The sequence below is a fragment of the Liolophura sinensis genome, chromosome 6 (genome assembly GCF_032854445.1).
Source record: "Liolophura sinensis isolate JHLJ2023 chromosome 6, CUHK_Ljap_v2, whole genome shotgun sequence".
Classification (NCBI taxonomy): domain Eukaryota; kingdom Metazoa; phylum Mollusca; class Polyplacophora; order Chitonida; family Chitonidae; genus Liolophura; species Liolophura sinensis.
Genome location: NC_088300.1, coordinates 4,700,721 through 4,965,461, shown reverse-complemented (window position 1 = coordinate 4,965,461; position 264,741 = coordinate 4,700,721). Strand labels below are relative to the sequence as shown.

The following is a 264,741-nucleotide window of genomic DNA, read 5'->3' as shown; positions in this document are numbered from 1 at the left end:
CTCTGTCTGTCTCTCTCTCTCTCTCTCTCTCTCTCTCTCTCTCCCTCTCTCTCTCTCTCTCTCTCTCTCTCTCTCTCGTCAAATTGACGTACGTACAAAATTATAATAAATACTTCACATATAGCCTGACGGAGATCTGTCCAAATTAAAGCGCACTAAAAGACAGTATATTATAAATACTTCATTTGATCACTCTCCTTGCCGACGCCGACGTACATGTATCATAGGACGATGTATAAAAATCAGATGTATACTTCTGTCTCTCTGCGATGTAGTTTCTGAAGACTAATTTTCACAGAATTTCGTAGAACTCTGCTAAATTATGTATAAACCTGTATGTTTATTGTCAAAGCCAACTACATATAGTACAATCCGAAAATCGTGTGCATCTAGACAAAGTAGGAGTATTTCAGTTGTCACTGGCTTCTGTGATAATGATGTATTGTTAAGGCAAAGTCTTTCACCAACGTATAAATATAAAGACAAGATGTCTCTATGGATCCTGCAAAATGATTGTCCCAATATATCAGGGAGGCACCAAACGTTTGATACAAAATCGGAAAATAATTATGACACTACTCTATATAATCAATAGGGTCTTCCTCCTCCACAGTAAGTGCATTCGGACTATGGCAAGATTCCATTGCATAGGATGGAACCGGAGCACCAGGTCGACTCGGCATGTCATCTCTCACCAATGGGGGTAACTTCCGATTTTTGGGATCAAGCTTAGTGCGAACCAGATGGTTTGAAGAATGTGACGTATAGGTTTGATCTGAGCAGATCCTCATCCTTGATTTCCCGCTTTTTTTCAACTTCTTTTTGATAACTGTCCCTGAATGAATTTGAGCGTTAGACATGCCCCGATATGTACAAATGTCTTCGATGGGAGCAAAACTGTCTGTGCAGGACGCAACTTCCGAATCGAAGTCGTCGTCCACATCCGGATAGCTATCTCCCAGACCATCGTCAGCATCGGATTCTTCGAAACTATTTAACGATGTGCTCACAATATTCGTTATTCTTGGCACTTCAATGGGAGCATGTGACTGGCCAATGCTTGGCAAGGGGGCAAGTTTTTGTAGCCTAATTGTGGTAGGCTGCCTATCTCTTTGATGCTCTCTAACAAATCGGATGAGTTCTTCTGTATTAGGGTCAGGTTTCCTGTGTCGCGAATACTTGTCGTATTTTGGAGAATCGCTCCGAAATGTTTGTCGGATGCGGTTGGTGTTGTGCTGTCTGCCATCTGAACTTCTTGACATAGTGTTCCCGAGTGGACAATCCGGTCAGTGCTACCTTCAGAGAGACACTTCAGCTACCATGATGAGTTACCGGAACCAGTAACTGGAAAGATATCACAGGAGATGAATATGTTAATGGCCTGTGATGCTAAACAAAAATGCCAGATGTGGCAAACACAATGATTCAGACAAAATAAAACACAAATATGCTTATGCAAAGTACGTTCGTAACGAGGAGCGCATGCCCTACCTTGAACTGAAAAGATGTTTTAGCCGTTGACACAAGGCAGGTAGTTCCCATTTTCCAAAAGAATTCATACTTTGTGCTGACGTGGCAATCACATACAATCACTTTAATTTTAATCGTGTATTATCAACTTTATCTCTATAAGCTGCCGTAACTCATCGGCCTCAAATGCCGTTTACGCGAAACTCGTCGTCAGGGAGCCAACAGAGAACCCACAACAAAACAGTTTCCTTGTCAAGACAAACTCGTGATTAAATTACTAAGTACAGTCTGTCAAAAGTGTAGTTATTAGACTGCTCGATGGGTCTATTTATACCTACTGGCACGTCATGACAGCACGTCACAGACATACATATTGATGATCCTGTACCTTCATCAATCTTGTTAGCAACAGTATTTCTCTACCTTAGTTGTTCTCTTTATCCATCTAATAACAACATACTTGGTATGAGTCGTGGGAGGGTGAGAGTTGTGGGACTGATAGTAGAGATATGCCCCCATTATATCCCCATGGCCTCACTCTCACATCCACCTACTCTCGCTCTCATTCACCCTAACTCTCATCCCACCCGACCTCTACGGTTGGCATGGATCGATGTCCATGTCTTTTTGAACAGAATTTATCATTTGTTAAAATGTTCCCTATCCTCAAGAATGTTTCCATCCATATAAATAGGGCGATGAGTCCAAATGTGAAATACCAGACTAAAGCAGCGGCCTTTGGCAAGAACGTTTCCTCGTGTTGAAGTACAAGCTCACTGGAGAAAGACAAGTGGTCCTCATAATAAACATCGTCCAAAACAGCCCTGCGAGCATAGGGACGCTTGTTGCAGCAAGGCACAAATAACAATGAGACATTTTTTTGTCCAGTTAAGGCCGGGATTGAGCCCGCACTCCGTATGCCGGTGTTACCATAGTGCAATACGGAGTTCGCCCGTAGTCTGCCATAGTCAAAACGGCAACATTATAATCTTAGCATGACTTAGTAAAACAGAAATAACATCAGTGCAAGTGGTGGAAATAAACACAAATCTTACCTTTTGGTCCCCAGAGTATGTCATTAATTAGCGGAATAAATTGACCTATATCACATACACATCTATATTCATTTTATGATGTTCGCAAAACTTCGGGCCATGTCAGTTTTTTTTATCTTGAAGAAAGCCTGTATTTACTCAGCTCGGAGATGTATGAAATAAACACGCTGAATTATTAATAGCGCTAGCTGGTGCATAGGCGTACTGTTCAAACACTAGCAATTGTTATATTTCTATGGGCCTCTTGACGTTAATATCGACTTGAAGTCAGAGCTAGCTTGTCTTTGATGGTCAAACAGAGCAACGCGAAAATTTAAACAACGTGAACGTCAGAGGAAGTTTATTGACGGTTGTAGACCAATCTAGGTCACTGAATCAATGGAGGGCAGTAAATGGTGTTTTTGTTTCCCCCACCCCATGAAACATATGCGACTGCTCCTATATATTCATATGTATGCCCTGTAAGATTTGAACGATCTGTAATTAACAAGCCTAGCTAATTCACAATAACAGTATAACTGTGCACGAACTAGAGCGAAAGAAACGCACGGTGTAACATCAAAAAGTTTCAATCTATATACATTTCACTTGTAAAATTCACAAATCACTTATATGAGACAATATAGATATAATATATACATGTATATACTAAAAAGCAGAAACGCGCACCAGAGTTAGTTAACCCTGCTGGCAGTTCTTCTCGCTCAAACATTCTGTACCTATATATATATATATATATATATATATATATATATATATATATATATATATATATTGTGCGCAGGAGAAGTCGATGCCAAGCGCCACCCGCGTTGCCAAGAGGTTTCGATTGTCCATGCACATGGCATTAGGCAAATAATGTTTACTACATGTAAACATGCATATGTACATGAACAGCATAAATCAAAACTCAGTTGTCAAGACGATACATGTAACAACATTAACAACTATTTTAGCCTATGCACTTGTATGCAAATATTTTGCTAAGATTTGTACAAATATCAGAGTGAGTGAGTGCTTGGGGTTCAACGTCGTACTTAACAATTTTTCAGTCATATGACCCCGAACAAATCCTTAGAGGGAATGTAGTATGCCTCCTTGTTGCAGGACGGATTTCCACCGCTCATTTATGTAGTGCTGCTTCACTGAGACGACTTACCGAAGGCAAGTAAGCCGCCCCGCCCAAGCCATTACACTGATACGGGTCAACCAGTCGTTGCACCATCCCCTTCATGTTGAACGCCAGGCGAGGAAGTTACGACTTCCTCTTTTAAGGTCTTAGGTGTGACCCGATCCAGGATTGACCGTGGATCTACCGCTCTCGAAGCAGACGCTCTACCAACTGTGCTATCGGGGCCGGTCCAAATATCAGAAACCGAGGTGCTAATTTTTATGCCGCAATAACATACCTCTTTCACGCAATTTCAGAATATAATGATGTACACTAACCCAAAAGTAATCCTTCATATATGTGTCCTGGCATCAGAAAAATCCACGAGTGCGAAATTCTACACCAATCAAATTAATAAATATAGTCCAGTTAGAGTCAGAAGAAGAAATGCGATGACGACGCATGGCTGCGTGGTTAAGGATTTTGGCAGATCCAGGTCATTTTGGTGGATGGCAGATGATGTTTATGTTTCCATCGTTTATTCTAATTAAATTTAACACAACAATTAATTGGCCATTTCCAGTATAAAGATAATCTTAAACAGCACACTTGTATAAATATAACAATGAACGCGAGCGTTCCAAACCTAGAAATTTGAACAGAAACGTAAAAAAGAATGACTCCTATAGCGAATAAAGGCCATCTAGGATGTGACTGCAGAGACATTTTCCACTCGCTACAGTTTATAGGGTCCACATCTCAAATTGAGGTCAACGGGTCGTGGCCAAGTGTTTGACTGGTGTCTTTCCATCACTACGACACACATGTGGTACAAGTTCGATCCCAGCCTTGGGAGGGGATTTTGTGTATTCCCCCATTCTGTCCGTGGAGTTTTGGTGACAATAAGCGGTCGGTGGCACTCGCACGACCGTAGAAGACCGCGAGACTTCGTCAAACGTCGGTGGTTTACCACAGGACACTCCGGTTTCCTCCACTCATAAAACTAATCGTCAGGGTTGAAGTGAACAATTCACGACAATAGCGTTAACAGCAATCAGCAAATACATGCGCGTCAAGTATATCTAGACTCGGTCAAAAAAAGTAACTGTGCATTGAAATTTTCTCAAATTAAAAAAATATTCGAACAATTATAGATGTATGTAAATGTAACCCAACATACGTTTATATCCATGCCCATTTTCTATGTTCAGTTAGTATATTACTTTTACTGGTTTATTATAGGCGCTTTCTTTTCTGGAACAACATTTACTAAACTGGTGTATCATAGTATCATTCCGAAATCAAGATTTGCCAAATCAGCGTATATGAAGTACCTGTCACCAAAACCATATTAGCGAGTATGTATTTTTCCCATAATAAAAATTCTCTTCGATCAGCTTGTTCATCGTCATATGACTGAAAAATTGTTAAGACGTTGAACCCCAAGCACTCACACATTCGATCAGCCTAAGATTTGCTAACCACTTGAATTCTCTTTTGTTCTATTCGAATTTGTTGGTCTCGTCAAGGCCGTCATACAAACAAATAGAGCCTGTGCCTGACTTTCTATCGTATGTCATAGACAGTGCCTGACATTCTACCCTATGTCGTAGGTAGTGAACTGTAATTAGATGGCATTCACATTTTAATATGAATGTCATGGCACTTAGCAGGCTTTCAATTACATTCCGAGCCGTTGATTACGTCTGGGTAATGTAGACTATGCACGGCAGTTCTGGCTATGGATTATTGAATGCTTGTCGTGCATTAGGCTCCCTGGATGCTTATGATATTGATCAACACCCATATCTGGACAACTATTTACCAATTCACTCACCTGTGTTTCTATATGTGGAGTATACGTTCACCACCTGACCTGCACTGCAGCACATATTCATTGCTGACGGTTATATATTCCGCTACGTTCATACCTGAAGCCTGGGTTTACCCTCACTATGCATATTATATCATTTCTAGCTAAATGGCCTTACCACATGAAGTTCGACAAAGTGGTAGAGAAAACACCTGCGCACTTCAGACCCTTAACTTTGCCTTTCTGTTCATCAAGGGACCCTCACTACTTTACCTAAACGTCTGTATTTCTTTGAGCCGGCATTCCCACGTCTGTGTTGGGCGGGGTGTCTCCGCACGACTGATCCGCAATCGCCGCTACAGGTGCCTATGTCACACCACAGGCGAAGGGCGCCCTGCAGGACTCCACACGTACTATCCCACTCATCACATGGACTAATTGCAAATACCGTCTAATTCGCCAGCGAGCCATTCGTCTGATACCGTGCATCGACTTCGGTCAGACGATATACAACTTAGTCTTCATTGTGGCAACGTTCAAATCAAAAACAAGCTTCTGAACATGTGCAGTTTAATGAAAGGCTCATTGTAAGTTGGATGTTATTGAACAATATATGGTTCTGAGAAGAAGGGTATCTGTTCATGTTAATCGTGTTTCCGCGAGGCCCTTCGGTAATGCAATCCACCCGTTATGGGTTGTCACAAAAGACGTATGAAACCGTCTTGATACTCACTGAGTATGCTTAACCATATACTAGAGCGAGACGCAACGAGGTGCGCCAATGCCTTACATTAACCGTGATTTAACTTATATTTAAAAACAACAACAAACAAGAGAATGTAAATAAACGTTCCGCAAACGTGACATGGAGATGGAGGTGCTTACACATATCTGGTATTTCCAGTCTACACGACAATATTATCACCTTCCAACATCAATTAACTGCTTTTTGTGGTCTCGAGAACAAAATACGGACAAAATTAACGCTGTTTGGTGTTTTTGTTTCCTGGGTATACAGAATTGGCACACGTTTGCCACAGACGAGAGCGTTGGAAAACGTAGTCTCCACATGCTTTTTCAGTTTACACAGTGCAAATGGTGTGTACTTGGAGGTGCCTATGTTTACTCATGACCAAATGAGATGTTATATAGCGCTGTGTTGTATCGCCCTGCGCACAACTCTTTCTTTAACATGATTTATTCAGTGAAATATAGCACGCGCCCTACAGCCAGTTAAACCATTGTGTATGAATTTTCCAGCTGACCTATATAGATCGATTCCCTCAACATATTGATGTGTAGTTAAGGCGTGCATGTATAGCCTACGCGAAGTTATACACACCTGGTTAAGTTATTGTCAGCTGTTTCGATCTTTTGTACAAGGTTGGACAAACCCATACCTATCTGAGGAAACTAGCCTACTTGTGATTATTGTGAATGGCCATTCTATCTGTCACATTAACGAAAATGCATTCTTGATATCGAGCAATTTATTTTCGACCGCGTTCATCGAGGAAACTCGTGGTTACTATGGACACGCTTCAAGCCGAAATTCATATAACATACATGTACATGAAACTGACACGTTTTCTGTGTGCAGATGTCATTTGAGGGACCCTCAATCCGTTTATATGATATGTCTGTCATTCTAAAGTTATGGCACAAAAAATGACGTGGATTACAAACGGCTTTAAGAAATTTACATTTGTCACACACAATTGTCCTGGCGACATGTGTAGATTCACATTACATGTACTTTCAGTAAAGCGATATGAATACTTATTCTACGGAAATTAATACATTTATTTCCGTAATTTGCTCTTGGTTTAACGTTGTTCTTATCATTTATATCACAATGGTATATTTGCTACGCAACGGTTACAGTGTTGTCATGTTGATTATACAACGTAACAATGTGTGATGTTGAAGGAATTAGGTATGGAAGCCCGCCAAACTGTCGACCATTCCATGCCCTTTTCCTAACACGTGAAGCCACAAGTCAACTATTTAAAACTTCTTGGTATAATCGTACTTGAAACTGAATCCAGCATAAAAGGCACTCGCTTTTAACACTAGTCCATATCATGAAGGTATACCATTTACTATGTAAATATGCTAAAACTGTGGACGTATAGATACATTTATACCTCTACAAGTATACACTTCAGTTGAGTAATATAAATAACCGGGGTGACAGTTATACATGCATAATCTTATTTCACATCTTCCTCAGAACCACAGTCACAAAATTTACTATGATAACTGAGAAAGTTTCGATACATGTAAATCATTCAGAAAGATTAATTATTGATAAATTTATATATTTATTGGATTGGTGGTTTACGCCGTACTCAATACTGATAAATGAAACTCTCCCTTTTATTATCTCCCAATAACACCAAACACATGCCACACCGCTCTAAGGGAGACAACCGACACCGAGGCAGTATAAATTAATGAAGGTTTAGTAATTTTGTCTGTATATAAGAGCTTGTGACAATCCATTGGAAGTACTGGATTTAAGCCACAAGAAACAGAATACTACACCCAAAAGCTAGATCCAAAATATTTCCTCCATTTCCTGTTCAATAAAAAATAAAAGTTTCATTTCATTTTAGTTATGGTGCGAAAATCCAAGTGTAAATCTATGCTCAGTAGAATACCATCCTAGTTTTGTACACGATGGGTTCGTGTTAAATGCTATGCCCATTCCTCAACTTAGCAACTGCCCTTCAGTCTTGAATATCAGGTTCGTTGTCACATGTTACAACTATTTTCACTTCGCAACTTTTATCTTCAAACGTAACAAGAGAGGGCTTTGACCAGCCTGATGTTGGATGGGTTTTTATCTCAGACTGGCGCCCTTCGTTTGTTCCTGGTTTCTTTGTCCGCTGGTTGTGTACTGAAGACTTCGGCCGAGTTGTCTCCATGATGTGGTTGTTGTCTGGTTTTCGCTTAGACACGGTTGATGGCCTTGGTGGAGAATCGGTCCTCGCGTCTAGGACTGGGGATCCAAGCCGTGGAGTTTCACTGCGTCTAGGGTGAACAGGAGCAGACGTACATCTATGATAATATCTGCACTGATAAACGGCTGGAAGAATATTGAGAAACTCCTCTTTTTCTGTACCATTTCCAGTAAGTGCTTTCTGTCGCATTTCTCCCTTGTCGAAAAACAGTTGATGGCAAGACCCATCATGTGCAAAGATATGTGCGGGAACAATTGGCCCTGGTCGTCTGCCTCTTTTAGAGATCCTTTCCCGCGCTTGTTCTCTCCATATCAGAGATTTCTGCCTGGATAACCACTCCTGTGGCTCAGGGGATTTCTTCTCCACAGAGGTTTTCCAAGCTTTAATCAAGCATTGGCGATCTCTTCGCCCCATTCTCTGGTCTCTATCCTGAAGTTTCTTCATGTGTATGTTTTCAGCTTCCAAATGTCTTTCGATGACAGCATTTCTGGCTCGTACTTTTTGTGCTTTGTCAAACGATCGAGATAAGAAACGTTTTCGGGAAACCTTCAGATTGAAAAAATTAAAAGCCATGCTTTTAGTACAACACGCTACAGACAAGTCAACTGATCTATCTATAAGTTCAATAGACCTTAAAGCAAACCCGAGACGTGGCGCGGTTCATGAAAAATAAACGAAATAATTTAGAACCGTGTTGAATTCGGTATTACTATACTCATTTCTTACAATGGATACCCATGGTGTAGGCTATTAAAGAGTTGGAATGTTTTCAGCGATGTATTCAGATGACCTGCATGACTGTGGGCCGTACAGCTAGACACTTGTGACCCAGAGATCTACTGAATCTGCTTTCCAATTGTTCAGCTGACAGCTGTAAGACTGATGCGGATTTAATTGGTAAATAAGGTCGGATAAACATTCAAAAGGGCAGTTATTAGTTAAACTTGCGAAATATCTGTGGGATGATTGAATCTAATCCCCAGTTCCAACATTTAAATAACCGATTAGCTCACAATCGCAAGCCTGTATATCCAGGGGCTATAACGGTTGTTACAAGACCGATTATTATGAAGGTACGGCTTTACTGTTGTTGGATAAAATACAGATTCGGTGCTAGTGTACTGTGACTCGGTAGGACGCTATGTCTGAGCGTCTTTGACGAGACGTTCCAATGATTCACCACTATTAGAGGGCGATCTTCAACATTTCCCTCCGTAAACTATGTCGCACATGATATAGTATGCTAATGTTTTGAATGCTCTTGAACAATGAAATATTAATATTTACAAAATAAAAATATACGACACGAGGTTATTTGGCATCGATAAATGCTCTGGGTTTTCATCGGCATCTTTATAGCAACTAAAACACATAATCAGGTTTAGTAATAAATAAACGAAGCCAATGTCAGACTATGTCACGTATCCGTCATACGACAAACAGGCGCCCTGAAAAATGTTCTTCCTTAAGTACTCTTCCGGAGGCAGATCCAACACTGCTGATATCTCGGCATGTCCAGTGACCAAACGCTACTGTCCAACTATCATGACTGCATCACCAGTTATATTTGACCAAAGGCAATTATCAAACTACCATGACTGCATCACCAGTTATATTTGACCAGAGACAATTATCCAACTATCATGACTGTATCACCAGTTATATTTGACCAGAGACAATTATCCCACTATCATGACTGCATCACCAGTTATATTTGACCAGAGACAATTATCCCACTATCATGACTGCATCACCAGTTATATTTGACCAGAGACAATTATCCCACTATCATGACTGCATCACCAGTTATATTTGACCAGAGGCAATTATCCCACTATCATGACAGCTTCACCAGAAATGTGTGACCAGAAACAGTTATATCACTATCGCGGCCGCTTCACTAGCTTTGCATGGCCAGAAGCAATTATCCCATTTTCATGACTGCTTCACCAGTTATGTATGACCAGAAGCAATTATCCCACTATCGTGACTGCTTCACCACTTATGTGTGACCAGAAGCAATTATCCCACTATCGTGACTGCTTCACCACTTGTGTGAGACCAGAAGCAATTATCCCACTATCGTGACTGCTTCACCACTTGTGAGTGACCAGAAGCAATTATCCCACTATCGTGACTGCTTCACCACTTGTGTGTGACCAGATCCAATTGCTGTACAGCCGTAGCTGCTTTACCGATTATCTGTTGATGCCAGTGGTCCTCTTGTTGCCGCTGCTTCACCCGTTATGTGTGGCTAGAAGCAATTATCCCACTATCGTGATTGCTTCACCAGTTATTTATGGCCAGATGCCAATCATCCAACTATCGAGGCTGCTGTGTTTTAGTTCATATGGTTTATCCAGTATTTGCTTAGTTCTGTCGAATTGCATGGTCAAACTCCCACTGGTTTGAGCACGGCTTTACGGTTAAGTGGTTTCTTTATATGTATACCTTGCGAGGATGGGAGGTTTGCGATGAGATCTGCCGAGTTTCATCATTCATATCCCTAATCACTGTCATGAAAATGACAAAAAATCGCGCACTGCGTCGAATTCTTGAGCAGAGAGTTTACAAAATCCTCCAGTTTGCATTGTTCTTAGGGCCTTGGTGGCAAGACGAGGTCAGTTGTCTCCCTTGTGTGGTATTATGTGAAATTTGCTGTAGATCACCTGTACTCCACAAACAGGACGCACATGTATTGTTCACCCGTGGGAAGGAATGTCAGTACAGGACAGTGGTTTACTGATTTGCTGTACATGGATTTGCACAAGGATTTTCTTGTTACACAAGAAGATAAAGCGAATGTCTGAATCTGAGCCGAGGACCACGTGTGTGGTGATATATTGAGAAATGGCCACGCTTCACGGCGTTATCTGTGACATTCCTCAATCGCCATAGCCACTGTTGTCACAGTGGGAGCATCAAGTCTTGGGTACGATCAGAGATTTAATTATAGATGAGATAACGTCATGGTATCTGTCTCCACTAGATCCTGCCAGTCCATGCTACATAGATAATATGTCCCACATAAATATAACAGGATCAACGAAGAAGAATACGTGGTGTAAATTTTATGTTGTGTGGTTCTGCAGAACCCAGTCTTTATTGGAGTGTTTTACAGCTCTGAGTCAACAACGTCGGGCACATAATTAAATTATGATTGTTTGCACTGAGCCAGGGAGAGGTGATAAAACGGAGGTAGACCTGCAATAAAATCACAAGGGATAAAGTTCGATCGGTAGGTAAGGTTATAAGATTAGCGGATAGTTTGGGGCTTAAGCTGGTGCACCGAAGCACCATACTTCTTATTCGTATGCATGGGAATATGCAAAATAGCTACAGATCATAAACGCTTTCCCAATCATCGGGGTCTAGACTTTTGAGGTAAACCATCATATAGTCTTGAAATGAATGTGTGCTTGAAATGCACAAGGATTTACTGACAACAGCATGGACTCCTCACATTTACCTAAACCACCAGAAAGACCAATGCCGGAGGGAAACCCGCAAGTAAGGATGCGTAAAACTGGGATACTTTTGAAGTTGTCGCCATTTGTACATGACGATACCATATCCGCGATTTGCCCTCCTGTTCCGGGCACTACAGGGGAGGACTCAAACGTGACACTTATCCGACCGAAGACGGTCAGAATCGTGGACGAGAAAATCCCGCAGTACAGGACAACTGCGAAGAAGAGTCTCACAATGGCAGCGAAAGAATTTAAACCTGGAAAAATCTCTTCGGAAGGCGAAATTTACCAGGGACAGGCTAGACGCCCATCTGTATCGAATCGAAACGGGTTGTTTGATGCAAAATCTGAGAAATCTCATAGTTACCTAAAAGCCGGTGGTAAAGCGATGAAAAGCTCCGTGTTGTATCAAGAGAGTGCAAATCAGTGTAACGATGTGGTAGAAGCCAGAAGGAAACTTCGTCAGCTTCAGATAAACTACTCTAAGACTAACGCGAACCTGAACGACAGGGTTATCATGTGTGATATACTGAAGGTAACTTTCCACCAAGTCATCCCCAGGATAAAGCTAATGAGCGCGCTGGAAAGACGACTGTTCAACCTACGTCTGAGGAGTCGACGGAGAATTCTTGCCATGGGCGAAGACACCAAAAACATGACCAAGACTATCTGTGAACTAAAGAAGGAAAGAGAGGAGCGGATTAAAAATAAACAGCGGCCACCAAGAAAAGTGGACACTTTAAAGACAGTTTCAGCTGAAGATATTGAAAAATTGAGAACTTGTAGGTACTTGCGAGTCAGTAATATCTGACGGTCTGTTTGCTTTTGAATGCTTATGCCAGCCAAACCCTATTACTGTTAGTTATGTTTATATGAAGTTTTTCAGTATACTTTTGTATTTGTCGAATGTCCAGTTTGAACTGTCATCACGATAAAAGACGGATCTTAGTTTCAGAATGGCTAAGTATACAGGCACCTCGTTAAATAAATATAACGAAAGCATTTAACAATGGGACGGTAGGTGTTTAATTTTGGAAAAGTTCAAGTCTGTAATTAATAAAACATGTAAGTAAAATAACAATGAGGTCGACATATAATGTCGGGGAAATTTTAACAATAAGGAACAACGCTGTTGTTTACCGTCTTTGTCTCTGATAACCCTTTCTATATACTATTCTAATGCATTGAATTTTTCCTGAAATAAATTTTACCTGAGCGTTCCATCAATGCTAATTCTATTTTAATGTTATAATTTTTACGTGTACCATATTTAAAACGTCTGACAGTGCAAGCTATCTAATGACTTGCAGGAAGTCCATACAAACGCTATATAGAAAGCTTTGTGCCTTTGCCAAGGATATTTGTGTCTTTATTTGATTGGTTTCTTTAAGGATGTTTCATACATATGAATAGGTTTAGAATTGGCGGAAATCAGATAGTGTCACGGGTAAACCACAACGCCTTGCTAAACACCAGATAAATCCAGCTCTCGACGAAAATCCAATGAAAATTCAATAATAGCTGAATTTGCAACATCATTGATAAGGAGCCTTCATTGGGACAGTGTCATCTTCAGCGAGAGGACGACTTAATACTGGTGTATGACTGACATGTCCTCCCGACTAAGGATGAGTACATTGGTCAAATATATAAAGGATTTCACATTATATAAATGTATTTATTTATTTGTATTTTACGCCGTACTCAAGAATATTTCACTTATGCGACGGAAGCCAGTATTATGGTGGGAGGAAGCCAGGCAAAGTGTTAGGGAAACCCAGGACCATCCGCATGTTGCTGACAGACCTTCCAACGTACGGCCGGAGAGGAAACCAGGATGAGTTGGACTTGAACTAGCCGCTTTGGCTTACGGTCAAGATGGGGTATTTTTATTTTTTTTTTTTGTTACTTATAAATGATATACACAATAGGTGTCAAAAACTGATTGTGTGCTAATTGAAATACAGGTATATATGTAATGAGGGCACTACGGCATTAATGCGTAAATGTACCACATAGGTTCTACTGCAAGGGTTTATTTTAATAAAATTATCAACAAACATCTGCAGGTCAGCAGGGATAAGACGACTTGTTTGTGCATGATGCAAAATATAATGTTACGAAGGAATGCATCTGAACATTCGTATGGTTCCCACATGCTTTATCTCGATAAGAAATCACATACCTGTCAATATGACGTCAAAATTTGCCGAGGTTTCCTTCATCTTTGAAAATATGCATGGGACAGCGGATTCATGCTCAGACACATTCACCTGATCTTGGCCAGTAACTCGACTCGGTTGTCTGAAAGGTTTCTGGTGGACAGTAACACCATTACGGTGTCATTGGACGCCCCCGCCCCCCCATGTCATCCACACCCTCAGTGACAAATTCCTCAGTGTCACGATGAACACCGGTCATCTCTACTCTCACCTCTCACATTTCCTTCGTTCACCAATTCCTGGCAGTTGTATCGACATGGCAGAAGTACTTTCGTCTCTCTCTTATCAACAGATGCTAACACACATAAGGACGAATAGCTTTATTCAACTGCCTAAATACACAGACAACGGAACATTCAACAAATTTAACCTGCATATACAAATTGTAACAATATTTACAAAAACAGGCAACATGGAGGAAAAGTATGACAAAAATGAAAAATAATCAACTGGGCTTGAACCCCACACTATCAGATATATCCTATATAATGTGTCTAGTGCTAAAAACCACCATAGTGTCTTGATCGAGTTAGGCGGGGGGAGGGGAGATTAGTTTGTAATGGCTTTTCCCCATCCAAGTCGAATGATGCACACCAATAACGAAACGTTGAATAAATTGTTTTCCCAAGTAAACTGCCAATTGAGGCTGCTTTACATAAATGTACAGTACTCAAGAGAACTAAGCCTTTACACAGCTAGCGTAAAGAACACAGATGGTATAAGGATACACGCATGGACAGTAAAAAGGGGGAATGTTACCACATTGAGTCCACAGAAAATGCAAGGCTTTGACCCTTGACAATTATGCATGTTCAAGCAACGATAGATAACAATTCAAGAAATGCTTGGGTACACCGTTAAGTACACATTTTAACTGTTAGGATCTGTAACAGCGAGTGACAAAATTGGCAACAGCCTGAAAAAACTTTATTGTGATTTCTTACCGGTTTTAAAACCGTGTCTTCTAACAGGTTCATAACACCAACACGAGTTAATTCTGCGTAAAATACGCGCCTGGCGTCAATATGACGTTTAGAACGAAAAAGAACACGCGTAGCAGTATCTTCTACAAAACATTCCTCACAAAGACCCGTGTCATGGAGATTGAATTTATGCAAATAGCTGTTTGTTTTAATGTGACCTGACAAGAGTTTAAATAGCCTTGGCCGATCACCACACCTGGTTAAGTATGTACATAAGTTGCTCGACACACGGTGTGCAATCACCCCACTCTAGTGTCCCATATAGTTTGCCTGGGCTCAGTTTAATTTTGAGAATAGCCGCGGACAGAGTAGATGTAGGTGACAGGAAATGTTAGGAGACTATAAAGATATGAGTGAGTGAGTGAGTGAGTGAGTGTTTGGGGTTTAACGTCATACTCAATAATTTTTCAGGCATATGACGACGAAGGAATCCTTAGGGTGTTTGTAAAGTGCGTCCTTGTCGCAGGATGGATTTCCACCGCTCTTTTATCTAGTGCTGCTGCACTGAGACGATGTAAGCCGCCCCGCCCGAGCCATTATACTGATACGGGTCAACCAGTCGTTGCACTACCCCCCACTATGCTGAACGCCAAGCAAGGAAGACTTCCGAAGTTTTAGGTGTGACTCGACCCAGGATTAATCCTGGGTCAAGTCACACTGTGCTATCCAAAGCGGTGTAAAGATGTGAAATTTTGGTCTAAATATTACGGTCATTTTTACGACATTTTCCTTTTTTTCTTAACTTTTGTAACTTTTTCTTAGGTTTTCACCTGGGTGGAAGCGGTTTTCACGCAGGTGGAAACTCACCTGATGCCAGAAGCCTTGATCTCATTTCCGTGGGCAGAATGATGATGAACTACAACATGTGAGAACTTCAGCACGACGGAGAAAGGCTTGGATGAGACAAGTCACATAGAATTCCACACGATCTCACTATAGAGTGTCCCCAAAATTTTATCTGTGGTCAAAATGATTTCATCTTCCATTAATAATCCGTCCTAAAGTTCGGCTGCCCACGGAAACGAGAACGAGGCTTCTCAAAGCCCGTTTCTTCCTAACGGTCATCCTAACGGGTTCCTTTGTTCTCGAGAAGAAGATTTTCAGTCAATCACACCGACTCTTAGATGTCTTGTCATGACATAGTGGACATATTATTGCAGGTAGAAAAAGCATCGGGTGACTAGAATTATTCCATATTTAGCTGTCTAGTCTCTTTGTGTGTCACTCTCTTACAATTTTCGGAATAGAATAACCCCACGACTCCATCAAGGGATAATGGATTCACACCCTGGACCAAACCCAGCGGAAGAAACAGATAGATCGAAAGATAGGATTTTCAAAAAGCATATATTTTTTTATCACATAGAATGGAACTTTTAAACTGTGTCTATGAATACTTCTACAAAATGGTTGAAAGTGAGTAGTCGCATGCAGTGTTGGTTACTGGTTAAATTACCAGTATATGGATGTTACAGAGACCGAGTATGACACGCTGAATACCTTTGTCAAGTCGGTGGGCTGGTGGGAGATGGTGTTTTAACTTGAACCTTTGTCACAGAAAAGGTCAGGACTGGGACTCGACGAACGCTGAGGCCTTGATGAGGTACACTGCAAGTAAGGGCTACAAAGTCAACCTTGAGCTGGGCAACGGTAAGTTAATGAATGTATGGTGTGGTCACCGTAGGTTATTTTCACGAAATCGGGCGAAAGGGGAACAGATAAATGCATCACACAATTCTGATGCCACAATGAAGGTTTCCACTGACATTCTTTAGATGTGTAAATAAACATAAAGCTAAGTTTGTCTCGAATAAAACATTCGGCATTGTATGGTGGAGCCTTAGAATGAGGCTACGGCAGTTGATTCTAGTCAGGGTATAATTATATTGCCAGCAGTTCACCTTCATACTTACGATTTACCGTCAAGCTTTACTATCCCGAACTATATGTGTCCGGATTCGTGGTATAATAAGACATCCTCACAGTGTTGTGCTTAAATGCGTACGTTATGAATATATCGTCATTTCATTATCTTGTTTTTTTTCTTTTAGAACCAAATTTGTATCGAGGTGTGGACTTGTTCAGATTGGTAAAGATTACAGAAAACTTAAACACATTAATTGAACGGGTGGATACTGTCCATTAAGGACAGCACCCACCCGTTCACTCAGAGGTAGGCAGGGTCGGCATTGACGGACGGGTTCCATGACTCGACGTCGACTGGCGAAAAGTAAGTCTCAACTGGGGCATCAATGTTTACTTAAATGTGAGGGTGAGGAAGCGGGGTCGAAATATGCTGAGCGGGAGTTTCAAACTTTGCTGAGTGAATGTTTAACTAGTGGAATGCCAACTCTGCATTACATGCTAAAACCCATGCTTGAATAAACCACGGTATTTCACTGTGCTCCTTCCAGTATTTGTGAAGTTATGGACTTTTATCTAAAGACGGGTGTAATGACTTTTATGCAGTGTGTATTAATCATACATATAGATGGCCGGACAAGTTAGGACTGGCGGCTTCAAACGGGACACCTGTGGTCATGACAACCCCTTGCCTGTGAGTGCCTTTGATCTAATAAATCTCTCGATGTAGACAGTACCATGCAGTGTTGCTAAATGAGGTTGTAACTTACACAATCTCAGTTATAGAACAGTAGGCCGATAGATAGATCGATACACCGGTATTAGGCTATTTGAACACAAACCCATGGAAACAATACCTAGTTTCATTTGAAATCACTAACTTAGGATAACATATTAGAAGAACCGAGCTATTTAAGGTTGTCTCTGAACATATGATATCCAACCAAAAGCGGAGTAAAGGGAAACTTATCCGCTTAAGTTCCAGGAAGCAATATCAGTGTGCCCGTAATCATCACATAATTTTGATATAAACAAATTTCTGAAGAGTATATATCTGTTTCAACCAAGACAACGGATTCCTTAGACTGTACATCTTATTAGGCCTCCAAGATAAAGGCTGGGAGCCTATTGTGTTAGCTCGGATGATTCTTTCCTGTCCTTACTGTCGTTATTTTAAAAATCTTTAAATCGTCCTGATTGTAACTGGGACCAAATAAATCGAATTATATTGTAATGTGTCGACATTCTTTTCTTATTTCAGCCTGAACACAATGTCAAAGCCGTCAGTGCTATCGATTCATAAAACGTTAAGTACTGCATGCAGCCGTTTAGCGATATCCGTGGTCGTAATCAGTTTCTTGCCACATATCATTCAGTTTACTCTCACTTCCTTGAGTTTAAGACCACTTTTATTGGTGACTTGTAGCTCCCAGGAGAAACAGCATAAAAACTAAGGAAGGTTTATGGATTTATAGTTTCATTGGCATATCTAAGGGGCGGAGTAACTTTACATACTTCTACACCTTCGCTAATGAATTATCAAATTGGTCAATGCCATAGAATGATGAAAATTATAATATTGAGCATTCAAATGGCCAAATTTTCTCTGCGACCTCATCTGTTTAACTCTATTTAGTTTCCCTGTTATTGTTTCATTTCGTAGTTCTCTTCTCTTGATTGTTACCAAGATGTGCGTTCCATTCGTCGGTTTGCTGAGTCAAGTTGCATGAGTTACGACGTTACAATACACGAAGTCAGACTCAATGGCTCCAGTTGCCACTGGAACGACACGTCAGCGTCCACTACCTCCTTCAGTGGCCACCAGAGAGTGAACGGAAGGGACGTCAGGAAAGATGGCTCTGACCGGAACTTGTTGTTAATTGCTTCTGACTGGTTTACCTCCCCTGATTCTTTGTACAGCGCATCAGGATACTCGCCTCTACTTGCGAAAAAGCATTTATCAATGAATAGAAGACATGATTTTTACAACATACTGTTTTCTGAAATATAAGTTCATTACTCACTTCATTAACATATTTAATTTCCTCTTTTCTCATGCCTCCTTGCCGAAGTCAGAATTCCCCATTTACAACTACTCTTAATATCCTCAAACAATTCGTACTGACCGATCACTGGTCACTTTCCTTTTCCCCTGTCGTGATAAACACACCATCACTGTCCATAAAAATGATGAGCTATTGGGGACAACCAGCCCATATTATGGTGCTCATACATCTATAAATGAGTGCTTCGTGAAGCCCCTTGCTCGTATCGAACATAGAACATTCAATCCCTTGGTATTTTAATTTCATCATGGTGAATAAACTTAGGATATAAACAGAAGCTCACATATATATTCGACATGTTTTCTACTGGAAGCTTCCAGTAGAAAAGTATGGAAGCCGATAGAGGACATCTCGCTACCTCGACATTTCCAATACAGGGCGAGGTAGCGAAGGCAGGCAAAGAAGTAGCGAGATAGCACTTGATGCGAGGCAGCGAGGAAGCGATTCGAGACGAGGTAGCGAGATTAACATAATCGAGGTAGCGAGATGCCCTCTATCGGCTTTTATAAGGAGGGGGGTTGAAAGAGTTATCTTGAAGTCATGATGTTACATGCTTTTAAGCTGGTGGTTTAGCTTTCCATTAAAAGAAAGTATTCCTTTCAAGGATGATAACTCACGGTTTCTCTTTCTCAGTGTTATTCCTTTGAAGAGTATTCTCCCCTTGTTCACATTCAAGGAAACGTAACTCTCAGTATCACTTGTTCTTACTTAATGGTCAATGGGTTACCTCCCATGACTACAATTGTGGGATATACGTATCGCAGGCCTACTTAATTTACTTTCAGTTTAATTTAAACTTTTTTCATATAGAATTAATTAAATGGATAGGATGGCAAGTTCTACAACTGAAATAATTCTCTTTATGCAAAATTTTATGTAAGAGTTGACAAAAGACACATTTTAATTGTAATGATATAGCAGAAATAAATAATTCGGGAAAAGGGGGTTACCAGACAAGCTGAGGCGATTGGGAAAAGTAAGGAAAATAAAAGGTGGATTGTCTGACGTAATTTTGGAGCGGAAAGGCAGTTAAATACTTGACTTGACAGCAGCTCCGTCGATTATGTGACCCCATCCCCTGATGGCTTGCGATCTCACTATACGTGGTTTTATTTTCCTTATTTTTTTTTTCAAAGTTCCTAACCGTCAGTAAGTTCAGTAACCTTGCATATAACCTAGATAAAACAATATAGCTATCTGTCAGTGAATGCCTAATTTGCAAGCTTATCATCCCTTATCAACACTTAACACTCAGCAGTTCCCTTTTGTCTCATGTGACCTTTACTGGCTTATCTTGGCTAAGGCGGTCCCAAATCTCCAGTCCTAGATAAAGGCTTGGTGAACCTATTGAACCTTGAACTCGATCTCAGCTCCCTGAATATAATACTGTTCAAGTTATCATCCAAAAGAGATACATCCAAAACCGGTGTAACTTGGTCGCCAGTAGCATGATGTAAACGATACAGCCAAAAACAGTGTAACTTGGTAGTCAGTGGTATGATGTAAACGATACAGCCAAAACCAGTGTAACTTGGTGGTCAGTGGCATGATGTAAACGGTACAGCCAAAACCAGTGTAACTTGGTCATCAGTGGCATGATGTAAACGATACAGCCAAAACCGGTGTAACTTGGTGGTCAGTGGTATGATGTAAACGATACAGCCAAAACCGGTGTAACTTGGTGGTCAGTGGTATGATGTAAACGATACAGCCAAAACCGGTGTAGCTTGGTGGTCAGTGGTATGATGTAAACGATACAGCCAAAACCGGTGTAGCTTGGTGGTCAGTGGTATGATGTAAACGATACAGCCAAAACCGGTGTAGCTTGGTGGTCAGTGGCATGATGTATAAGCGATACAGCCAAAACCAGTGTAACTTGGTCGTCAGTGGCATGATGTAAACGATACAGCCAAAACCGGTGTAGCTTGGTGGTCAGTGGCATGATGTATAAGCGATACAGCCAACACCGGTGTAACTTGGTCGTCAGTGGCATGATGTAAACGATACAGCCAACACCGGTGTAACTTGGTGGTCAGTGGCATGATGTATAAGCGATACAGCCAAAACCAGTGTAACTTGGTCGTCAGTGGCATGATGTAAACGATACAGCCAACACCGGTGTAACTTGGTGGTCAGTGGCATGATGTATAAGCGATACAGCCAAAACCGGTGTAGCTTGGTGGTCAGTGGTATGATGTAAACGATACAGCCAAAACCAGTGTAACTTGGTGGTCAGTGGTATGATGTAAACGATACAGCCAAAACCGGTGTAACTTGGTGGTCAGTGGCATGATGTATAAGCGATACAGCCAACACCGGTGTAACTTGGTGGTCAGTGGTATGATGTAAACGATAGAGCCAAAACCGGTGTAGCTTGGTGGTCAGTGGCATGATGTATAAGCGATACAGCCAAAACCAGTGTAACTTGGTCGTCAGTGGCATGATGTATAAGCGATACAGCCAACACCGGTGTAGCTTGGTGGTCAGTGGCATGATGTAAACGATACAGCCAAAACCGGTGTAGCTTGGTGGTCAGTGGCATGATGTAAACGATACAGCCAAAACCGGTGTAGCTTGGTGGTCAGTGGCATGATGTATAAGCGATACAGCCAACACCGGTGTAACTTGGTGGTCAGTGGCATGATGTATAAGCGATACAGCCAACACCGGTGTAACTTGGTGGCCAGTGGCATGATGTATAAGCGATACAGCCAACACCGGTGTAGCTTGGTGGTCAGTGGCATAATGTATAAGCGATACAGCCAAAACCGGTGTAACTTGGTGGTCAGTGGCATGATGTAAACCATACAGCCAACACCGGTGTAGCTTGGTGGTCAGTGGCATGATGTAAACCATACAGCCAACACCGGTGTAGCTTGGTGGTCAGTGGCATGATGTAAACGATTGTTAAAGATTGATATGCATCTTTGCATCAGTTTATTATCAGTTATTGCATTCTCAGGAACTGTAGTTTCAATACAGTTTTAAATAAACAGTGCAGAAATAAACAGGGTATCATTGACAAGTTTTAAGATTTTATCAAACTGTTCTATAAACACATGTTTTCTATTTACTGGAAATATGTAATCCCGCTTCATAAAATTGCTTTCTACGTATAAGCTGTACCAGTTTGCGACGGACGACAACAAGCAGTCATCTGTAAGGAGAAGTACAAAAAAAAAAAAAAAACAAACAAAAAAACGCCCATCTGTACACAATGGTTGCAGTTCCTGGAACATTTACTATTCTAAATTGAGCTGTCCATATAATACACGGCTGACGGATGTTTTTACACAGCAATTCTCTCCCACATAGCGAACTCAGTGTTCATGCCTCAGTAGCTGAAGACATGTCATCTCCAACAAACTTTATGTAAGACTAAACAACAATGCGAAAGGAATAATTATATTCAGATTTTATTTCGATATGACAAATGGAACAAAACGGAGTGCTCAACGACAAGCCATGACGTAAGCATCAGGTAAAACAAGAAAACCATAGGTGAATTTTGGGATGACAACCGGCCATGTTTGTGAAGTCACAGGTGAAAGTTCAGGTAGATTGTCTCCATCCATAGTAACTGGGTGACCATTGAGATTAACAATGCTGGAAGTATATGCGAATATAGGTTAGAATTGTGGATATTCTCTGGATAAACACTCTGAAAACTAGACTGAATAACCATTAAAAAAAAAACACGAATAAACATCTACGACCAGAAAGCTGAGAAAAAATATAACCCTAACTACTTCGGGGCCTCCGTGGCTCAGTTGGTTAGCGCGCTAGCGCAGCGTAATGACCCAGGAGTCTCTCACCAATGCGGTCGCTGTGAGTTCAACTCCAGCTCATGCTGACTTTCTCTCCGGCCGTATGTGGGAAGGTCTGTCAGCTACCTGCGGATGGTCGTGGGTTTCCCCCGGGTTCTGCCCGGTTTCCGCCCACCATAATGCTGGCTGCCGTGGTATAAGTGAAATATTCTTGAGTACGGCGAAAAACACCAATCAAAAAAAAAAAAAAAAAACCCTAACTACTTCTTAAAGGACAACATATACATTTATAAAAAAAGAATTTCTCACAAATAACTATGATCAGTGGTTAACGCACGGCTGGAGTGGTTGTCATTTTACCAGATCAGCTTACCTGGTAGACATGGTGCCATTGCCACCGGCGGATAGACTGAAGAGCTCGTAACTGTGACTGGTAAATGATGGTATTGTTAACTCTACGTCAGAGCTGTAGATATTTAGGAAGTAGAAGGCCACGCCTCCAGGGTGATTTAGGCTGAAAGACAAAAAACACTCCTTTTTAAGCCTGATAATGGCAGCTAGTTAAATTAAGAATAAATGAAAGAGAATTCTTTCAATATTGCTTTGGACATTAATATCCTGAACCGGTTTGACCGGGCAGAAAAGTAGTTATGTCAAAGTCCACAATATAGCAATTTTGTCGACAATGGTTGAAACGGCCACAAAGCCGTCTTTGCGCAATCTTGTAAACAAAATGCAGAAAACTGTCCAAAACGTGCAAACAATTGCCCTGATTTTATCCAAATTAGACGAAGCGGACCGAAATTTGAATTTATTCATCAGTATCTCGTCATGGAGAAAACATCTGTTAAATTTCAGATGAACATCTGTCAAAAAATACGATGAACCGTTTGGAAAAAGAACTCCGTTACGGCCAGACAGGCGCAATCCTACAGTCACCCTGGTTCTGGTATGGGGAACAGTGTATGGTCACTACGACCCTGGCGATTGGTCCATTCATCAACCGACAAGATGCATCTGCAGCGGAAAACAATACGTCTTTTCACCAGAGCATTATAAAGATGAGCAGTGCTCCTCAATGTCCAAAAATTTTCTTCAGCAGACGTTATTCCATACATAGACTGTATACATAACTCACGAGCAATGGGCGTACATCCTGAAGAAGTGATTGCCCTCCGTGGATGTCACCTCCAGCACGCGCCTTCCCATCAGTCGTTTGAACAACAGTGTTAGCCAGTACTCCTGCATAAGGACAATTAAGACTGAAAACATAACTAAGTCTGGGCAGAGTATAATATGGCAAGTTTGAGTCTAAATGAAATCCTTTGAAACGCGCGTTTTAATCAATGATGAAGACTGATACAATACAAAGGACAATGAGTGCCAGTATACCAAATTCTTATTAATAGTCTAATGTCTTTTGAATACCCACATTCCGCGAACATTCTTTGTGAAATATGCAAAACATGTACTTACGGGTGTCGGAGTCTCATTTTCGTCGTAGAAACTTGGAAAACTTTGTCGGGCCAGCAAAGACACTCCGTGTGTGGCAGCCATGCCTATTTTGTCCAACCACCTGCATGAGTACATATTATTGTGCGATTTTATTTATATAACTCATATTTCATAACGTTGACGTGACATTGGTCGGTTAAAAAACTAAAATATACACATTATTATATATACTCTTAAATAACTTTGAACATGAATTCTTTTTAACACTATTCCATTTGTTTCAGTTTGTTTAAAGTGAACGTTCAAAAAAACGGCCAATATTTTCTGATGCTATATCATCGAGGTACTGACATTCTTACATAAAACCTGCTATGTATCCAGTGGTGTTAGGAGCAGATCTACTGTAGGCCAATCCTGTTTCTCCCAGCCACACAGTGTGAGTTCCCCTGGAGTATTTAGACACTGCATCTCTGGCTTTATTCAGAGTATCTGTGATACTGTCCAGAACAGTTGGGTTGATCATATCTTGGGGAGTGAGCGCGGGGCCAGACGAGTAATAGCTGCATAAAAATATCACACGTTCAAGGTGTGTAAGTGGCAGTAACACAGTAAAACAAATGGCAACAGCCATCAATGAAGACGATTCCTCGACTCACCGGATATCCTGTACAAACTAAAGTGTGTCCAAAAATTGTAGTTCGCTGAATGCTGGACAGCAACATAGGGATGAAAATAGTCCAAACTTAGTAGATGGCAATGTGCTTTATGAACATAGCTTTATTTACTTTATTTAAAAAAAAACTGAATTACGAAAAAAAATTCCCATATGTGCAAATGCTGAATACTGAATACTTGCTGTAATTTTTCAGTCATATGGCGACGAGGATTCATTAGGTGTGTGTACATATATTGTGTCTTCTTGTGGCAGGGAGAGCCACTGAAGTATCATGCTAAAGACACCCGACATGACACCCCACCCAGTCACATTATAATGATACCGCGCCAACGAGTCCTGTTTCCTTGTTCTAACGTCTCATTGCTGAGCGCCAAGCGAGGCAGCTAGAAGTAACATTTTAAAAATCTTTGGTATGGCCCGTTCCGGGTATGACACCGGGTCTACTTCGAGGCGGGAATACTTACTGGTGAATAGAAAACACGTCTACGGAAGTGGAGCCAGTGGAGAGAAACCTGAGTGATAAAAACACGTGTATACAATACAGCACAGAAGAAAAGGGTTACATCAACTGGAATGCTGACTGACTGCATTGAGTTGCCAAGAGGGGCAAATATACATTTGTTTGTTGTTCAAATAACCTTTCATGACCATTAGCACTCTCCTGACGACTTTATCACCACAAATTTAAGACTTGTTTGTTTGTTTGATTGGGATTTAATGCATGTCGCAATATCACGACAGCGTCTTTATAGACAGCACGAAGTTAAAGTGCTGCCTCACGACGCCCCACCCAGCCACATTATACAGGGTTGCTGATTACCAGTGTTAAGGTATTCGGTATGATTCGATTCGGAATTGAACACAAACTTATGACAAGCAAGCAAAAGACTAAAACTGTAGATGGAAACGATACAGAGACGAAAACGCGAGACTCATTACTCATGTGTATAACTTATTCCTTCAAGATTCACGTAATGGAACCAACTTGGCTGCGTAGTCCGCGGTGAAGGCGTGCGTGACAGATGGACCAATCAGTCTTCTCGTATTAAACGGTGGCATGGTGTTCATCAGTGCTCTGAGATGAACGTAATCTCTACCTATCTGTGCCGGGTCGACGTGCTTTGTGAACTGGTACAGGTTGGGCTCTAAAAAGTATTGAGTGTTCCATACTGTTAACAAAAACGCACCCATTCTACAATCTTCTCTGGAATCGTAGAATAATAAGCAATTGAAACTAATGTAAGCAACGACGAAGTGGAGGTAATCTATGTGGAAAAGCGCCCTGATGAGGATGAGTGAGGATTGGGCCTTTTCGAGTCATGGCTTTATCCTGATTGGTTAAATTAAGTTTTAAACCAGAAGTCTATATACCATTTTTATTGAAAAAAAGTTCAGTTTTACAACATGAAATCTGGGACAAAGGATAAATCAAATAAAAAGATAAACTTTAAGATTCTAAGAGCACATCTGCTGCAAACAAACTAAAATAGCACTCAAGCGTTCTGCAGGAAAAGTAAAGTGCGTAGTTTGTTACCATTGCCTAGTTCCAGATCAATGACCTGGCCCGTGGACGCCGCGTATTCTAACAGCATAACGGCATTGCTAGAATTCCACTGGCTGTTGTTTCTGTACAGTAAGTTGAGATCATAACTCATCTCCCACCCAGCGCTCTTAGCGAAACTGTATATGGCATCAAAATCTTGTTCTGCAAGAAAGAAAGAAACAGGTTATTATACTTCATAACTCCCAAGGAACCTAAGGAAGATTGATTTAGCTATTTGTACTCCCCTAAAACCTACTTTCTGTTTTCCGTATTTACTATTTTAAATGTTGTCTTCTCAACTTGAGGCCTAGCTAGAAACTTCCCAAGATATCAATAAACATCGCTGAATATTGTTTCTACCTAATTCTGCTTAGTGGTGCTAGGTGGCGTGTAATTTGCTACTATTTACATGAACAGTTAGAACGAAACCCTGACTGACAAGAGGCAGTATCTCACCGGTTACGGGTGACCATTTTCCAGCTATCACATTATCGCCGCTGCTCTGGTCTGACTCTCTATGCTGTACGTCTCAATTATATACTATCAAGACACCGGGACACGTGACAAATCGTACATACTTTCCATTGTACTTTCCTTAAGGGCGTATATGCTGTTGTTTTTAATAAAACAATGACTCTGAAAAAGAACTGGGCATGATCTTAGTAGACTACATAGAAAATTAACAATAATATGAATGGCGTTCTTTTAGCTGTGATAATGGAGCTTGCACAGACGCTACCTGTCATGACGTTGAACCCTCGTGACGGAGATCTGAAGACGATGGTGTCGGCTGATGTCCCGCCAACCCGAAAGACAGCTGGAGCCAATCCACGTGCAACATTCCGGAGCTTGGGAGAGCTGAAAATGTACGGGGACAAATGGTGCCAGAACAATACGATCAGATCAAAATGTGAAGATGCATGCATGCAGAAAAATAATGTACAGAAATAAAATACGCATTAATATCTATCGGTTCGTGTTAACAATGCCAAAGAAAGGAATAAAATGCATAAATATATGACAAAAACTGACCTGGCATTAAATCCTCGAAGGTGAACCGTGATAAAATACGTGTCCAATGTAAAGCTTAAGAACTTCTGATCGACAAGGAAGATGGAGGAGTCCGTATTAATGGAAACAGATACAGTGCCTTGGAGTTGAGGGTCACGTGATAACGCTAACCCACGAAACATTCGGCCGGCAAGAGTAAGAACAACAATCAAACAAATCCTGAAGTACATGGCTCTGGCACGCTCGAAAATAGACAGCGCTAACAAACTATTATCTACCACACTGTATATGATGTACCTATTAATAGCAACGCGTAGAATATACTTTTACCTTGGCCCAAGATATGTGTTATCTTTCTCTATCAAAGTCAGATCTGAATGTTACCTTTTGAATGCAAGCTGATTAGAAAAATGGATATAAAATCTCTTCCACGGATAATTTCACAGGAGTAACTATGTTCACTCCGGCAACTGGATACTGGATTTCATAGCCGTTGTTTTCTGCTGGCAATGATGCGGCTTGCAGCCCAGATGGAATGGGCATAATTAGGGATCCCGTTCTTCTCGAACGGGATCCCTATTGTAATCGTTCTGTTTTTTCTTATTAGCAAGGAAACTTTTACACCGTTTAACATAAAAGTCCCAAATTTTGCTCATATATTCTGGCGGTGAATATCTCGGGACAAATTCTCCATTTTTTTGCTATGTCACGTGGTTCGGCCGCCATATTGAATTTTGTGTAAAACCTTTAAAAATCGTCTTCTCAAGAACCACTCAACCGATCGTTTTCAAATTTGACATGCAGCTAGAAGGTCACGAGTTCTTACAAGTTTGCAAAAATGGTTCACTTCCGGTCAAAACTCTGGAAGCTCGCCATTGGTCGAAATTGTGACGTCACAAAATGTTCTGAAATGTCAATTGTTCTCAACGTATTCTGATGTATCTTGAGCTGCTGATTCCGAATCTGCTTGTATTTTTTTGCATATATGTGTAACTTTTGAGATATAAGCAAAAAACTTTAAAAAATTACGTAATTTCAATGACCTGTAACTTGAGAACTATGGGAGTTAGAAATGTGCAACCTACACAATTTTGGAGCCCAAGACATGCTCTCTCGAGCATTCGTCAACAGATTTGAGCTCCGATCAATAGTTTTCTCGCTAGAAGCGTTTAAATGACAACACCGTTTTTTGTTTAGAAAAAGATGGCATTCAGCTATACAGTACTCTACTAGATGGCGCAGAGATCTAACTACAACAGCAAACGACGTGCACATGTAAAAGTTAGCTTTGTTTTGCGCAGACCTTGTCCTCTTTAGTATACGTTAAACAGGCCAGGGTGATTGACAGATATGGACATGTGCCGTGGTCCAAATGTTGACTTTCTAACAATGGCCGAGCTATCAGTAGAGCAGTGAGTCTGTGCATGGCAGGTCGTGGATTGAGACGTGAAAGTACGAACTTGCTGTTACACTGGTCGTGTTTATGCGTTATTTCTTACAAAAAACGGGCTAAGTCTGCCAAGGAATGACCGTTTTTCACTGGGCATAGCGTAGCATCATAAAGCTCGCCGATCTATTCGCGGGAATGCAAATGACCGGCCGACTGCCTCAGTGACAAACGGTGTAAGGTCGCATGGACACTTTGAAAGCCGTGTATGTGGTTATGTGTTGATTTTCGACCAATAACTTATGCTCTCATTTGAAAGATAAAGAAAATGTGTATATAGTCTTGAAGTGAGAATTGCGACTGCCTTGGGGACTACGTGAGAGATACAAAAGTGTGGATGGTAGAGGAGATGCTTGCGAAATTTTCTCCCGCTTGACCTAATTACACAAGGACGATGGTGTCGGCTGATGTCCCGCTAACCGTCTCCCTGCTGTGTGGAGTGACGTAGATGTGTCTGGGGCAGTCGAATGGCCAAGATCATTGACGTCGGGAAATGGACATCAGGCAGATCGCGCCGGGTTTGGTTTTTCTTTGTTCTTCTTTCTTTCTGTTCTCTTACCGCTGACGTCTGTCAGTCATGTCAGAGTTCGATCCCTGCTTAGCCAATTTGGCAGGCGATGAAAATGTTGTCAATTTCAAGATTTTAAGTAGGCTGGCTGCTAGGCGTAGTTCGATGTTCTGATGACGAATTTGGTGGTTTTTCCTTTCTCCGACGCACGGTTTTGTCGCCAGTTGTCATGAAGATGCTAACAAGTGCAATTTTCGCCCATGTTTGGAGGTCACGTAACACAAAACTGCAGCAGCTGTGGAGCTGAAAATGACTGAGTGCAAAGGGCCATATGTGTACTGTAGGCGTGCGTATATATATATATATATATATATATATATATATATATATATATATATATATAAAACACGTATTACGTTGTCATGTATAACATTATTACGCAAGCACAATACATATCAACATGTGGTCCCAAATACCCACCAAACAAACATTATTTTTAAGTGTCTGTTTCTCTGTAAAGACAAATTTATCATATTTGCAACTAACTTTTCCAAATCTTTCATCTGATGCAAAGTTTATGTTTTCTCCTATCTTTTAGGTGTATTCAAAACTTTGAAAAGAATGCTATCGTCAAAGTATTTTGATAAAGCATGTCCTATTTACCCAATGTCTTTGATGTGGTTTTATGGTTTCAAACTGATTACTAGAATGGATCTGCGAACAGCAGATCCTAGGCCAGGATCCCGGATTGGTTCGATGACGTTTTCATGTCCTGTGGATGTTGACACAGATCAAAGATTTTCAGCACACACAGTGTACGTATTTAACGCTTTGCACTCGGTGATTATCAGCTTTACGGCTGTTACGGTTTTCTCGCAACAGACCTCCAAATATGGTGAAAAACTGCGCTTTTTCACGTTTTCATCGCCATTTGCGACAAAACTATACGTCGCCAGTAAGAAATAAGTCCAGATCATGATCAGGACGTCAAACTGCGTCGGGTAGCATGCTTACAATGTTCGTGCCTTCATCCTAGTCGCAAATGCATTTAAAATGCATCATATAACATGGGGACGTCAAAGTGCCAAATACGGCAAATCGGCCTTTGGACAATATTTGAAGCCCTGCAACTCCCACATTTATTGACAAACTTCAATGATTTTACGCACGCCTACAGTACACATATGGCCCTTCGCACTATATATATATATATTGCTCTAGAATTTGGTCTTTTCGGCTAACAAATGTGTCCAACCTGGATTTTGGTCACGTTTATATTTTTAATATATTCATAAATATTATCATAATTCAGATTAAATATTTATGTTTGGATATAAACAACAACTGTACATTCAAATAAACCTATTACTCATGCATCAGATTTTAGTTTAGAACATTATGATGCGAAGACGATAGTTACGAAGAGGAGATCCCAAATATCCACCATACAAAAATAATTTCGAAAAAAATATTAAAAATCATATTTGCAAAGAAGTTTTCACACCCTTTCATCTGATTTTTGCATCATTTTTATGTTCTCTTCTCCTTTAATTGTTGGAGAGCATGAAATGCAATGACAATGTGAAGGTCTTATCGTTTTCTCCGCCCCTGAACGTGATGGAACCACTTTGTCGATACACTGTACACGGCAGCTGTGTTAAGCTTAATCTGATCAAATGCCACTCACATGTATTGATGTTGTAATGTATGGCAACAAAAGGTACTCTCTAATTGTTCGTGTAAACAAGATATAATTGTACCGAAAGTATTTGCCATTGATCAGCTGTCGTTGGTAAATATATTTTGACGTATTGCAGTTATGTATACGCCAATTCACCGATAGCATTACTTACACAGGTAATGCAATTCATTAGCTTGGATATGTGAAGTGTATATCCAATCCAAATTCCACCTGCTACAAATTTCCAGAATCCAGTTGCCTTGGAGACAATAAGTAGTCATCGGTTTTTGTATGTCAGTTGATATGTGGTCTTATTCATAAGTTTTTGTATGTCAGTTGATATGTGGTCTTATTCATACAGTTTTTGTGTGTTAGTTGATATGTGGTCTTATTCATAAAGTTTTTGTGTGTTAGTTGATATGTGGTCTTATTCATACAGTTTTTGTGTGTTAGTTGATATGTGGTCTTATTCATAAGTTTTTGTATGTCAGTTGATATGTGGTCTTATTCATACAGTTTTTGTGTGTTAGTTGATATGTGGTCTTATTCATAAGTTTTTGTATGTCAGTTGATATGTGGTCTTATTCATACAGTTTTTGTGTGTTAGTTGATATGTGGTCTTATTCATAAGTTTTTGTATGTCAGTTGATATGTGGTCTTATTCATAAGTTTTTGTGTGTCAGTTGATATGATATTCATACAGTTTTTGTATGTCAGTCTTATTCATGCATACAGTCTTATTCATACAGTTTTGTTGTGTCAGTTGATATGTGGTCTTATTCATACAGTTTTTGTGTGTTAGTTGATATGTGGTCTTATTCATAAGTTTTTGTGTGTCAGTTGATATGATATTCATACAGTTTTTGTATGTCAGTCTTATTCATGCATACAGTCTTATTCATACAGTTTTGTTGTGTCAGTTGATATGTGGTCTTATTCATAAAGTTTTTGTATGTCAGTTGATATGTGGTCTTATTCATAAAGTTTTTGTATGTCAGTTGATATGTGGTCTTATTCATACAGTTTTTGTGTGTTAGTTGATATGTGGTCTTATTCATACAGTTTTTGTATGTCAGTTGATATGTGGTCTTATTCATACAGTTTTTGTATGTTAGTTGATATGTGGTCTTATTCATACAGTTTTTGTGTGTCAGTTGATATGATATTCATACAGTTTTTGTATGTCAGTCTTATTCATGCATACAGTCTTATTCATACAGTTTTGTTGTGTCAGTTGATATGTGGTCTTATTCATAAAGTTTTTGTGTGTTAGTTGATATGTGGTCTTATTCACAAAGTTCATTGGAGGTTACTTACCTTTAACCATTATGACTTTGTCAAGAAAGTTGTCGTAAGTACAGCGGTAAGCCCCAAATAAATAAATCAATAAATAAATAAGTAAATAAATATTGTTTGAAAGTAAATAAGATAATCCAATTTATACCTAAGAGTGCTTTGGCCATTTCTCTAATTGTAGGTCAGTGACTTCGAATAAAATCAATACTTTTTTCTCCATTCTTTTCTTGAGGTGATCTGCAAAGTTAAATGCACTACACTATTTTATTGAGGAAATTTTTATTCTGTATAAATTTATGATATTATTATGAGTTTTAAAAGCACTGGTTAATAACAGAATTTATTCAGTATTTATTAGACGGTGTTTTCCTTACAGTCAGTATGTATTAACGAGGGTATGACTTCGTGCGTTCCGGTACACTGGCAAAATCCTAAAAGCATCGGGGTTTTAATGACATAAAGCCATCTGGAAAAACAACCTGAGTTTATAGGATGACAGGATTACTGTTATTTGGATGTCACATGAACATTTTAAGTGATTTCGTGTCACAAGTTGCGGGCGAGTGGGGGTGCGGGGAGCGACAATGATGAATAAGTGTAGTTAGTGTTGTCCTGGATCAGAACTGTTCTGCATGACAAAACTTCTGCTCGGTGTGAATATGTTAGAGAATATCCACCATGTCGTGATCACCCTATGTTGTCTAACACTCGCACAGACCGATCACCACACACGGGACGTAATTAACGTTTTCTTTGACACTTCTTCGCGCGGTCATTTGGTAGACAAGGATTTCCTCAGTTTCTCCCAAGATGGTTCCATATTTGTGAGCCACTGGCATGATTTTAACACAAGGTCTGGTATTCACATATGTATTTACTTTATCCGTGATTAATCTATCAAAGATGAGTCGCAGGTTTTGTGGTTTACTGGCTTTTTTTTTCAATGCTTATCATTTTAAAAACAGTTGGTATAATGGGTCTCCTTTCGGACAGTTCAAAATTTCTCCTCCAACTGTTATGGTAGCTACTGTATTTGTTGCGTCATTAAGTCATTAAGTCAGATTTAGTAGGAGCTCTCCACACTGGCTTGTCGCCAACTAAATCTGAAGTAACATGTCTCCATCCGATGAACCTTATGTGTCCGAGTGGTTAGCGTGCTAGTCTAGTCCATTGATTCAGGAGTCTCCCACGAATCCGGTCGCTGTGAGTTCAAGCCCCGCTCATGCTGCCAGTCTACCAGCAACTTGCGGATGGTCTTGGGATTACCCTGGGTTCTACCCGGTTTCCTACCACCACAATGTTGACCGCCGTGGTATAAGTGAAATGTCCTTTCGTTATTCGGCGTAAAAGACCAATCGAATAAATAGATAAAGACTTTTGTCTTTGCTACTTTCCTCTTCCTCACAGCTCGATCAGGTTCCAGACCCTTGCACGAGGTTTGTCACCGGTTGTGTTGAGGGTAGGAGGACGGGAAACAGACAGAATTCTCTTCGTCAATCGAGAACGATGTTTCAGTGAGATAACAGGTGAGCCAGAACCGAGCGAATGCCAACAAAATTTGTAGACGCAGGCGTGTTCAAAGTGTTACTTTAATTGTTCAATGGGTAGCGAAACAGTTGTTTTGTTCTACTGAGAGTGAGTTCAGACAGTGTCTTAATATATAAATCCATGCCTGACGACAAACTTTAACTTTCAGTGCGTATGTTCATTTTGTCAGTTCCTTGAAATGTTTATCTATCTGGCAATGAAATTGAACGAATCGAGCATCGTGAAGGGGATGAAGAATTTCTCAGGTGTATAAGGTACAAAGAAAGTGCTAATTATAACCATTTATTCCTTTTTGTGTCGCACATTCCTTTTACAGCTGATGATTTCGACCGTCTGTATGAGTTCTGCAGAGCAGTGGGATGGAAATTAAGCATGAACTTAAATCTACAGTATCGTAATGGCGGTCAGTGGAATTCATCCAATGCTAAGATGTTAATGGACTACGCTGTGGACAGAGGTTACACGCTGGAGTTCGGGCTGGGATACGGCAAGTAAATTTTCTTTATCTTTCATATAAGACTACCTGCCCTGATAGCAAGGTTGGTATAGCGTTCGCTTAGGGAGCGGTAGATCCAGGGTCAATCATGGGTCGGGTCACATCTAAGACTTTAAAAGAGGAAGTTGTAGCTTCGTCGCTTCCAGCATTTAAGGGGATAGTTCAGTGACCGGTTGTCCCGTATCCGTATAATGTATAATTTGCCATGGGTAAGTCGTCTCAGTGAAGCAGCACTACATAAATGAGTGGTGGAAATCCGTCCTGCATCAAGGAGGCAGGTTACATGTACATACACTCTACGGACTCCTTCGTCGTCATGACTGAAAAATTGTTAAGTACGACGTTAAAGCCCAGGCACTTCCTCACCCACTCATATAAGAGTTGTTGCTATCCAAGCATCTTTTCTTGTAACTCCTAGCTGTACATTCAGGTTTATTAAGGCTACTGGCAATTAAGTTCAAGCATCTATCCACTTATCAACCTCATCAGTGGTCATTCTCGAGTTAGCCTCTGTGGACTTCAGAGCACACTTTCATACATCCTCTGTTTTGTGAACTTCACAGGTTTTATCTGAGCTACAATATGTTATTGTATCCCAGGTTTTACATACAACAGACAACAGCATTGTTGTATGAAGTGGATTCTCTTGTTTACCTTTCAGAGTAGCGATGGCAGTGGGAAAGTTTGCAAATAGTCACATGTAACCTGTAAAATCCAGCCTCTTGTTATTTTATTATAAGATTATATTCTAGCCGTTCATGTAAATGCTTAAAAGCTATAGTTACTAATAAATACGCTCATTAGCTGTGTGAGTTAGGCAGAATTAAGTAAACAAAAAAAAATTTTTTTGGCCGTTCGGGATTATCACCTTGGAACATCATCTCCAAACTTGAAACTAGCCGGAAGGCAAATTTTCACATTTGGATGTGTTGTTCCATGGCTGGTATTAACAAATCTCATCTCTGGCGTCTTCATGACTTTCAGAACCAGACAAATACCCTTCTCCCCAAGAGTCGACTCCGGAACAAATCGGCCGTGACTTCGGACATCTCCGGACGATCATGAACACTTATCCGGCATTTAGGAACAGGCGCCTTATTGGACCGTCTGTGTCACAAACCTTTCCGCGAAAATACATGATCGAGTAAGTGCTCGTTATTCAATATTCCCTTTCCGGTATTTGTAATTTGGCTCAATTATATACTAGATATTCTTGATTTCGGCGGTAAGCACCAGTCATTCACTCTCAAGTCTGTTGATATCGAAAAGGGGCTGGAAACTCATCAAGTTGGATTGTCCGAACATTCTCTATTTGTTTGCTTTTCATGAGAGATTTACCGAGGCGCTACAACATGTCATCTTTGTGACTTTTACACTGTATCGAGTTTCATCCTGATATTTAACGATATATGCTGACTTGATTTCACAATTTTCTTATATGACACTTTAGATACTCTTAGATACCATTACCCATCTTCAATTTCATATTTTTTTTATCGCAGATTTCACAAACGACAACGAACAAGTGTGTACTAAACAGTAAAACGTTCCTCCGTCACGCTTTGGTTTCCGTGAAATAAGTCTTCCAACTATTCTCTTATTTTGATAAAATTTTGTGTGCAGTTCATTTTGTGGAACCTCAGATCGAGTTTGATACAAAAGACATTCGCATGGACAGTAAAAGAATAGCGGAGACCACAGTGTGATGGTTGTCAAATGCTCACACGTAACCAATAAAATATGGCCTCAGTTGAAGTTTTATTCTGAACAGTAACATATTAGCCCCCCACCCTCCTAATTTTTAAACAGAATCAAAAAGGGAGTGGGGGGGGGGGGGGGGCAGTGATGTTACTTGGAATTTACTGGACTTCACTGGTTTAGAATTACTTAAAATAATAATTAATAAACATTTACACCAAAACAATGCAAAAGCACAGAGCCAATTGCATCAGCACAAAGCCAACTGCATCAACACAAAGTCAAGTCTATCAGCACAGTCAATTCCATCAGCACAAAGCCAATTCCATCAGCACAAAGCCAATTCCATAAGCACAATGCCAATTCCATCAGCACAAAGCCAATTCCATCAGCGCATAGCCAATTCCACCAGCACAAAGCCAATTCCATCAGCACAAAGCCAATTCCATCAGCACAGTCAATTCCATCATCACAAAGCCAATTCCCATCAGCACATAGCCAATTCCATAAGCACAAAGCCAATTCCATCAGCGCAAAGCCAGTTCCCATCAACACAAAGCAAATTCCATCAGCACAAAGCCAATTCCCATCAGCACAAAGCCAATTCCATCAGCACAAAGCCAATTCCCATCAGCACATAGCCAATTCCATCAACAGAAAGCCAATTCCATAAGTACAAAGCCAATTCCATCAGCATACAGCCAGTTCCCATCAACACAAAGCCAATTCCATAAGCACAAAGCCAATTCCCATCAGCACAAAGCCAATTCCATCAGCACAAAGCCAATTCCCATCGGCACAAAGCCAATTCCTCAGCACAAAGCCAATTCCATCAGCACAAAGCCACTTCCCATCAGCACAAAGCCAATTCCCATCAGCGCAGAGCCAATTCCATCAGCACAAAGCCAATTCCATCAGCGAAAAACCAATTCCATCAACACAAAGCCAATTCCATCAGCACAAAGCCAATTCCCATCAGCACAAAATCAATTCCATCAGCACAAAGCCAATTCCATAAGCACAAAGCCAATTCCATCAGTACAAAGCCAGTTCCCATCGGCACGAAGCCAGTTCCCATCGGCACAAAGCCAATTCCTCAGCACAAAGCCAATTCCATCAGCACAAAGCCAATTCCTCAGCACAAAGCCAATTCCATCAGCACAAAGCCACTTCCCATCAGCGCATAGCCAATTCCATCAGCACAAAGCCAATTCCATCAGCGAAAAACCAATTCCATCAGCACAAAACCAATTCCATCAGGACAAAGCCAATTCCCATCAGCACAAAACCAATTCCATCAGCGTAAAGCCAATTCCCATCAGCACAAAGCCGATTCCCATTAGCGCAAAGCCAGTTCCATCAGCGCAAAACCAATTCCATCAGCAGAAAATCAATTCCATCAGCACAAAGCCAATTCCCCTCAGCACAAATCCAATTCCATCAGCACAAAGCCACTTCCCATCAGCACAAAGCCAATTCCCATCAGCGCATAGCCAATTCCATCAGCACAAAGCCAATTCCATCAGCACAAAACCAATTCCCATCAGCACAAAGCCAATTCCATCAGCGCATCAGTTTTTTTTATATTTAATGAATTGAGTGATTCTCACCGGTCATTGATTTTCGTGCAGTAAGTGCAACAATCATTGCCCGATTTTTATAAAAATTTTGAATAATTTCACGTTTTCCTTTGTTCTGACCGACCGTTGATTTCTCTGTTACTACCTCTGAAATATTTTTGTGTGCAGGTTCAAAACCAACACCATGCATGCATGAGTTTTTCATATTTACCATAGTGCATGACATATAAATCGAATTATTTTGTTTGTTTTCTTCTGACTTTAGTTTTCTGATGGTCGGAGCGCCTGTTATTGATGCTGTGTCAATCATTCAGTAAGTTACGCTGAACATATGTAATGGTGCATATCCCCAGTACTTGAACTTATCACATTTCTCTCACTTTCTTTGTCTCAAAGTTAAGCTGTTTGGCATGAGCGACGAAAAGTATACATACCTGTTTACTTAAAACCAGATTTTCTTTCGATCATTGTTCACAGGATACAGTAGTATTACTTGAAAAATATAGAGAGTTCACTGTGGAAGAGCATTATACAATCAGTGTCAAATCAACTCACAGCGCATTTGTGCATTGACGATTTTGTATTTAGTAACCACGGATCCGCCACCGAGTTAACTCCAGGGCGAATGGTTGATCCATATGTGTTAGGCAGTATTGTGGACACGATAGATAAAACCCGGAGGCTCATGCATGAGAATGGAGGACAAGGACTGGACTTGTGGCTGGAAGACAGTAACCTCACCCGCTCACCCAACACTTCAGGATACATCGGCGGGTTTATGTAAGCAGTCGGGTTAAACTCTGAGGTAGAAAAGTACGATGTTGGTACATGGTGAAAATATACAGAATAAAACAGGAACAACAGCTCCATATGCATTCATGAATTGAAATCGCCATTCTCAGTAAGCCTTCAACACGTCTTCCCTTCCCCCTTCATAACTTGCACTGGAAGTCTGACATTTCGCTAAGATTAAATCTGGTAAACGTCCGTTTGATACACGAATTCTCGCCTCTAACTCATTCATACAAATACATTTTCTGACATGATACGGTGTTTTCGCTGTTTTCAGGTGGCTTGATACGCTAGGAAAAGCGGCATCCACCGGTGTATCCGTTGTAACTAAACGCTCCTTCAGCGACATGTTTGATGAGAAAGAAATCCCTACACCGGTAAATATCTGAAACCAAAATTTCAACTCAGCCAGATATAAACAGAGAACTGCAAAATGACATGTAACGAAGTGGTTTTCTGTGTGTCTTAGCTGGGTTTATTTTTATTGCAGCCATCTTGTTTATATCACAGACTGTGAAACTGAATCAGTAGGCTTACTTTTACGCAGCGCTTGCCCTGTGAAGTCGAAGATTCAAATATAGGGCTGGCTTGTTCGGCTGCACCTTTAAGTCATGAAGTTTGTTGACGGGCGGTGGGTTACTCCGGTGCCAATCAAAGAGATAAATAAATCCGCTTCTCATCTTAATACGCAGTTTATGTACAGCAATTAGCCATATATATTGAAAAATAACATATATAAATATGTGCTTTGCATGATAAACTTTGACCACTGGTAAAATGTTCAAACATTCATGTTTTCCTTGTATCTATAAAACACAAAATATATCCAGTCTTGCCGAAGATTTCTCTTGATCGCCAGTGCCGTAAACCGCAGCCGACGGCCCACAATCTTCACCACATGAGACTATTTTCTTAATTTCTGTTCAGGAATACTGGATTTCGCTTTTATTCAAGAGGCTTGTGGGAAGACAAGTATTGAACGTATTCACTGATGGGAATGTTGAGTTTCGGATATACGGACATTGCAGGTAAGTTCTTTTAGGACTTTACGCCACCAATCCAAATGATAGAGAACTTCCCCCATCTCAAGTTACTCAGGCTTGAGCTGTCAAGTCTATTGCTCACTCATACCTATGAGGTTGAGCAGTGAGGTTGTGGGCCAACTGGTAACATAGAACTTGTCTTACAAGAGAACGACATTCAAGAAACAGTTTATTTTATACACAAATAAGCACCCCATGGCTTTGTGTAAAATCGCTTTGAAAGATATAGGTCAAAAATGCCGTTTCAAGGAGGAAACTGTTTAGAATGCTTTTTTTTTTTTGCCAAACACGAGCATTCCAGCCAAACCCGGGAACTTGATGGAAATGCTTCATCCAGACTTTTTGATACCCTTCATGTTAATGGCAGTAGATAATAGCTCTTCTTGATAATACTGGTTACAGTTTCATTTTGGAACACTGGATAAACGTTTGGTTTTCAGCTTTAATACTCCCAGCGGACTTGTAGTGTATTACATAAACCTACATGAGCGTGATATCGGCTGGCAACTGGCTCGCGTCAGGGGAGAGAACTACGAACTCTACAGTCTGACACCAGGAGAAGATGGCAAGTTGTCCTCCAGGTTAGTTTAACTGCGTCGATCCTTTCGTGCAATTACTGAGATAAGTCCTTTCAAAATATATGTATGAGGTAGTAAAGGGCCTAAATATTATCTCTTGAGGTAATATTGTGGGAGCGGATGGAAAGATATCACGAAGACAAATGTGGTTTTGTCATAACTCACAGAACGCTGACACACATTGTGATAGCCACCCTAACATCATGATCAGGCTATCCACTTACACGTACTTCACTGCTTGTAAAATGAAATATGTCCATAACCACTAAAACAAATTCAATTTGTATCGGTTGCCATCGAGCTATATTCAAACAAAATCATCGTTTTCCCTTCCAGATCTGTTAAATTGAATGGGCAGAAACTGCGCATGACTGGAGACAACCTTCCAAGTCTACATCCGGTGAGGTCGCGAACATGGCCAATTATTGTGCCATCTTTGTCATACGGGTTTTTGGTTTTACCCAACGTCAGTGTCCTAGCATGTCAATAATCCATCACCGAAAAATATAAACAAAAAAATTTTCAAATGATGTGTCCACTTATTGGAAGATTCCAGCATTATGTTAACTTATTCGGTCCTATCACGACCTTGATGCCGTGTAACAGAAATATATAATTTATAATTATATAAGTGACGCAATATAATTTATACTTTATAAAATTAATAAAAATCTACTTTGTGTGTCAGTATAAATGGGATCGTGAAAGGTGTTGGTGAACTAAATACGCACATTGTAATAAGCCGATGTCTTAGGAGTAAGGTTGAAATGCTGTGATCAAGTTTCTACTTTAAGGTGAATATCTGGAGTCAGTGGTATAACCTTCTGGGCTAGAGTTGTGCTATCTTGTCAATAGTATTTTTTAGCAGTGCTCGTCCTTCCAGAGTCAAAAAACGACCTGCAGTAAGAAACAAGTACAAACCTAGTTTGCTGATATCCATTATATGAAGGTCAGTTTCAGAAGACATATAAACAAATAACTGAAAATACATAATTCACAAAAACGGGAAAACATGGCAGTAAGCAGGTTTTTTTTCTATTGTCGTATGATTTACCTCTATTTTTGTTTCAGTGAAGAAGTGACTTCAATTTTCAGTAATCCAGGCCTGAAGTTATTTTAACAAGTTTGGTACAACACCTAATATCCACTTTGCTGTGGTTTTACAAAGCTAGGATTCCTGTTGTGAAAACAGAAGGTCTGGTTAAAGTATACGCGCACAAATATACATGGCGAAAATCACTGGCGACAAAGTATGTATCTTACCGGAGCAGCTCTCTTCTTCTTGTCCCAATTAACAGAATCTGCATTCTGTAACAATGGAAAACATTTTGACTGTGTGGATATTGCATCTATAATTTTAAGCCAAGTATATTTGCTTAAATAGCCTTTATGCCACATAAACTGCAAACCATAACACACCATTTCAAAGATTCATCTAGCCTCAAAATGACATTTTATTATATCATTTTAACAACAAATTATGGAATATGTTAACATTTAGAAGTCGGAGAATAAAATAAGTTGAAATGAAATCTGTTGGTAATTTTTTAACACATGGGGATTAGGCAATAATTGGAAAATATGAGACTGACTAAACTTAATAGAGAGGAAGACATCATGACTTGGTGCAAGCTATGAAGTTAAAAACCAATATACATGTAGCTCTACTGGTTTAATTAGCATGTGTATGTGATACAGGGTTCAGGACATGAGGGGAAATACTCACTCCGGAACTCTAGTATAACTTTTTTTTTTATCAGTAACTGAAGGACTAACCTGAAACGAACATACAAACGGAAGTCTCATCGACTACCAGTACACACGACACAACATTAATAGAATGTCTCTTCCGGAAACTGCAAACACACCTGGATATATGTAGTAAATAGATGTCTCACCCGTTAATTACCAGTGCACCCAACTGACTACAGAAATGGATGAATCCCCCCAGTAACCACCACCCCACAAAATACATAAATGGATGTCACACCCAGTAACTACTAGTGCACCCGGTTGAACATGTAAACGAATGTAACACCCAGTAACTACCAGTGAGCGCAGCTAAACATATAAAGATGTCACACCTAGTAACTACCGGTTCACCCAACTGAACATATCAATGTATGACTCACCCGGTAACGACCAGCGCACTCGACAAAACATATAAATGGATGTCACATCCAGTAACTTCCAGTTCACCCAAATGAACATATAAATGGATGTCTCACCCGGTAACTACCAGTTTACCCAAATGAACATATATATGGATGTCTCACCCAGTAACTACCAGTTTACCCAACTGAACATATAAATGGATGTCTCACCCGGTAACGACCAGTTCATTGATGATATAAATGAATATTTCACCCAGTGCATCAGATGGAACTTATATAAATGGATGTTTCACCCGGTAACTACCAGTTCACCCAAGTGAACATATAAATTGATGTTTCACCCGGTAAGTACCAGTTCACCCAACTGAACATATATATGGATGTCTCACCCGGTAACGACCAGTTTACCCAACTGAACATATAAATGGATGTCTCACCCGGTAACGACTAGTTCATTGATGATATAAATGAATATTTCACCCAGTGCATCAGATGGAACTTATATAAATGAATGTTTCACCCGGTAACTACCAGTTCACCCAAGTGAACATATAAATGTATGTTTCACCCGGTAAGTACCAGTTCACCCAACTGAACATATATATGGATGTCTCACCCGGTAACGACCAGTTTACCCAACTGAACATATAAATGGATGTCTCACCCGGTAACGACCAGTTCATTGATGATATAAATGAATATTTCACCCAGTGCATCAGATGGAACTTATGTAAATGGATGTTTCACCCGGTAAGTACCAGTTCACCCAAGTGAACATATAAATGGATGTCCCATCCGGTAACCACCGGTGCAACCCACAAAACGTGTAAATGGATGTCTCGCCCGGTAGCTACCACTCCACAAAATATATAAATGGATGTCTCACCCGGTAACTACCTGTTCACTAATCATATAAATAGATGTCTCACCCGGTAACAACCAGTGCACCCCACAAAACGTGTAAATGGATGTCTCGCCCGGTCATTACCAGTTCACCTAACTGATCATATAAATGGATGTCTCACCCGGTAACCACCAGTGCGCCCACCAAAACATAAATCGATGTCTCACCCGGTAACTACCAGAGCGCCGAATGAACATATAAATATACATTGTTCACTAGTGACAACGTATATGTCTTACCGGAGCAGCTCTCTTCTTCTTGTCCCAGTTAACAGAATCTTCATTCTGTAACAATGGAAAATATTTTGGATGTGTAGAAATTGCATCTTTAGATATAACGATTGCCATGAACTTTAACCGAGGTATATTTGTCATGCTTAAACAGGCTGTGTTGCCAGATATTAGCTTAATCTAAGTCATCAAAATTTTTCCACAGATTATGTGATGTTTGTATGCTTTGTTTTAAGGTGGTCGTCGTTAGATTAATTATAACAATGACACATTGATCGTATGTATCACTCGATAACTACCAGTGCACAACACTGAATATACACTGGTAAATGGTGTCTCACCCGGTAACTGCCAGTGCACCCGAATGGACATATAAGTGAATGTCTTAGCCGGCAATTACCAGTGCGACTGATTAAACCTATCAATGGATGTCTTACCCTCTAACTACCAGTGCACTGGATTGAACATATAAATGGATGCTTCACCCAGTAATTACCAGTGCACCCGACTGATCATAAAAATGGATATTTCGCCCAAAAACTAATACTAACCACAAATAATTGACTTAGATAAACTGTTAGTTAGTACTTTTCGATTCGGTTTGCAAAAATGTGCAATGTAATTGTCTTCAAAAGATGTTGCGCACATTTTTGCACATGTTGTTGTTGCTAGCTCCTGAATCGTTATGATGTAGAACTCTTTTGAAAATGAAGGCAAGAAAAGTTTTTGATGGGTACATTGTCCATTTACACACGCCACCTTGATGTATGAGTCAAATTTCGTCAAACTTCAAAAAATTACAATCGCCTTACAGTTCCTTGGCGCAAGTGGCGTAAACTATTTTTACCATCTACTGTAAACTTAACTGTAGGGTCTACAATCGACTGTAGCTATAATCGCTTTGTGCAAGTGAACCCAGTGCACCGGACTGAACATATAAATGAATGCTTCACACGGTAACTACCAGTTCACCCGACTGAACATAAAAATATACATGGAGACAATCACAGCGGACAACGCGTGTGTCTTACCGCAGCAGCTCTCTTCTTCTTCTTATCCCAGTTAACAGAATCTGCATTCTGTAACAATGAAAAACATTTTAACTTTGTATAAATTGCATCCATAGACATAAAGATTGCCATGAAGTTTAACGAAAGTATATTTGGCCTTCTTAAACAGGCTATTTTACTAGATATTAGCTTAATCAAAATTATAAAAATTTCTCCAAGGATCATGTGCTACTTGTATACTTTGTTTTAAAGTGGTTGTCATTAGATGAATTATAATCATAATTATGACAGAACATGATCCGTGTATGTATCACTCGATCACTACCTGTGCACCTTATTGAATAAATTGATCTATCACTCGATCACTACCTGTGCACCTCACTGGATAAATGGATGTATCACTCGATCACTACTTGTGCACCTCACTGGGTAAATGGATGTAGGCCTATCACTCGATCACTACCTGTGCACCTAACTGAATAACTGGATGTGTCACTCGATCACTACCAGTGCACCTCACGGAATAAATGGATGTATCACTGGATCATTACCAGTGCCACTCACTGAATAAATGGATGTATCACTGGATCACTACCAGTGCACCTCACTGAATGCACCTCACGGAATAAATGGATGTATCACTGGATCACTACCAGTGCCACTCACTGAATAAATGGATGTATCACGCGATCACTACCAGTGCACCTAAATGGATGTATCACTGGATCATTACCAGCGCACCTCACTGAATAAATGGATGTATCACTCGATAACTACCAGTGCACCTCACTGAATATATGGATGTATCACTCGATAATTACCAGTGTACCATCAAAATTTCTTCAAAGATCACGTGCTGTTTATGTACTTTGGTTTAACGTGGTTGTTATTAGAGAAAAAATAACTATACTGATGACGCTTACCTCAAATGGAATTTTCTGTTCTTTCCCGTCAACATGGCCGATGACACCGACTCTAAACTAAACGTGAATATAATATAGCCATTAAGCTCCCGGCTGACTCTCTTTCGTAACAATTATACATGTAGTTCCGAAATAATAGATTGTATTGCTTATTTTATCAATGAAACAAGTCTTTGTGAATTTGACGTTGGGTATTGTTTACCGGTTGATGGAGTGAACTGTGATCTGGACACATCGCGTACTATTAAATGTACTCTGAGAGAGAACAAAAACTATGTCATATGATTGGCTTTGAGCAGGAACTATTGTGAATGGCCTGTGGCGTTAACATAGGTTTTATGATTTCCAGGATTAATCATGGTGTAACCAATTATTCAGTTGGCCCTCTGTTTTGAACATGTAAATCACAAAATTAAACGTCGATATATGGTACCTACCGGTTTACCCTGTTTAAGCGGCAGTTGACGGGCATGAGCCATGGCGGCTAATACCAATATGAGCGCTGTTCCGATGAGTACGACCTTCATTCTGCCAGCTCTCAGAAACAGAACCATCAAAAACATAGGTTAACTCTGATTGAGAATATAGAATATTCCCAGTATTAGAACAATTAATTATAGTGCTTCACAATACTAATATCCACGCGTGGCAACTGTCATGCTTTCTCATTTAAGAAAAGTCATGAACTGGTCTGTCCATATGGTGGAATGAAAGCAATTTGAACCATTTTACAGTCTTAGGTATGCATGTCACCACCCGTATCTTTGATAGATATGCCCCACTTCATAGCACACGGTAGCGATGAGCATTTATTTGATTGCTGTTTTACGCCCTGCTCAAGAATATTTCATTTATACAATGGCAGCCAGCATTATGGTGGGAGAAAACCGGACTTACGTGCATTATGTGTGGAACTTATCCTCAAATAAGGCAGGAAGTTGATGCTTACATGCGTGACATTCTTGAGATGAGTTCACGCTTTAATGACAGTACATTCTATGACTATCACAAATTGCTTTTGTGAATTTCCACGGAAAGCAGGCCTATGTTTGCAAGTACGCCAATGAATGTTAAAGATTTAATTTCAGAATTGGAAGGTTGTCCTCATTCTGAGTTATGTGAACGTCTACTGTAAACAAAGTGAGTCGATAAAATGGCAGAAGAGAACCACAACAACGACAACATCATGAAGTTTTCCTTCTAGCTAGAAGAATGGACCAAATGGATCTGGTGATTTGAAAGAAAAGCAACCGGGTTGAACGGGAGATCAGGCGAGACACAGGTAAAAAATTTGATTTGTTTTATGGGAGAAGAAGCGGATGTCCTGAGTTCGTTAAATTTGACAGATGACGGAATGTCTGATTATGTGACAGTAATACAGAAATTTGAGGGTCATTTCGTGATGAAGACGAATGTGATCTTTGGAAGAACTAAATTTAAGCTGAGACATCAGAAATCAGAAGAACCTGTAGATTCTTAGATCACAGAGGTATTCAGTTTGGCAGAATACTGTGAATATGGAGCCCTAAAAGAACAGTTTATTCGGGACCAAACTGTGAGTGGTATCAAGGATAAATCCTTGTCTGAGAAATTACAGCTGGATGCAGAACTGACACTAGAGAAAGCAAAGAGAAACTGTCAAGAAACAGCAAGGCATTTTCCAACCTAGTTCTTTAATAGACTAGAGTATATAGGGAACAAAATAAAGGAAAACATCAGTATCAAAAAAATATAAATAGAAATCAAGTAAAAATAAATCACACACACAGCCTCAAGCAGCAAACCTACATAGTACCGAAATTGTAGCCGGTGTCTAGGTTAAGCGAATTGCCCAGCTCGTGATGCAGCTTTCAACATTTGTATGAAACGAGGTCACTACGGCAAGGCATGTTTCAATCGTAATAAAGTGCACTTCATGAAGTGAATACAGCGAGCAACTGTAGTGATGATGAAGATTTCTTTCTTGGTGATATTTCGGCGATTGACAGCATTGGGAATACCAGTAACAACAACCCATGGATGGCCGACGATGGTCAAAGTGATCGAATATGTGACTGCATTTAAATTTGAAACGGATGCAGATGTTAATGTCATTCAGATATGAAATGAAGTGTAAAGGAACATTTACAGCGCCATTATCTGTGAGAAACAAAGTATTGACCATCTCTTGGTGTCAAAGTCAGCGGGTTACAAATCGATAGTAATGAAAAATCACCCCAAACTGTTCAAAGGATTAAGACAAATGGACTCTGCATACAAAATAACATTAAAAGAGGATGCCAAACCATGCGCAGTTTCCTCACCTAGACGAGTTCCAAGGCCATTATACGAATCCACAAAGAAAGAGTTAGACCGGATGTGAGAGATGCCAGTGATATCCAAAGTAGACAACCCAACAGAGTGGGAGAAACAATAAAAGCCAGTGGAAAATCAGGATATGCGTGGATCTCTCCATGCTTAACAACTATGTAAAGCGGGAAAACCATCCACTCCCAGCAGTTAACACAACTGGTGCTAAAGTATTCTCAAAAATCGACGCTAAATCGGGATTCTGTCAGATCAAATTGGCGGAGGAATCCAGACCCACTGACAACCTTCATTACCCCATGGGGTAGATACCAATTTAATGTACTGCCAATGAATCATTTCTGGATCAGAAAAGTTTCAGAAGTGTATGAGTCAGGTGTTGGAAGGCCTTGAACGAGTCGAGGACAGCATCATTGATGTCTTGGCTCACGGAAACTCGCAGGCACAAGATGACCAGAGACTTGAAGTAGTCCTGACTCGTCTTGAGAAGGCTCGTATAACCCTCAACAAGAACAAGTGTACTGCTTAGCGTCACAGAAGGAGAGTACCTAGGGCACAAGACCAGCGGGAACGAAATAGAGCCTTTAAAGATCAGAAGCATTCAAGAGATGCCTCCCCCAAAGAATGCTCAAGAAGTTTGAATGTTTCTGGGCATGGTTAACCACCTAAGGAAGTTCATTGATCACCTCGCAGACAAAACCAAACCGATCAGAGAGTTACTTCATTCCAACATAGACTGAAATGACAAAAGCCCCAGTGTTAGTTTGGTATGACTCAAATCGAGAAACAGATCTCAGCAGATGCTACATCTTACATCTTGGTGGTGTACTGTCACAAAGACAGGACGACGACACATGGCATCCAGCGTGTTTCATATTACGCTCACTAACACAAACAGAAATGAGATACGCACAGATCGACAAGGAGCCTCTAGCGTTGACGTGGGCCTGTGAAAGGACCAGTGACTTGATAATGGGGAAATCAATCACAGCTGAAACGGACGACACACTGTAGATGAACTTCCTCCAAGGACACAACGTTGCCGAATGAGGTTGATGAAGTGTGATTTCAAGGCAATCAACCACGTACCCGGAAAGGACATGTACGTATCAGACGTGCTCTTGCGTCTCCATAGCTTCCAAACTTCGGCAATCAGCAGCAAGGAAATGGAAGCCTACGTAGAGAACATAATTGAGGCTATACCGATATCGGACACAAAACTTCAGATGATCCGGGAAGCTGAGTTAGAAGATGAAGTGTGTAAATAAATTAGACTCTCTGAAGCCATACTGGGCGATTAGAGGTGAAATATCACTCGCTAAAGGAACCAGATTACTTATACCATCTAGTATGAGGTTGGACATACTCGACAAGCTCCACAAAGGACACCATGGAATCGTAAAATGCAGACACACAGCACAAAGATTCGTCTGGTGGCCCGGACTCAGTCTGGAAATTAATGATCTTGTAGACAAGAGCAAAACATGTGCAGTACACAGAAACCCCGGGCAGAACCATTGATGCCTACTACAACCTCTAAGCGACCCTGGCAAATGGTCGCCACAGATTTGTTTCACTTACGCAACAAAGACTACTTGACTGTAGTGCACTATTTCTCTCGCGACCTTGAGGTAGCAACAACGACAAACACCACAGAAACTACAGAAGTTATCAACGCTCTGAAAAGTATCTTTTCACGCCATGGTATACCAGAAGAACTTCGTTCGGACAGCGGTCTTCCCCCAAGATTCAAGAAGATAAGCGTGTGGTTCAGACCATCAAAAACATCCTGAAGAAGAAAACGGTTCAGGTGAGGGATTTGGACATAGCAGGAACAGTATTTCAAAAGGATCAGGCACTGTGGTGCGCAACCACCGATCCAGGCTAAACCACCCCTGCTCAAACCTGCAGTTCAGACGTCACGTCCACAGCAAACAATTAAACCGTCAATTAAAGTTGGAGAAAACTTAGGTTTGGTTTTCAGCAGAGACAGTTGAAGACTTTAATTGTGCTTTATTTAGTTCAACAATTGGATTGTGGTACTCAGATGAGCAACACAGACGTGAAGGATGCGTTCAAGCAAATTCCTATCCGCCCAGACCAGTGGCATTTGTTCGGAGTGGCTTGGGAATTCAACTATTATTTCTACTGTCGCCTTGTCTTTGGTTGTCGCTCAAGCCCAGTTTTGTTTGGTACATTAGCTTGTGCCATTTCTTGGGTAGCAAGACATAACTATGATGTTAAATATTTCCTCAGTTGATTCCCATAGTCTGGATGAACCTGGGGATAATGCAAAGGAAACTGTGAACAAAATTTTACATATTTTTCAGTTGTTAAATATCCCATTGTCTCCCAGCAAACCTATTGGGCCGTATACAGCGATCAAATACTTAAGGATTATTTTGTACTCTGAGAAATTTGAAGCCAGACTGCGGAAGGAAAAAAACGATAGGATTTCCTACCTTATTGGCTCTCTCATTAATAAGCGTAAATGTACAAATCGAGAACTCTTGGTACTGTTTGGCCATTTACATTATGACATGCCTGTTATTTGCCCAGGAAGAAGTTTTATATTATATCTCCTTGCTCTTGCTGTTAAGGAGTTACATAAGACAGTGTCACTGACGGCGTTTTGTAGGAAGGACTTGGACGTGGATGACTTTCCTTTCCCAGTGGAATGGATTTTCCCTTTTCATAGACTAAAGGTCACCTGTGTTATTGTCCACTGATGCCTCAGTAAAAATGGGATATGGATGTTTTGGAAGCCACTGGTTTCAGGGAAGGAGGCCAGAGGAATTGATCGATCATGATCACAAAATGAGGAAACTCTCCATGGCACATATGGAACTGTTTCCTATGGTAGTGGCTGCAGTGTTTTGGGCTAATTTGTAGTGTGGTAAGACAGTGATATTTCTGTGTGACATTATTAATAAGGGCAGATCTAAAGCTTTGCCCCTAGCAAAATTAACATGGTGTTCGGCGAATGGCCACTATAATGTTATGGCTAATTATATTACTACCAAACAGAACAATATAGCTGACTCGCTCTCTGGTTTTCAGATGAGGAAGTTCAGAGAGTTTGTCCCTATGGCAAACAGGTTACCGACTCCATGGCCTTCATACCAGGAAGTTGGTTGTGGGTTACCCCGGGCGTCTGCCCGGTTTCTTCCTATCATAATACTGGCTGCTGTCGTATAAGTGAAATATTCTTGAGTAGGGCGTAAAACACCGATCAAATACATAAATAAATAAATCATACCATGAAGTGATCCTGCTTTAGACCTTCAAAGTGGTGTTGACAAGTAATGGGACTATGCTATTGGCCATAACACAAGGAGTTTGTACACACAAGTTTTGGAGATATTTGTCACATTCAGAGTGCCCTGTAGTATGAGTAACCTTAGACCTGTTACTGAAGATTTACTTAGTGAGTTTGTGGCACACTGCTCTTCTAAACTGGCAGGTGTCAGATTTTTCTACATGCAATCGGGAGGGGCAAATCCGTTATGAGATTGCTGTTATAAATGACCAAGGTTGGAATCCATATGTAGAGGAGTTAAGACATCACAGGCTGTTTCAAATCACCACCGACATCCTATTACATGCCCTATTTTAAAACAAATATGCTCAGTTCTACATGGTGAATGCTTCTCCTCTTACATTGACTTATTAATGCAAGCAGCATGCTCCCTAGCTTTATTTGGATTCCAGCGTGGTGGGAAATTTACCAGTGAAACAGAATCCTTTGACCCAAACTCATTCCTGTATCTTTATGACATCTTTTTTTTGTGAATATTCAAGCATTTATGTTTTTAAAACTCAGAGCTTCAAATGCTGATCCATTCCGAATGGGGATAACTGTTAATGTCTTTTGTTCAAAACAACCTCAATGCCCACTTCATTTAAGGAAGAAATACATAATGATATCCAAATTCTTTTCACAGTTAACAGGAGAATTCCATTGTCGAGGGTTTTTGTCATTTGCAAATTGAAATCTGTTCTCACCAAAGCAGGCTACCAGCAGACTACGGCGGTCACTCCTTTAAGATAAGAGCTGCTACTGAAGCTAGTTATGCAAGACTTGAGGATCACGTTATTAAAACTTTAGGTAGATGGTCATCTAACTGTTACACAGCGTATATCAAAACACCCTCATCTGTTCTATGCCAAGCACAAAAATCCCTATGTGGACATTAGTCTGAGGTATTTAGTGCGTATATTGTGTGGGGGAACTCTGCTGACTTGTCACCTTTCACACTTTGAATACATTTACCTTCTTCATATAGATTAATTTTTACTGGTTTTAATCGGCCCTGGATAGGCTAAGAGCTCTGAACCAGAGCTTTTGCTAGGTCAGCCCTCACTGGGCTTAGAGCTGAGAGCTGAGAGCTGGAGCTTTTGCTAGGTCAGCCGTCGCTGGGCTGAGACCTCTGAGCTAGATCTTATGATAGGTGAGCCATCCCTGGGCTAAGACCCCTCAGCTAGAGTTTATGATAGGTCAGCCCTTGCTGGGTTACAGCTCACCCTTGACATGCATATTTATAGTCTAGGAAATTACTTAGGTCAAAATTTTGGTGCAAGTGGCTGAGTTTCCCCGTATGCCCAAAGATATTAGTAAAGGAAATATATTAGTAAATGAAATATATTAGTAAATGATGTAAAAATGTTGCAGTTGTTGTGATGTTGTTTTTCTGTTCACTAATACATTTACTGGTATTTCATCTCTGTGCCCAATATAATGTTATGAACATTTCTGAGCTCTACTTAATCGCCACTGTCAGTTTAGTAACCTTACAGTTGAAATCTGCATTGTGTATACAACCAGATGATGCGCTAAACAACATATGTTCTTGTATGTGGTATTCATTGATGATATCTGAATACACATATTAGTGATTTGTATTTGGTGGACTTATGTGAGCACAAAATCAATAAATTTGTCAAATAAATCAATAAATAATGTTAGATTACAACATTTTTAACATCTATAATGCGAAACACAACGTCTAAAAAGTTAATTTGACATAAGATTGTGTTACATTTCAATTAACATGCATAACAAATGCATAATCTCTAATCTGGGCATCAAAATAGACATTTGTACCCTATCTCCCAAAGTTAGCTTTACATCATTGTGACCATTAAAATCCACTTTGACCTATATCTGACAAATTTGACCATGTGTACGATTGAGGTCCATCAAGAAATATATAACTGATTTATGTAAAGCTTATGTATTAAATAAAAACTTAAAAAGATTTTATTAAAAAATTTACGAAAGCGCCTAACACCAAGTCTTCCGTTATCACGTGAGATTGGCATTGTTAAATATTTGTCTGCATGACATTTACAGTGGTGTAAAGGGGAGCATGTACATGTAGTTGAACAGTATGGTGCCGTCCTTAATCTCTATCTTCAGTTAGAGTCCCACTTACAGCTGAAACACATATAATACAAAACGGCGATGGATATATTATCTTACGCTCACTGTAGCATGTGCGTTGTGCTGCGATGGGGTCTGCCGTTGGACCTTATCCGATGTGATAGTCTGCGGTATCGAGGTAGAGGAATTCACACTGCTGCGATGGGGTGTGCTGTTGGACCTTATCCGATGTGATATTCTGCGGTATCGAGGTAGAGGAATTCACACTGCTGCGATGGGGTGTGCTGTTGGACCTTATCCGATGTGATATTCCGCGGTCTGCTGTTGTACCTTATCAGATGTGATAGTCTACGGTCTGCTGTTGTACCTTATCCGATGTGATAGTCTGCGGTATCGAGCTAGAGGATTCCACACAGCACAGCTCAAGATCATATCAAATAAAATATACCTGTATACGTACGTATAGCTGTATTAGCCCCTAGGCACTGATTCATGTTATCTGACTATCATCCCTGATTTTATATACCATGAAAGTAATTTAGTCAGGATTTTTTCTGATTAAAAGCCTGTAACTTGTATGTCCTATAAGGACGACTTAAAAACAAAAACTACTAAAATACATCTATTAATTTCACGCATATAAATAAAGATGTTTGATTTTAACGCGTGAATGTGTTCAGTAATGTTGGTGGACATCATAAACAGAGTTTGAGCTGCCGGACACTTCGTGTCTATAGATTTAACACGGCTATGCTGAATCCAGCTCCCCTTAGTGTCGTTCATGTATGCTAGGCCTATTTCAGTTTGAGGAGTTACCTGAGTTTCAAGTGTTGCATTAGTCTCAAGAGCCGTTTTGCACGGAGTATTAAGTGCAGATACACGTGCGTCTTCCTGCGTCTTAGCTGTTTAAAGAACTGTAACTGAAGAACGAAGGAGAAATAAATGTATATCTGTACATTTGCTTTTTCTGTTGCCCTGGGCAATATTTTTGGACTCCTCACTTGAATTGTTAGAAGGTTTTATTCCTGGAATTATGAGAAATGTCTTCTGACGTCACTGAATGTGATTAAGGCTTTTCTTTGGCATTTTGCAGTTGGGGGTGTTATACAAATGGAAATGATATGTGAATTCATGATTATTTAGGTCAAACTTTGTCAAAATTTGTAGTTGGGCCTCCGTGGTCCGGGTGGTTAGCGTGCCAGCGCGGAGCAATGTCACGGGACCTCTCACCAGTGCGGTCCAGTTCAACCTGCGAATGGTCGTGGGTATCTGCCTGCATGGTTTTCTCTCACCATAGTGCTGGCCACCGTTGTACAAGTGAAATATTTTAAGTATGGGATAAAACAACTATCAAATAAATAAATAGATAAACTTCTAGAGGTCTTCATCAAACTTCATGGTAGACCATTTGGATTGACCAACGTGTTTCGAGATCTGCCCACCGCTTGTTGTCCCGAGAACCCAGGAGACAACGAACTGAACCATCATCTCGTGTGTTGGAAATCTTCGAGATTTTCTGGCGTCCACTCTTCTCTGGAGGCAACAAGCGGTCCATAGCGCTTGTAGGGCTGCTTAATTGGTCTTTCATGAAGTTTGTGAGAAATAATTTGCCTTCCATGCATCAAGATGACAAAACCAAATTCGACTTTTCAGCCCTTGGGTTAAATCTGAGATCGGTTTCATTCTTTTCAGCTTAGCTTTCAGAAATAATGTAGAAGCTGAACTGGAAACATTGCCAACCGATGAAGAGATAATATATTCACATTATTAATTATTAATTCATTGTGTTCAAACAATAACCTGCGAAAATAAGATGTTTACAGAGCTGACTTGTTCAACCATCTTGCCCATACCTATGTAGTGTTTCAATTAAGTTTTTCGAGAAACACTTCATGATGAACATTTGCATAAATCTATATCGACTTCAGAAATGGACAGAATTTAGTAACATTCGTGAACCCGGGCCCTGATGTCATAAGTTGTTTAGTCACTCATGGTACAGTAAGCACAAATTAATGCCTGGAGGCAGCTGATGGGCTGAAGTCAGACCTAACACAGAAACTGGCGACTCACCCCCACATACATCAGATAAATACACATCCGTGAACACAATCATACAATGGCAGAAAAAATAACTGTTAAAAATGACCCACTGAAGAGGCATCTTTCAATATGACATGTAAATGATAAAAAAAAGAAATTTTAAAAAAGCAACGAGGTTAATATTAAATCGAAAATGCTTAAGGCAAAGCATGTTTAAAAGACACATGAAAAGGAACACTACATGAAAGATTATGGCTTTAAGGGAAATGATTGTTATGCCAAAAATTAAAAACTAAAATTTCATTTCGGAGGTATATTTTATATCTTTTAATTACCCCTCTATTATATGCATAGTCGGTGGGAAATTTTACGGGCGATAAGTTTGTGTGTGTGGTTTAAATACCATCAGAGTAGAAAGTGAAAGACAGTAACATGGAGTGTAAAGCAAAAGCAGCGACGACAGTGTGATAGCTGGCAAATGGTCATACGTAACCAATGACATCTGGCCTCGTCTCAGTTTATCTCATTAGGGTTTTATTCTGTCTGCGCGTTAAAAATAGCGGCTTACACCTCCTAGCACCATGGCTTAAGAAGGATTAGGTAAACAAATGTGCATTGATGTTATTTGTAGTTTATTGACCACCCAGTGAATACATGAACAAAATACATACAAGTCCCTTTCACTGTCATTGAGTCATTGTTTATAGTAGCCTAACAGTACATAGGAACTGACCGTTATAGATTGCTTGGTTAGGGAATTTGCAGATTCTCATTTTAATTCATCATCGTTTTATGTTGCTTTGATTAAAACTTTTTGCGTCTGATTTAATGAAAACTAAGATAAGTCTAAGAAAACCTTCATCTGTGAAATATCTGACAAACGATCAGCAATGAGCGGCCAACCACGCTCGCGAGGCCTTTTGCTAGACTACCCTATCATGATATGCAGTGTATTACCTTGGACATTTGAACTTCTTTAGAAATCCTCATCATTAATGGACAGAACTACATTTTGCCACGGAGATTGCAAAATTAAACTACTTCTAGTTTAACTACTGAAAATCCACATAAATGAATGAATAACAGGTAACACATATATTTATGTGCCTTATTGCATGGAGTTGGGGGCGGCTTGTGCTTCCGTGGTTAAGGTGCTTGTATTCCTATCGCTAGGAACCTGAGTCGAGTGTTCAATACCTTTCTCGGACAGAGCATTTCAAGATTCCTCTGCCTCTCTCTAGCATGATCTTCTCTTGTTCAGCTTCACTAAGACCACTTGCCTTTGACCAATATAACGTATGTTAGGCGTGGGAAAGTTCACCAGCCAAGGGTCAGAGGTTTACTTCAGGCACTCCTTTTTCGCCCATCTATAAAGCCGGCGGCCATCATATACGTAAAACAACAGTAACGTTCCAGTATTGTATCCCCTCGTGCTGTAAAGCTTTAGTGTCGACTGGATTTAACTGTGCAACCTAGTGAATTGCAGCGAGAGCACTGAAGAGTGTTGAACAAAAGGGAAAAAAGGTAACTGTGCTGAAGTGACGTTTCATTTCAAAGACTTTCATCAACTTGAGCAATTTGAGAACTGTTCACCTGTAAAAACATGGTACGATTACATAATCCAGAACAAATTAAGGGAATTCCAAAGGAAAGACTCAGGATGTAGGTCGATGTCTGCATCAGCGAGTGTATTTTCTCTCCACGACTCTCAGCATAAGAAGAGTGACACCAGTGGCCCCAGAGGTCAGTGTTCATACAGTCGTCATTGGTTTTCCCACCAAACGACTGATATTGATAGAAATGTTTGCGAATAACAAAATGGAGAAAAATGGCCTGAAGATCCTTTGTGTTTAGCGGGGTCATTCATGCTCCAAAATTTATTTTGTACGTAAATCATAATGAAGTCAAGCAAAATGACGTCATGGTGAAATCATAGGTGATAGGTGTCGTGAAAAAACTTCTAACCGTGTTAAACACAGAGATTGCTTCCCTCAGACAAAAATAACCAGCTACACTGAATGTCAGCGCGGCTATACGGGTTCACTACTTTACTATGGCAGGTTACCATAGCGGACTACTACCGCACTGACTTTGCATCGCTATTAAAGAACAATATCATTGCACTTTGACTCTAGGAATTACAAATACTCTGTTGATGAAAAGTTCAAGTTTGCCTTGGATAGTGGGGCATTTTTAAGTCATCTGAGGAACTTCAACGACAGGTAACTCTGCTAACAGTATGTGACATTTGCTAATTGCTGTAAAACGTGGAGTATGATATTGTATAGTGAAGTTAATTATACCATAGCCGTTGACCAGAAATAATTTTTACGTGAAATTCCGAAAATTCTACTTTAAAGCCAAGGTGTAGTCAGATCTGTGGGTAAATTAAAGAGATGTAAGATGGAATTAAGATTTTAGTCTTGCATTGCTTTCATTGCCCCATATTTTTGGTTGGCAGTGATGTTAAGTATCAGAATGTTGCCCGTGGGTTATCGCCAGGAGTGTTGAGGGTGGTGGTGGTGGGAATCCAGGACATAAGACTCGCGGACAAAAAGCCCCGGCGGACAAAAGCCCCGTCGTCTTAATTAACCTACAAAATATATCCGACAGTCTTACAAACATGGTGTTAAGTATTTGTTGACTGGATTTCATACAGTGTGACCTTGTTTTCTGTCTAAAAACTTTTCATGAAAACGTATCCCAGTCTGTCACTTGTGTTCAACAGCTTTCCTCTCATAAGTTTTCAAAGCAATCTCTCCAAAACTGGCTTGTCCCTGATGTTTGATTTGAAATGTATTGAAATATGAAACGTCACTTCAGGGAGAATGTTCACGTTCTCTCAAACGATCAAACAACTTATGTCATTTACCATATACACTTAATACTGATCGAGGGGCTTATATCTGGAGGGGATTTTGTCCGGCGGGGATTTTGTCCGCGGTACTTTTGTCAGCGGGGTTTTTGTCCGTCCCCCGTGGGCAAGAGGAGGAGGTGGGGGTATAGACACTGACAAACTCATCTTTGGAAACCAAGATCGAGGTTTTAACTTCATCACAGGTTAGTATTTCATCTAAGTTTGATCTCCTGCTCAGCTCGCTTTGAAAAGGAAAATAAAGTTAACAAAGGATCGATTAGCAAGGTTCATTTCAGAAATCCAGTCCAGTTTTGCTGAAAATTTTGGCCTTACTTTTAACTAATCAAATGTATTAGGCCTACATATATGCTGAACTCCTGTGTTGTTGTACGTGGCAAGGTCTACCAATGACGTGGGTTGCGGGTTTTTCCCGGACTTTCCTCTCACCGCAATGCTGGCCGCCGCCGTATTAATGAAATATTCTTGATTAAGGCGTAAAACACGAATCAAATAAATAAATATTAAATATTTGTACCATTTTAAGTAACAGTATTATCATTATTAGGGAATTACACTTTCTGAATTCAGCACAGAATCTAGTTCTGAAAATTGGCCGAAACCACTGCGGGTTTCGAACCAGCGACCTCAGAGTCATGCACCAAATCGCCAGCAATGCACGTCAACCGTCTAGACCACTCGACCACCAGACTTCCAACAAAAATAGGAGGAGGGTGATCTGTAGATTTTACGGCGAATAAGCATGATCCGAAATGGCACAGCTCCCTTAGGTGCATGAATATATCACACTGGTAACCAACCGGCCCGGATAGCACAGTTGGTAGAGCGTCCGCTTCGAGACCTGTAGATCCAGGATCAATCCTTGATCGAGTCACACCTAAGACTTTAAAAGAGGAAGTTGTAACTTCCTCGCTTGGCGTTCAGCATGAAGGGGATAGTGCAACGACTGGTTGACCCGTATCAGTATAATGGCTCGGGCGGGGCAGCTTACTTGCCTTCAGTGAAGCAGCACTAAATAAAAGAGCGGTGGAAATCCGTCCTGCTACAAGGAGGCACGTTACACGTACATGCACCCTAAAGATTCCTTCGTCGTCATATGACTGAAAAATTGTTGAGTACGACGTTAAACCCCAAGCACTCACTCACTGGTAACCAGGTTGCTGCTAGGCCTTCCCACAACCATAACATTCGTAATAATGTAAACAGACAACATTATCGTAGCCGGTACATCAGGTATTGGCCATACCCGTAATGGAAGAATCTGATTAAGACCACTTTGCCACAAGTAAAACTACTGCCATGAGATGTTAAACATGAGTATAGACACCTGTGAGCACGCTTGCAACCGTTTTCCAGTTCAGTTACCAGATGGCAATTAATTATGTTTTTCCATGCATGGTCATCCATCACCATTAGAGGTTTTGTTCTGTTTAAGGAAGGTGGGTGACAATATTATTTCTGCGCCTTATTTGGGAGAGTGCGCAAAACGTTAATTCTATTGGACACGACAGCTACTTACGCACGCTGTTGAACAACGTTTCTGACTTTCATCCCTTGGTATCACACAAGGCCCGTGACTGTGTAAACTGTACCTTCTTCTTTTAAATGAAAGGAAACTAAAAATGAAGCGAGTGAACAAAGCCCGGCGTCACATAATGGAACGCAATACGTCAATAAGGTTCATAACGGACTCTTTCAAAGCAGTGGAACAAATATGAAAGAAAGTTTTCCTTGGTCTTTCGGCTAAAGATCACTTTATTTTTTGTTTTCTTTCACTTTAAAGTGGGCCATTGTATACAGACCTGAAGAAAAGGACCATTTCTAAAGTTGTACAAAGAACTCGTGAAGTCTTTCTGTGCTCAAGCCATCAACAATTCCGTAGAAAATGTTAATTTAATGACATACTTCCATAAATGAAGTAAAACAGATTTCAGGATTTTTTAATTATTGTGTAATTATTTAATCACTAATAATGCTTTTTATTAATATTTAAGATATTTTGTCACTCAGCACTTCCTTTCCAATATAAATTAATAAAATCTGGACATTGGCTTATGGTTCTTCAACAACCTCAAGGGAGAATTATTACTGAACTGCACAGCACTACTTTTGGACATGCAGAGACTTGGAGCACAAACTGACAGCAAAAAACTACATTTGATGTCCTTTACTGTAAATAAACTTCTTCCCCATTTTGAAAGAGAAACTGACAACATAATACAGAAACATCACTAATAAAGAAACATCACTTATAAAGAAATAGACTGTAATTGAAATTAAGATCTTTGTAGGTCTATATATTGCAGCATGGTTTTCAGGATTTTGAATAAAGTTCAAATGATTCAAATGTTACAGTGTTCAGAGACTTGTTTAAAAAAAAAAGGATCTCTCGATATGTATTTGTGAATATTTTTTGATGCTATATATGCCTTCAATTTTTGAACTTACACGATAGTTGTCAGGATCGTGATCAGGGTAAACTTGTGTGCCCTGCACCAGGTACCTTGCACACCTTTTTCTCCATATAAGTGCATGTACCGGACCTTAATAAGGGTATTTTTATGATGCACACTGTTTATTCTGTTGGTTATTTACACATCTCTACACTGTGATCATGGTTATGAGAAAATAGATGAAACATTCAAATGAAAATTTCCAGTGCACAATCTTTCACACAAGTTTTGCAGTTCCAGTGTTTATCTCAAGCATTTTTACACACAAATATTCTAACTCCCACACAATGACTCCATTTTCCTGACAACGGCAACCATCATCGTCTCTGACAACACATACATACATGTAAAATATCTATGTATACAGTCTTCATTTAAGGAATGCTTGGTGTCATGTTCACTTTGGTAAAAAAAACGTCTCAACATTCAAAAGGCAAATGAAATGAACACAGGAAAAATACAGGAACCACATGTGTTAGTTTTTGTCCAATGTACCTATTCACGCAAAGGAAAAAGAAAAAGGAAAAAGAAAAGGGAATATCATGCTCAGCTGTCATCTGCTGGAGCAGACTGAGGGTTTCCCATAAACGCTGCCAATGTTCCAAAGGATCACCAATCCAACTTTTGTGGTTAACCAGTAGCTACAAGAAGTGTTTTCTTCATTCACTTCTTTGTGCGTGAACTTTTCCGTGAACCAACTGTGGCCTTGGCCTTTCCCCGTCCACGCCCTCTTGTCGTTTTTTTCCCAGATTCCTTGACATCTGCCGGACTGTCCTCTTCCTGAAATGCACCAATAAGTGCACATAACGTATAAAATGGACTGCAAACTCTTTGTTCATACTGCCTAAAGCCTTGTTCCAGCTGGTGTTATGCAGAATAACACCTCAAATTATTTCCAGTGAACTACTATACAGACTGGCAGGAAAGAAATACTCACAAGTCACCAAAGCATGGCTCTGCAATTTACCATATGCATCAAGTAAAAAGTTTAAATTTACCCCAATAAATGTTGGTTTTATTTAATTGTTTATTAACTACCTACCTATTATTTAAATGCATGAACTAAAGACCATCTAGACGGCAATGAAAAGAGTCACAAGAGTCTTCAGGAGTATACAAAATACATGATCTTCAACAGGTCATGGTACTGGCAGCACCAAACCTCAGTTGTAAGAGTTTTGATAAATGAACAGAATACATGATCTTCAACAGGTCATGGTACTGGCAGCACCAAACCTCAGATGTAAGAGTTTTGATAAATGAACAGAATACATGATCTTCAACAGGTCATGGTACTGGCAGCACCAAACCTCAGATGTAAGAGTTTTGATAAATGAACAGAATACATGATCTTCAACAGGTCATGGTACTGGCAGCACCAAACCTCAGATGTAAGAGTTTTGATAAATGAACAGAATACATGATCTTCAACAGGTCATGGTACTGGCAGCACCAAACCTCAGATGGAAGAGTTTTGATAAATGAACAGAATACATGATCTTCAACAGGTCATGGTACTGGCAGCACCAAACCTCAGGTGGAAGAGTTTTGATAAATGAACAGAATACATGATCTTCAACAGGTCATGGTACTGGCAGCACCAAACCTCAGATGTAAGAGTTTTGATAAATGAACAGAATACATGATCTTCAGAAGTCAAATGGTATTGTCAGCACTAAACCTCAACGAAAGAGATAAACCATAATTCGGATCAAAACTGAATTCACAGCGTGGAGAAATAATCACTATTATTATACATTACCTGAGAGCTAACCTGCCCTTCTTCCTTCTCCTGAGAACCCACATCTTCCACCTCAGACATAACCACAAACTCCATGTCCCCTTCTTCCTCCTCTAAAGTACTGCCTCCTTTCTCCCTATCATCTCCTGATTTTGCAGCCTGCTCCTCTTTGGCTCTAAGTTCAGCTTGCTGTTTTTCTGCAGCTGCAAGTTCTTCCTTTATTCTAGCTTCTACATCAGCCTTTTCCTTTGCTGCTTCATCAGCTTCTGCCTTTTTCTTTGCAGCTGCTTCAGCTGTGGCCTTTTCTTTTGCAGCTGCCTCGGCTTTGGCCTTTTCCTTGGCAGCTGCCTCTGCTTCAGCCTTTTTCTTTGCCACTTTTTCAGCCTCAGCCTTTTTCTGTGCAGCTGCCTCTGCTTCAGCCTTTTTCTTTGCAGCTGATTTGGCTTCAGCTTCAGATTCCAGCTGCTGTGAACCTGAATCTTCAAGTTCTACCTTGACTGTGGACAAATTCACTGGAATTACAGACGGCCTATTCTTACTTTCAGCCTCAATGGATTCACCAACTTCCATTGGTTCAGACATCACTTGGTCAAATTTGACATCTGATGCCAGCTCCCTGGCAGCATTCTGTCGGGCAACTCGCTGCATCTCTGCCCTTTCCTGCCAACCAGATAAATGATGACATAAGTTGATTTCAAACCTCTCAATAGATTGCTGAATCTGATCAATCAATGATCCTGGTTTAAACATGGATGGGGCTATCCCCAGCTTCCTCCCACCACAATGCCGGCCATGTTATATAAGTGAAATATTCTTGAGCACGGTGGAAAACACCAATGAAATAAATAAACAAAAAATGGATATAAACAGAGCCTGGCTGAAATGGGTATTTAAATAGTTACCAGGTATATGCAAACATATTGTACAATCACAGAAACAATCCGAATGTAGCCTACCACACATAAAAACTATTCCTGATCAAGACAATGACAAATATTCACTGAACGAACCTCATCCAGCTTTTTCTGCAATTTCTCCTGCGCCAATCGTCTCTTTTCCTCTTCTTCCCTTTGTAGCTGAAAACAGACAAATGTGAGGATTACAACTGCTTATTGAAAGGCTGAATATAGCATAGGTACATGTACCAGAGTTTTAGCACTAACATGATTTAACACACAAGCATGTCACTTGTTACATGTAAGTGATTTGTGTACATAATTGTAACATAATTTGTTCCCAACAGTATGCATGTAAGATGATTAAAACATTGCACTGTTGTTTGAGGCTATACCAGAAATTTTGGGGAAAAAATCCATATCTGCTAATCACATCAAATTTTATGCCTTTACTAAGAATAGCTCAAATTATTGTCTTTATGTAACTTGTACCTGTACTGGTAACAGTGTTTAAAATGATTCTAAAGTTTGAAAAAGTCACTACGCTGCCTGCGTTATAAATTTTAGGAACTGATTTACTGATTTGGAACAGTACAACTAGCACATGTCAGACTGATATTTAGTGATAGGCAATTATGTGGGCTATCCTAACATAAAAACTGGATTTGTGGGGATTGATTTTTTGCAAAAGATCTCTGCAAAACAGCCTCTTAAATGTTGTAATCAAGAATTTTCACTTATATGAGGTTAATGGTTGGAGGAAATTGAAGTGTTACAACAGATCAATGCAGGCACTGGTTAGACTCTAGTTTTACATCAAGAGCTTTTTCAGAAAGCTGTACCTTGAGGCTAAATGTAGCTATCACTTTTGCTAGGCTCTGTCTGTTTTTCTCCACTCATAAACCTGACCAAGTCAAAACAGTGACATATTTTTGTGTACAGATCAATACATTGTGTCAAATCAATGTATGAAGGAATCTATTAAACTGGTGTTCAGGAATAGGGGTTTCTGGTGTAGCACTCTGTACCACAGTCAGCTTCACAGCTGCACCCACCATACCTTGAGTTGTCTCTCCTTTTCAGCCTTCTCCCTCTGTTCTGTCTCAGCCTTAGCCTTGGCCTCTGTGGCCCGGCGTTCTTCCTCTGGGTCCGTCTCCAGTACAGTCATGATGGTCTTGTGAATGTGAGCTCTCTACAACACAGGCACATTTGACATACATGACAACTATTAGGTACATGGTTGTCACTAGCGATCAGTTCACACTGAAATGTGCTGTTATTTTCTCACTTACTGCACAACCAACATGACACCCTGTGTGATATGCTTGGCTTCTGGGTTTGGTATGCTTGGTTACTCTACACGCTAAGGTCAGTCACTCTGCTGGCTATGCTTGGTTACTCTACGCGCTAAGCTCCGTTACCCTGCTGGATATGCTTAGTTACTCAATATGCTATGCTTGATTACTCTACAAGCTAAGCTCAGCCACCCTGCTGGCTATGCTTGGTTACTCTACATGCTAAGCTCAGTCACTCTGCTGGCTATGCTTAGCTACTCAATATGCTAAGCTCAGTCACTCTGCTGGCAATGCTTGGTTACTTTATACGCTAAGCTCAGTCACTCTGCTGGCTATGCTTGGTTACTCTACATGCTAAGCTCAGTCACTCTGCTGGCTATGCTTGGTTACTCTACACACTAAGCTTAGTCACTCTGCTGGCTATGCTTGGTTACTCTACATGCTAAACTCAGTCACTCTGCTGGCTATGCTTGGTTAAACAATATGTTAAGCTCAGTCACTCTGCTGGCTATGCTTAGTTACTCTACATGATAAGCACTCTCACTTTACTGGCTATGCCTGGTTATTCTACATGCCAAGTTCAGTCACTCTGCTGGCTATGCTTGGTTACGCTACATGCTAAGCTCAGTCACTCTGCTGACTATGCTTGGTTACTCTACAAGCTAAGCTCAGTCACTCTGCTGGCTATACTTGGTTATTCTACATGCTAAGCTCAGTCACTCTGCTGACTATGCTTGGTTACTCTACATGCTAAGCTTAGTCACTCTGCTGGCTATGCTTGGTTACTCTACATGATAAGCTCAGTCATTCTGCTGGCTATGCTTGGTTACTCTACATGATAAGCTCAGTCACTCTGCTGGATATGCTTGGTTAATATTCTGTTGGCTATGCCATGTACAACAGGTTAGACTTCCTTCATCTAACATCTCCATGATGTGCCTGCAGCATTGCTGCAGTGGTGTTAAGCCATAAGCTTCCATTCCTGGTGCCCAGAGATGGATGGGTCATCAATAATTATACATGTAGTAACAACTTGATGGTGTATCATGTGGTTTGAACAGTTGCTTGTGACAAGTTTACAAAATTGTCTTTTGATTAATTCATATCCATGATCATTTAAATTACATTATACAAGCTCTTGACAACCCGTTATTGGTAGAAATACGCATGACTTCCAAGCAACAAGATGTATTGGTGTAAAAGTACCTGCCTGTACAGTGGAAATAAGCCCGGCCTAGCACCTGACAAAGTCGTATTGATGGAAATGTAGAAGCCACTGGCTTGTGTGAGTGGAAATCTGTCCAACTATCCAAGGATTTTTAACCTCTCCAAGAACCTTTCAAACTTGAAATCCATGCCATTACAAGCGCTTGACACAGCATAGCTGGCCAAAGATTACACACCTTTCCTCTAGCATCTAACCTCTGGGTAAAGCCAATTTAGGAGCAAGTCTAGAAAACTTTCTGGTCACCAATCACATGTCCAGACTATATCTTTGCGACATGACACATAATAGTTAAAACGTTATGATATCTTGGCTGCAAACTGAAGTGAACTTACTTGATGTGGTGTAAAGGAGAGTACATGGTTTAATAGTGGTTCCCTCAACTCTGGAGAAACTTCAAACACATTCTTCAGCTGAGGGGGAGGTAACTGTAGCAGGACTTGGAAGGACTGCGGCTTTGTCCTCTGACAACATCGGATAAATCCTTCCCATACTTTCTTCTGTTTCCACACCTGAAGCCAAAGATAGAACAGCAATTACAGGCAAGCCACTATGCCATGAATTGTTGACTGATTGTTCCTTACACTGTATGTCCTACCCCGGAATATCGCCATTATACAATGGCAGCCAGTTTTATGGGTGGAGAAAACCAGAGTGCTATGGTTAAACCCGGCCCCTACGCTGTATGGTAAGTTACTGACAAACTATCCCAGACGTAACACACAATTGTACACCATACTGATGGAAAATGAGTGGTCTCCAATAAACATTAGACTACACAGGGGCCAAATAAGCCCCATGCAGGGTAATCTACAACAGTCACACCCAATGTCAGCACTCAGTTTTTTACATGTATGTTTCCAACGTTTTTGAAACTATGTTCATGTGTCACAAAATTCTGCATGAAAAATGCATGAAATTTCTTGAATTTTTTGTGACTGCTGAGGGTTACAATGATTTAACATGGGGAGATGTGCCTTTGTTTATCGCCTCCACTCCACTGGAAATCCCAACCTGGCCTACTGTTAGTGAATATAGCTAAGGGTGTTTGACACAGTGCTGCTGAGACCACTTGACAGGATGTGCCTGAACTAAAGCCCCGTTACAGAGACAACAGTAACATAACAGTGAGTACCTGTTTAGTGATGAGCCTCAGGAGGATATTCATGACGAAGCCGATGAGACGAGGGTACATGGATAGAGACTGTATGACCGTCCTCATCAGGAGGGTGGGGAGCGGGGTCTGGTCCATCAACTGCTGAAGGACCACTGCCAGGGTCTCCTGTGTGTACACTTTCTTCTCCCCAAAACACATGTTAGTTGCTGGCAAAGTCAAACAACATGGTCACATGTCGCTACATGTGTTTCACATTTGCAGTTGACAATGAATTGTCACAGACCGCTTATAATGGGAAATCACAACAGGAAGCGTAATGTCTTAACATCTCTAAAACTGCCTGCTTGACTACCAAAAATTAAAAATGCTGTTATCCCTGTTAAAACTCCGCAAATATAACTGTCAATAATTGAAGATGTTAAAAGAACTAATCAGCATTCAATAATGCAAGCATCATCTAAAATGCCATCATGTGATGGATTTAAACATGGGGTGCTTATGAGTGAGTTTTTAATATTACATCGCTAGCTGTATTTATGTGGAAATATAACCCAGCAAAAAGAAAAAAATTTTTAAAAGAAAAATATTATATTTATTTGCTTTGATTGGTGTTTTACACTGTACTCTGTGAAAACAAAACATGTGACATTACAGTCAAACTGTTCAATACAGTACAAAAATCGATTGTAGGACTAATGTGTTTGCATTTTATGGCCTCTCAGATGATGCTTACTTCATTTAAAGGACTTGGTTTAATGTCCACTTACCTTTGATAATTGTCTTCATATCACATTTGGCTGGGTCAATGTTATGTAAAGCAATCAGCAGCTCAGCTGGGGACAGGGGTGAAGTATAGGTCCCGCTTTCTCCACCTGATCAAATGATACACAGCTGTTACAAGACATCCTACTGGTAGCAGCATACAGAATGATTGTCCTCAACCAAGAACAATGGACTTGATTTCTAAGCATAACCCACATTTTAACAATACACCAGATTTACGTTTGTGCGCAGCAATGATCATCTTGATAATATATGGATTTTTTCTTGTTGTCTTTGCTCAATAACAATAGTTCTTTGTTGATAGTGTTAAAAATAATATTCACCCATTCTATCAGAGGAAGATTAAAAAAGGCAAAATTATTTCTCAACTGTGCATTTACCATGGCCTCCAAGTAATCGGTTGAACACTTCCTTGACGACCACAGGATTTAGCTTGATCAGCTTAGGCAAGGCATTGGTGACTTCTTTCTGTAAGATGAGAACAGCACAAATATGTATTACCAGTGCATTAACCACCAGGTAAGGAGATTCCACAAAATACTGAAAACAGTATGTACTTTGACTGGACTATTAAATTGAAATCTTCTTGTCATGCCATTGCAAGGATGTCTCACGCCAGTACAATATAACAGGGTGAGATATCATGTATGGTGTCAGTGTGCTATGACTGGGTGGGGTATCAGTGCGCTATGACTGGATGGGGTATCAGTGCCCTATGGCTGGATGGGTTATCATGGCGCTATTGCTGGATGGGTTATCATGGCGCTATTGCTGGATGGGGTATCAGTGTACCATGACTGGGTGGGTATCAGTGGACTATGACTGGATGGGTATCAGTGGACCATGACTGGATGGAGTATCAGTGCCCTATGGCTGGATGGGTTATCATGGCGCTATTGCTGGATGGGTTATCATGGCGCTATTGCTGGATGGGGTATCAGTGTACCATGACTGGGTGGGTATCAATGGACTATGACTGGATGGGTATCAGTGGACTATGACTGAGTGGGTTATCAGTGCCCAATGGCTGGATGGGTTATCATGGTGCTATGGCTGGATGGGGTATCAGTGCACTATGACTAGGTGGGTTATCAGTGCCCTATGGCTGGATGGGGTATCAGTGCACTATGACTGGGTGAGGTATCATGGCTCTATGGCTGGATGGGGTATCAGTGCATTATGACTGCGTGGGGTATCAGTGTGCTATGACTGGATGGGGTATCAGCTCACTATGATTAGGTGGGGTATCAGTGCACTATAGCTGGATGGGGTATCAGTGCACTATGATTGGATGGGGTCTCCGTGCGCTATGGCTGGGTGAGGTATCAGTGCACTAGGACTGGGTGGGTATCAGTGGGCTATGACTGGTAGGGTGTCAGTGCACTATGGGTATGGTGTCAGTGCACTATGGCTGGGTATGGTGTTGGTACACTATGACTGGGTGGGATGTCAATGCACTATGAATGGGTAATGTGTCTGGTCTATTGTCAGTAAACTAGCATAGGGTCAAAATAAAAATATTGTGTGTCTCATATTACAAGCCTTTTAAAAGAAAAATTTGGTTTTTTTTTTCACAGAAGGGAAGAACAATCGTAGAATCCTGTTCAAATGATAATCAGAATGAAGCTTTCTCAACACTGATCAGAACACAGCACTAAATTATATCATCCAATATTTGGCAATCCTCAAAATAAATATTCTTAGATCTTTACAATAATCTAATAAGTAAACATTTATTAAACATTTTTATGACTACTGCAGCTTAATTTAAGTCAACAGTTTGTGCTAGCATTTTCAGGTCCTGTACGGTGGGGGCGAGCATGTGAAAATGTAACCAAAATCCTGTCCAGCTGGTACTTTTGACAGAGTGAAGTTGAACCTGGTGACCTAGTAAAATAAAATCTATACTGAAAAATCTAGCTCCATTTTCCTAAATTTCCTAATTTTAATTAAACTTTGGTAAGATTTAGGGGATTCTTCTTCGTGTGAAGGATCAAACATCTATTCTGTTGTGCATGAAGATTAAAGGATGGAACATATCAGTTTTGCCTTTGTATGTGAACTTTTAGAAATGCACCTGCCCTGTTTAGTGTCACTACCATTGTTTCTACTTCACAACAATGTATCAGTAAACAGATACAGTTTGTATCCACCAAAGTTTCCCAGCATCGGTGGTGATCTCCATGACAGTTCAGGAAAGTATGAAATAAAGGTCAGTGTCAATGGTTGCTTAAATGTCTTAGCTTGCGGACAGACCATGTATTAAGTGGATAAGGGTATTAAGTATTACACATGCATAGAGCAATGTCATAATCTGGTGCACACGTCTTCCGGGCTAAGGATGCCAGCGGTCTCTGCATATCAATAAATATAAGCCATCCTTAAACTGGATCTGCGGATTCAACAAATTGTATATCTCTGAAGTGTCCCCCCTCACCTGTATACATAGAGTGACATTTCAAATGATCAATGAAAAAAATAAATAAATAAATGAAATAAAACAAAATAACTTGGCACCTGTAAAAACATGAAAAAAGTCGAGGCCTTTTTGAAGAGTTGGTCGCGTACATAATATCTTAACTTTGGCCTAGCATCTATTTAACACTACATATAAGTCCACTCCTGTGATCTAAACAAATTTTAGTTTTAAAATTACATTAGCATTGATAAACCTCATTAAGATATTTCACTCACTCATATCTTCCTTGACAAAGCTGTTTCATGATTTGAAGGCTTTAACCCAAAATTAAGCCAAAATTTTTTTTACAAAAAAAGAAAAACGAAACAAAAGAGTTACCTTTTGTAATCCAGTGAGGACTGGTATGAGGAAACGGACATCAGGCACACGTTTGTGATAAAGATCTCTGACTCGCTCCACAAGCTCTGGAGACGGGGCCGCTGTGGACAGAATCACAGTCAACATTGCTCATCACCTGGCTAAGGTTAATTATGGAAAAGTTAGAGTGTTTAAAACACAATTCATGTTGGTCACCACCTTATTTCTTCTAATTTTTGGTACACCTGGTCTGCTCTTTTCAGCCAGTATTCATGTAATTACAGTCGGAATATTCAGTTACTTTTTTCTCACACGGTAAGTCCATCTACTGAACAACATAATTATATCTTGATTTTTCCAAAAAGCTGGGAAAGAAATACAATATTCTGGTTTCATCACTACTAATTCTGGTTTCATCACTACTAATTCTGGTTTCATCATTACTACTGTCTGTCCCAAAAATGAGAAGAATTAGGGTAGGCTCCAACTGTGGATAACTATATTACAGAAATCCTTGTCTTTATCAAGTGAAGAGCAGCACATCTATTTTCATGTCTTGTTGCATGTACCTGTAACATAAGTCCATGCAGAGGGTAGTTTGACATTTAAAATCAGTTCTTGGTAAAAGAATCAGACAATCAGTGAGCGTAACATAAGAGATCCATGTACATGCATACAATTATAAACATTCCCAGTGTGACTTACCCTTATCAGTGAGGATGTGAATCACCCTAGTAACCAGGGTCTCTGCTCCTTTAGGACAGTTCTCCACAAACAGTAACAGCTCAGGTGACTGCATCCCCATCCCTTTCACCTGATAACACAACATTACAAACAGTAACAGTTCAGGTGACTTCGTCCGCATATCTTTCAGCTGATAACACAACATTACAAACAGCAACACCTCAGGTGACTGCATTCCCATCTCTTTAACCTGATAACACAACATTACAAACAGCAACACCTCAGGTGACTGCATTCCCATCTCTTTAACCTGATAACACAACATTACAAACAGCAACAGTTCAGGTGACTGCATTCCCACCCTTTTCACCTGATCACACAACATTACAAACAGTAACACCTCAGGTGACTGCATCCTCGCCCTTTTCACCTGATCACACAACATTACAAACAGTAACAGTTCAGGTGACTGCATTCCCACCCTTTTCACCTGATCACACAACATTACAAACAGTAACACCTCAGGTGACTGCATCCTCGCCCTTTTCACCTGATCACACAACATTACAAACAGCAACAGTTCAGGTGACTGCATTCCCACCCTTTTCACCTGATAACACAACATTACAAACAGCAACACCTCAGGTGACTGCATCCCCATCCCTTTCACCTGATCACACAACATTACAAACAGCAACAGTTCAGGTGACTGCATTCCCACCCTTTTCACCTGATAACACAACATTACAAACATTAACACCTCAGGTGACTGCATCCTCACCCTTTTCACCTGATAACACAACATTACAAACAGTAACACCTCAGGTGACTGCATCCTCACCCTTTTCACCTGATAAAAACAACATTACAAACAGTAACACCTCAGGTGACTGCATCCTCATCTCTTTCACCTGATAACACAACATTACAAACATTAACAGCTCAGGCGACTGCATCCCCATCCCTTTCACCTGATAACACAACATTACAAACATTAACAGCTCAGGCGACTGCATCCCCACCCCTTTCACCTGATAACACAACATTACAAACAGTAACACCTCAGTTGACTGCATCCTCATCTCTTTCACCTGATAACACAACATCAGAAACAGCAAAAACTCTAGTGACTGCATCGCCATTCAATTATAACACAATCTTACAAGCAACACAAGCTCTGGTGACTGCAGTCCAATCCCTTCCACCTGTTCAAACAAACATTACAAGCAAATAACAAGTACTTGGTAAGGCAGCTGTACAGCCATCCCTTTCACTTGATGATACATGGTTAAAATGTGTAACAGCTCATCACAGGACGGAAATACTTCACAGTTGAGAAAGTAGAGTAGAGAACAAACCGGGTTTTCCAACACTCTTAAGATGCACCTCTTGATGTCAGCTGTGGCAGCAGTGTACACAGTGGCTAACCTGAAAACACACAACCAGATTCACTGGTGTACATATACTTCCTTCTGGCCTACAGCATGTTCAACTCCTCTAAAACAATTTGTTCACAAAAGAGTTCAGATGTAACTACAATTGTAGCTTTCAGTGAGACTATGAAGAAACTTGTCAATTTGTATATTTCCAAGAATTGCATCCACTCTGAACAATGGTTACAAAAATTATATGACAAAACACATCTCCATGACAGTTACAGGTGTTAACATAAAACACAAGATCTGTACATGCAAGTATTTCCAATACATGTGCACGGCTCTTAACAGTGTGAAGGACAGATCTGCAAACTGATGAGGGACGTCTTGATACTGACAAAAATAAAATACCAGTCCTTACTCATGCATCAGTTTGTGATTGATAGGTAACAGTCCAAGATACAGGTACAAGCAGAGTTTGATGCTATCCTCGGCCCAGACCTTAGGGGCATCTGTCAAAGACAATACTCGTATTTATATAAGTGTCATTACATGTTACTTTAATACAAAAACAGGATTTACCACATATTTACTGCCAGTAAATATTCACAAAATGGCCCTTCTATGTTCCACAACATGAGATACCTACAAGTAGCTGAGGGCCATAATAAAATGAAGCAGTCACAGCTTACACCTGGGGTAAAATCAACCAAACGTACATGTACAGGTGAGCATGTTTTCATTGTTTGTGCGGCCATGGTGACAAGCGACCTGTTGTTGCTTAAAGATCAGATGTCTTCCATATAAATGGCGTGAATATCTGTGGGTTACATGTGAGAAAGTTCATCAGTAACTTTCCAAAGGTCAGTGACTTGTTCCCGTTTCCTTTCCTCCACCCATTTTAAAGGCAAAATTGTCTTCAGCAATTATCAAGAATAATGTCATCGTAACAGATGTTTTTGCTGGAATGATGTAACTGCTGTAGAAAACAGGCCCCTTAAGCCCCAACAACATGTACAAAAAATGTGACAGTAATCTGTAAACAATTAAAATTTTCAACAGAAATGTTCAGATCCAGAACACTGTACTCTACCTGTAATTTAACCACCAAACAAACCTTTGTTTTTGATGCCAGGGAACAGTATTGGAGGAGGTGATTTGTGTAATAGATACTTCAGCTGTATTAGGGCATATTTCTGAAATTGTGAAAAGACAGTTTTTACAGACAGTCTTGTGTCTGCACTGAAGGGAAAAGCCCTCCACACGCACACATTCATAAACAGATCATTTTTATTGTTCTGCAATGGTAAGGTTTGAATAAAAACATAGATTCAGTGGCAACACTACCAAAGACCTCGTCAGTATGAGGCTCATGAATACAAAACTTCAGCTCAATAGATAAAAGACTTAAATATTTACCTAGCATAGATTCTAATATACAAAAAAAAAGACGTGAAGGCCATGGTTACGACTGAGCTCAATACGTGAGGCACCTTCAGAGAAACCTCCCTTAAATTTACTTTGACAGATTTCAGTAAACAAGAGTATAGTGGTGACTGTACTTCGCACTAGCCAGCTATATAGAAATTAATTTTTAAAAAATCCACATAAAAAAAATCAGAAAAATCCAAAAAGAAGAATTTTACAATAACAGGTTTAACGTTAACAGTTATTCTTTATATTTCTAAATATTATCTCAGGAACAAATCATTCAGGTTGTATTATCTTTGTGATGTTCACCTCCATTGCATCCTTCAGGTCAGGGACATCTTGTAGTTTCTTCACCACCCGTAAAGCATGATTTCTCACCTGGACAATGAATCATGTACTTAGTTTTTATCAAAACATAATTAAGTAGGCTCGCCAGAACCAATAATGTCCATGGACACAGGCTTTGTGAGGTGGTGGGGGTGTAGGCCGCGTTCGCATTAATAAAGTATGTACCGCCTACACCAGCCTACACTTCTCATGTCATGTGAATTATCTGAGATAATGCTGAATGATAAAACAGCACCATGTAAACTTGTGGGTCAATAAAATCAGTGATTTAGACAACTGTAAGAATAATTTATTGCAATTTAGAAGAAATTCATCAAAACAAAATTATCCACATTCAAATCTTACAAAAGTTGATGAAAACAATTCTGTAAATTTTCATACAAAATTTTTTTTTTTATTTTTTGGTCTTTAAACCATAAGAATATTCTTTGAGAAATAAATTATGAAATCATTTTGAAAACTACTACAATCACCCCAGAAAAGCTGAATTGGCATAAAACTTTGTGCATGATTAAAAGTGGAGAAAACATAGAAATGACATCAAGTTCAGATGAAAGAGTGCGAAAAGTGATTCCTAAATGTGCTCTACAATATTTTTTCCACATTTTCCTTACAGAGAAAAAGACACTTGAAAATAACTTTTGTGTGGTGGGTATTTGGGACTACCTCTTGGTATTTATAGTCTTTATTTAATAATGTCATAAATGAGGATGTAACACAGGTTTAATAAATATTTTTGCACTAGAATTTGTTCTTTTCAACTAACAAATGTATTACACCTCAATTTGGATCATATTCATATTTTTAACATGTTCATAAATATTATCATAATTTAGGTTAAATGCATATGTTTCGATATAAACAACAAATTTACATTCAAATTAATTTATTAGAGAAGCATCACACCTTATTAAGAACATCATTATGCAACAACAATAAATACCAAAAGTTGGTCCTGAATACCCACCATACAAAAATATTTTCAGATACCCTTTTCTCTTAAAAAAAAAAAAATATTACAGATCACATTTACAAATAAGTTTTGACACTCTTTCACTTGATTTTGGCATCATTTTTATGTTTTCTTCTCCTTTAAATATAAATTACAAAAGTGAACACTACATGTTAGCCGTGAACTTCTTTTTTTATCACACAGGAACACTGTCATAAGATAAGAAAGCCTTACTTCAGGTTTATCATTGGAGGTGAAGTCTAGTAGCACATGTAAGAAGCGCACTTTCTGACTGGGTCGCTTCTCAATCAATTCCTTAATTATACTCATTCCCTGAGTAATACGAGTCTGAAAGTAAACCATGAAAAATTTGGGAAATTTGACAACAACAGAAACCACAGATTATACTTACCTGTACAGATTCAAGGTTCTCACACAGCTAGACATTTATTCAGCACTATTAAAGATGAGCTCATAAAATTAGAGATGAGACACTCGCATTCCCCTCGTCATCCATTAGTGATAGCCAAATACCTTATATTTATAATATGTCCATCAAATTAAAAGTCCCAAGGAATGGATAATTCATGGAGCTACAATATCATTACCTCATCCATGCAAAATTTTTTCATGATCTGTACAGCATTATCTGTGATTGCTGGTGCCTCCAAAAGCAGCCGGGAAAATAACCTAAAAAAATGCAACAAACATATCATTGCTTTCATCTTTTATTCAGGTGTTTTAATGATTATGGCCTGTCATGAATGATCAAGTCTCGCACAGTCATAAGCAGCTCAGAGGATCATTAGGTTAAATGTCCATGTATATCAAGCTGCTGACGTGTGATTTAGGGTCAATAAAAAGTACTGCATGCGCAAAATAATCATCATTTACCCAAATAATCTCTCTGTCCAGGGCATGAAAAGGTAGACCCAAATATACAATTTTATTACTACATATGGAGCCTTTATACATTCCACAATAAAACTGATGCATCTAGAGAATGAAATATGCTGGACACTGACCCTTCTTTATGATCTGGTCGCTCGAGCAGGCCATTGAGTAGCCTGGTCAGACATTCATCGTAGCTGGCCAGTGTCAGTTTATCACTGGGCACTGTTGTATTGTAACCTCTGCCATTAGCATACTCTTGGTACAGCCAGGCGAAGGCAAGATCAGAGCGGGCACGTAAGTCCTCAAATATGAAGTCTTGTAACACTGTAGAAATAACATAAGAACATCAATGAAAGCCAGTTCAAGCTGTAAACAGGCAACGAGTATGCCTGATTAGACTTTTTAAAACATTTAATTTCTTGGGTATCTGTTTAAATTTTAATTGAAATAAATGTGAAAAAGAATGAAAACTGCATGGGTATGCGCATAAGTGCATAGCTCCTTCAGTTCATAACACATTTACCACACTGTAATACAGATCACGTGTTAGGGACTCACAGTGTTTTAGCTCTCCTCCAATATGTGCCACCAGCGAGGCCAGGATTTTTGTCCTAGGAACCAGAGCATTGCCTTGAATTGCTGCCTCTGTACAAAATCAGGTGACAGCAGCATAAATAAACCTGATTTGCAGCTACATTTCATGGAAAACTAAATTGCAGAAGTAAAAAACTTATATACAGTATATATATGTAGAAGTACATGTTAAATGAAATTATGTTCTTAAAACAGTTTTCCAGTTTTATCAAATATATGTCTACTACATAGCGGCTATAATAATTCGATTAAAGGGAAAAATTTACTGTGAATTTGTGATTTGTTTTTTATATTCCAATATGTCAAAGAAAAATATATATACATCTTTCAATTCAACACAATTATCTAGTGAAAAGTAAGCAGAAACCAGGACTAGGAGGAAGACCGATGTATACTTACTCTCTGCAGCCAGAATCCTCTTCAATGCTGAGATCATCATCTGGTCCACCTGATCGCGATCTAACGTGTTGGTCACATTGGCCAGCTTAAACTGTTTTATACCCTTCCTCGGCTAAACAGCAAAACCACACACAAAAATTAACTTTACATGTTAACTCAAAACCAAAAACATGTCAACCTAATTCTTCAACCTTCCCAAACACCTTTTATGATGGTATGAATAAAGTATTTTTCAACTCTTTAAGGTTTAGGCTAAATCTTAACACAAAACATAAATTAGTATTAAGTCAGATGATGTCTCTGATATCTTGTAAGAATAGATCTACACACACAGAAAACTACGCCCTCTAATAATGGAATTATGGCCCACATAACTGGGTACCTCGTCTTGTCCATTTGTGACTCAAGTCCATACTGAATTTACCATAGTTCTCTTACACTATTCGTCAGGGTTACCCACAGAACACCACTGTATACGTGAAAAGCGGATACCGTTCATGTCTTGGCCTTCAAACACGGTTAGAAACCAAGTCTCACTGGCAAGATGAGTGCACCCAGTCGTCAGTGATTAACCTACCTGAGCAGGTATAGGTAAGCCAGGTTTCTTCATGTCCATCAGATTACCTGCCATCTGACTCACAGATCCACCTGTGTAATATAAGCCAGGAATTCAGTAACGTGAAAACCAAAGAGAAGGATTCAAATACCCAATATTATTCCTAGGCTAAAGCAAAAGGTTGAAATTGTCCTTACCCTGAACAAGATTTATAAGTTTTGCTTCTCTTTTACTGCTGTTGAAGTCTCTTGCTTGAAATCAACAATCACTTATTTGGCTCCAGCTGTAAGGCAAATCGTTTTTCAGGTATGCCTTCTATACCAATGCAGTCATAAATGTCAAAAGCTCCTGAGTATAGTGCTAAACCCCTCCTAAATAAATAAGCAGGTTGAAAATTGTACAAGTGTGGATAATACAGCTATCTGTCTCACTCTGCACAATCACCAAATTGGAAATGTTACAAGTGTGGGTAGCACATCTACATGTCTTACTCTGCACAATCACCAAGTTGGAAATGTTACAAGTGTGGGTAGCACAACTACATGTCTTACTCTGCACAATCATCAAGTTGGAAATGCTACATGTGTGGGTAGCACAACTACATGTCTTACTCTGCACAATCACCAAGTTGAAAATGTTACAAGTGTGGGTAGCACAACTACATGTCTCACTCTGCACAATCACCAAGTTGGAAATGTTACAAGTGTGGGTAGCACAACTACATGTCTCACTCTGCACAATCACCAAGCTGGAACTGTTACAAGTGTGGGTAGCACAACTACAAGTCTCACTCTGCACAATCACCAAGCTGGAAATGTTACAAGTGTGGGTAGCACAACTACATGTCTCACTCTGCACAATCACCAAGCTGGAACTGTTACAAGTGTGGGTAGCACAACTACAAGTCTCACTCTGCACAATCACCAAGCTGGAAATGTTACAAGTGTGGGTAGCACAACTACAAGTCTCACTCTGCACAATCACCAAGCTGGAACTGTTACAAGTGTGGGTAGCACAACTACAAGTCTCACTCTGCACAATCACCAAGCTGGAAATGTTACAAGTGTGGGTAGCACAACTACAAGTCTCACTCTGCACAATCACCAAGTTGGAAACGTTACAAGTGTGGGTAGCACAACTACATGTCTCACTCTGCACAATCACCAAGCTGGAAATGTTACAAGTGTGGGTAGCACAACTACAAGTCTCACTCTGCACAATCACCAAGTTGGAAACGTTACAAGTGTGGGTAGCACAACTACATGTCTCACTCTGCACAATCACCAAGCTGGAACTGTTACAAGTGTGGGTAGCACAACTACATGTCTCACTCTGCACAATCACCAAGCTGGAAATGTTACAAGTGTGGGTAGCACAACTACAAGTCTCACTCTGCACAATCACCAAGTTGGAAACGTTACAAGTGTGGGTAGCACAACTACATGTCTCACTCTGCACAATCACCAAGCTGGAAATGTTACAAGTGTGGGTAGCACAACTGCATGCCTCACTCTGCACAATCACCAAGTTGGAAATGTTACAAGTGTGGGTAGCACAACTGCATGTCTCACTCTGCACAATCACCAAGTTGGAAATGTTACAAGTGTGGGTAGCACAACTACATGTCTCACTCTGCACAATAAGGATCTTATATAAAGGCACCCAACCTACCCACAACAGTTTGGATGAGCTGTTTGGGGGATGTGCCAGAATCCTCCAGGTTAGGGGAAGTCCCTCCATCATCGTCTTCCTTACTCTCTGCAGCCTAAAATGGACAAGTAAAGCTATTACATGGCACCTATCACACTGTTTTTTCCACATTAGCTTTCATATAGTCTAATGGCCTGCAATATATTTCCACACACACACACAGACATGGTAATGGTGCTCACATGTATATGACCTACTATATGTTTCCACACACAGACACCTTAATGGTGCTCACATGTATATGACCTACTATATATTTCCACCCACAGACACCATAATGGTGCTCACATGTATATGACCTACTATATCTTTCCACACACAGACACTGTAATGGTGCTCACATGTATATGACCTACTATATATTTCCACCCACAGACACCGTAATGGTGCTCACATGTATATGACCTACTATATATTTCCACCCACAGACACCATAATGGTGCTCACATGTATATGACCTACTATATCTTTCCACCCACAGACACCATAATGGTGCTCACATGTATATGACCTACTATATATTTCCACACACACACACAGACATGGCAATGGTGCTCGCATGTATATGACCTACTATATCTTTCCACACACAGACACCTTAATGGTGCTCACATGTATATGACCTACTATATATTTCCACCCACAGACACCTTAATGGTGCTCACATGTATATGACCTACTATATATTTCCACCCACAGACACCGTAATGGTGCTCACATGTATATGACCTACTATATATTTCCACACACACACACAGACATGGTAATGGTGCTCACATGTATATGACCTACTACATTTTTTCACACACAGACACCATAATGGTGCTCATATAATATGTATCATATTATTTTAGCTCAGCTAATTCACTGAATTTGTATCCCATTTTAAATATACAAAACTGATATATGAATTAAACTGCTTAAACGCAAATTTTATCAAAATCAGAAAAAAAATCACAACAGCTATTGTAAAAATGACCGCTCAGAATCAAGCAAATTATTAAAGGGGCAAAGCATTTCAAGGTAGTCAAGCCTGACATGATTTCACACAAAAAGAAAAGTGGGTAAAAAGACTAGAGGTGAAGGATTGAAGGATTCAAATCTAGGCTGTACTCACTCTCCTCTGCACCTCTGCTATCCCACTGCCCATTCCTGCCATGGTGAGTTGTGTGGCCAGCAGGCGAGACATGTGTTTGATCTGAGCCTCCGTTCCCGCGGCGGCTATGGGGGTATAGGTGGCCTGGAAGTGGGGAGGCATTGCATCTGGCAACATTACCTGCACGGGGGGAAAAGAAGAGAATCTGTAACAATGAGGGTAATGTGTGGACTACACGTGGATCCTGTATAACAAGGAAACCAACTACCTCTGAGAATCACAGAATTAATTAAATATACAAAACTTATTCATGTACTAGACAGGTTTTCAAACAAGTGAACCTGTGCACAAAATTTGATCAAAATCGGACTATATTTGGAGCAGTTACTGCAAAGAGACCACAGTGTGACAGACAGACAGACAGACAGACAGAGAGACAGAGAGGCTCAAATTCTTATCCCTTTTTTGCAAAAGCATGGGATAAAACTTATCCCCCATATATTTACCTCCAGATAAAAACTGCTACTTTCAAAAAAAGGACATTCTTACAGAAATATCAATGTATTTGAACAACATTAACTTTCACATATAGCCTTACCATACTAATGAGTACAAGGTCTGCTACATTTTCATTGGTGAATTTTGGGCGGATATCCTCGGCGGTGATATCAATGGCAGTGGTTCTCTGGTCAACAGTGGGTGGTTTCTCAGGCCGACTCACCATGGGCGTCATCCCAATATCATCATCATCTGCATCTATCTGTAACAAAAACATAGGTCATGGTATAAGTCACACGAATATGGATGGTTTTAGATTTCACCACAAGTGAAAAGATTTTTAAGTTCATGCAGGATAGGATTGGCAAATCTGGCAAATCATAATGTTGTTCACATGGCAGCTTTGTTCCGTACCAAACACTTCAGCCCTGTAAAAATACTGTTGTGCACAGGACTTTTACAGGAGTGTGCCTAGGAGTAAACCTTAGGATTGAGTATTTCATTGATGTTCCAGATCATTAACATTATTAGATAAGAAATAGATGTTATAAAGCTGCTATAATATGCAGGCAATCAGAAACTCATAAATTATACTGAATACCTCCAACAAAATGCTAGTACTCATTTCATTTCCCAAATTGAGAAAAATTACAACAAGTATAACGTGAGGGCTTTCACATTGTAACCATTTGTTCTCTGCCTTTCTTTGTCTGCTTAACATACACACCTCCTCTCTCTTTATCTTTTTACTGCTCCTTGGCTCATCATCTGCACTCTTCCTTTTCTTGCTTTCATCCAGCTTGGGCATAGCTTTCATCACCTACAAGCAAAAGAATTGAAATAGATAAAAACATGAACAGAAAGAAAATAAAGTGACGGTGAGCAACTGTGACTTATCTCTGAATGAGGGGCTCCTACATCTTCCAGGAGTGAAGTGATAAGAGAGATGTACTGGATGTCACTGTAACTTACCTCTAACTGAGTGGCCCCTACATCTGTCAGAAGTGTAAGTGATCTGGGAGATGTACTCTGATGATCTGGGTGTCACAGTGCCTTACCTCTGACTGAGTGGCCCCTGCGTCTTCCACAAGTCAAGTGATAAGAGAGATGTACTCTGATGATCTGGGTGTCACTGTAACTTACCTCCTCTAATTAAGTAGCCCCTGTGTCTGTCAGGAGTGTAGTTATGTGGGAGATGAATCTGATGATCTGGGTGTCACTGTGACTTACTGTACCTCTGATTGAGTGGCCCCTGCGTCTTCCACGAGTCAAGTGATAAGAGAGATGTACTCTGATGATCTGGGTGTCACTGTGACTTACCTCTCACTGAGTGGCCCCTGCGTCTTCCACGAGTCAAGTGATAAGAGAGATGTACTCTGATGATCTGGGTGTCACAGTGCCTTACCTCTGATTGAGTGGCCCCTGCGTCTTCCACGAGTCAAGTGATAAGAGAGATGTACTCTGATGATCTGGGTGTCACTGTGACTTACCTCTCACTGAGTGGCCCCTGCGTCTTCCACGAGTCAAGTGATAAGAGAGATGTACTCTGATGATCTGGGTGTCACTGTGACTTACCTCTGACTGAGTGGCCCCTGCGTCTTCCACAAGTCAAGTGATAAGATAGATGTACTCTGATGATCTGGGTGTCACAGTGACTTACCTCTGACTGAGTGGCCCCTAAGTCTGTCAGGAGTGTAGTGATCTGGGAGATGTAGTCTGCTGAGCTGGGGTGTCTCAGTAAAGCTAACATCTGCATCTTGAGGTTTTTCCTCACACTGCTGACCTGAGATGTGGCCAGGGTTGGAGGTAGGTTTACTGTGAACAGAAAAGAGTAAATCAACCCATGCCACATTTCTGACAAGTATTAGCGCCCTCAATAGTTCATATATAAAAACTTTCTTTGATTTTCTTTTCTATAAACTCACTTATGAATAAACCTGCCACAAAAACAATCAGGAACTGTTTGTGGTCATTTCTGGATTTTACAAGGATTATAAATCTGTTTACAAACGCAGGTACGGGATTCAGATCGATGTGAAATGTAGCTAAGCATTTCTAAAGCTAACAGAGACAAATTCATGTTATGCGACAGAACTCACCATGTAGAGCCTCAAAGGCCTGTACAACCCTTGAGAAAAACATTGGCCTTTGCTTGGCTATAGCAGTCAGAGCACCCATCACTGTCATAAGATTGATGCTGAAAAAATCACACAATTACATCCTCATATAAAGGTGTGTGTATAGCATAATTATAACTAAGTACTGAATGTCCATTGTAGTTTGGTATATCTATTCATATTGTTGCACATAAAATGGTTTTGTGGGTGAAGGAAACTGGCGGAGCACATGATGAACCCTGAACTGGACTACATCTGACATAGACATATACACAACACACAAGATGAACATTAGTGGTCTTCCAACAAACAGGAAATTATTATTTGTTCCCAGAATATTTATCTACCTGAATGATAAAGGCTACTACACAAATCCTGTAAAAGTCACATTATCTGATATTGTGAAATAAAGCTGGCAGCCCACAGTGAAGGTCCACACAATTCATGTCATTATTATTGTCTTATGATACATTCAAGTAACTTGTGTCTCTCACCTTGATATATGGGCTGAAGCTAGAAACTGTAACAATGTATCAACATGATTTTTTCCCTCTTCCTCAAGCTTTTTCACTTTGAAGAATTTTTGTTCTTCAGGGATCTGGTCCAGTGAGAAGATTACAGGCACATTCTTTGCAGCCTCAGAGTCCTGTGATTAAAAATAATCACATGTAGCTCAATCAGTTGTAATTAGCAATAAATAATATTTTGATACACAACTTCATATCCTCTGACTTTTCTAAACTTCTTACATAATATCACTTTAGCATTAAGAACCTTTCTGACTTCACCATTTCTTCTAATTATTTAACAATATGGAAGAACGTAGAATATTTCTCCCAAGCGTTTAACAATAAATAGTGTTTCTTGTTACTGTAACATCATGAGCCCCTAACAGGCTTTAAACGCCTCCACCTTTTGGAACCTCTCACACTACAACAGTTTGTAACATTTCAATGCTCAAAAGACCATTCAAGTTAGTCTCTACCTTAAAGACTTCAACAGCTCGAATGAAAATCTGAAACCAATGAATTCCTTCCCCTTAAATGTATATCAAATGGAATTAATTGCCAACAAAACTTTCAACCTTTGGAACAAGCAAAGCTTTGGGTATATTATTGACAAAAAATCACACATCAGCTACAGAAGTCACAACTTACTGAAAACACTGAGAACAAGAAATAAAAAGCATGGCTGGTCAAATCAAGCCGTGAAAATTTGGAATGAACTACTGAACGCGGTATGCAAACTCTCAGCCTAGTCAAATCTATACATAATTCACAGGGAGGCTGGCAATGCAAATGTACAATTTGTACATAAATTCTTAAATATTCTCGTCCATGCAATAAATTTCAGGATTCTTTAATTGTATTATGTGACCTCTGTACCATGGTACTAGTTTTGGTGATTTTCTTAATACATGTATTTACACCTGCAATGTGTTCACATACGGGGGGCTAGCAGGCCAGCATGGCGCAATGACACTTGAGCCTTTCACCAAGTTTTCAGTTCAAGCCCAGCTCATGCTGGCTTCCTCTCCAGCTATACGTGGGAAGATCTGGCAGCAGCCTGATGATGGTCCTGGGTCTGCCCCTGGGCTTTGCCCAGTTTCCTCCCACCATAATGCTGGTCACCATTGTATAAGTGAAATATTCCTGAGTACGGCGTAAAACACCAATGAAATAAATAAATATATAAATTTAATGTTTACATACATTTTTATATAACTGTGTAAAAAATATAACTGCTTGTTATTGTTATCAGTAGAAAAGCTTAACAGAGCTTGTACACATATGCTACTGCTTGACTGATCTGACTTTAAATAAAATAAATCCTCGGACACTTATGTTTTATAACCTCTCAGAAAAATCAATTGTTCATGACTTTAATATTCCACCTTTCAGATCCTAGAATTGTTTCTAATGATTTTGACATGATGGAACTCTAAGCCACAAACACTCAGATGGAGGTATTTCACAGCAAAGCAAATTGATCCTTGTCACTTACGGGGGTCTTCTTTGTCAACACAAGGGTAATGCACTCCATGAACTTAATAGCATGAGTCCTTATTCTGAAATCAGTAAAAAAGCTTCTTTAACGTAGACAGACACAGACCTAGGCTGGACAGATTTTTAAATCACACCACAATAAAGAGGTGAGATTTAAATAGATTATTAGGGGGAACTTTCCATTTACTGACATCAGAGTGGCACCATTGCAGATTGTAAAATTATTAGTATTTAATATATACAGGCATCGACATAAGAGGTGATCAAATCATCTGTCGGTCTCCTAAACGTAAATTCAGGGGAACAAATTTTCGATCACCACGTAAAGTCCAGGGGAACGATAATTTCACGTGTTGGCAAGTACAATGTGCTCTCCATAGGTTACAAATAGCTAAATTTATTTTACTTACAGGAAAATCTGCACAAACTTTATGCCCGTTTAAATAGAAAAAGAACTCATCACCGATGTTGGTAAAATGAAAATGGCTGCTTGCGCCGGTGAGCGTAGACTACTTATATTTAATGTGACCTATGATTGGCTCAGCGAAAATTGTGTGACCAATGAAATGTTTCGTTTCATAATCCCAAATAAATGTTCATACCTCTGAGGGGTTTGTGGACGTACATGGTTTGAAAAATGACTTAGAAACAGAATATCGACTGTAATTTAATGATTAATATTTTAATTAAAGCTATTACCACGTTAAAATCAATCAAAGAATATTATTAAAATCAAGACATATATATGACAATTCTCTGTATTAGTTTTCTTTCAAACACCATCAAACCTGTTTTTACATTGGGGCCCATTATCTTTACACGGCAACATGAACATATGTACCATGAAATACAGGCACTGATACAAGACCTTTCCGTAATCAGATGATGAAACTAATATGTGGGTTTAGGGTTCCCATGCCTTTGTACAGGGTAATGTCCGCTGGAATACAGAAAAGTCGGCAAAAAGAATGCACGATACAAGATTAGACAAACTATGTAAGCTTAAGGTGATCAATCGAGGGAATCGCTTAATCCCCTTGACCTCTGTAGGGGTGATCAGAATTTTGATCTCCTGGCTGAAAATCCAAGAGAATCCCCTCCTTCATCCTTATGTCGAGGCCTGTATACAGTAAGAAATAAACAGAGTGAATCAGACATACCCATCATTTTCAGATTCCAAATTTGATATAATTTTTGTCTTCAGTTGGTTAATCATCTCCCAGATTTGGCGCATCATGTCTGTTACCTTCTTGGCCTTAGCTATCCACTGAAACAAGCACATGCTCCAATCATCAACAAGTGTATCCACACAATGCTATAGTGCACAAAAGTGATAACAGTACTAACAGGTAGAGCTCAACACTTCTGACTGGTTAATGAAGACAACCAATGCCATAGTTTTGTGCTCACATATATCTTCGATCTCAAATACAATGTCTGTATTTATTTATTTATTTCACTGCCATATTCAAGAATATTTAACTCATAAGACAGCAACCAGGAATATGGTGTAAACCTGGCAGAGCCCGGGGGAAATCCACAACAATCTGCAGGCTGCTGCCAGACCTTCCCAGGTATGGCAGCAGAGGAAGTCAGCATAAGCTGGACTTGAACTCACAGCGACCGCACTTGAGAGGCTCCTGGGTTATTGCGCCAAGCTGGCATGCTACCACCTCGGCCACAGAGAACCCACAATGTCTTCATCACTAACTCACACATAAATTATTAGTTATCTAATAATTTACAATATTAAACGAAACAAACACATTAATGCAAATTGTCATCTTGTGAATGAATACTTTGGTCAATTCAATTTTGTTTGCAATTTTGTCACTAAGAACTCCATTTAGTAGACCAATCATCCACAAATCAAAATTCCGCAAAAATTTATTTCTCTTGTGAGGTACAACTTCCATGGAGCATGTTCCATAGTCACAGCCTCAATTATTGGTGCTGTCACTGTACAACCAAGGCCTACACGGCCATATGTATATTGTATTGGTACCTTCATTTCTAGACACCCATGATCCAGATTTTATCTGAGGCCTGAATCATCTCTGGTTGTAGGTGGAAAAGTTTTCCAACAACCTGCAGATGGTTGGGGACTACCATCTGCCCAGTTTCCGCATACCATAATGCCGGCCACGGTCATATAAGTCAAATATTTTTGAGTATAGTGTAAAACATCAATCAAAAAAAAAAAAAATAATAATACAGAGTTATTATCTGTGCACTGACCTACAGAATCAGAACTTGTCTGCCGGGTACCAAGGCCCTTACCTGCACAATGACCTACAGAATCAGGACTTGTCTGCCAGGTACCAAGGCCCTTACCTGCACAATGACCTACAGAATCAGAACTTGTCTGCCGGGTACCAAGGCCCTTACCTGCACAATGACCTACAGAATCAGGACTTGTCTGCCAGGTACCAAGGCCCTTACCTGCACAATGACCTACAGAATCAAAACTTGTCTGCCAGGTACCAAGGCCCTTACTTGCACAATGATCTACAGAATCAGGACTTGTCTGCCAGATACCAAGGCCCTTACCTGCACTATGACCTACAGAATCAGGACTTGTCTGCCAGATACCAAGGCCCTTACCTGCACAATGATCTACAGAATCAGGACTTGTCTGCCGGGTACCAAGGCCCTTACCTGCACAATGACCTACAGAATCAGGACTTGTCTGCCAGGTACCAAGGCCCTTACCTGCACAATGACCTACAGAATCAGGACTTGTCTGCCAGGTACCAAGGCCCTTACCTGTACAATGACCTACAGAATCAGGACTTGTCTGCCAGATACCAAGGCCCTTACCTGCACAATGACCTACAGAATCAAAACTTGTCTGCCAGGTACCAAGGCCCTTACCTGCACAATGATCTACAGAATCAGGACTTGTCTGCCAGATACCAAGGCCCTTACCTGCACTATGACCTTGAATAGCTGCCCCAGACATAACATAGTTCTTTTCTGAACATTCACGTTTTCCTCAAACAGCAACATGTTCAAAATGGGCACCACCTTGGGCAGGATCTCATTGTCCTTTTTACTGGAACATTAAACAGATTTTAACTTAACATTATCCTCTTGTTTTCTACAATTGTGTTTAGATCACCACGATGCCTTAAAATAAATGTCAATGACATTGTTTACTGTGGATTTTAGTGTTCATTATCAGGTGGTTTTGCCATATTAACAAATTTTTCATTTGCAAGGGCTGTTACATGAGTGAAGAAGAAACCTAAAACCATTTCAAATGAGCCACTGTGCAAACCTTACCACGTACCTGACACCCCTACTAAGGTAAAGCTACACTGTATGTGTGAAGGTCTTCCAGCAACCTGCAGATGATCTTGGGTTTCACCCAGGTCCTGCCCAGTTTTCTCCCATCATAATGCTGGCTGCCTTTGTATAAGTGAAATATTCTTGAGTATGGTGTAAAACACCCATCAAATAAATAAAATAAAGCCATATTTTAGCCTGCAGCAGGAGCTTGACTAGACTACAACTGTAAGTGATCTTGTAAATTGTCAGCCAATGGTTATCAGTGACGACTGCAATTAACATCACTGCATTTTCTTTTTACTTAATTCTCCTTAAACCATGGAGCTAGGACATGTAATCTGCTACTGTTAAGCATTTACATGAACAGTTAGAACAAAACCATAACTGAGGTAAATTGACAAGAGGTTGTATTTCACCAGTTGCATGTGACCATTTGCCAGCTATCACACTGTTATTGCTGCTCTGTTTTTTCTCTCTATGATGTACGTCTTAATTATATGAACAGACTAATATCAGGCATTCTGACACAACCTAAATAAATTCATATAATCAAGTCAAATTTTCTGTCACATTGGTCACTGGTGTTGACTCCTATCAAGGGCAAAAAATTATAATAATACCACATATTGCTTAAAAAAATATGGTTAAACTTTAAAGATGAATACAAACCAGGCCTCCTCCATAAAGCCAATGACAAATCTCTTCACATCCACCGACTTGTCAGACTGGAACACCAACATCTCCTACAAAGGCATTAAACACGCACAACTTCTGAATAAGAAGAAATTACTGCAGTTTTAGGGAACTTTTTATTCCAGTAAGAATAAAATCACATTTGCAAAGCAATCATGTTTTTTGTATCTGTACAATGTTGCATACAATATGTAAGTCAAAAAGTTACTGATCAGCACATTCCGTCACAGAACTTATCAAGATCTTATCCACACAGCCCTCCCTCCCACAGTGACTACGGCAAAATACTCCCAATCTAACTATTACCAGACATCCTCATACTTACATCTAGAAAGTTATCCAGTAATGTTGGGTCCTCATGAATAATAAGTTGTTGAACCTGAAAAAAAAATTTAACCGTTAGTATTTTTAGGAAATTTCATGACTTTCTGTTGGTAACTGTAGTTGCTCAAAGATACAAGAGGTGATGAAAGGAAGGACCCATCCCATCATCCCAAAGTACTAACATCCCCCACCCCACGAGTCCCCTGATCCTTTTGGACAAGGAAGGGGGTGGGGGACATTTAACTGCAAATCTGTCTACATGTAGGGTGCTAGTTTCCTCTTCGGCCGTAAGTGGGAAGGTCTGCCAGCAACCTATGGATGGTCGTGGGTTTCAGGCCGGGCTCTGCCTGGTTTCTCCCCACCATAATGCTGGCTGCCTTTGTATAAGTGAAATATTCTTGAGTATGGTGTAAAACACCAATCAAATAAATAAATAACTGAATAAATAAATCTACATGTAGGGAAACATTTACACTATCAGGATCAGAGAATGCACACTCACTTTTTACACTACACTTGGAAAGTTAAAACTTAACAGCTAATCACTCAATATTTTAGGAAAGGATTTATGGTCTTCTAGTTTGATTTTACCTGTTTGAGTTTGTTAATTTTCTGAGTGTCTCTCATCTGAAGCAATGATGCCTCATTCAGCAGCTCAACCACCTGGAAAATGTAGCACATGAAATTTATCTAAGACTATACAGAACAAACTATCTTTTCACAAATCAATCCGAGAAATTAAATTCACCAACAGTCCACATACGTTCACACTGTCAAATAATGGCTGAGGACCTGCTTTCACAGCAGCTTCACTGGAAAAACTGAGGTGGGAAATTAAACTCCTGAGCACTCTGTCTTAAACTTCTTGCACTGACACTTTATTGATTTTTTAACCACAAAAGCTGTATATACCTAATTTATACATATAAAACATGGCACACATTTTTACAAGTAACTTATTACAAAGGAGATCGTTTTCATATTGACAGTTTAAACCTTTTTCGAGTAAATGTCACATCTGGACAAGATAATACACACCATAACATGTGAGGCATTGTGTCCACGTCACACATTAGTTACAATATTTCCGTGTAGTTGATTATTCTAAGCTGCCGGTGGCCATTTAAGTGATAAGCTGGAAAACATGTACAAATTACTGAATTTGCTCATTGAGCTGAGGCTCAAAGCGTTATCAGTGAGGTTTGAATGATAAGCATAATGTACAATGTGAAAGATTATGGCTGCTCAAACTAGACAATTTCATCAGTTTGAAACAGCTGCTCTTCAGAAAAACTGGCTGACGGGGACCAATGCTTAACACAATTGGTATTACTCCAGTACCAAATTTCTAGATAAGTATACATGTAGGTGGGTAGGTTTTCCACATGTGTGTCAAAAATGTGAACCACATGAATTCAATATATAAAATGCTATGACTGTATCATAACACTTTTCGTGACTAACAGGTACTGTTTCAACTGTCATGGATGTGTTTAAGAAAAGATGACCCTTGCATTTAGGTACACATAAGGATTACTAGGCAATTCAGACATGTAGGACTTGTAAAAAGTTCCATGGTTCTATAGAAAAGATGAAGTAACAAGACGTAAAAGAATTTTTTTTTCTTTTGATTTTGTTTGACTGAAAGGTGTGCACGTGTCTGGAAAATCGCTCTGTTTTTAAATAGATGATACTGTACCGTAAAAAATGCCAACATGGCATTAGGAAGTGTTGATGGTGCACTGTGTGTAACAAGAGCAACATGTCGTATTTGTGAATACATGTATTGTGTATGATTCAGTAATACTTCCACTAAAACCTTCAAGGGAGGATACAAGTGTCTAAGCTATCAGTCAATGAAATGTTTATTGCTCTGTAGTCAAGTGGAAGAAGAAAATTTGCTATACATACAGAATTAAAAACAAAATAAATTGATGAATGTCAGAAGCGTAATTCCAACCGAGACGTGCGCTGATATATGCTGACCAATATCATGTGACAGAGTCAGTGATAGACTAGTTGTGGAATGTAACCCTTAAATCGGAGAGTTGCAGAGAGTAACTGCTTCAAATGTGTCAGATCAACGGTAAGGGTAATTTACCAAATCTTCACACGCGCATTAAAACTTCACTAGAGTGAATCGATGTCAACCAAGTGGTCCCCATAATCAACTATCCTGTTCTCAGTCTCGCCGAACCCAAATGATGTATGACAACCACGCAGATTCACAAAATAAACTAATTCAACAACATTAAATGTACTACCTCCATATTTTATATTTCTGACATTCATTTGGTTGGTCGCCTGACAAGGCAATGTGAGAATGTTAAATATCGAGGGAGATCATTGAGCTCGATGAATTAGGAGGGAACCAGCCAACTGGGCGAGTAGATTTTCTTTTACAAGTCTGAAAATGTATTTATTTTGTGAATTTTCGCGGTTGTCATCGATCGTTTTTGGTTGGGGGAGACTCAGAACAGGTTAGTTCATTATCGGAACCACTTAGTTGGCATTGACTTACGCTAGGGAAGTTATCATGCGCGTGTGAAGATGCGGTAAATGTTCCTTACCGTCAATCCGACACATACGAAACAGTTTCTCTCCGGAACTAGTGATAGACATGAAGTTGAGGACCATTCGATGTTGTTGTTGTTGTTGTTGTGTTGCTATACAAATACATATAGACCTATTCATACTTTATCATAAGTGGAAACTAAATCTCCGGCGGCTGCGTCTTCCTCCATGAAGAACTGAGCAGCCGTGGATCGCCGGCTATCTGTGGCCATCTTGCAGGGTTCTTGAACAGGCCAATCTGTATCTCACAGTTTTGCCGGCAAAGTCACATTTCATTCATCTAGCCAAGTTCTGAATGTTATTTCCGGAAGCTGTGAAGAAGCGACGTCTATCGATAATCGAGAACTCCGAGTTACGAACTGGTCTTTTCTGAGCAACAAGCTGTAATGTGGAAAGGCATTATGGTTGGATTAATAAAGGGGACCGGTGAATTTTACCCTTTTTACAATCAGTGAATAAATGGCGTGTTTCTTTTGGTGGCGGAAGTTTGAAATCACTGAGTTATCCCCCTTCTGATGTAGTTTACAAATGGCGTCCACTTGTTCTATTATTGTATCTTAGTCGAGACCGAATTTATTTATCTGATATGGCACAGATACGAGATACAATAGAGTTACTGACAAATGTACTGAGGGAAAATGGGGCGTCTAAATTCAAGGCTGAAGTATTTAGACAAGCAAAATTCAACAGCATTGAAGCGGTAAGAGTGTATTGTATCGAAATTTGGCAGTGTAATAATGCTGCCCGGCATCACTTATCATAGAGTCAGAGAATATTTACTTTTGACCATTTTCCTTTCAGAAATTTCTGTGTTAATAATAGACCAACTTTTGCTTCTTTATGCTAAGCATAAATTTCTCAAGTTAAACCTGCATTGCATTCATTTACTTTCTTTTTGTAGGTTCGTCCAATGTGGAAGTTGTTGTTTGAGCTTATATATTACTGCATGTATGGAAAGATAGATGATGTGGCTGTTACTGCAGCTAGAGAGCTTACGACAGGTTGGTTAAAAGCCCAGAGTGGACATTTTTCAAAATTCCCAGAATTCCATTGATTTCTTTTCTTCAAGTAGCTTATCTGTATTAATTGTATTAAGATACTAAGGTAAACTAAATGCCCAAAAATTTCGCCTGTTATTATGTTTACCTGACTTTAACAATTCTTTGATGTCAGAAAGTTAGTTTTCTTTAGAAAGTAGGATTATATCCTACTGGAATAGTGTACCGTAAGTTTCATGACTAATGTTTTATGACCTTAATTTGCCTCAAAAATTCACTTTTTGGGGTGAAATTTTAGGTAATTTACTAACATTTAGTCTTTTTTTTCTTTCTTGAATATAGTGTAGTAAAGACCGTGTAGCATATTCCTCAGAGAAATTGTTTCGGGCTAGTGTTTCTTGTTAAGAGTAGTTTCTGTATCACTCGCCATTTATCAATGTCTTTTAGTACCCTGTTTTTCCAGTCAAGAAACTGCTTGAACACATGTAATATTTTCACTTGCAATGGGCCGTGTATCAACCTAATTAAAATAGATAGTGAATTGAGTCAAACAAAGGTAATGATAACATTGTGTATATTCCATGTATATATGTTTGAGTGGTGCTTGCTGCATTGTAGAGGAGATGGTTGTGTATGTAAAGAGAGAGTTACAGCAGCGAGGCTTCCATTCCAAGAGGTTTGCCACTTTGCCTAATGACATGAGTGAGGGTAGCAGAGAACTGCTGCTGGCATTTGGCTGGCTCTTCTGTAAGGAGAATATCTTGGAGAAGTTCATGAACCAGTGCTCATCTCCTATAGAGGAGGGAGCGGCAGAACTTTACCATGATGACTACAGAGCAAGCTCAGCCCGACCCCTGTCAGTCAAGCATGGCTCCTCAGCAGGGGAAAAGGTACAGCAGCTTCTCCTCCTGAATGGAAAACTCAGAATGAATCTGCGCAGTTTGTTTGCTCTTCAGGCTCAGAAATATAGGAAAATGCACAAGGTTTGTGTTCAGTTTTCTGAATTAATTTACATCATTTTCCAGGGTATTCACAAATGACATTGGCTGTCCATTCTCCTGTAGCTGTTAAGCAGGGATAGAATTTGGGCAGGAGCATTTATACGTGTAAATTTCCAAAAAATCTCCTAAAATTTTGACCAACACGATAAAAATTCTCTTCGATGGTAACAAATGTTGCTCTATATTTTTCTGTCACTGAAGAAATCCTGCCGATGGTTGTTTTGTATAATGACAGAGAAAACTGAACTCGTTAGAATACCATTTGCTTGAATGTCGCATGGACTTGTCATGATCATTCTTTACCAGGGGTCGGAATAACCGCTGACCTGCTGGGATAGTGAAATCTTCACCGGGTTGGCGGGAGTTAGGATAAGAAAGTTAGAGAGCTTCTAACAAATTATCGGAAATGCCACCTGTGTACAATAATGCAATGGCTGTTTGACAACGACGGCAGTGGTAGTTATTCTGACTGGCTACAGAGGACTATTAAAACAGAAACATATCCAAAACTAAAGGGAAGATTGCAACTTCGGACTATGAAAAGGGATGCGTGAAGACATTTTTGTAAAACTAGTGGTGATGAAACACTGGAAGTTGCAGGTATGGGGGTGACTTTAAAAGCCTGCTTGTAACTTTGATTGCATCTACACTTAAGTTTTGGAACAAAAGGAAAGATATTATTGTGACTTGTTACTATTGTCAAAAGTCACAGCAGTGTAGCAAATCCATTACAAATGCCAGCATCTATATCAGCTACAGCTGACTTCAGCCTTCTGGCTTATATTTTACTAATAATAATAGGGCCTATACGAGGATCACTAGGCCCCAACATCTTAACCAGTATTAAAAGTTCACAGCAGACTTTTTAGTTACTAAGCTCCAGTACCCGAGCATAAATTTTTTTTTCCATGTCATCAGTAACCAATCACATGTAATTGTTTGAACAAAGACAATGCTACACTATTGGCCCTATATATGACAACATTTTTTTTTCTGGAGCAAACCAAGACATTGACCATATAAATGTGGTATCATTATGGTATATTTGCCTTTTTTCCATGCAATTTTGTCTGAGTTTCATTCCATGAGAGAAACTATATTTGTTTAAAATCCCATTTGGTTCTTAAAATACCCCATTCATTTCGAGCAGCGCAAGATTTTCTCTCATTGCTTTATTGCTCCAGGATAATCCCTGTGTAATGTCATGTTCTAAAAAATGATAGCGTTGATTGGTGTTGGACAACTTTAATTTAATTTTTCTATTTTGCGTATCCTAGGCTTCATGTGCTTAATATGTTTTCAGACATTCTGCATGCTGTTAAAGATTATCTAAATTGGATGTGAGTTTTCTTCTTACCATACATCATTGCTTTGATTTGACTAGTCGCTGACCATTGTGTTAAAATCCATGGGAGATCAGAGATCAGGGCTCCTTCATCCACATACCTGACCTGCACCATCATTGCACAAGCCAACAATTTTAGATAATAATGTGTAATCTGCAGTTGTGTTGAGAAAAATGCGGAGACAGTTAGTGTAATTAATATGGTACTAAATACATAATGTGGCCTGCACCAGAACTGTGACTGGACATTGATTCTGTTGTAGATCCATGAGGCTACAAAAGGTGTGCACCTGACCCCAAACAAAGATCACCTGTCTGTCTTGGAGGTACAGCTCCTCAAGGATCCCGAACTCCTCAAAAAGGTAACTTACTGGTGTTATATAATGTGTAGATCTGCTCACTTCATGGAGACAGACCATTATGTTGCTTATGAACTATCTGGTGTGTTGCAGGATGATCTTTAAACATGTTGATAAATGCTTCATAGCTACATGTACGCCTTGACATCTACATATATGCCTTGACATCTACATGTACGCCTGACATCTACACATACGCCTTGACATCTACATGTGTGCCTTGACATCTACATGTATGCCTGACATCTACACGTATGCCTTGACATCTACATGTGTGCCTTGACATCTACATGTACGCCTTGACATCTACATGTACGCCTGACATCTACATGTGTGCCTTGACATCTACATGTACGCCTTGACATCTACATGTACGCCTGACATCTACACATACGCCTTGACATCTACATGTGTGCCTTGACATCTACATGTACGCCTTGACATCTACACATACGCCTTGACATCTACATGTGTGCCTTGACATCTACATGTATGCCTTGACATCTACACGTATGCCTTGACCTCTGCATGTACGCCTTGACATCTACATGTACGCCTTGACATCTACACGTATGCCTTGACATCTACACGTATGCCTTGACATCTACATGTACGCCTTGACATCTACATGTATGCCTTGACATCTACACGTATGCCATGACATCTACACATACGCCTTGACATCTACACGCATGCTTTGACATCTACATGTACGCCTTGACATCTACATGTATGCCTTGACATCTACACGTATGCCATGACATCTACACATACGCCTTGACATCTACACGCATGCTTTGACATCTACATGTACGCCTTGACATCTACACATACGCCTTGACATCTACATGTATGCCTTGACATCTACACGTATGCCTTGACATCTACATGTACGCCTTGACATCTACATGTATGCCTTGACATCTACACGTATGCCATGACATCTACACATACGTCTTGACATCTACACGCATGCCTTGACATCTACATGTACGCCTTGACATCTACACGCATGCCTTGACATCTACATGTACGCCTTGACATCTACACGTATGCCATGACATCTACACGTACGCCTTGACATCTACACGTATGCCTTGACATCTACATGTACGCCTTGACATCTACACGTACGCCTTGACATCTACATGTACGCCTTGACATCTACACATATGCCTTGACATCTACACGTATGCCTTGACATCTACATGTATGCCTTGACATCTACACGTATGCCATGACATCTACACGTACGCCTTGACATCTACACGCATGCCTTGACATCTACAAGCACGCCTTGACATCTACACGTACCACTTGACATCTACATGTACGTCTTGACATCTACATGTATGCCTTGACATCTACATGTATGCCTTGACATCTACACGCACGCCTTGACATCTACACGCACTTTTTGACATCTACATGCACCCCTTGACATCTACACGCACACCTTGACATCTACATGTACGCCTTGACATCTACATGTATGCCTTGACATCTACACGTATGCCTTGACATCTACATGTACGTCTTGACATCTACATGTATGCCTTGACATCTACGTGTACACCTTGACATCTGCATGTACACCTTGACATCTACATGTATGCCTGACATCTTCACGTATGCCTTGACATCTACATGCACGCCTTGACATCTACACGTATGCCTAAAACATCTACATGCACGCCTTGACATCTACACGTACGCCTTGACATCCACACGTACGCCTTGACATGTGCACCTACGCCTTGGCATCTGCACGTAAGCCTTGGCATCTGCCCACATGCCTTGACATCTACACGCATGCCTTGACATCTACATGTACGCCTTGACATCTACACGTATGCCATGACATTCTACACGTACGCCTTGATATCTACACGTATGCCTTGACATCTACATGTACGCTTTGACTTCTACACCTACGCCTTGACATTTGCACGTACGTCTTGACATCTACACATACGCCTTGACATCTACATACACATACACATCTACATGTGCACCTTGACATCTACACGTATGCCTTGACATCTACACGTACGCCTTGACATCTACACTTACACGATTTGGGATGTAATGTTTCCTGGTCAGTCAAACTTAACGCAAACATTTAAACATTTGTTGCAGGGTGGGCAAATGCTAGTAATGTACCCATGGTTTCAGAGGGTAGGATGGTAATGTAGAATGATAATTTTAGTAAACTGTTATTTTATTGCATTTTTGTTGATGATTCTTCTCCTTGTTGAAAAAGATTTTAGATCATTTATAAACAATTGTGTTAAATCTTGTTCTAGATTTTTGATGGGATAGAAGTTGAAACACATGTGCTCAGTTTACATGTAAGTGTTGACTTGTTATTTCTTGTCTTTGAGGTGAGCTAGTGTTGAAAGTATGGTTTGGATATGCTTGTAGGTGTTATACTTATTAGAGAAAGACAACACTCGGCTTCAGAACCTGCTCAAGTGGCAAGACAAAGAGGAGGTTTTCTGGAGGTGGATGGTAAGGAGATCATAATTGTCATTTCAGCTTCAGAAGAAGATTTGATGTATTGATATGATTTTATGGTCATAAAAGATCAGCACAGTCATGGCTCATTTGTGGTTATTTTTGTGTTGAAATGGAATAAAGATTTTTGTGGTTCTCTCTGTGATCTTTTCTGAATTTGCTACAGCTTTTTATAAACTAATGTCAAAACATAAGGCATTAATTCAACCCCATATTTTTCAGATCCCATATAACGCACATGTACATGGTTAATAGATAAAGGTTACATTCTTAATACAGAGGAACTTTGTAAGATTCCCCTGCTTCCCTTATTCATGGGGCCTTGATGACAATAAAGAGGATGAAGATGCTTGTCTGTAGTTTTGCTGGTGGCCAGTAGAAGTTGCCAAAGGTTTGTGTTTTACTCCAGACACTCCAGTATATTATACTGGCCACCATCATATGTAAGTGCAAAATTCTAGAGCGTGGCATTAAACAACGATTCAGACAAAGACATGGATGAAGGAATTATCATAGGTTTACTCATGCAGGTGTAACATCTTATCACAGGAAACAGTTCTGGACCTAAAAGTCAAGTCAGTGATGGAGGAACATATAGGAGATCAGAAAATGTCTACTCACTCAGTCTATAACATTCCACCAGATGGAGTGGCACAAATGTTAGAGGCCCGTAAAGATTTGCAAACAACAATTCTGAAATATGAAACAATGGTGGAAGAACTGGAGCATTTGTGGGAGACAAAGGTTTGTGTTTTAGTGAATGTTCCCAAATCTAGCCGTAATGTATTGCAACACAGTCAATTCAGCTTCCTACCTGGAATCTTGAGTGTTTGTTGGCTTCATTTTTATCATAATAAACAGTTACAGTTACAGTTACATTTTAACCATACTGTCTTTGAATTGCACTCAAGTTCGGTTGTTTTAACTTACGTTTGCTATTCTGAATTTTGTATCATTGGAACGTCATCAGTTTTTCTGTAATCATCAGCTGCACCAAATTTATGATGGTCGAAGTATATTTTTTGAAGTATTGATTCACATTCCAATTTTCCAGATGTGGTTAATTTCATCATCCTCTGATACTTTCTTTTGCAATTTTGTAGCGATCCTCGATTTCTGAGAGGGAACTTGACAGTTTGATTGCCTCCCTTGATCTGGAGATCTCCTTACAGAAAGCAAAGTTATCCCTAGGCTCTTGCTCTCCTGCTCCCTCAAGAGTGCCTCACTGCCTGGACCTAGCTTACGTGACCAAACCCGCTAACAAACCGTCTAACCTAGGACGGTTCCAGACAGAAAATCGCCATGAGGCTCTGTTAGAGGAGATGGATGGCAAGTCCAGAGATGTCCTGGGGAAAATTGCAAGCTTGGAGGAACACATGAATAGACTGGAGAGCTGTATAAGTAGTCAACAGGCCCAGGGGAAGGCTAGGCTGGAGAAGATAGCCTCTACCCTACCTGATCTCATATGTATACCTCCCCTGGGCCACAGGGAATATGTCTAATTAACTCCCAGGCCAGTCGCATGATGTAGGCATACACCACCCCTCACCCACAGAAAATATGTCCAATATTGAACCTTTACCCTAGGGGAGGGTTCTGTCGCATGATGTAGGCATACATCAAGCCTCACTCACAGAAAATACGTCTAATTATCTCCCCATGTTCTCGGTGCTATCTTTTGATCACTGCGGTAGTTACTTGATAACTAAATCAATCTTTAGAGGAAAATGTTGACTTGTTATTTCTGAGCCTAATTTCAAAAAGTTAAAAAGCCTAGGGGCACACAAGAATAGTTGGTTATATTTATTTATTTTTTGTGAAAATGTATAAATACATGTAGCTCCATATGGATGAGACATCAGATATGAAATGACTAAGAGATTGACAGCTGATGGCTGTATTTATGAATGATGGGTTAAAGTGGATGTATTTTTTGGCACTGAAGATAGAGATAGTGCAGACTGCTTGGGTTTGGATTTCTCAGTACATCACAGTGAAATGCTATTGTGGGCTCATCCCATAAAACATTTTATTAGAAAAATAAGATTTTTTATTTTGATGACCATTGAGAGAACATTTGAATGTGAAAACTGGCATCAGAACTATAAGTAAAAGTGTAGATGGACAGTGTCTGGAGACTTTCTGATCTCAGAAATGAAGATTTCAAATTCTCAGCCTGCAGGAGATAAATTTTTTTTTATATTAAAAATGTGAACTTCAAAGTAATTTGCAAAATGACTGTTCCAGTATAAACAATGAAGTGTGATATTTAAGTTGTAAGTCCAGTTACATCAAAGTTAACAGATACTGTGATATATTTCATCTGCTTCGTTTTCAGTGCAAATGCATCTATTCTGACCAAAGTTTATGGCATAATTGCATGACATAATACTTACATTGAAAACATGTAATAGATGTCTACCACAGATCTCTTTCACATCACGATTTTGGGTTTCAGCTCTAAAATTTTAATCCAAATTAAACTCTTAAATATTTGCATCAAATCAATTTTGAGTGCAAAATTTTGAGTGCTGGTACTATGCTTTGGTATTACAGTTTTGAACTTTAACCCCAAAATGGCTGTGTTAAACCAGCCTCTTGGGTTAAAGTGAAAAAAGCTAAAAAACAAACAAGCAGAATTCTTTTTTAGATTTTTTTTTTTGCACTGAATAAAATGATGTAAATGGTTAAATTCTATGGTGGGCTTTAAACTGTGCAGGCTAAAATCCGCATTTTTTTTTTTGGACTGACATCAGTGCATTGTATTTCTCTGCAACAACTGGCCTCTGTGGCCGAAAGGTTGGTATGTTAGCTCACCATAAAGACTCAAGAGTCTCTCATCAATGCAGCTGTTCTAAGTGTAAGTCCAGCTTGTGCTGGTTTCCTCTCTGGTGGCATGTGAGAAGGTCATAGCAACCTAGGGATGGTGGTAGGTTTCCCCAAGTGTGGTTTCCTGCTCATTGTCATCCTATAAGCGAAATATCAAATCAAATATCTACAACAAACACAAATGTTAATATCAAAATGTTGGCGTTTAAGTGCTTTTAAACATTGGTTTCTTGGTGCCCTTCACTACTGTGTTTGGGATCGGTGCATTATGTAAGTCTGCTTGTAAAATACATGTATGTGCATAAAGTGTTTAAATCCATTTATAAGGGGAGACTGAGATTATTACTATGGTTGTTATTTCATACCTTGTGTGATTTTTAAGCCATAGCACTACATCTTACAACAGTTACATCCAGCCACTGCATAGCCAGGGTATACTCACTGTTAATGTTTTTAATGAAAGCTAAACACATTTTACTGTCAGCAAGCAGATTAAAATATTTGTCTGCTGAAAAAGTCTTTTGGATTTGTGACTGTGAGAAAACATGTTGGTACTGGTATTCTAAAAATATTTTAAAATATATCTCGCCATTGATTGTGGCATCAATCCATCCTTGACAAGGATGAATAAGGAAAATATTGCAACATTTACACAGCGTAATCTGTCGTATCAACTAGTCAGAATGAAAATAAACACGACAGTAGTTTGGTCACAGTAATGGCCTATGGTTTGGTCACATCGGTTATGATCTATGGTGAAAATTACCAACCAAAACTCATAAAAAAAAATTAAAGGCACTGTACTGAACCAATTACATTTTTTTTTATCCGGGCTGTACTCGGTTTCCTTTGACTACAATGCTGGCCACCGTTCCATAAGTGAAATATTCTTGAGTAGAGTGTAGAACACCAATTAAAAAAAAATAATAAATATTAATAAACAAGTGCCATTTCAACTCCAGAGGAATCTGTATGCAACCAGGCTTAATTTTCTTTATAGATATTCATTGCACCATTACACTGTTAGTGTTCTTTTCATGACGGTGCATCACAGTTTGCTTACAAAGTGGCAGGTGCTGCTGAGTGCTTTTGGACCAATCATATGTGTAACAGTCATTGACCATGCATGCTGCCATAGTTTGAAATGATGAATGATGTGGTACTTTGCAGCAGCTGTATGATACTATGTTGTCGAATGCACAGTAAACCTTAACTGAGTTGCAACCACATTGTAAGCTTTCATAAGCCATATGTTGTTGGTGTGCAGTACAGGTACTTGAAAGTTTCAAGCTATGCAGCAGTGTTTCTGTTCAGTAACAAGGCATTACGGTGTAGTGATAATTTTAGTGTAAATATTTAAAACTGTGATCTGTATTTCTGTTATGTGTTATTTGTATTTTACCAGAGGACAAGCTAAATTTTATTCACTTAGTCTTGTAATTAAAAGTACCCATAGACCCGGTTTCCTCCCACCATAATGCTGGCTGCCGCCATATAAGTGAAATATTCTTGAGTACGGCGTAAAAAACCTATCAAACAAATAAATAAAAGTACCCATAGACAATTGTTATTATTTTGTGAAAATTTTATCTCTTATGCACATATCTTTCATAAACTATTTGTGTGTTTTTGAAGAATAATTATCCATTATAGATTTCTCTTTCGTGCTTTAAAGTAAACAAAAATAGCTTTATATCTAGCTTTAAATCATTATTGCATTGTAAAATATTGTTAATATGATGACAGTTTTGTTGTTAATGTAATGCATTGAGATTTAGGTGTTTTCAGATCTTGTTATTTTGTGAAGTGAGTTTGTATTTTACGTGAATAAAAATGTTAAGTATGATGAAGAAAAAATTTTGCGTGAATTAACGGTATTTCATCTACCGGTACCCTAATTCTTCAACCTTGTCAACCACCTCGGCAACTTTTATTTTGAAACAGTCTAATAGAACTATAGAGCGTAGATAAATAATTTGCACAGTTTTATAAAGCTTTTATCTGTAGTGACACAAACAAATTAGTTTTATTGTCATTTTTGTAATAATGGTATGCATACATTACACTGAAAAAAGTGCCGTAATGATTAAAAAAGATTGAAAACTTAATGGGTGTGAGACAAGATCCTCAGACAAGAATCAACTAAATAGGTAGAATAAACTAACTAAATGTGACTAACAATAGGCAAGGTTGGCCTAAATTACTAACATGCATCACTTGAACGAAATGAATACAGGCTCATGATTGCATTGTTTGGTCAACATGTGCAGCTAGCCCCACAGTATTTCTTATGCCTACAATTCAAGTTGGTTTAGCAGACTACTCTGAAGGGCCTTAGCATGAAAGAAGTATGGAATGACCGCAAATTTGCGGTCAAGCCATGGTGAAAGAGAAACTCGTCAGCCTTTAACAGTACTCGTCAGCCTACATCCACGAGGGGAACGGAAGTATATCAGGAGGACGGTGTAGAGCGCATGACAACAGGATGTAAACTGCCCAGTGCTACTCTTGTTACGCTGATAAACCAAACTCGTGGTGATCGCGCGTTAACTCCACGCGTGGGAAGTGAAGTCAAATATCACTGCTGTCAAGAACACTTTAAAATCTGTCGAAGCGTGTAACCCATTGTTAACTTGTAATGTGTTGAAATTTAACCAACAACTGCTTGTCTTGCTTGTTTTGCAAACGTGAACATGTACTGCAGGCCTACCGTTGAATGTGCTCGCTGTTGTTTGGACCGAGATATCTAAAAATGAAACGGCTTTCTTGAAATTGAACGAAAGAGCTGGAATTAAGAGACGTCAATCATATTCCCAGTTTGGAGAGAGGTAGACAGGCTATGCAAAAAGGTGTACAGTGACTGAACTTAGTCCATGTGTAAGGCACATAGCCTACACCAAGGCCTATGCTCCATGGCCTTTAAACAGCTACATATATTAATAACAGCTAAGTAATTATATCCCCATAATGCAGGTGTTAGTGCACATCAAGCGCATAACTATGAGCCAACTAAGAGTTTCACACTGTGATGTATACTAGCCCCAGATGGCTACTTCAATTCCTCTCTTTATGCTGGGCTGGCAGAGTATCATAGCCACAGGGGCAGACGTCATAAGTGTCCATGTCTGCAAACCATACACGGATTCACGCCATGTCTAATAAGTCCTGTCTAAACAATGGCTGCGGGCCAAAATTGGTGTCCACTTTGGCTCTTATCTCAGCCCACCCGCACACGCAACATCCCTGGTATATTCCACACGGTAATGGCACACCAGCCCAGTATTCACGAGCAAACCATTTCTAGACAAGGAATCCATTGCGCTTGTCTTTTCAGGTTTAATGAGCATGCGCCATCAAAGAACAATAACTGAGGTGAAGGAAAAATGGCTGTTGCTTTAGCGATGACTGTGAGGTGAATTTGGGTCTCGTGTACTTACAGAGTGGAACATACCTGGGATGACACCAGTTTTGGACTGGAGCCAATGTTTAGAAAGGACTTATTGGACATGGCCTGAGATGGTGTATGATTAACCATTGGTTCCCCCTGTGGCTACGACACTCAGCTTCACTCACACTCGGCCGTAAGTGTTTGCTACAGTTGTCTCTGGCAGAACCTGAGATATGTTCCATGGCCAGACTAAAACAATGAACTGATCCTCAGCCTAGGGCATCCATGTATTACTGCCAGAAACAATGAGCTGATCCTCAGGCTAGGGCACCCATATATTACTGCCAGAAACAATGAACTGATCCACAGCCGAGGGCATCCATGTATTACTGCCAGAAACAATGAGCTGATCCTCAGGCTAGGGCACCCATATATTACTGCCAGAAACAATGAACTGATCCTCAGCCTAGGGCATCCATGTATTACTGCCAGAAACAATGAGCTGATCATCAGGCTAGGGCACCCATATATTACTGCCAGAAACAATGAATTGATCCTCAGCCGAGGGCATCCATGTATTACTGCCAGCAAACAACAATCTTTGAAATCACTCATTCCCTGATTGTCCAGATTGTGATGTAGTTGTAGTGTCAGTGTTTTGAAATAATTGATCTTAATTCTTTTATATGTGTTTGGCAGCAATACATAATTTGGGATATTCCGTGTTACCATGGCAACAAGACATCTTCATCATGTTGACTGCCCTGGAAAAGCGATATTACAGATATGTCGGCATTACAGGGTATGCACATTTTTGTTATTTCACATGTACACCTTACGTTTTAAATGGTTGCTTATGGTAGTTACATTCTGGAAACTACAGAGAATGTAGATATGTGATCAGACATTACATTTATAATAACAGCAAGACTATAATGGCATTGAAGTATAGTATGAGAAAATTTCATTGTTGTTGTCAAGGTAAACATTGAAAAAAACTATTCTCAGCGGTTTAATTATTTCACCTCCCTAATAAGATATATCATAAGTGTCCATGTCTGCAAATTTGGATGATCACAGAAAGGAAGGTAATCTAGAAGATGCATTAAGCTATTAAGTAATTCTATAACTCATTAGCATTTTGTGTATGGATAAACATGTACGTGTTTACTTTGCAGGCTGAACTGAATCCAGATCTTCCCAGGATCACCGTCCCTCACAACATAGTGAAGAATATGCAGAAAATGATGACCAAGAAAGCCATTGAGAAAGCACAGCAGAATCGTAAACCTGTGTTTAAGTCTCCCCTGATTATCTCGTGTAAAAGGCCAGAATTTAATCATCACCTAGGCCAGACATACAGTTCCTTTAACCCCAAACACCTGGCCTCATATGGGTGGAAGCACAGGAAGTCTCACGGAGATCACTTTACTATTTTACCCTATGAGCCAGTGAGTAGAACTGTTGTACTGTTGTAATGATGAAATTGTCTTTTAGCAGTTATTTTTGATCATTCCGTAAAGTTACGTATATCTCCTTGTAGAACTTTACTATTTCTTCATTAAAATATTTTCTCCAAAAATTCACTTGAGAAAGTGCATTTTTAGAGGTTTTGCCTGGCTTGAAATTCCCATGTCACCTGTCGATGACTGGTGATGTTTGTCACTCACCTGTTGCTGTCAACAAAATATACCACATCAGAGAAAATTAGCATACTAAATCTGTTGGGGACGTCAATATTCGCATGTTCCTAAAGTGACAATAGTCCGTCTCCCGGTTTAGTGCAGACATCGCTGACGTCATTGTTAACAAAGGCTTTGGTGCTCCATCTCTTAGAACCCATCCTGTATTGATGCAGACAACGCTGACATCAGTGTTAACAAGGGCTTTGGTGCTCCGTCTCTCAGACCCTTCCTGTATTGATGCAGACAACGCTGACATCAGTGTTAACAAAGGCTTTGGTGCTCCGTCTCTCAGACCCTTCCTGTATTGATGCAGACACAGCTGACATCTGTGTTAACAAAGGCTTTGGTGTTCCATCTCTCAGACCCTTCCTCTATTGATGCAGACACAGCTGACATCAGTGTTAACAAATGCTTTGGTGCTCTGTCTCTCAGACTCTTCCTCTATTGATGCAGACATAGCTGACATCAGTGTTAACAAAGGCTTTGTTGCTCCGTCCGTCAGAACCCTTCCTGTATTGATGCAGACACAGCTGACATTTGTGTTAACAAAGGCTTTGTTGCTCCATCTCTCAGAACCCATCTTGTATTGATGCAGACAATGCTGACATCAGTGTTAACAAATGCTTTGTTGCTCCGTCCGTCAGAACCCATCCTGTATTGATGCTGACATCAGTGTTAACAAAGGCTTTGGTGCTCCGTCTCTCAGAACCCATCCTGTATTGATGCAGACAACGCTGACATCAGTGTTAACAAAGGCTTCATTGCTCTGTCTCTCAGAACCCTTCCTGTATTGATGCAGACACAGCTGATATCAGTGTTAACAAATGCTTTGTTGTTCTGTCTGGCAGAACCCATCCTGGCTGAGTGTATCACAGAGGTTTGAAGATCTGGGCGTGAGCTCTGCGGTTGCTGATGGATTGAAGAGTATTGGCATTTCTCAACCAACACGTATTCAGGTGAGAAGCCTCTCAGCTTGAAATCTTTCACATGTGAGTGGAAAAATAATTGTATTAAACACAACGATAATAATTGATACTAGTGACTTAAAAGTTAAATATTGTTCAGAACACGTAAATGTATCAAATTTACACACACATATATATGTTGTGAACAGAACAAAACAGTGCATTGAAATTGTTTCCATCTTTTTATTTTGTTTGTAGGAAATAACAGTTCCTAAAATTCTCAAAGGTCATTGTGTAATGTCAGCTGCTGAAACTGGTAAGGTAATCTTGAGGAAAAAACCTAGTCTGTGTGTAGCAGGATAGAATTTAGTAGCTATCTCTAACTGGGCCAGGAGAATTTTCTCTTGCATGAATGTATGGGTTTAGGCTGCAGACCAAATGGTTAAGGGTTCAAACCTGATCAGTGGCAACAAATACGTTATTAAGGTAATAATCCACTAGCAGCATATCCGGAGTGGTATCTTGTCCACAAACCCAAGCTGTACAGCCCTTTTATATTTCTCAAGGTAATCTCAGACAGCATTCACTGAGTTAATGGCTGAAATCTTTATGCATTGGCGATAAATACGTGTGGATCAGCGGGGTTTTTTTGTACTAAGTTGAGTACATCACTGTATTTACTTGCCATATCATTCCATTGAATCCCCATTGGCAAGTTTGCAACCGTATATATATCAAGCTGTGTCTTTCTCTTACAGGTAGTGGGAAAACTTTGGCTTATCTGACCCCCTTAATAGAGCTGATTCATCGGCATGGTCAGGTGACTGATCGTTCCACACCATCTTGGAAAAACAGTCCCCAAGCCATCATTGTGGTTCCAACGCGGGAACTCGCTGATCAAATTATGGTGAGGAAATCTCCAACTCTGTCCATTTAGACATTGGCGGGATTTATGTTTAGTTTATGGTCATCGTTCCCTTTGGCAACAGTTACATCTTGGATGTCAGACATTGCCGGCTTTTTGTCCCTGAGACAGAGGCTTGGGAAAACATATTTGTTACAACACATGACAAATGTTTGTATATTTATATATTTGTCATTTATCTGGTCAGACAAGCTAGAGGGTATTGTCCTTTCATTAGTCATATGTATGTGTTAATATAATTGTTCGCATAAACATGTTATTAAGGTTGGGGAGGGGATCTCAATGACCCAGTGGTTAGCATGCTAGTGAAGTTTAACAACCTAGGAGCCTCTCACCAATGTGATTGCTATGAATTCACGCTCAGCTCATGCTGGCTTCCTCCCCGTTTCACACATGGGCAAGTCTGCCATCAATTTGATCGTGGGTTTCCTCTGGGTTCTGCTTGGTTTCTTCCTACCATAATGCTGGCTGCAGCCGAATGAGTGAAATATTCTTTAGTATAGTGTAAAACTCCAAACAAATAAATCCATAAATATTATTAAGTTGCACAAACTCCAATCAGATTTTCATTTTTTATTTGAAAGGTTAAAAAAATAGTATATTAGGTTAAATATTGTTGTTCAAAATCTGTTTACGTAAATCTTCATGGGAGTGTTTTAGATGAATTTAGTGGTTCTACCAGATAGTGGTTTCCTCTCTTTTAGGGTGTGGCACAAAGCCTGTCTGAGGTCATCCCATTCAAAGTCCAGTCCTACTGTGGAGGCAGAGGCACCAAGGTAAGTCAGACATGTGCACAGCTGGTGTTCTCAGAGGTTTACCCTGGGCACAGCTGGTGTTCTCAGAGGTTTACCCTGGGCACAGCTGGTGTTCTCAGAGGTTTACCTTGGGCACAGCTGGTGTTCTCAGAGGTGTACGCTGGGCACAGCTGGTGTTCTCAGAGGTGTACTCCAGGCACAGCTGGTGTTCTCAGAAGTGTACCCTGGCTGGAGATTAATATTTAACTAGGGTTGTGTGGAGTAGCTTTGTAAATGCAGGTATATATCCATTTCAAGACAGCAGAAAATACCTGTGGTTACCTATGTTTTGTTTGTATTTGTCCAAGTTTGACTACATGTAACTCCAATGTTCTTGAGTGCATCATTAGTTATATGGTTATTCGGGATACTGTGAAATACCAATGTTTTCTGATGTTTTATTAAGGCAAAACTCAACTGGCCAGAGATCAGAGGTATGGACATCTTGATATCAACTCCAGGAGTCTTGCGAAAGCTCTTGTCCAGAAGTGAGTATGAAATTGTATTCAGACAGACATTTCTCACTTCTACAAACATTTGGTGAATTTGTCAGGCAAATATCTGAATCAGTTGTCAGTCAAATATGAGGGCAGTTGTCAGTCAAATATGAGAGCAGCTGTCAGTCAAATATGAGAGCAGCTGTCCGTCAAATATGAGAGCGGTTGTCAGTCAGATGTTCAGAGCAGCAGTCAGTCAAATATGGGAGCAGTTGTCATTCAAATATGAGAGCAGTGGTCAGTCAGATGTTCAGAGCAGTTGTCAGTCAAATATGAGGGCAGTTGTCAGTCAAATATGAGAGCAGTTGTCAATCAAATATGAGAGCAGCTGTAAGTCAGTTGTTTAGAGCAGCTGTCAGTCAAATATGGGAGCAGTTGTCAGTCAGATATGAGAGCAGTTGTCAGTCAAATATGCAGAGCAGTTGTCAGTCAAATATGAGGACAGTTGTCAGCCAAATATGAGAGCATTTGTCAGTAAAATGTTCAGAACAGCTGTCAGGGCAGATGTCAGTCAAATATGCAGAGCAGTTGTCAGTCAAATATGATAGCAGTTGTCAGTCAAATATGAGGGCATTTGTCAGTCAAATACGCAGAGCAGCTGTCAGTCAGATATGAGAGCAGTTGTCAGTCAAATATGCAGAGCAGTTGTCAGTCAAATATGAGGACAGTTGTCAGCCAAATATGAGAGCATTTGTCAATAAAATGTTCAGAACAGCTGTCAGGGCAGATGTCAGTCAAATATGCAGAGCAGCTGTCAGTCAGATATGAGGGCAGTTGTCAGTCAGATATGCAGAGCAGTTATCAGTCAAATATGCAGAGCAGCTGTCAGTCAAATATGAGGGCAGTTGTCAGTCAAATGTTCAGAGCAGTTGTCAGTCAAATGTTCAGAGCAGTTGTCAGTCAAATATGAAGGCAGTTGTCAGTCAGATATGAGGGCAGTTGTCAGTCAAATATGAGGGCAGTTGTCAGTCAGATATGAGAACAGTTGTCAGTCAAATATAAGGGCATTTGTCAGTCAGATATGAGAACAGTTGTCAGTCAGATATGGGGGCAGTTGTCAGTCAGATATGAGGGCAGTTGTCAGTCAGATATGGGAGCAGTTGTCAGTCAGATATGAGAACAGTTGTCAGTCAAATATGAGGGCAGTTGTCAGTCAAATATGAGGGCAGTTGTCAGTCACCATGAATGGCGTATGAAACCATCTATATGAAACCAAACATTTTTTTTAAAGGTTTTCTTAGTTTCCTTTCTTTTGTTTTTTGAAGTGCTGGGGGATGGAAGGGAATATTTCAAACATCTGGATTTTAGTTTATTTACAATTCAGTTTTTGATGCCTTTTTGAAGCTATTTGTCTTCCACCAATACTGTTGTGCATATTTGTATGTCACACAAAACACAAACTTGCCAAAGTTATGTGGTTTACCAGTTTCATTCACTCAAATAAAACTGACCACAGTCATAAAACTGACCACCATTGTATAATTTAAAAATCCTTGAGTATGAACTTAAGCTACAATCAGATAATTAATAGGACATCCATATGTCTTAAAATTATGTCTGGAGTTTCCTATAAGTTCCTATATTTTCAGGAAAGAATTCCTATATTTCTCCTATATTTCATTAAAAACCTCCATTATTTGCAGAGAGGCACTGTGAGGGCTGGAAAGGACAGCTGTCCAGATTTCATGCTCGTCTGATGTTTGCAGTTTTGTATTTGCTAGCTCGTTGGACATTTTCCTAAGCCCTGAAATCCCTTTGTTCAGCCATTTACCAGAACTAAATCAGGTTTTCACTTTTCTTGTCTGACCTGCAGTTTGCCATGACATGTAATCACTAGAGTTGTTTCTTCGTTTTTTTGTGTTTGTATGCAACCTGAATGCATATGTTTCTGAGGGTCTTCTCCGTGGCTTAAGTCTTACAACTTTTGATTTGTCACAAAACAGACATTATCCGAAGAGGTTCATTACGTCATCTAGTGTTGGATGAAATGGACACCTTGATGGATGACAGCTTCAGTGGAGAAATTATCGACATCATCAAAAAGCTTCAGGTGAGAAGTCTAAAGCCTGTGTGATCAAATTGGTAATGTAAACTGTGCTAATTAACTGTACATATCAGCCGTAATCAAGTGTGTCGGCAACACTGAAAATTTATTGACCAACTTAAACTATGGTATGTGTTGTAATTAGGACAAAGTTATTGTCTGCAAATAGCACACACATTCTTCTTAACTTGGTGCCTGAGGACAACTACAGGACAGCTGTGCCTAGTGTCTGTTTACCAGGTAGAAAACTCCTGACAGCTGTGCCTGGTGTCTGTATACCAGATAGGAAACTCCTCACTGCTGTACCTAGTGTCTGTATACCAGATAAGAAACAGCTGACTGCTGTGCCTAGTGTCTGTATACCAGATAGGAAACTCCTCACTGCTGTGCCTAGTGTCTGTACACCAGATAGGAAACAGCTGACTGCTGTGCCTAGTGTCTTTATACCAGATAGGAAACTCCTCACTGCTGTGCCTAGTGTCTCTATACCAGATAAGAATCAGCCGACTGCTGTGCCTAGTGTCTGTATACCAGATAGGAAACTCCTCACTGCTTTGCCTAGTGTCTGTATACCAGATAGGAAACAGCTGACTGCTGTGCCTAGTGTCTTTATACCAGATAGGAAACTCCTCACTGCTTTGCCTGGTGTGTGTATACCAGATAGGAAACACCTGACACCTGTGCCTAGTGTCTGTATACCAGATAGGAAACTGCTGTACCTGGTGTGTGTATACCAGATAGGAAACTCCTCACTGCTATGCCTAGTGTCTGTATACCAGATAAGAAACAGCTGACTGCTGTGCCTAGTGTCTGTATACCAGATAGGAAACTCCTCACTGCTTTGCCTGGTGTGTGTGTATACCAGATAGGAAATACCTGACAGCTGTGCCTAGTTTCTGTATACCAGATAGGAAACACCTGACTGCTGTACCTGGTGTCTCTATACCAGATAGGAAACACCTGACTGCTGTGCCTAGTGTCTGTATTGTATACCAGATAGGAAACAGCTGATTGCTGTGCATAGTGTTTGTATACCAGATAAGAAACAGGTGACTGCTGTGCCTAGTGCCTGTATACCAGATAGGAAACACCTGACAGCTGTGCCTAGTGTCTGTATACCAGATAGGAAACAGCTGACTGCTGTGCCTAGTGTCTGTATACCAGATAGGAAACTCCTCACGTCTGTGCCTAGTCTCTGTACACCAGATAAGAAACACCTGACAGCTCTGCCTAATGTCTGTGTACCAGATAAGAAACACCTGACAGCTGTGCCTAGTGTCTGTATACCAGATGGGAAACACCTAACTGCTGTGCCTAGTGTCTGTTTTCCAGATAGGAAACTCCTCACGTCTGTGCCTAGTGTCCGTAGACCAGATAAGAAACACCTGACAGCTCTGCCTAATGTCTGTGTACCAGATAAGAAACACCTGACAGCTGTGCCTAGTGTCTGTATACCAGATAGGAAACACCTAACTGCTGTGCCTAATGTCTGTGTACCAGATAGGAAACTCCTCACGCCTGTGCCTAGTGTCTGTAGACCAGATAAGAAACACCTGACAGCTCTGCCTAATGTCTGTGTACCAGATAGGAAACAGCTGACTGCTGTGCCTGGAGTGTGTATACCAGATAGGAAACTCTTCACTGCTGTGCTTAGTGTCTGCATACCAGATAGGAAACAGCTGACAACTCTGCCTAATGTCTGTATACCAGATAGGAAATTCCAGACTGATGTGCATAGTGTGTGTATACCAAATGGGAAACACCTGACCTCACTGCTGTGCCTGGTGTCTGTATGTCAGATAGGAAACTTTTGACTGCTGTGCCTAGTGTCTGTATACCAGATAGGAAACACCTGACTGCTGTGCCTAGTTTATGTATACTAGATATGAAACACCTGACAGCTGTGCTTAGTGTCTGTTTACCAGATAGGACACTCCTGACTGCTCTGCCTGGTCTGTGTATACCAGATAGGAAACAGCTGTCAGCTGTGCCTGGTGTCTGCATGCCAGATAGGAAACACCTGACTGCTGTGCCTGGTGTGTGTATACCAGATAAGAAACACCTGACAGCTGTGCCTAATGTCTGTGTACCAGACAGGAAACTGCAGGAACTGCAAAATCATCACTAAAATGAGGTTTATGTTGGTAGACAGTACATGTTGATGAATAAGAGCTTGGTTAACAGAAAATAAAGCGTGTATCACATTCTGTCGTACTTTATAGATGTTCCACTTCAAACAGGGCCTAATTGTAGATGTCAATGTTCTATTTCCATTTTTCAAAGCAGATATCATTTTCATGGAATGCCAGTAACAATGTTACAACATGTGACAAGTTCATCAGTTATTTATCATTTGTTAATATCATGCTGAGAATGTAATGCTGTACAGTGTAGATAGCGAGCCGGGTTGCAGTGGTTGGGGGAGAGGACCTTGCCTTTTAGTGACTAGGACATATTATGTCTTGGAAACATAATTTGTGGATTCCCCCCACTCTCACATCAAATGAGGACTGGTGGCAATAAACAGTTGACTTTTGCGACAGTTTGTGCAGTCTAACATTCACTCGAGACAGCTTGTTTGCCAGTGTGCATATTGACACCAATATGCTGTGCATATCTGTACATCACATGTGGGTAAGTTAGTCAGTAACTTGTCGAAAGGCCTGTGATTTACCCTGGGCACTCCATTCCTGTGCACGTTGAACGGACTGCCTTCATTAAAGCAGAAAATTCTTGAGTATGATATTAAATAATCATCAGTCAATCAATGTGTAGAGTGTAATGTGACATCCCTCCTGTATATTGTAGGTGACGGCTGGGGAGTCCAGTGGCAACAACGTCTATGTCAGCACCAGCACCCAGGTCATCTTAGTAGGGGCGACAGTACCTAGAGGTCTCAGTGAAATACTTAATGATGTTTTCCCAGTATGTATCTGAATTCCTTCCATTATTAATGAACTTTTCTGAAAGTCATTGACCTGCATAATGATTCGAGGGTTAAGAACATAAACCACAACGCCCTTATACATGGTCATGGTCTCATGCCTGATCTCTTGTTCAAGGTGGAAGCCTTCCACAAAGCTCCTATACAGATCATGTTCATGGTCTCACGCCAGATCTCTTGATCTAGGTGGAAGCCTTCCACAATGCCCCTGGGGCCTCCGTGGCTCAGTCGGTTAGCGCACTAGCGCAGCGTAATGACCCAGGAGGCTCTCACCAATGCGGTCGCTGTGAGTTCAAGTCCAGCTCATGCTGGCTTTCTTTCCGGCCGTAAGTGGGAAGGTCTGCCAGCAACCTGCGGATGGTTGTGGGTTTCCCCCGGGCTGTGCCCAGTTTCCACCCATCATAATGCTGGCTGCCGTCGTATAAGTGAAATATTCTTGAGTACGGTGCAAAACACCAATCAAAAAAAAAACAAACAAAAAAAAAAACACAATGCCCCTATACAGATCATGTTCATGGTCTCACGCCAGATCTCTTGATCTAGGTGAAAGCCTTCCACAAAGCTCCTATACAGATCATGTTTATGGTCTCACGCCAGATCTCGTTCTAGGTGGAAGCCTTCCACAACGCCCCTATACAGATCATGTTCATTGTCTCATGCCAGATCTCTTGTTCTAGGTGGAAGCCTTCCACAACGCCTGTATACAGATCATGTTCATTTTCTCATGCCAGATATCTCATTCTAGGTGGAAGCCTTCCACATCCCTATACAGATCATGTTCATTTTCTCATGCCAGATATCTCATTCTAGGTGGAAGCCTTCCACAACATCCCTATACAGATCATGTTCATTGTTTCATGCCAGATCTCTTGTTCTAGGTGGAAGCCTTCCACAACGCCTCAGTACAGATCATGTTCATGGTCTCATGCTATATCTCTTGTTCTAGGTGGAAGCCTTCCACAAAGCTCCTATACAGATCATGTTCAGTGTCTCATGCTTGATCTCTTGTTCTATGTGGAAGCCTTCACAATGCCCCTGTACAGGTCATGTTCGTCTCATGCCAGATCTCTTGTTCTAGGTGGAAGCCTTCCACAACGCCTCTATACAGATCATGTTCATGGTCTCATGCCAGATCACTTGTTCTAGGTGGAAGCCTTCCACAAAGCCCCTATACAGATCATGTTCAACGTCTCACGATAGATCTCTTGTTCTAGGTGGAAGCCTTCCACAACGCCCCTATACAGATCATGTTCATGGTCTCATGCCAGATCTCTCATTCTAGGTGGAAGCCTTCCACAATGCCATAAAACAGATCATGTTCATGGTCTCACGCCAGATCTCTTGTTCTAGGTGGAAGCCTTCCACAACGCCCCTATACAGATCATGTTCATGGTCTCACGCCAGATCTCTTGTTCTAGGTGGAAGCCTTCCACAACGCCCCTATACAGATCATGTTCATGGTCTCACACCAGATCTCTTGTTCTAGGTGGAAGCCTTCCACAAAGCCACCACAGATCACGTTCATCGCCTCATGCCACATGTCTCACAGAAGTTCATCCGGCTCAGACCCTCATCTAAACCAGGTATGTGCTACAAATACTTCTTCTACATATTGTCACAGTGCCAGTATTAGCTACTACTAGCCCAGCTCACCAGTAGCCTATATAAACCATTTGTTAAGCATCTCACTAGCTTGATGGCTTTGTACAGAAAGTATACTACCTTCTCATAATCACAATTAAACTGTGGGCAGACTAGTGGCCTACCATTTGAGTTTCTTCTATGAGGAACTTTAAATCCTGCATGAATTACCGAGGCACCACAAAATCATTGATTTATTTGATTGGTGTTTTATGTCATACTCGAGTATTTCACTTATATGACGGCAGCCAGGATTATGGTTTATTGAGAGTTTTACCAAAATTCAAATGTAACTCATTCAAAGGGGAATATTATGCTGTGTATGATTGAACAAAATGATCTTTCATTGAACTCAAAGTATTTGAAATGAAATATTTTGTTCGTTGAAGTGTAACATTTTACATGTAAATTTATGTGCTGTGAGGAAATGTTGTTTTCAATAAAACTTTTTCAGAGAACATCTTACGTCTCTCAAAGCAGAGCATACTCAAGTCTATCCCCACTTTGATATTCTGCAATAAAACTACAACCTGCAGCTGGCTGACTCGCTTTCTGGATGCCAGTGATGTAGACAATATGTTTATGAGTGGCTTCTTGACGGAAAAGGTACCTCTGCTTGTTATGATGGATGTGAAACATCATATTAAATGAATAATTTATGTCCCCTTCACCATTCCCTCATAGCAGTCAAGCCAAAGTGGTTTCTGCTTCTCTAGGAGGTTTAATTTGTTTTTATAATTAATGAATGATTATGGCTGTCCTCCAGGTCATCAACATTTCCACCTTTCTTCATACTAATGGTCCAATAATGAATATAACACAATTTCAAAACACACAATAAAAGTTGTTTTGTCCCTATTTTTGTTAATGTATAAAGGAAATTTTAACTGTAAACCGTGGTGTGTTCTAGGAGGTAAATAACACCTGTGAATGTGTATTTTTTATACTTGCAGAGTAGAGCTGGTCGCTTTGAGAGTTTCCAAAACGGAGAACATAACATATTGGTGTGCACGGACATTGCCTCAAGAGGGCTTGACACACTCAGGGTAAAAAATATACATTATGTGTTATTGTTAAGTCATTGTTGTATTTGTGTCTTAAATATGTTAGGTTTTCTCACAGTATCATAATTCTAATTCACTATTTGTTTTAGAATTCCATGTGCACAACTTACATTCAGTCCTCCTTTCCAACAGTGTTTGAATTACATTACTGTGGCCTCTGTCATGTCTGATTTGGTGTTTGCTGCAGGTTGAGCGCGTGATAAATTATGAGTGCCCAGACTTCATGTCTGACTACATCCACCGTTCTGGGCGGGCTGGTCGAGTGGGAGCAGGCTCTCCTGGACATGTGGTCAGCTTCGTCTCGCACCCTTGGGAGGTGGATCTCATTAACAAAATAGAGGTAAGAAAGAATTAGAAGGAAAAAATGACTTTTGACAATTAACTGTATGGTGTAGCCATACAATGCATCTAATGGTAATCTAATTGTGTAGAGAACATTGTTGTGCTGGGACATTGTGTAGAGAACATTGTTGTGCTGGGACATTGTGTAGAGAACATTGTTGTTCTGGGATGTGTTTTGTTATTGATAAGGCATTAAATTTTCATAAACCTGTGGGTGGTTGTTGGTTTCCCCTGAGCTCTGCTTGGTTTTCTCCAACCATAACTCTGGCTGCCATTGTATAAATGAAATGTTCTTGGGTTCAACATAAAACAGCATTCAAATAAATACATAAATTTTCCAGCATAAAACTAGATGTTGTAGCATGTATACAGACATCTTTCCTTTTTTGTGGAACACAATGTGGACGTTTTGGTCAGTTGGATAGCAGTACATAAATAAACAAAGATGAGCAATCTGGATTGAAACTCCAGGTGATGAAAATAGAAATGGAGCTAGTATTTCTTTCTTGTCTGTTCTGCTAAGCACTACAGAGAAGTCCTGTGTGAATCTGTTATCTGTATAGCCATACTTCATTACAGGTGGCAGCAAGAAGAATGACTGATCTGCACAACGTCAACGCTAATATCAAACGTAAACTGGTGTCTAGTTATGAAGCAAAGCATGGCATGGGACCAGATGAATGAAGCCAGAAAGACGTACCTGGTTAACTGCAACTCTTTTGGCTTATAATGCAATAAATGTCTGTTACAACAATTCTGCTTTTGTTTGTCCACGTCTGAAAGCCTTATACGAGTAAGGTCCTTACAAATAATAGGCAAGCAACTGTTTAAGCATCCTGCGTATCTGTTTAGCAGAACAATATGAAGTACAAGTTCTGAAGTATATGTTGACTCTCCCAGCATGTGCAGAAGCATATTGGCTTTTCTCTATAGGTCTCCACAGCTGTTTGTTTATAACGTGAATGGCCAGGGTTTGGAAGCAGTGTTGTAAGGGTTAATTAGGGTTTTACAAAAATTGTTCTCTGTAGACAGCAGTTGAAAGTGTTATGGATATGAATAGCCATTGTCAGATGGTTAAAGTGCTGGCTTCCTGCGACCTTTAAGACTTGAGGTCGCATGTTCAAATTCAGCTGTCTCCATTTCAGCCGTGGCATTAAGGTTAGCGGTTTCCCAGGTACCAGATGAAGGTTTTTGGTTGACTCCGGGCACTCTGGTTTCCTCCACCCATAAACCTCACCACTGTCATATGAAAGTTCTCAATCATGGCAGTAACCACCAATCAATAGCCATTCTGTTGAATTTGGTCAAGTTTAAAGACTTTAATATTGATACTGGTACTTGTCTTTGTGTGCTTAAAACAGGAAATTGTAACTTCCTCGCATGAAGGGGATAGTGCAACGACTGGTTGACCCGTATCAGTATAATGGCTCGAGCAGGGCGGCTTACTTGCCTTTGGTAAGGCATCTCAGTGAAGCAGCACTAGATAAAAGAGCGGTTAAAATCTGTCCTGCAACAAGGAGGCACATTACATGCATGCTAAGGATTCCTTCATTGTCATATATTAAGTATGACGTTAAACCCCAAGCACTCACTCACTTTTCTTTGTGTGGGCCGAGTATAGGTCAGCCTAGTGTCACTATAGACTGTGACCAAGAGGAGTATCATGTCTGGTGTCCCTGGAATAGTGTTCCATTGAAGCAACACTAAATTAAAATACATGTATGTGAACACTGGGACCATAACTTACTCGAAGGACACAGCATTTTAATATGATCGAAATAAGTGTTGAAAGTGGCCTCAAACCCCCAAACAAACAAGTGTTGGCAGGAAAATGACTCATCTTATGATGTGTCCATCTTAACCTGACTCGCAGGACTAGTGTCAGTACCAGTAAATTTAATAACACCGAGAACCGAATTGTGTCATTGTGTTATCTTTAGATTTGGTGAACTTCTTTATCTCTGGTCCACGTGGAAATTTCCCTTTCAATAGATGAGAGCTGCGTCAAGGTTGGGAGATATTCTAGATTTTATCAAATAAGATAGTCATTTTGAGTCGATTCTATGCATCTAAAGCTCAATGAGGTGTACTGCTACAGAGAAATATAACTCTACCAGTTTTATTTTAAAAGAAAACATCCTATTTAACTGAGCCGGACCAAAAGGGATACACAATCTTGCTTTTGTTTGCTGTAGGAAGACAAGCGAAATGTTGAAGAAATAGGTTAGTGAACAAGTTGGCAAATACTTGGGTTCTTCATCCTTAAAAAGTAATTACTGGTTATTACAAAGAAAAGCACAGGTTCAGGGTGTTGGGAACATTCGTGAAATTCTGATCATTCCTCATATCCTGGGTTTGACTTACAAAAATTCTTGGGCTACCCCTAGCAGACTGTTATTGTTAAGTCTAGCCCCAGAATTATGCTATGTTAAGGCTAGCCTTGAACTTAGTCCATCTTGTGCTGTGTTATAACATGGTTCCACTCGGATATCCAGGAATCCCATCCAACTAAGGCCAGTAGCAAATGGCAGAGCTAAGTTGGATGTATGTAGGCAGTCGTGCTGTCGATCTCTTTGATATGAAAGGTCGGGTGCGCAGAATCGCATCTCGTGTACACTACACAATAATAATAAAATACAAACCAGAGCATCTCCGTATTCAGTGCAGATCTTTAGACTGAGGAACATACATCTGTTTCATTGCCCCTGTCAGTCGTGTACGGGTAGCAGCCTGCAATCACTAGCGCTTATCGGCAGGCATGTTCGCGCGCGTTGTTGGGAGTAGCAATTATCTGTGTTCCATTATGTGAAAAACCATCATCTTACAGCTTCGTCTTGTGTGAGTTATCTAATATTCACCATTTAACTCAAAGAGATGTGTGATTGACATACTTTGCGTAATTATTTTCTTTTAGAAACCAGTTGATTCGGCGATTGTGAGAAAGAAAATCACGGATAGCTCCCTCGTGCTGAGCGGCGTGCATGGAAACGTCCAAACTGAAACATGCTTTTATGAAGTGCATATGAAGAGATCGAACTTCTGCTGGTCCATTTTTTCTTCGGAAGAGAAACAAACTATCAGTCCACGCAAAACTCAGTCGAAAAAATGGAGTGCAGAGAAAGAACACATGAAACCCTAAAGGAAAAACTACGGGCACATTACCAAACGAAAGATAAGATCTTTCAACCAGATCCGAAGAATGCCAACTCGTTTGGGGTGGGCTTTTTTCTCTATATGAGTTTTGTGCTGTTGGGGGAAGCTTTCTTCATTCTCCTGCCAACTCTCTTCCAAGAACCGTCTCTATGGGGAGCTGTCATGTCCGCGCTGATATTATTTGTGTTTGTTCAAACGATGTTAAACTGGATGCTATCAAGGAAAAAGACGTCTGTTGTTGTTGCATCGATGCGGGACCAGGCCGTTGAGCTCACAGGTGCGGATGCCATACAAAGCCCGCCGGGGTGGCAGACTTGCCTGAAGTGTCAGCTGGAGGCGCCTCCTCGATCACACCACTGTAACCTATGTGGTGTCTGTGTGCTGAAGAGAGACCACCACTGTTTTTTTTACTGCTTCCTGCGTAGGATTTCACAACCAGAGGAGATTCATTGTACTTTTATTCTACATTACATTAGCCAACATCATCGCTGCCGTGCTGCAGTTTTTGTATCTGGATCAAGCCATGCCATTCCTCTCTATGGAGTTCCTTAATTACATCCCTATGGTAACAGTGTATCGATGGCTAATTGTTGGAGATATCTCTACCTGGGTTATGTGTGTGGTCGTCCACCTTTATTTGACCCTTTTCTGTCTGGCAGGAGCTGTGTTTTTCCTTGTGTGGCAGTTTGTTGTTGTATTTCGTGGACAAACAAGTCACGAGGCTTGGAAGAACATTTCAGTGTACCAGACTGGTATACTAGATGGATGGCGTTCCACCTTCGGGCCATATGGCATGGTGCATTTTCTCTTTCCTTTTCAAATTGACCTACAGCAGGATGGAATCAACTGGGAAAGTTCCATGAGACTGAAAAGCAATTAAGATGTAATCACATTCCTCATACTGACTAACCAAAGCATCATAATCTTTCAGCTTAAGAATGTGTACTTTTTCACAGATGAATTGCTCAAAACTCTTGAGTGCTGAGGTTGTTACATGTTAATGAGGGTAGCAAGTAAGATACAGTAAAATGTTTACATTTGCTGTTAAGGAAGCAAATGTGAGGAATTCAACTGAGTATAGTATGTAGAATCTTGATATTCTGTGGAGTACAAATTAAGTCTGCATGGACATTGAATAACTATCATCCAAAGAGTGGCAAGATAGTTAACTTTGAGTTTATTACTCGAGGTCATTACGCTGTGCCTAGGCCTTCTTTTACCACCAAATCACCCCATGAAGTCATTACTACATTGTTGCAAATAATTCAACAATCCGCATTTACCCATTATGTGTGATTTACTATACCAGTATAAATACAAATTTATTAGAAAGCTTTTATGAAGCAGTCCAGTTGACAAAATGGTCGGTGACAAGCCTTGGAAAACATGTACCTCGGTTTTCTTGCCTTTTCACAGTTTATTCCACTGATTTTTTACATTACGAAAAAAAAAACTAGACTTTATTTTTGCTGATGTGCTTTATATGTCTGAATACTCAATAACATTGTATTCCTGGTTGTACACCAAACTGAAGCAGTATACTAATCTTCATTTGTAGCCTTGTGAGGTTATTGGTCAGTGAGGTCACTCAGATGGGCTTAAGATGTGATTCCACTCAACTTACCGTACATAGTTGGCCCCTTATGCCTGCTGTCCATATGACTGCAAGGTTGAACTGCATACACAAGAAATATTCTAGTATTGTTGTCATTTCGCCTACAGAAGTACTTACAGTCCCATGAAAAGCTCTGACTCTTGTATGCCAAGTTTTAAATGCTGATACCACAGATCTTAGTTTCTGTGATCAGTGTGAATAAAGTAGACGTTCACAATTTCATAGCATACAGTTACATATATTGACATAGGTTTTAACCCGTTGTTCTATATTTTACATTAATGAGAAGTCCATTAACCAACTACTGTTCTATTTGTTGCTTTCAAAGAGGTTTTTTTTCAGTATTTGATTTTGTCATGGTTTCTGGTTTTATACAGGTATTTTGTGAATTAGTATTCATTAAATTTACCAATCAGCAAAGCTGGCATTTATGTACCTCTTATTTATAGTAAGTGATAGTAGGTGTTGCTAACCTAATACATTAATTCCTTAATAACATAATTCTCCTACAGAACAAGGACAATAAAATGTATCCATTACAGCAGAGATGCTAGCATGCAAGAGCATAAGTGCCTACTATGGTAAAAATAATACCAAGTGCATGATATCAGTAATAAATCAAGTAAGTTTTTGAATTTGATAAGTATATCAAATTTATTTATCCATTTTTAACATATTTAGTAACAGTATACAAATATTTATGTCATTCACATGGATATTTCAGAGAAAGATGAAGTGAAATCTTTGAAACTGATTACTAATATATACAATACCGGTACAGCAAATGGACAAAGGCAGTTCATAGGTTTATACTGATGGTAAGATTTAAACATAAGGTAACAAGTAGGTACAAACTGCTGGTGTTGTACCTCCATCTCCTTTTCTATGTCTGATCTTCAATACGCCATAAAGAAAGTAAACATTGGCCATTGAAACATCCTGTGGCTTTTTATCATGTTGGGAAATAGGGTACTAAACTAGTAGTCTGAAAATAAAATTTAAATTTGTTAATTCATTGATTTATTTCTGTATTTGATTGTTGTTGAAAACTTTACTGAAGAATTTTTCACTTATGCACTGCCAGTCAGCTTCCAGGGTGGCAGAAACTGTGGCACTAATTCTTCAGCCTTTTTGCATGTTTGCAAGATATTTATTCAAGCTTAAATGCTTGTTGTGACGTGACTCTATTCAGAAAACCGTTTCTTTCTTACTACTTTCGTACTTTCTCGTCTGGAAAGTACAGCAGCCATACTTTCCTAAATTTCTCTGGCAGGTCTGAATTGTCTAATCAAGCATACTTTGGCCATGTTGCCATATATAAAGTATCAGAACGAAAACATAGCCCTGTGCTATCTGTGCACTTGTTATTCCCACTCATTCCCACTCCCTCCCACCTTCAAACACAGAAATCGTTTATTATGTAACACTAATACAAACGTTTAAGTCAGAGAAAGACCTCATAACTGTACATTCCTGGACAACACAATCCTCGGCGCTTTGCGCCTTGTACTTTCTTATCCAGGAATTTACAGTTAATCGGCCTTTCTCCACACCATATTCTGAAGGCATTATTCTGTGCGGAATGAAAAACTTATACTTTTTGTGATCCCCAGAAATTGGCCAATGCGACCAATGTAATGTGTCCAAAATCAAATTAAAAATGTGGAATACATGTCATTTGCGCTGAAATTTGGCTCTCGCATGCAGAAAGTTTGAGGAATTAGGGTAATCCACTGATTTTTGGCAAGTTGCTTGAACTTTTCCATATAAATGCACACCATATTGGTGGAAGACAAGTGGTGTGAAAAGACGATTAGGCTGCAAAATGTATGACTGCAAACTGGTGGCATGAGCATCGTCAGCTGCATTCTTACCAAAGGTCCCATGCACAGTAAGAATCCACAAATTCCCTGTCCAAGGCTGACTTGCGCCTGGTGTGGCCTAGCAATGAAAGGACGAGCCACTCCCCCCCAATTCATTGAAGACACAGCATCATTTTAATACACTATGGACATTGCTGATAACATTAGGTTTACACTTCCATGCAATGAACATACTTCCAAAATGGTTGCATAACTGAAATGTTTAAGGAATATAAATATAAGGAATACATTTTCATTTTGTTAAGACTTTTTTGAATGGCGTGCTTAAGAAGTACAGAATATTTCATTGATTGTGCCATTGTGTCAAGGGCTTTATATAGCCTCAATCAGGAAGTACCATCATAGAACATCTAATCAAATAAGGTCATACGGTTAAAAATGTAACAAAACAAAATGTAACATCAAACTTTATATTTTCACTGTGACAGTATAAATGGCATATCCTTGGGAGTTAGACTCCTTATCAGATCACTGGTAAAAACATAATAGAGATAATGAGTTTGCCTGTCAAGATATACTAATTTTTTTTCAAGTGTAGCCACTCTCAACATGTCTTTTGCATCCATCAGCATATTTATGATATTAAGACATTTAACAAAACCCAGGTGATAATTGAATTTCATGACATTCGTTAGAGTTCATTATATATATCTACGCTTTGGTTAATATAATCACTGCAGATGGCACCAATCCTGAAATAAAGAAGGAAAAACTATTAGACTGCATACTGAGTGATTTATGTCCATAACAGATAACACAAAGCTATGTATTTGAACTGAAAATGTATCAGGCACGTATGCTGTATAACCCCATCAACTGCCCTGTCATGCACTATTAACTAATGATTACAACAGAAGACAGATTTTATTATTGTCAACTGACTGTATAGAGGAAACCTTGCTGTACGTACCTGAAAACCTATATGCCATCAAGACAATTATATGAGCTAATAGCATTAGGTGAGAAACTTGAAATGTCACAGCTTTATGTTATTAAAGGAAGTTGGCTTTTCATCATCATGTGTCCACTTCATCTTGGAACAACTTCCATTAAAGGAAAAGACTAACAAATTTTGTCAGTATTTCTGTTGTTTCTCACTCATTTTCAATCCTCAGTGTCCCTACATTCTCTCCTGCATTTGTTAAAAACTTAGTATATTTCCAATATTTCTACACGAAAAGCAGCTCAAAATTTGCTGTCATTGCCTACCTTCTTGTTTTTTTTTAGCTTGCCTGTACAAGGTACATGTATTCTACACGAAGAGCTTCATTTGCATCAAATAGAAGGTAAAGCAAATTAAGGGGAATGTTACCACACAATACCAATCTAATCTTGAAGTAACGGTTTCTAACACTGGAGAAGAGAGCATTCAAAGAGCATTTGCAATAATGCATATTATTATGACTAATAAATTCGAACTTAAACTCAACATAGAATGTTCGGTGTTAGTGTCTATCCAGTGTAAAGGGTGGTATCTCCTACATGTAGAGTTTCCACTGGTGGTACCATAGGTGTCTGTTAATTACAGAAAATGTTAAGAGTCGTGTACCTTAATTCTTTTCATTTTTGGATAGATAGTATTAGTGCTGCATGCAGAACATTACATTTCTTTCACTGCTTTTTGGAAAAGTAAAGATATGGGTATGTTGTTCCTTAGATGGTCTAACCATGTGAGAAAAAAGAAATTAAATATTCCTACTACAGTTACATCTATATTTGCTAAAAAGCGCAGACCAGGTGTCGCAAATATTAGAAGAAATAGGGTATATGTTAAGGGTAGTATCTCAAAATGTACTACTTGTACAGGAACATATATAAAGCTCAGGGCCCACTTAATGTTATGCACACATAGCAACCATGTTGACGTAATGCCTGCAGTGCTGGTAGCCATGGTAGTGACATGCTCTTAACAATAAGAAGGCTTCATGCGAGTGGGCCCGGGTTTGTAAACCATAATGACATAAACAAGATTCTCCATCGATGATGTCTTGCACGTCTGCTAATTTCAGTAACAAAATTAATAACTTAGTTGGTTGACGTATATTCTATATTCAACTATATTCTGATTTTTGATGTATTGACCGAAAGTTTTACACACAAGGGGAATGTTCTGTCCTTGATTTCCTGTAACTGTAAATTTTAAAAAAATTCATGACTTTTGTGTACCATTTATTTGGTTATTTATTTGATTGTTGTTCGACATCATTTTCTGACTTATATGAGGCCATCCTTAAACAATTCATGGTTTGTGGCAACCTAGCCTTATCAGAAAAAAAAGTAAGTTGGCAGGAACTTTTTTTAAATACTGGTTAATGGAAAATATAGAGATTCAAAAAAACAATAACATTGAGAAAAAAATAAAACAAACTCTACTTCTTGTAGACCTGGCCTGTGCAAGGAGTAAAAACAAATTTTTGATGATGGCCTGATGGCTTTCAGTTTTCAATGAGTGGAGGAATCCACCTACCTTTGGCAAGTTACTGATGGACTTTCTTGCCAATTACAGACTGCAAATGGTCACACAAACAACTTCAACAACTTATTGTCACCATGACCGCAAAAGCAATGAGAGCAACAAAAGCTACAAATTCACTATTCAAGGCCGGGGTTTGAACTCATGGCCATTGGAAGACGAGCACCTTTAACCGATAGACCACATTTCACATAATTATTAAGGTTCTGGTGGTTTCGAAAAAGTAATTTGGGTACTGATGGGAAATTCTGCTACATGTATTAAATAGTGTTTTTTTATCTTCATGTATTCCGAGTTTCATCATACTTTACTATTACACCAATATCATCTTTGTGGCCTTATAACCCTTGGAGGTGACTGGCCATGCACCAGTTCACTCTTTTTGTGGATGCCATAGCAATAACATACAAAAGACATGAACTGTATGTGAGCCATTCTCATTCACGACTGGTACAAGCAAGCCATGCTGGTCACGCTGGTGATGCTGGCGTGCATGACAGTACTAAATCATCCAGTGGGACCAATTCTGGATTTCTCGACTCCGACACCTTAACTTTGTGGATCTTGGTGACAATAGGCAGTCAACAACACTTGTGTGGTGGATTACACAGCCCCAATGTTGCTGAAAGCCACTTTTCTTCCATCAGCATGGTGTGCATATCTGTGCATCACATAATGCACGAACTTGGCAAAGTTCATTGTTTTAACAGTTTGATTAACCCATAGGACTGACGACCATTGCATCATTGAAATATTCTGCCGGGTGTAGCTATTTGCCAAAATAATGCATATCTCATATCGAAGACTCTTCTGAACACATTAATATGTTCATCCATCATGGGGTCTAGAGCCTAAAGGCAGTTATCTGCATTTAACAAGAAGCAGGATAATTCATCTTTCTCTTGCAATAGACTCGATCTGTAGAACTTTTAGATATGCCTACAGTGTAGTGTGCTTGCAGCTGATTTGACTTTTGCTGGCCGAAGGCCAATGGTGTAATTCAAAATACTAGTTGCACAGCTGTTTTTACAACAAGTAAGTTTAAATGTACCATACAGTAGGGACTCAGTAATTTAAACAAACCTTTGAAGAAATATGCAAATCATACTCCAGCAAGTCGTATAAGGATTACAAAAATTCATTTGGGTCATACAGTAATAATTGAGATCATTTCCATCATTGTGTACGTTATATTTTGGTTAATACATTTACATGGATCTACCTTATATCTTGCTCAGAAACATTTCACTTACGTGTGATATATGGGGCTTAGGTTACTCCTCTTACATCTTTGTTTTGTGTGAAGGAAACAGGGATCAAGTTGGCAAACCTGACTTCACAGATACAAAGAGAATAACCTTCTTGTTCTTCTTGTACATGTATGTATAATTATCCTTACTAATTTGTCATTTCGTTATTTTTACTGAAGTCATGCACTGTAAGAGAATTTTAATACTTGCTGACAATACCAGGCAGGTGCATGAATAACCGAACATGCACTACTATCTGATTATCTCTATAAAATGATGTTGTTGTCTGTAGTTTTGTTTATTTCTCAATGTTGGGAAAACCCTATCCACAGAAAGAAGAATCGTGATCATCACTTGACTGAGAACTTCTATATTTACAGTACATGTTTGCTCAACATTCATTCGATAGATATACCTGATCCCTTGATAACAAATAAATAAAAATTTTAATTTTAGAAAGTTGGTAATTAATCACTTATATTAAAACTGATTTAAGCAGATAGGGTCGTATGTTTATGAAAAAAGATCTAAAAAACAAAAGAAATCCAGTCAGTCGAAATTTGTTGGTCTTGTCTATTAAATTTAGCTTGTAAATATCACCACCAATTGGGTATGTTTCAACAATACTCAAAGATTTTTTATACTTTCTTTACAGTATTAAAATCAGACATACTGCTAACCAAGTATATGAGGCAGTCAAATCATTTGTTATGATGAAAGCTTAAAAACATCTGTGACTTACACAAAAATATGAACTTTGGACCAAGAATAGCTATTATTTTAGAGGCAACTGGCCAGACCTAACATCAATAATGACAAAATTGAATGCACTGGGTGTCACAGGTTTGCATCTTTGAATGGTCAAGTTTACTTCTTTTGACACTATGATATAACATAATTTCAGAAGAATATAGGCAAGATAATGTGTTAAAATTTGGTTGTATCTGAAATGTCTTACATACCAAGTTCTGACAGTGGCTTCTCCATATCATCAACTGAGAAAACCTTCTTGGGGAAGTTTGTCATCAGATTAAAAGGGCCTGAGCCATCTGTTCTGTTCATCTCTATGTACAAACGAACAGCAGCTAGGGGTTCTTTAGAGGAGAAAGTCTGTGTGAGAGCCTGGCCATTTGTAAGTCGGATCTGAAGATATACACAAGACATCAACACCAATTATACATATATCAGCATAACAGTACATGAAAAGTTAACAATACCACAGGACACTCTCAGGTGCACTCTTATTAAAGTTTAACACCAATTGTACAGTTCATTGTGCACTGAGATTTGTATTTAAAGACAAAATTTGTCTGTTTAAATACTTTATTAGACTCAGTTAGGCGCATGTACATTTACCATGTATTCTTGTAGCAAGGTGAGTCCATGTCGTTGAAGTGCTGTCACCATTTAAGCATCATGCCGCAGTCACCAGACATGACAGACACCCCACCCAGTTACATTACACTGACATCGAGCCAACCAGTCCTTGCTACAACCTCTCATTGCTGAATGCAAAGGCAGAAGGCAAAGAGTACCATTTTCAAAGTATTTGGTATGACCAAGTAATACAAACCATCTGACACTGGTTTATTACTTACGCATGAAAATGAAAGTCAAGAATTTAAAGACCACACATGTATGTCAGTGAGAACCTTGGTAATATTTCCATTTGAAGTCAATTATGTTATGTATACCTGTAATCTACATTGGCTGTAGTCCTTGGCTGGGACTTTCTGTGGTGGGGAGGAAGTTGCCACAGGGGCTTGGTCTGTGGCCTCAGTGCTTGACTTCTTAGCCTTGCAAAAACAAATGAAAGGTGAGTATTTCTGAGAACATGTATTTTAAGTTTGGGTGTATGTTTTATTGATGCAATGCGACTGCCATCATCACTATTTGCAAGCCATTTACAAACCACAGAACAGCTACAAATTCTCATTCTTAATTGCATGATTCTATGTGTATTCCACAAGGTAGGTAACAAATAGCTTGAAAACAAGAAAAGTTACATTATGTAACACCAAATACGCCACCAGTACTTCAATAGTTTCTTGATGACATTATCGGTCAAGGGAAAGGGATTCGATCTCATATCAACCTATATTTGGAGATGCAAATGTAGAGGACTACTGCGTCAATCATGTGTCAAGCAGCCTAACAGTGAACACTTTACAACAGAAAGTTCTTACCCTGGCTGCTCTTTCACGTTTGTCCTTTTCAATCTCATCCTTTATTTTTTGTCTGGAAGCATAGAAAGGTAACCTTGTAATTCAGCACTAAATGAATAAGTCATCATGAGGCAAATTGAGAACCTTTCCTGCCTTAAGTAAATGTAATTCAGGTGTAAGCTGTGTAGTCTATTGTTCATAGCAAGAGAATTAGGGTCAATTTGGCTCTGACCCGAGTTGCCATTGTGTCAAAAAAAGGTATTTTATTTCATGAAGACCATTTTGAAAACCCATAACATAATGATAATGCTTTTGGTCACTAAAACTGTGTTTGGGTTATCTTTACATTACACAATGTAAGATTTCACACTTCAAGGCTGTAAGACACAAAATCATCGTTAAAGATAAAAAGGGATTGTAGAATTCCTTTTAAAATGTTTCATTTTATTGCTAGCTTACATTCTTCAAAGGCAAAGGCAACACTAAAATGAAGGACTCCAAATAATTTTTCATGACAGTTTTTAATGTTATTTCAACTGATACATACTACATTTTAGTGTTTTCTTTGCCTTCAAGATGCTTTCACAAAAATTTAATTGTGATGGAGCCAATTAAAATCTGATTGCATGTACATCATGGTAGTCAAGACCTTCCTAAACTACAAAACAGGTTTTTACAGTCAAGTAAATACTTTAATAAGCTACTGCTTTACCCTCAATGTTTTAACATTATTTCATTTGTACTTTGCCATATCAATTGCGGTAGACTTATTCATAAGACTGCAATAATTTCAGTTACATATCTGCAGCAAATATTGTAGGCAAACTTCAAGTCAGTCTTGTGTGCTTCCTTATGTCTCAACAGAGAGCACCACCACAATATGGCTATAATGCTGCTGAAATTCTGTTTAGCCATAATAAGTTCCAGTAACAACGGTCACTCTTCAACATTTCATGCTCAGCTCACAATTCACAGGCCTTTTTTAGCTTTAGTCTCATCACTAAATTTATCAATAAATATGCTTGATGTGTATCTGTAGAAATTATCATGCATATATTAAGCATAAAAGGAAAAGTGTATATCTCAAACTGGCATTATTCAAGATTTCTAATCAAACTTTGCTAGTGGTGGCAGTGATGCATGGTAAGCACAGCACGAGTCATCATGGCATATGTCCTGTAAGGAGGTGACTTGCAGATAAGCCCTAACCATCTACTGTGTTACAACACCTGGCAATTTTTTCCTCCATTTTTTCCTTTCTTCTTTGTTCTGCAATCCTCTTGATTTCATCTTCTTCCATCCTGAAGAGATCAAACCATCAAATCCTACTGGTACATCACACAAATTTTCACCTTACAAGATAAATAGAAATTTCTTTGTATTATAAACACATACACATACATAAAGATTTTTCTATACAGTTTTTATAAGAGAGAGAGAAAAAAAATGAAACTCTCATCATTTCACAGGATGGTGTCCAGAATTACGTGAGAAAGCATTGAGGAGGAGATACTCTAGTTCTAACTAACAACTTGTCACAAAATATGCTGCTTAAAGTGAAACTAGAACTGTATCTGATACATGAGAATTCAAAGAAGTAATTCAACCTGAATTTTCTTTATTTTCCTTCTAATGGCTGGCAAGTTCATAAAATGCGACCCCTAGGATTTTATGGTTTTCTTTTTCTATGCTATAATAAATTTTTTTTAAAATTTCAATTCAACTTGACTTTGTAACCAATCTATGAGACACTGGTTGACTAATATTTAGTTTTTCTCAAGTGACACATTTCAATTGATTTTGATTGATTCATCAACCTTATAGAGACATTTAAGAGTTCTTTTGTGAAGTTTGATCAATTTCTTATCAGCAAAACTTGAAATCAAAGTTAATCAGTTTGACTGTTGTCTAATGCCATTGTCAAGAATTCTCCATTTATACAATGGTAACTGGTTTTTTGGGTAGTGGAAACTGGAGTGTGTACAGTAAACTTTTGACCTTTGAGGTTACTGATGAAGAATATCTTCATGACCTAGAGATTTGCATTACGTACTGGCGCAAGACAAGCCCCACAGGGACAACTGAACCACATTTCCCATCCACTTTAACCCCATGGACATTGAAACATAAAATGAATTCCTTCACACATGCAAATCAGCCTTAGATCAATTACCCACAGGTCCTAAATTAACAGAGAGCACAGATGGTAACCTTAAGGGGAATTTATCATAAACTTACTTTTGCTTAGCTGTCACTAACTCTTTGCCTGTTGATCGTCTCATTTTCTCCCGGGCTATCTGTTCTTTTTTCACTTGCTCCTCCTTCTCTAATCTCCGTTGTTTAAGTTTCTCCTGCAGTCTGAAGTATACAAACCATACTATTTCACTAAAATGACTGGAAACCTGGAGATTTTGCAATACATGAACCAGACAGCATCACTGATCTTAGAAGTTGTAGGAAGTACCAGGCCAAGGCTTGATATGCAAATATTCACTCAAGTGTCACTCAAGGTAGTTTGCCTCTTTCTGTATCTGTATAAACTCAGTTGCTTTTACTTTGCTTTTCCCCTTGAGTTGCCCACCTTATAGACTGTTCACGTTTTTCTTCCTCTGTTAATGGTTTGATCTCCTCTGTAGACTCAGAAAAACTAGTGTGCTGAGTTCTGGCAGCATGGGCTTGGGCATCCACATCACTCTTCAGTAATTTACCACACCTACAACCAGGCAAAACTGTGTAGGTCAATGTCTGGCTTGTACAACATAACAATACCAGTATTTATCACCATATTCAGCTCAAATTACTTTTTAAATAATCCTACTATATGAATGTTTTACTGGACATTTATACCATGTTTACTTGCATGCATAAAAATCGTGTTCTTACTTTTTGGTTTGCCTGTACCAACTGCATTTAAGGCATTTCAGGATCTTGAGGATTTGAAATAATAAAGTTTTTGTTTCCTTGACAACCAGAGATCTCCAGCTCAATCTTTTCTGAGATCTACACGTATGATAAAGTATACAACTACCAAAAATATTTAACTGGCAATGACATATACTCTAATTCAACCATTTTAAAACTCCTGCATACCTAATATATATATTAAACAGTAAAGTGCCAAGTGTGGTACTAGACCATAGTAAAAAAGATTCTAACTTACTCATCACACTTGAGAGACTTGGGTTGCTGAGACTGACCATCTCCAGCTTCTGTTCCCTCAGCAGATTTGTCTTTTGTGCTTTCTGTAGTGAAAGGGAGAGTAACTAAAAATTGCACACAATAGTGCTACTGGCATATTGGCAAACAGAAGACGTGTTTATTTAGTTGTCTGGTATTTTAGGCTATACTCAACAAAACTGCCTTCAAAATTTTAGGCTAGACAATGCTGATGCCCAAATAATTGTGCTGTTATTTTAGACGCCACCTACATAAAGTTGAGACTTTCAGATGTCTACTGACATGTAGCTGACACTGAGTGGTCAACCGAATGCTCAGTTTTATCTGCGGTTTCCATCAATTCATTCAAGTGTTCAGAAGTGTTGAAGACTGACTTTTTTGACTGGGTTACCTCCCCTTGTGGTGTAGACAATGGGTGACGGTCACTGAATTTAAAATGTCAGATCCGTATGGCATTGCAATTATGTAGCAAGCAATGTAACTTCAGTTTTTCCGTACACATTGTTGGGCATTAAAAATACTTTATATACTTTTTTACAAATCATTTTCGATATACAAGACTTAATTTGCTTTCATTGAATCTGTAATATTGTTTACTTGTGTGATCCAAGAGCATACGTTGCCTTGTGAAAATCTTTGTGCTGCCTCATTTGCACTTCCAAGACAGATGAAACCAAGATGAGTTGTTTTATGTGTGTAATGGTGCCTCCATGGCCGAGCGGGTAAGCACACCAGCACGGTGCAATGACCCAGGAGCAGCCCAACAATGCTGTTGCTGTGTGTTAAAGTCCAGCTCATGCTGGCTTCCTCTCCGGCGGTACGTAGGAAGGTCTGTCACCAGCCTGCGGATGACCGTAGGTATCCCCTGGTTTCTGCTTGTTTCTCCTCATCATAATGCTGCCCGCCATCGTACAACTGAAATATTCTTGAGTATGGCGTAAAACACCAATAAAATAAATGTGTGTAAATGGTTGAAAAATATTTCAGTGTGCCAAACCTGGGTTAGTGGCCCCTTCACTCTGATCTGATGACCCCAATACATTCCCTTTAGGCACCTCATAGGGATCATTTATATCTGGATCATCTGCATGAGCAAATATCCTGGGAACATAAAACATTTACAGCTGAATACCTGACACATAGTAATACAGTATACCAAGCAACCTTGAATCAAGAAACAATTAATGCTTATATCATCCATATGCCAAAGTACTGTACATGTCTTCACAGGATACACTAAAATGCGTGTTAATATTTTCGTAGCAATGATAGTTGATTTATTTTATTTCATTGGTGTTTAACAGTTTTCAAGAATTTTTCAAATACATGTCAGATGTCAGGATTATAAGTGGAGGAAACTGGAGTTCCCAGAGAAAACCATTGACCTTTGCCAGGTATCTGACAATCTCCTACCTCAAAGACACATTCAAACATGCAACCTCACTGGTCAAGTCGCAGTGAGCCAGCACTTAACCTTCCGAGCTACGGATCCATACACTACTTGTTTTGTATAAACAATAAAATAAAACGAAGGAGACTAGACTCCATGGTTGGAGCTTACCAATCCATAGCAGCTTGGACACCTTTGTAATTTGTTTTCGCCAGAGCTCGGGCCCTGGAAAAAAAAAGTAGTGATCACAAACTTTGAGTCAGTCACACAAAGGTTTGAAGTTATACCTATCTCTCTGTGCATGTGATTAAAAAGCCCACACAAAGAATCCAGCAATTTGTTATGCCTTCTCTTAGATTAAGGAAAATACATGCACCTTTTATAATAAACATCAGATAATAAAAGCCGAACAACCATGGTGAACACAAAACTTGTCTGTAGAATCACATATATAGTATGTACAATTCCTGAACTGATGATAATAATACCAATATATATCATTATAATAATACATAAAACAAATTATTCATCTTCCCTGTGTGTGTGGATTCTGCAGAAATCCATAAAAAAGACTGTAAGAGCACATTTCCAGCTATCCCAAAGTATATATAATACACATGTACGTCACAATTCAGTTTGTTTTCAGGTCTCAAATAAGTTTGTTATTAGCATACCGATATTTACCTGCCATGTAATGTGACATTTTATTACAATTCTTTTATCTAAAAATCGAATTTATCAACGACAGAACTTATGGGTCTCCTTTACATAGACAGTCTAATTGTGGAAAGTGGTGAAAGTTCTTCGTCCTGATTCTGACACATTCACTGACATTGTGGTGGTTTCTCTCTGTGAATGTCGCATTCAACCACCTTGTTCAATTAAGGATTTCTGCGTGTAACTTTGTAAGTGAATGCACATACAAGACTACATCAGGTGTCAGGAACAAGTAAGTCGGGAGTTACGAGATAATCGACAGTTCTTCACTTACGCCTGGTTTTCTGGAAACCCCATCTCCATAAGGGTCTTTACATCCGTTGACATCTTCGACTGAATTATTGTTTAGATACAAAAGCTGATCGTCAAGAAAAATATGCGGGCCGAAAACGACATTCAACGTGATCTGCGAGCAGACGCTTGTTTCCATGCAGTATCGTCTATGTTGCTTACATCAAACCTAAACAGATACTTTGTCTGCTTAATTCATTAGGTATTACAAACACTGAGAAAAATGTTTAGGCAAGCATTTAAATCAAGTTACTCGAACTACTTTTCACCATAAAATTGTAAACTACATAATTACGTCTCTTTTAATTGATGTAAGCGATCAAGCCAGCGGCTAAGATCTAAAACCGCAGACGTCAGCCATAGGACCGTTAGTACAGCTCCAACATATAACTTCCGTTCATGTTCAGCTTTAGATCAAGCTGTTAAATACGACAAACATATCCTTTCATGATAATCATGCAGGTGGCAAATTTGCAGTACATGGCTTCTAATTAAGACAAAGTATCCAGAGTAGTTTTCGTAAAACATCCCAGTCTATATCTTACATACATGAGCAAGCATGTGGGATGTGAAAGGTATTTCATGCACTGCCTCCACACCCTGTGAAATGCCTTTGGTAAATGATACCTACCATTCCCATCAGTGATGTAATAGGGTGATATATAGTCGCTATCCAAGCTGGAGGGAATTTCTCTTTAGTCTTGTGGCAGCAGCCAAACCAAGAGATTGCTGGTTCAAATAGCCAGCTGGTAGGCCTCCGTCACACTTGACACTGCAAGCAAGGTTGCTGGGGTGTCTTACATAGCAGCAGTGATACATTGGTGGACAAAACAGGGTGACAAAGAATCACTATCTACCACTGGGCTGGACGGCATTTGCCTTTAGTCCAGTTATAGAAGTGTGGACACTGAACCCAAAAATCACTGGTTCAAATCCCCAACTGGTAGGTGCTATCACACTGTAACCAAGAGAGCCCGTAAGTACCTTCAACCTTCCAAGACTCCAGGCCCAAAATTCTCATCTTTCCAGGCTGCACTGAAGAGGCACTCCCTATACTTCCCTTTCAAAATTAATATTTGTTGTCATGACATACAACAATTTTTCACTCATCTTTGTACATGATGGCAGTCAGTTTTCAGGAGCGGAGGGAAGAAGAAGGAATGTGTTGAACCATCAACATTACCATAAACCTTACCACATCTGCAGTCTTTGCTGGATTCGAATATGTGGGAAGCACTCATATCTGTGGTCTTTGCTGGATTCGAATATGTGTGAAGTACTCACATCTGTGGTCTTTGCTGGATTCGAATATGTGGGAAGTACTCACATCTGCGGTCTTTGCTGGATTCGAATATGTGGGAAGTACTCACATCTGTGGTCTTTGCTGGATTCGAATATGTGGGAAGTACTCACATCTGCGGTCTTTGCTGGATTCGGGAGGATACACATGATATTCTCATCACATATAAAGCTGTCCAGCTTAATGAAGGCATGGGAATGTGATAGGTGGAGGAGCTGTTGCTGAACCTACCCCCTCCACTCCCCACCCCCTCCTACACCAAGCTTAAATCCCCTAGCATTTTAATTTAAAGTTTATGCACAACTGATGTTTCCAGATCTTACATTTTTTTCTGATAAATTGTTAGACACATGAATCTGGACTTCAAAAGGTCAAAAATTAATAAGGCATAGAAGCAACAAGATATGTATACATGTATATGTGTATTCATAAACATAGCCTTTACTATTCAAGCACCTGAGTATCATGAAATACATGTATTTACAAAGAGACTTAATTAGGGCATGCTCTAGTTCTTGAGATATTTCATAGAGGGTCACAACTTATTAATTTACAAAATGTAGCTACCCATTAGTATGTTCAGACGATGTAAAATACAAATGTACATGCTATTCAATGAAACCACAAAAACCACAGTTAGGATACATGTGTGTATACAGACTATTTACTAGAGCAAACCATGTGTACAGTATACACTAGTTTCTCTCAGCAAAAATAGCACAAGACACAAATTTCTCTGCATTATACACAATCTGAAAAAGCAAATTGAGCAAAATTGTGCAATATATTATTTACCAGGGTAGTAAAAATCCTCCCAAATACCTGAATGTACAGGTTCAATTCAACGAAAAGATCTGATCATCGTAGATCATCTGTGACAGAATTCTAGATCATGCTTTCAAAGAAAAATAGTATCAAAATAGACAACCAAATATCAAAGGGGAAAGCTGCCTTTGAAAAGTCTTTCTAAATGTAAAATTTACAGTAAATAGTTCATTTCACTTCAAGCTTCACATGTATACAGATTTTCACATTGTGAAACGAAAATTTTTTGAAAGAATGATTTGTGTAGATTTACAAACAGAGACTATGATAGGAATAAATATTACAATGACAATAGGAATAAATGTTACAACCACAAAGATCAGAAAATACTGATTTATGAAAATAAAGTTTTTACGCAACAATATATCATACAATACATTGGTCAAACAGTCTTCAGTATCAGTACAAAGAACAGGGATGTCAGGCCCTGGCAAAAAACATTATGTCTTCCACGACACATAAATTTGCGATGTAAATTCTTTGCTGATTCATTATTAAAATCCAAAATGTATGCACAAAAGTTACAGGAGTCAGTTTTCTGCTTTCTCGAATGACTGGTTGTGCTTCTGGGGTTCAGGAAACTCTCCATGATAATGTTCAAACAAAGCACGTAACGTAACTAGGTATACCAGTGCTGTCCAGAAGAAATAAACTTATTTGATGGATTGACTGATGGACTGATTAATCGTACACCTGGCAGCGATTGGCTGTGACTAATCTGTTGAAGCCAGCTGCCACCCTTGATCATACGAATGCTCACTCCTTCAACAGCAACCATCTATCTTTTGCAGTCATTGATGACTTAATGACACAACCATTCATACCTCCAATCATATGAACCTACCACCAGTCTTAAAGATCAATCGCAGTATACAACCACTGGTGGGGATCACAGAACTCACCTTTCACAAATCACTACCAAAGGTGCGATCCAAAAATGAAATGATCCAGTGTGAGTGAGTGAAGCTGTCCTGGGTACATCATGCACTACCGGTGAAGAAAATCATGGTATGTAAATCCTTACTGTCTCTACGTGTATATATGGGATAGCTTTCTTCAGGGTGGTACTTTCTTGAGCTTTTTTTGAAGTTATAGACCAGCAGCTTCCTTTTTATACTTCATCAAGAACTGTTGATTGTGATTCAGTCTAAAATGTTGTCAAATTCCTTTCTGTTTTGGTTGGTTACACTTGTTCAATCAGCAATCATATACTCAGCACAATGAGGTTCCCCTCTTAATCCCCTTGTCTTTTGATGAACTTGACTTTGATTGGTTGAGCTGGACGAAGGACAAGTCTCTGAGCTATTTTGACTGGTTCTGTGAAGGCTGGCTCTATTCTAAACCTCTGCATGAGCTGAAATCCAAAATACAATCAAAATTTAAGGATTCGTCACAAGCAAATTACACAGCAACACTAGTCAACTACTGCAGGACTTTCTATGCAGAACTGACAAGACTTGACTTTAAATACAGTTCCAGAAACATGCTGCAGAAGATCATAGAAAGTGTAAAAGGCAGACAGCTATCAAATCTTCACATTTATACTAGAACAAGAATATTCAGACATAACCCAGTGGCAAAAGTAAATCTGGTACCAAGGCTACCGAGGAGCTCCCCTGTGGGAGGCACAGGAATGCAAAACTTCAGCTCAATTCATAATGTATCTTTGAGACGCATGCACAACCATTATCAATTACATAAACATTGAATCTAATACACAGATGAAAGTCATTAATTTTAACTTACAATAATTAATATGCTCACACATCAATGATGGCACACCTCCCCTCTCATATTATTCTGCTTTATGTGTATGCAAAAGTTTAGCTTAATACCTGTAGTGCTTTTTGAGATACCACCTTCCTTTAACATTTACATGAACATTCCTTTGACTGTTACTAGATGTCCATGATCAGGGTATGACGTTAGCTCCCTCCACAGAATCGGAACAAAATTCCAGCCATTAGCTGGATTTGAATGCACATAACCTCTATTTAAAGATGTAACACTTTCTACCATTTCATACTCAAGACAACTTCACTTAAACCATGAAAGGCACATGATGCCCTTACCCTTGACAACAGGAGATGCATTTCCAATTCTGCCACCCTACGCCCTGCAAGATCAACAGACACAACTCATTAGCATGTCAGTTTTTAACACCTACAATGAAATTTTTTATCACTGTCTGACAAGATTGTACTCATTTAAACACTTTTTGCTTTCCCCATACAAGCATGCTTTTAGCCATGCCCAAGTGTTTGAGTTATGTTGGTGGTATTGTAGTTATGAGTTTGTAACTGTACACGTAGGCCACATCCTTACCCACACACATGCGAGTTCCGATCCCAAAGGGGAGGTAAGCGAAGGGGTTAGGTCGGTCAGTTCTATCCTTCATCCACCTCTCTGGGACAAATTTGTCTGGGTCATCAAAGTACTGAGGGAGCCGTGATACCGCATATGCAGGGACTGAAACTGTTGACTGAAAGAATATATATTTACCTTTATGTATTTTTAAATGATATCAAATTTTCCTACGTGTTCAGCAATAGTCCTATTCAACACCCTGCACAAAGATGAATGGTTTTCATAAATAATGAGGTCTCCCACAATAAGGACAGAATACATCTGCTTGTTGTTTTCTTTAGAGGTTGCATTTCTGCATCCCTATTTTAACAGCTTTTACATTCTTTTGTGTGCAGTTAACTCAGAAAGTCTGTGACACTTAAATTGGTGTGAACAAATCTGAACTACGGGAGTTCTGGACAAAACCAACAAAGGCTCACAAACCAATCTGAACTGCAGGAGTTCTGGACAAAACCAACAAAGGCTCACAAACCAATCTGAATGGCAGGAGTTCTGGACAAAACCAACAAAGGCTCACAAACCAATCTGAACTGTAGGAATTTCCTTTCTGGACAAAACCAACGAAGGCTCACAAACCAATCTGAACGGCAGGAGTTCTGGACAAAACCAACAAAGGCTCACAAACCAATATGAACTGCAGGAGTTCTGGACAAAACCAACAAAGGCTCACAAACCAATCTGAACTGCAGGCATTCTAGACAAAATCAACAAAGGCTCACAAACCAATCTGAACTGCAGGAGTTCTGGACAAAACCAACAAAGGCTCACAAACCAATCTGAACTGCAGGCATTCTAGACAAAATCAACAAAGGCTCACAAACCAATCTGAACTGCAGGAGTTCTGGACAAAACCAACAAAGGCTCACAAACCAATCTGAACTGCAGGAGTTCTGGACAAAACCAACAAAGGCTCACAAACCAATATGAACTGCAGGAGTTCTGGACAAAACCAACAAAGGCTCACAAACCAATCTGAATTGCAGGAGTTCTGGACAAAACCAACAAAGGCTCACAAACCAATATGAACTGCAGGAGTTCTGGACAAAACCAACAAAGGCTCACAAACCAATCTGAACTGCAGGCGTCCTGGACAAAACCAACAAAGGCTCACAAACCAATATGAACTGCAGGAGTTCTGGACAAAACTAACAAAGGCTCACAAACCAATCTGAACGACAGGAGTTCTGGACAAAACCAACAAAGGCTCACAAACCAATATGAATGGCAGGAGTTCTGGACAAAACCAACAAAGGCTCACAAACCAATCTGAACTGTAGGAATTTCCTTTCTGGACAAAACCAACAAAGGCTCACAAACCAATCTGAACGGCAGGAGTTCTGGACAAAACCAACAAAGGCTCACAAACCAATCTGAACAGCAGGAGTTCTGAACAAAACCTACAAAGGCTCACAAACCAATCTGAACGGCAGGCATTCTAGACAAAATCAACAAAGGCTCACGAACCAATCTGAACTGCAGGAGTTCTGGACAAAACCAACAAAGGCTCACAAACCAATCTGAATTGCAGGAGTTCTGGACAAAACCAACAAAGGCTCACAAACCAATATGAACTGCAGGAGTTCTGGACAAAACCAACAAAGGCTCACAAACCAATCTGAACTGCAGGCGTCCTGGACAAAACCAACAAAGGTTCACAAACCAATATGAACTGCAGGAGTTCTGGACAAAACTAACAAAGGCTCACAAACCAATCTGAACTGCAGGAGTTCTGGACAAAACCAACAAAGGCTCACAAACCAATCTGAACGGCAAGAGTTCTGACAAAATCAACAAAGGCTCACAAACCAATCTGAACTGCAGGAGTTCTGGACAAAACCAACAAAGGCTTACAAACCAATCTGAACTGCAGGAGTCCTGGACAAAACCAACAAAGGCTCACAAACCAATCTGAACGGCAGGAGTTCTGGACAAAACTAACAAAGGCTCACAAACCAATCTGAACGGGCAGGCATTCTAGACAAAACCAACGAAGGCTCACAAACCAATCTGAACTGCAGGAGTTCTGGACAAAACCAACAAAGGCTCACAAACCAACCTGAATTGTAGGAATTTCCTTTCTGGACGAAACCAATAAAGGCTCAGAAACCAATATGAACTGATAGAGTTCTGGACAAAACCAACAAAGGCTAACAAACCAATCTTAACAGCAAGAGTTCTGACCAAAGCCAACAAAGGCTCACAAACCAATCTGAACGGCAGGCATTCTAGACAAAAACAACAAAGGCTCACAAACCAATCTGAACTGCAGGAGTTCTGGACAAAACCAACAAAGGCTCACAAACCAATCTGAACTGCAGGAGTTCTGGACAAAAACAACAAAGGCTCACAAACCAATCTGAACTGCAGGAGTTCTGGACAAAACCAACAAAGGCTCACAAACCAATATGAACGGCAAGAGTTCTGACAAAATCAACAAAGGCTCACAAACCAATCTGAACTGCAGGAGTTCTGGATAAAACCAACAAAGGCTCACAAACCAATCTGAATGGCAGGAGTCCTGGACAAAACCAACAAAGGCTCACAAACCAATCTGAATGGCAAGAGTTCTGGACAAAACTAACAAAGGCTCACAAACCAATCTGAACGGCAGGCATTCTAGACAAAACCAACGAAGGCTCACAAACCAATCTGAACGGCAGGAGTTCTGGACAAAACCAACAAAGGATCACAAACCAATCTGAATGGCAGGAGTCCTGGACAAAACCAACAAAGGATCACAAACCAATCTGAATTGTAGGAATTTCCTTTCTGGACGAAACCAATAAAGGCTCAGAAACCAATATGAACTGATAGAGTTCTGGACAAAATCAACCAAATCTCACCACTCAATCTGAACTGCAGGAGTTCTGGACAAAACCAACAAAGGCTAACAAACCAATCTTAACAGCAAGAGTTCTGACCAAAGCCAACAAAGGCTCACAAACCAATCTGAATGGCAGGAATTGTGGACAAAACAACAAAGGCTCACATATATTTCAGTCCCAATGTTTACAGAGGCCTTATCCCTTACAGATGTCCACAATGCATCACAGAGATATACTTTTACACAGGCGATACCGTTGTTATGTTCCAAATGACAAAGTGAACTGATGAGAGAGAAGATGTGTTGACTACAGAGAGAAGTGAAGTTTACATAAGTGGTAAATCTTTACAATGAAAGTCCATCAATCAAAATAAGTAAATATTCATCCATTCAAGTAAATAAACAACATTCACATAACCAATAACAAAGTTCAATCTTCCATCAGTCAATGTTAACACCATCCATGATCCTTTCAACAAGAGAACGGAAAAAAACAAAGCTTTTTCAACAATGGTAATCTACAGGATGTACCTTGGCTGGAATCTCATAACCGTACAGTTCTACTGGCTCCTCAGTGATTCTGGAGATAGACCCTGCTGCTGGATACAACCTGTAAACGCAAAAGATACAATCACATGTCTCAACCACAGGTGAAAACACAGAGCTACAATCACTACTGAAACCACAGAGATAAAATCACAGGTGAAAACACAAGAGAAACAATCACAGGTGGAAAAACAGATACAATCATGGGTGAAACACAAGAGATACAATCATGGGTGAAAACAAAAGAGATACAATCACAGGTGAGAACACAAAAAGTACAATCAGAGATGAAAACACAAGGAACACAATCACATGTGAAAATCGAGATACAACCACAGGTTTCAACCACAGGTGAAAACACACAGCAACAACTACAGGTGAAAACAAAAGAGATACAATCACAGATGAAAACACACATACTATCACAGGTGAGAACACAAAAGATAGAATCACAGGTGAAAACAAAAGATACATTCACAGATGAAAACACAAGATACAATCATGGGTGAAAACGTAAGAGATACAATCACAGGTGAGAGCACAAGAGATAAAATCACAAATGAAAATGCAGAGATACAATCACAGGTGAGAACACAAAAGATGCAATCACAGATGAAACCACAAAAGATACAATCACAGCTGAAAACACAGAGATACAATCACAGGTGAAAATACAGACATACCATCACAGGTGAGAACCCAAGAGATATAATCACTGGTTAAAACACAAGAGATACACTCACAGGTGAGAACACAAGAGATACAATCACAAGTGAAAACACAGACATACAATTACAGGTGAGAACGCACAGATGCAATCACAGGTGAGAACACAAGAGATATAATATCACAGGTGAAAACACAAGAGATAATATCACAGGTGAAAACACAAGAGATACAATATCACAGGTGAAAACAGATATAAAATCAGGAGCGTTCTGTTGGATGGTGACAGATGCAAGGATACATCCTTAGAACACAAAAATACAATCACAGGTGTTCAATGTAAGGATACACGTACATTCTGAAAACACAAAAATACAACACATAAATACATCTGCTACCTTCATAAAAATGAAGGTAGCAGATGTAAAGACACCACACTTCCATGTAACAACATGTTTTTTCACAACAAAACAAATGACCCTCATTTTTCACAACAAAACAAATGACCCTGATGTAACCTTTGACATTTTTCTTGCACACTAATACCTGTTACAGCAATGACATTTATGTGATGTCGTTTTGGGCTGAGGCATCATCATTTTAGAGCTAAGTGGGTCAAACTGATGCCTATGTAAGCACATGTACAGGTGATTAATAACACCAATACTCAGTGGCATTTATTTCCTTAAATGATTATTTAGAGGATTTGTTCAGTTGAGTTTATCTTTTGTTGATAATTTCCATTTTTGTATGCACCAGATATCCCATGCTAAAATGCACTCATTTAGCTCACCATGTCATAAAGTGACAATGCGGCACAAAGGCATGTCACCCTGATCAGGACATCAAAACTTCTGTACGAGGCCCACCAAGCACGGTTGTCACATTGTGCATGTATATACCTGAGTGTTTCTTTGATGACAGCCTTCATGTATGGTAGGTGCTGAAGGTCCTCATAACCTGGCGTAGTTGTCTCCCCTACACATGACTTCACTTCTGCAAACAGTTTGTCCTGGACATCAGGTTGCTGAGATATCTCATACAAACACCACAGCATTGAGCTTGATGTCTGCATGGCAAAATAAGAGACAGAACTTTTAAATTTAGAAACTGCTTCTCCACGGCAACTCCACAGCCTGTCACAACCCCACTTAAACCTCCACAACCGATCACAACTCCACATACAACTGCACAACTTGTCACAAGGCCACTTACACCCCCTTAACCTGTCACAACACCAAATACAGCTCCACAACCTGTAACACCACCACATACAACTCCACAACCTATCAGAACCCCACATACAACTGCACAACCTGTCACAACCCCACATACTATACAAATGCACAACCTGTTACAGCTTCCAATACAACTGCACAACCTGTCAAAACCCCACATACTGTACAACTGCACAACCTGTCACAACCCCACATACTGTACAACTCCACAGCCGATCACAACCCCACATACAACTCCACAATCTGTCACAACCCCACATACAACTGCACGACCTGTCACAACCCCACATACTGTACAACTCCACAGCCAATCACAACCTCACACACAACTCCACAGCCGATCATAACCCCATATACAACTGCACGACCTGTCACAACCCCACATACAACTGCACAACCTATCACAGCCCCACATACAACTGCACAGCCTGTCACAACCCCACATACTGTACAACTGCACAACCTGTAACAGCCCCAATACAACAGCACAACCTATCACAACCCCACATGCTGTACAACTGCACAACCTGCCACAATCCCACATACAAATCCACAGCTGATTACAACCCCACATACAACTCCACAATCTGTCACAGCCCCACATACAACTGTACAAACTATCACAACCCCACATCCAACAGCACAACCTGTCACAACCCCCAATACAACTGCACAACCTGTCACATCCCCCAATACAACTGCACAACCTGCCATAACCCCACATACTGTACAATTCCACAACCTGTCACAACCCCACATACAACTGCACAACCTGTCACAACCCCACATACTGAACATCTGCACAACCTCAATAGGGCCTTACTGTGTCCACAGCTGCCATCATCAACTCAGTTACGTTAGCATAGATCTCTGAGATGCTCATGGACTTTTGAGCCAGCAGATAGGCCAGCACTCCACGAGCTTCATCTCCTTTCTCCATGGAAATGGATATCTCATTCATCCTCTTATCCACACAGCTCTTGGCTGGAAAAAACAGATAGAAAAAAAAAGAATAATTATCGATCTATAAAGGTGATATTTTCAACAAGCAAAAGAACATATCATTCACAAGACAACAGCCATTTATACGAGTGGAGGAAACCACTCAGAGCCCTGGAGAAACTAGGGCAGCTTAAATATGTGTTTTATTAACTGTCTTGCTCAGTTGGTTAGCGTGCTAGCGCAGGGTAATTACCCAGGAACCTCTCACCAATGCAGTCGCTGTGAGTTCAAGTCCAACACATGCTGGCTTCCTCTCCGGCCATACATGGGAAGGTCTTCCAGCAACCTGCAGATGGTCATGGGTTTCCCCCGGGTTCTGCCCACTTTCCTCCCACCATAATGCTGGCTGCCGTCCTATATGTGAAATATTCTTGAGTGTGGCATAAAACATCAATCAAATAAATAAATAAATAAAATATTAACTGTCTTATAAAATTCCTGATAAATGAGAATGTTATGCTTTAATATTCCTTTGAAGTGAATGTCTGACTATAGATACAATAATTGTCCAGGTGTTAATGAATGAATGATTATGGTTTAATGCTGCATCGCAGTAGTTAATGAATTCACAAACAAGATTTGCACTTATTTCTTTGGGCCCTATTATCTGACGCAAGAACACTGCATTCATGTTACACATCAATGTGGAATGGAATTGAGCCTATGTGTTCAGGAACATTATGTGTTTGTAATGGTGAGGAAATCATGATACCTGTCTTGAACAGAATATCCCAGGCCTCCAGCTGTTTTTTGTACTTCTTCCTCTGGAGATACTTAACAAGCCACAAGGGAGTGAGGAAGAGTTCAGCAGTGAGCTGGAACATGTCGGCCACAGCTTTAATAAACCTCTCCATCTCAGGGTCCCTGTGATCAGACAGACCCCCAAACCTCCTCTCATAAAGTACCGTCCCTACAGCTACACAAAAAAACGCAAAGCATACCTCATATAACTTGTCTGCTGGATCATGGGCCCAGAGTCATATTCAGAGTAAATTTTGGAAACATTCACAATGTTAGTATTGCATGGCCTGCATACTTTCTCAACGTACATTCATATATACTGACTTATGTGTGAAAGCCAAAGAATTATTATTTTATTCATTTATTTGAAAGTTCTTTAACACCAGCCTCACACTAATTTATTATGGCAGCAATTTGTAACGAAAAATTAAAATGTTCCACAGATAGACAGGACCTCTGGGACCAAATACCGAAGTCAAAGTTGGCATATGTGACAGGAAACAGCAGTTTGTAGTTTAGAAGATTTAAAACAAAACTTCTCTACACAAATTAATATAAATGTGGATTTATGTGTGACAGGGCTTACTAGCAGGGGACTTCGAACCAGCAATCTCTGGGTTTGCATGCCATACTCCTACCACTACTAGACTAAAGCGAAATTTCCTCCAGCCAGGAGGTAGACAGCCTTTATGTTACATTAGCTTTCCAAGTTTAAGCTGAAATGATTTGTTGTGGGCTGGATGGGTCTCGTTAAAGCGCTGGTTTCTAGCTGAGGGTTATAACTACATAGTTATTAAAAAAAAGTTGTCACCCTCTAATGACCAGTTGAAGAACTCCTCTTCCAGGTTAGGAACAATGTTGTCCTGTCCTCGCACCTGCTGCAGGCGATCCAGGAAATCAGTGATCACATCATTGATCTCGTCTGTGTAGTTCTTCACGTCTTTCATTCTCAGCATGGGTTTATCAATCACAGATCTCATGCGATGCCACTTCTCATCTTGCCTGTGTAAAACACACAATAAAATTTTATGCCCATTACAATCACTATCTTTATAAGACCAGATTCTTTGAAATCTTTAAATATTTGATCTTTAAAGAACTAGAACACTCTGTATAACATGTACCCAGACAGAAAAACTTCACCTGCATACATGTCCAGCATCCCAAAAGAATCACCTCATCTACACAGACACCCTGTACTCAAACAGACAAACTTGACCTGTTCACATGCCCATAGCCCAGTACCACGAAACAACCTGACGTATAAATATATCCCAGTACTTCAAGAGAAAAGCTTCGTCTGTATAAATAACACAGGCATATTTGACTTTTACACATTTTCAAAGCCCCCAATTTAACAGTCCTGAACCAACTAGAAGGCAGATGTCTGAAATACCACCCTTCCATCCCTTAACATTTCCAAAAATAGAACAGGACATCACATTGCTTAGTTTGGCTTCACATACATTATTTCACGGGCAATTCATGGTGGGCATGGATTACACTACTGGTACAGCCAGTTTGAATGGAGAATTGCAGCCATCAAAAGAGAATACAGATCTAGATTATATGAAAGACGTACGCTAGGTTGCATCGAAAAAGGTATAGTACTTTACGAAGAGCAGCATGGACAAAATCTGAATACACTGAAAAGCACTTTTACACAAAGTCCTAAATGGGGGTAATTATGAAAATAATGAAATTGCCATTAAACTTAAGCATGCACCAGTTCAGATGAACGGTAAGATAGGTAAGATGGACGGTATGTTTCATCATAATCGGATCAGTAGTTTGGCAGGAGCTGCATGGACAAAATCAGAATACATGGAAACCACTGTGACGCAAAATACTTCATGGAGGTAAGTGTGAAAATAACTACCGGATTGACATTTAATTTGAGCATTCAGATGATAGGCAAGATGTATAATATCGGAACAGGCACAGTAGTTTGGGAGGAGATGCTTAGACAAATTTGGCATGGTAGCTTGGGGGAAGATGCATGAAAACCGTGCCTACAGACAGACAAATAGACAGATACACAGACAAACACATGGAAAGACAGGGTGATTCCAGTGTATAGACAGGACAACAAAATTGACCTGCCAGTGCAAAATCTAGAAAAAAACATGAAAGTTCTGTTCCTATATACTTGTCCAGTGCCTCAAATCACAAACATAACATGTGTACCTGTATAGTACCCAAACTTTATCTGTTTACCTGTCCAGTAACCCCAGTACCCAAATCTGACCATTGTACCTGTCAAGTACGCACAAAAACAAATTTGGCCTGTATAACTCTCCAGTAACCTCAGTGACAAACTTTACCTGTGTACATGTCAAGTAACCACAGTACCCAAACTTGACCTGTATACCAGTCCAGTGCGCCTTTTGTACCAGTAGGCATACAGACAAATCCCAAATAAACTCTACCCTAATCCCACAATCTTTTCAGATTCCATTACAGTATTTAAGTATTTGCATCTTTTGTCAAAAACATCTGGTCTATGTAGAATTGTAGATTCATATTTAACATACAGCAATACTTTGTAAGAGTATTATCCTTGAGTTATAATTTCAGCTCTCCTTGCTACAGTATTTTTCATTGATCACGATATTTGTGTTAGGTTTAATATCATGTTAGCACATATACACAGACAACCCACCTACCCAGTAAAAATACCGTACTCCTCCCCCGAAACTTCTCTGTAATCATTCCACATAGGGATACTAAATCTATTGGGATATTTTGCTTCTTTCCGAAAGAATTTTTCGATACCTTCTGCACCTATTAAAATTACAATATCTTGTCCCATCATTCTCTCCTTATAAAGAGGAAAATACTTTTCACATCTCTTGCGGAAAAAAGGCACAATGTTGGTGAAGTCTGACATGTTTCCCGTCATGGTGCCTACAAATGGATATGCCTTTGGGCCTGGAATCTCTGTGAATGGACGAGGCTTGGTGCTCACATCCGTGGCTGCAGATGATGACATTTTTTGTACCACTGTCCACTGTGGCTTTCTTGTCATCAGCTTCCGAAATAGTGAATCCACAGGAGCACCATATAATTTCATCCAGCCCATGTCCACTGGAAATCCACGGCTAAGGCTTCGTGTAAACATGGTTGTCATCAGCCTAGATTCCAGAATTACAACCTGAAATATTGAAAAGGCAACTATATTAGATACTCATAACAATCTTGTATTTATGTAAATTGGTACTTCATCAACAATTGTTGTTGCAACCTGGTCGTGGATTTCCCCTGAGCTCTACGCAGTTCTCTCCCACAATAATATTGGCTGCCTTTGTATAAGTGAAATATTATAAGAGTACCTCATAAAACACCAATCAAATTAATAAATAAATGGGGAGAGTGTATATCAAACAAACCAGATCTGACATCATAATAAATGTTACTACATCAACATTAAAAGTTCATCTAATTGAATCGTATAATTGCAAATTTGTTATGATTGACATCAATCATTCAAGTTACACGGAACTTCATAAAACATAGATAGGGCCATTATTACACCATGTTATGTAACAAATAATGTAACACCCACTGGGTATCGTAGTAGCAATTGTTTCATTTTTACAGCATAAAAATATATAACTGACCACCAGCTTGCAGTCACTTTCCGTTGTTGTGTTCGTATGCTGTATGTATAGTTCACCTGAGGGTAGCCACTTTAAGTTTGGAATCTCATTTACTTAGTTCCTTTTTTACTGTATTTAAATTGTGGTCGGCTTTCCTTTTACATTTGCGTATACCACATTTTCACTGTATTTAAATAGTGGCCGGCTTTCCTCTCACATTTGTGTATACCACATTTTCACTGTATTTAAATAGTGGCCGGCTTTCCTTTTACATTTGCGTATACCACATTTTCACTGTATTTAAATAATGGCCGGCTTTCCTTTGACATTTGCGTATACCACATTTTCACTGTATTTAAATAGTGGCCGGCTTTCCTTTTACATTTGCGTATACCACATTTTCACTGTATTTAAATAATGGCCAGCTTTCTTTTACATTTGCGTATACCACATTTTCACTGTATTTAAATAGTGGCCGGCTTTCCTTTTACATTTGCGTATATCACATTTTCACTGTATTTAAATAGCTGCCGGCTTTCCTTTTACATTTGCGTATACCACATTTTCACTGTATTTAAATAGTGGCCGGCTTTCCTTTTACATTTGTGTATACCACATTTTCACTGTATTTAAATAGTGGCCGGCTTTCCTTTTACATTTGCGTATGTCACATTTTCACTGTATTTAAATAGTGGCCGGCTTTCCTTTTACATTTGTGTATACCACATTTTCACTGTATTTAAATAGTGGCCGGCTTTCCTTTTACATTTGTGTATACCACATTTTTTATATGGTGGGTTTAGTTTACTTCTATGGTTGCCACGGCTGATATTGTAGGTGTGAGACTTTTTCATTAGTTGGTTCATGCAACTCCCAGCATCCCTTTTTATGGCCCTTTATTCTTATGCTCTTCCCAGCATCCTCCTCCGACAATACTTAAAGGATGGTTTTCCGCGCCCTTTCCACATTCCAACAGCTTTCCTGACAGTTCTGTCCTAGTACCGTCAAATTTGTTATCCCTACCTCCCACCCTATATACAAGTAGATATATAAATTTATGTAGGTATATTCTCTTGTTATTTCTCTTGCTCAAGGTTTTTCGTTTATATATGTTGGTATACCCACTAGTTATGGTGTAGATGGGTTTATGGCACGATGAGCCTTCCATGTACATGTGTGTCATCAAGGACCATTTACATTTTCAGAATTATATATGCCTCTGTCTCTGGGCAGACCTGCAGTACAGGTTTTGGTCAACTCTGTAGGGAAACACCCACTTTTCTCCCAAATTCAATAAAACATATACTACATCTGCATTGAATACTTTTTGTTTTAGTTTTATTAAGGTTCATAATTAATATTATTATCTTCTTCGGTCATGTCGCGCCCTTTGCTTAATTTCAGTACAATGTAATAAAATTAGATGAATGATGTAAAAAATCCACTCCCTCTCTTTTTTAATAAAAAATTTCCATGTAATGCAATTCCTATTTTTTCAAACGGGTTAGTATAGCTAGGTAAGAAAAATACTTATGCGTTATATTCTATGCTTATTCCGTTCTATCTGGAACAATGCTGACCATCATGTTTAGATGTGAATATTTGAGGTTTTTTCTTTATATAACCTGTTTCTTCATATAACCGTGGCACTGCCACAGGTAACAACCACATGAGCTCTTATCTACCCGTACAGCCGTAGTCTAATCTGGCCTCTCGCCAAATATTGGACTACCGGAAAATAAACCACAAAAATTTGTCAGCCCATGAAAATGAAAATAGCTTCACGTTTCGTTGAGGTTACACAAGATGGACTCGATACGCGTGCTGCTTAAAGTTCTGACATTCAGTGTTACGATGAATGTCAGAATTTCAAAATAGCACACTGGACTAGATGGACTCGGTTGAGTGTAACTATCTGCACAAATCGTCACGATCCGCTTCCAAGCCTAACATGTACTTATTTTCTTATGCTGTTGACACTAATTGGAAGCTGTCTTCTTTTGTTATATCACCTGTCAGTCGGTTGGAGTACGGTCCATCAGTGTAGCTTCACGCTGGGACTGCTCCACGCTAAGACTGCTCCATGCTGGGACTGGCTGTCGCTAACATCAAACCAAAACACGCTCAAACCGCACTTTTATTATTTTCCCCCCAGTAAGTGTTTATATTATAACCTGTGTAATGCAGTTTTTGGTGAATTTAACGCTTGTTTTATTTTTTATGAATGCTAAGGATTAGCCGATCGCGGAAATCAGTGCCTTCATCAAGTAAAAGCACCAAATATAGTCTTCTGCGCTGAAGCTAGGATATCTCTCTCAACAGCGTATGTGTATAGTGTACGCTTGACGCGCACAATTTGTGCGCATACTGGTCTTGGTTAAACTGTAGCTATATGTTAGCCGCCAACTGTTAAGTTACAAGTGGACATTTTTGAGAGATAAAGAAACCCTGGAAATATGATAAATTTGACCGAGGACTCCAAAATTATGGAATGTAAAATAGGCCGTCCTGTGAACGAGACGGTCTACCTGCAGTAGGCCTACCAACCGAGAATGGAAATGGTCACGGACAATGTTCCAAACACAGGTGAAATAAAAGCCATTTTTTCAGTGAGTTATTATTTTCTGGCACCCGGGTATTTTAAATATCATAAGAAAAAAAAATAAAAATAAACAAAAAACACATATCCACTCCAGGGTCTTAATGATGGCTTTTTTTTTTTAGCGTATGATACCTGCATCGTTGAAATATACCACAGTTTTGAATATTCATGAGGCCATGTAGTTTGCGCGCGTAACCAAAGATGACCGGAAATGTTCGTCTGCCGTGTAAACTTGAGCGTGAGAAAGTAGGAAATTTTGCCTGTTTTAATCCTGACCCATCAGCCTGAAGGTATGTATGTTATGCTATTTGTTTAGACTCTCTGCAAAGTCGATTCCTTTTTCTTTACGACAAAATAAACATTCTGAGAGATTCATCGACAGATATTTTATAAATCAATCCAAGAAAACATAAACGTGTACCGAAAACTCAAATTTTGAATTTGGTGATTCTGTCACAAAAAGTATGAATTGATCAAAATTTAATATGAAAACGGGACCCTAGAGATTTTTTTTCTTTTCCGACTATAGCTAAAGTATGATAGCATTTCTAACAGTAAACAGATTAATCTGTATGGTGTATGGCAACTAGGTTAATTTGCGTGACGGAATCACAGAAAATGTGACGGAATCACCTATTTTAGGTGATTCCGTCACATAAAAATATTTCTTTGACAAATAAAACGTTACATAAAAAAATAAATCTTTAAGTTTTCTGTAGTTGTATCTTTATTGGTTCAAACTAATGTCCTTGTATTTATATAGGTTCAGGGTATGCCAAAAACAGAAAGACACCCGTCTGCAAAATGACAGAGAGGCATTGGAAAAGTTTCGCAGTACTCGATCTAAATACTCGATCTCGATCACGGAGAGAAAAAGTCTCATCATCCTGGAAGAACAAAACTCCCTACTAGTCATCGCAGTCGTTTGGAAAAGCTAAGTGTAGGGCAGAAAAGTCGCTACCAAAGTGTAACTGTTGTTGAGGGGTTAGCTTCAAGATATTCGTCGGTGAAGTTCAAAACCACTTACAAGCTACGAAACACAGGGCTGCATATTCAAACAAGATCCGACATACATAAATTTTATGAGAGTGAATCTATCTCACGCGTTGCACCTGGGAAAGCTGATGTCATTATTATGAGAGATGCAAATGGACTAAAGGTCACAGAACAAAGGAGGCACATGTCAATGTCTATGTCAGAGGCATTTGAACTATTCAAGTCCGAAATGCCAGAATGCAAAACAGGAAAATCGTCATTTGCTGCTCTATGCCCCAAGTATTTGCTATTAAGCTCACAGATACCACTTAATGTGTGTGGGTGCAAATATCACAATCACATCATCTTACTAATGGAAAGCTTGCACAGAAATTGCGACTCCATACCACTTTACTCTGAACGCGATTTCTTGTCGCCGTGTGTCTGCAATACGCTATCTGAAGAGTGTATGTCAAATGATTGCATTGTTTGTTCAGATGGGAAAATGTTTGAGTTTCGAGATCTCCCTTTGGATATGGAGGAAACGATGCGGTAGTTCCAGTGGGAACAAGACGACAATGGTTTTCTTGTGAAAGGCCGAAAAGAAGCCCAAATTGCGGAAGCACTGAGTAGCCTAAAGAATCAACTTCCAAAATTCGAATGGCACGTCTTCATTAAAGGTAAGCCGGCCGAGTCATATGAAGCAGACAAGACAGGAGCAAAAGTTGCCGAGACCATTTCGTGCCTTTTGCAAATGGACTTTGCGGAAAATTATACCGCTACATTTCAAGATGAAATTCAATCTGCCCACTGGAGACAACGGCAAATAATTATTTTCACCGTAATGGCATGGGCTAGAAGTTTTGTCCACTTTCCCATCATTGTGTCAGACGTAAAGGGGCATGAAAAAAAGAGCCTTGTCCACGTACACTTACGCTGCTCTTAAATATATAAAAACAAATCTGCCTTTTGTCAAAACAGTTAACATCAGGACGGGCGGACCAAGTAGTCAGTTCAAGAACAGATTCTTTGATATTTTCTTTGATCGAAGTACTGGAAAGAGAAATCAACTTGACACTAACTCGGAGCTATTCGGCAACAAGCCACGGAAAGGGTCCTAATGACGCGTTAGGTGGAAATGCAAAACGCACAGTGCACAGACGGGTCTTGTCCAGGCAGGACGTTGATACAGATGTCCAGTCTTTTGCAAGTGTCGTGCAGCCTGCAACAGATACAATCAGAGAATTAACATCAACACAGCAAGATGTCAACAACATGAGTAGTCAGCTAAAATTGGCCACTAGTGGACTTGAGAAAATTAAGACTAAACTAAAGACTACAAATTTTTTACAAATCAGGCTTCAGCAGTAAAGTCCATGTTTTACTAAACAAGGATTCAGATATGTTGCTGGAAAATGACGGCGATATATCATCAACTGAATCTGACGATATTCCCCTGGCACACATACCAAAATCGCAGAGCACGAAATACTTATGTGGAAAGTGTGAGTGGGAATTCGGAGATGAGAAGAACCCCAAGGAAAGTAAAGACTGGCTAAAAGAAAAGTGAAGACCGGCTAAAATGTGACTAACAAACGGTTCCATGAATCATGCGCTGAAATAAGTGGTGTAATTGACGACATCGAGCTTTTCATCTGTAGTGATTGCCTCTGAATGAAATCGCGAAATTTGTACATACATTTACACTGACACACATCTCATTGCGATGCTGGAAATGAAACGTACACAGGTGTTATGTACAAACCCTGTTGTTTCATTCCATCAGTTGTTTTAATTGTTATAACCGTTCTAAAATCTGCTGCTAACAGTGCTAAACAGGGTGCCACGCTTGCCATGCGACGCTGCTATCGTGTACAATCGGACTTAACCGAAATTCACATTTAGTCTTCTTTGATCAAAAGTATCCAACTAGGGGAAATATGTCATCGAGTTATCTGCCCCTTATTACATAAAGAGTGGAATAAAAGTACCAGTGGTGTTGTAATGTTTGTGCAAACCTAATGGTCACCTATCTCAATTTGAATTATATTGTGTTTTGAACATACATATCAGAGAAGGTAAAGAACTGAAAATAGATGATACAAATTTATTCTGCACAACGTTTTAGTGATTGTTATGTCCACATTTCTGAACAAATTGTACACGTGATTCCGTCACGATTTTTTTGTGATTCCGTCACGACTTCTTATCAGTTTAAATCTCTATCACGCACGCAGTGTTAATGACTGGTATGTTTGTTCCTTTTAACAATTATCTGTGTTCATTTATCTGCAGAATTTATTTGATTACTGAACGGTAATTCGCAGAATTAATGATAAACACTACGTTGGGTCAACGCCTGTGTCCATTTAGCGTGATTCCGTCACGCTGTTTTCATGCTATGAAATTTTCTTCCTCAGTTGAAATTAGAACTAATCGTGTCTCGTGTTGGAAAGCCACGACATTAAAATTTAGATAAAATAAGAGACGTTCGGTGTTGAGCTAACAGCTTGTGTTATGGAAAGCCTAAGCTTGAGGAAACCATGCCCGAATGGTGATTCCGTCACGGTGGAATTCATGTTCCAAGATATAAATGTACAAAAAGGCGTCACATCTGTTTTCTTGGGATGTAAATTGACTTTAAACTACAGTTTTCTTAATGGACCAGCGGTCAGTCCAGAAATACAGTAATCTGCGGTGGCGATCTCAACAGTGATACCTATATATATCAAACAAGTGTGTGTGAAAGAGAGCCCGAATGGGGGCGGCGAGGGGGGCAAAGTTGACCTCGTCGTAGGTACAGCGATGACGTAAATCCCGAAAATTTTCAGCCATTGACGGAAAATATTTTCCGTACAAGATATTAACAACGCGTCAAAAAAGATTTTTTGGCACAACATTTCCCCCTAAATCTTTCGTTCTGGATTTCCTTTTCATGTATCCTTTAACAATGTTATTTATTTATTTATTTATTTGATTGGTGTTTTACACCGTACACAAAAATATTTCACTTGTGAACATTATGGTGGGAGGAAACCGGACAGAGCCCGGGGGAAACCCACGACCATCTACAGATTGCTGTCAGACCTTCCCACTTTAACTATGTTAAATTAGCCATATCATAATGCAGCATATAAACGGTGGTATTTCATTTGAATTTATCTCTGCGACAAGCTTAACATATCCTTAATTACTTTTAATTTCTTTTGGTAGCTTAAAATTTGGGTTTAAAATTATTCAGCGTGGAGGACATTGGTTTTATATCCGTTTGTATTCGCTGTGAGTTTGTCCAGCTCCTGCTGGCTTTCTCTCTGATCGTACGTGAGAAGACCTTCCCATGCAAACTGCGGATGATCATGGCTTTCCTTGGGCTCTGTCCGGTTTCCTCTCACCATAATGCTGGCCGTTGTCGTATAAGTGAAATATTATTGAGTACGGCGTAAAACACCACTGGAAATATGCAATAAATTCAGTTTTATTCTGTCTACATAAGTTTCCACAAAATTTATTCTACACTCAGTGTGCCCCACACTAAGTTTATATGTGAGTAACGGAAAACCTATTTATTACTTATGCATGTCACCCAGTGTCATTGCAACCCAATGTTGTGCATGTATTTCTAAAAGTCAGCTTCGTTTTGCTCAAACCTTGTCTTCTTTACTGCACGCTACCCAGGCCCCGTTGATTGACAGATATCTACATGTGCCCTGGTCCAGGTGTTCGGTTCCTGACAACGGCCGAGCTATTAGTAAAGCAGTCAGTCTGTGCATGGCAGGTCGTGGATTCATATATGGAAGTATAAACGTACTGTTACACGGCAATGTTTTTTGTGTTATTTCTTGCAAAAAAAAACAATGCTCTGATAAGGAATAGCGGTTTCTCACTGGACATAGCGGAGTATCATCAGGCTCGCCGATCTATTCGCGGGAATGCAAATGACCCACCGACTGCGTCAATGGTAAACGGTGTAAAGGTCGCATTGGAAGTTTCAAAGCTGTGTATCTGGTTATGTATTGATTTTCCACCAATAACTTATGCTCTCATATGAAAGATATAAGTGTAAAGAAAATGTGTCTGGAAATTTGAAGTGAAAATAGAAGAGAGAAGATAGTAAAGGATATATGCTGGCAAAATGTTCCCCGATTTGACCAAATTACTTAAGCGTTTTAAATGCTAATTGTCTCTGGGCTGTGTGATATGACGCAGATGTGTCTCGGGCAGTTGAACGGCGAAGATGAATGACATCGTGAAACAGACATCAGGCAGATCGCTCATGCCAGTCAGTCACGTCAGAATTCGATCCCAGCTTAGCGAATTTGTCACGTGGTTAAAATTTTCTGAATTTAAATATTTTAAGTACACTGCTTGACGTAGTTTGATAGGTTTGCCGCAAATTGCGAAAAAGCTAAATTTTCCACCATATTTATCGGTCACAGAAAACTGTTACAGCTGTAAAGCTGAGTGCAAAGCACTATACGTGTACTCTATGTATGCAAAAAAATCGTTAAGCAGTGTTAGAAAAATGGGGACATGCACGCCTTCAAATATTTCCCAAAGGTCGATTTGTTCCGTTTGGCACATCTACATACATATGATATACAGAGTAGTTACAGTACACTAATGACTACGAAGGATGTAGGCTGCCTGATTAAGTTTTTATGTACCTATAAATGGACACCATTTACGTAACCCTGGTTAATGGCTGCTAAATAACGTGACTGGCCAAACAGCACAAATGCCAAAAGCTGCTTCTTATGTTGGCTATTGAAAATGTCAAGTTTGTTTTTCCTACCTTTACCTCTTTTTACCGGTTTTTGGACGGGCTGACAATGAATAAAAATAACAAGTTTTTAAATGCATTTTAGTGGCAAAACAAACAGTCGTAGCTGTGCGGTCCAACCAGTCAAAAATTAAGATCTGTGGTTGATCTATCTACTGACCAATTTGCAGCTTCATAGCTACTGCGGTGTCCGGTCACGGAACAATTGAAAAATGAAACTGAAATGAGCTATAATTGCAATTTTGAGTAAAACCACGGTTGTATTCAGCAGGCCAAACTACATCTAATTGCTGTCTTGTTTTTTCAAAATTCATCCACAGGTCATCAGGAGACTAAAACGACCAATAGCGAGCTTCCACATTTCTCAACCGATTTGCATAACATTTTAAATCCTGACCCCCCCAGTAGCCTTGTACATGCATATCAGTTTTCAATGCAATCGGATAAGCGGTTCTGGAGAATAAGGTTTTTTTTTTAGATTTCCATTCTTCTCCAATATGGCAGAAAAGTGGGTCATAGGTGGGTATACTCCAGCAGGTAGCCCAAGCGATTTGGTAATGAACATGTGTAGAAAGTTAACAGCTGTGACACGCAGTTTTATCGCAAAACGAAAAAGAAAAAAAGTTGTCAGGGAAGAAGAAAAATAACCTGAGCAAGAACAATAGCCAAATTAGCATTGCCAGTTCTGACATGAAGGTGCATGGTTGTACAGTATTTATATAGGCTATACCACCGATTCTGTGGCACCAGTCCACGCGTGGAGGTGGTTCTGTGGTATACATGTGCCTATAAAAATGACCAGCCCCAGCGTGGAAGTGATTCTGTGGTACCAGTCCACACGTGGAGGTGGTTCTACAGTATGCATGTGCCTATAAAAATGACCGGCCCCAGCGTGGAGGTGATTCTGTGGTACCAGTCCACACGTGGAGGTGGTTCTACAGTATGCATGTGCCTATAAAAATGACCGGCCCCAGCGTGGAGGTGATTCTGTGGTACCAGTCCACACGTGGAGGTGGTTCTACAGTATGCATGTGCCTATAAAAATGACCGGCCCCAGCGTGGAAGTGATTCTGTGGTACCAGTCCACACGTGGAGGTGGTTCTGTGGTATGCATGTGCCTATAAAAATGACAAGCCCCAGCGTGGAAGTGATTCTGTGGTACCAGTCCACACGTGGAGGTGGTTCTACAGTATGCATGTGCCTATAAAAATGACCGGCCGCAGCGTGGAAGTGATTCTGTGGTACCAGTCCACACGTGGAGGTGGTTCTGTGGTATGCATGTGCCTATAAAAATGACAAGCCCCAGCGTGGAAGTGATTCTGTGGTACCAGTCCACACGTGGAGGTGGTTCTACAGTATGCATGTGCCTATAAAAATGACCGGCCCCAGCGTGGAAGTGATTCTGTGGCACCAGTCCACACGTGGAGGTGGTTCTACAGTATGCATGTGCCTATAAAAATGACAAGCCCCAGCGTGGAAGTGATTCTGTGGTACCAGTCCACATGTGGAGGTGGTTCTGTGGTATACATGTGCCTATAAAAATGACCAGCCCCAGCGTGGAAGTGATTCTGTGGTACCAGTCCACACGTGGAGGTGGTTCTATAGTATGCATGTGCCTATAAAAATGACCAGCCCCAGCGTGGACGTGATTCTGTGGTACCAGTCCACACGTGGAGGTGGTTCTGTGGTATACATGTGCCTATAAAAATGACCAGCCCCAGCGTGGAAGTGATTCTGTGGTACCAGTCCACACGTGGAGGTGGTTCTATAGTATGCATGTGCCTATAAAAATGACCGGCCCCAGCGTGGAAGTGATTCTGTGGTACCAGTCCACACGTGGAGGTGGTTCTGTGGTATACATGTGCCTATAAAAATGACCAGCCCCAGCGTGGAAGTGATTCTGTGGTACCAGTCCACACGTGGAGGTGGTTCTATAGTATGCATGTGCCTATAAAAATGACCAGCGTGGAAGTGATTCTGTGGTACCAGTCCACACGTGGAGGTGGTTCTATAGTATGCATGTGCCTATAAAAATGACCAGCCCCAGCGTGGAAGTGATTCTGTGGTACCAGTCCACACGTGGAGGTGGTTCTACAGTATGCATGTGCCTATAAAAATGACAAGCCCCAGCGTGGAAGTGATTCTGTGGTACCAGTCCACACGTGGAGGTGGTTCTGTAGTATACATGTGCCTATAAAAATGACAAGCCCCAGCGTGGAAGTGATTCTGTGGTACCAGTCCACACGTGGAGGTGGTTCTATAGTATGCATGTGCCTATAAAAATGACCGGCCCCAGCGTGGAGGTGATTCTGTGGTACCAGTCCACACGTGGAGGTGGTTCTATAGTATGCATGTGCCTATAAAAATGACCGGCCCCAGCGTGGAAGTGATTCTGTGGTACCAGTCCACACGTGGATGTGGTTCTATAGTATACATGTGCCTATAAAAATGACCAGCCCCAGCGTGGACGTGATTCTGTGGTACCAGTCCACACGTGGATGTGGTTCTAAAGTATGCATGTGCCTATAAAAATGACCAGCCCCAGCGTGGAAGTGATTCTGTGGTACCAGTCCACACGTGGAGGTGGTTCTATAGTATGCATGTGCCTATAAAAATGACCGGCCCCAGCGTGGAAGTGATTCTGTGGTACCAGTCCACACGTGGAGGTGGTTCTATAGTATGCATGTGCCTATAAAAATGACCAGCCCCAGCGTGGACGTGATTCTGTGGTACCAGTCCACACGTGGATGTGGTTCTAAAGTATGCATGTGCCTATAAAATGACCAGCTCCAGGGTGGAAGTGATTCTGTGGTACCAGTCCACACGTGGATGTGGTTCTATAGTATGCATGTGCCTATAAAAAATGACCAGCCCCCACGTGGGTCTGAATCTGTAATAATTACATCAGAAATTAGAATAATTAGGTATTAATTGAAGGTGATTCTGTAGCATCTAGGTAGACTATAAGAACGACCGGCCCCAGCTTGAAGATAGCTCAGGGGTATACACAGGCCATAAGAATGACCAATACCGGCTTGTAACAGCTGGGTTTGACCTCACTGGTGACAATCTGGACCAGTTATAGCTGCGTGTGATTTCACTGATGACACGGTCTGGGCAAGTCACAGCTGGGTGTGACCTCACTGATGACATGATCTGGACCAGTCACAGCTGTGTATGACTTCAGTGGTGATGTGGTTTGGGTCAGTCACAGATGGGTTTGGCATCATTGGTGACACAATCTGGGCCAGTCACAGCTGTGTGTGACCTCACTGGTGTCATGGTCTGGGCCAGTCACAGCTGGGTTTGACCTCACTGGTGATGCAATCTGGGCCAGTCACAGCTGTGTGATCAGTCACAGCTATGTGTGAACTCACATACCTAGGCAGGACACTGCTGTGTGTGACCTCACTGATGACACAGTCTGGGTTATTCACAGCTGGGTGTGACCTCACTGGTGACATTGCCTGATACAAATCTGCAACCTGTTGGACGAAACCAGAGAGCAAAGGTAACCATCATACCTAGCCAGGTACCTGACACAAGTCTGCAGCCTGGTGAAGGAAAAAATGGAGAGAAGGTAACCATCATACCTTGTCAGGTGCCTGACGCAAGTCTGCAGCCTGGCAGAGGAAACCAGAGAGTGAAGGTACCCTTATACCTTGCCAGGTGCCTGACACAAGAAGGTAACCCTTTCATCTTGCTAGGTGTCCGGCACAAGTCTGCAGACCACTAGAGGAAACCCTCAACCATTGCCATGTGCTTGACACAAGTCTGCTGACCACTGGAGGAAACCAGAGAGAGAAGGTAACCCTCATATCTTGCTAGGTGCTTGACACAAGTCTGCAGCCTGAAGGAAAGTAACCCTCATATCTTGCCAGGTGCCTTACACAAGTCTGCAGCCTGGTGAAGGAAACCAGAGAGAGAAGGTAACCCTCATACCTTGTCAGGTGCCTGACAGAAGTCTGCAGCCTGGTGAAGGAAACCATAGAGAGAAGGTAACCCTCATATCTTGCCAGGTGCTTGACACAAGTCTGCAGCCTGGTGAAGGAAACTACAGGGAGAAGGTAACCCTCATATCTTGTCAGGTGCCTGACACAAGTCTGCAGCTCTGTGGAGGAAACCAGAGAGTGAAGATTACCCTCATACCTTGTCAGGTGCCTAACACAAGTCTGCAGCTCTGTGGTGGAAACCAGAGAGTGAAGATAACCCTCATAACTTGCCAGGTGCTCTGATGGGGGACATCAGAGCTTGGGTGAGTGAGTGAGTGAGCGAGTGCTTGGGGTTTAATGTCGTACTTAACAATTTTTCAGTCATACGACGATGAAGGAATGCATGTAATATGCATCCTTGTTGCAGAACGGATTTCCACCACTCTTTTATCTAGTGCTGCTTCACTGAGCGCCTTACCGAAGGTAAGTAAGCTGCTGGCCAGAGCCATTATACTGATACGCATCAACCAGTAGTTGCACCATCCCCTTCATGCTGAACGCCAAGCAAGGAAGCTGCAACCTCCTCTTTTAAAGTCTTAGGTGTGACTCGACCCAGGGTTGACCCTAGATCTACCACTCTCAAAGTGGATGCTCTAACAACTGTGCTAGCAGGGCCGGTCACTAGAGGTTGAAGATAGCCCTCACACCTTTTTGGTGCCGACACAAGTTTGCAGTTCTGTGGAGGAAACCAGACAGAGAGCAAAAAGACTTTCCCCTCCTACATATACAGTTGGTCATAACTAACAGTATCAAGTATCTTTCATATTACACGTATGTGGGAAGGTCTTCCAGCAACCTGCAGATGGTTGTGGGTTTCCCCCTGGCTGTACCCACTTTCCTCCCACCATAATGCTGGCCGGTGTCATATATAAGTAAAATATTCTTGAGTATGGTGTAAAACACCAATCAAATAAATAAATAAATAAATATTACACACCAGTACCTCCCAAACCATTTATATTACTCCTACAATCAGCTACAAGTATTTCTTTGTTCTGAAACTTACAATGAACAAAGTTTACATATCAAATGCAAGATGCTTTTCATTATTTATTATGACATACATATGCAGGTCCTTCCAAATGTACTGCAAAACAAAGATTGTGGTAGCATTTATCTCTCTCACACCAGACTCTTTCATCTTTCTAATGCAGATCTGACTTAGTACAACTAGCTAGCCAGACACAAGCACTGCCCCTCAGTACAGCAGCGTGCCAAACACACATACTGGCCCTCAGTACAACCAGCAAGCCAGACACAAGCACTGACCCTCAGTACAACCAGTAAGCCAGGCACAAACATTTTCCCCAGAACAACCAGTTAGCCAGACACAAGCACTGTCCCTAAGAACAACCAGTTAGCCAGACACAAGCACTAACCTTCACTATAACCAGCTAGCCAGACACAAGCACTAGCCCTCAATACAACCAGCTAGCCAGACACAAGCACTAGCCTTCAGTACAACCACCTAGCCTGACCCAACCACTAGCCTTCAGTACAACCAGCTAGCCAGACACAACCACTAGCCTTCAGTACAACCAGCTAGCCAGGCACAAGCACTGCCCCAAAATACATTGTACAACCAGCTACTCAGACACAAGCACTGCAAAAAAATAATAAATACAGTGTATTACAATGTTAACCTGTGCAACATCATGGCATCATACACTAAAGTCAACTAAATTCAATGTATAATATTTTGACATTCTGTATATAAAAATGTAGACCTACAATAATTATAGGGCTTAACCATTATGTGTATGAAGCAATACTCACACAGAGCACTTGCAGACATAGCATTTATATGTTGATGACATGGCACATAACAAAACAGTAACACTCTAGTCTCTGATCCTTAAATCTGATTACATTGTCTTGGTTTAAAATATTTCTAATTTATATTACCGGTACATCTGATGACTTCTTGGGTAATATATTTCCATGTTTTCACTAAAATTAAATTAAAATAAAATTAAAATATTATATACTGTAGCCTTACTTGAATGAACAGCTCACTCACATACCTCAAACCTTTCTATCATTCTATCACTTTGCATTAAGAGTAAAAGAAAAAAAAAACTCAAATATATAAGCGTGAAACATAGATTATGAAAGAATTTATGGACAGATGTACCGTGGATGGAAAATAATAACTGCAATTGTTTAACACTTTGATATAAAAGCTTAATAAAATGTTACACTAAAGAAAATAAAACTGTGGTACACAAATAGCTCTTTTCAGAAACAAGGTTTTATGAATCACACTAAGACAATCTGACATCATTATGCCAAAGAAATGAAAAGACTATCAGAGATGAGGCTGCTAGGCAACTCCCCAAAAGCTGTGATAGTTGTCACAGGTGAGGCCTTTAGCTCTTTCTAGAAAAATCAACATACCGAGAGCTGTGAGAAAAAATTGTTGAAGGTGAGGAATTTAGTACAATGTACATCCAAGAAAGTCAACATCATGAGAGTTGCAAGTGAGAGATGTCAAAAGTAGCATATCTCAGAAAAGCACTGTTTGTTGAGCAGTCAGAGCTGTGATTGTCAAGATCTCTTGGACTGTCTACTCCCCCCAGCCGCAGGTACATCCCTCTCATCCCACACAGTCAGTCCATCACATGCGCAGATCTTTTTACTGTTCTCAAACAGTCCAGCTGATCGTGCAATAATTCCACAAGCTAACCTGTCAAGGAGACAAAATTTACACACATGTACTATCCCTTCATCAATTCACAACCACTAGTAATTTTTTCGATAAAATCAAGAATTTCACCAAACCAAAACAGCTTATTTTTTCACCACTCATTTGGAGAGAAATGGTTGACATTTGGCAAACATATTGTGTTTCACCATTCTGAATTTCCCACACAAAGTGCCTCACCTGTCAGTTTCCCCCACACAGTGCTTCATCAATCTAAACATCTGAACTTCCCACCCATTGTGCATCTCCACTCTGGACTTTCCACACAGTGTGTCAACAGTGCTTCATCACTCTGAATGTCCCACAGACAGTGCCTCACTATCTGATCTCATGTACACACCGTCTCATCATTTGGGTCTTTCCATCCAGTCCCACATGTTTCTGAACTTCTCTCAGTGTCTCACCATTCCAAAATTCACTCACACCCTGTGTCGCCATATTGAACTTTCTACACTGTGTCTCAACGTTATAACTTCCCACATACAATGTCTTTTTCAAACCATTCTCAACTTCCATCCAGCGTCTCACCATGTTGAACTTCCCACACAGTCACCACTTTGAACTTTCTACAGTGTCTCACTATTCTGAACTTTCCCCACACACAATGTCTTACCATTCTGAACTTCTCATCCAGTGTATCTCCATACTGAAGTTCCCACACAGTGTCACCATTCTGAACTTTCTACACTGTGTCACCATTCTGAACTTTCTACACTGTGTCTCACTATTCTGAACTTCCTACACACAATGTCTTACCATTCTGAACTTCCATCCAGCTGCTCACCATATTGAACTTCCCACACAAAGTCACCATTTTGAACTTTCTACAGTGTCTCACTATTCTGAACTTCCCACACACAATGTCTTACCATTCTGAACTTCCATGCAGTGTCTCACCATATTGAACTTCCCACACAGTGTCACCATTCTGAACTTTCTACACAGTGTCTCACTATTCTGAACTTCCCACACACAATGTCTTACCATTCTGAACTTCCATCCAGCGTCTCACCATATTGAACTTCCCACACAAAGTCATCATTTTGAACTTTCTACAGTGTCTCGCTATTCTGAACTTCCCACATACAATGTCTTACCATTCTGAACTTCCATCCAGTGTCTCACCATATTGAACTTCCCACACAGTGTCACCATTCTGAACTTTCTACACAGTGTCTCACTATTCTGAATTTCCCGCACACTATGTCTCACCATTCTGAACTTCCCACACACAATGTCTTACCATTCTGAACTTCCTACACACAATGTCTTACCATTCTGAACTTCCCACACAGTGTCTCACCATTATGAACTTCCCACCCACATAGGAATGTAGATTTTCAGACATCCACGATAGTATACTATAAAAGATAACACTATAAAACTGTTCTACTGATCAATGTATATTATTTACTGTCGTTGCGGCAACAACCTATTGCCTTCAACTGAGTAAAACCGGCCCAGATAGCACAGTTGGTAGAGCGTCCGCTTTGGGACCGGTAGATCCAGGATCAATCCTTGATCGAGTCACACCTAAGACTTTAAAAGAGGAAGTTGTAACTTCCTCGCTTGGCGTTCAGCATGAAGGGGTTAGTGCAACGACTGGTTGACCCGTATCAGTATAATGGCTCGGGCGGGGCAGCTTACTTGCCTTCGGTAAGTCGTCTCAGTGAAGCAGCACTAAATAAAAGAGCGGTGGAAATCCGTCCTGCTACAAGGAGGCACATTACACGTACATGCACCCTAAAGATTCCTTCGTCGTCATATGACTGAAAAATTGTTGAGTACGACGTTAAACCCCAAGCATTCATTCATTCGTTCAACTGAGTAAGGTGTTAAACAAAAAGAATTCCTATTTATATTGAAGTCACATACAAAAACAAAGTGAAACCAGTATGTACAAGTTTCATGGTGAACACAGTTCACGGTTGAAGTATATGTATATATCAACACTGTGTCCCAGGTTAAATCTGAGTCCTTAATTGCGGTTGAGAGTGGGATTTTCAACCTTTATGAAAATGGCTTTGTTAACCCCTCTCTCAAACCAATGGGGCTCTTTGGATAAAATATTTACGTTGTCCCCATTAAAACCGTGACCTGAATTACATATATGTTGGAACAGAGCAGAATCACAGCCACTTCATGCCGGGTTTTGGTGTTGTTTAAAATGGTTACTTAGTGGCTGATGTGTTTCACCAATATATGATACCAATAAATATTTTATCCCGAGAGCCCCACTGGGGTGAGAGAAAGGTTAAAAATCCCAATCTCAACTGCAATGGAGGATTCAGATTCAACCTATCACACATCTGGGACACAGTGTTGAAAAAATGTTAATTAGCTTGTGCAAATGTACCTCAACATGGTAAAATTTGTTCACTCATGTAAAACTGTATAATATTCAAATTTGGTCACTATATACAAGCTCCTGTTGTCTCATTGTTTTAAATTGTATAGAACCATTATTAACTTCAATCATGAATGTGGACTGTGTTCACCATGAAACTTGTATATACTGGTTTGTTTACTTTTTTTTGTTTTTGTGTGTAACTTCAATATAAATAGGAATTCTTTTTGTTTAACACCTTACTCTGTTGAAGGCGATAGGTTGTTGACGCAACGTGAGTAAATAATGTACACTGTCCAGTTGAAAAGTTTTATAGTGTTATCTTTTATTCCAACAGACAATGTTTCACCATTCTGAACTTCCCACACATTCTGATGTTAACTAACAGCATTAAACACACCTCTTCTTGTCTTCCTGATCATTTTCCTTCACATACTTCAGGCTTCCCTCATGAACAACTGTAGATCTTCCTATCACATCCCACACATGGAAATCAGATTTCTCCACCCGGAAGACAGCTCTGCCATTCTCCCTTGCCTCTATGTCTCCAATGAGGCCGTACGGCTGAGACAGAAAACTTACTGATCAGGCAACCTGTTTTATACAGTATCAATGTCAACATGGCATAATAGAGAAAGCGTATTAACTTCAAACGCAAGATATGCCCTACAGACATACACATACATTTAGGATAGACAAGATAAAATCAGCCCAAAATTTTATCTACATGCCTTCTATAATTTTTCCACACACAACCATGCCTTACTTACAAAGCTGTGAGTTTTGAATGAAGTCTCTTTGGGTGAAGTGAATGTTAGAACAAGCTTGCATTTCAAAAATCAGTTTTGCATAAAAGCTGAAAACAATAATTTGGTTTAACATTTTTGCTTTCCTGCAGTTGTATTAATTTTGACATCCACTAAAGACTGCCTTAGTGAACTTACCAAAGGTTTCTGTTCAATGCTTTAATGTAAACGAGGGCTTTTGCTGGCCCAGACACTTAAAGCGCTGGCTCACTGGCTTAAACCGTTAAAGCCCTGGGTCACTGCTTGGACAGTTAAAGCCCTGGCTCACTGGCTTAAACTGTTAAAGCCCTGGGTCACTGCTTGGACAGTTAAAGCCATGAGTCACTGGCCCAGACACTTAAAGCCCTGGCTCAATGGCTTGGACAGTTAAAGCCCTGGGTCACTGCTTGGACAGTTAAAGCCCTGAGTCACTGGTTTAAACCATTAAAGCCCTGGGTCACTGCTTGGACAGTTAAAGCCCTGATTCACTGGCCCAGACACTTAAAGCCCTGACTCACTGACTTGAACCCTTGAAACCCTGGGTCGTTGCTTGGACAGTTAAAGCCCTGGGTCACTGCTTGGACAATTAAAGCCCTGGCTCACTGGCTTAAACCGTTAAAGCCCTGGGTCATTGGCTCAGACAGTTAAAGCCCTGGGTCACTGGCTTGGACCCATAAACCCTGGGTCACTGGCTCAGACAGTTAAAGCCCTGGGTCACTGGCTTGGACCCATAAACCCTGGGTCAGTGGCTCAGACAGTTAAAGCCCTGACTCACTGGCTCAGACAGTTAAAACCCTGACTCACTGGCTCAGACAGTTAAAGCCCTGACTCACTGGCTCAGACATTTAAAGCCCTGACTCACTGGCTCAGACTTTTAAAGCCCTGACTCACTGGCTCAGACAGTTAAAGCCCTGACTCACTGGCTCAGACAGTTAAAGCCCTGACTCACTGGCTCAGACAGTTAAAGCCCTGAGTCATGGGCTCAGACAGTTAAAGCCCTGACTCAATGGCTCAGACAGTTAAAGCCCTGAGTCATGGGCTCAGACAGTTAAAGCCCTGACTCACTGGCTCAGACATTTAAAGCCCTGACTCACTGGCTCAGATAGTTAAAGCCCTGACTCACTGGCTCAGACGGTTAAAGCCTTGAGTCACAGGCTCAGACAGTTAAAGTGCTGGCTACAATTGTATGTCTTCCAGTTTCTTTAACTTTAGTAAAGCAGACAGTTGTCATATGAGTGAAAACTTTTTGAATACAATTGATGGTAAACACATATCAAACAGGCATTCTGGTAGTATGGCTTTCACCATACGTATCCCCTGTCAGTTGAAGCTGTCAGAAGTAACAGCGTGTCAAAGTCCACAACAACACAGCAGAAAGGGCCATAATTTTGTGAAAACCAAACGAAAACTCGAACTTGATCTGCTACTTGTCAAGGTGAAGCCATGCAGGCCTACCAAGTCTCAATTCAATATGATGAAACAATTTCAAAACAAATCAGGAAAAACAATTAAGGTCCAAAAGATATGCAACTTATATGTACCGGTATGCATGAAATTCAGCATACATACGTGTACTTATCACAATATGTATGTAGTTGGAGTTACGCTTACTTATATCATGTTGTACGTCTCAACTGAAAAATACATAACAATATAACACGAGATCACGTTATGACTTATTTATCACTTGACAACCAAGAGCGACTATTGTATGCCATCATTAACATAAGTGGGCCGAGCATATCGTACCCTCAATTGTTTAATTTTTAGCTAATGGAAAATGTTCAGTCTTGCACACTTCATATTCAGGAGAACAGTCCTGATCTGCAACGTATTTTGCATGCCTTGAAAGTGATGTCAGGCGCTTTTACCAAGATTGAAATGAAGAGTAGCGTTATGATAATGAAGAGTAGCGTTATGACAATGAAGAGCAGCGTTATGACAATGAAGAGTAGCGTTATGACAATGAAGAGTAGCGCTATGACAATGAAGAGTAGCGTTATGACAATGAAGAGTAGCGTTATGACAATGAAGAGTAGCGCTATGACAATGAAGAGCAGCGTTATGACAATGAAGCGTAGTGTTATGACAATGAAGAGTAGAGTTATCACAATGAAGAGTAGCGTTATGACAATGAAGAGTAGCGTTATGACAATGAAGAGTAGCGTTATGACAATGAAGAGTAGCGTTATGACAATGAAGAGTAGCATTGTCACAATGAAGAGCAGCGTTATCACAATGAAGAGTAGCGTTATCACAAGCAGGGGCATAAAGCACATGGAATCCATGGATTCTGTGTCAAAAATATTTACAACATCCTTAGCAGCTTTACATGTACTTGGCTTTTCTTGGTTCTTCCCCAGTCAAAGACTGACAGAGCATGTCTCAAGAAGCTAGACCAATGAAATGCCTACAGACTGAATTGGGCACAATCCCTTTCACAGTCATCGCATCGTAGCTCCTCCAACCCTCCCCCCCCCCCCCCACCCATTTATAATACATGCATAAGGCCAAAAATATTTCAAACGAATACTAAAGAATAAACATACAATGTACCATGCACATTGAAATCTGACATGCACTGCCACATAACAACTTTCATGTCTGCATTAATGTTCAAAAAGAACTAACAAACAGCAATCTAAAAACAAAGCCAAAATATATGTTATTACTGAATAAGACAATTTCAATAATTAAAATTATATAGCTATACATTGTTCCGGAATCATCTTCAAATCACACTTCTGCCTGAGAATTAGGAATCTAGAGGCAACCTCAATGACATTCCAGCATACCTTTGCTGGAGCTGGGGAAACTCTCTGGATAAGCTGGTAAAACTTTTGGAGGAGGATGGGACGAGCCTACAGAGAAAATTATTCCAGTAAGCCATGCACTGTTTAATAATAACTGTGATCAACAGAGAAAAACCTTTTCATAAATGAATGTTTTCAACACTTTCTGACAGATTAAATTTTTGGGAATGGCCTGTGGTGTAGACCTAGAAAAGATAAAACAAAAATAAAGGTTGGAAGTCATTTATCAAAACACTCTGTTACCTTCTTTTCTAACCAGGGAGGACTAAATGAAACGGCTAAGTAGACTAGGGGAGACAACTCTACTTATCTCAATGCACCTTAACCACGAACCATCAATCATCTACAGGGGATCCTTTCAAAACCAGAATTGTGCAACAAAAATGCTATAATGGAAAGATAGTAAGGCATCAATGAAGGAAAAATTCAACAGCATGTTCATTTATACTATCTAACAAGAGATTTCGTACATAACTGTAAGTGGCTGCAATGAACATCCTGAAGTTGCTGACAGTGCTTCCACCATACAGACGAAGAGGAAGCCAGCATGAGCTGAACCTTGTGAAAGGCTCCTGGGTCATTATGTTGTACTAGCACCCTTACCACTAGGCCATGTAGGCTCCTGAGACAAGTATATTCATGTATATCATGTCTGAATAATCCCGGTCGTGAAGCATGCCCGTAATATTTAGCATCGTATTGTAACACCCCCTGTAAAACACATCATGGTTTCGTCCAGAATTAGGTCACGCCCCTTTAGAACGTTTGGTTGGACGAAAACAATGCGTCAGGGAAAGTGGGGGCGTTTTTAGCCATTAATCTATACCACAATGTCGTTTTTGTTATAACTACGAAAACATTTTCCTCCTACCAAGGTAATAGAATAGAAATAATGTTCGCGTCAGGGTAGTCTAACCGTAGTATTACATCAAATCAATGTGGAAGAGTTTACAAATTTTAGGTCTCAGGTTTTGCCTTCGACCTAAAATATAAACTCTTCCACATCAAATTGATGTAATACTACCGTTAGACTACCCTGACGCGAACATTGTTTCTTACATAGGTCCCATATATTGCATAGTTGGTTGCATATATTGTATAGCGAGTTGCATAGCGAACGGTATATACTGTGAGTGGCTTACACTGTACAGAAAGTTGCACATATTGTGTAGTGGGTTGCCGTATGTGGGAGTGTCTGTCAGCAACCTGCGGATGGTCGTGGGTTTCCCCAGGGCTCTGCCCGGTTTCCACCCACCATAATGCTGGCTGCCGTTGTATAAGTGAAATATTCTTGAGTACAGCATAAAACACCAATCAAATAAATAAATAAATATAGTGGGTTTGGTGTGGCTTACATTGTAAAGCCATATAATAGGTCCGATTTATTGCATAGTGGGTTGCATATATTGTATAGCGAGCTGCATATATTGTATGGCCAGTTGACCACATTGTATAGTGAGTTGCACACACTGTATAGCGAGTTGCATATATTGTATAGCAAATGGCATATACTGTGAGTTGCATATAATGTATAGAGGGGAGGCATATACTGTATATCAAGTGGCATATACATATACTGTGTTGCATACTGCATTAAATCTTCAAACAACTCGCTAACTTTTTATTAGCTACTCCTTTCTTTCTTTATTTATTTGATTGGTATTTCATGCCATAGCGATGGTAAAGATTTTTCACTTCAACAGAATCAGTCAGATTTACAGGTGAAGGAAACCTGATTGACTGGTTTTTATTCCATACACAAGAATTTTCCTCTTTTTACGCAGGAGTACCAACCTTGGTCTCTCCCACCAGTAATGTTGTTTTGACAACTATCACCACTGATGTCAATACAGCAAGTCACTTTTCCAGACCGACTGCTGGAGCCTGCGGAAACTGTGCTTTAAAACCCAATTTACCTCGCAAGAAAAAAGCTGAAAAACATTTCTGTACAATTATATGTTGGCACATTCTAGTATTCTATACTTCATATTAAGAAATAAAAACTACCCATTTCATAAAAGTAATGATATCATTTTGTGTGAAATAAATAATGCCATGACCTATTGCTAGGAAGTCTATGATGTGATATCATAATGTGAATGTAATTAGGGAACTAGACCATAATTATTAATGCGTGAATGAAATTCATATGGATATTTTTCTTTATGTACTATTCGTTATTAAACCATAGACTACATGTAATTGTCTGTTATAGTTTTATTAATCCACAGCTAAGATTATTGTTAACCTGAACTGGTAGACGCTGCTTTCCTGAAATTGTATGCTGATGCTGTTGAACTCTTGGGGGTAACTTTTTGTGTTTACCATCTGCTTAAAATAATGAGATATTCTTATTAAAATGAAAAGTTACTCTACTGATGTATGGGAGGGGTCTGGTGTATTGTATCACATTGTCATAGACTATAATGTTTCAGCACAGGTGTAGGCAGTTGTTTAATTGTTCATTTAATGAAAGGAGATTATGACAAGACTATCAGTTGTCAAAATTTAAATTAATATTTCTTTAAATGTTTTAGCATTTAAATAACTAGCAGATTAACTTTTATGCTACTTGTAAACATACAGATAAGACCGTGTTGAAATTTTTTTACATGTTCAATGAGTGGTCATTACTAGTGATGTTTTCACTGGTAAAGCAGGCTTTGTGTACATGTGTAAACAGGTGATTTTAGAACAAAGGTTGTAATTTTGTGCTAGCTATTCTGGGAATTGTCTGGTGTCAGATATGATAATGTTCCATACTTTGGATAGTAGTAGAAAAACATGTGACATCTGGTTCTCATGGAGTGATGTAAGTCTGAATTGTCTATATATATACATACATACATACATACATACATATATATATATATATATATATATATATATATATATATATGGCTTTCAGAAATACAGATCTGTACTCTTCCCTTTACTAACTTGAAACTCAGCGTTTTCGACAGTGTGCTGTCCTCAACATGTCAGAGCTACATGCTACATACACGTCTGCTTTAATCCCGAAGTATATTCTGATTTGAGTCAGAGTTAGTCACACTCAGCATACCCTAGTTCTAGTTTTTGGGATACAAACATTTTTTGTCCGCCCACTTTAACCAATATCAATGTGTAATTGTAGCAGGAATATTTAGTTTCTTTTTTCACACGGTTTGTACATCTAATGATCAATAAATTCATACCTTTACTTCAGCAAAAAACTGAGAGAGAAATGTATTTCTTTGCTTTCAGTAGTGCCTAGGGTAAATAGGGTAGTAAATAAAAAGATAAACTGGTGGAACATTTGGATTGAACAAAGAAAATGTACTCCATCAAAAAGGTGATTGGCAACTTGTTTGGGAGTCTTAATTTCATTTTGTCCTACAAATATAGCCACAAATGTCGTCATACTCTCAAGTGTGCAGGATGTCATTCCAGCATAACTGCCTTACTTGATGATATATCTGCCTGATTCTTTGTCACATAAGGAATATTATCACGTGACATCAGGAAAATTTGGCAACTGCCGAGCAGTTTGTTCTTGAGTACTCCCTTATAGGGGCTAGATAGCGTTATTCACTGTAAATGTTTTTGAACCGTATACTTCATATCAGTTTAATATTTTCACCTAGCCTCTCTTAGGACTGAAATAGCACTTTAGATGAGCAAAGTGAGGCCAGACTAATGTTTTACTGTAGATACTGTGTTTTTGACTTGGATACTGATATTGGTACATGTATGAAGCATTTTCACTAGTCTCGACAGTTAAAACACACCCTAGCATGGATACCCTCACCCTAATATACCTCTTACTACATGTACTTCATAACAGCAAACCAACATTCACTTCTTTATTTGACTGTTGTTCAATATCTCACTCAAGAACAGTACACCTCTACATAAACAGTTTTGTGGGTGGACAAAACCGCAGTGCCAAGTGTAAATCATAGACCTTTGGCAAACTGTTCCACATGTGACATCAAGATTTACAGGCTATATAGGTGGAAGTAGTACTGATGGCTTATTGCTACCAAGGCTTGCTGAACAACAAGTGTATGGAGAAATGTATAAATTGTATGTCCAACGCCGCAAATTGGATCCACACGTCCACCAGTATAACTGTTTCAAAGCGATCAGTTAAAAAGTATGTTTGTAGCTATCCCTACCATTAGCCAGTAAATAGTCTTAAATTAGTCTTCGAAACTGTGAAGAAATATTTAGGCTACAGATAGAAATTTGAGATATCAAGAGGACAACCACCTCTATTCCTCCCACTTCACATATTTTATCTCGCATTCTTAACCTCATGCTGAACAGCCAATGGTGACAAAACCATTTCTATCTGAAGCAACATGTTCTTAAATTTAAAAGGCATATTTACCTCTGTGGATTGCCTTTGTCCCGCTATGCCAGAGAAGACACTGCCACAACTGAAAACACAGATAAATTACCACACAAACTGTTCAACATATTACTACATAAACTTTTCATGCCATTTTGCTTACTACTTCAGGTACTTATTAACATCTTTACTACCTAAACATATCAGCATATTAACTACATGATCTTATGAGCATCTTACTACATGATCTTATGAGCATATCACTACATGATCTTATGAGCATATTACTACATGATCTTATGAGCATATTACTACATGATCTTATGTGCATATTACTACATGATCCTATGAGCATATTACTACATGATCCTATGAGCATATTACTACATGATCTTATGTGCATATTACTACATGATCCTATGAGCATATTACTACATGATCTTATGTGCATATTACTACATGATCTTATGAGCATATTACTACATGATCCTATGAGCATATTACATGATCTTATGTGGATATTACTACATGATCCTATGAGCATATTACTACATGATCTTATGTGCATATTACTACATGATCTTATGTGCATATTAGCACATAATCTTATGTGCATATTAGCACATAATCTTATGTGCATATTAGCACATAATCTTATGTGCATATTACTACATGATCTTACGTGCATATCAGCACATAATCTTATGTGCATATTACTACATGATCCTATGAGCATATTACTACATGATCTTATGTGCATATTACTACATGATCTTATGTGCATATTAGCACATAATCTTAAGTGCATATTACGACATGAACTTATTAGCATATTACTAGATAAAGATAGTAGCATATTACTACAGTACATGAACTAATGAGCATATTACTACATAGGGGGCCTCCGTGGCTCAGTTAGTTAGCGCACTAGCACAGCATAATGACCCAAGAGCCTCTCACCAATGCAGTTGCTGTGAGTTCAAGTCCAGCTCATGCTGGCTTCCTCTCCCGCCGTAAGTGGGAAGGTCTGACAGCAACCTGCAGATGGTAGTGAGTTTTCCCCGGGCTCTGCCCGGTTTCCTCTCACCATAATGCTGGCCACCATCGTATAAGTGAAATATTCTTGAGTACGGCGTAAAACACCAATCAAATTAATAAAATAAAAATAAATAAATATTACTACATAAACTTATTAGCATATTACCTCATAAATTTATGAGCGTATTACTATTCTGACCAGAAATAAACCACACAAATCTGGACAGTCTGGCAGTCTGTAATTTTCTCAAAATGTCAATGCTTATTCCCCTTTGTTTTTGGAATGTGCTGGTCATACTCTGACTGCCAATCATCTGACCATCACAAAAAGTGTAACAATTTTGTGAACACGAATGACAGACGTCACCAATGCTGTCACAACATTCTAGAAATAAAGAGAGATAAGTGATGGACATTTTCCATACATTTACAGCACATATAAGGCAACAGTACTGCATGTGACTATCTTGCCTCAAGCAGCCATTGGTCAAATCTCCCATGTCATGTACACAGACAGCATGATGACCTGGTGACAAACCGTCTATGGTGCCTTCTATAACACATCTGTTCTCGTCTGACTGGACAAACCGTATAACTCCTCTGATCAGCTTGCTGCCTGACTCTATCATTGCAACTGCAGCTCCCAAATTCTCAGTTCCTGATAAGTAGGAAATAATAGCTTACAAATTTAAATTCCCTATATTTAAGCAATGAATCATAATATATACCCATTACACAAAGCACAGATAATTTCATCTCAAAATCTTCCATTAGATACATGATCTTTTTGTTACATTTTCTTCCAAGTAACTGAACTCATTAAAATGCTTGAATTTTCTGGATGGCTTTATGGGCCATACTGATGATGACAATGAAAGCTTTTCCCTTTTTATCCTAATCAGAGTACTTATCATCCAAACATTCTTTTTATATGCACTTTCATTAAACAGTAGAAATTAACAAAATCAAATGATGGAGACAAATGCAGACCGGGTCCTTCTAAACACACCAATGTACCAAAATATCAGTATGGTCCATACAGACCACAATAGATTCTATGTTCGAATGTATTTAGCACATTTTGCATGAATAATGACTTTGTACTGAACTGGTGAATACAGCGATACAGTGCTTCCCAACAATTCTGATCTAACTTTATTTCAAAGGTCACTCTACATAACACATTTTTCAGATTTTGATGTGTGAACTCAGGCCTTCATGGCTCCTCTCAACTAGATAAGGGCTAACACAACTTCAGCCGCAGATGGAGAAGCCATGCATATGTGAACAACAAAGCTGTATACTGAATTTATAGTGGTTGTGAGCATCAGAAACTAAGCTGTTATATGTGGGTCACCTTAATTTTGTCAAAAAATATCATTATCTGATTGTTTAGCAGTCTCAACGAAACAGAGGTTTCAATTTGAAATCATCAAGCCGTTGGCTTGTCTGTGACTGGAAGTTAATCACATATGTTGGAAAGCACCATAATCCTAAATGTACTGCAGAAAATAGGTAATGCAAACTCTGGAAACTGAACTCTTTGATTGCTAGGATGTAAGTAAACTTTGTTGTGTCCACCATAAACCATACTTCCCCAAAACAGCAGAAGTTACAAAGACAAATATTTAGTTACCTGTGGATGAGCCATATCCAACAAGAACAGCTTTCTTCCCGGTTGATTCTATTATTTCAAGAAGTCTTGAAGAAGGGAGGTTACTTTCAATGAGAACCTGTTCCTTTTCCAAGTTAACGTTAAAGGACTTAACTCCTGGAACATAAAACTATACATGTAACATGATACTTTCCAAGAATTCACATTCACAGTAGAGTTTGAATTTAAGTTTTAATTAAAGCACTTTAAACTTGTCTGAAAAAGAAACTGTACAGAACTGGCTCTCTGAGTACAAAAGATTATCATGGAAGATAGTGTCATGAAATATAATCAGAGACTTAACAGTTATCTATGGCTACAGATTTAGTTTTACCAAATGTAACAAAGTTGAACTAGATGAATGGCCACAGTAAACACTATTCACGAATGCCCACAGAAAATTCTGGCTTGTAATATTACCTTTTGTATTTTTCAACACCTTCTCTACTGCAGTAACACACCCCTGACAAGACATTTGAACAGTTATCTCCACCTGTGAAAACACAAGTAGAAGCATTATCCGCTGAGTTTCAAAATAAAAAGCTTGCACTGGCAATGAGATAAAAAAAAACAAAAAAACAGAGCTGCCAGCAGTTTCATGGCTTCCAAGCAGTCTTCACAAATGCTTTTTAGTGTGTATCTATTTATATATGCTTGGGGTTTGTACGTCATACTTAATAATTTTTTAGTCATATGACAATGAGGAGTTCTTAGGTGTGAGTACAGATAATGTGTTTTCTTGTGGCAGGGTGAGTCCATGCTGCCAAGGTGCTGCCGCCACCAAAATATCATGCCATAGACAACAGACATGACACCCAACCCAGTCACATTCTACTGACACTGGGCCAGCCAGTCATGTTTCCTTGCTCCAATCTCTCAGTGCTGAGAGGCAGCAAGTACCATTTTTTGTCTTTGGTATGACCCGATCCAGGATTGTTTCCAAGGTCTCCAGAGTTCAAGGCGGATGCCCTAACCATTAGGCCATCAATGCAGTCAAATGCGTTTTAGCCTCTGCTTCAGTGCAAAGTAGTTTGCAACATGACGATATTGTAACAGCCAATCAGCAACACAGCTCTGGTGGAATATTAAGATTATGTGATTTTAACTCCCTAAATTTAGTTTTTTGACTATAGCTCAAAAATTACATACATAGACAAAAAAAAGCATATTTGGAATCAGCAACCTGAGATACACTGGAATATATAAAAGTTATCTCAAAATCCAAAACTTGTCATGACGTCATATATTCAACCAATGACAAACTTTTAAAGTTTGTAACAGATTTTAATGTCCTCTAAAAACTTTATGTGGCTACAATAGTATTGCTCTAAGTGCATATAAAACTTTAGATGGATCCATCTATTGGTTCTTGAAGAGATGTTTTGCTCAAAATCCAATATGGCCACCAAAATAAAGTGACCTTGATGAAGAAACTTCAATGTAAAAGATAACATACACTGTTGCAAAATTTCAAACAGCTGACCAATGCAGTTTTCTAGAACACCAAAATGCGCTGTTCAAAAAGAATTTTTTAATATCCAAGCGAAAACAATAGACTTCCATCTTTCAGCTTGGATGCCTAATAAGCAACATGTTTGTTGTCAGCTTTTCAAACATGATCCAAGGTTGTTGGTGGTCAACATGTATGCAAAATTTAATTTGGTCATTGTCCAGGCCTTTCCCGCCCCACAGGCAATACTTTTTCCCACCCCACAGGCAATACTTACTGGTAAGCTAGAGCTTTACCCTGTGTTACTCTGCACATTTCCGGAGTTTATCTTAAGATTTAATATTTATTTAATATTCTTTCCTTCTGTTCACTTCACAATAAATATCATTCCATTCCCCGTGGGATTCTAAATTCATATCAATCGACGAAGTCCATGACGACCAGTACATGTTATTTTCGGCATTCCAAACAGCCTTTGCCTATAGGCGCATAAAATCACGTACAATATAAATATATGTACAATGTGGACATGGACGTTGGCGTTATCGTTCAGAGATTTAGTATCTATCAGTTTTCAGTTCAGTTAATAGTATTTCACCACTACTGTGAGCAGGTGCTGTTGTGAAAATTCAGCTGTATTTATCTCGTAGCATTCAGCTGTAAACTGACGAAAGCACATGACTGTCTCTGGTGGGTGCAAAATCCTCCCATCTTGCGCAACAAATCCACGCATTCCTGAGGGCGCAATCGTCCGGTAACATGAAAAAACTAACTTCAGCATTCTTCGACCACATGTTTTACAATCACATGCAGAACAGCAACCACTTTGTGGAGAAATGAGATATGCTTGTTGTCACTCTTATTTTATAGCAATGGACTAAATAACGAAGCTCCAACAGGTCGTAAATGTTGGACTTGTATGATGTAATTCTGTGGAGACTACTGAGTGTTGGCAGAAAAATGAACACAACCATACTCATTATCTAGATTTTAACAGCCATATCACTCAGATCAATGTACCTTTTTTCAACATTTTTTTACACTCAATTTAACAATATATACAGGAGTGGCTAACTATGGATAAATAATAAATCTTGACACGAGTAACTTACACACAGCAGAAGATTCTCATCCCTGAATATTCACTAATGCTTGTTTTCTATATGGTGTATATATTTGCTGAAAGATAAGGATTATTTTTATTTTCTCTTGCTTTATTATGTTTAGTGTAAAACTACATATAGTCGCAAACAGATTTACAGATATCTGACGTCAGGAGACTCCAAAAGTAGATCTCTAGTGTTAGGCCTGCCAAACTACCGATAAATATTTTGATTTCCCCTGAATCAATTCTAATCAATTAAAGGAGAAGAAAACTTAAACAAATGACACTGTAGACTGAAAAGAGCACATTTTTTCTGTCTGGTGGTGCCTGCCGCACAATTTTGCGATTTTTCCTTGCCATACACATCAAGCCTGAAAACAGCAAAGCTCGCATAAATCACTGAGTACATCGCGTCCTCCATCTTTAATACCCTGCAATTTATGCTGGGGGTGTATTGCTTCTCAGCCAATGAGAGTCGTTAAAACTGCTGGCTTGTTTGTGTAAACTTGGAACCTACGTCCAACATTGCGGTTTCCAGATCGTCAAGCGGAAACCAAACTGTGCTGTTCACTACCTTCTGAGAAGACGAGTTCTACGGGAAATGTACGAATTGCACTTCGGCGGTTTCCGACGGCAATTCTCCTCTTAATACAGAAGACTTCAGGACTAGTTCTTAGGTAAAATGGAGTCGCCCACAGCAGATTTTGGCGCTGACTTTATTTAAAATTTATCAACTTGAGGTACATATTAGAATTTTTTATGGCATGCACCTGCGAGGAAATACATACTCTTTTCAATGGTTTTTGATTGATATTTAAAGTTTCTTCTCCTTTAAAGTGTCGAAACTGGAAGAAAAATAGTAGAATTTGGGGATCCAACATCAGTTAATCTTCAGAGACCTTGACCTTGTGACATCATGTTAGTCAGACCATTGGGACCAGTGAGCATTAGGATTTTCGCTATGTTTACAATACGGACACAATTGCTATAAGGTACTTTTACAACCAATTTCGAGATCATGCCATTTTGATGTGTTGCTTGTGAGAGCAGTACATAATATGACGCAGATTACTGTAAACTTACACACCTGAAATAAAAGAGCCACAGACCAAGAAAATATGGACCTGATTTCTCCAAAAAACACACGACGTCACCTAGCCAAGTCTTCGCGGCAAACAAAGATAGGCAGACGGTCGAGCTTTAATGGGTTTTAACAGTGAAAATGAAAGCGTTTATATACATATTTTTAAATGCAGTCTACAGACTAACATAGCATATATAATGTGTGTATTGAGTATCTCGTAAGAAAATAAAGGCTACTGGGATCTTTCATATCTTTAACTGTGCTGTTTTCCAAATGCTGTTCCACTTCTAGTCGGTTGTAACCTAACCTTTCGCTGTGACGCTGTTGTTCGATAACCCATGGCTAACAGGCTACCAAACAGGCGATTACTTTTCCAATAATGTTATCAGAGATATTTAAATTACAGGTGAATATTCTGGATATCTGACTGAGATATAATCTAAACCCAGTCAATTAGACTCTCAACAAAATGGTTGTTTGAGAAACATGACAGACCTTCGTGGGGGCCGCCATTTTGACCAACTTTGATCACGTGACATCAACCGCTCGACTGCGCCTTTCGAATAGTAAAGATTTTTTCTGCGGCATGCAGCCCAAGTTCACATCACCAAAGAAGGTTGATCGCAATGGATAACAGTGGTTGTTGATCGCTGATTGTAAGCAGTTGAACTCATTCACTGGAAATATCGTTCAAAAATGTGGGTATACCAGTACACTGTATTTAGAGGTTTTCTAACCATATCCGGCAAATGTCGGCGATATATGTATACAACAACAACGCTTAATCAAAAATAACACCCATGCGCATGATCATAAAGATAATGTGACAACATTTCAGTTCCATGTTCTTTTATAGTTCTTAGTTATCACTAACAACGTATAGGTGGACATTATTAATCGACAATTAATAATTTAAGTCCAGAATAGCCAAGGATCTAGGCTGTGATCTTTTAATATGGGGTTTGGCGGAGATCACACAAATGTAGCAGTCCCTGCGTATCACTATAAATAAGCCACCCTTAGACCGAGGTCTCGGGCTAAGTCCAGAAATAATTTTAACTTGTGTGTTTTACCATAGCAACATATAGCAACATTTAGAGGCCATATATATATTATATATATATATATATATATATATAGAGAGAGAGAGAGAGAGAGAGAGAGAGAGAGAGAGAGAGAGAGAGAGAGAGAGACCCCATATAGACCCCATAGAAAGGCATACATCAGAATCCATGCTGCTTTCTTGAACATGCATTATACATAAAGGGCGTTCTGGCCAGAGGGCGTTCTTACTGTAATTTTATAAATTTATGATGGGGCATCTGTGGCTCAGTTGGTTAGCGCGCTAGCTTAGCGTAATTACCCAGTAGCCTCTCACGAATGCGGTCTTTGTGAGTTCAAGTCCAGCTCATGCTGGCTTCCTCTCCTGCCATATGTGGGAAGGTCTGTGAGCAACCTGCAGATGGTTGTGGGTTTCCCCTGGGCTCTGCTTGGTTTCCACCCATCATAATGCTGACCGCTGTCATATAAGTGAAATATTCTTGAGTACAGCCGTAAAACACCTATCAAATAAATAAATAAATAAAAAAATTTATGACATCATTCTTTCTCTTTTACAATTTACAAAGGCGACATGGTCCAGTGTTTTACTGAGTGACACATTGTGCCCTTCAGGATGGCAGGTTTCATTGGCAAAGATCATGGAAGGAAAAAGAAATCAAACCTTACAAGTAAGAGGAGTGCAAAACTTAAAAGCAGCTAATTTATGATGTGTACTGACAGTCAGATCAGACTCTCATCTGCCAGGTTAAAGACTTAGTCGTGGCAATACTGAAGGTTGATACATACTAGCTTATCCAACGTACCTCTTCTATCCCCACCTGCATCTGAGGCCAGGTGCCAAAGACTCTATCAGTACCTGCCAGGTAAACACTCTCAAACCCATTAAAAATTATAGTTTATTTCTCTAAAAAAGCATTGCTAGTATCATTCAAAATAGAATGTGCTGCAACAACGTCAGTCTGATCTGATCTTTTTTTACGATTAAATCTAAACCACTCCTGGGTTATGACTGTGACGTACAAGCCTGATCAAGGTAAGAAAAATAATTTTCTATACCCTTAGCCACTTTCTCAGAAAGTTACTTTTTTGTAGTTAGATCCCACATAGAGGTACTCACATTCTGTGAGGAACATTTTTTTTTCCACGAGGCTAATTACAAGAGCCTCACTTTCGTGTCATTGACTTTCTAACTATGACAGAAGGCCAGTGCACAGAAAACTGTTAGCAACATGGTAAGTGCACTATTCTACATACATGTATGCAGACTATTGGTTTTTTAATTTTGACCAGGTTTTTTGTCACAAATGTACATCCTGTATACCCTTGATCAGCATATTTTAACATTAATGTTGAACTTAATCATAGGGGGAGCAGGCCATGGTTTACTTCAATTAAATTAAACGTTGAGGTCTATTTTCAACAATTTCTGGTATTTACCTGCCTGAACGTTTAATTGTTGAATTTAAAAACCTGGTAGGTCCATTCGGCAAGGAACTGTGCGGAACGAATTGGTCCTTTAAATCCACTTCAAAATGGTTATGTGCTGAGTTCTTAAATTCAACAATCAATCAATGATGAGGCAGGTAACATATGATGAGACATATCAGTAATTTTTAAAGTAGACCTCAAGCTTTAATTTGATTGAACTAGCCATGGCTTAGTGGTTGAAGGTACTTAATTGTCTTTCAAGGACACATGAGAGCAATTTCAAATCCAACCTTAAAAAGTGAATTGGTGGATTCTTTCGTTTTCAGTACGTTTATTGAAGACCACTGGTCTTCCACCAAGAAGGTGTACATATCTGTTTGTCATATGTAAGTTTTTCTGTAACTTGTCAAGCTTCGTGATTTACCCTGAGCATTCCAGTTTCCTTCAACGAAAAAACTGACCACCATCGTAAAAGGGAAAAGTATGGCATTAAACAACAATCAACTTAATTGGAAAATGTCTTTTCATTGCTTTTCTGTGTCAGTTTTGATTTATTCCTGATTTAACTGGTCGAGTTAACTGAACCATTATACTGGGAGGACTGAAACGTGTGAAGAAGTGTCGTGTGTATTAAATTTAGCATCTCTCTACAGCTTGATAGTGTGTTATCTGTATTTTACACGAATGTCATACCTGAGCATATGTGACAGCATAGGCATCCAATAACATCAAAAGTAATCTTAAGGTAAATGTTAAGGGTGGCATCTTGAAAAAAGTACTGAATGTATTGAACACAAGGTTTGCAATTAACAGTGACATGAGGGTTGTGGGAGGTGGTTCCATGGTTGATTCTCTGCATATTAATTACCTTAAATTACAAAATTAACGACTTATCATCTTGTGTATTGGAGTTCAGTATCCTGAATATTGTCAGTAGAAGTGGAATATTTTGGGCTACCAGCAGGTGTATTAAGTTGCCTGTCTCATTTACCACTTTGATGTGTTGAAAAGGAACTTATTTGTGTATTAGTATTTGATTGTTCATCAGTAAGTTGCCTTCAGTATTATGTAGATTAGGGGTGAGTGGCAACACTGTTAAATCGACCACAAAGTTAATGTATACTTTTTGCCTATTCTCCACTTCTGTCCAGTTGTTTACTCCAGCTACTGTTAGGTGTTGTATTAAAGGGTATTTGTTCTTGACTTTCAGAGAGCATTCCACCTGGGTGTGTCTTCTGTAATTCATCAGAGGATTGTGAAGAGCTGGTTGGAAAAAGCATTCAGTCATGTGGGATGACGGTTCACTACTTCTGTATGGTATGTACATGTAGACTAATATAACCAACTGAGTTTTGTGTCACATGTAGCAAACAGAAACATCAGTAAGCGCAGGATTGATTCATTACCTTCCAGTGAAACATGTTGATGAAGCATTATGGTAACTTGTATTTCTAAAGACATTTCAATTTTGGTGAGCATTATGTATTTCATTAAGTTCAGTGCTCATTTGTGATGTCATTATGGTCTAAATTGTGTATGCAATACATAGTTTTTCAGATAGTTAACATTGAACTTACATGGGTCCTCAACAAAGGATCAGTCCTCCACCTCAGATTTCCCACTACCTCTTGTGACAAGGTTACTTTTTATTACATTCACAAGGTTACTTTTCATTACATTCCTGGCGAAAGCAGTTGTGACGTCATGACATGGCAGACAGATTGAACATTTGTAAGCGTCCGGGTAACCTACTTGGAACATCATTGTTTATGATAATTGTCAAGGTTGGGAAGATGAAATAAATGGAACTAGAAGCTGGATTCCTGAAATACCCTCCATCTGTCCCTCAACATTTCTAAAAATAAAATAAAGAAAATAAAAAATAATAATAATCAGACTAATATTTTTATTAAGCATGTAGATATTTATTGATTATGTAATAGATATACACAAGTACCTGAAGGAGAGTAATGACGAAAATAATGACCAGATTGTAGTTAAACTTGAGCATGCACAAGGTTAGATAATAGGGAAGATGTATGATAAGTTTAACTGAAATTGATTCAGTACTTTACGAAGATTTTCTTGGAGAAAATCTGAATGCATGGAAAAGTACTGCTGTATTACATGAAGTCCAAATGAGGTAACTGTGCTTATAATTACCGAATTGCCATGAAAATTAAGCATGCACTAATTCAGATGACGAGCAAGATGTATGGTAAGTTTCATCAAAATCGGTGCAGTAGTTTGGGAGGAGATGCATGGACAAAATTGTGTCTACAGACCGACGGGCGTTGAAGGGGGTATAATGAATGGAGAAAATCAGACAGTTAGTTAGACTATGGTTTGCAAAGGGGTCCTGCGATGGTTAAGGAAGTGCTGGCCTGCTGTAGCTGTCGAGCCCTTGATCAGTGAAGGTGCATCTTGGAATTGTTCTCACTGTTTCAGCCTGGGCTGTAAGTCAGTGGGTTGCTCACAGGTTTCTACTTTCCTCAACCATCAACCTGAGCGTGGTCATATAAGTGAAAAAATTCTTGAGCAAAATATTAAACACCCATTCAGATAAAAAGAACCAAGTAAATGTAGTTAATGTTAAATGCTTTAATATGTCAGATGTGCAAATGAATTTCCTGCCAGTGGGAAGGCCACCAGTTAACTTTTACGGCAGTAATCTAATCCAGCTGGTTGGTCAGAAAATTTTCCTGAAATTTCTTATTTTGTCACCATTACATGTGTTACGACCCAAACTGTCTGTATTATAAAGAGATGGCTTGTTCGAAATACACGACAGTTTAGCCACACAAAAAAGTAACCAAAACCAGCAGATTTTATTTTACAACAATTTATTAGCTTAACAAGAACAGATAATAAGACTTATACAAATACTAAAGTACTTAAGTTTAACAAGAAAGGATAGCGGTATCTATACAAATACTAAGGTACTAAGGTAAGTCCAAACGGACGCATATATTCCACAATATATATGTCACGCAGGCATAAATGCTCAGAGGGCAAATTCACAAGAGGGAAAATCCACAGTATAACTGAATGTATGACGAAATATACACAAAATTCCACAGACAGGGTCCGTGTACTAATAAGCACTGTGTATACAAGAGCACAAATTAAACATACAAGTTCAGACTGAACAAGTGCTCGGTGGAGATAGGATATAACAAAGCCAGAGGCTATAGAGACACCAAAATTCAGCACAAATGGCCTACTAAAGTAATACACAGCAAAAGCATCCAAGCTGTCAATAATTCTCCTTTCTCCGTTCTCTGTTCTCTCCGTTCTCCTGCTTTCATAGGTCTTATATAACCTGGTGGAATTGTCTAGAATAAGAAAATTCCTGAACACTTGATGTAAACAAACAGGCACCGAACTGAGCATATTCTGGAATATTCTAAGGTAGAGGCAGACAGCAGGCGCTGAACTCAGCGTATGTAAACAATGGCAAGCTAAATTTAGAAACTGACGGCAGTCGTGCACATAACACATGTAATTCATTGTTGAGTGTATTGAAGATACCCACTACTAGTTTTTAGACTGAGAACGGTGAATGGAAATATAAGTTTAATAGATTCTATAGTTGACTTAGATGTCGTGTCAAAAATATGCGGACCCCATGCTGATGTAAAAAGTTACATGATTTCGATATTTTTTTTTCAGCTTCTGTCCAGTGGACTTTGTCAAAAAGGGAGAACAGATAAAGATGGTATTCTTGGCTTTTTGCCAAAAGATATTCAAGCTGAAGTGAACAGAGGGAAAAAGCTTGTAAGTGAGGAAATTTATGGGTCTACTCTCTTCTATGCAACATGGAGTTGATGATGGTAAAGTTAGATAGTTAGGTGACAGTGAACATTTTTATAGCCATAATGGTTGGCCAAATATAGCCAAAGGCCCCAAAACACCAATTAAGCAGATGTTAAGAATGTATGACAGTGTTAACTTGTTCCTTGTTAGTAAGTTACATATTTTATCCTAATGTTAGATAGGTCTTGACTGTCTTGATTTTGTCCAAAATTAAAGAACCCAAAACGGCACCCATATTAAGAAGCTAAATTTGGTGCTGACATTGTGTAGCATGCTTGGCAAGAGGACAGTTTGTTTACTTTCTGTCAAAATCTAGCCATTAGTACTTACTCTAATTCTTCAACCTTTACACATATAAAAGAGTAACTTTCAGTGCAATTTGTACACATTTGAAATTGGATTTTGGAGACAAAACTGCATTGATTGGATTGGCCAATTGTAGGACTTCACAGAAAGTGTAATTTTATCAGTATGCACTGAATGTCTTCAGAATATGCTTAAATAAACACCTTGAAGAAGTACAGTAAAATACTACAGCCTTGGTTTTGATTTATTTGATTGGCTCAAGAATATTTCACTTATATGACGGTGATAGTTTTGTTTAAAGTTCCAAGGCTCCATCTCTTTTGCTTTCCATGGTAGATAAGATTATAATAGTTTTGTCTTCATACATGATTATTAAAGCATCAGGTTTTGGAATAGTCTGGTAGCTGTGTTATTCATCAATAAAATGTTCAGTTTATGTTAATGATGGTTAATAATGGTTGAACTTGACCCAGTCCTTTATTACATTGCCCTACAGACATGCTACTTCTGTAAGAAGAAAGGAGCAACTATAGGCTGTACTACAAAATCATGCCGTATTTCATTTCACTTGCGTTGTGGGAGAGTCAGTGGAACTTTACATCAGTTCTTTGGAAATTTTGGGTAAGTTTTATTTTCCTGTCCATTAATAAATACAATTCAGAATTGTGGTTAAGAGGATGATCACATGGCTGTGTGAAACTGCTACATATACACCCCGATGTTGGGAGTTATAATCAGTCTAGAACATAATTCGTACTCATTTTACTGACCAAAACCTTGGTATTAAAAGTATGGCTGAAGTAAATGTCAATGTAATGATATACTGAACAACAGCTTTTCTGTCTTGCTTGGTCAGGGTGAACTGGTTGCTAAGCCTGCTACAAAACCAACAGGCTGTGTGCTTAGCTGTATGTGTATTTATTTGCCAGTGTAAAACTTTTTCAGTTGAACACTAACTTCTGTTCTTATCCCTGTAAAGGATCGTATCAGCTTATATGTTAAGTACATTTTATGATGTATTTTCATGTAAAATTTCTTTCTATTTTTGTGGGAGTGTGAGGTTGGGGGTTGGGGTTTCCTCCGTGCCTGAGATGGTCAGCAACAGCACAAGGCTCGTTGAACCTCTCAACAATGTGGGTGCTGTGAATTCAAATCCAGCTCGTGCTGGCTTCCTCTCCAGCAGTACATGGGAAGATCCATCAGCAACCTGTGGATGGTTGTGGGTTTCTTCTGTACTCTGCGCGTTTTCTCTCCACCATGATGTAGTGTTTTGAATGTTTATTTTCAAACAGCTGGATATAGGCTTGTATCGCAGCCCGTCAAATCACCTTCATTAGACATACATGTACATGGGTTTGAAACACTGGATCAGACAGAATCTGACTTGCTGACTGTTTACATTCATACTATAAGTCTTTTGGTGTATTGCACGGCATTTTAAGCCAGGCTGTATTTCATTAGTGCAGGAATCCTAGCCTGAATTGTGTATGCTTCAGTTTCATATCTGCCCATTCACAGTGCACACGTTGGTCATCTTACAAAGTGAAGTGACAAACCCATTCCCAGAGTTAGAAATTTGTGGTTTATAGTAGTGGTGAATGAAGTGGGTGGGGTGTATAGAACGTATGGTAGGAAATTGTACGATATTTAACTTTATGTGAAATATATCCTTTTGGATATCTCGCTTCCACTGCATGTGCCCTATCATTTTACATTTGTTCATCTGATCATAAGTTACATGTGCCCTATATTCATAAGACAAAGCGTGGGGAAACTCAAAATTTAAATATAAAATGTCTTTTAAATAAAATGTCTCGGTATAGTGACTAACCCTGTCTCACAATGAGAAATAACAAAAACAAAAAAAAAGAATAATACAACATACCACTGTTATAGACAATCAGATAATAGATCTAGTGCTTGCTCAGTTATTCATCTGCATGCCAAATATAATAAAAATAATATATAGTGCCAGAACAGAAAGGTTTTCCATTATTAGTAAATGTTTTTGTAAACACCAGAGTCAAAAACCATGCATGCGTGAAGCCAGGTTGCTTGATCCCTGTTTTCACTACATTAAACATATGTGTAGTAGTAGAAAGCCTATTCGACATAAGTGAAATGTTTTTGAGTAGGATTAGCACAGAAAGAATCCACTTCCTGTTCTTATACTGGCCTAGCATCGCAGGCTTATAAGAAAGGAGTTGGAGTCTTTTGGGGCTAAGAGTAGGATGTAATCTATAGATCAAAGTAAATTTACACAATGGTGAAATCGATGTAAATCAGGTATGACTGTGTTGTACTTCATTGAAGTTGGATAATTCTTATGAGATTGTCAGATCTGCCATTTGGTAGAAAAAGAGTTGTTGAAATAACGTTTGTTAAACTTACTGACACTAAGTACCCACATGTACCTTTTTAAATGACATAAAAAAATACAGCTGTGCAGCTAGTATATATTGAGCAACGTAAACCATATTGGGTTTCCGCCAGCAAAATAATCAGTTATTTCGTAAAACATTACAATTAACAGGTCTGTAGCTTTATGTACAAGATTGGTTACAAGTTATGAGCAAGATGTGAATTTTTGCAATTTTTACAATAACAATTACACACACCCCCGTGGTGGACGTACTTGTAAGTACAAGTAAATGTTCGATTTGAGTGACGCATATAGACCTACATTTTCGCGAATAGCTACAACACAGTACTGCCTTATCGCCAGACTGTGTGAGCTGACAGTAATATTATGTTGTTGTTGCACAGTCTATATGCACCACATGTCACTTCCGTTTTGGTGTTAATTAATTACTAGCTTATATTAAAACTGGTTTACATGGGCACTGGTCTTGTGTTTATGAAAAGGCATCTAGAGACGACTGAAACCCAGTCAAAATTTGTTGGTCTTGTCCTTTAATAAATGTGGGAGTTGCAGTGCTTGAAAAATTATCCAAAGGTCGGTTTACTATATTTGGCACTTTAATGTCCCCATGTCTAGGATGAATGTAAGAATATTGTAAGTATGCTACCCAATGTAGTTTGATGTCCTTAGCATGAATCTAGTCATATTTCTTTCCTGCAGTAAAGTTTCGCCAGAAATGGCAAAAAAGTGCAATCTTCACCATATTTGGAGGTCTCGTGACAAAACTGTTACAGCTGTCAAGCTGAAAATCCCGGAGTGCAAAGCACTATGTATGTACTCTATGTGTGTTGAAAATTGTTGAGCTGTGTGGAAAAAGAAACATGCACGCCTTCAAATATTGCCCGAAAGTCGATTTACTTGGTTTGGCACATCTACATGTACATACACATGATATACAGTGTACTTACAACGCACTAATGACTATGAAGAATGTAGGCTTTCTGATTAAGATGGTTATGTATATATACATGGACACCATTAAGGTAACAGGAAGTGACACCGCATAGGCCGGCAATAACAGCTTGAACGCTGGCATCGCTGCTTTGGCAGCTATATTTCAATTCTTTATGGTTTACATTAACACTTTTACATTTATTAAACTGGGTTGGGTTAGAATGGTTGCTTGCAACCATAAAACTGACTGCCATGAAATAGTCTTGAGTACTACGTTGAACACCTGTGAAATAAATTCTCTTAAAAATGTACAGATCCCTTATTGGCTTGTTTTGATTGTTGAACAGGTCATATTGTCCCACACACCGACCTAGACAGGCAGCCCTCACCAGCGACAGACTGGCCTTTTTTGGCACAGCCAACACCATGTGTGCAATTTGTATTTGTACTGTGGAGGCTCGGGCGTCCAATGAGACGCTACGATCTCCATGTTGTCGCAGCTCCTGGTTTCACCGCGACTGTATTCAGGTAATGTACTCTTCAGTTCAATGGTCAATCTGTATGAGTCAACTCAGTTTATTTGTTTGTCAAGCAAATGTAATACCGTTCATTGAATGTTATACTCTGTTGTATGTACACCACTTCAGAAATTGTTTGATGCACAGTTGTTAAAAGCGAATGTGAGTTCCAATTTTAAAGTTTCTAAAAATGCATATGGATTGTACTAAGAAAACTTTAAATCATAATTATTGATGCCCTTAAATAAAAGACATGAACTTCACATATGTTAAGTCGGTTACCTTCAGTCGAATGTTAACTGTATGGGTGTAAAACTGTTTTTTAGATTTACACCTAGTTTGCTTTTAGAGGATATTTTTTTGTCAGCATTATTTATCAGTCTGATGTCAATAACATAAGTCATGCATGGGTTTGTATGAAGTTTTTACCCAGCTTGTCTCAGTTTGGTTAAGCATCAGTCTGTTTTGGTGGTCATTTGAATAGGAGTCCAGGAAAGATTCTTGCCATTCACAGCTATCCGTAGTGCTGGAAATTGTACACTTACATGTAGCTCTTGTACAGGATTGCGCTTCTAGTTTATTTGTTAGATAGATAGATAACAGACAGACACCTCATTTTTGTGGGAGAAAGTGGTTTTTAATGAAAAATGTGCACGTGATCGCCTGAGTACTGTTGACCACTTACCGTCAGTCACCGTGAATATTATGATGAACAGTGAGATTGCGGCAGGGCGGTAGTAAATTAATCTGAATGTCAGAGTGCACTGTGTGGAAATAAAGCCAGTCTATTGACAGTTTCTTGTATTTTTTTTCTTCATCTCCAGCAACTGGCAACTACTGCAGGCTTGCATTTTTTTAAGTGTCCTCTGTGTAATAACAAGGAAATGTTTCAAGAGGAAATGCTGGAGTTTGGGATTTACATCCCTGATCAGTAAGTATTAGTAGGATTAAAGTGAGCTTACATCATCTGATGCTGAGAGAGTGACGTCCCACTACAAATGGGAAAGCCACTTCACTGCACAATAGGGCTGCTGGCCTATCTTTTCATGTTTAGATAAATCTACCTGCAGAATATCAGTTTTCATGAATGTAGTGGTGGAACATTTCAACAGTGCATTTCTACTGTAAATCTTCAGCATTTTCGACCTCTGAAGCACTGAATTTTTTCAGGGGAATATAAGCGTACAATTTTTACGAAAATGAAGCTAGAATAATTTGTTTGTGTCACTTATTATTCAAGCTGCACAGTAAGGAATGTTGCAAAATACTGGTCGCAGAGGCCAATTAAAGCACATGTTTATAGTAAAACTGAACCGTGCTTTACAGAGATGCAGCTTGGGAACTGGTGCCCAATGCTTACCAAGAGCTGCTGGAAAGATACAGCAGATGTGATGTCCAGAAATGTTTGTGTCCTAAAGGCAGAGATTACAACAAGGATAAAACGTAAGTTGTACTTACAAATGTATGCGACTGAAAATGATGTACATGCAAATGTGTACATAAGAAAAGCTGAACCTACTGTTCAAGTGATATGTTCATTAAAAGAAAAGAACACATTTATACAAACTATACCTTAAATGAAAGAGCTATACAAACTGTGTGGAATTATTTTTTTTTTTTAGATTTTTAGATTTTTTACGATTATTGTATGTAATCTGTTCAGATGGCGGGGTAAAGGAGACTTCTAAGCCTTTGATGACTGTTATGATATGTTATTTAATGAACATCATTGGGATTCATTGAGATTTTATAACATTTGGTGCGCTTGTTCATCTGTTCTTTAGTGGAGGAAAAATGAATGCTAAAAATCAATACTTTTGCAGTCTTTGCAGATTGGTTTCCTTCTTGTGAAATTTATCTGCAGCTTTGAACTCTTACATGGAATTCAACTGACAGCAGAAATAAAGACAATCTGAATTACTGTTAATATGGAAGTGAAACCATGCTACATGAATGTGTTTTGTGATTTCAGTAAGTGGGAGATCCTGTTGTGTGTATGCTGTGGGTCTCAGGGATGTCATGTGACATGCCAGGGACTTTCCTCCAACAATGACGACTGGATGTGCCCGGACTGCGAGGAAATCTCCAAAAAAGGTGCCTACAATCTTTTCTCCTAATATAAACTATTTTATAACTGAATCAAGCATACTTTATTTCCACACCTTTGTTTTTTTATTCATTACAATTTTTGATAAAATTAAAAAGGATTGCTTAGCTCTTTGTTTGATAAGCAAGATTTCAGTAATCTATCGCTTATGTTCCTCAGTTTCAAAAGCCAAGAAGACCAGAGGGAGGCCTCGTAAGAAAGGAAAGAACAGTTCAGCTAGTCTAAAAGAAGAATTAAAAAGAGATTATCAAAAGCTCCAAACCAAAGCCTGCGGTTCCAGGCTGGATACCAAACCTCTGCAGAAAAAGGAGTCTACAGCTGGCTGCTCTGCAGGAACAAGCGGACCATCAGGTGCAAGTAGTTCTAACAGACGGTCACTGCTGTCTCCAAGAGTGAAGAATTTCCCTAACACAGTGGTCCGTATCACATCTGGGGGTGACGGGGAGAACAGTGATGTTAATGTGACCTCTTCAGATGAAGATATCCCTCAGGTGCATAGTGTACAAAAGGCAAAAAGAAAAGCAAAGGTGTGTTTAGGTCATACCGATAACAGTTCTGTCCCCTCTTCAGACGAGGATATTCCACTAGAACCAAGAGCCCGGAAGTCAAAAACAAAAGCAAAGATGTGTTTGGGTGGCTTGGGGAATAGTTCACGTATTCAAGGTTCTTCTGTCCCAAACATCAGCCCTGATCAACCATTCCCAATTGGCCAGTTAAGAGTGCGTGTTCGCCCATGTAATGTGCTGCCAGGAACTTCAGTTTCCATCCATAACTTGGATGATTCTTATCTAAATCCACATGGGAAGCGCAAATGTCTACGATCCAAAAGTAAGGCGGAAAGACCTAGTAAGAAACACTGTGAGACTGTGAGTATGTCGGACAGTGATGTGAAGAGATCTGATGAGTCCTGTGAACGACCTTCTACTTCGGCTGCCACGGCAACACAGGTCAGCGATAAACTAGACTTGTATGTACTGTCACCAAACGTCATTCGCAAGATCAAAGCACCAAAAGCCTTACCCCGAAAGCCAGTTGAAATCGTGGATGATTCAGAACCATCATGCGATGAGGAGGTATCATTTAGGGAGCAGCCAGTGTTTGAAGACCAGCTGGCTGATGAGAACGAAAATTCCTCATCCAGTGTTGAAGACTCTGACAATTCAGTTCAAAGCCCACGTCATGCGAGATTGTGCAAGAACCTTGGTTATAAAGATTCAAAATGCAACAAGAAAAGAGAATCTCGGGAGAGGTTGAGATTAGCTGACGTTGTGCATGTTGTGAGCTTGTCCGATGACGAACCTGAACTAGCAATTCCACAACAAGTGCCTGTGGTGTCCTCTACAGTGTCTGCAGATCAGGATCAAGTGTCAGTGTGTTGTAGTCAGCCTAACACAGATTCGCCTGCGGAGACTAGACGATCACCAAGTCAGATATATGAGCCCAAGTACATTGAATTGGATATGAGCATGAGTGAGAGCCCACAGGTCACCAGACGAAGCCCTGAACCAGTGAACAGAAAGCTCAGCATTGAAGAGGATGTCCTTACAATATCCTCAGCGTCTGATGAGGATCCAGAGGAGGTGATCTTTCTCAAGACAGAGCGGTTTTATAGCACACATCAGTTCAATGGACACAGGAGGCAGTGGATGACCGCACAAACCTGTTCAAGCTTTAAGACCACACCTCCAGAAAACAGTAATTTACAGTACTCTACTGTCTGCACGAATACTAACGCTGGCCAAATTCTTCTTCGCACGTGCAGTGACCAAGTTGCCTTGCCCATACATATTGGCAGTATGGCTTTACATACGAGCAGCAAAAATCCACAGTCTGCAGGTGTGTGCAATACTACATCAAGCTCCGCTACATATGCAAGCAGTGCAAGGCAGTCTCCCGTTGTTATAGATCTAACAGATAATCCACCTTCAAATAAGGATAAAAGCCCTGAACCAATCATGAATCACAGACTTCCAGCTCAACCAAAGGCATCTTGCACATATACACTTCGGGCAAACTCCTTGAACATATCCAACAGTAAGATGTTAAAATCTGAGAAGACCATCTCCCCACTAAAAATCCATCAAGGGAAGTTAGAGTCAATCCGATCTGCAGTGACGAGCACCAAGGCTCAGTCCAATGATGAAGCTACCCCCAGTGGACAGGACGCAGCTGTGATTGATATCACAGATGCAGACAGCCTTGCAGTGTACATGTAGGTGCCTGTAAAGTCGCTGGTAAATTAACGGAGTCTGAACAGAAACGAACATGATTCATCTTGTGGTAGCAGATATCTTTAGTCCTAAGTGTTAATAATATTTATGTATATTTTTAAAAGGTGTATTGCATTTAATATTGGAAATTTGCCTGCTGGCACATTATCTAATACTGGTATTGTGTAAATAACAAGCAAATGTGTGAAGCTTTTATTCTTTCTTCTGCGCTGGTCTTTATCGATTTTTTTTAGAATTAAGGTAACACTTGTTCAGCAATTCTCATAGCACAAAAACATTCTTAGATGTCTTGTTTTAATCAACGTTCTCCAGAAACACTTGTACAACTCTGGTTTCCAGATGAATGGCAGATTTGGGGTAACTTTGTCTTGTTTAATTTTTTAATTGAATTACGTTAAGTTTGATTGTTTGTGTATTAAGTTGTCCTCAATACTTGGTGTGGTGCTGGAATTCTGTGTGTATCAGACCAAGTTGTTTCCTGGATGACAAAATAAATTTTTAGATTTTGATGAGACCGACATTCAAATTATGTGTGAATGTGGTTTTCTCAGAGGAGTTAGTGTTTGTCGAGTTTTGCTACTTTCTTTCTTTTCAAAATGAGATATTTTTATGAAAGAGACAGATTCATTGTGTACAGGGGACAGACACTAGGATGAAAAAGAGGAAACTATATATCATACTCATAATTTTTACATTTTTAGCATTTCTGAATTAAATTCTAAATATTTTCCAGTTGCATTCCTTCAAAGAGGACAAATCTCACACCTGTGTGTAGTTTTATGAAATCTGACTGGCGCTTTAGAAAAGTACATTTAAACTTCTTCAAAGGAGAAGTCCAGGCATATTTGAAGTAGAAGTGGAAGTCAATAAAAGGTGGATTCAAGGTTTCAAATTTAACAGGATTTGCATTTTTTTTTATAACATTTGCCTTACACAACAAGGGGGTCCTGCAGGGCTCACAATTGATGTGCTGGCTGGCTATGACGGGTCCTTCAAATTTAAGGCCCGACAGATTTGCAGCAGTGAGCCACTACTTGAACTGTCAATTGAAGCCCATTCCACCTTGCTCTGCTTCCTCTGAAGCTCCAGTCTGGAGGTTTGTTGGCTACCTTGCAAAAGGCAGTAGGGATCTCAGTGGCTGGCATAACAGCATGGTGCAATGACCCAAGAGCCTGTCACCAATGCGGTTGCTATGAGATCAAGTCAACTCGTGTTAGTGTCCTCTGCAGCCATGTGTGTTAAGGTCTGCCAGCAGCCTGTGGATGGTGTAGAGTTTCGCCATGGGCTCTGTCTGGCTTCTCCGACCACAATGCTTGCAGCTGCTGTATAAGTCAAATAATCAAATCAATAAAATGAAAAGGCTAAAGTTTATTCCAGGGACTCTGGTTTCCTCTTCCTCCACACCTGACTTTTGAAACGTTTTAATTTCCTTCGTTTTTTGTTTTTCCTTCTTTCTCTGCCCAAACCATCGTCTTCACAGATTTCAGTGATCACTCTTTCAACACCTGTGATATATGGCTAGACATCCCTACTACTTACAGAGCACGTTTCTACAGCTACTGTTGTACAAATCAAATATTTCTTAGGTCAGCCCAAAACTCCAATCAAATAAAAAAAGAAGAAATCAGTGACAGCAATTTTCAGAGGCAAATCCATACTCCTCACAGTGCATGCATTGCTCTCTTTGCACGTACGGGTAGAACTAGTTTGTACAGTTCATCCTAGGATTAAGAGACCTCTGCCTTAATGTATCCTTCACCATAAACTTCCAGATTCACATCAACACGACTATTTAACAAATAATACACAATGCTGCTGGCCATATAGCTTTATCAGGAATCAAAACTGTTCTGGTGCATATACAGTACTTTGTTATGGATATCGACAGGTCCATATAATAAGACTTGGTCCGAAGCATTCTGCATCATGTTATATTGTACCAAATTTCTCGTTTGATTGGGAGTTCATTGTCAACATACAGAGATGCAAATCTTGCAGATAACCTTTTGATTCAGTGTGTTTACATGGAAATATCTGCAACTTTTGGAAACCGTGAGAGCAGGGAAGTCCCCAAATTCCCTGTTCAGGTTACAAATGTTCACCTTGTGTGTTCAAGTGGATGAAAGGCAAATATATAAACCACTCAGCCATGTCCACTCCCATGCTGTCATAAGTGAGACATTTTGGAGTATGGTGTTTAAAATCAATCAAATAAGTGAAACCACATACTATTAGGCGAAAGTGCAACTCATCCTAGTCGTGAAGGTACACCTGTAAAGCAAGCTTGTCATCCTCTTTGCAGGGGCCTCTGTGGCTCAGTTGGTTAGCACGCTAGCGCAGCGTAATGACCGAGAAGTCTCTCACCAATGCAGTCGCTGTGAGTTCAAGTCCAGCTCATGCTGGCTTCTTCTCCGGCCATACGTGGGAAGGTCTGTCAGCAACCTGCGGATGGTCATGTGTTTCCCCCGGGCTGTGCCCGGTTTCCACCCACCACAATGCTGGCCGCTGTCATATAAGTGAAATATTCTTGAGTACGGCTTAAAACACCAATCAAATAAATAAATAAATCATCCTTTTTGCTCCTACACTGAATTACTACAGGTCTTGATTCGATAACTGGCATTGTCAAATACTCCACAAAGAATATACATGTTCAGACATTTGATCATGGGTCAAGGACAGGACTGATGTACATCCTACAGCATTTTATGAACTACACAATTTCATACTGTCTGCCTTTCTATCTAGGATACATCTAAAAAGTACTGTGCACAACAAGACAACACTCTAATACAGTATACATATGTTCACTGATATTTTCCTTATTTTATATATTCTCTGATGTGTTATGGAAATGCTCTGTACAATCTATAGCATGAATAACGCGCAGGTTTAGTTGCTAGAGCATAGATGTATGTTATATCATTTTCATTTACCCTCGATAATATTAGACTGCCACAACTAATCTATCCTAAAGGCTGTTCACAGCAAGAGCTACATGTTTGCAGTCTGCCTGCCAATGACACAGGAAAAGTGTCTTATCATTCACCAGAAAACTGTATCACCAATACCCAAGGAAGTTCAAGCATCACATATGCAGTTTGCCTGTGGATGGCCGTAAACACACTGTTAAATTATGAATTAAAATATCAATGTATCTCGACTGCCAGGAACCATGGCATAAGTGGGACCAAAAGATACAGAAAAAGTGAAAAGTTCTTATACTTTCAAACAAGAAAATGATTGCACATCATGTAGATGTTTATACTGTGAGTTGTAAGGAGGTTTTGGTGAAAACAGATGCCAATACTTCTCCGGCTCTGTAAACAGGTCTTCAAGAGTACAACAGTATCTAAAATCCTATGCACACTTCAGAGATATTTACTATACCATCAATTCTTTCTTCAATTGTGTCTTAAATGTATGTACAAGTCTGTAGAGAAATTCATCATAATCTTAACATTTTGGACTGTCTCAGTTCTTCTAGCTCTTCTTGTTGTTGTTCAACAATTTCTTGCCTCTCTTCTAAAAACTGGGCATAATCTGTTGCGTCTAAATGCTGGACAACTTCTACACCAATAGAGTGAGCTGTCCCAATCACTCGCTTACACACTTCTTGGAGAGAGATATTTTCAAAGGTTGGGTCCTGACACTTTATTGAAGCAATCTCATAGATATGCTTCAAGGACACCTTTCCTGCTGTTTCTTGTCCTGAAAAAAAAGAAATTGATTTCAATGTTCTTTTAGATGCAGCATCACAACAAAGATATGTTAGTCAACGATGGTTTATTTCAATCCAATTTACAAATAGGGGGAATTGTGCTAGCCCAAACCACTCGGCTGTGCAGCTTGCCAATATGTCTCCTAGTCTATTTATTTGATTGGTGTTTTATGCCATACTCAAGAATATTTCACTTATGACAGCGGTCAGCATTATGGTAGGAGGAAACTGGGCAGAGCCTGGGGGAAACTCAAGACTATCTGCAAGACCTTCCCATGTACGGTCGGAAAGGAAGCCACCATGAGCTGGACTTGAACTCACAGTGACTGCATTGGGTCATTGCGCAGCACTGGCGTGCTAAACCCATCAGCCACAGAGGCCCCTCCATGTCTGTTCACAAGAGCTAAAAACAGCCAACCATGAATTTACATATGTGCACTTTTAATTATAAAACAATCCCTGAACTACTTCTGTATGTACATGTTGCATGGAAAGCAACCACCAGAATCAGAAATCAGAATCAGGGCAATAAATACATGTGCAAAAGGTATGCAAGGATCTGGCTGGTTTCCAATATTTATCTGAGAGGCAACAAATAAATCTAACACCCAATTTATCAATATCAAACAATATATGAAGCAGTCAGAAAATGAAAAACCATTAAATAACTTATGCACAAATTTGACAGTTTTTCAAACTTAATGTGAGGTTACACATTGAGAACCTACACACATAATTTTCTAAAAACCATAAATAGTTAGGGCAGCTACTGCAAACAAATCAATAACTAATGTTTGTATTTAATTATGCTTGGGTTTTATGTTTTAATTAGCAATTTTTCAACCAGACTGTCATATGACAACAAGGAGTCATTAAGTTTGCATACATCCTGTAATTTGTCAACCTTTTCATATGTTTTCAAGATGTGTATTCAGACATATTCTGAAGGCATTATCCTGTGCTTCTTCTTTTTGTGAAGCCCTGAAATTGGCCAATCCAACCATGTAGTTTTGTCTCCAAAATCAAAAATTAAGCCCACATGTCTCCATAGTGAGGTCAACAGAAGACATTCAACAGATGACAAACCTGCTTTCATGGCTCCCTTCTTTATACCTGCAGCTTGCTTGAGAAAATAAGTAACTGGAGGTTGATGCATCATAATGCTGAAGCTTCGATCAGGCTGAAAATGTTGAGAAACAACCAGCATTTAATTAGACATACATCAGTCAGTGGTATTTCATGCTGTACTACAGAATTTTCACTGATATGACAGAAAGCAGTCTGGTTTATGAACAGATTATTAACAGTGCCCCAAGTCATTCTCCAGATCCATGTATCTGACAATCAGCCTGACTAAAGGTTTGGCACCTGCACCACACTACTCTACAAAACGTAAATGATGCATACATCAATAAGAAGGGACACAAATCAATAAGAAAAATCATGATATGTAGGCCTTGTGACAGAGCTGAAACATAAAAATTAAAGAACAAGACTGAAAATTAATGTTTAAGATGTGGATTAGACAAGTATCCAGAGGATTCCGTAAAAGAAATGTTGAGCCAGGGTCAATGGAGGGAAGGGTGATTAGGTGTGCAAATGCTTAAAGTGGACAACACTGCCATAGAAGTTGAATATTTATGTTGACTGGAAAAACTCCATGTACCAACCAAAATGCTGGTAACTTGAAGAAGTTGTTTACATAAAGGTGCATTCTATCAAGGTTTAAAAACTAAGTTTTTGAGTTTCTGATGGTGATTACAGTTGTACATAAAAACTAAGTTTTTGAGTTTCTGATGGTGATTACAGTTGTACCTAAAAACAACAGGTGCATAAAGATGCATTCTATCATGGTTTAAAAACTAAGTTTTGAGTTTCTGATGGTGATTGTAGTTGTACATAAAAACAACAGGTGCATAAAGATGCATTCTATCATGGTTTAAAAACTAAGTTTTGAGTTTCTGATGGTGATTGCAGTTGTACATAAAAACAACAGGTGCATAAAGATGCATTCTATCATGGTCTAAAAACTAAGTTTTTGAGTTTCTGATGGTGACTGCAGCTGTACATAAAAACAACAGGTGCCTGGCAGATGGACTATAATAATGGACCCCCAACGAGGATTCTGTTATCCCTCACCCATGGATGTGTATACATGTAATTATGGCCAATAAAACTTGATCTTGAGAAAAGATGAATTAGAGCTAGATAATACCAAATTACTGGACATGAGCAAGACACTGGAGGAGGAATTCGCTGACTAAGACATCACGAAATTACGATGTTCACCATCCAGCATCAGACGGGAAAAATAGACATTATGGTGTGGACAAATAACTGTACATTCCTGGATAAGAAAGTACGAGGCGCAAAGCGCTGAGATACGAGGTCTTTTCCCACTTAAACAGTAGCATTAATGTGACATAATACATGTTTAGCGTGGGGAAGGAGTAAGGATATGAAGTACATAGATATCATGCACACTATTCAGACAATTCAGGTCTGTCAGATGGCTTTTTAGGAAAGGACAGCTGACATACATTCCTGAGGAAGAAATTATGGTTTCTGAATAGTGACATTTTAACAAGTATTAAACATTAGAGCTTGATATACTATGACAGGACACTTACATTCACAGTTATCCTTGTTGGGAGAGGTACTCCTGGTTTAATTTCTTTGGTTTTCTCATTGAAGTCTTTACAAAATGCTGCTATCTGAATGCCTCTCTGAAAATAAAATATTTAAAGACTTAATAACACATATGCTATAATCCTGCAAACACTTTGTTATTTTCCTGGCTCTTTTCAACATTACCTTACCAATGGCAGACTCAATTATAGCCTGAATGGTGCTATGTGCATAATAAACAGTACATCTAAAGTAAGTTCCCCCAAAACAATGTTTGACATTTACCAAGATATTTGCCTAATCCTTGTGAAATTTTGCGCAAAAGCATTGTCGATCGGATTTTGAAAATTTTACAAATAGATTGAAGACAATTTTTCCTACCTGTACAAACAGAAAATCTGCTATAACGACCACGCTTTTGTATCACACTAAGACAGCAAGCTTGCATCATGTTAATCATCCAGTTATGAGGGATAACTAAGCACTCTTCCTGAAGATGATGTCTGATGTCCTCAAGATCGGACACCATCGTAACACGGCGATACACCGCTTGTTTCAACTGGTTCCACAAATGTTCAATGAGATTGAGATCTGCGGAATTTGCAGACCACTGCGCGTGCTGAATGCCTTCATGTTCAAAGAAGACATTTAGCACTCTGGCGCGATGTGGACAAGCACTATCATCCATAAAAAGAAATCCACTGCCAGCTTGAATCTGTTTCTAAAATTTTATAAATCCGATCGAAAATGCATTTGCTCACGCTTATTGGAGCACATCTTAATCTTCAGGGTAATCCTTGCTACAATGTGTTGACTTTATTAATAAAATACTGTATGGAAAAATTCACAACGATTGGGCAAATATCTTGGTAAATGTCAAGCACAGTTTTGGGGGGAAATTACTTTTGATGTACTGTTTATTATGACCTGACTCCTTACAAAACACTGCATGAATGCACTGAAATAAAAGCTTAGACACAAATCCCATTTTGCTGATCACATAGATAAATGTAAAGTTTGTTAAAAAAAATATACCTATTTCGGATTTAACTGATCTTTTAAAGGGACAGAAAATTAACGCTGGTTAGTTGACACTGGAGAAAGGAATTCCTGGGTTAAAACCTGCAGGCTTTCTAACACTGCAATATACATGTAGGTACCATATCCAAAATTTGGCTTGGCCTAAGCAGGGCCTGGATTTGCCTATCTCTCACATCAGCCAATCAGCAATGATTATGTATCCCTTTAAGTAGCACTAACAAAACTCTGCTAGGTGGCACACGGTGAACACCCCCAAATTGCCCTGAGCCGGGTGAACCATGTCGCAACAGTGTGGGCAAGGTGACATGTACACAGATACTGCAACACCTGCCCCCATTGGGCCTGTTCCCCACACCCCAGTTTTTTAAGCAGGGATCATCTTTGACACGCTGCAAGATACTTAATTTCCACACTGACTGCTGAGGCGTTCAGAAAACTGTACTTTGAATCCATTTGAAAAATTTGTTTGTTCTGTTATACGTTATTACACATCATAATCTGCACATTAAGAAATAACACCAAAGCATTTCATGTATCCTTTTAGGACAAATACAAGCCACATCATATGTCCCTAATCACTTTAGAATAGATTTATTATAGACTTGAAGATTTCCACGGCACACACTCCTCAGTCACTGCTGCCACCTTCCCACTGCTCCACTAAGAAGAGGACAGGCACGTAGCTGATAATGATGAATGCAGTGGCCAAAGAGAGTGTGGCGTGGAAGCCTTCTTGGCTATAACAAATCTATTCTAAAGCAAGTAGAAACATACGGTGGCAGTGTGGCGGGTGCGGAAAGCGAAGCTTTAGGTACTCCGAGATGGCTCTGCCATTAGGTTTGGCAAAATCTTTGTTCGGCCATGGATGGCCCCAAACCAACGTCATAGCACACTCCATTTAAAAAACTTGATGCACATGCCGGGGCAGTGTGTCAAGGCCTTTGAGACAAAATTTACTGTATCCGTCAAATATGTTTCCACAGTCTCAAGTTTGCAGACACTTATGATCCTTATCTTTTTGGCTGTCGATTTATAGAAAGCACCACCTCAATATGTCTAGGAATGATTTTTTCAAGACCCACTAGCGATGACTAGCGTACTCTAGCGATGACCGAGTGGTGAACTTGGGTCCCGTGCGTTCTTACCAAGTGGAATATATGAGAGATGTCGCATGTGAGGCAAGCTGAGAGGTAAGAGCCAAAGTTGACACCACTTTTCATCTGCAGCCATTGTTTAGACAGGACTTATCTGACATGGCGATGAATCGATGTGAGGTTTACCGTTTACCATTGGTTTCCCCTGTGGCTACAATACTCCGCCTGCCCAACATAAAGAGAGAAGTTGAAGTAGGCACCTGTGGGTAACCCTGAATGACAATGCTCGTAGGGCCTCGTGTAGTCATGACTGGGTCCCGGTAGGATGAATTGTAAAATTTCAGAAAACAGCTGATTACTAATATACCTCGCCCATCTAGCCATTCCTTTACAATGCTTAGGGTCCCAGGGCACCTGATTGTTAAAATCCCGAGATGTCGATCATCCCAAATTGTAAATATCCATCCATGGCCGCGTATGCACGCCGTGTAGATGACGGCCATTTCGTAAATGAAAAGTTAGCGGGGAGGTGACTTTAACAAATAGGCCTATGGAGTGTTGTCATCCAAGGCTACCATGGGGTAAATACCGGATTGATTCTATATACCTGTCCTAGCTGTGGTCCCAAAGGAGGAGCTGCGGCAGCTTTTCCGGCCGGGATATTCACCTTTAAAAAAGGTGGGTGTTTGATTTTTTCCATAGCTTTTTTTGCAAATTTTGTAGTTTTCTTCACTCCTCTGGATGCCATGCTGCCGTTCTTAGACGGAAGAACGGTGCAACGAAGGGGAGTAACTCTAGATAAAAACTTTCCAAACCAAGAAAAATAAATGAGTTTATCGTAATCCATGACAGTGTGAGAATTCCTATTCTGTTCGGTATGGCACTGTTTATATTGTGTATTGTGCCCTTAAGCACTGACAGCGAGGTACAAAGCAGAAAATGTGAATGATGTAAATCTGCCCTTTTGTCGTCTGCTTTTCAACCAACAGTACTCGAGGTTTTGATTTGAACTCGTAGCTTGGCGTCAAAGTACGAGTGATTATATTTCGAGTGGATCGTCATTTTGAGAAAGAGCGCGCAGGGTCCAACGAAAGTGTGTAGTAAGTTGATCTCCACATATAGATCGTTGAAACTGTGTAAAGCCTCATCCATCAGGGGGTAATGTTATCCAGCCAAGTTTAAATTAGGAAGGTGTGAAAGAACTTAAAGGGACCATAGCATGCTGTTGTTGTTGTAACTTTAATAGAGTGGTATTTGGTATGGAAAATGAAATTGAATCTCTGTTGGTAACGGGGTATCGTGGAGGTACCAGTTTGCGAGCCAAACATTAGTATGTGATAATGCACAATTCTAGGACCAATGTGCCATATCATTTGATTCCATCCCTTCCTTAGTTAAATTTATATACAACAACAACAAAACTTTCTGTTTTAAATGGCTGGTTTCTGTTATACTCCTTACACTTTTACAGCGCATGTACCGCTCTCTGTGCACGCTTTACATCTCTGCCACCACAAGACAAATTTTACCTTTGGAGCCTGTGCCCTCGTTTAGGTTTAGCCCTGGATGACTATTCTCTCCTCTTTTATATTTGAACTGACCACTGGTGTTTGGCGTGGACCTATGATCAGCATTCATCAATCTAACTGCGGCAGATGATCGTTAGAATGATGTTGAACATACTCTAGATGAAGAAAATGCATGTGCATCAAGTATTAGTAGGAAGAAAAGTTGTGACAGAGATTTTCTGACGTCACTTCCTGCCTTCCAGCTTACATTAGCAGCAGGCAGTGAACAAATAAACATATGGCAGAGTCAGGTTATCCTACTTAGAACTAGTTAGAACTACACATGCGGACGTATCTTGTGTGGCTGTGCTTTCTCAGAAATGTATGAATGTAGTGTTGACAAAAATCAGGCGTGGTGAGGAACAGCTTACAGTACCCATAATTGCCACATACACATTCAGCAAGAGACCTTATTTAGGTAAGCAGTACCTCAATAGTAGACCATAATTTTGATATTTACGAAAAGACTAGTGCTATTTGGAAAACATAAGTTTATAGTTCTATGCCAACCTGAAACTATTGAAAAAAAACAGAAGCAAATAGAGGAATGAATATTGCTGTCTTATACAAACTGTATCTTCTGAGGCAATTGTCCTATCCTGTACCATGTGATTAATTATAGGTGATCATATATGACCTCATTACATTTTTGTTTTGTGCAGAACTTGATGTTAAAGCTTTTCACTCAGTTTTTGCAGGCGATGGGGCCCTTAAACATGTTATGGTGCCAGATCACCCTTAGTCTGACTCGCACACGAGCTCTGACGTGTTGCATGGCTATCATTCATAGTATGATGTGTTGCATGTCCATAAGAGGTTCTATTCAGGGTACAAAGGCATAGCAGGTCAGTCTAGGCATCACCTAGGACCAACTGGGCAAGTTGTGCCTAAGCATTGTACCAGTAAGAAGTGCATTCTTTTATTTTTTATCGTTTATCATTAAAACTCCTTCTACAAAATTTCGTATTGCAGAACAACATTGGTGTATAAACTTTAATATATTCGAATGGTTTGACTACTGAAGACATAGCATAACACACATATCCCCAGACATCCCCCAGTTATACCCCCTCAACAAAGTTATTGGGGGTGGATCCTGGAATTACCCTGTCAGTCTGTATTTAGGCACAGTTTTGTTCTTGCATCTCCTCCCAAATTACTGCCCGGATTTCGGTAAAACTGACCGTACATCTTGCCTGTCATCCGCACTTGTGCATGCATAGGTTTAATATCAGTGTGCCCCATTTAGGACTTAGAGTAATAGTGATGTATGTAGATTTTGTCCATACAACTCTATTTGTACTGAACCTATTTCCATGAAACTTACATCTTCCCTATCACCTGAACTTGTGTATACCCAAGGTTAGTTACCATCGGGTAATTATTTTTTGCCACAATGTATTGTTGCTCCAAGTATTTAGTGCAACAATGGATTTTCATGTACACTGTAATCTCTGATTGCTACACTTCACCATTCATACTAGATGAATAACATGTAGAGCAGCCATAACCTTTCGTGCTATATACTAGCCACTTAAATTGAGTGTTTTTGTGCAAGTCAGTGGATAATATACTTAATATTCTGGAAAGGGAAGGTCATGAAAAATTGTGTAAAGTGACTTTGTAGCCAAAACCTGTTAATGTGATTTTCAAGTGTTATAGGCATGATTGTTTTGAACAAGCATATTTTACAGTTCACTGTTTATCAGTGTTCATTCTTATTTTATTTTTATTATTTATTTTTTAGTAGTGTGATGTACACTGTTATGATTAACCTCATTATTGATGGTTTTTATTAAATTTTCAGACATGTCGTCCACTTCTCAAAAACACAGGAATTTTGTGGCTGAGCCCATGGGTGATAAGCCCGTGTCAGAATTAGCTGGCATTGGGAATGTACTTGGACAGAGACTAGCTGACGAGGGATTTGATAAGGTAACCAAGCCAAGTAAAGCAGTACTACATGATGTGTTACAATGAGAATATATCAATGTGCAATGTCATATTATTTCATGGATGTCACTTCATGACTAAATATCAATATAAGAATGTTTTACTTTTTGCTTTTCAGGCTTATGTTGTGCTTGGCCAGTTTCTGGTACTGAGGAAAAATGAAGAACTGTTCAAAGACTGGTTGAAAGATGTCACTGGAGCCAATTCAAAACAATCAAATGATTGTTATACCTGTTTGAAGGAGTGGTGTGAGGCCTTCCTGTGATTGCTAAATTTTCTTCACTCTGCTTCGTTAAGTTAATGTCTTCTGTTTTTAATGTCCAGTCACTGACTGTGTTCATGTATATATGCCGTGGAACTTTTTCCTGCCATGTGTTACTCATTAGGCATTTATCATTTCTCATTACCTTTAGGCAACTCATATTGTCTCACATCTAATTTTTAGCACATCTGACATACAAGAGATTTGTAGAATTAGAAGGAATAGACAATTTGATACATGCAATTTGAATTGACTTGTGTAGTCTGTATCATTCTGTGTAGACACCTTGTTATACTGTAGGCACGGTTTCAGTTAGATTCATGTATCACTGGTAGTTCTGCCAAAATTACAAGTAACTGAGGACAACTTTTAGTCAGACTATGTACATATTTTTGAAGTTTGTTCACCATATTTTGCCACTGCATATCATTTTTGCTCGTCGTAGAAACCAAAAGTAAAGACCATGGTGATCTTATAAGCAATTAGTTAAATAAATGCATTTTTGAATGCACTTAAATTTGTGAACATTTTGTTCTCTAGAGTAAGAAATTGTATAGAGAAAACCTTACAGTCATTGCTTGTTTCTTTCATGTGATAGAAGCAAAGGAAACTATAAAAAATTCTTTGTATTTTATGTTAAACAGAAGCATTTTAACATAACTGCTTTATGATTGGTGGAGGTACTTCAGTATGAAACAATTTGACATTGTAATAGTCCTAATACTTGTGTATTATTAAGCATTGTAATCATGGGTAAGAGAAAGTCATACATTTTTCAATGTGTTGTGAAGTTTTGTAGTTCTGTCGAACACAATATATGATTTCTTTGAAAATGATCTTGGTTTGTTTTTATTCATTGATATCATTGGGGTCATCTGAGTTGTTTTCATCTGTTTTAGTGACTCGGTGGCATCATATGTGCCTATTTTTCAGTCATATGACGAGGAGGAGTCGTTAGGTGTGTGTACATATGCCGTGTCTTTTTGTGGCAGGGTGAGTCCATGCCATGGACATCATACATGACACCGCACTTCGTCACATTATAGTGACATCGGGGCAAACCTGTCCTGTTTCCTTGCTCTTATGTCTCAGTGATGAGCGCCTGGCAATGCAGCAACAAGTACATCTTTTAAAAATCTTTGGTGTAAAATAATAACTCAATGGGTTTCATCCAGGGTCTCCAGATTTCGAGGCTCTATTACGCCACCGACTATTACAACATGTTGAAAACTGCGCTGTGCTGAAGCGAATGCTGAAAACCATTCCTGAAGACTGCTTGGAATCTGTGAAACTAGAGGCAGTTTTAGTTTATAGTAAATTTTAGATAGCCTGGTTCTTATACATCCAGTGGCTGATAGCTCAGGCAATTGAGTCATTCAGGACCAGCGGCTAGTGACAGAGACAGTTGAACTCGCTTCATCTTCAAGGCTATCTTTCCCTTTTATTCAACGCGCACCGTCGATGGACCGCCGGCCTGATACCCTGCTTTAGTTAAAGCCGCGGCGGAAATGGCGAGAGTTGGATTTGAATAAGTGACCCTACTGAGTAGTCGCAGCGAGCTACTTGTTTTAAACCACTGAACCTGTGCTAAACCAAGCAATGCACATATAACCTATCAAATCCTTTACAACTGATTTCTGTTTCCCAACTACAACCAGACTGATCCTACTGTCACATTTTGTTTCCCAAAAATCATGTCTTCTTGTGAAGAAAAACAAGGTATATAGATTCCAGGACAAATACGGTTTTAGAGAACTGTATAACTTGTGCGGTGTGCAGTGTGGATGATAAGAAAAACGGCCACCTAAAACTATCCTACAATCTTCCGCCCAACATGACCGTGAACTAGCGCTGCATCAAACAGACCACAAATACAAATCAATGGCTCAAAATCTCTCAACCATAAGGACGTAAGAAATGGATGCAGTTTTGACACAGACGTGTGTAGATCCAGTTTAAGAGCATTTAAAAGTTGAAACACGGGAACACTTTCTATGAGTAGTTGATCAGGTCAGTTTTGCCGCTTGTGGGCTATTGTTACGGGTGGAAGGGGAGTAAATCTTGGGTTATTCCTATGGGTGAGTGAGGAGGAGGCGAAGGATAGGTCGGTGGCGGCGGAGGAGGAGTAAATGGAGCGTTGTGGTTGCTGGTGGGGATCGTGCGCGTGCGATGATGTCATGATGACGTTATGGCGTTCTAGACGGTTTGTGATGTTCTGGAAGCGCCACGCAGGCCAGTGCACTGGCCGGCCTACCCGGGGCATGACATGCACCCGAGGTCTTGGAGCCCACCCGCGCCGTTCGTGTACAAGTAGGTTATCGGAAATACCTTTTGTTTACATGTATTTATTGTAAATATGTATATTGTATAAACATGTTTGCTGGCTATATGCATATATTTATATATATGGAAAGTCATATGGAAAGTCAGTTGCTGTTATTTAATTTTTGCTTGGGGGTTGGGTACTTAAAAGTACCTTTCTTATATATGCATTTAAATTCTGTCATGATGACGCACATAAAACACAGGTGCTCAGGTTGAAATATCTCTTTCGGGAAGTTGTGGTTGGCCCTGAAAAGGGCCGTTGGAAAAAATTAGTGTTGAAAAACACCGTTTTAAAAATAAATGACGAAACTCCGTCGTATCGGTTGTCTGCATATGGGGTATCTATAAATGGTGGGATACCACGCACCACACGCAAGAAACTGGCGTGATGGCGCGCGGAGAGACAGGTATCCGCTAGGGTGGTGGTGCTCACGACGCAATGTCTGCCTATTGTCATTATAGAGGGTATTTTCTTCCTTCGGTTACCCCCAGTAGATTTCCACATCACTCCCATGGCTGTCTTCTTCACTAGGTATTGCTTCTTTCCGGTTTACGGTAGAGGAGGAATTTCGCCCAAGCCTTGTCCACACTCCACGTGTAGGGCCGGTGTGCATCACTGCAATGGTCAGTGGAACGACATGACGGAGGAATGGTGTGCGTGTGAGATTTAGCCTATATATATCAGTCAGAAGGATTCTGCTATTTTTATAAAAGTACCAGTGCGCACCTTTCGGAACTCAGTACCGCAGCATTCTGATTAGCTGGGGGACTATATGGCGCGCTGTCAGCAAGCACGCCACACCCCTCCTCAGCAAGCGTGTCTCAGCGTGAGTGAGGGCTGGTATTGGGGCATAACTGAAATAGGGCCTACATGTAGTAAGGCTGTGTATTTAACGTAGGGCGTATATGCAGATCGATGTGTATGTATATCTGTGTTTGTTTTTTCCCCCACCACCATCTTACCCTGTTTTCACTTTACGATCTCAAAACCTAGGTGAAGACAAGTTATATCTACATGTAAATACAAAGATGTAGAAAGTTGAGAAGGCGCATTTTTTCACACCAGAAAAGTCTTACTTTTAGACCTATATAGATGTATATAGAAAAGTCCCCTTTTCATGGGATTTTAGAAAAACGGTGAGGTGAACAGTGTAATTTACTGCTTTTTTATGTCAGCCTGTCACATAGATCCCATCCACTCTGGGGATGGTCAAGAGTTCTCTTTTTTTTATATATATAGGCCTAGCTGTAGTAACCACGGCGTATGAATCAAAAAAAAGAACAAAAAAGAGGACATACTTGTGCAGTGGATGTAGGTGATCTGAACATATCAGTGGCCTAGCTTACATTGTCAATATTACTGCATAAATATGACATAACTCCCTAGAGCTGTTCTCACGTAAAGTACTTTGACCATGACATGTTTATGGTGTGGGGGTTTATACAACAGGTGTAAGATTTAGGATGATGTGGGTATGTATACAACAGGTGTAAGATTTAGGATGTGGGTATGTATACAACAGGTGTAAGATTTAGGATGTGGGTATGTATACAACAGGTGTAAGATTTAGGATGTGGGTATGTATACAACAGGTGTAAGATTTAGGATGTGAGGGTGTATACAACAGGTGTAAGGAGCAGATGGCACTACCAAACCCCCACAACCATCTGAGTAAATGTAAAGACATTATTAATATGAAACAGACGTATAATAATGACCCCTACCATAAAGAGCGTATTTTTTTGTAGAAGTTAACATACAAGCACCAGTACGCCCGTGTCCTATTTGTGGTTTATTAATGTGTGTGACGCCGCAGGTTTTTGATGTAACCCGCAGTTGTGAGATCTACACAGTGTTTATTTGAATAAAGCTCTCGTTACAGATATATTAACTATGATTTGATGCGTTAAATATGCAGAGGGAATGCTTCTTTCAATGCTGTTAAACGATCACCTCAGGATAAATAGAGTAGAGAAGCTATTTGAATTTATCGTAATAGTAGACACGGCTGGGTATGTCGTAACGAGGTCATATGAGTTCATGTAGTACACGATACGTAGTTTCTATACGGATATAAATTTCATAGCTGAGCAGTTGAATGACTTTAATTTCTGTTAAACTTCATTAAGCCGAGATGCACTGAACTATGGTTTTGTTGAAATTCTAGATGTTTAGTTACACAAGAGTAATTTAACTCATACATTAAAATGTAGATGAACCTGTGGTAACCCATAGTTGTGACGTCACAGGTTGTGCAGACACTCTGATGCATGGGTATGTCTACTCACTGCTTATTTGAATAAACCTCTCGTTACAGGTTTAAAACGTGTGATATCATTCCATATCAAGACCCAGAAGAATGTACAACATTACTATTGGCAATAGACAGCTTCATCGACGACCTGAATCCAACAACTGGAAATGGGTCAGTTGACACGCAAACAACAAGCTTACGGCCTGATCCCTACGCCAGAATCGCTGGATGGCGCAATTAATTTAAGATTTCAAGCCAACTGAAGGATCCTTCACAGAAAGATCACATGAGTCTGATGAGTTTGAATTCTCAACAGACAATGGGTGGAAACAGGGCTACTCAGAAGGTGAAATTGTGCAGGCCATGCTTCGATTAATCACAGCAGGAATGGGACTGAAAAGTTATTTCGAGGTAAAGCAAATCAGGCTGGCAGCTATTCGTCGCATGCTGACGTCATACTACAAACCAAAGAGCGCCCGGGAGCTTTATAATGAACTGTGTTTTAAGCTCAAAGCGAAAAGGAGGGACCACAGTTCATTCATTTTCAGAGCAAAGGACCTCAGACAGCGAGTGGCGATGGCTTCAAATCGAGAGCAAAGCGGTGTTAGGTATGATGAAGGCTTGGTTGAGAGCACATTCCGCACATTTGTGCTTTCTGGTTTTCGAGAAAGCATCATACGTCAGGAATTGCGACCGTACTTCGAGGACGAGGCAATCGGCGATGAGGACTTGATCGCTCGACTGAATGACATTGTGACGCGTGAGACGGAACACCAACAGAAAATCGGATCACGCAGAACTGCGACAACGGCCAATACAAGTGAGATACAACTTAACACAGACAAATCAGACAGTAGACAAGAGGGAAAAAAGGAAACTAAGCCAGCAAAAGGAAGTTAGAAGTTAATGAATTGAAATCCCAGGTAGCCGCGCTTTGCAGTCGGCTGGAGCAAGTCGAAAATCAAAATACTGCCAAAGGTGGTTCAAAGAAAAGTAACAAGATGGCGAAATCAACCGACTCACATAAAACGGGTTGTAAGTCTTCTCAGGCTGAGGGTAAGGGACAATCTTGTGAAGACTGTTTCAAGTGCGGGAGCTCTGAACATTGGGCTCGGGGTTGCAGAGCCGGGAAACAGAAGGATAAACAGGAAAACAGGAAAACATAGCCGGTGCCCGAAGGTCCCGATGAAGGAACCAAAGAAAAAGAGTGAAAGTACAGACGTGCAATGACTTCCGCCAAGCCTACTAGAGAGGTCAAAGCAAACCCGGGAAAGAACCATAAAGTCGCCAGACTAATCGGACGAAAGTGTTAGGTCGATTGCATGGTTGAATGGGTAAGGACTAAAGCGTTGTGAGATACTGGGTCACAAGTAAGTCTGCTTCCTCGCACCTGGATGAATGAACATTTACCGGACCGAGAAATCAGTAGTTTAAAGGAGCTGATGTCAGAAGATCTTCAAAAGCTGCCAATGGAACTGATATTGGTTATGAATGGCGGATCGAAGCGCATTTCTCTATGGTGAGCGACCTGGGTGAAGCACACAAAATTCCTCTTCCGATGTTGGTGACAGAAGATCCTGAATTCAGTATCCCATTGACTGGATTCAACGTGATTGAAAAGTATGTAGCCGGAGCCCCGGACAAAAAACAAAAGGTGAACCCATACCCCATGGTGAATTTGATCAGAACCGCACTGCCAAGTGAACACAAGACCCACGCGACAAAAATCGTGAATGCGATCAAAGCAAAGGAAGCGGATTCTACGGACTCCCGAGAAACGAGCGGGTGTTCCACCGAACCGCAAAGTGGCGGTACAGTGTAATGTGCTTCCAGGTCATTTGATTGAAGGCATGGTTCTGTTGTTTGAGCCGGATGTTGAACCTGATGGATTGGAGGTCAGTGAGATGGCTCTTGATCTGAAGAAATGTCGGGAAGTGGACATCCTGATGAGAATCTCTACCTGCCACGAGATACACCACAGGCCTAAGACAACAGTTGGGACAGTGAGTAACATAGATTCCATTGTAGCGCTTGATGAACTGCAGACTGCGCCAGATCAGCCCAAGGGAAATGCGGAAGCTTCAGATTGTATTGCGGACGGTATTACTTTTTGATTTAAGTGAAACAAGCCTATCAGCGGAACAGAAGCAAACCGTTAGAGACATGTTACAGACGGAAGCCGACATGTTTTCTGAAACGGAGGACGATAAAGGATGTGTTCCAGAGCTTGAGATGGATATCAAGTGTCTGACGAAATACCAGTTCAGAAGAGGTACAGTTCAATCTCAAGACCGTTGTATCAGGAGGTTAAGGACTATCTGAACAGTCCTTTGAATAAAGGATGGATCACAAAAGAGCAAGTCTCCGTATTCATCACCTATATGTGTCAGGAAAAAAATTGGAGCATTAAGCCTCTGCATTGATTAAAGACGGCTCAATTCCAAAACCATCAAGGACTGAGAACCTCTCCCACGGATCCAGAATGTACTCGACTCACTTGATGGAAACTCTTGGTTTACGGTACTAGGTCAGGGAAAGGCCTACCACCAGGGGTTCGTAAAACCGAGCAGCCAACATTGCACTGCATGTTTCTCCCCCTGGGGCCTTTGTGAATCTCCCCCTGGGGCCCATGGACGATTGCCTGGGGGAGTTGAGAGACAAGATCTGCTTACCATACATAGATAACGCCAGAGTATTCAGTCCTACTTTCGACCAACATGTGAAAGATTTGCAGACAGTGTCACGGCGTTTGAAAGCTGCGGAAATCAAACTCAAATCGCCCAAATGTAGTTTCTTTTGGAATGAAGTGAAGTTCTTCGGAAACATTGTGTCAAAGGATGGATATCAAGCAGACCCAGATGAAATTAAAGCGGTCCTGAAATTGAAGGAAATGTCTTGAAAACCAGTTTGTGATCTGCGGCGATTAATGGGTTTTACTGGATTTTACCGTAAGTACTTTCGTGACTTTTCGAAAAAGGCAAAAGTCATCTATGATCTTCTGAAGGCACAGAGTAGTAAGAACCTTGACAGCCGAAAACCTGGAAAGTTGAAGCAGAGTAAACGTGACTTTAGGCAAGTTTCTTCGAAGACTCCAGTGACATGGACAAAGGAACACCAACAAACTCTGGAGGCATTGATATACTCATTCGTTAAGCCAGGGGGAAATAATGGCTTATCCCGACTTTAGTAAACCGTTCGTTCTCTATACTGACGCTTCGTGTGACGGGTTGGGTGCGGTCCTTTACCAGAAACAGGACAATGGTGTCATGAGGGTTACTGGGTACGGATCAAGAACTCCTTCAGAGAAGAGGTATTACCTCCATTCAGGCAAACTTTATGGCTCTTAAATGGGCGATCAAGGAACGCTTTCGTAATTACCTACGCTTTCGTGATTACCTACCTTACTATGCCACCAGGATAGTGACAATAGCCCCCTGACATATATCCTCAGCTAGGCAAAACTGGACGCCAACAAGATGAGATGGGTATCTGAGCTTGCGGATTATAATTGGACCACCAAATACCGTCCAGGAAAAAGCAACGGCGATGCTGATGGTCTCACCCGGATGCCGATGAATGTGTTAGACATGGAGGCGAGCTGTAAGGAGGAACTAACACAAGACACCATTATTGCTCTGATTAAAGGCACTGAAGCTCAGATAGTAGGACGACACCGAGCTTGTTTCAGCCTATCTCAGATGAAACCCATGTGTCTGTGGGAGGGATATCCATAGAACGACTTAACCAGCCTGAACTGCGTATTGCGCAACATGAAAATCCTGACATCAAGGAGAATGTCACAGTCATGGACGATGGACGTTCTTTGAAGCCTCACAACCCCAGAGTTGCTGCTTTGCTGAGGCAAGAGAGACGCCTGCAGATTGACAATGGTCTCTTGTAAAGGATTTCGAGGAGACCAGATGGATCCACCAAAACACAGTTGGTTCTCCCCAGCAAGTACAAATAGGTTGTGTTCAGGCATTTGCATGAGGATATGGGCCACCCTGGTGTGGAGAAAACCACTGACCTGATTTGTCAACGCTTGTATTGGCCACAGGTGGAACAAGACATTCAGAATTTTGTTAGTGAAGTCTGCTCATGCCTGAAAAGCAAAAAGCCCCACGTGCCAATCAAAGCCCCGATGAAAGGTATATATACATCTACCCCGTTTGAGATGGTTTCGCTCGACTTTCTGCACCCCGAAAGGAGTTCAGGTGGACACGAGTATATAATGGTGATCATGGACCTCTTCACCAGGTACGTCCAGGCTTATCCCACCAAGAATAAGAGTGGGAAAACTGCAGCGGATCGATTCTTTAACGATTTCATCATGCAGTTTGGTTTGCCCAGTAGAATACACCACAACCAGGGTGGGAAATTTGAGAATAGCCTCTTTAACCGGCTGGAGCAACTGTGTGCGATAGCGAAGTCCAGGACCACCCCGTACCATCGCCAGCGGAATGGTCAAGTGGAGTAACGTCCGTGTTCGTTTAATGGTTTTTTTAATGAGTCGTTTGACGCCACAGGTTTTTGTTGCAACCCGCAGTTTTGGGGATGTCAACACACTGTTTATTTTAAAAAACCTCACGTTACAGGTTTAAAACGTGTGATGTTATTCCATATCAAGACTCAGAGGAGGGTTAACATAAACAAAACCGAATGTATATGAAAGTAGCAAATACGATCAGCAGTTTAAGACAGTTCTCTCGTATGACTGCTGTCTATGACTTTCGATCAAGTCGTTGTGTCAGCTCGTGCATCAACATGGATATGTTTTAATTCGGTAGCCCCATTCCCCTCCAGTTTCACAGAGCATAAAGTACGGTAAATTATAACAGCGCATGTGACATGTGACATGTAGTCCATTGTTGCATATTTATATGCCCGTGTATACCAGTTTAACAGCCAATCAGAATGCTGGTGTACTGAGTTGAAAACCGGTTTGCGCTGGTACTTTTCGAAAAAAAAGCAAAATCCTTCTGACTGATCACAGCGAGGTTGTCATGGACTTGGTATATACACATGGGACCAGGGCTGCCGGGAGTATGCCGCCATGCAAAGCAACCAAGGTCTGGACTGGAGGCAGGTTCTGTTGGAGATAGAAACTATACGGAACAAAGCCTGGGGAGCTGTGCTGAACGCGCGAGCTGCATATGAGAGGTCCGCTGCTGATATCAACGCCGGGCTGGCCCTGGCAGGACAATAACCACACCCATCTTACAAGTCTCCACTTGTACAACAACAGCCATTGTCAGGGCTATATTTCCAAAGGCAATTTTCAAGGCCAGGCATATCTTCCGAAAGAAGATTTCAGTCTGAGCACTTGCAGTTTGTGTTTCTCATCATGACAGGTTTATGCTACAGATCAGGTCGTGGAGTGCACCTGTACCAACTTGCATGACTTGCACCCAAGGTAGGTTGACCGGTGTGTGCTATAACAATGTTGCTACTTCTACAACGCAGACGCTTCCAGAACATCACACACATTGTAGAACACCATATGACATCATCATGACGTCATCACACGTGCATGGCCCCCTTCATCAATCACAACGCTGCATTACTACTCCTCCGCCGACTCCTCCGCCACCCATGACAATAACCCAGGATTTACTCCCCCTCCTCCTCACCCATCTATAAGAACAACCGAGGCGCGGCGAAACTGACCTGATCTTCTGCTCTTATGGGTTGTAAGTTATTATAGTTTCGGTAAGGATTCTTACTTCAGTACGAATAAATGTGTAAAAACACAGTTAACTGGGCAGTTAAGGAGCATATCATTTTCTTGGTACCCTTTCAGTCTGGTTTATATGAATGGGTTTAAATGTCGATATCTGAAATAGGGTGACGTCATTGAACACTTACAGTGAGAAAACTGGTGACGGTAGTTTAGAATAGTTCAAATCACTAGCTACATTTTGGTGCAAAGTACAAATTTCTGCCTCATAGTTTTCAATTCACAGGCCTTTGAAATTACGTAACTTTCAAAGCTTAAAATATTTTTTTTCTTTTGAATATCCGAAAAATTTACATCGACCAAAAACGGCAAATTCTGAATCACCGGCTTGAAATACAATGTACATCAAAATACATAATATCCTATCTAACTTTAAAACTTTTAATGACGTCACATAGGCCTATTCGACCAATGACACGAGCTCTTCAAGTTCTGAACGCATTTTAATGTCTTCATGTTAGTATATTATCGCTCTACATCCATATCACTTTTAGAAGGGTCCATTCATTGGTTCTTAAGAAGATATTTTAACATTGCCGCTAAACTATATAAGTGGTCTAGAAGAACCAAGTTCGAAACTGTACAAGATAACATCCGTGAGTAGTTTTCTGCCAAATTTCAAATAGTTGGGATTTACAGATTTCTAGAAAAACGACAAACAGCATTGTCGAAAAACAACTTCTATTCATCTGAGCAAAAACACTAGGCTTACTGTTTCACACTTTTTCCAGAAACGTTGAACCTATATATAGAATTGAAACTAGGCATTTTGCGTTATTATGACAAGTTACAGGTCAAAGATGGGCTTTGTGCTGTTTTCTTCATTTCCAACGAAATTAAGGCCGTTTTGTGTTGAAACGTTGTTTTCAAAGCGATTGTATATTCTGAATTGAAACTTCGTATGCTTGACTTCAACGAGACACGTTACACACTAAGTTCGAATTTTCATCCGTTTCGTCCAACATTTTTATTACATGGCAATACTGTGTCGATCAATTATATCCATGATCCCAATATCCCTCAAGATGAGAATATTTGGTATGCACGCTCATATTGAGGTCAACTGCATTCCATGGCAAAATATAGAAATAGTAAGTTTCAAGAACGTGGTCGCAATTAAAGTAAGCTCACCGTGCGATGATTTCATTTCAGTACGAAAGTTCATATTGAGGTGAACTATATAGACCCCTGTTTGTATTGGGCCTGTATTGATAAAATTTCCTTTTTTATGGCAACTGACAAGAAACAAAATGTTTGAATGATGTGAACACAAAAAGCCGCAGTCATCCATTTCCCACAGGACTGAACTAAATTATCGGCTCCGTAGGTAGTTGGCAGACCTTCCCAGTTTCAAGAATGTCAACACATTGCAAATAATGCGATTTCATACATGGATTACATTATTATTTTTCAGGTTCACATTTGGCTAAAGTACTTTTTATTTAGGTCCTAGTCTAGCACCGGTTTCTATATATCAACCAACTGAAAATATTAAATCACTATTTCTGAGTTTCCCACATAGTTACATAGATGTTACAAGGGATTTTGTGTGTTACACTTCTTATTCTTAAAGGGACAACGGGGACTTTTTTCACACATTTAACGAGACCAAAGCGTCCGTGTTAGAAAGGTTTAATCGTACTTTGAAAGGACGTATGTACAAATATTTCACCACTCACAACACTCGGCAGTACGTGGACCCCTTACCGGCGCTTGTCCGCAGCTACAATCGGGCGTATCACAGGAGTATACTGCGGACCCTATCGAAGTCACCCAGAACCCAAAAGTGCGTCAAGCCTTGTACGGTCTATGTAAAGTGTAAAGCGTATATGTAAAGTGAAAGGGAAATTCGAAAAAACCTTCCAAAAAATTCGAAAAAATGGTAAAACGGAAATGTTCCGCATCGTCCGCACCCTCCTTCGTCAGCCTGTCGTGTACAGGGTGAACGGGGAACGGGGAACGGTTGCTCGGGACGTTTTAGGAGACCGAAATGCAACCGGTGACAGTCCTCTTAAAAAGAGAACGTCGCTGGGGAAAACTGTACTATCGTTTGAAGTAGGTGGGCTTTCCACCCAACTTTAATTCTTAATTGCCCGCCACTTACGTCAAACGTATTTAACCCCGAGGATGATGGTCCCCATCCACGGCGCCCGCTAACTTCCACGGCGTTTACCGCCGAGCGGGACGCGTCCACGGACCAAGCCATCACTCCCCGGCCATCCTCTGACCATCGCTCCTTAACAACACTTCGGTACCGATTACCGTTTCCACACCTGCCTATTCTTCACCCAACACGGCGCGTCGCAGCAGCAGCAGCAGTAGCAGTCCGTCTACCTCACCCTCCCACCCGCGGCGGCCAGCAGCAGCAACAGCAGCAGCAGTCCGTCTACCTGGCCCTCTCCCACCGCGGTGACGGCGGTGGTGACCACAGTGACGTTACCTCCCTCTCTGTACCTCACCCTAACCCTCACCCGTACGACCAGTCGAACTGACTCATGCAGATTGTCCATCCATGGATATTCGATGGGATCATACGTTTACCTGCATTGTCAGCGGACCGACGGGGTGTGGAAACGGTTTGTGGAAACAGTTGGTGGACCAGGCTCAAGCTCTATTCACCCACCCCCGCAATGCGTCGTCTGGTGTTACGGGGAGTGGCAGCCGTTGTACACCATGTTACCCAACGTTCGGTTTGAAGGTGTGCCTAGTCCGTCAGCATTCCACCCGGGGCATCGGACGTTAGTTGTCGTGGACGATTTGATGGCCAAAGCGGACGAACGCGTGACAAAACTCTTTACCAAAGGCAATCACCACCACCATGTACATCGTGCAGAACTTGTTCAACAAAACCAAAACTCATCGTACCATCAGTCTGAACGCACAGTACTTGGTGTTGTTTAAAACCCCGAGAGACGCGTCTCATATTACCACGATCACTAAACAGTGGCTCCTGGGCGGACGCAGTGCGTGCTCGAGGCGTTTGAGAATGCGACCGCTGAACCTCATGGGTGTTGCTGGTGGATATCAAGCAAACCACAGCCGACCACCTTCGACTTCGCACCCATATCTTCCCCGGGGAAATTCAGCACGCCTACCTGCCCAAGTTATAAAACTTCGTACACACGATCTGCAGAATCAGTTGTTTCCACGTCAGCTTCCCGCGATGTCACGCCGGCTCCAACGTTTCCGCCTCTTGTTCTCTCTGCTGGCTCGAACCACCCCTGCCATTCGAAGCGCCGTGCTGTGCAGCAACGATCCGGGTTTACCTCTGTGTTTGTGTGAATGTCCCAAGAATGTATTAAATGGAAACGTTCCACTATCGCGGGCTCAGAAGGGGAAGTTACAGCGGCACAAAAGCATAGCTGGGGGGTAATGCAGCACGCCAAGAAAATGGCCTTGGTCGAGCCTCGGCTTTTAGACACCCTCACACGGCCATTACCCCCGTACCCCGTCTCCCCGTACCACGTGCCCAGTACTGTTAAAGCCCTCAACGCGCTCAACCAAGAGATGGCATCGATCCTCCACGGCATGACTCTCTCGTACGATGAGAAAATACAGCGGTATCACACCACACCCCTCAGCGGTACCGTGCGTTTCAAGATCAATACCAAGTTGAGCAGCAGCCGACGACGAACCAGCCCGCCGCCAAGCCCGTCGCTTGGGCTCTCACTGTCTCTGCCCGCCCGTTCTCGCCCTCCTCCCGCCAAAACCACTACCATCACCCAGGGGACGACAACAGCGGCGACACGGACTGCGTCCGTCCCCAGCCATCATACCCCCGCTGAAGTGCAGTCCGTATTAAATACCGGCGCCAGATGGAAAAATGGTCATTCGGCCCGTAGGAGATCACCTGACCGACATGTTTTACGTCTCCCTGCCCAGTAACAGCTCGCTCGACTACTTCCACAGCAATACCTTGACACATTTCACCACCCACCTGTCACAACTCATGCATTTGAATGGTGACTGGGAATGTGGGTTGGTAGAAATACAGTACCCCGTTCCTGGTTCAACGTGCGGCAAGACATGCCATCACATCCACGTTGTAGGTGTACACGGACATTGTCGAATCGCGTGTGGTGGGAAACACTCTGGCGCCGATGCTGCGGATGGTCACCACGAAAGGCAACACATCTTCAAGACCTTCCAACACGTGGAATACATCCCCATGAGGCGCAAGCATTTCTCGTCGGTGGAAATTTATTTTAGGGACGTTACGGGCCAACCCCTCGCATTTGAACGCGGTAAAGTGGTGTTTGACGAGACAGAAGAGACCAACACGGTATTTAACAGACGGTTGCAGCTCACGGCCCAAGGTCGATCGGTTGACATGCTGGGGCGCCTGCACTGCGACATGATCCCGACTACAAGACCCGCTTGGAGGAGGTGTCGATCTTTGTGCGCAAAGTCAAAGTCACCAGTGGTGTTCAACTGGGGCATTTGAAAGCGTTGGCCAAAGCCCCTGCCAAGTACCCTATCCGTCGCGTTCTGACCAAGTATTTCTCCGTGCCCAAAGGCCACACCCTTATCAACGAACAAAACCTATTTCTGGGCAGCTTACCAACACGTTTAATGGTGGGATGTGTGAGCAACACGGCTTTTGACGGGAACTGCACTAAAAACCTATTCCATTTCCAGCATTTCTACACAAACTTCGTCGCCTTGCATGTCGGCGGACGTCAAATTCCAGCCAAGCCCCTGGCACCCGACTTCGAGACCGGGAATTTCGTCAAAACGTACACGAACCTCTTTACCAAAACGGGAAAAGTGTTTCACGACGAGGGGAACTCCATCCTTCGCACCGCGTTCGCCAAAGGCAACGACTTGACCCCCCAACCTCCACGACGATCACCAACTGAACCTGGTTCAGAAAAATGATTTGCGCCTGGAGATGCGGTTTGGCAGGCCACTGCCGAAAACCAGTAACGTGGCGTGCTACGCCGAATTCAACAATATCGTAGAAATAGACAAAAGCCGAAACGTGGTCTGTGATTTCGTCACTTGAAAAACAAAACATGGACACGGTACAATTGCAACGTGTACTACAGTCGGACGTGTTTACCCAGGCCGTGCTCGGGGATGTCTACGCTTGGGACCACCTCCCTCACCAAGTCACCAACACACTCTGGGCCTGCGCCATCAAGACAGACACGTGCCTCCGCCCGGGACAACATTGGGTAGCCGTCTTCAGAGACATGTGCCCAGACCCACCCCGTCTCCAGGGAGAATACTTGTACTCGTACGGATATAAGCGTCATGTCCGACATTAATATACCATTCGCAGTCAAGTCGATTCTACCACTTAGCGTTCCAAGTCGATAATCGCAAGATCCATTTCCAAAAGAACGTTTAACACTAGCTCCCAAAAACAAAGGTATGTAAGAAATTATACAAATAAGAAATAAAGCCGGTAACACACAAGAGAGAAGCGGTCATCAGTTTTTAATGATGCCGGGCAGACAATGAATATTCCAGGCATGAATTCCATATCAAAGTTCAAATTCGTAGTCCGTGAATGAGTTCCAGGTCAAATAACAATTAAACAATTATCTAAGTCGCCCTTTAATTGCAACTGTTCATGAAGGCATCATGCTGATGTAATGAGCATGGCTACCTTTACGGCTCCTAGCCCCAGGTTAAGCGGTATTAGATACAGTTTGAAAATGACGAGCGTTACAGACCCTAACCGATCAGATTATGATTCAAAAGTAACGGACGATTACGTCTTTCCCGTTAGTATGTAAAGATCTCATGCTACAAGAGGCGTCATCCATGATGTTACACATGACATATAAGATAGACGGTTACACTGGGCAGCCAGCGCCATCTATGTTGTTAAATACCATGTACGTGATAGATATGTACATAGGGATAACAGCGTTGTCTATGTGGTTGATCACAATACAGATCTCCAGAGATTCTGAACGCTCTGTCCATACCTGCCAACGAGAGTGTTATATTCATTGTAAAACTTGAGAAACTTAGAATGAAGGCGTCGTTTGATAGAGTATCCTTGACAAACTAGTTTTTGAACTAGCAACTTGTGATGCGGATTAAAGTGATCACAATTAACTCAAGATCAGCGAAAGTAGACTTGAATGAATCGAACGACAATCGGCGTCTGAAGAGAAAAAATGTAAGACTGATATTGTGATTGAAGAATTTGGAAAACAAATCTGGCATTATCGCTTTGAAAGAAAACTGAAGACCTCTACTAGTAAAAAATACTCTCCTTAACAGGGGACCTTATCCAGCGTTTTTAAAGGTTATTTGTTCTGTCGTACAAAAGACCGCGCAGTAAAGATGAAATGTTCGTGTCATGCTTTTATCCTGATTTTGATACTTAATTACTTTATGCGCATTCATGCACGCTGTTATTTGTAGAAAATCGAAAAATGAGGAGGATGACGGTGCTTTCGTGCAGTTCCGTAGATCACAAGCCGTCTAAAAAGAGAAGCAAATATTGTATCTCATCCATCGAACAGTGGTGCCCTCTGCTTACTCTTATTCAATAACTCTTTTTATTCTCTACTTATACATAAGTGTAAAATAATTGTACATACATGTATATGGAATTCTTTTCTAAATATGTAAATGCTTATCAAAACAGCTTGCCATACTTGTGAGTTCTATTGGTGGAAGACTTGAAAGTAATCTCCAATGACCAATGACCTTCACCTATGACCACCCAAAGCTCAGGGGAAATAGGGATTCGGGTGAAACGTGGAAATGCTACGTTCGAGATATGGACTATACACGATCTAAAGTGATGCCCCCCCCCCCAAAAATAAAACGTTTATATAGAGAGAATGCAGTTATTTACATATTTACATTACAGGTTTATACTCACATGGTAGGCTACTATCTAAAATAGGAAATGTTTAAACGAATCCCGTATGTTGGAATGCTTTTCACAAATTCCGTTAAGTCTGCATGTACTTCAGTGTACAAATCTTACAGGAGCTGGTATATCATCAGCGTATATCATAAAGCATGGAATTTAGTGGCTCTGTCGTGGTAATAGCAGTGTAGATACACCTAGCCTGGTTGAGGATCACTCTCTTTTTTGTCTTGTATACATGCAGCTGAGCACTTGCGTACAAGAAAGTAGAAAAACGCCACAGAAAATAGGCCTTTTTTGGAGTGTGTAAGTTTCATTCACGACGGATATCCCTCGTCCGACATGGCGACATGCACCTTTTGTAATTTTAGTTTACACCGCGTCTCCATGGTTATCTGAAATTCCAGATGCCTTAATTTTATGGTGACCCTTTGACCCTCACCTGTTAGGCTAGATAGTAGTTTAGCATTCTCAACCAGCGAATGTTAGGGGTCTTTATGAAAAAAAAATAACAAAAATGTTTAATGTTTAATTGATACTGGCGTTTTGTTGCAGTTTTAGTCACAATAAATATCGTCTAAAACGCGTCTGGACCCAATCGAGCTGGGATAACAATGTATGATATGTAGGTGGCGTGTTGCATATTTGGTGGCCATTTGTTTGACATGAATCATCACTTTTACGAAATGTGCATGTATGTATAATCCTACATGGCCGTTTCACAGAAGGCGCAAGAGTTTCTACAGACCATGTACTAAAGCAAGCACATTGATAGAAAGCTTATATTGAAATGGTTATTGCATGTGAAGTCGCTGATTTGGACAAAGGCTTTACGTTGTTCTGTAGTTGAAAATATGTAGTATTCAATAATAACTTCGCGCTGTCACGGCAAATCAAACTGATGATGGCATGTGAACATTGACCTGAGTTACTTATACTGTACCATCGCCCAGTCATGCATCTTTGACTGGGCTACACTAAATATTGATTAATATGTGTCTGATGTGTGAGCTTGAATACATATATAGCCATCATACCAAAATTAAAAGGAAAAGGCAGTTCATTAGCACCAGACGCACAAATAGGTTCACTTATTTTTTAAAAATATTTTGGACGAAATTACACTGCATTTTAATATATTATTTTAATCCCAAGTTGCCATATTTATATAGACGGGCAGAATCAACTGGGAAACCTGAGAATATTGCGCCATGTCGTCTACTTCGTCAAATACCGACAGCTATACATAACAAACTCCCCACCGTAGCCTTTACAATACGAATGAAGTTCACAGTTATAGGGTATATGAAGGTTACTTCAGGACATAGCAAACAGGACATAGTCTAGAAAATATATCACCATTCTTAGAAGCAAAAACAGAAAATCCGGCCTATTATTCATGTTGTGTAACGGATAACCTTATACAGCTGCTAATCTTTCCAATCGAGCCCACGTCCCGTTTATCGCGTGACCAGATCACGATTTTATGTGCCTTTGTTGTAATATTTTGTTGGTTGATATTAATGCTGTGCGTATCTACCAAAAAACGTCTCCTAAGAGAAGACTGTGTAACCGAATAAAACGGAAGACGCAAGATTACGGTGCGGGCATGGACGATAAAACAATCCAACTGATCTGGAGATGAGACCAGTGTGGCAGCAGACGACAGTGACGGCCTTGACCACGTGTGGCACACCAATGCCAGCTTGAGCCATGCGGTGTAACCATTGCAAGCACAACCCTAACTCCTAGCTGTTGGGATGTTATGGATGATATGGTGTAACCATTGCAAGCACAACCCTAACTCCTAGCTGTTGGGATGTTATGGCTGTTATGGTGTAACCATTGCAAGCACAACCCTAACTCCTAGCTGTTGGGATTTTATGGATGTTAGGGTGTAACCATTTCAAGAACAACCCTAACTGCTAGCTGTTGGGATGTTATGGCTGTTATGGTGTAACCATTGCAAGCACAACCCTAACTCCTAGCTGTTGGGATGTTATGGATGTTATGGTGTAACCATTGCAAGCACAACCCTAACCTCTAGCTGTTGGGATGTTATGGCTGTTATGGTGTAACCATTGCAAGAACAACCCTAACTCCTAGCTGTTGGGATGTTGTGGATGTTATGGTGTAACCATTGCAAGCACAACCCTAACTCCTAGCTTTTGGGATGTTGTTGATGTTATGGTGTAACCATTGCAAGCACAACCCTAACTCCTAGCTTTTGGGATGTTGTTGATGTTATGGTGTAACCATTGCAAGAACAACCCTAACTCCTAGCTGTTGGGATGTTATGGCTGTTATGGTGTAACCATTGCAAGAACAACCCTAACTCCTAGCTGTTGGGATGTTATGGCTGTTATGGTGTAACCATTGCAAGAACAACCCTAACTCCTAGCTGTTGGGATGTTGTGGATGTTATGGTGTAACCATTGCAAGCACAACCCTAACTCCTAGCTGTTGGGATGTTGTGGATGTTATGGTGTAACCATTGCAAGAACAACCCTAACTCCTAGCTTTTGGGATGTTGTTGATGTTATGGTGTAACCATTGCAAGCACAACCCTAACTCCTAGCTTTTGGGATGTTGTTGATGTCATGGTGTAACCATTGCAAGCACAACCCTAACTCCTAGCTGTTGGGATGTTATGGCTGTTATGGTGTAACCATTGCAAGAACAACCCTAACTCCTAGCTGTTGGGATGTTGTGGATGTTATGGTGTAACCATTGCAAGAACAACCCTAACTCCTAGCTTTTGGGATGTTGTTGATGTTATGGTGTAACCATTGCAAGCACAACCCTAACTCCTAGCTTTTGGGATGTTATGGCTGTTATGGTGTAACCATTGCGAGAACAACCCTAACTCCTAGCTGTTGGGATGTTGTGGATGTTATGGTGTAACCATTGCAAGCACAACCCTAACTCCTAGCTTTTGGGATGTTGTTGATGTCATGGTGTAACCATTGCAAGCACAACCCTAACTCCTAGCTGTTGGGATGTTATGGCTGTTATGGTGTAACCATTGCAAGAACAACCCTAACTCCTAGCTGTTGGGATGTTGTGGATTTTATGGTGTAACCATTGCAAGCACAACCCTAACTCCTAGCTGTTGGGATGTTATGGCTGTTATAGTGTAACCATTGTAAGAACAACCCTAACTCCTAGCTGTTGGGATGTTATGGCTGTTATGGTGTAACCATTGCAAGCACAACCCTAACTCCTAGCTTTTGGGATGTTATGGCTGTTATGGTGTAACCATTGCGAGAACAACCCTAACTCCTAGCTGTTGGGATGTTGTGGATGTTATGGTGTAACCATTGCAAGCACAACCCTAACTCCTAGCTTTTGGGATGTTGTTGATGTTATGGTGTAACCATTGCAAGCACAACCCTAACTCCTAGTTTTTGGGATGTTGTTGATGTTATGGTGTAACCATTGCAAGAACAGCCCTAACTCCTAGCTGTTGGGATGTTATGGCTGTTATGGTGTAACCATTGCGAGAACAACCCTAACTCCTAGCTGTTGGGATGTTGTGGATGTTATGGTGTAACCATTGCAAGCACAACCCTAACTCCTAGCTGTTGGGATGTTATGGCCAGTGCTAACCTGCCAAGAGCCAAGGACGCTTCATCAGCCATGGCCGAAACAAAGTGTGTAGACTTTGTAAGATTCTCGAAGAGAACCTGGTCAGCATATTGACGGTGATCTGCCGAGCTATCTTGACGCCACTTCTCCTATTATGAATCCCGCCTATATAAACCTTCATGTAAAGTTAGACCCTGCACGCAGTTACACTTTGTACAGCGGCACTCTGCATGGTGGCGTGTTTCCATCATTTTTTTTTTTTTTTTTTTTTTTTTGATTGGTGTTTTACGCCGTACTCAAGAATATTTCACTTATACGACGGCGGCCAGCATTATGGTGGGTGGAAACCCACGACCATCCGCAGGTTGCTGACAGACCTTCTCACGTACGGCCGGAGAGGAAGCCAGCATGAGCTGGACTTGAACTCACAGCGACCGCATTGGTGAGAGACTCCTGGGTCATTACGCTGCGCTAGCGCTTTAACCGACTGAGCCACGGAGGCCCCTGTTTCCATCATGCGTCATTTATTTAATATGATGTGCCTAACTCTATATGTCACATTTAGCAGGTTGGTCAGTAACTAGGCATAGTGCTTATAATACGGGTACTCCGGTTTCCTTCGCCCATTATACTGGCCGCTATTGTACAAGCAAAAAATTCTTAAGTATAAATCAATTACCAATCAATTAATCAGTGTGAATAAAATTTGAATGAATTTAAATCCAGGGAACACTGTATTTTGTTGCATCTTTTATCCAGAATGGCCACTTTACTCAACGAAGAAATGAAATATATTGGAATCGTTAAAAACAGCATATTAGAGTTTCCCATTTGGGCGAGAATGACAGTGGATGGTCAGGCCCCAATTACTCAATGACAACTCATCTCAATCAAACCCAAGGTTTCGTCAGCTGTTAATCTGACTTACAATAAGGTATAAGCTGTCAGTTATCGCCCAGCACATCTTTGTGTTTGAGCTACGTTTTCAGTTTAAGTTGTGACTTCGGCTTGAGATAAGGCTGAAATTGTGCTCTACATCCCGAGAATGACAGATATGCAACTATACGACTATAGACAGATTTATGGTAATGGCATGCAACGGTTTACGATACATGAAGTATATATGGAGATATCGGTCAACAAATGTTACTGTCCCCGCTGATCGGTTAAACTCAGATCAGCTCACAAGGTTGAACTCACACATCATGGCTATCCGCAAGTTTAGTGTAAACACGAAGGTTTGTATGCATCAAAAAGATCATCTTTCAGCTCGAGTTGGGATTCATTAAGCACATACTGAGTAAGACTAACCTATCCTGAGGTCATCTCTTCCTTTTGTATATGAAAATGAATCTACTAGCCATGGTATATTTCTAATGATGTTGCGGAATATTTGCGTTTGCATAATTTTAGTCTTTAAATAACATGTATAGGCCTTGCAGATAGATTCGTGCAATGCATTTTTACAGGTAGCCTTGTCATTACTGTGGTTTATTCTAGGAGAAACGAAAGAAATACCTGACCGAATTAGAAAAAGGTATTTTACTGGATTTGATTGAAAATCATAAGGATATCATTCAGGACAAATGTCACGAGGGAAAACATGCCCCAAGAAAAAAACCTCGCCGTGGAAATACGGGAATTGAAGGTAAAGAAGAAATTGCTTCTGAAAAACGAGAGTGACTGATGGAGGAAATGTGGAGACTTTAGGCTTGTCGTTGAAGACCTGGCGCATCACTGCTGTGATCCCTTCACAGGTAATACCTTTGTTGAATTATTTTGACACTGGCTTGGCTAAGCCTAAATCGTTGGTAGAAATCATCATCAGAACACTTCTTCAGTGAGTGTGAATGGGCTCACTTATATGTTCGGTCCTTCAAAGTGATTCAGTGCGTCGAGAGGGATCTAAACAGTCTACCCCCCCCATCCCCCCCATCCCCCCCACACACACACCATTCCGGTTGAGTTAAATGCTATCGTTTACAGATTACATTCTAAGCTTGTCTCAGTGTTGATATAAACTGAGATATGCTTCGTATGTGCACATGGGCCACACATTAACTAAACTTGTAGTTTAAGATCAAACCCCGTGTGCATCGCCAAACCAGGTCACTTTGTGAGGCCCCATAAACAGTTGAGGCGTTATGAATACACTATTTATAACTATAACATTTTAAGAAGAGTTTTAAACCGCTGAAAACGTGCTCATTATCGTTGGAAATTTCACATTTCCATGTATGCAGTTCGGATTCTTGAGTGATCTGCTACCACTGCGTTCGACAGATATTGCTTTATATTTACTTATTCATTTGATTGGTGTTTTAGCCGCACTCAAAAATACTTCCCCCTTATAAGAATCTTGGAAGTGATCATTAAAAAGGAAGAAAAAAGAAACGTATTTTCAAGTTCATACAAATATAAGCGACTTCTTACCAGTTAAAAATACCAGAATGTAGCACCCATTTTGTTGTTTTTGTACGAGTGGTCAGCAAATCGCCAGCATAATCGATGTTTTCAACTTTTCAGTAACCTTTTCAAGCCTATAATATTGTAGTGTTTCTTTAATACCTGCAATGGTTGTGTGCAATGTTTATATATACGGTTTTATTCTTCTTTGCGGTTAACACAACCTCATCACCTTTTATCTATTTACTTGTCTGAGACGAAATGTTTGTAACAAATGGATAAAGCTTCACCGCCATTAAGTAAATAATTAAATTAACCAATGATATCATTATTAACTACACCGGCACCGATAGCACAGTTGGTAGAGCGTCCGTTTCGGGAGTGGTAGATCCAGGGTCAATCCTCGGACTTTAAAAGAGGAAATTGTAACTTCCTCGCTTGGCGTTCATCATGAATGGGATAGTGCAACGACTGGTTGACCCGTATCAGTATAATGGCTCGGGCGGGGCGGCTTACTTGCCTTCGGTAAGGCGTCTCAGTGAAGCAGCACTAGATAAAAGAGCGGTGGGAAATCCGTCCTGCAACAAGGAGGCACATTACATGCACTCTAAGGATTCCTTCGTCGTCATATGACTGAAAAATTGTTAAGTAGGACGTTAAACCGTAAGCACTTACGCACTCATTATTGAATCAAATCAGGATACCGGGATCAGGATAACAAATGAGCACAAATGGGCAAAACAGGAAGATTCTACTCTTTTATTAACTGCATGTACAGTTCACGAAAGTATAGTACACTATTAATTCAAGAAACTATTAAAAAGTGTGAAATATTGCAAAGGAAGCATGAACACACACACACGGACAAGAGTTATGCTCACTTGCAGCCAACAAATTGTTTTTGAAAATGCCAAAATGTTAATATGTTACATTAGATGTCCAGTTGTTCACGTGGAAGTGGCTCATGGGAGAAGCGAAAAATCTTCATCAGAGACACTGACAATCTAAATCAGTCTAATGAAAACGTCAAAGAAACATATAAGTAATACACAAGTCATATTGTACATAAAATTGGTTGTTTACGTTTGTTCATGACCTCAACTTTATACACAGACAATCCTGTGTATAGCCGCTTTTCCACGGTGCCATTGGTCGTACCAAATAGCAGAATTCAACAAAATGGAGACGTTTTAATTGAATGATACAAATTGTATAAAATAGATTATTTGAACTAATTTTATTCGACGAGTCAGAAGGACAAATTGCACCTTATCCACACACATCGATTGACTGATTGCTTGATTGATTGATTGATAGTTGCTTAACACTATACAGAATCAAATAAAAAAAAATAGTAAATAAAAAAAAAACACTATACCGAAAAATTGTTCACTTATACGTGTAGCAAGAAGAATTGTTACGCAAATCCATATAAAAATAATCTTTATTAAAAATTGTAGTCTTGGTAAATTATTTTCCTTTATTCACTTAAAAACATTTTGACGTCACTTAAAGTGAATAAAATTACACATATGGAAAAAAAATAGTTTTGGCCTGGAACGCCAAAATAATGTTTCCAAAAACAGTAGCACTGGTCTCGTGCCTCGAGATATGTTCTTGTTACTGCTTTTTGGAATATATATATATATATATATATATATATATATATATATATATATATATATATATATATATATATATATATATATATATATATATATATATATATATATATTCGAAAAGCCATGGGCGTTGGGGTAGGGGTAAATGTATGTGATAAATGTATCGGAAGAGACAAGTTGTTTACCTGTGTCGTTTTTTCTTTCATCAACATGTTCCTTTTACGGAATTTATGCGATCTACAGGTAAGAAGAAAAAAAAAACAGAGACAAAAAATGCTCGGTTTAGAAACCCGCCTTGGCTCTGTATGACGAACCCAATTCGGCATGATCTTTGTGACTTGAAAATCTTCGGCATTTTGCAACTCAAAGTCCAAAATCAGCTTAATTAGGCTCTCAATCAGTTCACACTGGCAATTTACAATCAACACTATCTGCATTTCAAATTTAGTTACGTTTGCAAACTAGCACCAAGTGAAATTCGTCTATGCGCGTTCTTCGACGCCCGTCTTTCTAACATGTTTTTGTCTATCATCACAAGGCCCATACAAAAGCGCTATACAGAAGTATCCACCGCATTTCAGACAATTAACAGATTTTAGCAGCTTGGTTTTCAATAGTTGTGTTTTCCTCCAGCGATGAGGGCATGCCTACTGACTCGGGTAGGAAGAGTTACCGTTCTTTGATGATTGTAAGATCACACATCAGATTCCTTCTTAACCTGTGCAGGTGATGTATCAATCAACTCCTCTTCCTCTACCTGAAAGGACAATGTTAACAATTTATATGATATCCACAAATCACCAAAAAACTCACTGTGTAAATGTAAGAGATCGCCCAACATGAATTAAGCAATAATTAAAAACTTCTACTGTTGTGGTTAAATGGTGAACGTGTAGGCATCCAGCTGTTGTGCCAAGTTGTGTTGTGTTGTTGTGTTGTGCTCTAAGCGAAGACCCGGTTTACTGTTCCACATCTTCCGGGTTTTAATCAGCTCCAAATCTTTAATCTCCATTATTCGTTACATCAAAGTGTTCAGTAATAGTTTAAAAAGCGTCTGTGAATTAAAAAGTGTATAGTAAGATACATGTAGCGGGTATCTAGATTCTTCTGACTATCTGGGTCCTTTGGTCATGTCATACGGTCAAGGACATTTCCGTCTTGCTCAGTCAAAATATTTGGACTCCCATCGCCTTTCGCAATTCAACTTTATTCAGCATTATCTGAAGCTTATGTCAACAATTTGACTATTATCGATTTCTCTCGAAATAAATGAATAACACCTTGTGTCGCTAGAACTGGCTGAGTAAAATCTTTTGCAAATTTTCGTCAAAGATTAAGTGTAAAGCCAGGATAACAATAACATCGACAGCACAACAACTCATCAACATGCTCACCACGGAAACCTTTATCCGTATAAGCTTACTTACTGACTTTGGTTGAACAGAATCAAACGCATTGAAATTTAAATTCTCATAATGGATTGTATTTATATTAATGGGCGTCGGCGTTTGCAGGGATGTACTTTCACTTACGTATTGACAAACTACTTATAAATTGTATTATGCAAGTTACTGGCTTGCGTAAGGATTGTTCTAACCTCAGCCAATCAGCTCCTCATCTCCGAGTTAGCCTGCGGATTTATGTCTGGATATTTTGTCAGGTCATTCGTGGCGAAGGGCTTTCGCTTACTCCAGGTATTCTTGTTTCCTCCACCTATAATAATGATCACCGTCATAACTATAAGTGAAAACGTCTTGAGTACGGAGTTAAATATCAATCAAAGGAATAAGCATTTCTTCTATTTAAGGAAGTTGTAATGGAAGTGGGTGAATGTATATGTAGGCCTACTCTTAGATATGGTTTTAAGCGGAGTGTCTGGTGATGACCGTTTCCTTTTTATTTTGTCATTTTCTTTACAAGAATGCGTCATACTAAAGTATCTATGAGCGGATTTCCTTACCACTTTTTCGGCTACCTTGAAGAGACAGATCTCAATTGCTGTAACGAGGCAGCCTAAGACAATCCCAATGGCCAGTAGAATTAACACGCCTGAAAATGTGGCAATGTCAACTTGGATGAAGTATTCTGACGTGGAGGTTATTTGTGGATGACGAGGAATCGTGGCTGTGTAATCACACCTTCCTGCGTCCAGCCAACGTTCCTTTAAAGTCTGTAATTTGCCGGATTCACGTAAAGCTAGCATGGCCAAGCTGATTCTATCGCGGTAAGGTGATCCCAGGGGTAGCCCAAGACTCATCATAAACTGTGCTGCGGTATGTTCTGTGTACAGCAGGTCACAATGTTGACTTGCCAAATACTCTGCACTCACCGACTCCATGATAAACACATAATCTCTGTCATTCCGTACCTTTTCTAACCCAGCTGCCGTCGATGAAACTTCATCATTGGAAGACCTCAGTTTTTCGTAAATTTTTTGAAACACTGGAAGTCTGCTATGTTGAAAGAACATCTTGGTTGACCCAGATTCAATGGCTCCTACTCGAAGCTTGGACACAGCTAATTCTTCGAAACTATGTACGGCTGGTTTGAACATATCAGATTCTTTGAACACGCGGAGAAAGTTGGTCAACGCTCCTGTGTAAGTGATGAGAGTGAAGACGACAAACACCCACCAGAACCCTGTGATGATTCGACCTCCAAGGGATCTGGGAGCACGGACAAATCCTGATGGAAACAGATTGTAACAGACAGACATCGGTTACCTGTGGACTATATTCCTGTACAAAAGCAACTTCATATAGGCATGTGTTGATGACGAGGAATCATCGCCACACACATATGACATGTGTGTCACACAAAAAGTATGTTTATAAGTTACATATTATATACATACAAATCCTGTTTAAGAAATTGTTTCAAGATGACAAGTGATGGTAATGAAGTGTGTTGCTGATATTTACCGCCACCTATCTTACGTACTTCCCATTTGTAAAATGACACCATTGCGCCAAATACACACCAAGGAGAGGCCATGCATTCAATGTCAAGACACACAACAGATGTCATCCAGTCAATGTCAAGACACACAACAGATGTCATCCAGTCAATGTCAAGACACACAACAGATGTCATCCAGTCAATGCCAAGACACACAACAGATGTCTTACAGTCAACGTCAAGCCACACAACAAATGCCTTCCAGTCAATGTCAAGACACACAACAGATGTCATCCAGTCAATGTCAAGACACACAACAGATGTCATTCAGTCAATGTCCAGACACACAACAGATGTCTTACAGTCAACGTCAAGCCACACAACAAATGCCTTCCAGTCAATGTCAAGACACACAACAGATGCCCTCCGGTCAACGTCAAGACACACAACAGATGCCTTCCAGTCAATGTCAAGACACACAACAGATGTCATCCAATGAATGTCAGGACAAACAACAGATGCCATGCATTCAATGTCAAGACACACAACAGATGTCATTCAGTCAATGTCAAGACACACAACAGATGTCATCCAGTCAATGTCAAGACACACAACAGATGTTATCCAGTCAATGTCAAGACACACAGCAGATGTCACCCAGTCAATGCCAAGACACACAACAGATGTCATCCAACCAATGTCAAGGCACACAGCAGATGTCATTCAGTCAATGTCAAGATACACGACAGATGTCATCCAGTCAATGTCAAGACACACAACAGATGTCATCCAGTCAATGTCAAGACACACAACAGATGTCACCCAGTCAATGCCAAGACACACAACAGATGTCATCCAACCAATGTCAAGGCACACAACAGATGTCATTCAGTCAATGTCAAGACACACAACAGATGCCTTCCAGTTAATGTCAAGACACACAACAGATGCCATCCAGTCAACGTCAAGACACACAACAGATGTCATCCAGTCAATGTCAAGACGCACAACAGATGTCATCTAATGAATGCCAAGACACACAACAGATGTCACCCACTCAATGCCAAGACACACAACAGATGTCATCCAGCCAATGTCAAGACACACAACAGATGTCATTCAGTCAATGTCAAGACACACAACAGATGCCTTACAGTCAATGTCAAGACACACAACAGATGCCTTCCAGTCAATGTCAAGACACATAACAGATGTCATCCAGTCAACGTCAAGACACACAGCAGATGTCATCTAATGAATGTCAAGACACACAACAGATGTCATCTAATGAATGTCAAGACACACAACAGATGTCATCCAGTCAACGTCAAGACACACAACAGATGTCATCCAGGCAATGTCAAGACACACAACAGATGTCATCCAGTCAATGTCAAGACACACAACAGATGTCATGTAATGAATGTCAAGACACACAACAGATGTCATCCAGTCAATGTCAAGGTACACAACAGATGCCATCCAGTCAATGCCACTTTCGTTTTTCAACACATTTTGCAAAAAGACTGCTGACCGTAGTTGGTTAAATTACCGTTAGCCAACTGTCACACCTTAGATGGTTGCGGGGGTTTTGTGACCCAGGTGAGAAACAAATGATGAAAAGATTCTTCACCATTTCTCACATTTAGCAATATATGTTAAAAGGGAATCATGAGTACTTCTAAAAACATTATTTAGACCTAATACTTCAACAAAACAAAAGTTTTTAAACTAATCGGGGTGTAATGATTTATTGTGTATAAAGTCGTGAAACCAATCAGTTTTGTACTTACCTTGCCACATTATTGTGCCTAGCAAGAACCAGTATGTGTTCATACAGGTGAAAGATTCACCTTCCCTGATCGACGCCATGCCATCGCGCGCCATATGGCGCCATTCATAGGGATTGCAGTAGGAGACGATGTAAAGAAAGAAACCGGTGACGATGTAAGCAACCAAAATGGTCAACCAGACCATGTCTCCGAACGGAAACAACAGACGCAAAACACGTGTCCAGATGGCCGAGCTGTAGCGAGTGCTTGGCTTTCGCATCACAATAACAGGACCAGTGCTCATGAAAGGCACAGTGAAATCTACATATGTTGCTCGAACTGCAGTCATAGTGAAAGGAGCAGCAGCAATGTCCGCTTTCTGAAAAAAATAACTATAAATAGGTGGTCGTTTTGTTTAGATACTAGTTTGCTACATAATTTCCATGTAATATGATCAGTTGATATACAGTGCAGGTTCAATTCATAGGTATCACAACAATCTGATCAAACGAAAAAATGAAAACTACCCCGTTCCTATGTGCTTACCATCGTTAAAGGCTAACTATAGGGTTATGTTACGAAAAGAAATATAAATGAATATAAACGGTTTAACGCACCCCGTTAATGAGCTCCTTCATCATGCCAGTCCAGGTACCGTTAGGTTCCAAACTGCCAAATTTGTTGTCAGGCACAAGTTGAAGCTCGTAATCAAACCCTACTTGTACTGCCACGTTGAGTATGAGATCGGCAATGTATCCTTCATAGCGTTCGTTTCCCTGCAGGGTTTCGTTCGAATCGACCAGCTTGAGGAAAGGGTCATACTACGTGAAGAAGACAAATCAAGGTTACCAGCGTGATGTATAACAGGAAAATATTCTCATGTGTTCCCGGGTGGTTAATGTCTTTTAACATTACTAGACGTTGCCAACATATTCAGTTCTCATGACATGTTGGAACAGTAATAAAACTTATACTACTAAACCTACTTCTGCTGCTATAGGTACTACCGGATCACAAAAGTGGACACATCTACTTACCAAAATTGTGGTTACGATGAGCTTTTTATTCTTAGTCTTCTGTAAAAAGAAACAAATGAAAGGAAATAATACTGGGACTGGCTTTGGCATATTTATGTAGCCGACAATGCACATTCATACAGGTAAACGGTACGTTATTATCATACTGAAAATAAGTGTCTCGATTTTACCTGGAGCATGTAACATTTTTTATGTTATCAACTATTTATTGTATAGTAACGACGTGTTTTTGTTTATCGCCTCTTTACATTTAGTATAAACACAGTCATGCGTAGTGGACCGTTTGTAAACATCTGACATGTTTAGTACAATAATCACATCTATTTAGTCACTAACCATAATTTTATCAATAAAAATAATAAACACCAAGACACATTTCCAAACTGTAATAGGAATGGGTTTTTAAAACGAAATACTTATTTTTAGCGTGTAGGATCCTGGATTCATAGGCCTATGGGCTACCTGTTTTATGCTCCCCACTCGCCGAACTACGCAACATATTACTGGTACTCGTCTCTTCCAGAATTGGAACGTTTTACGTCTGGTCTGGAGGTATCGCTGGGAGAAAGTTACAAGGGTTCGCACAGTTAATCAGTCTGCTCCAGCATAGTAGAGATGAGACATAATGTGTGTGGAGTGTGATCAGTAGGTTAGGTGCCAGACAAGTTGCCGTAGATTTTCTCGATCTTGCAGTAAAGCCCGGTTTTCTCTGTGCTGCTGTACAGCTACCGGCAACCGAAAGGATAAAATATTCTTGAATACATTTGTTGGTTGGTTTGTTTGATTAATGGGTATTTCAACATTATTTTCGTCACATTACCGTGGTCACCGTGTAACCGGATAGCTGCGGGAGTAGTTCTATTGAAACACGGGCCAAATGTTTCCAATTTCAACTTCTGCAGTAAATTGAAGACGGCATCGTCTTTATGTGGTGAAACTATACGTACTAAGAAGCAGTGAAATTGAAGAATTAATTTAGAATATCAGTCATTTATTACATATACTGGCGAGAACGTCTACCTCCAAAGGAAATGCTGCTGTGCTATTTTTCTAATAAGGTTAATACAGCCTCCACATCACTTCTATATAAAAAGTTACAACTGAAAGAGGTGAGTTGAATGGAAACTACATCTCTCAGTGAAAGAAAAAGTACCAACAAAATTTTCGTCGTCGTCGGTGGCTGATACAGTTTTGATGACAAGACCCGGCAGAGGCTTACAACAGTAGTCAGACAATGAGGAAGTGTTTATTCGTGGAGGGTCACTCCCTGTCTGATGAACCCAGGCGTTGTTTTGCGTCCGTAAGGTTCCATTCAGCTCTCCCTTGTCGTCTGCGGCTCTAAGTCAAGAGGTTTTCCAGGTGTTTCACTTGTCGTCCGCGGCTCTAGGTCAGGAGGTTTTCCAGGTGTCTCGCTTGTCGTCTGCGGCTCTAGGTCAGGAGGTTTTCCAGGTGTCCCGCTTGTCTGTGAATCTAGAACAGGAGGTTTTCCAGGTGTCTCGCTTGTCTGTGAATCTAGAACAGGGGGTTTTTCAGGTGTCTAGCTTGTAATCTGCGGCTCTAGGTCAGGGGGTTTTCCAGGTGTCCCGCTTGTAGTCTGTGACTCTAGGTCAGGAGGTTTTCCAGGTGTCCCGCTTGTCTGTGAATCTAGAACAGGAGGTTTTCCAGGTGTCTCGCTTGTCGTCTGCGGCTTTAGGTCAGGAGATTTTCCAGGCGCCCCAATTGTCATCTGCGACGCTAGGTCAGGGTTTTTTTCAGGTGTTTTGCCTGTCGTCTGCGGCTCTAGGTCAGGAGGTTTTCCAGGTGTCTCGCTTGTCGTTTGCGGCTCTAGGTCGGGAGGTTTTCCAAGTGTCCCGCTTGTCGTCTGTGGCTCTAGGCAAGAAGGTTTTCTAGGTGTCTCGCTTGTCGTCTGCGGGTCTAGGTCAGGAGGTTTTCCAGGTGTCCCACTTGTCGTCTGCGGCTCTAGGTCCGCAGGTTTGCCATGTGTCTTGTGAAGGGCAATGGTTTAGGTAAGTAAGTGCGGTTTCCTTCAACCAGAAATTTATCGTCGCCTATTAAGTAAACAACACCTTAAGTTTGACGTTAAACATAAACAAATGTCGCTGGTCAGAAGCGATGATATTCGATTTTAGTATTAGCACTAGTAAGTCCCTTGGTAAGTTTCGTGGTGAAATATAGTGTTAGGCGCCTTTCATGGCTAAGTAGTTAAACGTTAAGTTTATTGCATCCTCTATAGTCGCTGGTCATTATCTCTACAGGCTTACTACCGTCCGGAAATTGACCATGCACACATAATCAAGTGAATTTTTTCTGTTTCTTGTGTTGTGGGGAGTGCAATTTTGGTATTTGTTATCTTACATGCATTTGCGGGCGTCCTGTGGATCAAATAGACAATAAGTACATCAAATAGGGGTTGAGAGAGAATGGAAACATTTGTACTGGGCGGCTGGTCCAGCTAAAGACGACTCAGCAATGATCTAGGGTAGGCCCACGTAGGTTTGACGTAGCTGTTTATAGGCCGTCGTAAGATGCTCGAAGGTAGCTCCAGGAATAGATGGTTGTAAGGAAGAAGAAGAAGGGGCAAGAACGATCGACAGTCAGGGTCCCTGTCACGTGACTTCCACTGGTTATTTTCTACGAACACGTTACAGATGTTACAAATACTCATGGCAAATGTTATGTAAATCTGGCAGCAGCCCCAGAGTCATGTACTCCGTTAGGTGCCTTAAGGCTGTACGCTGGAAGAGCGGATTGTTGGCGGTTTGTGAAACGTTATACCCCTGTGAACCAATGCTAGTTATTAACAGTTATACAGGCCCGTTTTATCGAAGTACATGTGCGATGATCACCATAGGGCACTGACATCGAAACAGTAGAGCTCTGTGGGATGTTCGTATACTCCCAGTTAATGAAATATTGGGTTTGCAAAGAATCTTGCAGTGTTTATACATACCCAATTAATATTAAACCTGCTCACTTCTTGAGAACGGCATAAAACACCAATCAAACAAATAAATAAACAGAATAAACGCTCACAAGTTGTCAACATTGATATCAGTATAACGAAGTCTGTTATAGACATTTATTCCTAAAACAAATAGGAATATGTCATGCTAACACCTAACACCTAACGTCTTGTTGATCTACATCTGCATGTATTGGTTTGAATTCTTGAGAGTTTTACTTCTATACTTGTAGTCGTCCATGTATTGACTATATGCCAAGTCTCTGTGGACAGCGACTTACATTGGTGAATTACTCCAACGAATTATCTGATGACTTAGTCATTATGTACGTCATCATCCGGTCATCTCCTGATGTATTCAATACCTAATCATCATCTTCATGTGATCGTCTAAACGTAAATAAACGATAAAGTATCAATTCATCAGTATGAGAATGTCAATGTTCGTAACTAAAGTTCATTCTTCCCTACATCATAGTGGATTAAAACGATGTTTCTTTTTCTAGAGAGGCTTCGGAGGCGGTAGATCCTGGGTCATTCCTGGATCGGGTCACACCTAAGACCTTGAAGCTTCCTCGCATGGCGTTCAGCATTAAGGGGATAGTGCAACAACTGGTTGACCCGTATCAGTATAATGGCTCTTGTGGGGCGCCCTAGTTGCCTTCGGTAAGTCATCTCAGTGAAGTAGGACTAGGTAAAAGAGCGGTGGAAATCCGTCCTGCAACAAGGAGGCACATTACATGCACTCTAAGGATTCCTTCGTCGTCATATGACTGAAAAATTGCTAAGCACGACGTTAAACTCTAAGCACTGACTCCCTCTTTCTGAAGTGGAATACTGTGCGGTTTGTAAGGCTGCTGCTTAAGACCTCAAGGACAAGGATTAGGAATAGTAAAGACTTCGGCTTGTAAACAGAGGTCGTCTTCTTGGAATATTTCTCTTATACTATCTCTTGTTCAAACGGCGAATTAAAATCTAGATGCTTTGTTGGTTTATTAATATATAATATGGATGTATTTACCCTTTTTGGCAATACCACTAACATGCCTTTACACTGTGTTATAGCTTTACGACTTCCTGATTATTTTTCTGTGTCGTATATTCTGCGCTGGTACCAGATAACACAATACTGAGGACAAAAATAGAATTAGGTTGAGTTTTGCATTTGTGGGAAGACGTGCTGCTAGTATGGGAGATAAGAGCCGCTACAATTACAGCTTCTGTTACCGGCCGAGTGGGAGCTTTACAGCATGCATACAGATAACCCTGCCGTGGGAGGTTCAGCCTCAAATACAACGTATCCTCCAGTTTTTTAAGTTTTATAAATGAACTATTTGTTTGGGAAGAGCTGAAGAGTACACGTGTGCTCACATTTACCATCAGTGCTTACACACGCATTACTGGGGTTTACACACTTGAAGCTCTACGTGCATATAATAACACCTGTTTTACAGTTGCATTAACGGCGCCAGTGTTATTTTGCGATAAAAAAAAATCTGAAGAAATTGGGAACTACTTGTTAAAACATCACACATTCCTTCTGTTGCTTAATAAAGGGACACTTCATATAATGCGAAATCACTTCTCAAGGTGAATTTTCTTCAAAATGATAGCACTGACGCGTCGTCTGTTTGATCACCCCTTAGTATGGCTGTGATGAAGTGTCCATCAGTAACAAGGACGTCACTGCTTTAATTTGCCATTAGGTTTAAGGACACGTTAATTCGTTATGTTGATACTTGTCTTGTGTTACTGTCAGAACCATGTATGTTAGGCAACTAGAGGTATTCTTTTTCAGAGCGTCACAACAAAACGCATGCAACTTTGACTGGTAATATTCCTTTGGGAAGTATCACAACAAAGCATGCAACCTTGGCTATTAATATTCCTTTAGACAGCGTCACAACAAAGCCTGCAACCTTGGCTGGTAATATTCCTTTGGGAATTACAGGGCCGCCAGCCTTCAGAAGTATAATATTGTCACGCAGAGCCGGGGGGAACATTCCTGTGATAAGTCACAAGCAGTCACAACAACAATAAACTTCCACAGAAAATGCTGTATGGAGTACTGACAGGTAAAAGTCTTCAGAAAGTGCGGTAAATATCACGCCGTCCTGCATGGCATGTAAGACTTCACAGTAACGACATGTACTGTATCATGCAGCGCTGACATGTAACATATCTCCACAAAGTGCTATTATAACTGAAGTAACAGTTCTTGACGCCAAGGCAGACAATACTGACAGATAAAGTATTATAACAAGGCGCCCGGTCTTGTGTGGTAATATTAAACCTTCAAAAAGTGCCATGACGTCATGTCGTCTTAAAGGTAATATTGCCCAACAAAGTGTTATAAAACGTCACGCAGTCCTGATATGTAACACTCTTTTACAAAGTGCGTGAGTCAAAAAGTCTTTTTAGTCCATTAGAAAGTGTGCTAATAATAAAGATGCTATCTTGACTGATAATATTCATTCAGGAAGTACAATTATGTAATGGAGTGTAGGTAAGATTCTTATGATCTGACGCACTATCCGGACAGACATTAGTCCTGTAGAATGTACTAAAATAAGGCACACATCCCTTCTAGATAATTTTCTTTTACACAGTGCTATAAAAAGTCACACAGTCCTGACATTTAATACTTCTGCACAAAGAGCTGTAATAAGTCACGAGGTCTAGGCGATAACACATACAGTCTTTGCAATTAATATACCTATACCGTCACAAAGTGTAAAGGTTACAGGATTTGAGAAACTGCAGGCAGAAACTGGAGAGCCCTAAAGTGCATTAGTCCTTTAGAAAGTGCTAAAACAATACACGCAGTATTCCATCTCACTATGCTCTAACAAGGTACCCAGTCTTAACAGTTAACAATCCTTCAGAAAGTGCTTTAAGATTACGCAGTCCTAACAGGCAATACTCTTTCACTAAGTACTATAACAAGTTATGCAGTCCAGACAAGCAATATTCCTTCACTAAGTGTTATAACAAGTGACGCACTTGCATCGCACAATATTCTTTCACAAAGTGCTGTAACAAGTGGTGACGTACGATATTCCTTCGGAAAATAGTATACTGTCATGCAATTCTGACAGGAAATATTACTTCACACGGTGTTTTACTGCCACGCAGAGCTCACTGATAACATTCCTTCCAAAATGCTATACTTTCCACGAATCTGACCCACAAACATGAAGAAAACCTGTAATCTTTAAAAACTGCTACCATCAGTAGAGAACTACAGCTAAGTAAGCACTTACCTGTGCACCTATTAGCACACTTGTTGATATAATAGTGCAGAGTAAAGTAGCCACAATACCGGTCACACCCATTTTATGACCTATGAACGTTTTTCTTTAGGACTGGTATATGGCTGTGTGGTGATAACACAATCTCACCCACCCACGGATACTGTCAGGGAATCAGGGTACAGATCCACGTCACTCCACAACCAGCTCTGTAGCCATGGAGCCGCCGTACCTCCCAGGATACAACTGCCTCGCCTTTCCTCTTTCCCCGCGCTAAAGCTTCAGTGCGCAGACTCAGTGGCATCTTCACATGCATGATTATACCGCACATTCTTGCCGCTTGACCTCGAATCGGTTCGTCTTCAGTTCCAGGCATCGCCGCATGTCCTTCTACGCAAAGGATCCAAGGCAACGCTATAAATACCCGATGTTATTGGAGCATCCACAACTACGGTCTACAATGAAGCATCCTTCAGCGGATAACTGCTGCCAGCTTTACGCCGTCTTCCTCCGCATGGCTTGAGCTACACACAGGTTATCTTTCATAAGCACGTAACTCCGATAACAGATGTAATGATATATCTGCAGATGCTATGACAGCAATGGTTCATAATGTATGGGAAGGTGCTGATTGAGTTCAGGCAATACTGGCAGGGGCTAGCAGGAATTTAAGATTACGATACTGTTAGTTGCTTCACATACAAATGCACATGTGCAGTCATATGATACTGCGACGCGCCGCAGCGTATATGGGGACTGACTGAAGACTGTGGTCTTCATGCTTAATACAAAAATTTACAGTAAATCATCGCCAATATTACATAGTAATGCAACATTTAATCTCCGCGTTATAAGTGAAGATCTGCTAGTCTGCAGTGCAGATTCAGTCGAGCTTGACCTACAATCTAAGGAGGCATTGTAACAGATATTCGTACCAATCACCCATCATAATGGGAACTCAAAACCGATTTCCTAAACAACATAAACCGCCAAATGAACAAAAACAAGTGAAGACCGGTGAGACGCAAGGCATGTTCTAAGCAATTAAATCTAATCAGCATCTAAGTCGTGTACCATTTTTGTTTGTAAGTTGTCGTTAATCAAAGAAATGTATCTCATGCTCTTGCACTTTGATTGCCACTGCATGTTCACATATCCAAGCCAACGGATTTTATTCAACATGATGGATACAGGGTCCCTAGAACCGAGCACCAGTAATTAGACAAAGTAATGAAGTACAAAGTCTGAAATTCTAGACTTCGTCCACATTTACTTACCAGTAAATATGGACAGAGGATCCAGAATCTCTTGCACTCTGCCTCATGACTGAATCTAATCCCACTTAACCCCTGGCTAGGGGCTGTATATTCATCGTGTTGAATTTGATGGTATATGAATGCCTGTTTCAACGCATAAATTAGACTCATGGTAAGGTTTAAGAAACTTACAGTGAAGGCCTATAAAATAGGGTACCCTCTTGATCCATTGACTACCACCCTGACTTCACTGTTCTGGCTTTACTCTATATGTAGTCTTTCTTTTATTTTGTTGTGGTATCATGTGGCGTTGATTGAAATCGCCTAACAACACACATGATGTAACAAACGCTACAAGGCGAGATATGTACACGCCATATGCAGGATCCTTCGGTATATTGCTATAAAAGTAACGATTATTACAGATGTAAAGCTGAATGTACACCTCTTGTCACAAAAGGTGGTACTGATACAATAGTTAGCAAAGTGTGCGCATCAGATCTCACTCCAACTGGAAAAGGCCAAAACCATGTAAGTTGTATCATTTGGGTAATCTGTTGTTTCCTTAAATACAACGAAGGTCGATATATATATAAAATCATGTTCATTTGAAGAACAGGTATTGCTGATAAAATATTGAACCTTTTTTATCTTCTATCTGAAAACTTTTTCTATAGTCAAAGACTTTGGAATTTTCCATGCTATATTTTGTAAAACCCAGCTTCAAATCTTGTAAGAACATCCAAGCATGAAAGGATACTAGAAACACTTTGTTTTAAATGTATTTCTTAAAGCGGATTATATGAAGTGGCCTAACATATAAAAGTGCAAAAAAGCTTCTCAGCTTCTCGGTTTTTTCCTTTTGGCATAAAAATAACTTTAACCTACGATTTTCCTTGGATCCCAGCGGTCAGTCCGAAAATTAAGCAGCCTGATGTGGTAAAGTTCTGGAATGCCTCACTAAAAGGGAACAGATAATATTTGTAAATCGTCTAAGTATCCTCCAGAATTCGACTTTGATTGCTTGCATGAATTCCTCTAGCTCCCTTCAAACATACTTCAGCTAAGAGTTTGTTGTAATCAGACAGTTGTTCAAGTCCAGCATATGATGGCTTTCTCGCAGATCGTATGTGGGAAGGTCTGACAGCAGTCTACGGATGGTCCTAAGTTTGACCCGATCTCTGCTCAGTTTCCTCCCACCATAGTTCTGGCCACCGTCGTGAAGTGAAATGTTTCTCCGTATAAACACTAAGTAAATAAATAAACCGTACACTACAATGTACCCTTGTCGTGACACTGATCCAAATTCAATAATTATGTGGTATATTATTTCTGTTTGTTGAGTCATGTTTACTACTTGTGTTTGAATTTTTCCTACATTTTATTTAATCATTGTTTTGAATATGTTTTGTTAAAAATACGCAAATAGCTTTATTGGTAAGTGATCTGTGAAACATTATACTTCATGTAAACAGCATCCGCGATCCCTGTGCATCATGTCCATGTGACTGTTCACTGTCGTCGATGCTCTGTGATTTTATTTTGCATTCCTGTAAAACCAGAGTCCATTGTTGGACTAAGCATTCCCGAGGAATAGTCCCTTTGGATTATTTTGATGTGTGTTTATTAAATGTGATTACAACACAGCATTCTGAGCATTTCCAGACCTGTGACTTCACTAGTTTTTATCTGATCCCTCTTGAGCCATGCAGCGTGTGGGGGTATAAGTTGTCACTTTTTCAGCATGTAAATCAACAGTTAGAATAAAACCCTGGCTGAAGTGGGCTTCACCGGTTTCGTGTGATCATTTGCCAATAATCACATGTTCTCTCTCTCTTGCTTTACTCTCTATGCTGGAGTAATTTATATTTAAATACTAATGCTGATTTTTATATTCATGAGCACACTTACACATGCAATCAGTGCTGTTTGATATTGACCTTGATGATAGCCAATATGAAGGAAGGGCAATGGTCATTACAGACTGACATTTTAGTTTGCTCTCACGTCACATGAAAAAAAAAGGAGTAACGTCATTAAAATCACGTCATAGACCATTCAAAAAGTGATCATGTATATCTGACCCAATAAGCAACATGCACAAACAATTTGTCGAACAAAAATGAAAAGGATTTTAATGTTAGATATATTTTTTATTATTTTTACGGGCATGCAAATCTTTATACTTTCGAATGTTCATATCTTTGTCTTAATGTATCTGTTCTGTTCGTTCACATGTTTTATGGAGCGTGTAAATGGGATGTTCGGACCATTTGTGACCACTTCTCTGACAGGTTCCGGTGCCAGAGCCAGGTATCGCTTTTTTTGTATTTTTTCTCTTTACGTAGAAATAGATTTCTTCTAATTCAACGGCAGCAAATTCATAAAAAACAGTTTTGAGCAAACTGCAGAAGGAGACAAATACACGACGATAGAAAAAGCAGATCGTGAATTCCATTCGATAAGCTTTTCATTACTTCTAGATCTGAACAATATAAAGCAGGATTGTCTGATCAGATTTGAAATTGGGTACCTTTTCCCCCTAACCTGACCTCGTGTCACTTGTAATAAACTAGTATTATAGTCTGTTTCCTTGAAAGCTATAGAATATAAAGACCTAAGCTGCATATGTAATCCATTCTTCGTTCCTGCTTTCGCGATGACCTTTACTGGGAAGGTGATAAGTTATAACCTGTTTCTTTTAACCAGTTGCCTATATTCAGCTGTATGTAAAATCAGTCATACTCGCTACCAAAATTGCATTCGTCAGTGATACGTAACGATTCAAACTCTACAGATGATTATGTTGAAAGTTCATATGCAAATTAAGGTAACTGAACTGGAACAGATCCTGTACGCAGCACGGAAACAGGACAAAGGTAACTGAACTGGAGCACATATGTAGGTAGCACGGAAACAGGACTAAGGTAACTGAACTTGATTTGATCCTTTTAGGCAGCACCTAAAGAGGGCAAAACTAACTGAACTGAAACTGGTTCTGTAGGCAGCACGTAAACGGGGCAAAGGTAACAGAACTGGAGCGGATCCTGTTGGCAGTATGCAAACAAGACAAAGCTAACCGAACTGGAACGGTTCCTGTAGACAGCACGTAAACAGGACAAAAGGAGCTGAACTGAAACTCATTCAGTAGGCAGCACGTAGGTAGTACGTGGATAGGGCAAAGGTAACTGAACTGAAGCATATTCTGTAGACATCACGTAAACAGGACAAAGGTAACTGAACTGGAGCGGATCCTGTAGGTAGCACGTGGATAGGGCAAAGGTAACAGAACTGAAGCATATCCTGTAGGCAGCAAGTAAACAGGGCAAAGATAACTGAACTGGAGCGGATCATGTAGGTAGTACGTGGATAGAGCAAAGGTAACTGAACTGAAGCATATCCTGTAGACATCACGTGAACAGGACAAAGGTAACTGAACTGGAGCGGATCATGTAGGTAGTACGTGGATAGGGCAAAGATAACTGAACTGAAGCATATCCTGTAGACATCACGTAAACAGGACAAAGGTAACTGAACTGGAGCTGATTCTCTAGGCATCACGTAAACAGGACAAAGCTAACTGAACTGGAGCGGATCCTGTAGGTAGCACGTGGATAGGGCAAAGGTAACTGAACTGAAGCATATCCTGTAGACATCACGTAAACAGGACAAAGCTAACTGAACTGGAGCTGATTCTCTAGGCATCACGTAAACAGGACAAAGCTAACTGAACTTGAGCGGATCCTGTAGGTAGTACGTGGATAGGGCAAAGGTAACTGAACTGAAGCATATCCTGTAGGCATCACGTAAACAGGACAAAGGTAACTGAACTGGAGCTGGTTCTCTAGGCATCACGTAAACAGGACAAAGGTAACTGAACTGGAGCTGATTCTCTAGGCATCACGTAAACAGGACAAAGCTAACTGAACTTGAGCGGATCCTGTAGGTAGTACGTGGATAGGGCAAAGGTAACTGAACTGAAGCATATCCTGTAGGCATCACGTAAACAGGACAAAGGTAACTGAACTGGAGCTGGTTCTCTAGGCATCACGTAAACAGGACAAAGCTAACTGAACTGGAGCGGATCCTGTAGGTAGCACGTGGATAGGGCAAAGGTAACTGAACTGAAGCATATCCTGTAGACATCACGTAAACAGGACAAAGCTAACTGAACTGGAGCTGATTCTCTAGGCATCACGTAAACAGGACAAAGGTAACTGAACTGGAGCTGATTCTCTAGGCATCACGTAAACAGGGCAAAGCTAACTGAACTGGAGCGGATCATGTAGGTAGTACATGGATAGGGCAAAGGTAACTGAACTGAAGCATATCCTGTAGGCAGCAAGTAAACAGGACAAAGATAACTGAACTGGAGCGGATCCTGTAGGTAGCACGTGGATAGGGCAAAGATAACTGAACTGGAGCGGATCCTGTAGGTTGCACGTGGATAGGGCAAAGGTAACTGAACTGGAGCATATCCTGTAGACATCACGTAAACAGGACAAAGCTAACTGAACTGGAACTGATTCTCTAGGCATCACGTAAACAGGACAAAGCTAAATGAACTGGAGCGGATCCTGTAGGTAGCACGTGGATAGGGCAAAGGTAACTGAACTGAAGCATATCCTGTAGGCAGCAAGTAAACAGGACAAAGATAACTGAACTGGAACGGATCCTGTAGGTAGCACGTGAATAGGGCAAAGATAACTTAACTGGAGCGGATCATCTAAGCAGCAGGGAAACAGGACAAAGGTAACTGAACTGGAGCGGATCATGTAGGCAGCAGGGAAACACGACAAAGGTAACTGAACTGGAGCGGATCATGTAGGCAGCAGGGAAACACGACAAAGGTAACTGAACTGGAGCGGATCATGTAGGCAGCAGGGAAACACGACAAAGGTAACTGAACTGGAGCGGATCATGTAGGCAGCAGGGAAACAGGACAAAGGTAACTGAACTGGAGCGGATCATGTAGGTAGCACGTGAATAGGGCAAAGATAACTGAACTGGAGCGGATCATCTAGGCAGCAGGGAAACCGGACAAAGCTAACTGAACTGGAGCGGATCCTGTAGGCAGCAGGGAAACAGGACAAAGGTAACTGAACTGAAGCAGATCCTGTAGGCAGCAGGGAAACAGGACAAAGGTAACTGAACTGGAGCGGATTCTGGAAGCCACACGTAAATAGGGTAAAAGTAACTCTCGTTGAAACAATCGTAATTACAGCGGCATCAGTTGTTTCCCTTTACCTCGAAAATAGTCCTTCAGCCTTGAGTGAACAGTGTTGACAAGTGGGTAGAGAGCCACTATTATTAATATAATGTACTCTAATTTCCTGTGAATCTCCCTACATGATTGGCATTCCACTGTTCTTTCTCCCTCAGCACTCAAGTAAACAACATTCCACAGTATTGCTGCCTGTGGTTTATCATCTCCCCTGCTCTTTGTCCACATGTCCTCTTCAGAAGAAAGATTCTGGTGCACCTTTATCCGTCATCCGGACAAACCTGAGCCTTTAGAACAGTTTTCATCAATGTTCCATTATGACACACCATATTAACTACTCAGATGTTTTTTTCACTGGTTATCAGAACCACCATCAACACGCTCTGAAACACAAACTGTTCACCAAAGGTTCACCTGAATACGTAGCCTGCTGACCCCGTGCCCTTTATAACCTTTGAAGTGTACTACCGTACACATTAATTTTAACAAAATATCGGGCTACAGATGGAACATACTTACATCTTATAAGTAAAGTCGAATTTACTGTGAAGAGCATTTTACATTTGCAACCAAAAAGTAAGTGCTTTCACCTAAGCGTATCTAGTCTAATGTTCTTTGATAGTCTAATGCAGTGTTTATTTGTGCTTACTGTCCTATGATTGTGAGGATTACATGCACCATGTTAAAGTGATGGTGAAGCAGTAAAGAAACATGAGGCATGTACTCACCACTGACAAAATAACCACAGAACTTCCGCATCCAAAGCCAAGGGAGACCCAGCGCAAGAAGGATTCGATCAACAATTTCTGATTTGTCAATGTATTGGAGCCCAAGATTTGTGTTCAAGCCGCGATTCTTGTAATAGGGAGCCAGATATTCAGTCTGTCACATGTTTTCCAGAATGGGATCGAGACGTCATTGGTAAATCCAAACGTAATTTTACCAGGAAAGCAACCATTATTCTTCCGCCGTTTTCTTTGTTTTCCCGCGAATCAGGATGTGCCGTACATAAAGCCCATTTAGGTCGAATTGTGCTCCAAGGGCTATAGTGTAAATATGTGCTTTGGGCCAATGTTAGCTGAATAAATGAACAAACTTCCCACGACGCGCATATTCTACGAACATTAAATTGCAGAGAAAATCAAGCCATTTTTGTAAGTAATTTAAACATCTTTTCTCGCCAGCTTTCAGGAACACTTGTCTCTTGTATACGATTTTCATGCAGGATTCCATATGTCTGTTGTTTAGCTTCTTCTATGCTTCAGTGTTTAATAAACGCCGCCAAGTGACAGTTGCTTCTCGGTTGATAACAATGCTACTTCGAAGGGGAAGCAGTAAGGCGGTCATCGCCTTTCATGTGCTTGGCATCTCGTTTTGAAATCGTCCAATCTTTAACTGCTGACAACCTTTCTGGCTGAGCGATTGTCTGACAGAGATAAATTGTTCCTCATTGCTTGTGTGCCATGACAGAGGCCAATTATCACCCACTCTTATATCGCTTATGTCGCAGGTCCCTGGTTAACCCATTGTACACTAGTATGTCAGTCCCGGCTCATTTCTCCTGTTTGCTTTTGTACTGTCATCATAAAGTAAGTGGACACGAAATAAAATAACCACATTCCATTGCCTAACTTTCTCAATCCTCAAAAAGCTGGCCCGTCTTTTGATACAGTTGGCGTGTTGGGGTTGTTTTTAGGACGGCAGAATTCACATATGATACAAAGACTTTCGCTCATCTGTATCTACCTGTGCTTTTCTGGAGCGTTTCTCACGATGGTTCTTTTAGTTAATGGACTTAAGCCATTTTGCTGAAAACCTAAAATGTCATCGAATATTTTAGCAGTCCAAGCTTGACAACTGTAGACCTTCAGCTTTGTTTATTTTCTATGTTTCCTTCATCTGCTTACTGTAGATAATAAGGCATAACAATTTCGAAGACTATAAAAGTCTATAAGTCTGAAGACTATTTTTCCTGGTAAAATCTTTATAATTTATTAGGCATTCTTACTATCGATGCAGGAAGGTTTAAAACCTGTTTAATGTCTTTTGAGATTTAACAAGCATGTAGGCTCAAGTGAACCAAAGAAATAAGGCCCGTGTAGCAATCGGCAAGCAACAGACTCAAATTACGCGTGGAGGGTAATCTATGGCTATGAGGGCAAAGCATTTGAGCTTTAAATACACTACATTGAAACATGCAGTCAAGGTTTTTAAAACCCGCAAAAACACCTTTTTCTCTTTAAACATACGTTTTTGAGTTTTCAGGGTAAGTATTTTTATTTTCTAATTCCTTACGTCAACTTATTACTTTGCTGAAAAAAAGTGTGGAATATCTTTATATAACATATGTAATATTTATATAATTTCAATAATCAAATTATACGAACCACCACTTTTAGTAAAATAGTCGTGCTGACTAATGCTGACTAATGCGACGCCCTAATGTTCTGCTTACTATTGCCAGGTTGTCATTGCTGTATGTTTATTTATTTATTTATTTATTTGATTGATGTTTTACGCCGTACTCAAGAATATTTCACTTATACGACGGCGGCCAGCATTAAGGTGGGAGGAAACCGGGCACCCGGGGGAAACCCACGACCATCCGCAGGTTGCTGGTACGGCCGGAGAAGCCAGCATGCATTGCTGTTTGTATATATATATATATATATATATATATATATATATATATATATATATATATATATATATATATATATATATATATATATATATATATATATATATATATATATATATATACAAACTACAAAGTTTAAACAAATTATATATATAATTTTGCTCAAATTAAACACACCGCGTAAATATAGTTAAAAAAGAATACCCTAATTTTACAAAATGTATACTCTATTTTTGGGATCAACCCTTGGACAAAAACCGTAACTTTGGAAATTTCGCCCTTTTAGCTCAACTACAACGAACATGCTAGCGTTACCCTCGAAGAGTTAAGCATATACTTCTGCTCTGACTGGTTCCCCTCGTATATATACACTGAAACACACAGGCACGCGGTGCTAACGACAATACCTGAACTCTTGTGGCTAGCAAATTAACTTGGTCGACTTTTAGACGGTGTGTTTTACATAAGTAAATGTTGTGACGGGCACTACAAAAAACGTTGAGTAATATCGAGCACATCAGCTGATGGCTGTTACCGTGAACCACCTTGCATGAGGTAGACAAATGCTGTCTGTTGGGTGACCTAATACGTGTAGTCATAGCAGTAGAAATAACTTGTCAATCATGGTCTGTGTTCGTCGTTTGCCCAAGGACAAAATAAACCACGTGAACATATTTTGTCAAACCCACATATAACATTAGAACCGAGAGCGTTAGACAACCATTCAACATATGTGATTTGTGATTTGGTGTCATTTTGGGAGCCGGATGAGTATATTTCGTTGCGCGATATGGTCATGTGTTGGAGGCCTTGGTTAATTAGGAATAAACTCTCGTGTGGATCGTTCTCGGGTATTAGGACCCACAATAGACCCACAATGCCCACACTAGGCCCACCCGAGGCTCAATCAAGGCTCATCCGAGGCCCACCCAATGCTCACTCAAGGCAAGTGACCATCGACTCTCTGGAGCCGTGCACAGATTCCTACATAACGTACCGATAACTGGATGCCTTATTCTCCGATTCATGGACAGCTCGGGCGCCTTTAAACGATACGTGAAACGCTTTGTGTTCATTTATTAATCATGGGGTGTGATGTGACCTGACGTACAATGTTAATAAAAGCTTCTCAGCTTTCTTCTTGGGAGTGTAAAATGAATGTAAACTACAGTTTTCATAAGGCCTCAGCAGTAAGTCGGGAAATTTAGTAGCTTGCTGTGGTGACGTCAACAATGATAGCTGTCAAAACAATTTTGTTGTGGTGAGAGCCCGAACTGGGGACGCTAAGCTGGTTTTGCGTCCCCAGTAGGTTCATCGATGACGTCATCTCCGAATATTCCTGACCATTGACGGAAAATATGCATATAACAGAGGGGTTATTAAGAACTATAAAACATGTTTCAATGAATTTTTCCCCCTAATTTTGTTTGCACATCTTTTCCTTCATTTTCTTTAAAGGAAAAGACCTCCAAAAAATCGTAGTATTCATCACTAAATAGACCACTTAAAACTATGCATAAATATGCATTCATGTCTTTAGATTTTTGTGAAAAGAGTTAAACCTGTTTAAACATTTGAATTCTAAGGTGGATTTTATGAACCATACTATCAGGGTTTCGTGGGGGCCTCCGTGGCTCAGTCGGTTAGCGCTCTAGCGCAGCGTAATGACCCAGGAGTCTCCCACCAATGCGGTCGCTGTGAGTTCAAGTCCAGCTCATGCTGGCTTCCTCTCCGGCCGTACGTGGGAAGGTCTGCCTGCAACCTGCGGATGGTCGTGGGTTTCCCCCGGGCTGTACCCGGTTTCCACCCACCATAATGCTGGCCGCCGTCGTATAAGTGAAATATTCTTGAGTACGGCGTAAAACACCAATCAAATAAATAAATAAATAATTAAATCAGGGTTTCGAGGGGCCTCAAGTGGCTCAGCCGGTTAGCACGCAAGCGCAACGCAATGACCCAGAAGCCTCTCACCAATGCGGTCGCTGTGAGTTCGAGTCCAGCTCATCCTGGCTTCCTCTCTGGCCGTACGTGGGAAGGTCTGTCAGCAACTAGCGGATGGTCGTGGGTTTCCACCGGGCTCTTTCCGGTTTCCTACCACCATAATTTTGGCGGCCGTCGTATAAGTGAAATATTCTTGAGTAAGGCGTAAAACACCAGTCAAATAAATAAATAAATATCAAGGTTTCGGAAGTCTGACGTGACAGGAAGTTTTTCCAAGTCTAATCACGTTACTGAAGGATGGAATAACTCTTTTTACCCAAGACTAAAAGATTACTGAAATAATATTACCAACTTCCTTCCTTTCGCTGAACATCAAGTAAAAAAGTGATATGACCATTCAAATATTTGAATGCCTTTCAACACTCTTTATAAAAAATCTGAAAAAATAAATGAAAGTATATTTACGCATAGTTTTCAGTTGTCTGCATGTATGATGAACCTTACTTCATATTTTAGCTTTCTTTTACTTTAAAACCATCCTCTTCGTTTTATATATCTTTCCATGCATCCATTAATGACCAAAATGCTGAAAAATAACAAGTATCATCTTTCAACAACAACGTTTAAATTGTATTTTTTTGTATTTCATCTTCATGTCTTTTCACATATGTGTTGATTTCAATAGCCACAATTTCAGTAACAGCTTTACTTATGTAATACTTTAAGATCAAGACTCACACGCAAATCTTTATCAGTACGGGAATGACAAATGGAGTTATTGGTAATCTTCGTGCTTGTAAAAAAATATACCCATTAACACAGTACAAAATGAATTAACCTTTGGTCCGGAATTGTTAAATTGGAAAGTCCAACCCACAGAAATACAACGAGTAGTTTTGTAGTTTGCACGTTTATTGTGTAAAAGTTATTTGTCAACCCTTGAGTGAATGAGTTTGGGATGCGTGTGTCCGGAGTTAAACTAGTTTCTGTGAGATAATGAACATTCTTTGACGTATCTGGGAAAAAACCGTATATGCAGACACGGTACTCAGCAGATCTGTATTAATCGGAACCACCTGACCTTAATTACTGACATGTTTAAGAAACATGATGCTGTGACTTAACTATTTATTTAGTCTTCATATATGATTTGTGTATTGATTAATTTCACGATCCTAGAACATTGTTTGTGTCTTAATTTCTGGCATCATTGAAACCTGGTGATATGTTTCTCTGTACATGACTCCGTTCTAGTTTCTTACTTTGTATACGTTTTTAATTCTTCGTTGATTTGTTTTGAACGTTTTGTTTTGAAAATTGACCTCCATCGCACATTGTGGTTGATGGTTGCTATACGCATGTTTGACACGACGACTATATATAAATGCGCCGTGTAGCTTTTGGAGACTGAATACCACAAATGGAACTCTATGTTTTTGTCAAAACAGACGGTCGTAACCGGTTGTTGTGAACAGAAGGCAGGCTGTTAACATACAAATACAGATAAATGAGGAGTTTTGCGATGTATCAAACAGACACATTCTTGACAGGTTTGCATACACGCCCACGCTTTGGCCCAGTCCAGTTTTGTAAATAATAGGGTTTTGGAGCAAAAACTTGAGCAGACGTCTTAGGAATGTATGCGTCACTAGCTTCACAATAACAACGCTGTCTTTCCTTTCTTATGGTATAATTTTCCGCCTAAGTCCTGGGGTTATAACTCATACACGATATGATTCATACACATTTTTAATCGCATTCAAAACTGTTCATGCTAGTCCTTTACAACCATTTTTGCCGCTTTCGATGCTTGGTTGCCTCCGTTATAACAAAGCTTTCAACATCATATCAGCCATTTATCAAATCTTTGTTTCCATGTGTCGCCATGCTGGGAATGCCCACTGAATGACAAAGTAGTAACACTGGAGCAGTCGTTCATGTAATGCTATACGTGTTAATCAGTTGTTCATTAGCTAATACTGGTATTAAGTCATATTGTATATTTAATTTTTTAGCCAAGCTACTAGTATTCAGCCAATGGAGTTCAACAAAGACAAAGTATAACAGCAGCAGTTTTAGTTCATATTTAATATAATGTTACACAATCTTTTTCAGGCCAAGCGCAAAATTGAAGACTTGGCTTGAAGTTAAATCTAGTATTAAGTCTTAAACCAGTTTTGAACAACCGGACCCTGGAAACTTAATCATAATCAAGAAAAAATGAAATACCGTAAGCCCCATCTTTCGAGAACAATGTTTAAATTGTTTTTTCCACAATTCATCTTCATTACATCAGACGCATGCCTGCATTACAATAGGCACAACTTCAATATTATTTTAGCTTATGTAGTACCTTAAGATCAAGTCACAGACGGAAATGTATATAAGAATGGGAATGACGAAAGGGGTTATTGGTGGTCTTCGTACCCGTAACAAAATACACACATTAACACACTATACAATGAATTAACCTTTCGTCCGGAGCTGTTAGCAAACTGGAAATATCAAACCCATTGAGACAAAAGGAGTAGCTTTGTGGTTTAGCCCCATCAGTTTATACGTTAATTGTGTGGCATAGTTATTTGTTAATCGAATAAGGACCAAGTAACCGTGCTGTCATTCAAGTTGGTATGCAAATGGTAAATGACCACATTTTCTTATTAAGTACACAGAATGAGGAAACAATTTTTGTTCTTTTATAACAGACATGCAGATTGACTTTAAAAAAATCAACATATTTTGCCTCGATTTGAAAAGATGTTACTCGATTTGAAAAGAATTAAGTTAACTAACTGATGATGATTATTGTCACACTGGCGCACTGGCTTCCTTCCTCAAAGGTGGTAATAAAATACAACATTTCTGTTAACAATACAATATTCTATAGTACGGCATTTAATTTTATTTATTTATTTATTTGATTGTGGTTTTACGCCGTACTCAAGAGTATATTTCACTTAAACAATGTCGGTCAGCATTATGGTGGGAGGAAACTGGACAGAGCCATTGGGAAAGCCACGACCATCTGCAGGTTGCTGGCAGGCCTTCCTACGTACGGCCTGAGAGGAACTTGAACTCAAACCGACCGTACTGGTGAGAGGCTCCTTGTTCATTCCGTCTCGTTGGAGTACTCACCACTCCGGCCACCAATGCCGTACGGCGTTTAAACCCAATAAATAATTAAACAGTGTAATTGTGTCGTTACAGGTGCCAGTATATTTTTAGTAAAGATTTTAGTAATAACAAAAGTTGTAGCGTATATACCGACACTGAGTGTCCCATAGTTTTATTGAAAGTAAAGTGTTTTTGACAATTCTTACAAAGCGTCAAAAGCTCTGTAGTGACCGAACTGTTGTGGACAAGCCTTATAAACCTCACTGTAGTATCTCCTCCTGATTCCCCGTGAAATAGTCTTCCTGTATCTCAAACACAAGAGACATTGAACATAATTATACTTTTTTAAAACTGCAGTGCTGCCATTGTCACTTCCAAGGTTCGAGGACATGCACTTTGAACGTGTGCACTGCAACTAGTTTACCGTATTCATATTGTCATGGGGAAATATCGAAAGAGACAATGTTGTAAATACTTGTCACTGTCAGTTGTACGTAAGTAATACTGTAATGTATTTCACAAGAGATAATGGTAGGGGAAACCATTCTGTACTTGTATATTGCACTTAGAAATGTTGTATTTTATTAACACGTTTGCACACCTACCCCTCTCCTGTTTGTACCAAATGAGAAATAACCTTAAGTTTTTTTTATTGAAATTCGCACAGTTTTCCGGAACAGTTCTTGACATGGAGTTACATGGAAGCCAATGAGTTTGTGTAAACTTGTCAGCTAAGCAGCAGATCTTTCTAGAAGCTATGTAAACAAAAACTAACAAGGATACCTATACCCGTTTGTCGTCTTCACCGCATGGATGCACACTTATGTACGAATTACAAGGGTATAAATAATTTTATCTTTCCAAGACGAAAAAATTTGAACTTTGCATGTAAACATTATGAATTTTGTAATGCACACCTATTGTTTATAAATCTCATTTTGGACTTCTCCAGGTAAGTTCATTGCACGCCAGAACAAATATATTCCTATTTATATAGCATAGGTAAAAAAACTATTGTAGTTGTATATCCCGGACACGGATACAGAAGGAGAGACGTGATGGCAAAATCGCGACTAGTAGGTTGGTGATTATCTCCCAGCTTTGGAATTACAATACACGATCATTCAGTCTTCAGCACTTTAATCATTAATGTACGGGCGGAAACGCGGTGACCATATGCTTTCGTAAGAATGTGTAGGCAGCTTAAGAAGTCGGGGACTTTTATGCACATATATCCTTATACAGACAGTTAGCGGAGGGGAAATGATCATTTAGATGCCACAGCAATGCAAAATGAGATTTGACACACCATGATTTGATATGGTGGGAAAGGCAACAATCCGACATTAATTCAAAATATTTTCCAAGCTTTGAGTAGACATGTTGTAGAAACTAAAAGATATACACTTTAGCGACCGGCAAATGACTGGCAAAGTTAGATTAAAATGTTTTTTCGCTCTCAGTTACCACATCCCCCACCCCGCTTTTTATATTATAATAATAGCCCTTCAACACTATTCATGGTATACGTCGTATTTTTTTGCCGTTAATATAATTTTGTCTTACGCCTGTAAAATATATTGTATCCAAATATGTATTAAACATGTGTATATTCTCTATACACTCTATATACATGGGACAATGATTTGTAAATTGCGAGAACTTGTCCCTGATCCCTATTCGTGATTGTCATTAAAATAAGGTCAAAGCAAAGCAACACGTCGTTTTAATCTCGATCTAGGAATTTGCTTTCACTGCCCATGGGGCCTTGTTGGCAAACAGCGGTACACACAAAATATTCACGCCATATTGGTGGGGAACAAATCCACCAATACAGTAAGTACTTCATATTACATCCGCGTACATTAAGGACTCCATATTACATCAACGTACATTAAGCACTCCATTGTACATGAGCGTACATTAAGTGCTCCATATTATATCAGCGTACAGTAAGTACTTCATATTACATCAACATACATTAAGTACTCCCTTGTAGATGAGCGTACAGTAAGCGCTCCATATTACATCAACGTACAGTAAGTGCTCCATATTACATCAGCGTACAGTAATCACTCCATATCACATCAGCGTACATTAAGTACTCCATTGTACATGAGCGTACAGTAAGTTCTCCATATTACATCAGCGTACATTAAGTACGCCATATTACATCAGCGTACAGTAAGTATTTCATATTACATCAGCGTACAGTAAGTACTCCATGTTACATCAGCGTACAGTAGGCACTCCATATTACATCAGCGTACAGTAAGGATTCCATATCACATCAGCGTACAGTAAGCACTCCATATTACATCAGCGTACAGTAAGTACTTCATATTACATCAGCGTGCAATAAGTACTCCTATATTACAACAGTGTATAGTAAGAACACCATATTACATCAGTGTACAGTGAGCACTCCGTATTACATGAACTTACAGTAAGAACTCAGTATTAAATGAGCGTACAGTAACTTCTCCATATCACATCAGCGTACAGTAAGCACTCCATATTACATCAGCGTACAGTAAGCTCTCCATATTACATGAAGGACAATACTGCACAACCCCAGATGCAGAATAACACCCACGCAGTCTTGGGCAATCGAGAAGAGATAGGTCTTTGCTGTTGATGCATCAAATTATGCGTTTATTGTTAACCTATATTTGACACATGTGTAATCTTCATGAGAACGAACGAAATCCATGCGAAGATGCCAGTACCCATAATCAGCCTGGCAGCAATGGCACTGCCATACCATGCCATTTGTTTAACTGATTCCATCTTATGACTGATGGGATGTATGACATCAATTTTATTTATCCAAAAGTCTGTAAAGCCGAATCTACTTGCAACTGAACCAGCAATGATTCACGTGCCCATTAAGAATTATGGTGACAAGTCTCTATCCTGTACGCAGCGTTTTCAATGAGCGTATAGACATACGCCGGTTCATGCACCAATGGTTCTTAAGTTAAACGTTCCACAATTATGACGTGTGCAATACTTAGACTTCCAGGCTAATGCTTCTGCATGCAGTTACATGAAATGTCAGTTATGTTGGGCGTAAACATATACTGTCGTCATTGGTTATCCGGAATTTCCGCTTGCTTTGTGGAAAGTTTTTCTGCTAATGTTAAATACCATACAATCTGCAGCATAATTAAGCTAGACCAGGTATGGAAATAGAAAGAGGATACCAAGTAAGTTTAGTGGTAAGTCTAGATGTCATTCTATACATCTGTACACCAACTGTCAATCATGCATAGCCATGGACGTTCCAGATCAGCAATCGCAAGACCAAACTGCTAAACAACTTTCAACACAAATAACCAAAGAACTGAGAAAGTATATAAGACAGGACGGAGAGATGTGAAGAGAAGCAGCCAACAGTTTTCAATTGTGACGAAAAGACGCATGGAATGTTCTAGGCACGTAAATGTATCCAAATCATGTACCTTGCTAGTTTATAACTTGTGGTTTGTCAAAAATATGTTTCTCAGATGCGTACTGACTTTCAACTGTTCATATATGCAACGTGGCTATTTTATGCAACACGGTATAGGTACGTGTATGCGTACAACCCCTAGCCACGGGTTAAGCCCAATCAAGGGCGTAGCTGTGAAGCAGAGCGACGGAGATACCGGATCTTTACATTGGAAATAGCAGACCACCGTTTAGATTACCCATGACCTGAAAATCTATTTCATGCAGATTCCAAAAGTGGTTTTCATTTCGTTTATTTACAGTAAATAAATTATAAAAATATTGAGGTTCTGCGGTGGACTTTGAGCCATATACAAAAGTCCGAAGAACTGTGACTTCAAAGGTTCTTTTTAATATCTACATAAGCTCTAACTGATATTTCCACATTAAATCCACACACTGATGTACTCCACGTATATTCGTGTTGAAGGTGGAAATATCAGAGCATGTTCAGAGCGTAGAATGAATAAATGGTATTTGTCTTTATTTGTATTTTATTCACAGTAAAAAGAAAATTGTGAAAAAATCATGAAAACCATATTTGGAATCATCATGAAATAGCCTTTTAGTTGCACCCTTTATTTAAAGGTTGCCTTTTCTTTTAAACGAGACCTATACACTCATTGCAAAATATGAGAAAGTTAGAGTGAAGGCGTTTGACGAAATGTTCTTGACGCACTAGATTTTTTGGCATAATAATATGAGACAACATATACAAACACACCAGTTGCATTGTTATCCGGGTACAGATAAATGGCCACTTCTAAAACGAAAATATTTCTCTTGTTGAACAGGCGATAAGAGGAAATAAGGCTTTTTCAAATTTTCGCACAAAGGTCGCACAATCATCCCGTGGTACAACTTTTATTCAAAACATTCTCTTATTAATATCATAAAGCAGAATCAACCCTCAAAAGCCTAGTCATAACTGATCAAACTTTAATCCAGGCCTCAAAAATTTAGGTAAGTGGATGTTGCTTTTACTGATCACCTATCTGGGAATTCTGTCAAGCATTTTGAAGGCCATGTAGCATGGTACCCAAACACTTTAGGAGAGGTTTTCCATTTGGCCAGGTATTTACATTTGAGCGTGTATTCCACTAGCCAAATGTTCCATCTGGCAAGTTACTCCCTTTGTAAAGATATTCCATTTCGCCAGGTCTTAGTTTTAGCCATGTACTCCATTTAGCCGGGAATTCTACTGGACAGATATTCCATTTTGGTCAGGTATTCCTTTCAGTCATGTGTGTCATTTGACCGGGTATTCCATTTCGCCAGGCATTCCATTTGGCCGAGGTTTACCTTTGGCCGAGGTTTACTTTTGGCCAGGTCTTCCACTTAGTCAGGCTTTACATTTGGCCAAGTATTCCATGTGAATTCGTTATAATTTCTTACTTTATATACTTC

The 264,741-nt window shown here is 40.0% G+C and overlaps 16 protein-coding genes and 1 long non-coding RNA gene across 29 annotated transcripts; 7 read left to right on the top strand and 10 right to left on the bottom strand.

Moving 5' to 3' along the window:
- Positions 1-450: 450 nt before the first annotated feature.
- LOC135469325 (uncharacterized) lies at positions 451-5,600 on the bottom strand. The gene is made up of 2 exons (XM_064747946.1): positions 5,474-5,600; positions 451-1,344 (listed from the first exon to the last, which is right to left on the bottom strand). The coding sequence occupies exon 2, from the start codon at positions 1,260-1,262 to the stop codon at positions 576-578; it is 687 nt and encodes a 228-aa protein (XP_064604016.1). The 5' UTR covers positions 1,263-1,344; positions 5,474-5,600; the 3' UTR covers positions 451-575.
- Positions 5,601-22,435: 16,835 nt separating this feature from the next.
- On the bottom strand, positions 22,436-27,581 carry LOC135469290 (heparanase-like). Its single transcript, XM_064747906.1, has 10 exons — positions 27,493-27,581; positions 27,200-27,318; positions 26,452-26,622; positions 25,903-26,062; positions 25,382-25,429; positions 24,601-24,801; positions 24,263-24,362; positions 23,925-24,028; positions 23,160-23,300; positions 22,436-22,625 (listed from the first exon to the last, which is right to left on the bottom strand). The coding sequence occupies exons 2-10, from the start codon at positions 27,204-27,206 to the stop codon at positions 22,472-22,474; spliced, it is 1,086 nt and encodes a 361-aa protein (XP_064603976.1). The 5' UTR covers positions 27,207-27,318; positions 27,493-27,581; the 3' UTR covers positions 22,436-22,471.
- An 11,158-nt stretch (positions 27,582-38,739) lies between these two features.
- LOC135469070 (inactive heparanase-2-like) lies at positions 38,740-40,628 on the top strand. Its single transcript, XM_064747594.1, has 4 exons — positions 38,740-38,894; positions 39,445-39,545; positions 40,001-40,141; positions 40,475-40,628. Exons 1-4 carry the CDS (start codon positions 38,865-38,867, stop codon positions 40,626-40,628), a joined length of 426 nt encoding a protein of 141 aa, XP_064603664.1. The 5' UTR covers positions 38,740-38,864.
- On the bottom strand, positions 40,149-44,074 carry LOC135469071 (uncharacterized). Its single transcript, XR_010444283.1, has 4 exons — positions 43,938-44,074; positions 43,396-43,440; positions 41,402-41,446; positions 40,149-41,035 (listed from the first exon to the last, which is right to left on the bottom strand). It is a non-coding gene; the product is annotated as an uncharacterized LOC135469071 (long non-coding RNA).
- A 6,932-nt stretch (positions 44,075-51,006) lies between these two features.
- LOC135466192 (uncharacterized) lies at positions 51,007-52,532 on the top strand. Its single transcript, XM_064743579.1, is given in 3 exon segments — positions 51,007-51,414; positions 51,578-51,645; positions 51,648-52,532. Coding segments are annotated over 3 exon segments (360 nt in total). The 5' UTR covers positions 51,007-51,298; the 3' UTR covers positions 51,824-52,532.
- A 7,130-nt stretch (positions 52,533-59,662) lies between these two features.
- Positions 59,663-92,052, bottom strand: LOC135466286 (symplekin-like). Its single transcript, XM_064743702.1, has 34 exons — positions 91,879-92,052; positions 89,774-89,845; positions 89,184-89,237; positions 88,835-88,908; positions 87,803-87,929; positions 86,035-86,141; positions 84,873-84,936; positions 83,363-83,514; positions 82,851-82,948; positions 82,412-82,566; positions 81,479-81,571; positions 80,852-81,013; positions 80,275-80,433; positions 79,119-79,212; positions 77,469-77,539; positions 76,892-77,003; positions 76,457-76,543; positions 76,030-76,222; positions 75,613-75,694; positions 75,239-75,352; positions 74,014-74,082; positions 73,391-73,469; positions 72,695-72,785; positions 72,256-72,325; positions 70,919-71,027; positions 70,235-70,335; positions 67,818-67,905; positions 67,422-67,526; positions 66,673-66,860; positions 65,873-66,049; positions 64,078-64,209; positions 63,132-63,197; positions 62,143-62,781; positions 59,663-61,160 (listed from the first exon to the last, which is right to left on the bottom strand). Exons 1-34 carry the CDS (start codon positions 91,966-91,968, stop codon positions 61,044-61,046), a joined length of 4,191 nt encoding a protein of 1,396 aa, XP_064599772.1. The 5' UTR covers positions 91,969-92,052; the 3' UTR covers positions 59,663-61,043.
- Positions 92,053-92,243: 191 nt separating this feature from the next.
- On the top strand, positions 92,244-102,650 carry LOC135466287 (tubulin epsilon and delta complex protein 1-like). Of its 2 annotated transcripts, none has more exons than XM_064743704.1 (7): positions 92,244-92,456; positions 92,658-92,757; positions 93,373-93,644; positions 95,364-95,462; positions 97,884-97,970; positions 98,526-98,720; positions 99,080-102,650. In XM_064743704.1, exons 1-7 carry the CDS (start codon positions 92,343-92,345, stop codon positions 99,476-99,478), a joined length of 1,266 nt encoding a protein of 421 aa, XP_064599774.1. In that variant the 5' UTR covers positions 92,244-92,342; the 3' UTR covers positions 99,479-102,650. The 2 variants fall into 2 exon arrangements, with proteins under 2 accessions (XP_064599774.1, XP_064599773.1); XM_064743703.1 differs by having other exon boundaries at positions 93,373-93,737.
- A 666-nt stretch (positions 102,651-103,316) lies between these two features.
- LOC135468294 (probable ATP-dependent RNA helicase DDX28) lies at positions 103,317-117,781 on the top strand. 5 transcript variants are annotated; one of them, XM_064746465.1, is made up of 15 exons: positions 103,317-103,633; positions 104,893-104,995; positions 105,372-105,644; positions 106,727-106,834; positions 107,042-107,099; positions 107,542-107,690; positions 108,413-108,484; positions 108,909-108,990; positions 110,943-111,049; positions 113,852-113,968; positions 115,474-115,570; positions 116,083-116,234; positions 116,582-116,674; positions 116,880-117,032; positions 117,614-117,781. In XM_064746465.1, the coding sequence occupies exons 2-15, from the start codon at positions 104,924-104,926 to the stop codon at positions 117,716-117,718; spliced, it is 1,638 nt and encodes a 545-aa protein (XP_064602535.1). In that variant the 5' UTR covers positions 103,317-103,633; positions 104,893-104,923; the 3' UTR covers positions 117,719-117,781. The 5 variants fall into 5 exon arrangements, with proteins under 5 accessions (XP_064602535.1, XP_064602539.1, XP_064602538.1 ...); XM_064746469.1 differs by having other exon boundaries at positions 103,317-103,654; XM_064746468.1 differs by having other exon boundaries at positions 103,317-103,682.
- A 2,189-nt stretch (positions 117,782-119,970) lies between these two features.
- Positions 119,971-122,382, top strand: LOC135466707 (palmitoyltransferase ZDHHC22-like). Its single transcript, XM_064744357.1, is given in 2 exon segments — positions 119,971-120,589; positions 120,591-122,382. Coding segments are annotated over 2 exon segments (927 nt in total). The 5' UTR covers positions 119,971-120,139; the 3' UTR covers positions 121,068-122,382.
- A 135-nt stretch (positions 122,383-122,517) lies between these two features.
- Positions 122,518-135,415, bottom strand: LOC135466705 (UBX domain-containing protein 1-like). Its single transcript, XM_064744356.1, has 11 exons — positions 135,132-135,415; positions 134,312-134,365; positions 133,748-133,851; positions 132,734-132,815; positions 132,155-132,286; positions 131,812-131,931; positions 130,803-130,874; positions 129,595-129,646; positions 129,103-129,204; positions 128,371-128,551; positions 122,518-124,377 (listed from the first exon to the last, which is right to left on the bottom strand). The coding sequence occupies exons 1-11, from the start codon at positions 135,182-135,184 to the stop codon at positions 124,337-124,339; spliced, it is 993 nt and encodes a 330-aa protein (XP_064600426.1). The 5' UTR covers positions 135,185-135,415; the 3' UTR covers positions 122,518-124,336.
- Positions 135,416-136,893: 1,478 nt separating this feature from the next.
- On the bottom strand, positions 136,894-152,289 carry LOC135466673 (sterol 26-hydroxylase, mitochondrial-like). Of its 4 annotated transcripts, XM_064744302.1 has the most exons (10): positions 152,269-152,289; positions 149,324-149,811; positions 147,469-147,659; positions 146,629-146,832; positions 145,738-145,898; positions 144,579-144,745; positions 142,996-143,074; positions 139,599-139,755; positions 139,346-139,389; positions 136,894-138,627 (listed from the first exon to the last, which is right to left on the bottom strand). In XM_064744302.1, the coding sequence occupies exons 2-10, from the start codon at positions 149,785-149,787 to the stop codon at positions 138,508-138,510; spliced, it is 1,587 nt and encodes a 528-aa protein (XP_064600372.1). In that variant the 5' UTR covers positions 149,788-149,811; positions 152,269-152,289; the 3' UTR covers positions 136,894-138,507. The 4 variants fall into 4 exon arrangements, with proteins under 4 accessions (XP_064600372.1, XP_064600371.1, XP_064600373.1 ...); XM_064744301.1 differs by lacking the exon at positions 152,269-152,289 and having other exon boundaries at positions 149,324-150,539; XM_064744303.1 differs by lacking the exons at positions 146,629-146,832; positions 152,269-152,289 and having other exon boundaries at positions 149,324-150,539.
- Positions 152,290-163,682: 11,393 nt separating this feature from the next.
- On the bottom strand, positions 163,683-182,564 carry LOC135467036 (copper chaperone for superoxide dismutase-like). 4 transcript variants are annotated; one of them, XM_064744795.1, is made up of 8 exons: positions 182,417-182,564; positions 178,703-178,775; positions 178,265-178,399; positions 177,100-177,286; positions 175,630-175,678; positions 171,237-171,302; positions 168,057-168,220; positions 163,683-165,291 (listed from the first exon to the last, which is right to left on the bottom strand). In XM_064744795.1, exons 1-8 carry the CDS (start codon positions 182,432-182,434, stop codon positions 165,153-165,155), a joined length of 831 nt encoding a protein of 276 aa, XP_064600865.1. In that variant the 5' UTR covers positions 182,435-182,564; the 3' UTR covers positions 163,683-165,152. The 4 variants fall into 4 exon arrangements, with proteins under 4 accessions (XP_064600865.1, XP_064600863.1, XP_064600866.1 ...); XM_064744793.1 differs by lacking the exon at positions 182,417-182,564 and adding an exon at positions 182,229-182,329; XM_064744796.1 differs by lacking the exon at positions 182,417-182,564 and adding an exon at positions 180,845-180,902.
- LOC135467035 (uncharacterized) lies at positions 182,480-197,578 on the top strand. The gene is made up of 10 exons (XM_064744792.1): positions 182,480-182,619; positions 183,550-183,651; positions 185,622-185,728; positions 188,084-188,188; positions 189,030-189,154; positions 192,197-192,377; positions 193,192-193,298; positions 193,694-193,810; positions 194,340-194,461; positions 194,634-197,578. Exons 2-10 carry the CDS (start codon positions 183,597-183,599, stop codon positions 196,688-196,690), a joined length of 2,976 nt encoding a protein of 991 aa, XP_064600862.1. The 5' UTR covers positions 182,480-182,619; positions 183,550-183,596; the 3' UTR covers positions 196,691-197,578.
- Positions 197,579-197,983: 405 nt separating this feature from the next.
- LOC135468499 (large ribosomal subunit protein uL11m-like) lies at positions 197,984-205,936 on the bottom strand. The gene is made up of 4 exons (XM_064746779.1): positions 205,797-205,936; positions 203,057-203,152; positions 201,513-201,606; positions 197,984-200,416 (listed from the first exon to the last, which is right to left on the bottom strand). The coding sequence occupies exons 1-4, from the start codon at positions 205,887-205,889 to the stop codon at positions 200,154-200,156; spliced, it is 546 nt and encodes a 181-aa protein (XP_064602849.1). The 5' UTR covers positions 205,890-205,936; the 3' UTR covers positions 197,984-200,153.
- A 299-nt stretch (positions 205,937-206,235) lies between these two features.
- LOC135468354 (barrier-to-autointegration factor-like) lies at positions 206,236-209,785 on the top strand. 2 transcript variants are annotated; one of them, XM_064746561.1, is made up of 3 exons: positions 206,236-206,282; positions 208,565-208,692; positions 208,829-209,785. In XM_064746561.1, the coding sequence occupies exons 2-3, from the start codon at positions 208,567-208,569 to the stop codon at positions 208,973-208,975; spliced, it is 273 nt and encodes a 90-aa protein (XP_064602631.1). In that variant the 5' UTR covers positions 206,236-206,282; positions 208,565-208,566; the 3' UTR covers positions 208,976-209,785. The 2 variants fall into 2 exon arrangements, with proteins under 2 accessions (XP_064602631.1, XP_064602630.1); XM_064746560.1 differs by lacking the exon at positions 206,236-206,282 and adding an exon at positions 206,897-207,175.
- Positions 209,786-233,885: 24,100 nt separating this feature from the next.
- On the bottom strand, positions 233,886-239,722 carry LOC135466187 (glutamate receptor ionotropic, kainate 3-like). The gene is made up of 6 exons (XM_064743570.1): positions 239,702-239,722; positions 239,454-239,492; positions 239,034-239,237; positions 238,438-238,795; positions 235,707-236,431; positions 233,886-234,503 (listed from the first exon to the last, which is right to left on the bottom strand). Exons 1-6 carry the CDS (start codon positions 239,720-239,722, stop codon positions 234,441-234,443), a joined length of 1,410 nt encoding a protein of 469 aa, XP_064599640.1. The 3' UTR covers positions 233,886-234,440.
- Positions 239,723-240,990: 1,268 nt separating this feature from the next.
- Positions 240,991-246,042, bottom strand: LOC135466185 (calcium-binding protein P-like). Its single transcript, XM_064743565.1, has 2 exons — positions 245,899-246,042; positions 240,991-241,437 (listed from the first exon to the last, which is right to left on the bottom strand). Exons 1-2 carry the CDS (start codon positions 246,040-246,042, stop codon positions 240,991-240,993), a joined length of 591 nt encoding a protein of 196 aa, XP_064599635.1.
- Positions 246,043-264,741: the final 18,699 nt, after the last annotated feature.

What these genes read in the sequence shown, in the direction of transcription:
- LOC135469325 (XM_064747946.1), bottom strand. Translation starts at nt 1,262, where the DNA reads ATGTCAAGAAGTTCAGATGGCAGACAGCACAACACCAACCGCATCCGA.
- LOC135469290 (XM_064747906.1), bottom strand. An exon ending in AAAATGAGACTCCGACACCC is followed by an intron (nt 24,029 to 24,262) that starts GTAAGTACATGT and finishes GTCCTTATGCAG; the next exon opens with GAGTACTGGCTAACACTGTT. An exon ending in AGGATGTACGCCCATTGCTC is followed by an intron (nt 23,301 to 23,924) that starts GTGAGTTATGTA and finishes TTTGTCTTTCAG; the next exon opens with CCTAAATCACCCTGGAGGCG.
- LOC135469070 (XM_064747594.1), top strand. Translation starts at nt 38,865, where the DNA reads ATGTTTGATGAGAAAGAAATCCCTACACCG. An exon ending in CGGATATACGGACATTGCAG is followed by an intron (nt 39,546 to 40,000) that starts GTAAGTTCTTTT and finishes TTTGGTTTTCAG; the next exon opens with CTTTAATACTCCCAGCGGAC. An exon ending in GATGGCAAGTTGTCCTCCAG is followed by an intron (nt 40,142 to 40,474) that starts GTTAGTTTAACT and finishes TTTCCCTTCCAG; the next exon opens with ATCTGTTAAATTGAATGGGC.
- LOC135466286 (XM_064743702.1), bottom strand. Translation starts at nt 91,968, where the DNA reads ATGGCCACAGATAGCCGGCGATCCACGGCTGCTCAGTTCTTCATGGAG. An exon ending in TTGGAATCTGAAAATGATGG is followed by an intron (nt 84,937 to 86,034) that starts GTATGTCTGATT and finishes TACTGATTTCAG; the next exon opens with AATAAGGACTCATGCTATTA. An exon ending in TGTTGACAAAGAAGACCCCC is followed by an intron (nt 83,515 to 84,872) that starts GTAAGTGACAAG and finishes TTTTAATCACAG; the next exon opens with GACTCTGAGGCTGCAAAGAA.
- LOC135466287 (XM_064743703.1), top strand. Translation starts at nt 92,343, where the DNA reads ATGGCACAGATACGAGATACAATAGAGTTACTGACAAATGTACTGAGG. An exon ending in AATTCAACAGCATTGAAGCG is followed by an intron (nt 92,457 to 92,657) that starts GTAAGAGTGTAT and finishes TTCTTTTTGTAG; the next exon opens with GTTCGTCCAATGTGGAAGTT. An exon ending in ATCCCGAACTCCTCAAAAAG is followed by an intron (nt 95,463 to 97,883) that starts GTAACTTACTGG and finishes ATATGCTTGTAG; the next exon opens with GTGTTATACTTATTAGAGAA.
- LOC135468294 (XM_064746465.1), top strand. Translation starts at nt 104,924, where the DNA reads ATGGCAACAAGACATCTTCATCATGTTGACTGCCCTGGAAAAGCGATA. An exon ending in AACTCGCTGATCAAATTATG is followed by an intron (nt 107,691 to 108,412) that starts GTGAGGAAATCT and finishes CCTCTCTTTTAG; the next exon opens with GGTGTGGCACAAAGCCTGTC. An exon ending in GTGGAGGCAGAGGCACCAAG is followed by an intron (nt 108,485 to 108,908) that starts GTAAGTCAGACA and finishes TGTTTTATTAAG; the next exon opens with GCAAAACTCAACTGGCCAGA.
- LOC135466705 (XM_064744356.1), bottom strand. Translation starts at nt 135,184, where the DNA reads ATGTCAACGGATGTAAAGACCCTTATGGAGATGGGGTTTCCAGAAAAC. An exon ending in GGGTTTCCAGAAAACCAGGC is followed by an intron (nt 134,366 to 135,131) that starts GTAAGTGAAGAA and finishes TTTTTTTTCCAG; the next exon opens with GGCCCGAGCTCTGGCGAAAA. An exon ending in TGAAGGGGCCACTAACCCAG is followed by an intron (nt 132,816 to 133,747) that starts GTTTGGCACACT and finishes CTTTCACTACAG; the next exon opens with AAAGCACAAAAGACAAATCT.
- LOC135466673 (XM_064744302.1), bottom strand. Translation starts at nt 149,787, where the DNA reads ATGACAACCATGTTTACACGAAGCCTTAGCCGTGGATTTCCAGTGGAC. An exon ending in GAGTACGGTATTTTTACTGG is followed by an intron (nt 147,660 to 149,323) that starts GTAGGTGGGTTG and finishes TGTTTTACACAG; the next exon opens with GCAAGATGAGAAGTGGCATC. An exon ending in TGCATCTCCTGTTGTCAAGG is followed by an intron (nt 138,628 to 139,345) that starts GTAAGGGCATCA and finishes TTTGGATTTCAG; the next exon opens with CTCATGCAGAGGTTTAGAAT.
- LOC135467036 (XM_064744793.1), bottom strand. Translation starts at nt 182,261, where the DNA reads ATGGGTTATCGAACAACAGCGTCACAGCGAAAG. An exon ending in TGGATATGGCTCATCCACAG is followed by an intron (nt 177,287 to 178,264) that starts GTAACTAAATAT and finishes CCTACTTATCAG; the next exon opens with GAACTGAGAATTTGGGAGCT. An exon ending in GATCAGGAAGACAAGAAGAG is followed by an intron (nt 165,292 to 168,056) that starts GTGTGTTTAATG and finishes TCTCCTTGACAG; the next exon opens with GTTAGCTTGTGGAATTATTG.
- LOC135467035 (XM_064744792.1), top strand. Translation starts at nt 183,597, where the DNA reads ATGGCAGGTTTCATTGGCAAAGATCATGGAAGGAAAAAGAAATCAAAC. An exon ending in CAGTTCTTTGGAAATTTTGG is followed by an intron (nt 189,155 to 192,196) that starts GTAAGTTTTATT and finishes ATTGTTGAACAG; the next exon opens with GTCATATTGTCCCACACACC. An exon ending in TTCACCGCGACTGTATTCAG is followed by an intron (nt 192,378 to 193,191) that starts GTAATGTACTCT and finishes CTTCATCTCCAG; the next exon opens with CAACTGGCAACTACTGCAGG.
- LOC135468499 (XM_064746779.1), bottom strand. Translation starts at nt 205,889, where the DNA reads ATGGAAAAAATCAAACACCCACCTTTTTTAAAGGTGAATATCCCGGCC. An exon ending in TGGGACCACAGCTAGGACAG is followed by an intron (nt 203,153 to 205,796) that starts GTATATAGAATC and finishes TTTTATTTTCAG; the next exon opens with AGAGGCATTCAGATAGCAGC. An exon ending in GAAGGGAGCCATGAAAGCAG is followed by an intron (nt 200,417 to 201,512) that starts GTTTGTCATCTG and finishes CTTTTTTTTCAG; the next exon opens with GACAAGAAACAGCAGGAAAG.
- LOC135468354 (XM_064746560.1), top strand. Translation starts at nt 207,082, where the DNA reads ATGAATGTAGTGTTGACAAAAATCAGGCGTGGTGAGGAACAGCTTACA. An exon ending in CAGCAAGAGACCTTATTTAG is followed by an intron (nt 207,176 to 208,564) that starts GTAAGCAGTACC and finishes TTAAATTTTCAG; the next exon opens with ACATGTCGTCCACTTCTCAA. An exon ending in CTGACGAGGGATTTGATAAG is followed by an intron (nt 208,693 to 208,828) that starts GTAACCAAGCCA and finishes TTTGCTTTTCAG; the next exon opens with GCTTATGTTGTGCTTGGCCA.
- LOC135466187 (XM_064743570.1), bottom strand. Translation starts at nt 239,722, where the DNA reads ATGACTGTGTTTATACTAAAT. An exon ending in TGACTGTGTTTATACTAAAT is followed by an intron (nt 239,493 to 239,701) that starts GTAAAGAGGCGA and finishes TTCTTTTTACAG; the next exon opens with AAGACTAAGAATAAAAAGCT. An exon ending in TGAAGGAGCTCATTAACGGG is followed by an intron (nt 238,796 to 239,033) that starts GTGCGTTAAACC and finishes TATTTTTTTCAG; the next exon opens with AAAGCGGACATTGCTGCTGC.
- LOC135466185 (XM_064743565.1), bottom strand. Translation starts at nt 246,042, where the DNA reads ATGCCTGGAACTGAAGACGAACCGATTCGAGGTCAAGCGGCAAGAATG. An exon ending in AGGCAGTTGTATCCTGGGAG is followed by an intron (nt 241,438 to 245,898) that starts GTACGGCGGCTC and finishes GCCCTTCACAAG; the next exon opens with ACACATGGCAAACCTGCGGA.